The 254,563-nt window shown below is 44.6% G+C and overlaps 8 protein-coding genes and 4 long non-coding RNA genes across 22 annotated transcripts; 7 read left to right on the forward strand and 5 right to left on the reverse strand.

The window, feature by feature from the left end:
* Positions 1–22,936: 22,936 nt before the first annotated feature.
* Positions 22,937–52,269, reverse strand: LOC135500065 (E3 ubiquitin-protein ligase ubr3-like). Of its 3 annotated transcripts, none has more exons than XR_010449391.1 (29): positions 52,039–52,269; positions 49,735–49,948; positions 49,200–49,336; positions 48,592–48,738; positions 48,194–48,325; positions 47,320–47,673; positions 46,577–46,756; positions 45,944–46,170; positions 45,431–45,586; positions 44,938–45,119; positions 44,494–44,624; positions 43,317–43,629; positions 39,393–39,540; positions 38,707–38,805; positions 38,270–38,462; positions 36,983–37,553; positions 36,330–36,574; positions 35,773–35,906; positions 33,884–33,994; positions 33,200–33,403; positions 32,718–32,937; positions 31,713–31,922; positions 31,339–31,559; positions 30,740–30,865; positions 29,651–29,842; positions 29,073–29,282; positions 28,744–28,883; positions 25,192–27,981; positions 22,937–25,111 (listed from the first exon to the last, which is right to left on the reverse strand). XR_010449391.1 is itself a non-coding variant. In XM_064791208.1 (28 exons), exons 1-28 carry the CDS (start codon positions 52,247–52,249, stop codon positions 27,864–27,866), a joined length of 5,526 nt encoding a protein of 1,841 aa, XP_064647278.1. In that variant the 5' UTR covers positions 52,250–52,269; the 3' UTR covers positions 22,937–27,863. The 3 variants fall into 3 exon arrangements, 1 of the variants encoding a protein (XP_064647278.1); XR_010449390.1 differs by having other exon boundaries at positions 22,937–25,152; XM_064791208.1 differs by having other exon boundaries at positions 22,937–27,981.
* A 2,595-nt stretch (positions 52,270–54,864) lies between these two features.
* On the forward strand, positions 54,865–59,420 carry LOC135500319 (uncharacterized). Its single transcript, XM_064791708.1, has 7 exons — positions 54,865–55,304; positions 56,078–56,169; positions 56,514–56,660; positions 56,821–56,973; positions 57,714–57,814; positions 58,119–58,242; positions 58,442–59,420. Exons 1-7 carry the CDS (start codon positions 55,223–55,225, stop codon positions 58,907–58,909), a joined length of 1,167 nt encoding a protein of 388 aa, XP_064647778.1. The 5' UTR covers positions 54,865–55,222; the 3' UTR covers positions 58,910–59,420.
* A 12,451-nt stretch (positions 59,421–71,871) lies between these two features.
* LOC135500187 (uncharacterized) lies at positions 71,872–72,306 on the forward strand. Its single transcript, XM_064791433.1, has one exon. The coding sequence runs from the start codon at positions 71,872–71,874 to the stop codon at positions 72,304–72,306; it is 435 nt and encodes a 144-aa protein (XP_064647503.1).
* Positions 72,307–75,992: 3,686 nt separating this feature from the next.
* On the forward strand, positions 75,993–120,917 carry LOC135500597 (transformation/transcription domain-associated protein-like). 5 transcript variants are annotated; one of them, XM_064792146.1, is made up of 59 exons: positions 75,993–76,078; positions 80,286–80,439; positions 81,461–81,510; positions 81,953–82,069; positions 82,315–82,419; positions 83,073–83,156; positions 83,642–83,836; positions 84,053–84,219; positions 84,809–85,044; positions 89,504–89,582; positions 90,363–90,659; positions 90,970–91,138; positions 91,609–91,883; positions 92,536–92,593; positions 92,936–92,989; positions 93,267–93,402; positions 93,602–93,862; positions 94,014–94,180; positions 94,619–94,909; positions 95,344–95,495; positions 95,843–96,039; positions 96,186–96,429; positions 96,687–96,816; positions 97,153–97,338; positions 97,807–97,956; positions 98,769–98,855; positions 99,225–99,321; positions 99,506–99,627; positions 100,085–100,339; positions 100,628–100,870; positions 101,207–101,544; positions 102,039–102,488; positions 103,008–103,161; positions 103,663–103,844; positions 104,091–104,196; positions 104,571–104,663; positions 105,974–106,096; positions 106,499–106,609; positions 106,818–107,036; positions 107,377–107,609; positions 108,558–108,724; positions 109,221–109,645; positions 109,962–110,255; positions 110,502–110,771; positions 111,104–111,247; positions 111,600–112,229; positions 112,570–112,911; positions 113,352–113,525; positions 113,881–114,035; positions 114,559–114,672; positions 114,916–115,253; positions 115,489–115,677; positions 115,842–116,138; positions 116,277–116,574; positions 117,012–117,438; positions 117,721–117,936; positions 118,287–118,625; positions 118,840–118,945; positions 120,220–120,917. In XM_064792146.1, the coding sequence occupies exons 2-59, from the start codon at positions 80,319–80,321 to the stop codon at positions 120,327–120,329; spliced, it is 11,769 nt and encodes a 3,922-aa protein (XP_064648216.1). In that variant the 5' UTR covers positions 75,993–76,078; positions 80,286–80,318; the 3' UTR covers positions 120,330–120,917. The 5 variants fall into 5 exon arrangements, with proteins under 5 accessions (XP_064648216.1, XP_064648218.1, XP_064648217.1 ...); XM_064792148.1 differs by having other exon boundaries at positions 118,843–118,945; XM_064792147.1 differs by having other exon boundaries at positions 113,355–113,525.
* LOC135500520 (piggyBac transposable element-derived protein 4-like) lies at positions 76,621–79,570 on the reverse strand. Its single transcript, XM_064792042.1, has one exon. It carries the CDS (start codon positions 79,472–79,474, stop codon positions 77,249–77,251), a length of 2,226 nt encoding a protein of 741 aa, XP_064648112.1. The 5' UTR covers positions 79,475–79,570; the 3' UTR covers positions 76,621–77,248.
* LOC135500599 (uncharacterized) lies at positions 120,725–124,251 on the reverse strand. Of its 2 annotated transcripts, XR_010449484.1 has the most exons (5): positions 124,145–124,251; positions 123,514–123,579; positions 123,010–123,085; positions 122,450–122,734; positions 120,725–121,901 (listed from the first exon to the last, which is right to left on the reverse strand). It is a non-coding gene; the product is annotated as an uncharacterized LOC135500599 (long non-coding RNA). The 2 variants fall into 2 exon arrangements; XR_010449485.1 differs by lacking the exon at positions 123,514–123,579 and having other exon boundaries at positions 123,626–124,242.
* Positions 124,252–125,896: 1,645 nt separating this feature from the next.
* Positions 125,897–140,271, forward strand: LOC135500370 (elongator complex protein 2-like). 4 transcript variants are annotated; one of them, XM_064791804.1, is made up of 17 exons: positions 125,897–126,025; positions 127,075–127,162; positions 127,773–128,012; positions 128,245–128,460; positions 128,852–129,019; positions 129,524–129,619; positions 130,226–130,326; positions 130,794–130,916; positions 131,546–131,701; positions 134,343–134,534; positions 135,153–135,309; positions 137,164–137,294; positions 138,217–138,409; positions 138,601–138,722; positions 139,093–139,232; positions 139,399–139,500; positions 139,706–140,271. In XM_064791804.1, exons 1-17 carry the CDS (start codon positions 125,897–125,899, stop codon positions 139,869–139,871), a joined length of 2,520 nt encoding a protein of 839 aa, XP_064647874.1. In that variant the 3' UTR covers positions 139,872–140,271. The 4 variants fall into 4 exon arrangements, with proteins under 4 accessions (XP_064647874.1, XP_064647877.1, XP_064647875.1 ...); XM_064791807.1 differs by lacking the exons at positions 139,399–139,500; positions 139,706–140,271 and having other exon boundaries at positions 138,601–138,691; positions 139,093–139,178; XM_064791805.1 differs by lacking the exons at positions 139,093–139,232; positions 139,399–139,500; positions 139,706–140,271 and adding an exon at positions 138,766–139,069.
* A 13,906-nt stretch (positions 140,272–154,177) lies between these two features.
* Positions 154,178–199,761, forward strand: LOC135500604 (uncharacterized). The gene is made up of 5 exons (XR_010449487.1): positions 154,178–154,323; positions 185,770–185,895; positions 197,752–197,813; positions 198,004–198,481; positions 199,405–199,761. It is a non-coding gene; the product is annotated as an uncharacterized LOC135500604 (long non-coding RNA).
* On the reverse strand, positions 160,763–162,812 carry LOC135500705 (uncharacterized). The gene is made up of 2 exons (XR_010449506.1): positions 162,621–162,812; positions 160,763–161,436 (listed from the first exon to the last, which is right to left on the reverse strand). It is a non-coding gene; the product is annotated as an uncharacterized LOC135500705 (long non-coding RNA).
* Positions 165,533–170,720, reverse strand: LOC135500414 (pancreas transcription factor 1 subunit alpha-like). Its single transcript, XM_064791871.1, has one exon. The coding sequence runs from the start codon at positions 170,550–170,552 to the stop codon at positions 169,851–169,853; it is 702 nt and encodes a 233-aa protein (XP_064647941.1). The 5' UTR covers positions 170,553–170,720; the 3' UTR covers positions 165,533–169,850.
* A 490-nt stretch (positions 199,762–200,251) lies between the features above and the next one.
* LOC135500603 (uncharacterized) lies at positions 200,252–206,339 on the forward strand. The gene is made up of 9 exons (XM_064792154.1): positions 200,252–200,265; positions 200,667–200,842; positions 201,145–201,289; positions 201,364–201,485; positions 201,911–202,030; positions 202,384–202,576; positions 202,892–203,152; positions 203,233–203,677; positions 204,405–206,339. The coding sequence occupies exons 2-6, from the start codon at positions 200,760–200,762 to the stop codon at positions 202,544–202,546; spliced, it is 633 nt and encodes a 210-aa protein (XP_064648224.1). The 5' UTR covers positions 200,252–200,265; positions 200,667–200,759; the 3' UTR covers positions 202,547–202,576; positions 202,892–203,152; positions 203,233–203,677; positions 204,405–206,339.
* Positions 206,340–208,856: 2,517 nt separating this feature from the next.
* On the forward strand, positions 208,857–211,033 carry LOC135500514 (uncharacterized). Its single transcript, XR_010449461.1, has 4 exons — positions 208,857–209,004; positions 209,459–209,841; positions 210,073–210,179; positions 210,592–211,033. It is a non-coding gene; the product is annotated as an uncharacterized LOC135500514 (long non-coding RNA).
* Positions 211,034–254,563: the final 43,530 nt, after the last annotated feature.

Raw genomic sequence — 254,563 nt, forward strand, 5'->3', positions numbered from 1 at the left:
CAGTTCTTCAAAGACGTACAACCTCTAAACGACGATAGTAAACAACGGAATCTAAATCGCCACCAGTATAAATGGGAATTTGTGAAATGTCCTCGCGGAATTACAGCCCCATTTGATGCAGATGCTGGGCTGGAGAAGCGATAAGCGAACCGGTCATGAGCTGCTGCAAGCCCGCACTCGGAGTCGACCATGTAATCACTCTCACAAATATCTTTGGCACGTCAACGATTGACAGGAGAACGCCTGTTACTTTTACTCGCAAGATTAATAACCTTTGCTGTGAAAACGCCATTCTATAATGTATGATAGCGGCTAGAGTTGCTTTCCAATAACGCGGCTCGCGAGAAATCAACGCTCACCATTGCTTCCAAGTTCATTAACACAGTCAGGTAACTATATTGAGTGATATGAGTTTTCCAAAAATATGGTATAGTATGGTTAAGATTTCGATTTTAAAAAGTCGTTTTTGCTTAAATGGACAACAAACGTTCAAGTAATTTAGGTGACCAAGGCCCGGTTGTTCAAAAGCACAGAAGTAACGTTATCCCTAACGGTTACGTTAAGAACCCTTATGGACGTTATCTCTTTCAGTTAATCCCATTAGAATTTTCACGTTAAGTCTTCACGGCGCCGTTAAACTAACGTGATTTTGAACAACCCAGCAAACCGGTAAACACTGGACGCAAGGGCCCAACGCGCCGCGTAGCGGCAAAAAAGCGAAGCTGGCGAAACATTTATAACGGGTCACCGTCACTTATTATTGGACTTATAGCGCATTTACGGGGTTGCAACTATTTTGCTTTATAGTGTCACCAGGAAAGAAAAGCATGCGACCTAACGCCGATCTATTTGTATAAAGTGATAATTGGAAGGTATATAGTAGGAAATATCAATAAAATAATCATTCCATGTCGTCTTTTGAGGGCATTTTTGATTGTAAAAAATATATGTGTACGTCACCGTAGTCTCTGCAATGATAATTTTATCAGAGCAGTCTCGCGCAAGTAGAAGTTCTTTACCTACTAGTTCTTCACTTATTAGTCTCAACGTCTGGCGCAAAGCCAGACGTTTTCCACTACGATTTCACTACGATGTTTGACAATAAGGAGCAGTGCGCGAGATATGCTAATGAGCAGACTTCCCTCGCTTGAGTTTCTGAAGAATGTTCCATATCGCGCTAAGCTCATCACTGCTGATTATGACAGGCGTGCAGCGGTAGGTATCTGCTCCCCAACTTCCACCCTAATACGGTACAATAAGTTACCATTTGATGAGAATGGGACAATGCCCTCACTGTGTATGGAGTCATAGGGATAAGAAGACATTATTCATTAGTGTTGGTACAAGTGATTTTGCCCAAAAAGCATGCACATTCAAAAAACAAAATATGCAAGGTATCACGTACATGACCATGACGACGTGCAGAAAGTGCACTGGCCAGTGCATACCCTATGGCTATGTATAGTAAACATGGTAAACATGAACAACATCATTATTCATCGGCAGTTCATTTTACTCCGAGCTTTTCCTGAAACATATTGCCATGATGATTAGGCCTACCATGTACCATGACCAATAACGGCACTAGATCATGTAGATGTCAACAAGTTCACATGAACCGTATAATCCCGCATAATCCCGCATGGCGCATGTGGGGCATGCGTCTAAACCAAAGCCCCAAAATCACTTGTTTTGGTCTATTTCACTTGTGTTTCCCCCGTCTCCCAGTCCATAATACATTTACAGTTTACAATCCCCGATCATGGCCCAACAAAAGGTCATCGGTTGACTAAAGCCAAGGAACACAACTGTTCAATGGATTTATAGTTGAATGCGATCAAACTACGTCTTTTCAATCGTGGATTGTAAATTTAACCCCATGGGCCTAGGGAAGGCCCTATAACAATACTTTCGACACAGTTATTATCTCCGCTGCCTCCACCATGTTACACACAGTGCTCACTGCTGATTCTAAAATGCGCCACCTAGTCAATTGCACTATCGTCATCACCTCATCATACTTCATTGACATTACAGGCACACATTGACATAGACCACTGTTGCAATCAACGACACAGTCGCTATCCAAGTAGCATTATAGAGGTAATTATCATTATCATACCTCATTAGCATGTGAACCAATCGCGTCGCGTCCTTTGCGATCACAGCAAAGCCTCATGGAATAATGTCTTTCAACGTTGAATAATTTTTCATATTCCATGCCTACAACTTCAATTTCTTCATAATCCATGGCTAGAAGTTCAATACTAATATAATATCCAAGATAAAGTTACAAGAAGTAGTCAATAGGGGTCTCTCACCTCTCACTGTATGTCCACACTATTCACGCTTGTACGAGGAATACATTCAATGCTGAATCTAACAACACCCAGTGCCCTTACTCTGTATATTAGTCACTGGAAGATGGCCCATTTCACTCCTTGCTTCTACTTCACCTATAGTCTCATTGCAAACGCCTCAGTTCTATGATATCACATTCACTTTCAGCTGTCATGCAACGCAACAACTGTGCTATCTGCCATCGCACATCAACGAAGAAGTGCAGCCGCCCACATTCCACCTCACGTCTGTCCGACCAGCTGCAATCCTCGAGGACGCCCCACTGTACCACGATTTCACTACGATGTTTGACAAGAAGGAGCAGTGCGCGAGATAGGCTAATGAGCAGACTTCCCTCGCTTGAGTTTCGGAAGAATGTTCCATATCGCGCTAAGCTGACCACTGCTGACCATGACAGGCGTGCATTGGACTGGTACAGGTTGGAACTGAACATTGAATATGCTGGTGGTGACGCTTTCTGATGAGAAGTTGGTCGTGACTGATGCAGTATCCTTGGACTTGTCCACAGCATCGTTCAATCATTGCTCTCTGAGCTGCCTTGATTCTGCCTTGATTCTGTACCCAAATACTAAGACCAAATGCCTGTTGACTGTGCTTTAAGAGAGACTTGCGCCATGCCTAGAGATATGACTGACCCCTATTGGCAAATTTGTATGACTTTATCTTGCCTACCTAGCTGCTGCCTATAGTCTCCCTTTAACTGCGGAACACTTCAAAGTCGATAAAATGCCATGTTCCACCTTTTAATGTGTTCAGACTGCCATTTTCAAAATAATCAAGTCAGGACACTGCCTTCTAGTCTCATAATAAATTTTGCTTTCCTCAATATATAATAACATTTCTTCTTCTTCAATGCTTTCATCATTCCAAACTTCTCCTCCTCTGACTTTTACAGGGGTACAGTCCTGGCAATCAAAACCCAAATACTGAGACCAAATGCCTGTTGACTGTGCTTTAAGAGAGACTGGCGCCATGCCTAGTCTCTCTTAAAGCACAGTCAACAGACACCAACCCCCTCAGACTCAGAAACCACAAACGCCCAACCCTTCCTGCTACCCTAATACTTCTGGGTTTTATATGTACTCGTCAGGATTCCGGTCGAGCCCCAAATGTCACGATTCAGCGGCTCGTAAGGAGAACAGTAGCGTTGCAATGATGCACAAAGTCATGGGAAGATAATCAAATTGACGAAATCTAATGAATAGAAGAGAAAAGATGAAAGTTTTCAAAACTTTTGAGAGGAAAAAATGGTACGTGTCGGCGCTTCACCAAAACAGTGGTGCCACCTGTCCGACAACAATGACACTATTGTCACAACCTTTTAGTGAGGAGGAAGACAAGACGAATTCGTCACAGGTTGCGGCGATCTGCGATTGAGACCACCGCAAACGAGGGATTTTCACCACATGAGATTAAAATCGCCGGTTGTATAGATTTAACTTGCTCGTTTGCGGGTCCCTCTAGTAATCAGTAACCAGTTTTTCACTGCAACCTTTTCATCGCAAATTCTGTTGAACAAAAAAATGGAAGAGATTTTATAGCTAGAAACATAATCAACAAACGAAGTTTTTGCCTCTGGAACCATGCAGAGGTTGAATTAAGATGACCTACCTTGCGAGTTCAGCCAAACAACTACGTGGTTAGTATCCAGGATCTAAATGAAATAAACCAAAACATATGTACACATGATAAGGCTTCAGACATCAATTGAAATCGGACAACAAGCCAACACCTGTACCATAAATGAATAAACATAAAGATTTCACTATAGGTTACGTAATGTGCAGCATCTCTTCAGAATAGTGTTGAGCAGCTGATCAAATTACCAAAGACCATCACCTGTTTAGATATTGATTTCCTCAACGGCGTTAGTTTTGTTTCAATCCCCCGGACACGGCTTATGAAATCCCGCCTTGAATCAATATGAAGTCAGGTCAAAATCCGTCAATTTCCTCGCAAACGATCAAACTTTATTCCCCTTTTCCACGTACCGTCGCCGGCCGACGTACCCTCAAAATCGAATCAAAAATGCGATTGATTTCCTATCACGGCGGCAAGTAGAATATTTGTAAGAGTTTCATGTCTGCGTGGTATCCCGCCCGATTACCACCAGACATAATATTTCAATGTGGCGTAAGAAGATGGTGAAGTGATAGGTGCATATTTCTTTCGGTTGTCTGACCGGTTTAAATGCATCTGCAATTAAAACAGATGCCCCAAAGTTACAATGCCATATTTGTATAGTAGCGAAATAACAGTATCGACGAGTCGTCAGATTTCATACCATAGCATTATCATAAGCAACTAAGAACACAATGTTTTAGTTCATCCAGTTACCATATCTCCGTTACGGAATTTCATGAAGAAATTGCTTGATACCCCTGTCCAAAACCGAAAAAAAAATTTGTTGCCGACATTTTGCTCATGTACGTTCACAAGTAAACTCTTCCAAGCATGATATGAGCGAACCGATATGAGCTGACTTGGGACTGGACCCGCTGCGAACCGATATGAGCTGGCTTGGGACTGGACCCGCCGCGAACCGATATGAGCTGACTTGGGACTGGACCCGCTGCGAACCGATATGAGCTGGCCTGGGACTGGACCCGCTGCGAGCCGATATGAGCAGGCTTGGGACTGGACCCGCTGCGAACCGATGTGAGCTGGCTTGGGACTGGACCCGCTGCGAACCGATATGAGCTGGCTTGGGACTGGACCCGCTGCGAACCGATATGAGCTGACTTGGGACTGGACCCGCTGCGAACCGATATGAGCTGGCCTGGGACTGGACCCGCTGCGAACCGATATGAGCTGGCTTGGGACTGGACCCGCTGCGAACCGATATGAGCTGGCCTGGGACTGGACCCGCTGCGAACTGATATGAGCTGGCTTGGGACTGGACCCGCTGCGAACCGATATGAGTTGGCTTGGGACTGGACCCGCTGCGAACCGATATGAGCTGGCTTGGGGCTGGACCCGCTGCGAACCGATATGAGCTGGCCTGGGACTGGACCCGCTGCGAACCGATATGAGCTGGCTTGGGACTGGACCCGCTGCGAACCGATATGAGCTGAATTGGGACTGGACCCGCTGCGAACCGATATGAGCTGGTTTGGGACTGGACCCGCTGCGAACCGATATGAGCTGACTTGGGACTGGACCCGCTGCGAACCGATATGAGCTGGTTTGGGACTGGACCCGCTGCGAACCGATATGAGCTGAATTGGGACTGGACCCGCTGCGAACCGATATGAGCTGGTTTGGGACTGGACCCGCTGCGAACCGATATGAGCTGACTTGGGACTGGACCCGCTGCGAACCGATATGAGCTGGCTTGGGACTGGACCCGCTTAGCACAGAAAAAAGGCATCAAAGCCCTGCGCTTAGCTGGTAATTCGGCCTACCCTTAGAAGAACTTTAAACTAAAATGTAAGCCTTATCATCATAACTAACAAGTCTTTCTTGGGGAAATTAAGTGTAACATCTTTAACCTGCCTACAGATAATATCGTAAGCCAATAGACTCTTGATAGAATATTATTGATCATGCAGTTAAATGCACTTTAAGTTTGGATGTGTAGCCTTGATACTTCGCTTGGTTCATTAAGTCAGTCAGACTTGCTATAATTATCAGTTCATCGACTCCAAGTTACAGGAGCCAACATCTTTGATTGATTTGAACATTGGGTTACACATAAAAGAAACTTCACACTTTGAAAGATAAGAGCAGGTGGCGTTATCGTCGAAAGCAATCTGCACCTGGCGTACAACTCATCGTAACTGTATATGAATGCACTCCCATTCTCCTCGCACATGACCGGAACTCTTCATATCGATGACGTTGTTTTGACCCTGCATGAATCGGTCGCCATTACCTTCAAATGGCAGAGATCAGGCAATTTCACTCTAATGAGACACGAAAATTTAGATATCGTTAGAAATTTTCCGAATAAGAACCAGAGGCTAAATCTTTAAGGATGATTTTAATGCGGAGAATTTGCTCGAATATAAAGTCTGCTTCGGAAAATGTGTACCTCCCAGTACCCGTGGCGTGGTCGCGTTTTCTGGATGACGGAGGAGGATGGGCCCTTGGTAGCTATCCATCGTATAGATCAGGTAGAAGAAACAACATGGAAACCCGAATAAGGTTCAGCAGGGTATTACTCGCATCTAGGATGTTTTAAAAGGCCTACTAAAAAGGTCATCACTCGCATCTCGTACAATCATTTGCTTGGTCTTTCCCTTTTTTATTTCGTACTCGACTCCAGCATTAGCCAAGGGTTGCCCCTCCCAATTACCCGTCTCGGCGATGTGTCGACATGATCGATGAGGACTATCCCTTATCTATTAACACCAGTAGTTCAATACCGAGCCCCTAGGGGCTGATGGTGCAAGGAGGCCTGTCGGGGGGGTATTTATTAACAAGATGGAACCATCGAACGAGGATCGTGCCTCTTCGTAGGGTTGGGTGGCAGATAGATACTGTTGTCGCTTTGGTGTCTTCGGCAAAGGCTTCTTATCACTACTGCGGACACGGACAGAATACGAGGTACTGACCAAACAGGAGACATGGCAGACTATCATGATAAGTGAAATTAAGTTGATATTTGTGGAAGATCAGCCAGCATACATCATTCTATTGGATGTAAAGGCCTAACTTCGGTGGCTGATAAAAGATCACCGTTAGTTTGTGGAGTTCATTCGTGTCGTTGAGAAACTAATTCAAGTCTCAGTCTCCAGTATTACCGCGAGGCGTCCAGGTTGACGTCAATGGACCACGACCCCAGTCAACATTGCAGTAATTCACTGCATTCTCCGATGATGAATGATCAAGACACTGAGCGAGCGAACAACATCCTACGTGCCAAACATTGCCATCAGCCGGTCAGTAGGGTGCTGTAATAGATAACCGTAATTGGTAATCACATCGATTTGCCCGAACACTTACAAGTGATAAATGGAGTTGTAAACTGGCAACCTGTTTCCTAGGACTGTGGCCGAAACAACAGTACGGCTACGCAAGTTCTTCACACTGTCTTCATAATATGTGATACAGTGAGGTGGTTTGAGAGGTCCGTACATCAGGTTCCCACTGGTAGCTGCAGTAAGCAGATGGCAAACTTCGAATTCCCAACCCGTCGGGAAAATTATTAGTTCTGTCGGTTTTCCGGTCGAGCGGAGATGGATATCAAGGGCTCTCTAGTGACTTATGACAAACGGCCAGTGATTTCCGCCCGGAATAAGAATTGCCGGGTTTTTCTGTCTCTAAATCTGATGTTGTAGAAAAATGTTGGTCATGTCCCTATGGTCGCCTCTACATGTCAGCAGTCAACAAGCGGGAAACTTAGACGCGAGATCCACTAAGACATGAGCAGGAGAGGGTAACCACCATATTTCATCTCAGGCCTAAAGCTCATCCCAAGAGGATCCCGGAACCGGGGTCCAGAGCAACATATCAGATCAGACACCAGAGCATGCGCTCCAGAACTGCCCACTTTGGGACACCGGGAGATTGGCCACATCGCCGAATGGTGCATCATGGAATTAACGCACCTGGCAGTAAAAGAGTGTGATATTCTGGCTGACCTAACACTGTTTTCCCAATGTTTGAGCAGGAAGCCATTTTATATCTATGCTCAGTCTCGTCTCTAGCCATAATCAGTGTGACCACTTTCTTAAATCATTCTCTTAAAAAAGCTTGTTGAGATTTCGAAAAGGTTTGGTAAGTTTCTTCACCTGTTCAGAAACGTTGAGCTGCAGCATCGCGGTAAGACATAACACGCGGAATATTGGTTGAACGGATGAACGGATGCAGGTAATCTTGTAAAACACCGTTAAATGATTGTTTGGTTACTTTGTTTTAGACCTATCAACGGGCCTATTCTTGTTAATTTATTAGCAAGAAAGCAAGAAACAAGGAGAATTGACACTGCGTTTATTTTCGCTTGCAGGTTTCGGTCTATCGGTCCCCATGTAAACTGTTCCGTGGGGGTTGATGTTATCAAGATTCGCCCTGATAACCCTTTGATGGTAGATCAAGGGGAATTGAGGCCTAAGTGCGAGCGGGCTTTGTGTGAAGACCACCGTGTATTGGACGAGGCCTGAATTCTTTAAACTGCGAGATCTAGGTAAGGGCATGGAGGTATGGAAAATTCATTTGCAGTAAAACCTCCACGGGTTGCATGCTGGAGTTGGCGGAAAAACCATAAACGTTTTTCAAAACCTAAGAAACGTGTAGACGTATCACCGTTACAAACTCGCTGTTGACAAATTCACAAGAGTACGGAGCCGCCCAGAAAGGTAATCAACACCTGGATCAAGAACCTCTTGAAGACCGTATTCCACAACAGAACACCATCTGCAAATACCTCTAGTTTACACAGACTATCGTGGTCCTATAGTCTTTCCAACTCGTGGGTGTTCCACTCTCCTTCCCCAACTCTTCCCCACTTCAATGACTAGAGCAATCGCCCGCGTAAATATTGTTCGCCTCTGCGAGACACGATCGGTAAACTTCGACTCAGAGTGGCAGATTTCAAATGCCAAGAGAGTTTGATTACTTTCTCGAGACTGGTAAAGTTTGGATCGAAGAGATCAACATTTTAGTATTCTTTTCCACGTCTATTTCGACTTTACCCGCCTTGCGGCTGTGCTTCAACTGGCGTCATGTCAGAAATAATACGTCCATTTATTAGTCTTGTTTCCAAACTAGTAAAGGCACCAGGGAGCGATTTCTGTTTTGCTCGCAGACGAGAGATAGTTTTGTCGCATGCAGCAAGAGTTATAAGCTGAATCTATACTCCGATTCATGACCATCGGCCGCGCGATTAAAATTTGACGCCGATGTAAAATGTTGATCGTGCGGACCCTTCTGTCGCGGATTCATCAAAATTACGACACCAAAGTGCCGTGCGTCGGATCAGAGGAGATTCTCACATGACGCATCAACAGATTCTTTCGCGCGTCGATAAACATTCTATATCAATGAAACATTCTATATCAATGAACTTCAAATTAAGAAAGAGTGGACTGTTGACCACCTCTGCACCAAAGTAAATCGTTTATCGAGTCGAGATCGGCATAAATGTTGCTGTGTTTATCTTGTAGCAATGAACGACAGGTGGTTTAACTATAGTCAGTGGCGATGACCACCTCAGGCACAACGAAAGCTATTGAATCAGTTCAACACGACAGAAAAAGTCAAGAATGTTCGCACTATTAAGACATGTTTGATAACATTTCAAGATTTAAATTGAGTTGCATACCTAACTGGTATCACGCGTCTTGCGGGCAGATTCGCTTCGCTTCTGACTGCGAATTCAGCAAAAAATACGGCTTTAAGGTTTACATTTCCGTGAAGATGATCAGTACATTTGCATGCATCTCAGGATCAGCGCACCAACCTGAGATTTAAAAGTCACCAAAAAAACCTCTGGGTTGCTTTTTAATGAGATAATTTGCCTTGCTGAATGATACCCGGATAAAAAGGTGTTGGTGTCTGGCTGAGGTTGGAAGATGCGGTACCTCGAACAGGGAGTGGTGTCTGGCTGAGGTTGGAAGATGCGGTACCTCGAACAGGGAGTGGTGTCTGGCTGAGGTTGGAAGATGCGGTACCTCGAACAGGGAGTGGTGTCTGGCTGAGGTTGGAAGATGCGGTACCTCGAACAGGGAGTGGTGTCTGGCTGAGGTTGGAAGATGTGGTACCTCGAACAGGGAGTGGTGTCTGGCTGAGGTTGGAAGATGTGGTACCTCGAACAGGGAGTGGTGTCTGGCTGAGGTTGGAAGATGCGGTACCTCGAACAGGGAGTGCTGGCTGAGGTTGGAAGATGCGGTACCTCGAACAGGGAGTGGTGTCTGGCTGAGGTTGGAAGATGCGGTACCTCGAACAGGGAGTGCTGGCTGAGGTTGGAAGATGCGGTACCTCGAACAGGGAGTGGTGTCTGGCTGAGGTTGGCAGATGCGGTACCTCGAACAGGGAGTGGTGTCTGGCTGAGGTTGGAAGATGCGGTACCTCGAACAGGGAGTGCTGGCTGAACTGATACATGTAGCGGAGGTAGAAACACCAATAAACATCCCATTTTACTTCACAGGCTACTCTTCACCGATGTGTAGGTTATTCCTTCCTTATCCTGCAGGTTTGGCAATCCTTGGGAAGAGCTACGAACGACTGGCGAAATACAAAGACTATGGTTCATACAGCCTGGTGTCCAGGACTCTGAGCCCCCATATGTAGTGGTGGCATCACAGCCCAGGCTAGAGGGAAATTCCCTTTAGCTCAGTCGGTAGAGTGATGGTCTTATAAGCGAGAGGTCCCGGGTTCAATCCCCGGTTGGACCTTGATGTTTTTCCTCTGTTACACAAACAATTGGATTGGCGTTCACCTTTACGTTTAGGAGCGTTGCGAAAACTCTTTAGTATAGCTAAAGAAACAGACATTTTTTACTTTCAATTTAGACACTTCTCCAGGGAAAAGTTGTTTCACTTCTCCGGTACACCAAGAGGTACACGGCATCACTGTCTTCTTGCCGAAGTTAAAGTCTGGAAGAATCCACAGGCACATGAACATCAAACGCCACACCCCAACTAACAATACCCTGTTTATCTTCACGTGCCTGTGAAGTGTCTTATATTACTCTCCGAGCTATGCGGCTGTCCAGCAAGGCAGAACAAGAACAATCGGAGATATCTCTGTGCCACTAAAACATCTCTGGAACGCGTAATAACAATACCACGATTGATGAGCGCGCTTATATACTCGGCCTTAGAAAAAGCTCTACAGCCTCACTTTTCGCTCACGGCAATTACTAGGCAATGCGTCACTGGGTTGGGGGGTCATATCAAAATGATTGAAACAACAAACTCTCCGAACACTCTCACTCCCTAAAAAGATGGTAGCATTGGTTTCGAAATTGTATTTTAGAAAAATCTTGTTACGCATTTTTCACGTTCCAAGCTTCAGCCTGGACACATGTGCTGAAGATTTTGTGCAGCTCTTTTCTAGTTGAATGAAGTCAAAAGGAAAAATTAAGATGGAAGTCTCGCCATGATTTTTTTTAAATCCCCCCCCCCCCGACATATGAAACATTACGTTAGTTTGCCCCTGACCTCGGAGTTAAAAGAATTCAGGCCTAGCCCGATACACGGTCTATTGTCTTTAGATAAAGCCCGCTCGCACCTAGGCATAAACTCCCATTGTTTTACAGTTTTGTCAAAGGGTCATCCGGGCAAATCTTCATGACACCGACCCACCGACCCTTCAAGGCTGGACGATAGGACAAAACCGGCAAGGCCAAAACTCGTAGGAACCATCCGACTATCAGGCTATCAGGTATTGTGAGATTACCTCTGATACTTCACGCGCCAGCAATAGGTGTTTACTACACTTTGCGGTTTGACTCATCGCCATATCGATGATTTATCAGTTTATGAGAAAATATTTTGTAGAAGAGCTGAGTTATTTCTTTGATCCGACATGTTGTGGACATGTTAAGCTGTTAAAAGCGGCATGGCGTTTACTACGAGGTAGACAGATGGTTTACTGCCAACAGTTACCAACCTCGACAGGTTTTCATGTTACCAAACAATACAGTTTAACTATACAGATAACTGTAGTCACGCCGCTATCCTGATCTGCTAAGGTTACAGCAGCCGCCCTGAACTAAAGACTGCCCGTGCTGCAACTTACAAAGTAAACTGATCGACTTCAAGACATAGAACGAAGAGAGAATTACAAAGCAATTAACACAACATTCCCAAACCCTTTCCTTTTGAAATGACACCTTCCAGGCAAGGGGTAATAAGCATACCCAAATTGTTTTTTCGTTAGGCTTCACGCGTCAATTTCATATCTTAGAATAACTTCCAAGTCGGTATTTATCAATCTCTCCGACCTCTTCAACCACTTGACCTGATCTCTGCAGAGGTGGTAACCCAGATAACCGCACTATTTGACATATCAGTACGCCAATGTGATCAGGTTCAGCAGTACGCGCAGGTGTACATGAGTTGTTTGGGAAAAATTGTTGACCAAGTAAACCTCGGCAATAAACCTCGTCCGCGGACTGTGTTTTGACAATGCTTTTTTCTGATAAAGTCACTTGAAAGATAGCGTGGTATTTAGGACATCATTTAACTAGGGTCAACTTAGGATATGCATAGGATATTGTTTCGAACCAGACAGCTCAGAGCATTGTTCGCCCTTGACCTTATCAAGGCTGAGAGACAACCACCATTAGTCAGACAACTGCGAAACATCCATCAATGAGTGAAAATTCCTCCAGTTAAACAGCCAGCTTTGTCTGTTCGTTTGCATTCATAACGTTCTTCCCATCACCTCGCAGTTCAAAGAATTCAGGCCTCGCCCAAGACACGGTCTACTGTCTTTAACAGAGCCCGCTAGCGCCTGGCATGAATTCCCATTGTTCTACTGTCTTTAACAGAGCCCGCTAGCGCCTGGCATGAATTCCCATTGTTCTATTGTCTTTAACAGAGCCCGCTAGCGCCTGGCATGAATTCCCATTGTTCTACTGTCTTTAACAGAGCCCGCTAGCGCCTGGCATGAATTCCCATTGTTCTACAGTCTTATCGAAGGATTATCACAGCAATTGTTGGAATCATCGACCCAACGAAACTACTTTCATGGGAGATAGTGGGCAGGGGCAAAAATGTGTAAAGGCATATTTACGTAATACAGGGATGATTGAATTAGTTGCGAAGGGACCTAGCAACCTAGCTCATTGAATATTTCAAACAACAAAACAATGGCTATAGCCTCTACAGTGACCTTGTGACGGGTGTTGAAATACCAGCATCGGAAAAAAGAACGGCTATTTGAAACCACCCTTTATAGTAATAGAACCAACAGGTATCTCTACTCACTGATAGATTTGCACCGAGACTGCCTGCAGCTAATAGTACAAAAACAATAGGGGATCTTCTCTTTCCCAGAGGTTATTTAGTATAATTAAGAACATCAACAAATCACTAATGTATTTTAGATGAGTTCATCATGCTCCGATCGCAGAAATGGGTGAACTTATTCGCATCGAGACGAGCTTTATTTGCGGCATTTGATGTGGAAACTGATTAACTAAAGGCCAAAGGTATCACAATATTGTCGAAGTGATGTCGGGGGAATTGCGTTCAATCGTCAGAGAAAGTGGTGCGAAAGAATCGGTACTCCCTCGTTGCGGAGTTCATAGGTTAGAGTATGCTTTCCCTACTGGTTGTGACTTTGTCCTCAAGAGAGAAATAATTAGAGACAAATGGATATAATAAATAAACACAATGAAATCTCTTTCCGTGCAACACAGCAATGATGAGGTTGAATATTGGTTGTCTCTCAACTTTCCTCAGCGAGACCCATTGTTGAAGAAACAGGAAGTTGTTATTACGGAGCCTTTCACAGCCAACGAAAACTCACTTTTGTGGAATATTCGAAGGGGAGAAACCATACAAGGTGGAATACACATTTGTGGGACCTTTGCTGATGATGATTTCAAATATTTTTTATTGGAAAAACGCAATTTCGATTGGAAAAACGCAATTTCGTGAACAGCCAAGATCGTGATTTTTTTTCATTTTTCGACACAACATCATATATAACTGCTATTAGACAGGAAACAAAACTGATTATCTAATTGGCCTAATGATTGGAAACTATGCCATTACCCAATTAGCCGAAACCACAGGTTTAGTAAATAGCGATTAAAAAGTTACAATTTATGACTGGAAAACGGAAGAAAAACCTCATCATTCTAAAACCGAATACAAACAATCCGTGGGAATCTCTAAATTGGCCTCAGTTAAAGTCTCCGTTGCCTGACTGGAAGTTTTCCAAGCTGACCCATGCTGATTCCCGTACTCGACACAGCTTGTTTTAAAGTTAAGATAAGTGCATGACAGTGGTTGTTCTGTGCTACAGGGTGCGAAACGGCTAACCAAGTTAGTGTAACAAGGTGCCAAACGGCTTGCAACGTTACCAAGAAGAGTTCACAGACTACTTCGCCTGTGTTAAAGCAAACCATGTTTATTTGTAGAATGACGAAGGAATATATTTAAGGTAGACAGAACACAACTTGCCTAAGTCTGACTTTCATGAATGAAAAGCTTACTGTTTCGCAAGTTAACAGGGCACAATAGGGTGAAATGAGTTCCTGATAGTTAACCAAATACTTTTCTTTGTTTATATAGTGTAGATGTTTAGTTTGAGATGTTTCTCTGTAGTATACAGGAAGCAACATGTGACGATCTACGTGTACGAACTGGGCACTGCCGACTGAGGAACCACCTTCACAGAAAAGGCTTACGGGAATCTGCTCGATGTGAATGGGAAGCTGGAGACCAGAGTCCAGCTTTTGTGCTTCAGACCTGCTCCCTTATGAAGAATAGAGAGGAGTACATGCCAAAGGACACCACCCTGATCACTAAGCTCTGGGGCTATGTGGCTTCGGACCTGCTCCCTTATGAAGAATAGAGAGGAGTACGTGCCAAAGGACACCACCCTGATCACAAAGCTCTGGGGCTCTGTGGTGGAACTAGGATGGCCTACTTCGTTACCAAAAACGGACTGTCTGTCTCGCGAGCATCTCAAATATTCGCCACGCAAAAGAAGTTAGATGAGCATATGCAGTTGATGGTGATCCGTCCGGAAGAAAAAAGATATTGCTAATTACACCAGAAGTGATACATCGCTACCTATCACTAAACCCATGTTTACAGTTGCATTTACCTCCCGCTCATTTGCTACAGTATCGTATCATGATAAGAGAAGCTCGGAGAAACGTAAGTTTGCCTGAAATACACCGACGGTGGAAACAAGCAATATCAAATACTTCTTAAAGGGAAATCCTGGGCGTGGGATTAAACAGGCGAGGAGAATGATACCCATGTTTACCATCATGCGTCACCACATGTAGCATCAAAATAGCTGACCTCTAATAAATGAATTTTGCTCGAATTGCGAGTCACTTTTGGACGTGGCTTGTGTACTTGAGGCAGGCCTACGGATACATTCTGTTATAGTGCACAGTGTATTGTATCTTCGTGGGTTTTCAATGAGATGGTTTGGAGAGGTCACGGCACCGCTGGAAGCCATTTTTATATGAAAAACCAACATATCTCCTGCCAGTTTGTCCCTTCAACATCTAACATCTGTTCACTTTTCGCTTATTTTTTGCGCGCATTCATGAGAGTATGATGGTTGCTTACCCAGGACCAACCTCTTCTACAAACCAGTGCTGAGGCTGATGAGTTAGATCAATTAAGCGTGATCACTCAGAAAGAATGAAAATATGCATCTTGCTAATTATGCGAGCAACAATCCATCGCTACCTATCACTAAACCCTTGTTTACAAAAGAATTTAGCTCTCGCTCATTTTCTACGGAGAGGTATCATTTCACTCCGGGCAAAAGGTATTTTGAAGTTATACGTTTTTGCTCCGGGTCAAAGTTGGAAATAACTGGTGATATGCGTATAGACAAGTGACGAGTACCCTCTCTGAAGATACCTTGAGTAGTTGGGTCCCATACGCAAGGTATCTTCAGAGTCAAACTAGGTGGTATACGAGGATGGCGAGACCCCTGAAAAATCCCTTCCGTTGCAGGTCTAGGCCTATTGACTCCCAAGAAAGCTGTTTCCTGGCGGACGATGTTATCAAGATTTGCCCTGATAAGCCTTTCGATAAAGCAGTAGAACAATGGGAATTTAGGCCTAGGTGCGAGCGGGCTTTGTTTAAAGACAATAGACCGTGTATTGGGCTCGATCTCAATTCTTTAACTGCGAGGTAAAGAAAACGTAACGACAGGAATTTAGGCCTTGGTGCGAGCGGGCTTTGTTTAAAGACAGTAGACCGTGTATTGGGCTAGGCCTTATTCTTTTAACGGTGTGGTATGGGTCGTAATAATTTTGTCCTACAATACGTTTTATTGTGATTACACGTGGCACAACTACAAATTGGAAGATAATAGTCGATGGTCAAACAATATTCCCCGCTATTTGTCATAGATAAAAAGTGTTGCCATAAGTTTGCCAAGGAAACCGACACCAACTGCGGAATGCGCAAGATCGACTGAAGTTCTCACTTACAAAAAGGGGATAAGATGTTGCTTTCTACATGGCCCAGCTACAGTTTCGACTGACACCAACTTTAATAACTGGTCAGTGGGGATACTGGCCGTTTCTTTCGCACTTTCACAGCAGTAGATGACCAAGGCATGCAATAAAGTCAGCAATAAATCTCTATTTTCGATACTGATGAGGGGACAGCATACCGATGTCATGATCCTGCCAGACGTTCAGGGAGGCCTGACCGTGAGCACACTCTCCGTAGCAAAGGCCCGGAGCAACGGTTACAAGTTTTGTGGTGTTTGATCTTTCAGTAATTCTCGGCATCACGGAAAAACCCGAGTACTTCCGACGACCTTCCGGATATGTCAGTATTGCAGCACGAATGGTTCCGAGATGATGGCGAAGATGACGTCAATGATTTACAACATCGGTTTATCGTCCCTGATTTAATATAACCCACCAACACCGATCTCCAAGCGATCGGGTACATGTGTATACAAAAATGTGAAAAATATTTATCGAGCTCCTCATCAACAGATATCAAGTAATTGAGTGTTTACTAAGGTGTTTATTATGCTGACCTTTTTCATACTAGCAAGGTTTGGATTCATGAGATGTTTAAATCAGAGAATAAACCTGAGAGATTGAATGCGGGCCTAAACACTGCTCGCTTGTGGTATTTTCCTTGTTCTTTGTTCACCAGCTCACGTGTGACGCGCCACTCACAGAACAATGCAGAATGAACCTTTGTTTTGCTTATTGTTCCGATTCGTTGTACCAGAAAACAAGCAATGAAGTCAATGGAAATAGCGCAACAAGTTCACAATTTCACATAAGAACAAACTATGGTTCCGCAGCCAACAGGGTCGGAGAAATGAACACTTACCTCCAATATCCTCAGGGTGTGTGTCTATTGACTGTTGATGTAACTTTACTGTCACGTAACCTACGGCATTTTTAAAGCGCTGATTGGCACTTTAGCAAAATAGCCTAAAATTGACAGTTTAGCGGGATCGCTATTGGATTGCTTCGATATTTTCCGGGTTTGCACACAAAATCCTAACACTGACTTTTCAAACTTCCACACCATGTCCACCAGTGTAGTGTTTTTCATATCGTTCTGGCCAAATGTACTAAGTTGAACTCAGGAATGCGACCAGATCACATTTTCCAAAACATATTGGTGTTGCACAACACTAGACTATCCTTTGGGTAGGCCGGACCAATGCTCTTTCACGGTGTCAATAAAAGCCAGTCAATTATGACACTGACTGCCCAGGGCTGTGTAACATTACTATAGTAACAAGATGTCAGCCAAGTGGCTTTGACCAGATCTATCGGTGTCAGAACAAAAACATTTAAGAAATCGTCTAAAAAGTGCAGCACATTCGACTACATATAAGACAGGGCGTTTATTCTCACATGGACGTTTCCCTCTTTTATACAGATGACGTTGGGTGGCCTGACTTTTTACCCGAAGCCCCATGTTCTCCTGCCCTTTATTGATATAATCATGATGTAGTCTTAGCGTCGGCGGCTATGTCAAACACGATTATAAAACCACGCACACTCCCTCGCAGGTGTTGTTGATGAGGTTGATGAATATCGTCGGTATCCCGAAGTGGTCATAGTTTGTTAAAGTGCGCCTCGCTCAACACTATCGAAGACTTTCTTCTAGTCGATATGAAGGTGGTCCCATTCTATCGACTGTCTCCAGATTATGAACAACAAAGAAGGCGGTATAAGATCATTTTTCAGCCAATACAAAAAAGCAACATTGCAAATCAAATATTGCGATATTGCTTGTAATAAGCTTTTATCGTAAATTTCCAATAATATTGGTAATCTCCAAATGAACGCACTGTACATGCATCACTTTGTTTTCATAATAAGAGTAAATGTGTAGGAGCGGGAAAATGAGTTAGATTCTTGATGCGATCATGGAATGTTAGAGGAGATTCATGGTCTGATCTATATGCCGCTTTATCATTATTAAGCTAGTAGGTCGGTTAGGTGGGTAATCAAGTAACGCGGGTCATCACGGAATCCATGAGACCATGACCAGGGTCAGTCTCTATCAACAGTATTTTAAACAGGTGTTAGGTGGGTAATCAAGTAACGCGGGTCATCACGGAATCCATGAGACCATGGCCAGGGTCAGTCTCTATCAACAGTATTTTAAACAGGTGTTAGGTGGGTAATCAAGTAACGCGGGGCATCACGGAATCCACGAGACCATGGCCAGGGTCGCTGTGATCTGAGTTTAAAGTGCAGTGGGACAGTGTCAGAACTCACCACAATTAGGAAATATCCATGGTTGATATTCAACCAGAAAAAGTCTGTTATTTCATAACAAGTGTAAAATATCAACATGAAAACACATCTGGCAGTCTTATTTTTTCCTGTACTACAACACCATTGCTTTTTTCGTGTGTTTTTTTCAAGAAATAAAAAAGTTTTTTGTTACCTTTTGTAAATTGACGATTACAGGAGTAAAAAACACTGTTCGCTCAGAACTGTGCATGGACACTAGTTCAGCTGGTTCAAGACTAACACAGACTGGAAAACTGCTCGCAAAGTGAAAGTCCGCACGGAGCTATCCGCCGACGACTCGGTATCGCCGCCGGACCAGCATGAGAAGCAGGTGTTCGGATAAGGTATCATAAAACATGCCCCCATCATGTTTACGATCTATCGATTAACATTCCCAGTGACTGATAGATCAGACTAACTACATGTACAACTATTGCTCCGGTCAGAGGTTGAATGTTCTAGGGCAGGCTAGAGAGCTGCGGGAGATGGATGGAGTAGTTGAGTAAAACAAAGACGACCACAGCCTGGGGAAAGAGTGAAACATTACCCAGGGGAACGGTCCCCGGAAAAAAACTGAACTTACGTGGTAAATCCAGGCTCCGAGTCATCTCGTATTCCTGGAGTCCCTCGGCCATGCGTCTGAATTAAGAACCCGGTCACTGCCGCACAGCTCCGCGCATGCAAAGACTTTGTTGAACAGACATATATCCAAAACTATGAGTTGAATTCCCTTCACGGGACATCATCTTGCACTAACACATGTAGTAGGCCTTCGTTGATATCTTACATCAAAAAATGAAAGTTAAATGACGCAAACGAAGCCAGGTGGTGTTTCTTTAGTTATCGATCGTTTTACTTCAATGGACAGATTCAAACACTTCACATATTTTAATTTGTACCAAAACTGACCGCCTTCCCTGTCCGTATCTTTTTCATTCAAAACCGCGCGCGAATAGTAACAAAATAATCATTTAATTTGAAAACGAAGCCCAGTTGCGTTCGCTCCACCATTACAAACAAACACAGGGTAATTAGGTGTGGAAGGTAAGAAATTAAAAACCGATCACGGCGCTGGGACTTTACGATCATGCAAGTAATGAAGCTTTCCTACCTTGGTGTTCCAGACAAGCTGAGAATATCCCGAGGGTGATCTCATGAACTCGTTTATATTCCAAAAAGATGTGTTATGTCCATTTGAAATGTGTTATGTCCAATTAATATGTGATACGTCCTCTATAGATGCGCTATATCTCCTAGTTAGATATGTTAGCAGCTACTTAAAAGTGTTATATCCAATAGAAATGTGGATGTACTATAAGTCTCTCATTTCAGATGCGTTAGACCCCTGTGACACGTTAAGAAATGTTGAGACACTCTGAATAGGGAGTTCTTCATCCAGTACATCATGTCCTTGTCAGAGGACAACCTACTGTCTTTGAGACACCCTGAATAGGGAGTTCTTCATCCAGTACATCATGGCCTTGTCAGAGGACAACCTACTGTCTTTGAGATGCCCTGAATAGGGAGTTCTTCATCCAGTACATCATGTCCTTGCTGGAGGACAACCTGCTGTCTTTTGAGACACCCTGAATAGGGAGCCCTTCATCCAGTACATCATGTCCTTGTTGGAGGACAACCTACTGTCTTTGAGACACTCTGAATAGGGAGCTCTTCATCCAGTACATCATGTCCCTGTCAGAGGACAGCCTACTGTCTTTTGAGACACCCTGAACAGGGAGCTCTTCATCAAGTACATCATGTCCTTGTTGGAGGACATCCTACTGTCTTTTGAGACACCCTGAATAGGGAGTTCTTCATCCAGTACATCATGTCCTTGTTGGAGGACAACCTGCTGTCTTTGAGACACCCTGAATAGGGAATTCTTCATCCAGTACATCATGTCCTTGTTGGAGGACATCCTACTGTCTTTTGAGACACCCTGAATAGGGAGTTCTTCATCCAGTACATCATGTCCTTGTTGGAGGACAACCTGCTGTCTTTGAGACACCCTGAATAGGGAGCTCTTCATCCAGTACATCATGTCCTTGCTGGAGGACAGCTTACTGTCTTTGAGACACCCTGATTAGGGAGTTCTTCATCCAGTACATCATGTCCTTGTTGGAGGACAGCCTACTGTCTTTGTGACGCCCTGAATAGGGAGTTCTTCATCCAGTACATCATGTCCTTGTTGGAGGACAGCTTACTGTCTTTGAGACACCCTGATTAGGGATTTCTTCATCCAGTACATCATGTCCTTGCTGGAGGACAGCTTACTGTCTTTTGAGACACCCTAAATATGGAGTTCTTCATCCAGTACATCATGTCCTTGCTGGAGGACAGCTTACTGTCTTTTGAGACACCCTGATTAGGGATTTCTTCATCCAGTACATCATGTCCTTGTTGGAGGACAGCCTACTGTCTTTGTGACGCCCTGAATAGGGAGTTCTTCATCCAGTACATCATGTCCTTGTTGGAGGACAGCCTACTGTCTTTGTGACGCCCTGAATAGGGAGCTCTTCATCCAGTACATCATGTCCTTGCTGGAGGACAGCTTACTGTCTTTTGAGACACCCTGAATAGGGAGTTCTTCATCAAGTACATCATATCCTTGCTGGAGGAGAGCTCACTGTCTTTGAGACACCCTGAATAGGGAGCCCTTCATCCAGTACATCATGTCCTTGTTGGAGGACAGCTTACTGTCTTTGGAGACACCCTGAATAGGGATTTCTTCATCCAGTACATCATGTCCTTGTTGGAGGACAGCTTACTGTCTTTGAGACACCCTGAATAGGGAGCCCTTCATCCAGTACATCATGTCCTTGCTGGAGGACAGCTTACTGTCTTTTGAGACACCCTGAATAGGGAGTTCTTCATCAAGTACATCATATCCTTGCTGGAGGAGAGCTCACTGTCTTTGAGACACCCTGAATAGGGAGCCCTTCATCCAGTACATCATGTCCTTGTTGGAGGACAGCTTACTGTCTTTGGAGACACCCTGAATAGGGATTTCTTCATCCAGTACATCATGTCCTTGTTGGAGGACAGCTTACTGTCTTTGAGACACCCTGAATAGGGAGCCCTTCATCCAGTACATCATGTCCTTGCTGGAGGACAGCTTACTGTCTTTGAGACACACTGAATAGGGAGTTCTTCATCCAGTACATCATGTCCTTGCTGGAGGACAGCTCACTGTCTTTGAGACACCCTGAATAGGGAGCTCTTCATCCAGTACATCATGTCCTTGTTGGAGGACAACCTGCTGTCTTTGAGACACCCTGAATAGGGAGCTCTTCATCCAGTACATCATGTCCTTGTTGGAGGACAGCTTACTGTCTTTGAGACACCCTGAATAGGGAGCTCTTCATCCAGTACATCATGTCCTTGTTGGAGGACAACCTACTGTCTTTGAGACACCCTGAATAGGGAGTTCTTCATCCAGTACATCATGCCCTTGTTGGAGGACAGCCTACTATCTTTTGAGACACCCTGAATAGGGAGCTCTTCATCCAGTACATCATGTCCTTCCTGGAGGACAGCCTACTGTCTTTGAGACACCCTGAATAGGGAGTTCTTCATCCAGTACATCATGTCCTTGCTGGAGGACAGCCTACTGTCTTTGTGACGCCCTGAATAGGGAGTTCTTCATCAAGTACATCATGTCCTTGCTGGAGGACAGCCTACTATCTTTTGAGACACCCTGAATAGGGAGTTCTTCATCCAGTACATCATGTCCTTGCTGGAGGACAGCTTACTGTCTTTTGAGACACCCTGAATTGGCATTTTTTAACCAGTAGAGCTTGTCCCCTGTCAGAGGACAGACTGCTTGGTGAATTTCCAACAGTCATAGACCACTCCTTCTCTAGGCCGATCATTGCAAACCAAAACATTTTACGTTTATTCAGGTAGCTAAGATTACCAGTGAGCCAATTTGATGACATCCTCAGCTGAGGAATGGATGACATCGTCCAGAGTGTCCACAACAAGTTGGCCAGCATCCCTAATATAAGCAGTATTCATGAGAGGCCATGTTACTCAATGGTCAAACCACTACATAGATGGCAGCACCAGACGGATCGTGTCCTCAGTTCGGCCTTCTCGCCTTCTGAAAGTCTAAAGGCTCAGCTGAAAGAGATAACGCTACTTAACACCAACGTTAATGACAAAACCAGGCCCAGGTCAAGGACAAATACCTCGTTATCGTTTACTTATATATTTATTATATTTACACACAACAAATCACTTTATATGCAGCTTACAAACTCACAATATATCATGTAAAAAGAATTACTTTGGCACTTGAAAGCTCAAGACCCTAAATCATTACCCCTTCACCATCTCCTGTGTGACCCATTCGACCCAATCAGGGAGGACGTCTCCACGTCTGGTCATTGACCAATCACTCACAACATGAACTTGTGTCCATGTTGATGCACTTTCCGATGATGATTTCATAACACCATATCTATGTATTCAACAAGCCAGTCTCACTAAAATACCACTCAAGATGCATTTCTTTAAACATTCTTTTACATCACAGGGGAGTAATCCCACTTTGTATGATCGCCCAAGGCCGTACTAGTTCTACCAGGATGTTTACATCACAGGGGAGGAATCCCACTTTGTATGATCGCCCAAGGCCGTACTAGTTCTACCAGGATGTTTACATCACAGGGGAGTAATCCCACTTTGTATGATCGCCCAAGGCCGTACTAGTTCTACCAGGATGTTTACATCACAGGGGAGTAATCCCACTTTGTATGATCGCCCAAGGCCGTACTAGTTCTACCAGGATGTTTACATCACAGGGGAGTAATCCCACTTTGTATGATCGCCCAAGGCCGTACTAGTTCTACCAGAATGTTTACATCATAGGGGAGTAATCCCACTTTGTATGATCGCCCAAGGCCGTACTAGTTCTACCAGAATGTTTACATCATAGGGGAGTAATCCCACTTTGTATGATCGCCCAAGGCCGTACTAGTTCTACCAGGATGTTTACATCACAGGGGAGTAATCCCACTTTGTATGATCGCCCAAGGCCGTACTAGTTCTACCAGGATGTTTACATCACAGGGGAGTAATCCCACTTTGTATGATCGCCCAAGGCCGTACTAGTTCTACCAGGATGTTTAAAGCAAAATTCCCTTGCAGAATCCAGCAGAACCTCTTCTTAAAGGGCACCCTCGCGACTGACCAATGCTTTCCTTAACAGAGAGGTGTCCTGATTAGAGAGGTCAAATTGAATGGAAGGTACCAATCTGGAACCGTGCTAGTGTCCTTAATAGAGAGGTGTCCGCTAAGGGAGGTCCCACTGTACCTAGATATGGTGTTTATGAAGCTGATCATGTCTTTATCTGAAAGGAGATCAAATTGGTAAGTACCAGTAGTTCAATACGCGACCCGGCCTCTTAATACCTAATTGTGGTCATCCAAATTGATATTGTTAACTGAATTAGTCTGAGCAAACCTAAAGAAATGCACAAGCTTTGAAAATATTTCAAAACTAAACATGAGGTACATGTACATTGTATTTCATTAAACTGACCAGTTGACGCTTTGATTCAATCAAGTAAAAATGTTCTTGGAATTCTTTCAACTCACGCATTAAATTCCAAATACTGGCCAATCAGAAATGGACATCTACCTACCAATCCGGTCACAGAGTCATTAGAAGAGTAGTAAATAAAAATTCTAGTCAATATTCTCCTGAAGTGCTCACATAATCTCACCCTTTTTCGGCATATTAAGTAAGATAAAAACAAAATATAAGGTACAATGCGTTCATAAATACCTAACCTTGTGGACATCTTACCGAATAATTTGACAGTGGAGCCACCTGGCAGCCAAAAGAGGAACACAATTTGACAGTGGAGCCACCTGGCAGCCAAAAGAGGAACACAATTTGACAGTGGAGCCACCTGGCAGCCAAACGAGGAACAGAATTTGACCGTGGAGCCACCTGGCAGCCAAAAGAGGAACACAATTTGACAGTGGAGCCACCTGGCAGCCAAAAGAGGAACACAATTTGACCGTGGAGCCACCTGGTAGCCAAAAGAGGAACACAATTTGACAGTGGAGCCACCTGGCAGGCAAAAGAGGAACACAATTTGACCGTGGAGCCACCTGGCAGCCAAAAGAGGAACACAATTTGACATTGGAGCCACCTGGCAGCCAAAAGAGGAACACAATTTGACAGTGGAGCCACCTGGCAGCAAAAAGAGGAACAGAATTTGACAGTGGAGCCACCTGGCAGCCAAAAGAGGAACAGAATTTGACAGTGGAGCCACCTGGCAGGCAAAAGAGGAACACAATTTGACAGTGGAGCCACCTGGCAGCCAAAAGAGGAACAGAATTTGACAGTGGAGCCACCTGGCAGCCAAAAGAGGAACAGAATTTGACAGTGGAGCCACCTGGCAGCCAAGAGGAACACAATTTGACAGTGGAGCCACCTGGCAGCCAAAAGAGGAACACAAATACTTCTGGAATGATGTAGTTGCGGGCATGTACAGGTGTCCAACACAGGTCATCTATGAACAGTTACTTTTGTGGTCAGTGGGTGGCGCCCCTTGTACAAGGTGGGCCATTCATTCATACACATCATCCTTTAAGGTGCAAACTGGTGTAATTCATGCCTTTAGATGACCAACTGATATAGCAATATATTGTTATTACTTAGGACAATATCACCATTTTGAAAGCCCTTAATCATGCTTCTGTCTTCCTTACGAAACTTGCTCCTGACATCAATCTCTGCATGTAAATCCTCTTATTTTAATCAAATTATTCCAGCAAGTTTACACCAACAGGCAATTTTTCAAACCTTTCTTGCACAGGCAACATCCTGACTCCTCGGTCATCACCAATTTCTGACCAATATTATGCGACACTCCTTCAAATAAAACCAGCCCAAGAATAGAGAAATCGCAACCTACTCGCATTAGGTCGAGGTTCACAGCCACCACGAGTTCCTGAGTTCTGACTCCGTCAGACACATGTCGGGGAAAACGTACTCCCTTGTTTGAAAAATTAAGTTCTCATTTAATGTGTTTATTTTGGACGTTGGGGACCTGGGCATCACAGTCGGCCAAGATTCACTCTCTTGCCCAGGGCTCTAGGTCCAATGCACGCCTCAGCCAAATACAACTACATGGAACCTCCCTTAGCGGACACCTCTCTATTAAGGACAGCCCTTCAGGAAGTGAAGTCTACCTTGGCCAGACCTACAACAAGACTCTGAGCTTGGAGACACACATCAACTGAGTGATCACTGAATCCAACAGCACATTAGGCTTCATCAAACGAAATCTGAAATACGCCTGAAGACAACTCAAGGAAACTGCCTGTTTCTCTGTCGTACATTCCTAACTAGAATAAGGATGATGTATGTGACCCTTACGTCACAAAGACATCCAGAACCTCGAGGCTGTAAAAAGACGCGAGGCCAGATCCTTAACAGGAGATTATGTAACAGAGATGATAAAACACTAGGCTGGCAAACCCTACAAGAAAGAGAACAGTTTTTTACAGACACTTAACCGTATCATCCACAACACTGTTGGCATGACGAAAGAGGACCATCTAACACAAAGGACCTCGACAACCAGAAGCAAAAACAACAACAAGCTTCAAGTCTACCGCGCAACACGCAGGAATTCGAAAACTCCTTCTTCCCAAGGACGATCATAGAGTGGAATAATACCAGACAGGATGAGATCAATAACACCATGATCTGGGTCTCACAATGCCAATAATCACTATTAACCTCCCCCTCCTGTACCTCTCAATACAGGCAATAAGCTGGCCAGAACCACAGGATGAGATCAATAACACCATGATCTGGGTCTCACAATGCCTGATCTGGGTCTCACAATGCCAATAATCACTATTAACCACCCCTCCTGTACCTCTCAATACAGGCAATAAGCCGACCAGAACCCCGACCTGTCTCTAAATGCACATAGTTCAGGATTCCTATAATCTGGGCAGAAAAACAGAAATCACATTATGCTATTACAACAAGAACCACCTTTCCCCAGAGTCCAGACCAAAACTTTGATGAATTTTTACACCTATACAGTACACATTAAAAGTTGATAGTTAAATGTATGTACACACTATGCTGTATATACAAAATGTACACATTAAATTATATACAGATTCACGTTTTAAAGTACCGGTAAATTATAATACAATAGTTCTTCAGAACTAGGCCCTTTTATTTCTGAAATCCTGGGATACCCATACAATGCCATGTATAATTGCTGTAAAATAGCGAGACAATGATCTCTGATAAATCCCATGCCCACGTGTCTTTACATTGTATCGTCACCTCAGTGCCAATATAAAACAAATATCATCACCAACAGAGCACCATATAAAAGATTCAAATATCAGCATTCGACAGTCACGGGGTAGTTATCGTAAACAACTTTATTTTTCCGCCGCCCTTAATTTCAGCGAAAACATCCCTTACAAAATTCAATACCCATAAATTCCACAAATGGATGGTTTTTCAATTTTTATCTCTCTTCTGTTTTATTGGTAATTTTTGTACCATTGATGTTTACATTTTGACCCCTTATGTGAAACGTGATAAAATACTAGGCCCCCAAAATATAAAGGATTTCAGTCTGTTGATCAGCAGCCCATCATGAGGGTTTGCAAACTCATCCATTTCATGTCACCCACCTCTCCCCACCTGAGATATTCACAGCTACTTACGATGCTAGGCACGACCATGTGATCATTATATATCTTACAACTTATCATCTACAGCCAATCACAAAGCCTGGTGTGACCACATGATCATCTACACCCAATCACAATCCCTGGCGTGATCATGTGATCATCTACAACCAATCACAATCCCTGGTGTGATCATCTACAACCAATCACAAAGCAAGGTATGACCACATGATCATCTACAGCCAATCACCATGCCTGGTGTGACCACATGATCATCCTCAGCTTATCGCGATCCCTGGTGTGATCATGTGATTATCTACAGCCAATTATGATGCCTGGTGTGATCATGTGATCATCTACAGCCAACCACAAAGCCAGGTACTATCATATGATCCTCTACAGCCAATCACAGAGCCAGCTATGGTCATGTGAACATCTACAGCCTATCATGATGCCAGATCCATTTCTTGCAGACGTGATCGAAGGTGTGATTGATCCATTGTTGCTCCAGCAGACGATACCTATCCTCACTCAGGTAGAGCGGCTTACCGCGCCTGGAAAGATCAGAGATAGGTGTATCCACGAGACGTTGGCTTTTTCTGCAGTTGCGTCCTAATGTGGTATAATATATTGCTAAACCTCTCTAATGTGTTGATCACTTTAGTACCTGTTGGCACCAAGGTTTTCTCCTGCCTTTTCTGAGATATTCAAGGGACCTGTCATTGAGGTTTTACTTATGATTGGCTAGGAAGTTAGTGTACATTGCCTCATTCTTCAATTGACGAATCACAGCCTATCTCCTGTCATGTGGGCACGCCCCACCTCTTTGTCTTAGCTTCACTTGAGAATAGCCTTTCAAGCCGTGAGGCGACTGGATTTTTTTCTCCTGTTTTTTTGTACATACTTCATTTTTTTTGTGATGCATCGCATGGAACCGTTGAAGTCTTGGAGAAATGAACCATCAAGAACATTTTACAAGTCATCTTTTATATCCGTCATTTCATCAGAAGGACTAGACATCATTTCAAACCTTTACAATCGGCCTTTCGGATAAACAACCAAGAACATTCACAAGAATCTTCTGAGTATTTATTCCATCGGAAGGACAAATATTTGCCCCAATCTCTTTCAAATATAACACTAAACTGACGCAAAATGCGTAAAACAATGTTCAATATCTCAGCAGATTTCTACAGGTGAAATCAATGTGTCTGTGAATGAAGGTTTCTCACTTGGTTTTCAGCTGAAAGATCTGTGGCAGTGGCAGAGTGATTGAAGCAGAAATAAGGGAATTCCCATTAGGGATAATGACTTACTTTAGATCTCTGTCTTCCTCTCCATATTCATCAAGATAGACGGAGCCCCACAGGGTGGCCCGCGCACCACGTACCACCACAATCACAGATGAGTTGACAATCAGGAACAGACCCGTCCCCGCACCACAGCAGATCGAATGCTGTAACGGAAAAATCACAGTAGTTACCCTTTGACACTTTAAGATCTAGGCCTGACACAAACATACATTTAAATACAGCCAACACATAATCCATCTTGAAAATAACATTGTAACCAAGGTCTGAGGATTTGTTATCAAGGTGGAGACCGGTTGGCTTGCACTGAACTCAGCAGGATGAGGTAGGCCTACCTGTACACACTCGTAGACCTCCCGCTGTCTGCAGCACGACTCCTTGAAGCAGACAAACTGACTACACACGAGGCAGATGGCTGGGTCTTTTGGCACAGACATACATGTACTGCACTGTTTCTTGCGATAGTGCTGGAAGATGATGTCATACTCCTTGGGGAGCTTGAAGAGGTGCGGTGTGTGCCAGGTGGGGTTCACCAGCAGGAGATTCTGAAGTGAAAGACAAACAATGAACAAAGAGTAAACAAACTGATCTTTCACGTCCAGAAGCAATATAACATTGCGATACTTCATTTTCTGTTTTGTCGTATAAATTCAGCGCCTCTCCTCACATACATCAAAACCAATGGAGACAGTGATTTACCACTGCTGTCCCAAAACACTCGGTCCTGTTACAAGTCCAAACCTCCGACTCCAGTAAGTGGGGGAACAGTCTTTTCTCGCAGAGATGGCAGGATGGATAAAAGATCTCCCCCCTTACTATCTACTGGGATTCAGGACAATCAGAGATAGAATCAGCTGAAACCCCTGATCAGGAATCGAGGCTCGCCAGTGGACAAGTCTGCTGTAGCACTCACCTTAGCAACCAACGACTGCTGGTTGACGAAGCTGACAAAGTCTTGACCCCAGGTCCTGATGAGTGCCCACGGGTCCTCGCAATGCCAGTTGACCGCCAAGGCACTCTGGAACTGCATCGGGTCCACCTCTGTCTCTGTCAAGTGACACAGGTGCAGAAAGCGACAAAGGAGCTGGTACTCTTTCTGCGCATTCTGGAACAAAAATAAATATACTTTGTGATTTCCGTGTGAAGTTTGTTTTTTTCTGGCACTATCATCAGGGCAGTTCAAAAGAGCAACTACACCACCTCTGTACAATTTGGTTTTTAAGACAATATTCTGCGATCTGTATCGTAGGAGGAAACCTACACTGTCAAAGAGGGTCACTCTCTCTATCACAAGCATAACAGACCAACTGGGAATCAAACCTGAGACCACAATGGTGGCAGGTGCCGATGTATCTACAACACTTCTTTAACTGGTCTTCTGTGCTCTCTCAATGGTGGCAGGTGACGATGTATCTACAACACTTCTTTAACTGGTCTTCTGTGCTCTCTCAATGGTGGCAGGTGCCAATGTATCTACAACACTTCTTTAACTGGTCTTCTGTGCTCTCTCAATGGTGGCAGGTGCCAATGTATCTACAACACTTCTTTAACTGGTCTTCTGTGCTCTCTCAATGGTGGCAGGTGCCAATGTATCTACAACACTTCTTTAACTGGTCTTCTGTGCTCTCTCAATGGTGGCAGGTGACGATGTATCTACAACACTTCTTTAACTGGTCTTCTGTGCTCTCTCAATGGTGGCAGGTGACGATGTATCTACAACACTTCTTTAACTGGTCTTCTGTGCTCTCTCAATGGTGGCAGGTGCCAATGTATCTACAACACTTCTTTAACTGGTCTTCTGTGCTCTCTCAATGGTGGCAGGTGCCAATGTATCTACAACACTTCTTTAACTGGTCTTCTGTGCTCTCTCAATGGTGGCAGTGTGTAAAGTAAAAGGGGAGTTTGTTCATTATTGTGTCATCCCTAATGAAAGGCCCAGCCACAGTTGCCCCTATCATGGCGCTATCTAGGTCCACTGACAACTTGTTGTTTGAGAACTTACCTCATCTTGTGGTATCTCCTCCCCATACAGGTGTTCCTGGAGGACACCAGAGATCCTGAGGAAAGGCAGGCAATATTCCTGGACTGATGACTCCACACTCTGTGGTGACCACACACTTTGACAGATCTGTAAACCAGGTATAAATACGATGTAAAATATGAACTATTAACAAACAACAACAAATCACACTGCTGTATGGTTCCGAAAAATCCCCCCAGAAAAAGCTTTCACAACTCTTTTTGATGTCAAATTTCTTTTCTAAAACTCAACAACAAAATGAAATTTTGACTGCTTTTCAACTGTTTCCATATTTTGCATCAACCCAAGCAGTCATGGCTGCCTAACCATAACCGCTGCCACCAAAACGAGGCACAGAGTGCATTCTGCACTGTGGTTCAATGTAATCAAGGTGTTTAAGAATTCTACACTTTTAGGGCTAATCCATAGTCAACGGTTGAAAGCAACCTGTTTATACTGTGTTGACACCGCCGGTAGGTCTGTTTCACATAGACCTATTACACATACTTTAGGCCCTTCGTACATGCGTACCTTAACTGAATAGCGTCAACACATTATTTCTCAAAGAGCCCCACACTCACCGCAGGTGTGTTGTGTTCTAACTCTACGTCCTCATAGAGGCGACTCTGCACAAAATGCTCAATCACGACGCTGAGGAGACCTTCGAGAGACTTCGGCGTGACCTGCTTCTGCTTCCTGCGCCACGCGTCACGCTCCTCTTCCGTGAACTTTGAACTCATCACAGCTAAGGCTTGAATGTACTGGAGGTTGTACAGGACACGCACCAGGCACTGGAAGTACACTGCAAGCAGAAATGTCGCACAAGGTACAAGAACGTAAATATAGAATGGTGGCTCAATTGAGTGTTGGAGCTGGCACAACTAACTGATATGGCCGGCCTTTCTCGTTCCCCTACCTCATACCCGCCCCACCCAACTGATGGATCATGACTCACCCCTGTCTATCACACTTGGCAGATTGAGTAATATCTGTAGCAGTAACGCGGCAGGGTCCTTCAGGAACACTGGCACCTCTCTCAGGTACGGCTGCAGGCATGATGATTCCTCCTCACTCATGGTCACCCCTGTGATGCGGCTCCAGATGTCTGTGTTGATCTTCGGGTTGAGGATCTTACTGTGCAGGCCGAGCACATTGAGCAAGGGCACTGAAATGAGGATGATTATGACAAAGATCTCCCTGAAAACAGTTTTTGGTTGTTACCCAATCTTGGCCATTGTCTTTGTCTTTATCTCAACACTCTCTGATGCCATCTGCGCACATGTGGCCGACCCCCTCCTCCCCAATAACCACCTGGCTCACATGTGGCCTGCTCCCCTACTCCCCAATAACCACCTGGCTCACATGTGGCCTGCTCCCCTACTCCCCAATCACCCCCTGGCTCACATGTGGCCGGCCCCCCTACTCCCCAATCACCCCCTGGCTCACATGTGGCCGGCCCCCCTACTCCCCAATCACCCCCTGGCTCACATGTGGCCTGCTCCCTCCTCCCCAATAACCACCTGGCTCACATGTGGCCGGCCCCCTCCTCCCCAATAACCACCTGGCTCACATGTGGCCTGCTCCCCTACTCCCCAATCACCCCCTGGCTCACATGTGGCCGGCCCCCCTACTCCCCAATCACCCCCTGGCTCACATGTGGCCGGCCCCCCTACTCCCCAATAACCACCTGGCTCACATGTGGCCGGCCCCCTCCTCCCCAATAACCACCTGGCTCACATGTGGCCTGCTCCCCTACTCCCCAATCACCCCCTGGCTCACATGTGGCCGGCCCCCCTACTCCCCAATCACCCCCTGGCTCACATGTGTGCAAACAGCTCGAGCTAAGTATTGTCCACGGACTCCCTTAAGACTGAGTCAGTAGGCCCACCACCCCAGCTAGGCCCTAACCACAGAGCCACACAATCAACGCTCACAAGATACAAGTCATAGTCATACGCACCCAGTGATGATCTCTTCTTGGTGCTCTGAGGCCGAGGACTACAAAGATGTCCACTGCGCTGCAGCAGGTTCAGCTCGAGGTTTGTCCTTGCCACAGAGCAGTAGAAGAGCTCCATACTCTCCGGGCAAGGGTGTTTAGAATAGGAGCTGAATCGTGGGTAAGCTGTGTTGGTCAGATCTTCCATCGCCTTGCCCATAGCTGTTGTCAGGTTGGTTGTCCCCTGAAATGAATTGGATGTGTTATTTTTAAGAAGAAACACCATAGTCTAGAGCCATGTTTTTTGAAGTATTACGTGTGCTTCACAGATAACATGAGGGTCTCAATTTACATCTTTTTGGACATTTTTTGGACATGAAAGTTGATGTTGCCGAGCTTTCAAAACCTTGACCACTCCTCTTCTCGGAGCATCAATGCAAGACCCCACACAAAACTACTCCAAAATTCCCAAATTTTGATCCATTCGATTTGGTAATTAGACTCACCGGAGCTCCAGGCCGTTTCTCAATCAACCGGCCAATCTCCAGGGCCAACCCACACGGATCCCGCGGCGTCAACCGTGATAAACTGCCCACCTTATCGGGCACGATGGGCAGGAGCGTATTGGCGAGTTGACGGCAGAACGGGCACAGGTATTCACCCTTGTTGACTGCAAGCGTCTGATTCATCTGGAGGAGGTGTTCGTCCGACTGGGAAAAAACAAAATCTGCATCATTCAAAATTCGGCATCCAAGTTAGTCTTTTGGGGCCGAAGAAATAAGAATTTCTCCAGATTCAAAGCAAGATCATTGGGTTTAACTATGTGTTTCTTGGTTCTGAACGTTTTATAATTTTAAGATTTCTTTAGTCTGATATCAACTACGATATAGGTTATCATCTGACATTACACTTTAACCCCGGTCTGTCCTGAAACTATTCAGTAGACCTCAGACAGCTCAAACAGCTACAACCTGAGCATTTCTGACTGGCACCCAGAAAGACCTGGGTGGAGAGAGGCGAGTTAGACAAGGAGACCTGGCTACAGCCTCACACTGACAGTGGGGATTGAACCAAGGATGTCTTGACTGCTAATTGAGAGTCTGAGCCACTACACCACAGCGGGGCCTACGAGTTTGGCAGAGCCAGAGTTGAACTTTTTGTTGTTGACTGTTTGTTGATTGTATACTCACTGCAAGCGACTGCATGTAGGACTTGTGGCAGTCGAGATGAAGATGGTGGCCACAAGTCTGGACGCATACACCACCCTCCCAGCCCATGTTCATCGAGGAGAGACAGGAGGTCTACAAAACAAAGATACGCATCATGCAGCATCAATCAGGAACAAAGTAGAACCTCTCTATTAATAGATGAGATGGTGACCACAAGTCTGGACGCATACACCACCCTCCCAGCCCATGTTCATCGAAGAGAGACAGGAGGTCTACAAAACAAAGATACGCATCATGCAGCATCAATCAGGAACAAAGTAGAACCTCTCTATTACGGACACTCTCAGGACTGACAAGTGCTGTCCGCAATAGTGAGGTGAACTGATTAGAGAGGTCAAACTGATACTATTGTGACCAAAACTAGACGTGTCCTTTATAGAGAGGTGTCCACCACAAAGGGAGGTTCCACTGCATACAGAGTGAGAAAAGAACTAGATACTTTGTCAACTCTACCCAAGTGACCACTAAGACAACTAGATTGAGAAATCTGCTTAACAGCAAATTAAATGGGCCCCCGAGTATTGGATGGGTTATCCTAGCGATAGTAAACTGTTGTATGGATTACATTATCCTAGCCAGAGAATGAGGGTGGAGACAGTTCTTGGTAAGTATAGTTCAGAGTGCATCACTCACTGGGTGAGGTAAAGTCTTGGGTTTGAAAGTGTTGGGGAAAGTGTTTGAGGCTTGTTTCTGTTAAAAACATTGTTGACACCATTCTCAGTTGCTGCTTTGCTGATCTTGGACAGTGTTTTATCAGTTCAGCTACTGAGGTAGGCCTAAAACACTTTCTCCAACACTTTGAAAACAGAAGACTTGATGTTACCCATTGTCTGTGTAAGGGGTGGGTCTGTAAAAAGACATGTTTGAGATGAAATTGAAATAGCATTGCTTTCCCAATGCTTGACTGGTCCGGCAAGAGGCATTGCCAGGAAAACGTGACGTCATTTTGGCCATTCTTCTTACCGCACGCCCTCCCTCTCCGTAAAACTTGCAGACATGGTGTGAAGTGGGAGGGCGCACAATGGGAACCACACTGCCGCGATGTTAATAGTTTCTATTTATAGAATTCAGCGGCAGAGATTTTAATCACGGAAAAAGTAGATTAACTCGGCTAATCTCAATGGATTTTACCCAGGAATGTTTTCAAGGCGAGAGAAACATCTGATTTAAGTACTGCGCTTATTAGATTTCATGTTCATGCCGAAGATTGGCCTAAAACGTGGACGAAAAGAGTGCATTATCGAGTGTTGGAGAAGTCACGTGATTGGACGAGAAACCTGAGCGAAAACAATACTAACTCCAGCTCCCAGAGAGGGAGGAGCTGGAGTCATAAAAACGCATCTAAAGCATCGAAATATTCTGAGTTTTGAAAAATCGTTTTGCGATAGTCTATGATAGTCCATGAATCGAATTGGGTTTCTTTATAATACCTCCATCGTCCCATCGCTCGACCAACTCCTGAGAATAATGACGTCATTATGACGGGGCGGAGCTTATGCTAATGTATCAGCGTCTCGCCTCTGCGCATGTCACAGCGCATGTCAGATTGAATCGCGACTTCGGCATGTTGGGAGAAGACGATCAGACGAATCTCAGCATAAAAGCGTCAATAACATCAAAATGAGCCGAAATTTTGAAAAGTCTTTAGTGACGTCCCTTGGATGGGGGTATGCTTGGTGGGTTTGGGGTGAAAGATTTTTGGTTTGTTCAGCTGTTTCAGAGAACACTCACACTAAAGTTTGGTAACAGATAGAATGCAGAATTCCAGCAATATCAATATGGTCCCCAGACTGTGTGGTCTGGGGCCCATAATAAACGCACTTAGAGGAGTCATGAATGTTGCTGCTTACCTCGTCAAAGTACATCTTGAGAGTCTTGAACCTGTTGTCTGCGACACCACGACAGGTGGCACCGTGGTAGCTTGGCACTTTAGGTGTTACTGGTACGACCTGGGCCTCCGCGACCTGACGCCGATGGCCAAGCACTGCAATGGGAAAACATGAAATCAAAACACGCAATTAACTTTCCAATAAGTTTTGAATACACTTAGATTTGAATCATTTAAGGTTCAGAAATCTCCACATTGCTGCCCTCCCCCCCTCCATTCTAGCCATGATCATCCACTGGTTGACTGTTGAAGGTCAATGACCCAATGACCCTTGTGATATCATCCCTGCCCCCTGTCCCCTCCCCATGTTCTAATTTAGCTTTGTATCCTCCCCCTTCTCCCCAAGATCATCTACTCACCACTGGTGGACTGGGCAAGAGCCACCAGGCAAATAGGGCGCTCCTCTGTTGAGGGACTGGCCTGGCCACATATAACACAGTCACAGCAATGACCCAGGTAGCATCTTCCCTGCCCCCAGTCTAGTGACCCCTCCCCTTCTCCCCAAGATCATCCACTCACCACTGGTGGACTGGGCAAGAGCCACCAGGCCAATAGGGCGCTCTTCTGTTGAGGGACTGGCCTGGCCACATATAACACAGTCATAGCTTCTCTCCATGGCGGCCATGCCTTCCTGCTCCGCCTGGCTCGAGTGTTCAGCCTCTCTCCCTCCATCCTCTGTGTCCATTGCCTGTTCCATGAACGCCTTCTGCCTCGACGCAAACTCTGCCATCAGCTTCTGTTGTCGTTCCCTGGCGCGCCGTCTCCTGCAAGGTTCAATGTTTACATACTGTTTACATAGCCGATGGAATTATGAGACGTAAGAGGTCAGAGTCAGGATCATACAGTCAAGATCAAGGGAGCATATGTGCAGTCAGTGAACAATTGAAACCTGATAATTCTTATGGCCTGCCTCATCATAGTGGCAGAGTCTCTCATAGAACTGGTAGCTCTCTGATCAGCAGGGTAGGAGGCGACTAAGCAACTGATGACAAGCGCTGGGAATTCGGCAGTGCGGCTGAGAGATGACGTGACCAATGACCAGCATCGGGATTATAGCATGCCTCAAAGTGTGATATTTCTGAACAGAGTGGCACTGTGGTTGAGCATTGAACCAGAGCGGTATCCACCGCATACTGAGGTGGCAAAGCAACCGTCAAAACCTTATCACGTACCTTTCTTCCTTATCGACAGAACTTCCTTTTGACGGCGAGGCCTCTGCCTTCTCCTCCTTTGGTAACATGTGGTGATGCAGCTCCAAGATCTGTTTGCCGCATTCCGAGCTGGTGCCACCAATCTGATCCAACAGCTGCTCGATATAAAAGACCCCATTCCCGATCCTCGGTGTTGAGTCCACCTGCCGCGACGTGCCAGCCCGGCATGATTCTGGCACATATGAATTTGGTTTTTCAGACAATTTCGAATGCAGTTTCATCAACAAGGACAGAATGCTCTCGTTTATCGATAAGACTTCTGTCCGGAATATTCTATCCTGGTCGGTTGAGACGCCCCGACTTTCATAGCGTGGCAACTCCTTGGGTACAAGCCCTGTGAAGACTTGTTGTTCAGAGTGCTCTCCGGGTGTTTGGTAGTTAGCTAGTGCCTGAAGGAGCTGCTGAGCCTGGGGGCTCAGGTTACCTTGGATGGCCTGCGTCATGGCCATGGTCTGGGCTTGGGTGGCGCCACCAGTGGCCTGCCCTACTGACGGCATAAACCCACCGGCATGACTCGGGCCAGGACTAAGAACTGAAAGTAAGAATACACATCTGTTAGTTTTATAAGTGGTCTTTTTCCAGCAGAAACAGGACTTGCTCAGTGTGGATGAGCATCCAGAAACAAGACTTGCTCAGTGTGGATGAGCATCCAGAAACAAGACTTGCTCAGTGTGGATGAGCATCCAGAAACAAGACTTGCTCAGTGTGGATGAGCATCCAGAAACAAGACTTGCTCAGTGTGGATGAGCATCCAGAAACAAGACTTGCTCAGTGTGGATGAGCATCCGGAAACAAGACTTGCTCAGTGTGGATGAGCATCCAGAAACAAGACTTGCTCAGTGTGGATGAGCATCCAGAAACAGGGCTTGCTCAGTGTGGATGAGCATCCAGAAACAGGGCTTGCTCAGTGTGGATGAGCATCCAGAAACAAGACTTGCTCAGTGTGGATGAGCATCCAGAAACAAGACTTGCTCAGTGTGGATGAGCATCCAGAAACAAGACTTGCTCAGTGTGGATGAGCATCCAGAAACAGGGCTTGCTCAGTGTGGATGAGCATCCAGAAACAGGACTTGCTCAGTGTGGATGAGCATCCAGAAACAGGACTTGCTCAGTGTGGATGAGCATCAAGAAACAGGGCTGAGGCCGAGTAGTTTTGTGACTGACTACATGTACTGGTCAGTGATAGAGTCACAAGGAACACATCTGTGGTAGTCACAACAAAAGTGTGAATGGAGAAGGCGAACTTACATGCAACCGTGGACGACCCTGGTTGAAAACCACCAGCCACGTCACTTGTTGATGTGGAGCTATCTGTTGGAGCAAACGTCATTTCCTTGATGACGATATTCTTGATGGTGTGGCGGAGGTTGGTGAAGATGTTATCATTTGGGAACCATTCGGCGTAATGGCGGTCACGAACCTGGCTTGGAACAAGCGAATCCTGCAAGATACAAACGAACGACAAATGAATTTCACAACTTTGTTGCTCAGATCAGATTTTCTTGACTTTAGAGTGAAGTTTAGACAGGATTCAAGTTGCAGAACAGAATGTAAGGAGTCAGTAGAGGTCGGTAGGTTTAAGAAAATTCCTGGAGAAACTTTAGAAATTAGAATTATATCCAACGTTTAGTTGTGCAACTGGACAAAAGCAATGTTCCTGCACAGCCAGCGAGTCTTCTCCTTACCTTTCCAGAAACATGTACTGGAGGCGTTGAGACGGCCATCTCTAACAGGAACACCAGAAAATAGAGAACACTCTCTGGGACAACACTGCCATTCACAGCCTGAAAATGAAGTGCGATAGTGTGCTTGAGATATCACACAATTTCATTGTTTACAAAACGCTATGATATCAGAACATTTGAACCATGTGTCTTCATATCTTCAATCAGAGCTTGTGAAATGACAAACTCACAAAACGCTATGAATTCAGAACATTTGAACCATGTGTCTTCATATCTTCAATCAGAGCTTGTGAAATGACAAACTCACAAAACGCTATGAATTCAGAACATTTGAACCATGTGTCTTCATATCTTCAATCAGAGCTTGTGAAATGACAAACTCACAAAACGCTATGAATTCAGAACATTTGAACCATGTGTCTTCATATCTTCAATCAGAGCTTGTGAAATGACAAACTCACAAAACGCTATGAATTCAGAACATTTTGAACAGACCTGTGTCTTCATATATATTTTTGGATTGCGTGATGTTTGCTGCCGACTCTGTCGGTAGGCAAAACGTTCGAACACCTTTAGCGCCGCCATGGGGACTGATGAGAAATTACAGTCTCTTAGGAGCGTTACTGCTGGGGGGATAAATATTTCTTGGTGAATTATAAACTATTTTGAACAGCTAGAGTACCTACCTTATATAGAATGGTGAATATGACACCATGTAACGTCTTACTGTGGAGGAGACGATTCATACTCGCTAACTCTGGGTGTGGCTTGGCTGGGATCCTGAACGGCGGCCATGGATCAGTCTTACCATCGTACTTCCCACATTGTCGAACACTGAAAGACGTTAAAGCAATTGTAGGTCGCGTCTTTTGACTATTATCCGTCTCCGCATTCTGGCATATTATCATGGACACCACAGAAAACTTGAAAACAGCAATTTCTACAAGCAGTTCAAAATTAAAATGTCATTTATCCTAATAGATGTGAGTTTTTTCTTGATGTCCAATAAGAAGCATATTGGAGGGACCATCAAATTAGGCTATGGGTCCACTGAATGCCAATCTCTGCTGCACAGAACCTCTTAAGAAGTCATCTATGATGGCTCATATTTCTACTCACAACACAAGAGGGCCACAGACATTGCAGCAAAATTAAAGTGCCAAATTTCATGAGCATTTTATTTTCATGAATTTTGTGAATTACTGCGATTTTTTGATTGGGAAAAAAATTGTGATTGGCAACAAAATTGAAAGACGATTGAAAGCAATTTCATGGATAACAGTAGCAGTACTTACTATGACATATAGCGGTCCATTGCCGACTGAAAGTCACGTCGATGCACCGCTCTCAGGAGGGTATAGATAGGGTAAGAGATTTCATGGCTAACAGTAGTGGTACTTACTATGTCGTATAGCGGTCCATTGCTGACTGAAAGTCACGTCGATGCACCGCTCTCAGGAGGGTATAGATAGGGTAAGAGATTTCATGGATAACAGTAGCGGTACTTACTATGTCGTATAGCGGTCCATCGCTGACTGAAAGTCACGTCGATGCACCGCTCTCAGGAGGGTATAGATAGGGTAAGAGATTTCATGGCTAACAGTAGTGGTACTTACTATGTCGTATAGCGGTCCATCGCTGACTGAAAGTCACGTCGATGCACCGCCCTCAGGAGGGTATAGATAGGGTAAGAGATTTCATGGATAACAGTAGCAGTACTTACTATGTCGTATAGCGGTCCATTGCTGACTGAAAGTCACGTCGATGCACCGCCCTCAGGAGGGTATAGATAGGGTAAGAGATTTCATGGCTAACAGTAGTGGTACTTACTATGTCGTATAGCGGTCCATTGCCGACTGAAAGTCACGTCGATGCACCGCTCTCAGGAGGGTATAGATAGGGTAAGAGATTTCATGGCTAACAGTAGCGGTACTTACTATGTCGTATAGCGGTCCATTGTCGACTGAAAGTCACGTCGATGCACCGCCCTCAGGAGGGTATAGATAGGGTAAGAGATTTCATGGCTAACAGTAGTGGTACTTACTATGTCGTATAGCGGTCCATTGCTGACTGAAAGTCACGTCGATGCACCGCTCTCAGGAGGGTATAGATAGGGTAAGAGATTTCATGGCTAACAGTAGCAGTACTTACTATGACATATAGCGGTCCATTGCTGACTGAAAGTCACGTCGATGCACCGCCCTCAGGAGGGTATAGATAGGGTAAGAGATTTCATGGCTAACAGTAGTGGTACTTACTATGTCGTATAGCGGTCCATTGCTGACTGAAAGTCACGTCGATGCACCGCCCTCAGGAGGGTATAGATAGGGTAAGAGATTTCATGGCTAACAGTAGCAGTACTTACTATGTCGTATAGCGGTCCATTGCTGACTGAAAGTCACGTCGATGCACCGCCCTCAGGAGGGTATAGATAGGGTAAGAGATTTCATGGCTAACAGTAGCAGTACTTACTATGTCGTATAGCGGTCCATTGCTGACTGAAAGTCACGTCGATGCACCGCCCTCAGGAGGGTATAGATAGGGTAAGAGATTTCATGGCTAACAGTAGCAGTACTTACTATGTCGTATAGCGGTCCATTGCTGACTGAAAGTCACGTCGATGCACCGCCCTCAGGAGGGTATAGATAGGGTAAGAGATTTCATGGCTAACAGTAGTGGTACTTACTATGTCGTATAGCGGTCCATCGCTGACTGAAAGTCACGTCGATGCACCGCCCTCAGGAGGGTTAAGATAGGGTAAGAGATTTCATGGCTAACAGTAGTGGTACTTACTATGTCGTATAGCGGTCCATCGCTGACTGAAAGTCACGTCGATGCACCGCCCTCAGGAGGGTATAGATAGGGTAAGAGATTTCATGGCTAACAGTAGTGGTACTTACTATGTCGTATAGCGGTCCATTGCTGACTGAAAGTCACGTCGATGCACCGCCCTCAGGAGGGTATAGATAGGGTAAGAGATTTCATGGCTAACAGTAGTGGTACTTACTATGTCGTATAGCGGTCCATTGCTGACTGAAAGTCACGTCGATGCACCGCTCTCAGGAGGGTATAGATAGGGTAAGAGATTTCATGGCTAACAGTAGTGGTACTTACTATGTCGTATAGCGGTCCATTGCTGACTGAAAGTCACGTCGATGCACCGCCCTCAGGAGGGTATAGATAGGGTAAGAGATTTCATGGCTAACAGTAGTGGTACTTACTATGTCGTATAGCGGTCCATCGCTGACTGAAAGTCACGTCGATGCACCGCTCTCAGGAGGGTATAGATAGGGTAAGAGATTTCACGGATAACAGTAGCGGTACTTACTATGTCGTATAGCGGTCCATTGTCGACTGAAAGTCACGTCGATGCACCGCCCTCAGGAGGGTATAGATAGGGTAAGAGATTTCATGGCTAACAGTAGCAGTACTTACTATGTCGTATAGCGGTCCATCGCTGACTGAGTCACGTCGATGCACCGCTCTCAGGAGGGTATAGATAGGGTAAGAGATTTCACGGATAACAGTAGCGGTACTTACTATGTCGTATAGCGGTCCATTGTCGACTGAAAGTCACGTCGATGCACCGCCCTCAGGAGGGTATAGATAGGGTAAGAGATTTCACGGATAACAGTAGCGGTACTTACTATGTCGTATAGCGGTCCATTGCTGACTGAAAGTCACGTCGATGCACCGCCCTCAGGAGGGTATAGATAGGGTAAGAGATTTCATGGCTAACAGTAGTGGTACTTACTATGTCGTATAGCGGTCCATTGCCGACTGAAAGTCACGTCGATGCACCGCCCTCAGGAGGGTATAGATAGGGTAAGAGATTTCATGGCTAACAGTAGTGGTACTTACTATGTCGTATAGCGGTCCATCGCTGACTGAAAGTCACGTCGATGCACCGCCCTCAGGAGGGTATAGATAGGGTAAGAGATTTCATGGCTAACAGTAGTGGTACTTACTATGTCGTATAGCGGTCCATTGCTGACTGAAAGTCACGTCGATGCACCGCCCTCAGGAGGGTATAGATAGGGTAAGAGATTTCATGGATAACAGTAGCAGTACTTACTATGTCGTATAGCGGTCCATTGCTGACTGAAAGTCACGTCGATGCACCGCCCTCAGGAGGGTATAGATAGGGTAAGAGATTTCATGGCTAACAGTAGTGGTACTTACTATGTCGTATAGCGGTCCATCGCTGACTGAAAGTCACGTCGATGCACCGCTCTCAGGAGGGTATAGATAGGGTAGGAGATTTCATCACTAACAGTAGTGGTACTTACTATGTCGTATAGCGGTCCATCGCTGACTGAAAGTCACGTCGATGCACCGCTCTCAGGAGGGTATAGATAGGGTAAGAGATTTCATGGCTAACAGTAGTGGTACTTACTATGTCGTATAGCGGTCCATTGCTGACTGAAAGTCACGTCGATGCACCGCCCTCAGGAGGGTAAAGATAGGGTAAGAGATTTCATGGCTAACAGTAGCAGTACTTACTATGTCGTATAGCAGTCCATTGCTGACTGAAAGTCACGTCGATGCACCGCCCTCAGGAGGGTATAGATAGGGTAAGAGATTTCATGGCTAACAGTAGTGGTACTTACTATGTCGTATAGCGGTCCATCGCTGACTGAAAGTCACGTCGATGCACCGCTCTCAGGAGGGTATAGATAGGGTTGAAATCATTCTCCCACACGTGGCCCTTGGGCACATACATTCCCTGCTGCATACCACCACCCGCCTCGAAATTCGGCGCCTTATAATCAGCGATCTCTTTCAAGATCGGTTCAAAGTCTTTGGTTTGTCCGGCTAATCCACATTTTTCTGGCATCAAGTCCATGAGCTGACTGTGGGTGCGGTCGTTCACGCAGAGTAGGCTAACCATCTCGAGCAACGTTAACTCTTTCTCTTCAGCTCCTGTTTGAACAAGAGAAACAAGACACATCTCGTTATCAGTTATGGATATCTTTGTTTACAAAATGACGTCATTCTGATGTCATTCACAGATTATCGGCTGCTAGTAGCGTGAGGGCGGGACAGAGGATGGTGTGACACAACGATCGTCGCCTGAATCACTTTGATAAGAGGATCTTTTCTCGCCTCCATCATGTTGCGGAATATTCTCTGACCTAGATTGATCCTCATAAGATTCTCTGACCTAGATTGATCCTCATAGATTCTCTGACCTAGATTGATCCTCATAGATTCTCTGACCTAGATTGATCCTCATAAGATTCTCTGACCTAGATTGATCCTCCTAGATTCTCTGACCTAGATTGATCCTCATAGATTCTCTGACCTAGATTGATCCTCATAAGATTCTCTGACCTAGATTGATCCTCATAGATTCTCTAACCTAGATTGATCCTCATAGATTCTCTGACCTAGATTGATCCTCATAGATTCTCTGACCTAGATTGATCCTCATAGATTCTCTGACCTAGATTGATCCTCATAGATTCTCTGACCTAGATTGATCCTCATAGATTCTCTGACCTAGATTGATCCTCATAGATTCTCTGACCTAGATTGATCCTCATAGATTCTCTGACCTAGATTGACCCTCATAGATTCTCTGACCTAGATTGATCCTCATAGATTCTCTGACCTAGATTGATCCTCATAGATTCTCTGACCTAGATTGATCCTCATAGATTCTCTGACCTAGATTGATCCTCATAGATTCTCTGACCTAGATTGACCCTCATAGATTCTACCCCGGACCATCACTCTAAACACCGAATAGAATCTCAAATCAACTCGACATTAAACGCCACCTACCCATATGTGATCTAAAGCTGAGCAACGTGGTGAGGAACGTTAGGGCGCCCTCTAACATCGGTAGTTCATACTCATGATCGATCGATAGACGGCTCTTCTTGTTCATCGATAGCCACTCCATCACGTGAAATCTGCGACGGAAAAGCCATTCATTGACTATAATGTCTGCAGACAAATATGACGTTGATAATAGCATGGCCACAACTCAATATGAAACTTAGTTGTGATTATCCACAAAAGGCACGTGATACCCATACCGTTATTGATATTGGTGTCAATGTACAAGCTGACTGCATGAAATGTGAAAATAGACTTTCCTGCAATGGCTACATCTCAGAAATGATACGTCATATTGACACATGGATTCAGTGAAAGTCTACATGTAAAGATGCCATTTTTCACAGTCAAAATCTATATTTAGCATCAAATATCTGCCATGTTTACCTTTCGAGGAGAGTTCTGAGGTAGTATTCGGGATCCAAGCGAGATGCGCATATCTGTAGGAGGAATAGGTCGGCATCGACCATCGAGTTACAGAAGTGGCACTGGATGTAGGTCATCGCTTGACCCTTGATCTGCAGGCCGTTCCTCACCCACATGCCGCAGAAGATCTCGAAGAACGACACCTGGAGGGGAAGCAGGGAGAATTAAGGGAGCGCTCTTTATAGACTGTAGGATGTTGAAGCCGGGCACCTGGCCTGCAGATCAGGGAGTAAATGAGCAAATGCCCTGCAGATCGGGGAGTAAATGAGCAAATGCCCTGCAGATCAGGGAGTAAATGAGCAAATGCCCTGCAGTTCAGGGAGTAAATGAGCAAATGCCCTGCAGATCAGGGAGTAAATGAGCAAATGCCCTGCAGGTCAGGGAGTAAATAAGCAAATGCCCTGCAGGTCAGGGAGTAAATGAGCAAATGCCCTGTACATCAGGAAATGCATACCTGTATCTGCAGTGGATGGGTCATGAGTAGTTTGAGCATGTCCGTGTTGGGTAGGATGGTATCAAGTGGTATCTCTAACACCCTCATTGCCTGGCTAGTGAACAGGGAGAAGTACCGATGTAGGGGCAGATGGAATGACACTTGTAGCGGGTTGGGCTGCAACAGACAATAGATAGATGAGGCATGAAATATGTTGACATCAGCCACTCTTGCCAAGATCAGAGTGTATCATAAAATGAGCGAAGGCTCTATACATCAGGTAATCCTAAAAACATCATATTACATAATGTCAGACGGAAATCTCATCACTTGTACAGGTTATGCTCAGCTACCATGCTCAGCTATCATATCATGCTCAGCTACCGAGTAAGTCAGATAAAAACACAGTGTTTCCTGCACTGTTTGGTAAACCCAAGAGAATACATGCAATGAGTGGCATGATTGCACCACGGCAGAGCCACGTTGGCAGGAATGGCTGCAGCTGAGCAGAGCCTTCTGGGAATCAAGACTTACGATCATAGACGGCCTGGCACTGATCGACTCGAACCAGTCGTGTAACACAGCAAGGATTGTCTTGAGCATTGAGAGACAGTACTGGATGTGACTCTTCTCCTTGAGATGGACCAGCAGCGACCACATTGGCGAGGCACAGATCTCTAGTTCGGCTGAGAACGCAGCGTAGTAGGTATCTGGTTCAAATTCGACATGTTGGACGAGTTCGCGCTGGTTGAGGTTCATACCTGAAGACAGGAACTAGGTTTAGTTGGGCGTTGCTCGTTCAATATTAACAATGAAAGAATTCACAAAAACGTTGGCATACCGTCAAATTTAGCTAGCACTTTGATTACATGCACCAACAGAAAAATAAAGAAGAACAAAACAACAGCATCAGACTTTGATTAGTTGCTGCAAAGTTGTTTTTCAATGTGTTTGTAGTACTTGATGGCAATTGAAGAAAAGAAAATGGTAGGCCTACTAAAAACCTGATGTCATCAAAAGTATGGATTAGAGGTTTCTACCACGCACCCCTACAAATATGTCATGGGTTATATTCATAGAAATATTAGAATCAAAGCAACACCCTGCTTGAAAAACACACTAGGATCAAAGAATCAAACGTAAATCAGGTTCCTGTTTTATACACACCCTGAAAATACGAGATGAGCTCCATCCAGACCTGCAGGTGTTTCTGCTCCTTGTACATCTGCATCGCGATTGACGAGTGCGACAAGACGTTGATGAGGTCACTCACCACCGGCCAATAGCAGTGCTCGCGTAATGTGTTACGACTACAGTCAACAACATTGTGGTAGTTTTGCTCCGGGTCTGAAATGAACGATTATTATAAGCACAGTAGAAGCCTAGTTTGCGACCACTTCAATGACGCGACCACCCAGCATGACAACCGACAGCCCCAACAGTTTCCGCTTCAGTTCCAATGAACAAGCCTTGCTAACAACAACACTATCGTAGCCAGACCACAACCACTCATAAAATGTTTTCTGTATTGCAACAAGTTGATGAAACGCAGCTCAGTTAACAGCGGTAATCCACCACTGGCCAAACAAGTTACTCAGTCGAGTGCCATATTCCCCAATGATGGCCCAGTGCCCAGTTAAGCCCTGGAACAGCTGCATGAACACAATAGCCTGAACAACATGGATTATTGGAAAATTGAACTGAGCATGTTGCAGGTGTCTATGAAAGAGAAATTTATAACATTTTTTCTTGAGTGAATGTTTTTGATTTTTCACTTCTGACCTATTTATAAATTGTACATGTATGCATTTTTCAGTTGATTTTTATCTGAACTGATGATTAGAATTCATATATATAGGTATAAGAATGAACCCTCCAGCAGAGACGGTTACATCTCCTGATGGCCTTACCCTGCATGACGCTCTCCGTAAGGACCCCCTTCATCATGTAATCCAGACTGGCTATCATGATCCCCATCAGCTGGTTATTCTCTACCATCTTAGTTGCCAGCATCTCATTGCTGAACAGCTGTACACTGATATGGACCACGCGGTTGGAGATTGCTATCGACTTGACTAGTGCCATGGAGATTCGACTGTAGTGTTGTACAAACGCCTTCGTAAACGCTTCCTTGTAATCATCATCGGGTAAGATGCTGAGCAATAACGTCACCACTTTCTGCGGGAACTCAAACTTGAGCGTCCAGAACATGAGTTCCTCAATGAACGTGGTGTGGACGAGGTTGGTCTGGTCCTGGCAGAGACCTGAAAGAGAACCAGATTGATGTTGCGACTGTATTTTACCTCTTGTGCTACCAAAGCGGTGCTGCCACCTACTGTAGAGGATCAGAAAACATGATTGAAAATTTACCTGTAATTGGCGTTGCCGGTTCCCGATCTTTTGTAAGCTCCTGCCGGCCAGACAAATAGACTCTATCGAACTGTGCGAATCACGGCTTCCTAGCCCTGATCCTTGGGCATATGGTCTTCTAGAACAAGGTATCTAATCATGGGAGTTTGGTCTATCAGTAATGTGTTCATGTAAGATATCACTGTGTCCCATTATGGAGTTTTCGGCACCTGGGAGTAGGACCCCTCAAAATCAAATATGGTACAACTTGACAGCTCTTTCAAATGCGTTGGTTGGTTAGCTGCCAGCTAGTTCAATATAGGGTACGAACTATCTTCTCACCTTCCACCCGGCATAAGAGATAGGAGTTTGCAAATAAAGAGTGTCTCATAAGCCTAATCATTACAGGGTGACCCAACAACAAGCTTCACCCACCTTGGAGATCATCTGGCATTGGAGGGCATTCTAACGTTTCGAGGGCGGCCTTGTAACTCTCCTGACTCTCGTAAAGCTCCTCGGCAGTGTTACTGTGACTGCTACTGAACCGACTAGTCTGAACTGGTGGCACTGAAACATACAAACAGGAGGCATTATTCAAACTGCACCCTCGTCTACAGGCGAAAACCACCTCTACAGACACCTCTCTAATAAGCACACCCTTGCTATTAAAGATACAAGTTTTGGACCAAAATTGGTCAATACCATTCAATTTGAGCTACTCTAATCAGGACATCTCTCCACAGTACAGCACTTGCCAGTCCAGAGGTTGTCCTTGATAGAGAGATTCAACAATTCATTTTTTGCATTCAGTGACTTCTGAGATGGTCCCTCACCTGTGGTGTAATTCTTATAGATGTGAGGATCGGTCATGACCTTCGTCATCACATGTCTCATGGCAGCCCCCATGTCACTCATGCTGTGGAGGAACGTCAGGAACTGGTCCGCATCCTGGATGGCTATCAAGTACGCGTCAAGCACCTCTGGAAAATGACGATTTAGAAAGAAATTAGGCGCTTTATGGGTATAGGATGAGGCCTACCTTGGAATGCACCATGGTATTCTAAAAATAAAGCTAACCCCACGGTGGAATTGACAATGGTTAAAGTTACTAGAAAGCGACAAACAACACTTTTTTCAACTGTGGCTTTTGCTGAGTTAAGAATCATCCATCCGTCTGGTCATCAGGGAATCGAGAAGTGAGCGTTACGGTGCAAGGCTCATAACCCAGAGGTTGTGGACTCGACTCCAGATTGAACCGGATTCAGAGCCCTTTGACCGAGAAAGTTGACCACTTCTGTATGATGAACGATGAACCAACACATTCATGCAATGATTTTAGTTGTAGCATACCTGGGATAGAAAAAAAGCCAAGATTTATAGTGATGTCTCCAATGGTCATCACCTGCCTTACTACTACTTCCAATTCAGAATGTGACTTTACCTGGTTTGGAGTTGTCCCTGAGGTATTGCACAAACCTCCAGATGAGCTTAGGCATCATGATCTCTGCTACGACGAGCAGATCAGGAGGAGTCGAGGCGCGTTGCTGTGCTCGGTCGGGCCCGTGTCTTGAACAGAACCTGTAAGAAACATTGATGAGATAAAAGTTGGAGCATTTCCGACCTGATCAATACTCTTTAGTGGACAGCCATTTAAAGGCATGGTTCAATTGTGTGATTACACACGTCCCTCCAGCAATAAGAAATAACCATGGTGGTAGCACAGTAGTAGACAAGCCAGTGCAATGAAAACTGGCAACTACGACTGTTGCATTTTCACCAACAAAACCAAACCAAAATTTCCCCAACAAGTGAAAATCTCTCAATCTAACATGACTTACGTTATATTTATTTGTAGTTTTTTCCTCTGCATTCTCTCATTGTGACATCTTGTCGTGAATGATTTTACTTTTAAATATTTTTAAGGATATTTTCAAGAAGTTGGCGAAATAAGTCTTCCATGTGACATTATGACTTACCCAGCTGGGTTCATGACACTAATATCACCACAATCACAGGCGCCCCCTGCTTGGCTCCTGAACATATTATAATCATGCCCCCTGTGATCGCTGGCTTGGAAGCAGTCGGAACATAGCGACATGCATGGTGAGATACCACAGGTACGACATCGATAAGCCACAAAATTGGCCGTCCATACCAGTCCACAGGTTGTTGCATTATCATATGAATGAACTGAAACGAAAAACAAATAAATTTGATAATGAAAGAGATGATTCAGAGTACAAAAACTGCCACAACTCTTCTGCCATTTAAATGACCTCTTGACAGCTTTGAATTGGGAACATCATAAATATATCAGCACCTAAAAATGGCTCTGAGAACTGGCTCTGAAAATCAGGTTACCAGTGAGCAGGATGGGCATGTCATTCACAGAAAATAAGCCCTTATTCAGATCCGCATGTTGATTACATCTCGATAAGGGCCTGTTGACACACGACCAGACCATAGGTCAGGTGGTAGATATCCGCATCTCGATAAAGGCTTGTTGACACACGACCAGACCATAGGTCAGGTGGTAGATATCCGCATCTCGATAAAGGCTTGTTGACACACGACCAGACCATAGGTCAGGTGGTAGATATCCGCATCTCGATAAAGGCTTGTTGACACACGACCAGACCATAGGTCAGGTGGTAGATATCCGCATCTCGATAAAGGCTTGTTGACACACGACCAGACCATAGGTCAGGTGGTAGATATCCGCATCTCGATAAAGGCTTGTTGACACACGACCAGACCATAGGTCAGGTGGTAGATATCCGCATCTCGATAAAGGCTTGTTGACACACGACCAGACCATAGGTCAGGTGGTAGATATCCGCATCTCGATAAAGGCTTGTTGACACACGACCAAACCATAGGTCAGGTGGTAGATATCCGCATCTCGATAAAGGCCTGTTGACACACGACCAAACCATAGGTCAGGTGGTAGATATCCGCATCTCGATAAAGGCTTGTTGACACACGACCAGACCATAGGTCAGGTGGTAGATATCCGCATCTCGATAAAGGCTTGTTGACACACGACCAGACCATAGGTCAGGTGGTAGATATCCGCATCTCGATAAAGGCTTGTTGACACACGACCAGACCATAGGTCAGGTGGTAGATATCCGCATCTCGATAAAGGCTTGTTGACACACGACCAGACCATAGGTCAGGTGGTAGATATCCGCATCTCGATAAAGGCTTGTTGACACACGACCAAACCATAGGTCAGGTGGTAGATATCCGCATCTCGATAAAGGCCTGTTGACACACGACCAAACCATAGGTCAGGTGGTAGATATCCGCATCTCGATAAAGGCTTGTTGACACACGACCAGACCATAGGTCAGGTGGTAGATATCCGCATCTCGATAAAGGCTTGTTGACACACCACCAGACCATAGGTCAGGTGGTAGATATCCGCATCTCGATAAAGGCTTGTTGACACACGACCAGACCATAGGTCAGGTGGTAGATATCCGCATCTCGATAAAGGCTTGTTGACACACGACCAGACCATAGGTCAGGTGGTAGATATCCGCATCTCGATAAAGGCTTGTTGACACACGACCAGACCATAGGTCAGGTGGTAGATATCCGCATCTCGATAAAGGCTTGTTGACACACGACCAGACCATAGGTCAGGTGGTAGATATCCGCATCTCGATAAAGGCCTGTTGACACACGACCAGACCATAGGTCAGGTGGTAGATATCCGCATCTCGATAAAGGCTTGTTGACACACGACCAGACCATAGGTCAGGTGGTAGATATCCGCATCTCGATAAAGGCCTGTTGACACACGACCAGACCATAGGTCAGGTGGTAGATATCCGCATCTCGATAAAGGCTTGTTGACACACGACCAGACCATAGGTCAGGAGGTAGATATCCGCATCTCGATAAAGGCCTGTTGACACACGACCAGACCATAGGTCAGGTGGTAGATATCCGCATCTCGATAAAGGCTTGTTGACACACGACCAGACCATAGGTCAGGTGGTAGATATCCGCATCTCGATAAAGGCCTGTTGACACACGACCAGACCATAGGTCAGGTGGTAGATATGCGTATCTCGATAATCGCATGTTTACACACGACTGATGAACACCTGCACGACAGGTAAAGGTCGATAAATCTGGCAAGATTCCTCAAGACAACTAGGCTAGAAACAGTGCGGCACACAATAATCACTATCATAACAATGAGAATACAATCAGCTGAGATTGTTGACATGTCAAAATCACGAGATAAGATATTAAGAGAAACGCACCTGTTCTGGAAAATTCATCAAAAGTTGCTCCACCAGCAATGATCGCACGCAGCCAATCGAGGCGTTCAATGTCGTCGATCGGTTTACTTTTGTCGAGAAGAAAGTCAAGAAGATCCAGAAGCTGCTGAACACCACTGGGACGGCAACATTCCGCCTTTAAATAGCTAGCTAAAGGCCTTTTACCCCTTTTCATCAGGGCTTGGGCTGCCATTTTTTCGATATTTTCTTCTATTTTGACGCAATGGATTGTGGGTAGAGATCGTGCTTCGTCGAATCGCAAATTTTACAAAACATTTATTTATTTTGATATGAATATCAACATATGTGTTGCACAGAACTCTTCTGTTACTATCTTTAGATATCCGTGTCAATTATTGTCATTTAAAGTTGTTATTGAATGTTTAGGTTATGACTTTTGAACACACACTTGGCTGGTTTTCCCGATAGAGGCGCCACCGATAGAGGCCAACAGGTGTCGTGTTGTTGTTGTGGTATCCAGTGAAAACGTCCCCATGCCAAAACGTCCTCGCTTTCAAGGTACCAAAACGTCCTCGTGTCAAAAACGTCCTCGCTTTCACTTAAAGGTGGTTTGGCATTGGGGGCTTGGGCTTGGGCTTTGCCTAGGGTAATCGCCATAAGCTCCAAATCGAGATGGGCAGGTATAGGAAACAAAAGCCCGAATAAGAGATTATGTTTTGTTTGCTCTGTGGAAGTGATGTAGAAAATGAAACCCATTTTTGTATGCAATGTACAAAATATGCAAGAACTCGCACGGATTACCTAAAATCCATTGATACATTAGATTTACAGGGATTGTCAGATTTAGAAAAACGTTGCAAAATTGCATTTGGCCCAATGAACTCACCCTCAAGCTACGAACAACCATCGCATGAATATCCTAGGTGCACGGCAGACGCTTGCCTCATATGTGAAAGAGGATAGGTCTCATTAGGGAGTTTCTTTTGTTATTCATGCGCGGCCAAGCCCTAACCGTAGTTCCTAAAATCACTGATTTCTCGGTCCTTACAGTATGTCAGCGTTGATTCAGCAGTTGTTTTGGCAAAGACATGTTTTTTTGGAGTTTCTGAAACCTAGAGCGCTACTCAATAGGCGACTAACAAGAAACTACGCATTTATACTGTTGTTGCCGACGTATGTGTACACTGAACTTGGAATGTGCGTCGGCCCCGTGTTGAAATGCCGTTCAGTGCCAGTTGGTGCGTTTTTCGCTGATTTGTGCAAAATTCAACATATCTTAAAAGTTCAATGTTTGACCCTCGATTTTTTTTTGATTTTTGTATAGCGTAAGCAACTGTCTTTTATGGGAGAATGGTCTCTGTAAGAATTATTCAGGAAGAAATGTATAATATTTGGGGTTTTCGTGATTGTCTGGCCCAATTGGCAATATTGCCATTTGGGATGGTGAACAGAGCTAGGAGCAAATGCGACGCTAATGATTCATTTAAAGAAATAAAATGCCCGATTTAACATCCTGCAGAATCAGGGGAATCGGGCGTTTCCAGTGATATACGACACAAATGGGTTGTCCTCATGCATTCACTTTGGAAACGCATTTTAAAATAGATGTTCGACCTGTTAATGGGGCACGTCATCATCGCGTACATTTGGGAAAAACTCCCTAACGAGACCAAACGGTCTTTTCAGTTTCTAAGTCCTTCCAGCGAATTTGAACTGTTTAATTAGGACTTTCAATTAAGGACAGCATTTACCAGTCCAAAGGTTGTCCTTTCTACTGTTAGTAGTGAATTACTTAATTGTCTTATAGCAATAAGACAATTATTTTTGGACTAATGAATTTTTTAAAAATCCCTTTATTACAATGACTATGAGGTTTTTTTAGAAATTAGGCTCTGTGCAAAGTTCTTAGCATTGGATGGTTGCTTTCTCAAGCAAATTTTACGGCTAAGCCAATAGGTACACTTTTTAAAGGGGGGGGGCTGTAGCAGGGGTGCAGAAAGTTTTTTTGCATTCCTTTATTTACATGAGATTTTTCCAATATATTTTAACTTGTTCAGGAGTCTTAAAATCCTATCCTCAAGACAGAGCCAGTCACATGCTCCTCCCCTTGCAGAATCTTTTCAATTTCATTGTATGATGAATGCTTGCCTCTTCTGCAATGGAAGTGTCGACATTGATAAAGAGGATATAGCACCACTCATGGGTCTTCTTTCCGCGCCTTGGTTTCAAATAGTTTTGGAAAGCCAATTCAATTGCAAATCAAATGTATATATCCTTACTATACCTCATGGTTATTCTTGTACGCCATAGCACTTGCAGCTGATCAGCAGACTATGAAATAAGATGTTGAAGGAAGAGCATAAACGTCAAAATTCCCGCAAAAAGAAGGACGTCACATGACATACATGTGATCAAATAGTTGATGCATACCGGGCTGAGTTCGACTGTAACTCTAGGGTCGGCTTAGAGTTCCTCAGGCGATGACATCATGCCTTAAATGCGCATGTCGAGTAGGGGTAGCACGCGAACGCAGTCGAGTCGGTTCGGGTTGATTTGGTTTGTTTAAACATGGCGGATATAGCGGCAATATACGAATTTTTAGACTTCATTTTTCCCAATAGTACAATAGATGTAGAGCTGACAAGTCAAGAACATTTATGGACACTATGTTTGTTCGCCAGAAGGAAATGGGTGCCCAAAATAACTGGATTTGCAGAAAATGTTATCCCGCAATTCAGTTTGCAGGACTTCAGAGCCCATTTCAGAGCTTGGCTAATCAAAATCAACTGTGAAATGTGGCAATTTCTCATTATTTCTGGTTTATTTCACCCGATAATAATGGCTTCACATAACAGCTATCAATATTTATCAACAGCGTTATTACAGGAGTACACAATATTGGATATAACAATGTAAAAATCACGAATTTATCCCTTACGTTTTCGAGGCCGCCATTTTGTCACGTGGTTTTTGTCGAGTCTGCTGAGTTCAACGCTCATGCCATCGAGGGTTGAGCCCGAGTAGCTAACTAGGTCAGATATGACGTCACTCGGGTCGGTACCCGAGGAAAAAATGAAGTTCGACTGGAGCTCGACCCGACCGAGTCCAACCTCGGGTTACAGTGCAAATCGACGGCTGCGGCCAACTAAGCAATCCCGGGAAACGGGTCACTCACCCGAGTCATGAAATCTATTTTTGCCTGCGCATGCCATACATAGTTTTGATAAATATGGGTCGTCCAAAAGCAAAGAAAAAGGCAAAGCGGACCGATAAAGACAGCCTCAAAGGTGAATAGAACAATTATTATCACCCTCTCCAACGTTACTCTGGTTGCCATGTTATTGTTAGTCGGAATAGTCCTATATTTGATGTTCTGGAAGGGTTTATAATGACTTCATCAGTGATGTGTACTGTAGTGTAGTGCGTGTAGTGTAGTGTAGTGCGTGTAGTGTAGTGCGTGTAGTGTAGTGCGTGTAGTCTAGTGCGTGTAGTATAGTGCGTGTAGCTTAGTGCGTGTAGTTTAGTGCGTGTAGTTTAGTGCGTGTAGTTTAGTGCGTGTAGTGTAGTGCGTGTATTGTATCCGCATGCATTGCGCAAGTTGAGTGTCGGACACAAACGCATCACTGAGTCCAGTCAATGGAGGGCATGACGATGGTTGCACATAACTTGTGCGGGGCACACTGGAGGATGTTGTATTAAAGATGGCAGAATTATGAGGTTCGAACAGAAGAGCCTAGGCTAACCAATGCAAAACACAGATATCAGTTTGACTATAAACTATGGTAACTCTGGTTTATCCGGGGGGGGGGGGGGGCTATATATACTCATACATTCAAGGACTCTGATTGGTTGATTACATAAAATATAAAGATCATGGATAACAAGGGGGCAGAGCTTACAGAACACGTGGCAAAGGGTGATAAACCGATTAACCAACATGCTTCCGAATATAGTTCTGACATTAACCTCTGCCCGGTACGGTATAGATCTAGGCCTACCTGGTTTTTGTTTTTGTTTATATTTGAAGGCTGTTATGGTATGTTCTTCATTTTATTTTCAGAGCTAGCTGGAGGATCGTCCCGAAGTAAAGCTGTCTCACAAGCAGCCATTGCCACCGAGGCAAAATACTCGGTCAGTCAGTTACTGGATAAGGTGGGTTGACTCTTTGTTTTATATTCATGCCCATAACAGATGAGATTAAGGTGACTGCTTACAAGCGTAAAAAGTTCTCCTTGAAAAAGGATATAGGCCCTTCGTGTTGAAAAAATGATGTACCTCAATGTTTGGCACTTTGTGTCCGTGACAGGTCCAATCAGAACCCTGTGCTATCTGGGATGAACAAGTATGATAGCTGTCCTTTGATTGGTTGCATGACAAACGGGAAGTGCCAAGCTTGAGGAAATGGTTGAATGGGTTTAAACTATGTGTCACGAGTATATCATTGCCATTTCACTACAAAAAATGAATTACATTACTTTTGTCAATCTCTTTATAAGGCAGAGGAACTTATCGATGCATTCGACTATGAAGTTGCCCAGAAGTTCTGCCAGAGGGCGCTTGAGTTGGAAGTGGATAACACACGAGCATTGGAGACGTCCGGAACGTTGATGCTGGAGACGGGAAATGCCGAGGCAGCCAAACAAGTATCCTTTGATCCACCGACTACCCATGGTTGCTTCAGACTATTTGAAGATCTGCACATTGTAAAGTGTGACCCCCAAAATCATTGTTTTGATCCAAAAACCAAAATTGGGTCTTCATTATCCCTTCGTCTCTTGACGTTTTCCTTGACCGCGTCTCCAGTGTTTTGGTCGAGCCATAGAGTTGAGTCCAGAGAAAGGTTACAGCAAATACATGGCCCTTGGTCAGCTCTTTGAGGGTCAGCAAAGTATTCAGTGTTACCAGAAGGGGATTGAGCTGATGGTGAAGGAAATGCAAGAACATCAGGAAAAACAGGTAGATAGGATCTTTTGGAATGGGGGGTGGACCTTTGACCAGATGACTGAGATGTGAATGTGGGTATTAGGATTAACACGGTACTGGCAGCGGCTAGTCTCGAGCTTGAATGCCGCACCAGGTCTTCAGCCAAAGTCATCAGTGCGATGTTTGTGCAATTTCAATTCTATTAGATTTATTGTTTAACAAGATGTCAAGCAGTTGATACCGAAAACTCTCTCTGGTCATGGTTTCATTCCGTCACATCCAACACCGCTGGTGAAACTGGAACGCGCCCTCTATGTGTTTATCATGATAAACAAATTGAGACTGCTGGCGTAATTATGAGATGCTGTGTTTGATACATGTAACTTTGTAATGGTGGTGTGTTAGAACAAGCATCAACACCTGTAACTTTGCAATGGTGGTGTGTTAGAACAAGCATCAACACCTGTAACTTTGCAATGGTGGTGTGTTAGAACAAGCATCAACACCTGTAACTTTGCAATGGTGGTGTGTTAGAACAAGCATCAACACCTGTAACTTTGTAATGGTGATGTGTTAGAACAAGCATCAACACCTGTAACTTTGCAATGGTGGTGTGTTAGAACAAGCATCAACACCTGTAACTTTGCAATGGTGGTGTGTTAGAACAAGCATCAACACCTGTAACTTTGCAATGGTGGTGTGTTAGAACAAGCATCAACACCTGTGAAATACAGGCCAAAGAAAACCTTGATAGTACTTGTGTTCTCCTGCAGGTGGCAGCAGCATGTGCCCAGGATGATAAACATAACGAGCTGTGCCGGGGTATCTCTAGTGCTTATTGTTCCGTCGCTGAAATCTACATGACTGACTGCTGGTAAGCAAATTTGTCCTAAAAAACTAAAGAATTCCAAAGGATCTCTCTTGTTTCATCTACTTGTGCCCATAGCTGGACTCGACATCGTCATTGTCAGTTTCATCATGAACCTTGGATCCCGTCCCCAGGTTTGCTAATGGAAGACTACAATAATCAAATGTATGCAATGTATTCCAAAACCACACATTTCAGGAGACAAAAGACCTTTTTTGCTGCAATCATAAAGTTTACCCATCATTTATAATTCGTTCTATGATGATTTTTCCGTCACTTTATAACTTTTTTTCTACAATTTTGTTTCCAGTGATGACGAAGGTGCTGAAGAGAAGTGTCAAAGCTCAATAGAGAAAAGTATCGAGGCGGACAATTCCAACCCAGAGGCGTATCAGATGATGGCCAGCTTCCTATTGGTCAAACAAGATAAAGATGTAAGTCGGCCAGCGTGGTTGGAGACTGAATGAGGACGAATCAATATTTGAATGGAGGGAATAAGGAGCCTTTGGGGATCCAATTGCCCAATGCAATGAAAAATTTAGGGCAGAATTTTGGTGACTGGTCTGATACCCATGATGTTCAGATTTCGTATATTCAGTCATGCTAACTCATGTCTTTTTCATTTCATTATAGAATGCAAAAGAAGCAATAAATAGAAGTGTGTCACTATGGTTACCGAAGTTCAAAGAGCGCGAAAAGAGTACATCGGAAGATTTTGATCCAGTTGAGGCTGTCCCGCTCACGTACCAGACACGGGTGCAGGCAGCACAGATACTGACAGAGGTAGAGGAATACCAAACAGCATTTGAAATATTAGAGTCACTTTTGGATGAAGATGATGAGGTCATCCAAGTGTGGTATATGATTGGATTGTTGAACCACCTGCAAGGATCGGAATATTACGGTAACGCGAGGCATTATCTTGCCAAGGCCAAAGAGCTTTCTACCAAACTGGTGTGTGACGATGAGCCAATGTTGAAACACATCGAGGAACTCATTGATGAGTTGGGTGCGGGTGACGAGGAGGCTGTAGAGACTGATGGCGATGATTGGGAAGATGTGGATTCAAGCACCGAAGAAGAAGCAATGGACGCGTTATGAGTTGTCACATTCGTAGACTTATAAACTTCCGTTCAGATGACTACAAAGAAATGCACAACACCCATGTGCCAAGTTCGATATTCTATGGTGAATGAGGAGCACTTGGAGACTATTCTCTGTGGGTACTTAAAGTTCTTCTACAGAGAGCAGGTTTCTTTGCATCAGAAAATTAACACATTCTATTGTGACTGTCAGCAGCTTGATACCAGTTGCACCCACATGAAACGGGAACTCTTCAAACTGGTTTTTCTGCCACCCAGCTTTCCTTTTCTAACCTCAGCATAACTAATTGTGGTTAAATTTGTTGGGCAAATAGTGAACAATTTGTGCCTGCATGTCCAACTGAGGTTTGGGGTCTTTTTTGTCAAGGCCTGTCACTTATTTGACACTTGTCCTTTTCAACAGCTTTTGTAAGCCTAATTCATTTGACTCAAGCAAACCATCACAAGATATGGCTATTGTCTGGATATCAGTTTTGTGAATGAAATATATCTTGCACGATATAGATATAGATATTTGTTTGCATTGTTTGTTGTGCCAAAGAACCTTCTGATGTGCCGGTTTCATGCCTTGGGCAATTGGAAGGTTCTGCCGGGGTTGTCTTTGTGAAAGGCGAAATCAGTGTCGCACTGAGCTGTGATACTGGTAGAAATAAAGACTAATAAATGCTCTTGTGCATTGAAAGACCTGGTGTAAATGTACAGCTGGAAATCCAGAGGACCACCATAGATTGTCCGCACTCGGGATGCAGTTGATCAACCTTGTCCCTCCCCCCCAAAGACCCCCAATGAGACTGAATGACTAAAAGGACAGCCCTATGGGAGTCTAGGAATACAAGCTCTCAATGTAGTCTGATGTTCTCATATCCTTCTGCCTCTGGAGTCACAATACCATCAGTCCAGCTGCTAAGCTCCCAAAAAGGCAACAATTGTGCATTTTAATGGGGAAAGCATGACATTTGGCAGGGTGGTAGAACAACCCCTAGGGGTCATTTATCGATTAAGACGGACTGGACGTATCTTGTCTAATGAAGCCAAGCTTAGGGTGGTGACTCGGTCCCTAGGTCACAGATAGGCACTTTCATCAGAAATGGCTTCTGTCCATAGAACCATTGAGGGGGGGGGGACAAAGTGGACCTTGTTTCACTGGCTAGTGAGGCCCTTGAACAGGCGAGGACAAGGTGCCGCCATATTGAACGCTTGGACAGCACCTGGGTGGGTTTACAGTAGGGGACAGTGCTTATGACAGATTCTGCTGGTGCCACCATATTGAACGCTTGGACAGCACCTGGGTGGGTTTACAGCAGGGGACAGTGCTTTTGACAGATTCTGCTGGTGCCACCATATTGAACGCCTGGACAGCTCCTGGGTGGGTTTACAGTTGGGGCCTGTACATATTCATTGAACCATAACAAAATATGTAAATAACTTAAATGAGTCTATTTTCTTATTAAATAATACATTTTTTACCTCATTATTTACATCATACATTTTACATTTTATAAACAAGAAAAAACAGGTACAAAAAAGCGATTGCCTTTGCAGGCCATGATCATAAACTCACACTTTTTATGAGAGATGAATGTTTTAAACCTTTCAAGCCCTGTGCTCAATGACACAGCATGATCACCGAGCATCGGTTTACGTTCAAAGAGTTAAAATCTGATATAAACCTTTCCCAAGGAAACCGAACAACTGGGTCCAAGTTCGAGTGAGAAGGTTGTATTTCAGCTTGGCCATGGTTACCCCCCAGTGTGTCATCTTCCTGGAGATAAAGACCAGTGAGTGTCTAACCTTAGATACGTTGCGCCTACACCTACTACACTCGCTGGTCTCCATCCTATCACTAACGGCTACACTAGAAGTGGCTACAGATGACGGCACTAACTGCCAGTCATGAAATAAACTGCTATCAGAACTTTGTAGGCCTAACCCACCTCTAATCTAGCTAAAAGGACCAACATGTACCACTAAAGGAAAAAAACTGTAAATTCAAAAAGATATCGTGACAAAAATATTAAAAAACAACTGAAATTGATAGAAGATTTATATGCCTAGACGGGGCTAAGGAAGATGACACTGTTGAATGATAAATTTCCGGTTGACTTTAGCAGCTAATTTAATTCAAATATAGTACACAGACTATTTGAGAAGGGGAAAGGGGTCCCTAGAGCATTCAGGCTTGAAAGGTTTAAATTACATTAGTTTCAAAGGTACAAAACACACTGGACCACAGTGCAAGATTATTGTGCGGTATTGCATTGTCAAATACATACAGGTGATCTACATACAGGTGATCTTCAAACATGTTGATAAATCACAATTTTGAACAAACATTTTGCCTAACAAATTGTAGCGTTGCATTACATTACATTACATTTCCTGAAACAAGAGCATCATCCTGTTCTGTATCAATGTGACGCGTTGGTGTAAGCGCGGAGAGTTCTTTCATTAAGTTTCTCCCTGACGGAGGTGATTTGACACTCCTCGGTAGTTTTCAGCGCATCCTGATCAGGGCTTGTTGTACCTTTAAAATATTAGAATGAGAATGACACAATCAATTCATAACAGAATCCTCAGCAAGACTTGGCAGGAAATCTCCTCTGTACATTCTTGTTGATTCCTCTTTTCGATGTTCTTGAATGTATAGGTGGCGGAGCAAAAAGGCATCTTACTTCAATCACATAATCAATCAATGGCATCGAAAATAACCAGACTGTGCATCATTCAGTGTCCAAGCTGATCCAAGGATCGAGACACCTACCTTGACCTATCTCAACTACAATCATTCATAGTCATCCCCAAGTCCATGAAAATCCAAGATCCGCAACCTGTCCTCTCAAAGCTGGTATTCCTGTAGACTTCTTGAACCTTAAAAATATGAGAATCTGAAATCATGCAATTATACCGATCAATAGCAAGGTATTTTAAATCTCGCTGATAAATCTAATGCCTGGCAAGATGTCTTAAATCTCGCTGAAAAATTTCTAATCCTTAGCAAGTTATCTTAAAACTAACTGAAAAATACAGGATCGAGACACCTACCTTGACTCACCTCAACTACAATCATTCATAGTCATCCCCAAGTCCATGAAAATCCAAGATACGCAACCAGTCCTCAATCTTGTGTTTAATGGCGAACAAATGCTTGCCCTTTCCAAAGACACCCTTTCAGGAATCTTGCTCCCACGGTGGTCCCCTTGCGGACATATCATTGATGAAGCCAGGTCTTTGAGATCGCGGTGGAGTGTCAACGAAAATTGCAAGCAGATGCCAGGGAGACCACTATCTGACATCCATAACAGCCTACTTCCCTGTATTCCTGTAGACTTCTTGAACCTTAAAAATATGAGAATCTGAAATCATGCAATTATACCGATCAATAGCAATTTATTTTAAATCTCGCTGATAAATCTGACGCCTAGCAAGATGTCTTAAATCTCACTGAAAAATCTGATGCCTCAGTCCTCAATCTTGTGTTAAATGGCGAACAAATGCTTGCCCTTTCCAAAGACACCCTTTCAGGAATCTTGCTCCCACGGGGTTGACTGGCTCTTCCACCCTTCCCCCGCTCTCCCCTTGCGGACATATCATTGATAAAGCCAGGTCCTTGAGATCGCGGTTGAGTGTCAACAAAAATTGCAAGCAGATGCCAGGGAGACCACTATCTGACATCCATAACAGCCTGCTTCCCTGTATTCCTGTAGACTTCTTGAACCTTAAAAATATGATAATCTGAAATCATGCAATTATACCGATCAATAGCAAGGTATTTTAAATCTCGCTGATAAATCTGACACCTAGCAAGATGTCTTAAATCTCACTGTCCTCAATCTTGTGTTTAATGGCGAACAAATGCTTGCCCTTTCCAAAGATACCCTTTCAGGAATCTTGCTCCCATGGGGTTGACTGGCTCTTCCTCCCTTCCCCCGCTCTCCCCTTGCGGACATGTCATTGATGAAGCCAGGTCCTTGAGATCGCAGTGGAGTGTCATCAAAAATTGCAAGCAGATGCCAGGGAGACCACTATCTGACATCCATAACAGCCCACTTCCCTGTATTCCTGTAGACTTCTTGAACCTTAAAAATATGAGAATCTGAAATCATGCAATTATACCGATCAATAGCAAGGTATTTTAAATCTCGCTGATAAATCTGACGCCTAGCAAGATGTCTTAAATCTCACTGTCCTCAATCTTGTGTTTAATGGCGAACAAATGCTTGCCCTTTCCAAAGACACCCTTTCAGGAATCTTGCTCCCACGGGGTTGACTGGCTCTTCCACCCTTCCCCCGCTCTCCCCTTGCGGACATATCATTGATGAAGCCAGGTCCTTGAGATCGCGGTTGAGTGTCAACAAAAATTGCAAGCAGATGCCAGGGAGACCACTATCTGAAATCCATAACAGCCTACTTCCCTGTATTCCTGTAGACTTCTTGAACCTTAAAAATATGAGAATCTGAAATCATGCAATTATACCGATCAATAGCAATTTATTTTAAATCTCGCTGATAAATCTGACGCCTAGCAAGATGTCTTAAATCTCACTGAAAAATCTGATGCCTCAGTCCTCAATCTTGTGTTAAATGGCGAACAAATGCTTGCCCTTTCCAAAGACACCCTTTCAGGAATCTTGCTCCCACGGGGTTGACTGGCTCTTCCACCCTTCCCCCGCTCTCCCCTTGCGGACATATCATTGATAAAGCCAGGTCCTTGAGATCGCGGTTGAGTGTCAACAAAAATTGCAAGCAGATGCCAGGGAGACCACTATCTGACATCCATAACAGCCTACTTCCCTGTATTCCTGTAGACTTCTTGAACCTTAAAAATATGATAATCTGAAATCATGCAATTATACCGATCAATAGCAAGGTATTTTAAATCTCGCTGATAAATCTGACACCTAGCAAGATGTCTTAAATCTCACTGTCCTCAATCTTGTGTTTAATGGCGAACAAATGCTTGCCCTTTCCAAAGATACCCTTTCAGGAATCTTGCTCCCATGGGGTTGACTGGCTCTTCCTCCCTTCCCCCGCTCTCCCCTTGCGGACATGTCATTGATGAAGCCAGGTCCTTGAGATCGCAGTGGAGTGTCATCAAAAATTGCAAGCAGATGCCAGGGAGACCACTATCTGACATCCATAACAGCCTACTTCCCTGTATTCCTGTAGACTTCTTGAACCTTAAAAATATGAGAATCTGAAATCATGCAATTATACCGATCAATAGCAAGGTATTTTAAATCTCGCTGATAAATCTGACGCCCAGCAAGATGTCTTAAATCTCACTGTCCTCAATCTTGTGTTTAATGGCGAACAAATGCTTGCCCTTTCCAAAGACACCCTTTCAGGAATCTTGCTCCCACGGGCTGACTGGCTCTTCCACCCTTCCCCCGCTCTCCCCTTGCGGACATATCATTGATAAAGCTAGGTCCTTGAGATCGCGGTTGAGTGTCAACAAAAATTGCAAGCACATGCCAGGGAGACCACTATCTGACATCCATAACAGCCTACTTCCCTGTATTCCTGTAGACTTCTTGAACCTTAAAAATATGAGAATCTGAAATCATGCAATTATACCGATCAATAGCAATGTATCTTAAAACTCACAGAAAAATCTTTGATTCATAGCAGCAAATATTTCATCATGTGATACAGTCGGGGTTATTTCATAATGTGCCAGGTCGATGCAGGTAGGAAGTTCATGCAAGGTAAAGGCAATTATAGTGCTTGGCAGGTCAGGAGAGTTAAGTTGGGAAGAGGGGCAGTGCAGTCAGTGCGGGCAGTTATGGTGGTGAGGGAGAATGATATAACCCTGACAGTACCAAACATGAAACAGTTGCAAAGATAAGAGAACAAAAAATATCTCTTTAAAAAGTATATTTTCTGATTTCAAGGAAAGCATTATGCACAGTGGTTGACACTTTGTAATGTGTGCATCTGTCAGCACAAACCTGTGCTCTGGGTAAACTCCATGCTCAAAGATCTCACGTTGGGCTTGGCTGTCTTCCTTGAGTGTGCAAGTGGGGCCATCGGCATTCAACGATTCAATAGGCTCTGGAAAAATGCTGAAAGATGCAACATGATTATTTAAACAGGGCTAGAACATAAACTGGTCTGATCAGTGAGATTGCAGCTTAGTATCAAGTGCCAGACGCTGGTACCACAGTCTGCTCTATTAGAGGACGATTAAAAGCTTACTTCTCACCTTCTCTTGAAACCAACACAATTCTGTGCTCATTAAGAAACTCAAGGCTCAGAGATCTTATCTCGGTTGTCTTGCCTTTGTGGACTAGGTTGGCCATCGGCATTCAATGATCCATGGCAATCAAAATATCTGAAATAATGCTGAAAGCTGCAACATGATTAACTGAACCAGGACTGAAGTATTTTTTTTCCTGAACACAGTCAACTCACTATCTGCTCTATTACTAGAGAACTGCTCTGGACTCTTGGGTCTTTGCGAGATTAGTTTTCTCTGCAACTCGAGACGGAATGATGTTCAACTTGCTTTCATTTCGCAGTCAGTTTATTAGTTACCACTGTACGTATGCCTTAGAGGGGGCAGAATGGTACTGTTCAGACAAGAAGTCTCTCCAACAAATGCTTGCCCATCCGAAGACACCCTTTCATGAATCTTGCTCCCACGGGGTTGACTGCCTCTTCCACCCTTCCCCCGCTCTCCCCTTGCGGACATATCATTAGATAAAGCCAGGTCCTTGAGATCACGGTGGAGTGTCAACAAAAGTTGCAAGCAGATGCCAGGGAGACCACTATCTAGTGGTTGCCAAAAGTTTTTGATTGATTGATTTATAACATCATTTGAAATTGTATTTTACGTGGTATCAAGAGAACACTGATAAGTCAACATCAAGTTCTTAATCAAGTTCTTGATTTCAGTCATGACCACAAAAGCTTTACAGGGTGGTTCAAACAACTTGTTCAGACAAGAAGTCCGGTGACCAGATTTGGCCGGTTTCTTCAGCGTGATCACTGCCCTTGATCACTGCCGGCAAAGGCGCGGTCAAAAGTGTGGGTAGGTGTAAACTGTGGACGAAAGTGTGGACAGCAGCCCTCTAAGTTTGGTGGGCTGGCATTTCTTTGTCTTTCAATATATTTAAAAGAAATTGCAGTATATTATGCATTATAATCTTTTTAATGGGTCAGCAAAAGAAAAAATGAAAAAAAGTTATTTTGATGGTTGATTTTGATCAATGAGTGGACGGGCTTTTTTGCCCCTTTTTGAAGGTTTTCGAAGCGGCCTTTGACTTTGTGGACGGGGAAATGCGAGGTCTAGTGTCCAAATGTGGACTAATTATCAAAGAATTTGTTGAAACTATGATATTTCTAACTAGTCCAAATAATATTCTTTCACAAAAACTACTTTTATTTGAATGACAATGACAATATCATTCAGTTGTAGGCAAAAATAGTTGGCCCTCTCTCAGCTGACCAGAGCCATTTTCTTTTATCAAAGATGGCGGCTCTCCTCAGACTCCTGATCAGAAACCTCTTCAAAAATGCGTTTTTGTCAGAGGACAACCTATTGTCTTTTGAGACACCCTGAATAGGGAGTTCTTCATCCAGTACATCATGTCCTTGTTGGAGGACAACCTATTGTCTTTTGAGACACCCTGAATAGGGCGTTCTTTATCCAGTACATCATGTCCTTGTTGGAGGACAACCTACTGTCTTTTGAGACACCCTGAATAGGGAGTTCTTCATCCAGTACATCATGTCCTTGTCGGAGGACAACCTACTGTCTTTTGAGACACCCTGAATAGGGAGTTCTTCATCCAGTACATCATGTCCTTGTCGGAGGACAACCTATTGTCTTTTGTGACAGCCTGAATAGGGAGTCCTTCATTCACATTTGGACACTAGACCTCGCATTTCCCCGTCAGTCCACAAAGTCAAAGGCTACCTCGAAAACCTTCAAAAAAGGGACAAAAAAGCCCGTCCACTCATTGATCGAAATCAACCATCAAAATAATTTTTTTTCTTTTTTTCTTTCGCTGACCCATTAAAAAGATTATAATGCATAATATACTGCAATTTCTTTTAAATATATTAAAAGACAAAGAAATACCAGCCCACCAAACTTAGAGGACCACTGTCCACACTTTCGTCCACACTTTCGTCCGCAGTTTACACCTACCCCAAAAGTGTTGCACTAAACATGTAGGATGAATCAGTACATCAAGTACCTGAACTGTTCGAAACTGAGAGTCAAAGAAAAAGATCGCCAAGAAACTACATCAACATTTCGGGCATGCATCAGCAGAAAAGTTTAAGAAACTGATGTCTGATTCTTGGCTCAAAGATATACTGATGATGTGACATCACATCATGTGGGTCTTTGAAAGATTAGTTTTCTCTGCATCTGTTCTGATCATTTGGAAAGTGGAAAGAGGTTGTACTTGCCCAACTTAGAGTAGCTCACATCCAAGTTGACCTGCCTCGAGTCTTGGCCTGCGGAAAAATCCAGAAGAAACTCATTCAAAGAGAAAAATGGGAACAGAAATATTCAACTGTTGAAAGGTTCAAGAATCTCCTGCTGAATAAGCTGAACAGGTCAACTTCAAATTTAGTTCTTCAAATTTCGTTTCCTCAAATTTAGACAAATTTGGTCAAGTTGTTCAGGAAAAATGAGACACAAATTTCCACACTTACTTCAGTCAAAAGACAAACCAGCACTGATTCAAAATGCACAAGGCAGTTAGAACTGGTTCTGCTAATTAAGTCATGTGACCCAAACCTCCTTTTCATTCATCCAGTCTAATCCCTTGTCCATTGTCCCGAATTGAAGCTACTGCTTCAATTCTGGTTCTCACCATACCTTTCTATAACAACTTTGATCAAGTATTATGGATGATTGGATTAGTTTGGTTAAAGGGGGAATGTCAAGATAATGATGAGTCAGTACCTTTATTATTGGGTATTCCACTTGCATACATAATTTGGGAATTTGAATTTATCAAATCTTTATAGAACCCCAAGGTTATTACAAAAAAGACACACACTCAGCTTAATAAAATGTGATGTCATCTTATTATGGACCAGAGAAAGTGATGATGAGTGGAAGCTGCCAAGACTTCTGGTTAAAACTGAAGCGCCCCCTATACAGTAACACTTTACCTAATCAGCGCATTTGTGTTCAGATTTCTATTCTATTCTCATCCGTGACATGTTGTTCCAGCAGACGAAAAATCTAGACTGATTCGAAAATTTTTGTGATGGTTTTCTCACTTTTATTAAGGACACTCTTTGGACAGACAGATGCTGTCCTCACTAGGGAGATGTCCTGATTTCAGCGAACAATTTGCATAGAAATGACTTATTTTAGACCTATATCGTGAGGGTGTCCTGCTAAGAGAGGTGTCTGATAAGGCAGAAGTTGATGTAGGCTTTAGCCTTATTTAGGGACTGTGAACAATTAAAAACATTGTTACAGAGAAAACTTCTTAGATTGATCAGACCTCTGATATTGAGAAGTTTGCATCTTATATATGACCAGACAGATTTGTGTCTGTTGTTATTCTAAGCAGTGCTGAGAGCCCTGATGATATTTCTGGAAAGTTCACCACATTTGTAAAAATTACCAGAAATTTGAGAATTTGAAGTAATTTGATCTCTCCTTAGAAACTTTTCAGTGTTGTACTTGATCCCATATGATCTTAAGAAATGTAGAAAGAACAATGCACCCTCACCGAGCATTTCTAATTGTCTGCAGACCGGTGAACCTGCCTCTGCCAGCAATGAGAGGATAAGGGGTCATTTTGTAGCCGAGAACAGACAAACTGCTTCTTCCGGATGACAATCGACTTTCTTCTTCAGAGCAATAACTTATGACACTTCTGTAAATGATATTTTAAACCTCTCACACGGACATGAACTGGTCAAATGGCCTTTACAATGATGACAAAATATGAAGCACTTACAATGATGACAAAACATGAAAATACACAGAAAACAAACGAAACTGCACTAACCTGTAAATGATATAGATATACAGTGACTACTTAGTTAACTGGTGCTTGGTCTAAAATTTTCTAAGTCACTAATAGAGGCCCAGAATGGGATATTGTCGATTTACGACCATGTAGGGCCTATACTAATCACATTTCAATGAAGAAAATGACAGAGTTTTGATTACATGTTCATTTCTTGATCTGGTCTTCTGTGGCCAATTTTATCAATCAATGGTTGGTATGAAAGGCAATTGCAGTTGTGTAATTTCCTAGGCCCTTTACCCTAACAATCATATTGGTCATTCCTGTAGAAAGTTCAAATCATGAGGAACACAACGTTGTTGTTACTGCTGATGCTTTCGCTCTTTGTCATGTGTCAGTCAATGATGGATGCTGGCAATGATGACGATGATGATGATGATGATGCCGATCAGCAGAATGGTGCTGCAGCAGTTGGTCTCCCTCGACGATGTAACAGTTACACTGTTTAAGCCAGGCTGCGACATGCCTTGGATTGCCAAACAGCAATTGAACATGGCCGCATTCTAAATGTCAATGAGTATGCTAGGCGCTATCGACTATCCCCAACAACGCTCAGGAGATGGATACAGAACATCGATGAAATGACGGATCAAGTGGAGGAAAATGCAGAACGCCGGCGAGTCAGAACCGACCATGATGGTTGTTGGCCGGAAGTTGAGAATATCGTGCACCAGCATTTTCAAGAACGGAGGAATATTGCCCTGCCCGTTTCTCGGTCGGACATTGTTAATGATGCAACGATTGAATTTCAGAACTGGTGGGGCCAACTCCCACACAATGAACTTGAGGACATTGCAGCACGTCGCCCCGAAAGGTCCCAGTTTTCTGCATCAGTGGGTTGGGTTACAAATTTTATGAAACGGAAAAAGATTGTTTTCCGCCGTAAAACGAAAGATTCCACCACTGTACCGGCTGATGCACCACAGAGAGTGAGAGAATTTCAGACTGGCGTTAGGCAAACTGTAGCTGACAACCATGTCCACACGCTCTTGAACGTTAACGAAACGTTTGCTCAGTTGGACTTCCCTCCGATGTATACAGCTGAGACCAGAGGTACAGTAGATGTAAATGTGAAAACATCGCGAGGAAATGCCAAACTCGGGTGCACCGTTGGATTGACAGTTGGCTCCAACGGAGAAAAACCGCCTGCTCATGTTGTTTTCAGGCAGCCGGGCTTCGTGCGTCAGATTAGAGATTTGAACAACATTCCAGATAACGTACGGGTCACATCCTCGAGGTCTGGTTGGGAGAATGGAGAGACACTGCAACATTGGTTGGACAATGTTCTTTTCCCTTACATTGGCGATTTTGACTTTAATGACATCCTTCTGCTTTTGGACAGATTCCGACCGCATCAAGCAGAGGATTTCTGTTACCCAATGGTTGAATCAGGCATACTGTTAGACAATATTCCTGCTAGGTGTACATCGCTGGCTCAGCCGTTAGATCTCACTATTATGAGGGGATTTAAAGCTATAATGCGAAAGTATTGGAAGTTATGGAAATGTGATGCAACTGAGGCTGACGGAAATTGCCGCAAAATTACATTACAGGATGTACTCGGCATTATAAGTAGAGCATGGAATGATGTAGCTCCTGAGTCTGCGGCTAAGTCATTTCAAGTGGCTGGCTTAACACCTCAACCAGATGGTCATTATCGTGATGATGTTGCAGATGATTTGTTGCTTGGTGAAAACGAATTGTCAGACTCCGATAATGATGATGATAACTTAAATTTTGACGACAACTTGGAATTGTAAAACAGTTGTAGTGCAAAGTAGTGAATAAGTAAATGTTGTTAATGGCATCGGTTATGTAAGTGTTAGTTACTTTACCCCCCAAGTTAAACTTTTGGGCAAAAATCTCACATCCCCTCCCTGATTCAAATGCCACTTTTTTTTAGGGTTTACCCTGTAAAAAGCTTGTAACGACATTCATTTTCCATGAAAAGCACTGGCCAGTGATCGTAGTCTTGGATGGACTTTATGCATGTCGGATTTCAAGCTATTAAAACTTTCTGAGTACTTGATGAAAGTGATCATAGTCAATAGGTATCAATGCCGACATGTGCAGTAGGCTCAAGTTGTCATTATTAGCCCATTCATGCTTCTCAAAAGGAATGTAGGCCCTGCACAACCCATCTGGGCCTAAAATGCATATTATAATGACCTATTATGGACTTAGAAAATTTTAGACCAGCACCAGTTAACTAAGTACTCACTGTATATTTTAAACCTCTCACACGGACATGAACTGGTCAAATGGCCCAGAACCCACGCAGGGAGAACCCACATAGGCCTACACCCAATATTAGAATCACAAAGGAAATAGACCTATTACTGAATTACCCTGTAAGGAACCAATCTAAAAATACCCCAAATAAATAAAGCTAGGCCCTTAACCCCCCAAGCTCTACATTCCTAGATCTGGTAACACTTTCAATCACTGTCCAGAAAGGGAACCACTTTGCTGGCCATAGAAATTTTTCTGAATTTACAATGAAAACTGTAGTTGAAATTTTTGTAACCACTGAGTGGGGCCTTTGACTTGAAACTATGCACAAATAGGAAAGATCTCCTACCCTAGCAAATTTTTGGTCTAATATGGTTCTTAGGCGTACATGTCTGGCATTCAGACTTGAGGAAAGCCCTCTCTATCCATGAAAATCATCAATTGGCCACTGATGGCAAACTTTGATCACCTCTACTTCTTGACGTCACATGTCAAATAATGACCCTTCACTGTTGGAATCCAGGTGAGCACATGAACCATTTTATGCAGTGTTGGAGGGTAACAAAAAATCCAACTTTATTGACATATATATGATTACAGTCGCCTGAGGTATAGAATATTGCTCAAAAGTTCTTCTGTCATGCCCTGCACTCCCGGGGCAGTCCATTGCTTCAATTCATCCTGAGTATGAAATCAACTGGCTACTTCATGAAGTTCTGTTATGAGTCAGAGTGCAAGACGATCATTACAGAACAGAAAGCAACGACCGACTCATTGCAATGCCTTTACCACGTACATTCGCCACCAGTGGATCGATTGCCACCTGCTGAAGCCAGCTACCTGGAGCGTCTTCATGCAGCCCGTCAGGACCAAAAACGACGTTGAGGGGTGGCATGGAGCCCTCAATCGCCACGCCAGTCGGGGAAACCTGTCCTTCTACCTGATGGTGCGACTTCTGGTGGAACAGGCCAATCTGGTGAACATGCAGGTGCGACTCGTGTCCGATAAGAAGCTCAAACTGAGGCAACGAAAGCAGTATCGAAGCAACCAAGCAAAGATCGCCGCCGCATGGAACGATTTCAACAACGGGACCAAGTCGGCACTCGCTCTCCTGCGCACGTGGTGTTCGCACGTTGTTGCGCCAAACATCGAATAGACATTCGTGACGTTGAATTATTGTAGTAGACTTTAGTGTGTGTATCAATTTCGGACAATTGTTTGAATTAGATCTGGATAATATTGCATGTAGCACTTGATTTTAAGTTTTAATTACATTTTCACATGATTTTAAAAACTTGTAAATACACGTTTGTTCGTAATTCATTTTAAATTCATTTTGAATACTTGTAAATACTTGTAAATACTAATTGTACATCTTGTAAATAGTCATAGGCATACCTATGTTTGTTGCTTAATAATAAAGAGAAATCAAAGTAGGCTATTTCTTGAGTTGTTCGCTTTTAAGTTGCGCCCATCCTGAGGATTATTACATAAGTGTCGCGGACAGCCTGCATTGATAGTAACTTTAGTCACGTATAGTCATGCCTTCTTCCTAGTATCACGTTGTCTGGGACCGCCCATCCTGATACTTCGTTCTGATTAGCTTAGATCCTTCCCGCCATCTCATTATTATTCCCAGGTCCACGTGACCCATGTAACTTCCTTGTTCAATAAAGTAGTCAGATAGCATTTAGAATTTACACACTTCGTTGATTCCTTCTTTATCCGAACCCTATTTCCAAGTGCTTACGCACAATAAGTGAGTGTACTCCCTTCCCCTATTTTATAGTACTATCCAGCTATCCAGTACACTTGCCATACAGGCATACGCCTTAACCATTGTTAATGAAGGCGGGCACGTTTTTGGATAGGGGACGTTTTGGTCGAGGACGTTTTCCCGTACCCGGGGACGTTTTGGTAAGGGGACGTTTTGGAGTGGGGACGTTTTAACTGGTAAGCCCAAGGATCACTAATCGATTAAGACCCCAACGTGAAACGCCCCTAGTGGCAGCCATCTTGAATTTCAAAATGGCCGCCATATTTTGGGCTTTCTCCCTGAATATCTCTGACACTATTGCAGGTAGAGGTATAATTTCATGTCTTACCCTAGGTTTTCAGGTATGACGAATCGAATGGAACCAACGAATTTTCATAAAATAGCCACCATATTGGATTTCAAGATGGCCGCCATGATTTGCGTTTTTCTTGAATATCTCAAATACTATGGGTGATACAGACTTGATTTTTGTGGCATACCCTAGGTTTTTGGGTGTGACGAATCCAGTTGACCCACTGAAAATTCCGTAAAATGTCCGCCATCTTGGATTTCAAGATGGCCGCCATAATTACGTTTTTTTTAATGTCTCTAATACTATGGCAGATATAGGCTTCATGTTTGTAGCATACCCCAGGTTTTCGGGTACGATGAATCCAATTGACCCATTGAAAATTTCGTAAAATGTCCGCCATCTTGGATTTCAAGATGGTCGCCATGATTTCGCTCTTTGATATCTCTAATACTATGCAGGCTTCATTTTTGTGGCATACCCTAGGTATATATAAGCATCGCCCATCGAAACTGGTGCTTTAATTAACCAAGATTTGTAAATAATTTCGTCTTTACCCCAGCCGACCTATAGATTGTACCAATATTACTTTAAAGAATTGCGAATACTGTGGCAACTTACCCACATTGGTTTCAGGCGCTGCAACTTGGTGATGCACAACTTGGTGGCAGAACTTGTCTTCCTTCTAAGTATATAATCAGGGTCTTCAACGTTGGTGTGTTACTCGTCTCGTGTCTGGGTTTGGTCTACCCTCTCCCTTGGAAGGGGCTATGTACATGACATAACAGCAGGCCAGAGCCAACCCAACACACAATAGCCTCCATATATAACAAAAGCCAAGAAGGGTTAGATGAGGGTTGAGACTCAACTTATATGTGATATAAGACTAGGCCCCTATTACTAATAAACTATTAACTAATACTCTACGTTCAAAACTATAAGATCTCAATACTCTAAATGTTGCATTACAAGACTCCCACAATACAATAAAAGAAACGTGGCGATATGTAAAGGTGAAAGACTGTTGGTGATTTTTTTGTGTTTGATCGGCCGGCATTTGTTCGGCAGGAGAAACGTCGTTAGGTCCAGTTGTCACAACTACATGTATATCGATTTGAAAGAAGATGACGATAGATTGTAAACAGGCCTTACATGTAATGACAATGAGATCAAACTTAATGGGTGACCAAACATTTGCCGTTTCACGTCTTAAAGACCCTGAACTATTTTGCCTATAAATCGTATACTATATTTGCATTAAATTATATGATATACGTACATGTATTTGTCATATAATATATTTGGTGAGCTGTAGAGCTATCCACTGCCTACGTTTGTATATAGTTTAATAGTAGATTTGTTAGAAGGGAAGCAAGAACTACTGCTGACTTCATCACTGTGTTGTCAGTTGCTGTACATAATATTAAAGGAGTAAGCGGATTATCCCTTCAATTTATTTGTTCTTCTCCTGTTTCATGAGTAGAATTTGGTGATGAAACTATGACTGTGTTGTGGAAGGTGGTGACTGGGCAGCTGACAGTATGGAACGCTGTTGATTAGCCACCTACTCCTTTGAGCGGGCGGTTCTGAGCTGCATCAGACAATCTCAACTATTTCCACTTACGCCATCTACAACTACATTTGTATAGAGGCTGTCAGTCACTCTGACCTTGACTATGCATGCTGTAAATATCATGTAGTTTCTTTAATGAAATAAACATCCAAGAGCTGAATTCCGAGTTGGTTGTTTCTGGTGTGCAACAGACACTTCTTGCGGTGACGGTGTAGAAGTTTAAAATGTCCCTGGATAGAATGTCCGGGGAGCGAAGGATTCTCTAAGCTTTGGCGGGAATGGCCAGATAGAACCATATCATACATCATAGGCACCATAATGCATACGTTTCTGGGTTCATATGAATCCAGAGAAGAAGTCAGCAGCATTTTCATTGCATTTAATTCATAAGTTCACCGATAGGTGGTGCCACTTTTGACACCACTTGGCTCCTGAAAATGATAAATAATTGACCAAAAAATGGCATGATGTGCGATCTTCAATCGGGCCTCAATCGGTTCAAAATGAATTATTTAAGAATGCCATTACCACCGGCAGATAGACAAATGCGTCTAGTTTCTTTATTTAATGTGAAAACATTGGGTCATCTCGGCTATTTTTTCGCTACATGGCCTTGAATTTGGACGAGCGTAATTGACACTCGCACAACTACGCCCAACCTCGCGTGGCAGATGGAAGGTATGGTTACATATTGAGGAAAAACTGGCGATTGAGACCCGCTTCAAATGGCACTGATTCTGGGCTCATAAAATCGCCAAAGATCCCTCTGCACATGGAAACTAAGACCAAGGCGTCAAAGACCCATTACATGGAAACGGCCTGCGTTTCCCTACATTTCCCTGGGAGGGGAACAAAACGGACCCCGTCCCCACTGTGTAGTGCCACCTATAGTAGAAGTCTATTTGGTACCCGGGCTTTCTCCTTTAACCCCCTTGCCTCGCAAAACCATCCCTGAGTCCCAAGGAGATGATGATGGTGATGATGATGATGATGATGATGAAACGAAAACGATTTAGAGCGAAACGACTACGATTTGGAGCGAAACGATCGGGGGCGAAAAGGTCATGGAGCGAAACGACCGGCTACCATCTCAGTCCATGAATGAGTCATTTGAATTTCGCGCTAAAGATTTTTATGATTCCAACCCACCATGCAATTTAAGACCCCACTATTGGTGGTATGTACGTCGTTTCCTAGAGGGCGCGCGCTAGTTCCGGTGAATTTCTCAAATTTTGGGGATGTTTTTGTCAATAAGATCATCCAAAATGTAGCACATTCCTTTACTCCAGGTTAGTATTTGATCGGTATTAGGAAAACAAAAATATCTTAGAATACATGATGCATTGCATTTATATCGTAGCTTGCACCGTCTTAATGATTTTGAGGATTTTGTTTCAATATTTTTGCCAATTTTGTTCTGCTTGCATTTTGAATCAATGTACATCCATTCCATGGCCATGTGTATCCATCATCATATGCACATAACTGCATAAGGCTGCATGCTATGCACATCTTACATGCTTTATGTTAGTACAGTGTTCTTGTCGAGGATTTACAGCACAGTGTTATGTCCATTTGGAGTTTTTGCCTGACTGTGCATGCTCTGAACTTGTATAATATTAAACACTATAGGCCTACAGCGCCTCTCTGAATATAGTCTCAACCTCATACCTGTAGGCCGTCGAGTATGCGAATAAATAAAAAAATAGTAAGATAAGTAAAATAAATTTGGAACGAGTTTACAATCCCCGATCACACCCCAAAAAAAGGTCATCGGTTGACTAACCAAGCACCACTGTTCAATGGATTTATAGTTAAATGTGATCAAACTACGTCATTTCAGATCGGGGATTGTAAATTTTAACCATAAATTTTGGTCATTATGCAGGCACATTTTCACAGGCAGCTTAACCCTTTCAGCTCTGAATATTTTTCAGTTTGATGGTCACTGTGGACTGGATATTTTTTAGGTACCAGAAAAATGAACGACATGAAAATTTCAAACACTATTTACAGTGGGAAGCATTCAAGCAATTGCCTAATACCAATTGAGTTTTTTTTAGCATTTTACCTAATCTTTCAGAATATGTAGCTTTCCAGGGGGTAGATCACCCCCAAAAAATTTTAGGGGGTATATAGAAGGTCCCTGAAAACTCGCAACTTTTTTTCGAAAAACCTGAAAATGACAAAATTGTAGATCCCAAGGTATAAATGCTTCCCTATGAAATATAACCACAGAAATGATTGTACAAATGTAAAAATAAACAAGTGCATGCCCTGGACTAGTCAGGTCTTCATTATTGACCCCCAGAAAGCAACATGGGACCCTTGACAAAGAGTCCCATTTGAGGTGAAATTCTAAAATTTTCGTCTTCAGTCCGCGCAGGAACAAACCTTCAATAAAACTTTGTTCTACCTAACATGTCTTTGTTCTTGTCTTTTCTATTGCAGTCAGAGTCTTAGTTTTGGTCTTGTGCCCTCAGATACTCCTCATATTTAGCCTTGTAGTCCTTCTGGGTGTGATACAGTTCGAAACAAGGGATGATGCAGAGGGCAACCTTGGGAACGCAGTTTTTGCAACGGTACACTGTCTGCTTCCTTCGTACGTACTTGTTGTTTCTCCTTAGGCAGCATGCAACACAATCAGGTTTTTTCCCATCTCCTTTCTCAATGAAGTGTCTCTCTGTCAGCCTGAATGGAGCAGGATTCACACTTGGACGGCCCGGTACAGAAGGACGACGTTCATATCCAACGACCAGTTCCTTGGCAACCTCAATTCTGAATTCGTATCCTTGTTTCTGCTGCTCCTTTGGCACCACCATCCTGTACATGACATATGCATTAGAAACAGCAGTGACCAGCAGATGCAAGAGAACTTTTTTCCACCATTTGAGAGATTTCCTCACCATGCGATTGTAGGAATTGAGCTGATCAGATGAGTCCACTCCTCCCATGTATTTATTGTACTGGTCAACTGCCATAGGCTTTCGAATGTTCCTGTGGCCACCTGGGGTATTTGCATCTCTGACTCTCTTGTTCATCATCTCTGCAGTGTGAATATTGCTCATTACACTAACTGGTCTTTTGTCATACCAGCCCAATGCAAGAATATTGCCACAGCGTTTGAGAATCGGTGACATTGCCTGCAGCCTAGCTGCAGACAGCTTTGTTGTGAACATCTTGATTTCAGCAGGGTTTGCAGTCCTGTTTGAACGCAGTGTACCACAACCACCTAATCCTCTCCCTTCAAGGACCTGGAGTAGCTCATAGCTGTTGAAATAGTTATCGAAATATACCTCATGTCCAGGTGGTAACATATCTGTAAGATCTAGGACAACTTTGCGCCCAAGATTCCTCTCTACGTTGTCTCCCTCCTTTCCACTGTACAGCTTCCAGTCAAAAACGAACCCTGTCTTTGAGCCTGCCAGCACCCAGGCCTTCATGCCCCACTTTGTTGGCTTTTTGGGCATATATTGTCTCATTGCAACACGACCTTTGAATGCAACCATGCATTCATCGACGGATACATGCTTATCCGGATTGACAATCCTCTTCCATGAGTCAACCAACACATTTGCGAACTGCCTTATCTTGAAGCAGCGATCAAATCCTTGCTGCCCCCTAGGAACAGCCCCAGTGTTGTCTGCTACATGCAGAAATCTTAGAACTAGAAGGAACCTGTCTCTTGACATCACTTTTCTAAATCCCTCCATGTGAGTTAGCCAGTCAGTCGACCAGTATGCCTTGTATGTGGGCCTTAGATTGTTGCCCATGATAAGAAGAATCGCAATGAAAGCTTTCATCTCCCCTAGATCAACATCCTTCCACTGCTTCTTCGTAGTTTCATCCCCAGAATGTCTTATTCCTGTCCTCAAGGCAGCAGCCTCTGTTTTCTCGTACCATTGCGAATAATAACGATTGGTTTCATCGCACATAAGTTGGATAGCTTGTTCTGGGAATGCCACAAGAAAGAAGTCCACAGGGGTGAAGTCTGTACAATCCATCACAGGCTCTGCTGGGTGTTGATTCTGCAAATTTGGAAGCCAATTTGGAACTTCCCCATTATCATCTTGCCATACAGGGCCTGCAGCCTGTTGGGGGGCAGCCGGTTGCTGTCCACGTCCCCTCCCACGTCCTCGTCCTCTCCTGCCACCACCTCCTCTCTGGGGCAAGGGTGGCCCTGGAGCAGGCACAGCAGGGGCTGGGGGTGGTGCCTGTGGCTGGGCTGGTAACAAAGGCACTGGAGCTCTGACAGGATTACGGGCACGACCACGTCCCCCACGTGTACGAACGCGTCCTCGACCACGTGGAGGAGACGGAGTTGGTGATGGGCTTGGGGAAGCTGGTGCACTTCCACTCATATCAAAATCATCTGAAGGATCAGACTCATCATCTGCTAGACTCATGTCCATCATATCAGCTCTTTCTCCTTCACTTGGTGAGTAGTCACTATCTTCAGCCTGAGTGTGCTCAGAATCAGTGTGGTACGAAGACAGTTCGTCCTCTGTCCCACCCCCTACAGCAGCATGCATATGTACAGGCGAGCCATGCTTTGAATCTACACGATCTACAGTGTCACCTTCGTCAGAATAATCCTCCAAATCACTCGGCAAATCACCATCGTCTGATTCAGAGTCTGCCATAAGTTCATCAACCACATCATCAACTGTCTTCAATTTCGCCATTTTGGTATAAATGGCGTCTCAAAATGCAAGAAAATTCGAAGCAAATCAACCACGTTTTGCCAGTTTCAGGATTGCGCAACAGAGTTGCTATGAATAGAAAAGGTATTCCCTGGAATGTGGGGATTCCCCAGCGGGTGTGTTTAATTGGCGGAATATACACTGAAACGAAGCATCGACGATCTTTTAGAGGGAGGGAGGCTCTCTCGCCTGGAGTCGAGACTCGTCCATCAAAAGGTTCAAACTCGTCTCGACTCCAATCGAGACTCGAGCTGAAAGGGTTAAGGCCCCATAAAAATAATTGTTAGTTTATGCCGAACCTATTTTGTAACGGCTGCTCTGATTGGCTTATGGCTGTGAACGGTATAAATATTCTTTCGAAGATCACGAGATGTCACTAGTAGTTGATTCCGTGCAGGTTTTTGTGCAAGCTTCAGTGGGCAGAGTTTATGGAGAGAGTTTTTGCGTACTTTTAGTAAATTTAAATATCCGGAAGTAAACATAGTGTCGACCAGTGCTGGAATTTTACATCATTTTACAAGGAATTTGAAGTGTACAAACTTATGCCGGTTTATTCGCTGTGGATGATTCTGATGATGACTTTGATGGTAAGGAATCGGGGAGTGATGTTTATTCTGTCGATTTCAAGGATAGTAAGATATACAAGATTTAAGGTAAAATGGCAAAAACTCGCTCACGACAGTATAATTATTCACAAAAACTTGCTCTCAAAAGGGTTTAACAACTTTATAATAGTTATTTGCTGTCAAATGTTTGTTTGAACACTTTTTCTTTATTATGTCCACACCACCAGGTGACAAGTGTGCAACCTTAACCAACATCCAAGATGTCCTTAGTAACAACACCGAAGATGGTGCCACCCATGAGCCCACAGGAGGTTGCCACGGCAACCAGCCAGATGAATACATTTAAATCATATGTGGCTCTGATTGCTGATCCCACTCTAGGTGAGCACTTACTCTGGTCCCACTCTAGGTGAGCACTTACTCTGGTCCCACTCTAGGTGAGCACTTACTCTGACCCCACTTTAGGTGAGCACTTACTCTGGTCCCACTCTAGGTGAGCACTTACTCTGGTCCCACTCTAGGTGGGCACTTACTCTGACCCCACTTTAGGTGAGCACTTACTCTGATCCCACTCTAGGTGGGCACTTACTCTGATCCCACTCTAGGTGGGCACTTACTCTGATCCCACTCTAGGTGGGCACTTACTCTGATCCCACTCTAGGTGGGCACTTACTCTGATCCCACTCTAGGTGAGCACTTACTCTGGTCCCACTCTAGGTGGGCACTTACTCTGACCCCACTTTAGGTGAGCACTTACTCCGACCCCACTCTATAGGTGGGCACTTACTCTGATCCCACTTTAGGTGAGCACTTACTCTGATCCCACTCTAAGTGGGCACTTACTCTGATCCCACTCTAGGTGGGCACCTACTCTGATCCCACTTTAGGTGAGCACTTACTCTGATCCCACTCTAAGTGAGCACTTACTCTGATCCCACTCTAGGTGGGCACCTACTCTGATCCCACTTTAGGTGAGCACTTACTCTGATCCCACTCTAAGTGGGCACTTACTCTCCACCTGGAGTAACAGTAACCAACAGTGATGAAACCATCTGACTTCTCATAAACCTCTGTAGATGGAATAAATGATGCGTGCACCAAGGTCTGTTGTGCAAACATCGTGATGACTACACCAACAGCTGATAATGTCATGTTGTCTGTTGTTAATTTCAAATGACGTCACATGACGTCACGAGAGATGTTTTGCCACAAACAGCTAACAGTGTCAGCCGATGATGTCACGATTGGTTTCAGGGTCCACCTCATTTGTTAATTTTCTTGCATAGTATATAAACCAAAAGGGGTGTCTGCTTGGATTCAAAGTATTGTATAGTTGATGCGTACTTGGTGCTTGTCAATTCTGATTGTAATCTATGCCTCATTCTGATCTTTTTCATTCCAGTCATTGAGAAGAAGCTGAAGGCGGCCCAAGAGCTCAGTGAAAACTTTGAGGTAGGTTTAATGTCGGCCGAGAATGCTAATGGTCTAGCACTCTCCTACTGGGTTTTCTCAATCGTTTTATTCTCTGTACCAAGCCCGTCAATATGAGGGCAAGTTAAAGATCCCGGGATAAAGTTGTGACCAGCTGCACACTGTTATCCTTAAACAGAATGACTGGGAATTGGCCTAGTATACATAACATGTTGATATGATGCCTGAGATGAGATTGATAGAGGTACATAACTTTACATGGGTAGCGATAGTGCAGTAGTAGACACAGTCTCATGATGGAGAAGTTGTGGGTTCAACACCCGACCATATCAAGCATTTCAAGTGATCGCTTTCTGTTTGCTCTTTGGAACACAGAAACTTTTGTGTTGAGAAAAACCATCCTTTTCTTCCCGACCAAACCTTCTAACGTTACTGTTGTCACAAACTCTCTTTTCTGTTGTAGACGATTGTTTCTTCTCCGCAATACCCACAATTCCTCCAAGATGCGATCCGCGTCTTTCTCAAGATCATCCAAGAGGGGGAGCCACAGTTCATAGCAGAACAAAACAGTCAAGTTACAGTAAGTTGATGTGCCGAATAAAATCTAGAGACTCTAAGCAATTTGTCCACGTAATTTGGGTCTCCAAACCTGATCTAAAACTAAAGCCGAGGGCACAAATGTTTCTACTAAAAAGTGAAAATGCTTGCCTTGGTTGGGTTGAGGTTACTTACTTGATTTAGGGGTGGAAACCAGCTTGTAATTGGGGGTCAACATGACCTGTCATATTCTATCTAATTCAATTAATGTTCATATTTTAATTGCAGCAACTACGAAAGCTTCTCTTGGAGATTGTTCACCGGATTCCCACCAATGAACACCTGAAGCCATATGTCAAGCAGATCCTGTCGCTGATGTTCAAACTCCTCGAGGTAAGGCCAGTCTTGTCTCTCTGTGATTACATGAATGCTCTCAGTAGTAGATCCTGTCGCTGATGTTCAAACTCCTCGAGGTAAGGTCAGTCTTGTCTCTCTGTGATTACATGAATGCTCTCAGTAGTAGATCCTGTCGCTGATGTTCAAACTCCTCGAGGTAAGGTCTCTTGTCTCTCTGTGATTACATGAATGCTCTCAGTAGTAGATCCTGTCGCTGATGTTCAAACTCCTCGAGGTAAGGTCTCTTGTCTCTCTGTGATTACATGAATGCTCTCAGTAGTAGATCCTGTCGCTGATGTTCAAACTCCTCGAGGTAAGGTCTCTTGTCTCTCTGTGATTACATGAATGCTCTCAGTAGTAGATCCTGTCGCTGATGTTCAAACTCCTCGAGGTAAGGTCAGTCTTGTCTCTCTGTGATTACATGAATGCTCTCAGTAGCAGATCCTGTCGCTGATGTTCAAACTCCTCGAGGTAAGGCCAGTCTTGTCTCTCTGTGATTACACGAATGCTCTCAGTAGTCACTGCTAGTCACATCTTTGAAAAGCCAAAAGGGAATTTTGTCATCCACAGAAGAAGAAAAATTGTTCGAATTTTATTTTTAGAAACATTCATGAAATGTGATGTAGACAATTTCCTAATGATCATTTTAGATCGAGAATGAAGAGAACGTGCTGGTGTGTTTGAGGATCATCATCGACCTCCATAAATTCTACCGTCCACAGATGAACCCTGAGGTGAGTGTTTCTTGTAGAAGTCTGCTTAGAGGTTTCCAGCAGAGAAACCTGATGCACAAAAAAACCATATTACATTTTGAGGCATTGTCTAGAAATGAATAGATCCCTTCCCTGTTCTGAAATTCAGATTTTATAATTCAGAATTTAGAGGAATGGATTACTGTTCTTGGAGTGTGATGACAAGTAGGAACACGAAGGTTGCTGATCATTTCGATTCTCACTCTCACTTCAACAGTCGACAGATGACAGATGACAACTTCGACTCAACTGAACTGACAAACCTTTTCACATTGATAAACGATGTGTACCTGCGCAGCCATGTTTTGTGCGAGGTGACTGGGCAGCAGAAAGCTTGATGACATTACCCTTAATCAATCTCTGTGTCCCTTTTGCTACTGCTGGCCTGTGGCAAAAGAGCTAATGTTCATGATCATGATAACTCTGTTGGTTCTCTGAAAAGGGTGACTTGAATTTCTTCCATTCAGATCCAACACTTCCTGCAGTTCGTCAAGAACATCTACAAGGAACTGCCAAACCACCTCAACAAGATCTTTGAACCACGTGCACAGATCAAGGTCAAGGACATCGCTGATATCAATGTTGAGGTTATGTTACAGGATATCTTCACCATCACGACCATCGTCACGGAGAAGAAGAACCAGGATAGTCAGCCAATCACAGTATGTTGTCACACTTATCTGTGGACATTTGGCGTGTCTGTGGTCATTGGTCGACTCACATTCAAGTCCAGTTTTGGCTCCCCCCTGTTGATTTGTTTTATCAAATGGTTGTTGGGTACGAAAAAAAACATCTGATCCCAGCTGTTTGAGGTTTGAATATCATCATATACTTGTATTATATCTTATTATAATATTTGCTGAAATCTTTCTCTCCAGTACAACATCATTCCGAAGGCTGTGCTGTCTCTGAAAGTCCTCGCCGAGCTCCCAATTATCGTCGTACTCATGTATCAACTTTATAAACAAAACGTCCACAGTATTGTAGCTGAGTTTATCCCTCTGATCATGAATACGATAGTCTTACAGCCGACTCCTCAACAAAGGTACGTCCTTGCTTCCTGGGGGCCTACCAGTCTCTCATATTTTGTCAAACAAGAGACGGGATGTGCTGATAGTGGTCACAAGATAGACCAAACCCCCCCCCCATACAAAATGGAACTTTCCGTGGTGAGGGCTGCTGTTTGTCAGGTGCTGTTCAATGAGGGGAGTGATGGGGTATCCTCCCTCGGGATGAAAAAGTTTATAAAATGTAGAATTCATTTCCCAGCATTTCAGCCGTCAAATAACTTTGTCAATTGAATTTTGTCCCAAACCAAACCTATACTCTGCTTTAAGAAGGGGTCCAGACCCATGAAGACAACCATTGCTTTAAGAAGGGGTCCAGATCCCATGAAGACAACCATTGCTTTAAGAAGGGGTCCAGATCCCATGAAGATAACCATTGCTTTAAGAAGGGGTCCAGATCCCATGAAGATAACCATTGCTTTAAGAAGGGGTGCAGATCCCATGAAGACAACCTTTGCCCTACAATGATGAGAAAAGTCTTGGTTTAGATGAGGTTTTTTCATGTTACTTTAACAGATAAATAACAGAGGCACTGAAATTATACGTCAGCATGTCTTTCATTTTCAGGGCAAATGTCGCCTTTAACAAGGAGGTGTTTGTCGATTTCATTGCCGCGCAGATCAAGACACTCTCCTTCCTCGCATACATCATCCGAATCTACCAGGAAATCGTCAACACGCACGCGCCGCAGATGGTGAAGGGCATGCTGGGATTGTTAACCCTTTGTCCCCAAGAGGCAGCCCATCTACGTAAGGAGCTGCTCATTGCTGCCAAGCATATCCTGGCCACGGATCTAAGAAATCGTAAGTTCTGACTCCTTTCTTCCATTGAAGTTAAGATGATTTCCACCACCAGGGTTATGCATTGTAAACTACCAACGAGGTTGATATCTGAGGCTCCGCATTATTCTCTCCAGGAATCTAACGAATGTTCTGATACACCGACGATCTAGAATATATCTTTGGTTGATAACAAAGTCACGGGATTATTCTGTCCTGGAAACAAATGATTGTTCTTAATATGAAATAGACAATGTAGAGTCTGGTAAGGTTGATATTACATTGATATCAGAACTGGTGTATTAATCAGATTGGTTTCTGCATTGGCGAATCACTGGTGAGATGAAAGGCTCTATCTCTTTCTTCTTCTCCGGGGACAAGTGGAGGTAGCCCTTCATCTCCCCTACGCAAGATGCCGCCCCACAATAACAGATAAACAGGTCAGAGAGGTCATACTCTGTGATGGGGTAAAAGTATGTGATGTCCTCTCCATTCTTGATAGGCTTCATGGAGACGAGTTCCCATGGTTTGTTGTTGTTGTACCTAATGGTAGTGTTTGGATCACATGAGTGTTGTGTATGTCTGAGGGGTGGATGGACTTCCAAGTGTTCTTCTTGACTGACTTGGATTGAATGCATGGTTGGATAGGTGTGACGTTGGGACCCGGTGATCTTTAAGATGACCTCCCCGGCTGGGATGTCAGTCACTGCAATATGGTGGAAGCCGTCACTGCTTTCTCTTGTTTCCGAGTAAGGATGCTCCGGCATCTGAGTACAGGTATCCTCCATCGCACTGAAATAGAATGTGCAATGTCAGTCAATGTAATAATAATACTACTATCCTTGTTTTAAAAGTGCCAGCGATTTTTGAAATATCATCAGTTTCTATAAGATTTAATCTGACCCTCACACCCAGGCCTGCTGGTTGCCACTGCTGGTTTCCACGCAATATAGGGCCCAGTTCAATCCTGGGGAGAGCCCGAGATTGTGTTTCTGGATGAACCAGCATGGCTTCCAAGGAACTATAATTCAAAACTCTTCACAGTCCTTCGAATGAGAAGTAACACTGAGATTCCTTGTATCTGTTGTCTGCCACAGAAAGCAAAATATCCCACCATCAACAAGGCCTAGAAGAAATGTGGAGCCCATCCGTCTTAATGTGGAAGTGCTTACCTGACAGTTGTTTTAACTGGTGAAATCCACCTCCAGAACGGTCTGAACATACATGTAGGCCTATAGATGATTTTGTCATATCAGTACTCCTTATTGATATCAGTAGTTCAGAAGGCCTTTCAAAACCTCTGGTGCCTTCTGAAAAGGTTTGACCAAGTTTAGTAGGCATGAATCATGGCGAAATTTGGACCCGAACAGTGTTGAATAGACAAGTAATATGAACTTTTTCTCTGCCAGATGCTTTATTGTTATCAACGTGTATGAATTCTGTGTTTTAATTAAGAAAACCTTTCGCTTTTAACACCCTGTGTTGACTTTGCCGTCAAAATCTTCCCAGATTTGATGTAGGCTGGTCTCCAGAAAATACCAGGCACTGATGAGTTATCTCTGACATATATGTCAACAACCTTTGAGCAATTGTCATTGCCTAATAACCCCCATCACAACAGATATGATCGAATTATGCATTGATCCATAGTCTGTGATACTTTGACTAATTAAAGGTTAAAGGGGCAGTTAACCATCAACCATTTTTAAGTTGATTGCACGTAATAATTATGACCACCTTGTGGTTTTTTTATTTCACTAAAATGTGATCCGCTCTGTCAAAGTGAGGCTGTGGGGTAAATTTCTTGAAAATGAGTTATTGGTACTGGCTTATTCTGCACAAAGCATGTTATAACATAATTTTTAGAAAAATGGAAAATGGCAAGCGACAAATGTTTGGCAGTCTGTGTGCATTATGTATTACAGGAGGATCAACCTGGCTGAAGCAGCTAAAGCCACAATATGTGTGGCGCAGATCTCCACATAGGTTTCTAGATCTTCTTGTGTTGAGTTGGTATGGAATGAAAAACATTTGTCCGTCGCCTGTAATGATATTCACAAAATATCTAACGGAGTAAAGTTTTGATGATTTTGGGGTGTGGGGTTATTTGCATTCGTATTTGTATTTGTATTTGCATTCTCGCCACATCCGTAAAAACTCTATCGCCTGTGGTTGTGAAAAGACAGCACATTTTCAATGGTTTAAGTAAACAACCAGTTTACTGATATAAAACATGTCTTGTTAGCTCACCTCTTAGCAGAGGTGAGCTTATCCCATACCGTGGCGTCCGTCGTCCGTCGTCGTCGTCGTCGTCGTCGTCGTCGTCGTCGTCGTCGTCGTCGTCGTCGTCGTCGTCGTCGTCCGTCGTCCGTTAGCAGGGCACGTTTCGTAACTGTTAGAGCTATTGAGTTGAAACTTGGTACACATGTACCCTTATGTAATGACACCTTGGAGACCAAGTTTCGGTCCGATTCGTTTCATGGTTTGGCCACCAGGGGGCCAAACGTTAAAAGTGAAAATATGCAATATCTCCCTTAATAGTAGTCGGGAAATTTTGAAAAAAATATGGTAGGTACTTCTAGCAAAGGTGCATCATATATCCTCCGGGTTTTTGATTTGACCTCCTTTTCAAGGTCACAGAGGTCAAATGGTGTAAATTGGCCGTTAGGATGTAACGATGGCACGTTTCTAAACTGCAATGACTATTGATCCCAAATTTGGTACACATTTACCCCTTAGTCAGGTAATCTCAGGGACCGAAGTTTGGTCCAATATGATTCACCACTTGACCACCAGGGGGCAAAATCCAAAAACCTTAAAAATGTGATTATTCCTTAACTTCTTGCCCGATTGCCACCAATTTGATATCATGGGTACATCTAACCACCATACAGTATATGTCACACAGGTTTTTAATTTGACCTTCTTGTCAAGGTCACAGAGGTCAAATGGCGTAAATTGGCCGTCAGGCCGTAACTATGGCACGTTTCTTATCTGCAATGACAATGCGATCTGATTTGCCGTTTGGCCTCCAGGGAGGGGGCCAAATCCTAAATTCTTCAAAATGCCATTATTCCTAGTATTACTTGCCCGATTGGCATCAATTTTATATCATAGGTACATCTAATTCTTACAACCATTCAATGTGTCACCCGGGTCTTCTTTGATTTGACCTACTTTTCAAGGTCACAGAGGTCGAATGTACTGTAAATTGGCCATTTTGGGGAAATTGTAATTGCTTGGACCTACATCAAACCTAACACTACATGACACAATACCATGCTCTTTATCCATCTTTCCTCCACATGAGGTGAGCACAATGGCCCTGGCCATTTCATTTTTAGCTCACCTCTTAGCAGAGGTGAGCTTATCCCATACCGTGGCGTCCGTCATCCGTCGTCGTCGTCGTCGTCGTCGTCGTCGTCGTCGTCGTCCGTCGTCCGTTAGCAGGGCACGTTTCGTAACTGTTAGAGCTATTGAGTTGAAACTTGGTACACATGTACCCTTATGTAATGACACCTGGGAGACCAAGTTTCGGTCCGATTCGTTTCATGGTTTGGCCACCAGGGGGCCAAACGTTAAAAGTGAAAATATGCAATATCTCCCTTAATAGTAGTCGGGAAATTTTGAAAAAAATATGGTAGGTACTTCTAGCAAAGGTGCATCATATATCCTCCGGGTTTTTGATTTGACCTCCTTTTCAAGGTCACAGAGGTCAAATGGTGTAAATTGGCCGTTAGGATGTAACGATGGCTCGTTTCTAAACTGCAATGACTATTGATACCAAATTTGGTACACATTTACCCCTTAGTCAGGTGATCTCAGGGACCGAAGTTTGGTCCAATATGATTCACCACTTGACCACCAGGGGGCAAAATCCAAAAACCTTAAAAATGTGATTATTCCTTAACTTCTTGCCCGATTGTCACCAATTTGATATCATGGGTACATCTAACCACCATACAGTATATGTCACACAGGTTTTTAATTTGACCTTCTTGTCAAGGTCACAGAGGTCAAATGGCGTAAATTCGCCGTCGGGCCGTAACTATGGCATGTTTCTTAACTGCAATGACTATTGATCACAAATTAAGTACACATGTACCCCTTGGTCAGGTGATCTCAGGTACCGAAGTTTGGTGCGATCTGATTTGCCGTTTGGCCTCCAGGGAGGGGGCCAAATCCTAAATTCTTCAAAATGCCATTATTCCTAGTAATGACTTGCCCGATTGGCACCAATTTTATATCATAGGTACATCTAATTCTAACAACCATTCAATGTGTCACCCGGGTCTTCTTTGATTTGACCTACTTTTCAAGGTCACAGAGGTCGAATGTACTGTAAATTGGCCATTTTGGGGAAATTGTAATTGCTTGGACCTACATCAAACCTAACACTACATGACACAAGACCATGCTCTTTATCCATCTTTCCTCCACATGAGGTGAGCACAATGGCCCTGGCCATTTCATTTATCTTCAGGATTTGTGCCATACACGGACAAATTGTTTGATGAGAATATCCTGATCGGGTCTGGATGGACCACTCATGAATCTCTCAGGTAAGCCTGATGCCTTTCTAATGTCGTATTTATTGCCATTCGTTCTATTATAATGCTTAACCCTCTTTCTGCTGTTTTAAATACAAAAACGTGGCTCCATTTCGATATATTCTGGTCAGAATGCAATCAATGAATATATGAAAGGTATATCTATATTCATCAGATATTGACATGTTCAAGAGCTTTCCAACACCAATGAGAACAACAAGGCCGTCTTTAATGACCATGCAGTTTGGCCCATACTAACCTGGGCCACTAAGTATGCCCTGCCTCTACCTCTTTACTGTGGATCTATCTGTACTCTCACCTCTACCACCTCTATCTTCAGGCCGTTGGCATACAGTACCCTTGCAGACCTGGGCCACTCAGTATGCCCTGCCTCTATCTCTTTACTGTGGATCTATCTGTACTCTCACCTCTACCACCTCCATCTATTCATCAGGCCGTTGGCGTACAGCACCCTTGCTAACCTGGGCCACTAAGTATGCCCTGCCTCTATCTCTTTACTGTGGATCTATCTGTACTCTCACCTCTACCACCTCTTATCTATTCTTCAGGCCGTTGGCGTACAGTACCCTTGCTAACCTGGGCCACTAAGTATGCCCTGCCTCTACCTCTTTACTGTGGATCTATCTGTACTCTCACCTCTACCACCTCTATCTTCAGGCCGTTGGCGTACAGTACCCTTGCTAACCTGGGCCACTAAGTATGCCCTGCCTCTATCTCTTTACTGTGGATCTATCTGTACTCTCACCTCTACCACCTCCATCTATTCTTCAGACCGTTGGCATACAGTACCCTTGCAGACCTGGTCCACCACGTACGCACCGCCCTACCCCTGAACGATCTCTCATTGGCCGTCAACCTATTTGCCAAGAACGTCCACGATGAGTCGTTGCCGAGCAGTATCCAGACCATGTCATGTCGTCTGCTGCAGAATCTGGTGGAGTGCATCCGGTCGAAGAGCGACCAGGAGAATGGCAATGGACGGGAACTGCTCATCAGGATGCTGGAAGTATTCGTACTCAAGTTTAAGACCATCGCCGAGCTGCAGCTGCCCGCCATATTGGCCAAGTGGTAGGTGGGCGTTTTCGGTGTCTGTTCTGGAAGCTTGAGCTTGTTGATGGATGTTTCTTCTTTGGTTGAGGTTTGGGTATCTGGTTCCAAAGAGATCATGAGGTCGAGAATGGGCGGGAACTGCTAATTAAGGATCGTATTCAAGTTTAAGACAATATCCCTCTCCTCCTCTTTAAACGATCTGATGACTGTGAGTGCTCTTATGCCACCTCAACGTGACTAGCTGTGGCTACCACAGGCCCCAGTGTCATCAGCTACAACCCCAAACGACTAACTTAACCTATATTTGAAATATTCCCCTCCTCTTCAGTAAACAATCTGGTGACAGTAACACCTCCAACGGCTCCTCAACACCGCCAGCCATCGCAGCCGCGGTTGCAGCAGCTTCTGGTCAGCCTCCGACCACTCCTCTTATCAAGACTGAGGATGGCAAAGCTCCTCCAGTCTTCCCAACCGTTGAGAAGGACAAGGAAGAAAAGGTAAGAGCAAGAAGAAATAACTACTTGTCTTTAGTCGCTGTTGTTAAGAGTTTTCTTGGATTGAACTGGGAACTACCATCTGTTGTTAGGTGTCTGGTGTCAGGCGCTAGGTTGACTACCCCCCACCTCAGAGTGGAACTCCTACCAGCATATGGCCCTCAAGGTAATGAAGGGACACAGATTGCAAAGTCATCTGGTCCCCATAGACTACCAAGTATCTCTCCTCCCTGGCGAGCAAGTTTATCCTTCTCATCAGTGGTACTAGGGAGTGGCATAGTGGTTACTGTTCCAGCCTCCTGACTGAGAGGTCATGAGTTTGTATCCCTTCATCTGATGCACGAAGAACATGGGTGATGAAGTGCTTTCATCGGACATGGAGGGGCAATACCGGTATATAAGAATATTATCTTCTTTTTTTAATGCGACACTCACAATGTAGCTCTTTCATTTCTCCCCTTGTCTTCTCTCAGAGCAAGATCGGTGTCCTCCCCGCCCAGACCAACACATACTTTGTTGCGGATTGCCGCAGCTTGGTGAAGACACTCGTGTGCGGTGTGAAAACGATAACTTGGGGTACGGCGTCCTGCAAGTCGACCAACATCGATGCGTCGTTGGTTCAGAACAAACAATTCAACCCGAAGGAGACGCTAGTGTTTGTGAGACTTGTGAAGTATGCTCTGCAGGCGTTGGACATCTATACCATCAACGCGACTGCCTCTGGGCAGGCCTATGTCCGACCTGCGGTGTAAGTATTGTGATCATTTGAACTTATACCATCAGGAATGTGTCAATATCATGACAAGTTATGTAATCATGATTGGGAAAGTTGAGATGGCTCATGCAGAGCAACGGGAGCTGCTGTGGTACTTTGGTTGGACTCACTGCTGGAGTCAAGAGGTCCCTGGTTCTGACCCCACAGTCAACATGGAGCTCTCCCCTCAGTCAGCATGGAGCTCTCCCCACAGTCAACATGGAGCTCTCCCAACAGTCAACATGGAGCTCTCCCCACAGTCAACATGGAGTTCTCCCAACAGTCAGCATGGAGCTCTCCCCACAGTCAACATGGAGCTCTCCCCTCAGTCAGCATGGAGCTCTCCACACAGTCAACATGGAGCTCTCCCCACAGTCAACATGGAGCTCTCCCCACAGTCAACATGGAGCTCTCCCAACAGTCAGCATGGAGCTCTCCCCACAGTCAACATGGAGCTCTCCCCACAGTCAACATGGAGCTCTCCCCACAGTCAACATGGAGCTCTCCCCACAGTCAACATGGAGCTCTCCCCACAGTCAACATGGAGCTCTCCCCACAGTCAATATGAGACTCTAGGCAGGTCTAACTTTCTGAATGTTTGTCAGTTTTGATGATGTGAATGTTTTGATACCATTTGTCATTTCAGTGTTCAGACTGTCAGGACCAAGGAAGAGAAGGAGGTATTGGAACACTTCGCTGGCGTGGTAAGCATCATTTAAGTTTTAAAACCCAAACTGATAAATATCCTTGAATTGGATTAAGTTAGTTTTTATCAATCTATCATAACGGTTGAGCATAGGTACTGCCATTTTGGCTAGAACTTGGTCAGAAGAATGTACTGTAGAACCTCTCTATTAAGGATACGCTGGGGACTGACTTGTGCTGTCCTTAATAGAGAGGTGTCCTGATCAGGGAGGTCAAATTGAATGGAGACAACCAATATGGGACCATAACTAGTTTCTTTAAGAGAGGGTGTCCTTAATAGAGGGGTGTCCGCTAAGGGAGGTTCTAATGTACTTGTAAGGTTTTTGATTGTTTCATTTCAGTTCACAATGATGAATGCTCTTACTTTCAAGGAGATCTTCTCGACGACTGTTGAGGTAAGCAAACTTTCATAGTGTGAGCAGCTAAAGTTGAAATGAACAAGGCAATGTCTAAAAATAGGTCCATGAAACAAGAGTATTCATGCATACCGGTTGCATCAAACTTTGCACTTGGGATATGCAACCAACTTTCAGAAAGTTAGAGAAGGTTGCTTTCAATGTTAGTATTCCTTTAGAAGAGTCAGAGAGCATACAGGGTTTGCCATTCTCAAGGTTTGGTGATACCATTGAATACCATCTTGTGTTGGCCTAACTTGAATGATCTTCCTTTCAGTACATGGTCGACCGCATCCACAAGAACTACGCCCTCCAGATCGTGGCCAACTCGTTCCTGGCCAACCCGACGACCTCACCAACATTTGCCACAATCCTGGTTGAGTATCTCCTCAAGAGGCTGGAAGAAATGGGCTGTGAGTTTATTTCATCATCTCCTGTGGCCTGGACTCGTTCCTCAGATGTGAAGTCATTGATAATTAATCTTAATCAACAGTGTTTACTGTTGTTACATGAATGCTTCCAGCAAGTGTTTGTAAACACATTCTGGCGTTTCATCCCAGTGTTTAACACTTGATTCTCAACATATTTCAAGTCCATGATAATTTTTTTCAGCCAACGTCGACCGTTCGAATTTGTACCTGAAGCTGTTCAAGCTGGTCTTTGGTTCAGTCTCACTCTTCGCTGCTGACAACGAGCAGATGTTGAAGCCTCATTTACATACAATCGTCAACCGCTCGATGGAGCTGGCGTTGAGCGCCAAGGAGCCGTACAATTACTTCCTGTTGCTCCGTGCGTTGTTCCGTTCGATCGGCGGGGGAAGTCATGATCAGTTGTATCAGGAGTTTCTGCCTTTGTTGCCAAATCTACTTCAAGGTAAATCTAAACAACAACTTTGCGTTTATCAGAAAAGTGGGCCCATTATGTTAACCAGTAAACTTTCGCAAGCTATATTCAGACTTTCGTGAATGCGCTGTCATACACATGGAGACAAAAACAACTCTCCCCATTTTCCTGTTGCTTTTAGGTTTAAACAATCTCCAGAGCGGCCTCCACAAGCAGCACATGAAGGATCTATTTGTGGAGCTGTGTCTGACTGTGCCAGTCAGGCTGAGCTCCCTGCTGCCCTACCTACCCATGTTGATGGACCCTCTGGTCTCAGCCCTTAATGGTTCACAGACACTTGTTAGCCAGGTAAGTGTTAGAGCTGTGTCTCATTGTCAGGCTGAGCTCCCTGCTGCCCTACCTACCCATGCTGATGGACCCTCTGGTCTCGGCCCTCAATGGTTCACAGACACTTGTTAGCCAGGTAAGTGTTAGAGCTGTGTCTCATTGTCAGGCTGAGCTCCCTGCTGCCCTACCTACCCATGTTGATAGACCCTCTAGTCTCGGCCCTCAATGGTTCACAGACACTTGTTAGCCAGGTAAGTGTTAGAGCTGTGTCTCATTGTCAGGCTGAGCTCCCTGCTGCCCTACCTACCCATGCTGATGGACCCTCTGGTCTCGGCCCTCAATGGTTCACAGACACTTGTTCGTCAGGTACTGTAAAGTGGTCAGGTATGCTCCTACAAATATTGTCAAAACTAGTAAGAGTGTGCAGCTCTCAACATTTCAAAAAACTTTTCTTTCCAGGGCCTGCGTACTCTAGAACTCTGTGTGGACAACCTGCAGCCTGACTTCCTCTACGACCACATCCAACCGGTCAGGGCTGAGCTGATGCAGGCCCTGTGGCGCACCCTACGTAATCCCTCTGACAGCATTGCTCATGTAGCATTCCGAGTCCTTGGCAAATTCGGCGGAGGAAATCGGAAGATGCTACGTGAACCTCAGAAGCTGAATTTCAACGATCGGGAAACTGTCGGGCCTTGTGTGACGATATACTTCCAGGATTGCAAGACACCGATCTCACTTCCTGTGGAGAAGGTAATGGAAGATTTCACAGCAAGAAGTTTTACGGAATAAAGTCATTTAGAACCGATTCTGTGGGGAAGACCAGCGTTAGCCCCGATACTAGTAGACAACCAGTCTAGAGAGAAAACTCCAAAAGCAAAACCAGGTAGTCTTGGCTTGTCAGCTAGGCAATGGCAACCAGACTAGGAGATGGAAGTCCTGGCCCTGACTGCGCACTGCCGCCATCATCTCCACAGAATAGGCTACTAGAATCTGCTCAATGTTGACCTGGAGACCCGTCTGCTTAAGCCTTGCTCCCTCATGAAGAATGAGAGGAAGCCAGGGCTCAGCTCAGTTAGATCTGGGGTTCTGTGGAGGGACTCTCTAGGACAGCTGCTAGAAAAATATTAACATCTTTCTTTGCAAATGCTGTTCAAATATATTGAGATTATTTCTGTGTCTTCTAGGCGATCGAGACTGCCCTGAACGCTCTCAAGTCAAGCTCCACTGAGTCGTTCTACCGGAAACAGTCGTGGGAGGTTATAAAATGTTACCTCGTCTCAGTTATGAATCTGGATGATGAGAAGTCGACGCTTGTGCAGCTCTTCATGCATCCGAGGTAAGAAAGTGTCATCCAATAGGACATCTGCCATCCTCTGACTTCTCTCTTAAAGATCAATGAAAACTAACTTGATGATCACCTGCGATCTAGAAAGTATTACGTGACGTAAAGTTCTGATTACAAATATGGAAGTTTTATGCATATGTGGCAATTTGTAGCACGTGTCGGGTTCTCAGCCAAAAACAGAAAACAGTGTGTGTGATATCACGTGGCATCCTCCGTGACGCAACGCATAAAAATACATTTTCTCGTGAAATAGACTTTAAGACATGGAATAGTGTTAAAGTCATGAATCGTAGGATTAACTGACATATAAATCATGATTCTCCTTCCTTTTGTTTCAGTTTCCAAGACAAGGAGGTCCCTGTCAGCTCAAGTCCTCTCTATAAGAATGCCGACCCCCACAGCAGAAAGGTTCATGAGCAGGCTCTGACCGGCATGTTTGTGGCTGCGGCCATCAAAGACTTGAGACCATCGGTGCTACCCAATATGGCGTCTATGGTCAGGCATTATACTCTCGTCGCTGTAGCTCAGCAGTGTGGTGAGGCTTGATCTACTTTCTTTTCTTGTCTCATCGTTTTTGTTCCAAGTCCAATTAAACATTGCTGTGTAGATCATCGCAACATAGATTTCAACTCAACATTCTCTTCACTCCCTTTATAACAATTCTGTCTTTGTTTGTTTCAGGCCCGTTCCCAGTCTTGGATAAACAGAGCAAGCTGACGAGTATGGACCCACAGATCCTGATTGACGCGCTCGCCGTCATCATGGGTCACGAAGAGAAGGAACTCTGCAAGCCCGGCAACCTGGCCATGGTCCTCATCTTACACACAGCCCAGACGGTGCTCGGCTCCAAGGAGAAGGCCTGTCGTCTGCCTCTGTTTGAGTATCTGGCCGAGAAGATGTGTGCACTCTGCTATGATCGTGCGTGGTACGTCCAGGAATTGTCACATTTTTGGGATAGGGTCAGGCCCCAAAATAGTCATGGATATTAAATCTCGTAGTTCCATGTCATGATAAACAATTTCTTCATCCAACTTTCATCAGGTATGCAGAGTTGCCTTCAAGTTTGTGTTTGAGAAGATGTCATTATTCAGGGGACATTTGGTCCAAAATTCATAAGCACTGTTGGATCTTATACATGTAGTGTGATATCATGCTAATCATTTCTCCAAATCTCACCAACAGGTATGCCAAGTTAGGAGGATGCATCGCCATTAAGTTCATGTTTGAAAAGATGTCACTACGCTGGGTGCTTGAGCATCAGTTTGTCTTCTTGAAGGCACTACTCTTTGTTATGATGGATCTCACTGGAGAGGTAAGTTATGACACTAGGTCATGTCATGGGCAGTAGGTCTATCATGATGTCACTACGCTGGGTGCTTGAACATCAGTTTGTCTTCTTGAAGGCACTACTCTTTGTGATGATGGATCTCACTGGAGAGGTAAGTTATGACACTAGGTCATGTCATGGGCAGTAGGTCTATCATTGAGGAGATGTCACTACGCTGGGTGCTCGAGCATCAGTTTGTCTTCTTGAAGTAGCTGCTCTGGGAGGTTCCACTGAATCGCATTTGCCTCTTCAACCCGCTCTCATAACTTTTATCTATTCAGCCAGTCTCGTCTCATTGCTCATCTATAATTGATGTTTCAGGTGTCAAGCGGTGCTGTGGACATGGCCAAGAACAACCTTGAGCTGATGCTGACGTTATGTGCCAAGGGCATGGGAGAGGAAGGCGAAGATACTGAGCTACAGGAGACGAGGAAGAAGGCTTTCTATGAAGTGACGCATGAGTTGGTGCGGAGGGTGACCGCCCCGAATACGCTCGTCCGGGAACAGGTTTGTAATATTCAAGATGCAGTGAGAGGAGGGTTCACTTTAGACGTACCTCTCAAATAGCGAATGGTTAACACTGGACATGGCTGGCTGATTTGGGAATATCTTCTTCAGCGTTCACTCTGCACTCGGAGGTGATGTTCTCCACGGAGTTTTCCTCCTCCAAGGCAGAATAAGCATTTTTGCCGACCACTATAATGAAGTCACAGTTGGGATTATTTGTCCATCGTAGTGTGATCGTAGTCTGGCTTAGACACCTGGTTTAAGCAGTCTTTTGTCTTTCAAATGATAAAGTAGACTGATATTGAAGAAACTACAATGTACTATAAGGGGGAATCATAACGACAGTTGTTTGGAAGAATTTTGAGGCAGACTTGCATGTAAAGGGAAAGTCGAAGGAATTAGATAAAAGATGCCATTTATAACATCATCAGTCTGTTCATTTGCCTTAATGTCACATTCTCTCATCAGGCAATGCATTCCCTTGAGGTGCTCGCCAAGGTAACCAGCAAGACAGTGACAGAGATCATGGAGCCGTGCAAGGACGTCCTACAAGACATGATCCCTCCCAAGAAACACCTGCTCCGTCACCAGCCTGCTAATGCTCAAATTGGCCTGATGGTATGTCAGCCTGGAACGATACAGGATTCATGTTGTCACTTGTCATGTCTCATTTCATGTTGTCACTTGTCATGTCTCATTTCATGTTGTCACTTGTCATGTCTCATTTCATGTTGTCACTTGTCATGTCTCATTTCATGCTGTCACTTGTCATGTCTCATTTCATGTTGTCACTTGTCATGTCTCATTTCATGTTGTCACTTGTCATGTCTCACTTCATGTTGTCACTTGTCATGTCTCACTTCATGTTGTCACTTGTCATGTCTCATTTCATGTTGTCACTTGTCATGTCTCACTTCATGTTGTCACTTGTCATGTCTCACTTCATGTTGTCACTTGTCATGTCTCACTTCACGTTGTCACTTGTCATGTCTCACTTGTCACAAGTTAACTGACTCGGCTAGAAATCACAATGCGGGGGTGAAAAATGACACCGTGAATCGTATGTAGCCCACGTTTTGGGAATGAGTTGTTCATTCTTCATGTCACTCGTGAAAGTGAACAGTGACACGTTACATGTGAAAACGTGAACTCTCTATACATAATCACAGCCTTAGATGTCAGACTACCACACAACACTTTCATTTGTAAATATCTTAGGATTATTAAGAACTCGTGCAGTGGTCATGGGCAGGTCTCTCATGTCTCTCCCCACGTGAGAAGTTTGTCATAACCTTGTGATACCACCATTCATTAGAAAGCGCTTGATGAGTGCTTTATGATGGTGCCATCAGATATATCTTCCTTGAGTCAATAGCGTCTTTTTCCTCCCATCACTTTGTATCTGATTCGATCTCAATCTTCTCCTACAGGATGGCAACACATTCTGTACTACACTTCAACCACGTCTCTTCACCATCGACCTGAACATCGTTGAACACAAAGTCTTCTTTACCGAGGTAAGTACGACACGATGTTAGTGCTGCCCCCTGCTGTTGAATTGTTTAACGTCAGATGTTTTGGTGCACAACATCATGCATGTCAAGTAGCTCAATGTGGTCAGGTGCTGCATCATCACCGAGGAATATCCTATATTCTAATTGCGATAATTCTAGTTCTGGTAATGTTATGGTTCAGTGGTCCTGAGAATTTGACAAATCTAACTCCGCCCTGTATACACAGCATCAGTGTGCCATATGATCAAGAGGTCGTGGGTTCAACTCCCAGCCTAGTCACCTCTTGGTTCCCCTACTGGTCGAGATCAAGTGAGCACCTTCTGATCACCCCTTGAAATCCCTGATTGACTGTGTTTTTCTCCTCTCCTCCAGCTGCTGAACCTGACAGATGCGGAGGACGCCACATTGCTGAAGCTGCCGTGTTACAAGTCTGTGTCAAGTCTCGTCCCTCTCAGGAAGAGTGGTCTCAGTAAGTCAACGGGCTCACTATCTGTTAAAGGATATAATCATGAAATTTCTTTCGTTTTCCGATCAAAATTTATTTTTCGTGCTTTTTATGCTCGGTTATTCACGCGATACACAAAAATAAAATACCCACGGAATTTTTCATACAGGTTCAATAATCATCTTATTGTTGTTTTTTTTCATTGCAGGGGCACTTGCGGCATGTCACTATATCCCACAGCGCAGAGACAGAATCTTCAACGTTCTCTACAAGGCCCTCAACAGCAACAACAGCGAGCTTCAAGAGGCAGCCTACGAATGCATGAAAAACGTAAGAATAGCTTCTATCCTTTTCACGTTCACTCCAGCCATTTTGTCAGATGGACTCGGTTGTCCTGTACATTTCAGCTGTCTCTCTGTACAGTGTGTCCTGCACGAGGACACCATTTGGCTGTATATCTTGCCAGTGGGCTTTGTGAAGTGGACAGCCCTGTAATACATGGCCTGTTGTCATCGGTCCCTCACTGTAAGGTCCGTGTTTCCTATCCCGTACTTGTAGAGTCAGTGGTACCACATCCTGTTACGCCCAACCTTGGAGTCTATAGAGCGTGACTTGCTCTGTCCTTGTCATTTGACTATAACAGTTCTATCGGTCATGATCCAGTTGGTTCTGTTATTCGTCATAATAGCTTGGTGGATTTGAATTTAATAGACGAGTGTTGTTGTAGCGTCTGTCTTATCTCTCCGTCTGCCTCAGATATTTGTTGACATGTTTTCTCTGTTTTCAGTTCATCTCTGGTTTCCACATGGACATGGAACAAGTTCACACTGAAATGCGCCCCCTATTGTTAATGCTGGGCGACCACCGAAGCCTCGACTTGAACGTCATACAGCGCCTATCGTACCTAACGCAGCTTTTCCCGAACACGTTTAGCGAGAAACTGTGTGAACAACTTCTGGCTCATCTCAAGAAGTGGATGGACAAACCGATCCAGGATCAGAAGAGTGGCACTGTGCGAATCAACGGACAGGTTGTCTCTACGGTACGTTGTGGCTCTATTCAGCACTTGCAGTTTTTGTGGCATGAACACCTGGTGTGTCCAAGGTTCACTATTGACTGGGCCCAACCCAAAATCCAACATGGCTGCAAAATGTCCACATGCAGTTTCCTTAATTATGATGAGAAGTTACACTTTACATGTAGTCCCTGTCAAAAACCTTCGTGTCTTGAAGTCTATTCTGTGATATGGACATGCCTTGTGTTTATGGCGTGCGAGTTGCTTGCTGAACTGTGCTAACCGTATTTCTGACATTGTTTCTCTCACCTATAGGACATGAAGACCTGTGCCGCCATCATCAACATCTTCCATCTGGTTCCTGCCGCGTCACAGAAGATGATCGAGCCACTGGTGACCTTGACATTGAAGAAAGGTGAGAAGCCGCTACTGGTCGAAGCTGGCAGTCCGTTCCGGGAACCTCTCATCAAGTTCTTGCTGCGCTACCCCCAGCAGTCGGTTGAACTCTTCCTCAGTGAGGCAGCCATTTTGGATCAGCAGTGGAATCGCTTCTTCGGCGTAAGTGGTTTTCGTTTTCATATTGTCACCATAATTAAAGTTGAAGTCTTTCACAACACATTAGCCTATCACGTAACGTCAGGGTCTCGTGGGGTAAAATAACTTTCAATATTTCATGGCAGTGTTTTGTAGTTGACACTTGTGACGTCATTATGAAGTATCAAGTCTTTGCCATTTTTTGATCATTTTGACCACCCTGTGACTGTCATTTGAATGAGATTCTCATGTGAAAGGTTGTACCAGAATACTGGTAGTTTGGATTTCTCTTTGACCAGCCTGAAAGTCCAACAGTGAGCTATGATGCATGTCTGATTGGAATCATATGTTTTTCTCCAGGTTCTCCTTAAGCATGAGAATGGGAAGCCATTCCGTGACGTCCTGCAGGCCAACCCTGCCCGTCTCAGTAACTTGTTATTTGGGCAACTCCAAGGCCAGCCGGCTAACCCTGACCCAGCCCTGAAGGCGGAGCTCCAGTTCCAGGCCGTCCGGATCATCAGTATTCTCGTCAAGAAAGACAACAACTGGCTGCCACAGCATCAACCAGTCGCGACGAACTTACTGCGGATCTGGATCTCGGAGTTGTTTGCTGAGAAACACAAGAAGGTTGATACAATGGATTATGTTCATTGGAAGGAGCCCAAACTCATCGTCAAGTGCCTGCTCAATTTCTTCAAGTAAGGTTTTTTTTCAGAAATTATCGTTTTTACTGAAAATTAAGATATTTTTTCCGGAAATTTTTAGTTTTTAAAAAAAATTATTTTTCAAAATTTTTGGGTTTTTTCTGAATATTTTTGTTTTTCTCGAAAAGTCAGAAAATTTTTCAGAAAATCACATTTTCTAGAAAAATTTTGTGAATGACTAAAATTATAAAAAGGCCTATATTTTATGGCAGTTTAAGGTGAATGAAATTAATATGAATGAATGTTATTGTTTTCGAGGGAAGTTGACCCCTAGCGAATTCCAACCACGGCTTGGTGTGCTGCTCAGCAAAGAAGCTAAGTCAATATCATAAGAGACAAATGGTTCCATGGTGCTTATTGTTATGTTAAGAAAACCTCACCCCTAAATGATTCTATAAAACCATCACTCTCTTCTTGCAGACACCACAACAGTGAGATTGAACCTCACCCCTAAATGATTCTATAAAACCATCACTCTCTTCTTGCAGACACCACAACAGTGAGATTGAACTCCTCTTCCAAATGCTGCGCTGCTTCTGCTACCGATATATCCCACAATTCCAGTTCGTCAAAGACTTCCTCGATGACGTCGTCGCACAGACTTACACCGTCGAATGGAAACGAAAAGCATTCTTCAAATTTGTCGATTACTTTCCGGACGCTAACTGGCCAAACGACCTCAAGGCCAAGATACTACAATATATCCTCATTCCCTCATTCTCTGTGTCATTTGAAAAAGGTGCTGGTGAGAAACTGATCGGCGGACCCCCGATACCTGATTTAGACAATGCTGATAACGTGGTGAGCGTCTTTATCAATAAGATCATTGACCCGGATAACCCGTTTGGCACATCAGACGCTGTACGCATTCTCCTCCTCCAGTTCTCATCGTTGCTGGTCGAGCAGGCAGCGCCACATATCCATGACGCGGCAAACAAGTGAGTAGAATGAAGGAGTCACGATGGTCGTGTAAAATAGGTTTAGTCATTGTCCGTCTAAAAGGTCTGGGATGATTCATCATGATGACCTTGATGACCAATCTTCAGCGAGATCCATCCACATCTCTCAGACGTGGGCATTTGATGTCGTGTCACAGACATCTATGGCTAAAAACACTTCCTGTGAGCTTGCTATCTCGCCACGAATGTCCAACCTTTTGGTCCACTACCTCCTGATGCCCAGTGCAGAGGTCTGTGGTGTGTTCATTGGTCCACTACCTCCTGATGCCCAGTGCAGAGGTCTGTGGTGTGTTCATTGGTCCACTACCTCCTGATGCCCAGTGCAGAGGTCTGTGGTGTGTTCATGACACTGATGTATCAATAAACAAGCTTTGCATCATGCTTTACCCGCATTTTTACCGGAGAATGATATTTCTGTTGTAGTGTGGAAAGTTCCTTGTAATCTAGCTGTGAAAGTCTATTAGATGTGTGTTGACCTCAGTGTTTGTTTACCTTCAGGAAACAAGGCAACAAGTTGCGACGTCTGATGACGTTTGCATGGCCGTGTCTGCTGGCCAAGACCTGCGTCGACCCTGCCACTAAGTATCATGGCCACCTCCTCCTCTCACACATCATCGCCAAGTTTGCCATCCACAAGAGAATCGTACTCCAGGTCAGTTATCTCAGTGCAATAAAAATGAGTTAGTGGCTCATCAAAGCCGTTAGAGGGCGCAGTCACTTGTGTTCCTTTCAGGCCTCATGTGGAGGTCGGTTTGGAGGCTAGAAACCACAATGGAGGTGAACGGTGTGGGAAATCTTGACTCATGAGATGTGACATCATGTGCTGGTTCTGTTTGGCTTGTGAGGCGTGACATTTACTTAAACAGCAGTTGGTGTTAGTGTACAGGCCTTGAAAGGTTCATGCCTCGCTTGTAGGATGCCAGTACCAGTAGGATGCCAGTACCAGTAGGATGCCAGTACCAGTAGGATGCGAGTACCAGTAGGATGCCAGTACCAGTAGGATGCCAGTACCAGTAGGATGCCAGTACCAGCAGGATGCCAGTACCAGTAGGATGCCAGTACCAGTAGCATTGATCTCCTTGCTGATTTGCCTGTGTATATCGATGGATGCTTGATGATCCCTCTCTTAATATATCCACCATTTGTATTGCAGGTGTTCCACAGCCTACTGAAGGCCCACGCCGTTGAGGCCAGGAATGTCGTGCGTCAGGCGTTGGAGATCCTTACACCGGCCATGCCAGGTCGGATGGAAGACGGCAATGGCATGCTGACCCACTGGACCAAGAAGATCATTGTGGAGGAAGGTCACACCGTTGCACAGCTTGTGCACATACTGTAGGTTCATGATGAATCCTCACTCTTAGAGACTATTCTGAAAAGTTTCAAGATGATTTTACTCAGGTGTAGAATGAGTCATGTTCATGTACAGTCCACTTCCACAGCAGCTGTCGTCCCCGTACTTGTTTTTTCCTACCAACAAAATAGTGGTGGATATTTTACCTGGGAGACACTTGCTGGACTGATTTGCAGCTTTAATCCATGAACATGTACAACCTTTCAATGAATCTCTTATCCATTCAGACACCTGCTTGTGCGGCATCACAAGGTCTACTACCCAGTAAGACATCACCTCATACAGCATATCGTCAACTCAGTTCAGAAGCTCGGCTTCACTCCTAATGTCAGTGTAAGTAGATAAAGTCATCAATAACATGAAAAGTGGAATGGAATTGTATTGAGTTTTGTGTTACAAAAGGTGGGTAAATAAATGGATGCCCTCAGTCTGCTGGTATCCTGACTTTTGTCTGCTGGTATCCTGACTTTTGTCTGCTGGTATCCTGACTTTTGTCTGCTGGTATCCTGACTTTTGTGTTTGTACAGTCACTGTCACAGAAAAGGTCTTCTCTAAAACCTGTGATGAAGACCAAACTCAGTGCTTAGGAGTTTTACTCGCAGACGAGCAATATTTTCATCGCAGTCACAGGTCACAGTGACAAAAACTGCCTAGTTGCGCTGTCGGCTTGTTCTTCGATGACAGCATATCTAACTTGTATCTTCCAGGGCACCATTGAGCATCGTAAACTGGCGGTCGATCTGGCTGATGTCATTATCAAGTGGGAGTTGCAGCGCGTCAAAGAAGACCAGGATGCTGAGGTAAGCGACTTACTCGAGGTCACAAGCGAATCAGTTTACAGGAATTGTATTTGAAGGCACTTTGATTTGCCGCTAATGTCAGAACAAACTAATGGATTCTTGTTTTGTAGGTGACTGTGGGTGCTGGTGCCACTAATGTCAGAACAAACTAATGGATTCTTGTTTTGTAGGTGACTGTGGGTGCTGGTGCCACTAATGTCAGAACAAACTAATGGATTCTTGTTTTGTAGGTGACTGCGGGTGCTGGTGCCACTAATGTCAGAACAAACTAATGGATTCTTGTTTTGTAGGTGACTGCGGGTGCTGGTGCCACTGATGTCAGAACAAACTAATGGATGCTTGTTTTGTAGGTGACTGCGGGTGCTGGTGCCACTGATGTCAGAACAAACTAATGGATGCTTGTTTTGTAGGTGACTGCGGGTGCTGGTGCCACTGATGTCAGAACAAACTAATGGATTCTTGTTTTGTAGGTGACTGCGGGTGCTGGTGCCACTGATGTCAGAACAAACTAATGGATTCTTGTTTTGTAGGTGACTGCGGGTGCTGGTGCCACTGATGTCAGAACAAACTAATGGATTCTTGTTTTGTAGGTGACTGCGGGTGCTGGTGCCACTGATGTCAGAACAAACTAATGGATGCTTGTTTTGTAGGTGACTGCGGGTGCTGGTGCCACTGATGTCAGAACAAACTAATGGATGCTTGTTTTGTAGGTGACTGCGGGTGCTGGTGCCACTGATGTCAGAACAAACTAATGGATGCTTGTTTTGTAGGTGACTGCGGGTGCTGGTGCCACTGATGTCAGAACAAACTAATGGATGCTTGTTTTGTAGGTGACTGCGGGTGCTGGTGCCACTGATGTCAGAACAAACTAATGGATGCTTGTTTTGTAGGTGACTGCGGGTGCTGGTACCACTGATGTCAGAACAAACTAATGGATTCTTGTTTTGTAGGTGACTGTGGGTGCTGGTGCCACTGATGTCAGAACAAACTAATGGATGCTTGTTTTGTAGGTGACTGCGGGTGCTGGTGCCACTGATGTCAGAACAAACTAATGGATGCTTGTTTTGTAGGTGACTGCGGGTGCTGGTACCACTGATGTCAGAACAAACTAATGGATTCTTGTTTTGTAGGTGACTGCGGGTGCTGGTGCCACTGATGTCAGAACAAACTAATGGATTCTTGTTTTGTAGGTGACTGCGGGTGCTGGTACCACTGATGTCAGAACAAACTAATGGATTCTTGTTTTGTAGGTGACTGCGGGTGCTGGTGCCACTGATGTCAGAACAAACTAATGGATTCTTGTTTTGTAGGTGACTGCGGGTGCTGGTGCCACTGATGTGACGCAAGCCCTGGCGTCTGGCTCTGCCCTCAAGAGGACTGCTTCAGTTGAGTCACCTCAGGATCCAAAACGAGCAAGACATTCATCAGGAGCGGTGAGTCAGCTTGTTTAGAGAAACGTTCTGCTCAAATACTAATGAATAAATAATGATATGCTCTGCTGCACCTAACGCTCTTCAGTTTAATACTGGTTTATCATCAAACATGATCGAGCATGAAGTAGGTCATTATAATTGAAGAAAGTGATCAGCTGATCCAGGCCCTGTGGTCGTAGCACACTTCACTGGCTGTGGTACCGTTGTGTGGGTTCGATCCCCCACCTCCTCTGGTGTCTGCACTGAACCCTCACTAAGATGGCACGCCTTAACCCGCCGGCCATGGAGGGTTTCCTTACAGCCGCGTGGTTGGCCCCAGAGCAACATTGAGCGTGGTCATCCCCTAGGTGGGTGAACAGCCAGTATGATACAGCAACAACCAACCGATTCTTTCTTCCTCAGAGTGTGCGCTCAACAACCGATGCCAACAAGCCTCTGGAGAAACAATATTGCGACACAATCGTCAACTTCCTCTTGCGAATCGCGTGTCAGGTCAGGGATGACAAATCAAAGGTAAGACCTGCGTGTATATAAGCTTACTTGTTTTATTTATGCAAGCCTATTATTTCATTGGAGGTCGACTTGTAAATATCAACAGCACGAAAATGAATGAAAATCAGTCCCAAGTTTAACAGGAGCGATTTTTATTGAAATAAGTAATACAAAGTCTCCTCCTTCTGAATCTTTTAAGATTAACTGTACATATAAATGTGTGTTCCAGGTCACTGAATCTTCAACAGCTGTGAGCTCCCCCGGTGACCAACTTTCTAAACGCTGCGTCATGCTCCTGAAGACAGCACTCCGAGCAGACGTGTGGCCAAATGCTGAACTAAAGCTCGCGTGGTTTGCCAAACTTCTCCTCACGGTCGAGAACCATCAACCCAACTTTGCAAATATCTGCACAGCTCTGGAGCTTCTCAGCTTCTTGTTGACGATTTTGGTAAGTTTTCTTTAAGAAGTAACAATACAAGTCACTGATGTTTTTAGTTGGTTTGAATTATGTCGCTGCAACACCTGGTTAGCAAAAAACTCATCCTGACAGCTGAGATACAAGCAAACTTGACAACTACTGCCAAGCTTTGAAGCTACGAAGTTTCTCATTGACCATTTGGGTATCAAAGTTTTAAATGTTTATTAATTGAAGTGAATATCAGTGTTGTTATCGTTCTTTAATTGCAACAATGACAGATTCATCAAATTAGTGACTTCGACCCATTATAAGATGCTGTGTCTTTAAAAGACAATATTTCTATTCCTTGTGTCTTTGCCTCCATCTGTAGAGAAAGGACGCCATCTTGCCCAGTTTTAAGCCGCTCCAACAAGGCATCGCCGGGTGCATGACCTGCCTCAACTCCAAGGTCATCCGATCTGTCCACACTCTCCTCTCCCGCCTCATGAGTGTCTTCCCCACGGAACCTGCCACATCAAATGTGGCCTCAAAATACGAGGAGCTGGAAAGTCTGTATGCGTGTGTCAGCAAGGTGGTTTATGAGGGACTCACCAACTACGACAAGTGAGTACTCTACCTAAAGTTAACGTTTGGATAATTGTTTGAATTCTTGCTCATCTTGAGTTTTGAAATCAATATCAGGAAATATTAGCAGCAATTTTAGTTGAAACTTCAGCATAACTTTAATTTAGCTTGAGACTGGCCTACAGTATAAACTGGGTAGATGACAGTACTTTCCATTTAGTTTTCATTTTCGGGTTGTCTGTGAATGCCAAAAGTGCGACAATGAATGTCTCAGAATATTTCCTAGTAAACAACTGTATGCTCTTCCCGATGAGCAGAACGCACTCATCAATGGTCATTGCCTTGAAACTCCCATAACTTGCTGTATTGTGGGTTTCCTGGCCAAAGACCGCTCAACGTGTGTTATTCTCTTGGAAATTTCATGAGGGTGGTTTTTTTCTGGTGCCAACAGTGTCAGGATTGTCCAAGGTTATTTTTTATCAGAGAGAGGGCCAAATACTGACCTAGTTAAGGAAATTTAGAATTGAGAAGGTGGAAGCATCTTTTGTTTGTGTAATTTAAATAATAATCCAAAGATTGCTCTGACAAGATGCCCAATTATCCATTTGATTGAAACCAAGTGTGGTTATTATTTATATCAAGTCTCTATTGTACATAGAAGACTTCACGGTCTTCTAGCACTGGATCTGTTAGATTACACCTAATCTAGCCAAAAGGTGCACCATGCTCACATCACCGTGTCCGACACTATCAACAACCACTGTCTTGTGTGTCTCATACTTTCACATCTAAGAGAGGTGTTACTCTATTTCATTACAACACTATCAACAACCACCATCTTGTGTGTCTCATACTTTGCATTCACATCTAAGAGAGGTGTTACTCTATTTCATTACGACACTATCAACAACCACTGTCTTGTGTGTCTCATACTTTCACATCTAAGAGAGGTGTTACTGTATTTCATTACGATATTGACTACTTCAGGTCGAGTAGTGCTTCCCCCTCACAGCTGTTTGGCACATTGATGATCCTGAAGGCTGCCTGCCTTCATAACCCCTGCTACATCGACCGCCTGATCACCACCTTCATGAGAGTCCTCCATCGCATGACCAGGGAGCATTTGTCACCAACCTCTAATGAGAGTAGTCCTGGTAAGTCTTAATGTGGGATGAAGATAGACTCTTAAAGGGAGGCAGGAGCAGGGGGGGTCAATTGGCCATCTTCAGGTGACTTATATGCCCAGTAACGACACTAGGTCATGTTTCATTTAGCAATAAATATACTTCTCATGCAAGCATGAATAGTTTTGAAGTAGAGTGAGATGAAAGAGGCCCCTATTGGCGACTTTGTGTAACTTTATCTTGCCTCCCTAGCTCCTGCCTATAAAGTCCCTTTAATCATATCACTGGTTGCTTTCTCTCTCAGTTATAAATGATACTGGATTCTCCCAGGGAAAGCTACATCAGTAGCAGAGTTACCGTGGCATGAACTTATAAAAGTAGGCCTGGCTGGTTTAAAGAGGAGCGGCTTGGACGCATTTGGCTGGATTAAATGCAAAAGGATTATCGCTGGTATGGTCATTTCTCTAATCTGCCACCAGAAATGCGGGCAAAGCTGTTGTGATCTTTGATAATCTCATATTTTCAGTTGCGAATGAACTGCTGATTCTCAGCCTCGATCTGGTGAAGAATCGCGTGGGCGTCATGAGCATGGAGATGCGCAAAAGTTTCATCGGGAACATCCTGGTCGGCCTGATCGAGAAAACAACCGACGCGAAGGTGATGAAAGCAATTACCAAGATGGTGGAAGATTGGGTGAAGATCAAGACACCAATCGCGATCAACCAATCACCATCATTGAGAGAGAAAGCCATCCTATTGGTCAAACTCATGCAGCATGTCGAGAAGAGGTTCCCACAGGATACGGAATTAAACGCGCAGTTCTTGGAGCTTGTGAATTATATCTACCGCGATGAGTCGTTGAGTGGGAGTGAGCTGACTTCCAAGTTGGAGCCAGCGTTTTTGGCTGGGTTGAGATGCACGCAGCCTGCGATTCGGCAAAAGTTCTTTGAGGTTTGTTGAAAATTGTTTGTAATTATTCTGCTAGAATCTAATTCTAATTGCCTTTCACAGGTGCCTCAGACTAGATTCTATCTTTAGGGTGTCTGTTTCTCATTGGGAATAGAGATGATCAATGATGAGATGACGTCAATGACTTTGACGTTGCTTTTCAAGTATTGTGGAGCACTCTGCTTTGTCATATCATCAAACTGCTGGAACAGCTCAAGTCCTTTTGCTCAGATAAATCAGCCACTTGGCAAAGTTGCACTTGTCAATCTCTTCTGAACCACAAGTAATCAAATTCCATCATTTCCTTGACGACTTCCAGGTGTTTGACAACAGCGTAAAGCGGCGTCTTTATGATCGTCTGCTTTACATCACGTGCTCCCAGAACTGGGAGGCAATGGGCAGTCATTTCTGGATCAAACAATGCATGGAACTTGTATCAGCGGTGGCAGTGAACGGTACAAGTATACAGAGCTCGTCACAGACAAATCTCCTGCCAGCAGCGACGTCGGTGGTCAGCCTGGCAGACAGTCATGACCGTGCAGCCTTCGCCATGGTCACCAAGATGAAGGAGGAACCAATGGATGTGGAATCCCTCGATGGAAACAAGGAGGAGGTCAGTATACAAGATGGAGTTTTTGTCTGTCATCTTTTGTTTACAGTGAGGTGTAAGGCTGTTTTTATGGACTGTCAAAAAGTTGACTGTAAATTGCTTCTGTGATAGAAAGACTGCTTCATCCCCAGGCTGACATTGTTTGAATGACTTGCCTTGGAGGAAAAAAACCTAGCAGGACGACCAAAAGAAACCACTATGGTACCTTGACTGTTCTCCTGATTGACATCATACCATACTCTGTTTCAGGATGACATTGATATTGAATTCTCTAATGTATCATCCGAGGAGACGTGCCCGAAGGAGCCACCAAAGAAAGACACAGCCGACCCCAAACAGAGCTTACAGCTGATGTTACAGCGCCAGGCCAAGTTCCTTGAGACATGCCGTGAGGTTAAGACCGTCTCATTCCTGACTGCACTCGCCCAGCTCTGCCATAACAACACCACACTGACACACACACTCTGGCTGGAACTTTTCCCACGGATTTGGAAGATTTTATCTGATAGGCAGCAGCATGTGAGTGCAGTTTGATATCCATCTTAATTGTTGATGCTTTAAATCCCTTAAAGTCTCTTTTTGCCCTCAAAAGCTTTGGTGAAAATAGGAGTTTGCTGCAAATTTGCAAATCATTGTGCAAATGAATTTATCGTCTTCTTCTTCTTGTGGTAAATGCTGACATAGACCTGTCCAAAGTCGTTCTGGTTGCTGTAAAGCTCGTCCTGTATGCAGGTTCCATATGGCCTGAAGCCTCCTCTAAAACTAACTTGTGGAGCTGGAAACTTCATGTCGATAGCATGAATCCAAAGACATTTCTGAACAATTACATGAAACTCTCTTTCATTTTTAAGGGTCTCTCAGGCGAGTTGATTCCATTCCTGTGCAGTGGGAGCCATGTCTACCAGAAGGACTGTCAGCCAAGCGCTATTCATACATTCACCGAGGCCCTATCAATCAGTGTGCCACCAATCAGTGTAAGGCCTTGTGTGCTGAAGGTAAGGGTGTTAACCAAAACTCCATAGAGAAGAGGTGTGTAAAGGTGGCTGCTGAGGAAATAGTAAATGGGACTTTACGTGCTTTGAAAGACACGACGGGATACAACTGTTTGTCTCTCATCCAAAGGTGGCTGATCAAGTGTGAAAAGCAAGCTGGTGAACCTATTTGGATGTCAATAGTTAAATTCCCAGGGTTCGATTGTGAAAATTTTGATTTATGATGACTCTTTCACTAATCCAGTCAGTTGAACTATTTTATGCATTCTTCATTGGTATCAACAAATTCGGTCGAACAAATTTCAATGAATCAATTCAAAACTGAACCTCATTGAATGATCAACTTCAATTTCAGTATCTTGGCAAGACTCACAACCTCTGGCACCGAGCGACTTTACTGCTGGAGCAGCTGGCATTTGAAAACCAACCACAGACACCGTTTAAACCCAAACCAGGCAGCGAATATGAATTTGAGCCGGCCAACTCTCCACAGCAAGAAACCCTTGATGCGATATCTGAACTTTATTCCCTGCTCCGGGAGGAGGATATGTTGTGTGGGTTATGGCAGAAGCGGGCACGATATTCCGAGACGAACACGGCCCTGGCGTATGAGCAACATGGCTTCTTCGAGGAGGCCCAGACCATGTTTGAACAGGCGATGAGTAAGGCACGCTCAGAACACAACAATACCAACGCGGCACCAACAATCCTGCCAGAGTACAAACTCTGGGAAGACCACTGGGTGCGCACATGCAAGGAGCTCAACCAATGGGATCTCCTCCTGGAGTATGCTAATGCCAAGGGCATCGCCAACCCTCACCTGGTCCTGGAGAGTGCCTGGCGGGTTCCTAATTGGTCCCTGATGAAGGATTCGTTGGCACAGGTGCACGTCGAGTTGAGCTGCCCCAAGGAGATGGCGTGGAAGGTGAACTTGTATCGAGGCTACATCGCCATCTGTCATCCAGACGACCACCATCTTAATATGGTAAGATGCTGCAGATATTGAGGCAATAGTGCGTGCGTTTTGGCCGCACTTGTCAGAAAGTCTCGCTCAAACCACATAGGATATCAGTCAGAATCTGTGGCATTCAATCATTGAGACTAACTGATCTTGTCGTAGGTGCTTCCAATGACCACCGCAAACGAGCTATTTTTGTCACTTGTGATCAAAATCACAGCTAGCAGCAGCAACAAAAGTTGCTTGTTTGCAGGCCGCTTTAGCCTGGTTTACTGCTGGGATTTTACACCTAAATGTTGTTGGGAAAGATATTTGTGCCAGTACCAGTCTGTCAATCACTGAATACCATCTCGTGTCTTCACTTTAGATCGATCGCTTGGTTGAAGTCTCCAGCAACCTGGCCATCAAGGAGTGGCGCCGCCTACCAAGAATTGTAGCAAACGTTCACGTGCCGCTCCTGCAGGCGGCACAGCAGATCATGGAGCTCCAGGAAGCGGCACAAATCAACCAAGGTCTCCAGCCTGCCAACATTGGTCGCAACTCAAGCCTCCATGACATGAAAGCCATTGTGAAGACATGGCGTAATCGTCTGCCTATGATCTCTGATGATTTGTCACATTGGAGTGATATCTTCACGTGGCGCCAGCATCACTATCAGTTCATTGTCAGTCACTATGAGTCTCATGGTCAGACTGACCCAGTAAGTAAGGTGATTAAACTTCTCATGTTTTTATTTCACATTTGGTTTTTTTGCAAACTTTCTCCTCTGTGTTCAGTCATTGCAGTGTTGAATAATCCATGCTTGTTCTCTTGCCCTGGGCTGCCTTATTATCAGACTCTCCTTGATAGAGAGGGCAACTCTCTTTGACAGTTTAGGTTTCCTACGGGGTCTCTGGTTTCCCCCTACTTACAGTTCAGTCGCCAAGTATTGTCTACAGAGCTATTAATGTCCTTGTTTACTATAAAAGTACTAAAAGTGTGAGTTATGAGATTGCCCGATGATTTGTTCACCTTCCCTAGTCTTCATTGATAACACCTCTTATCTGTGCATTGGGGTATTTAAAGGGGTTGAAAGTGGGCCCTTTTTGGCATAGTAAGCGCATGTTATAAGGTACCGCTTTACTTCAGAAATCTTTCATTCCATTCCAGCAGCAGTCCAATCATTCCATGCTGGGGGTGCATGCCTCAGCTCAGGCAATCATTCACTTTGGGAAGATTGGCCGCAAGCATAACTTGATGGGCGTCTGCCTCGACTCTCTCAGCCGCATCCACACCATCCCCAGTGTACCCATCGTCGACTGTTTCCAGAAGATTCGCCAACAGGTAAGAGGGCATTTATAAATGTGATATCATGATGAGAACAGCGACTCGGTCTTCAACGAGATGTACTAGAGTGTGTCACAAGCTATTCAGGTTTCTCACTTGGCGGGGTCTTGCTTGCCCTGCCCTGAGTTCAAATGTTGAACACTGATGACCTGAGCAAGACCCGAGGTAAAAAGAACCTCGGTTTTACGTCTCATTCAAAGACACAGCCATTTAGGATTGAGTGTCTTGCTCAAGGACACAAGACAAAGCTGATTGATCCTTGAGAGAGTCAAACCCACGACCACCTGCTCAGGAGCCCGGTGCTCTAACCACTTTACCAATTATCTTCCTAATAACCCTATCTCACCTCCAGGTAAAGTGTTACCTGCAGATGGCGGGCGTAATGGGAAAGACTGAGCTCCAGGAAGGATTGGAGGTGATCGAGTCAACCAACCTCAAGTATTTCACCAAGGAGATGACGGCCGAGTTCTATGCTCTCAAGGGCATGTTCTTGGCTCAGATTGGAAGGTAAAGCTTATAGTGGATGTCACAGGGCTCTCAGAGTGTCCACCTGTGCCTGTCACCACTGTGCTCTGATATAGGGTGTAGACCTACTTGTTTGATAGAGGGTGTAGACCTACTTGTTTGATAGAGGGTGTAGACCTACTTGTTTGATAGAGGGTGTAGACCTACTTGTTTGATAGAGGGTGTAGGCCTACTTGTTTGATAGAGGGTGTAGGCCTACTTGTTTGATAGAGGGTGTAGACCTACTTGTTTGATAGAGGGTGTAGACCTACTTGTTTGATAGAGGGTGTAGACCTACTTGTTTGATAGAGGGTGTAGGCCTACTTGATTGATAGAGGGTGTAGACCTACTTGTTTGATAGAAGGTGACTATTGCTGCTGTTTGTGTTTGTCAAACATCTTCTGTTCTCCTATATTACAAATCGCCAAAAACATTTTGGAATCACTAATGTTGTTTATTTGCGCATGTACAGGTAGACCTAGTGATTTCCTCGATGTTTGAAAAGACGTCTATGTTTATGTTTTAGATCTGACGATGCAAACAAGGCATTCTCTGCTGCAGTCCAGATGCATGACACCCTGGTGAAGGCGTGGGCTCTCTGGGGAGACTACCTCGAGGGTATCTTCACCAATAGAGACAAGTAAGTCATTCCCTCACATCATGGCATTGCAATACAAGTGTGGAATATAATGCTAAACATTGTTTTGGCGTCATTCCCTCAGAGAGGGGGTTAAGGGTTCTTGAGAAGGGAGAAGGGATACAAAAGTCTTGAAACTGTGCTCTCATACTAAATGAACAACCCCCATGACTCTGGAGGCGAATGCTGCTACTCATGATGATCATGATGATGAAGCAGATATTCAGAGTTTTAGTTTCATTTCAGACAACTGTCCACAGGTGTCTCTGCCATCACCTGCTTCCTTCACGCCTGCCGTCACCAAAACGAAAGCAAATCCAGAAAATATCTCGCCAAAGTTCTGTGGCTTCTGACATACGATGATGACAAATCAACACTCGCTGAAGCAGTTGATAAATATTGTGTCGGAGTGCCACCGATTCAGTGGTTGCCATGGATACCACAGTTGTTGACGTGTCTGGTCAGGAGTGAAGGTCGTCTGATCCTGAATCTGTTGAGTCAGGTTGGCCGCATGTATCCGCAGGCTGTCTACTTCCCGATCAGGACACTCTATCTCACACTCAAGATTGAACAACGGGAGCGGTGTAAGTGGTATAGCCCACCTCCACATTGACATTTCACGTCTCATATCACGGTTGATTTCCAGTGTTCAAGAGCAGAGGCTTTGTATCTGATAAGCATATGTCAACGTCAAAAATGTCGTTTAGCTTTAACATCAACGTTTTCTCAAATATGTTAAAGAGTACTTTATGCATGTAGCACCATTCTGCCTATGACCCTTGAAGTTTCCAATATTTGAATATGTTCATCTCCTTTCAGTCAAAAGTGGAGAACTTTCAGCAACAGTGCCGAACGTGAGTCGCAGCTGCGGTCTCTCTGATGCTCAGAACCCCGCCACCAGTCTGGGTAGCTCCTCCTATGGTCTCTCCAACCCCCAGGCGATGAGTCCATCTACAAATGTTGGTTCCCCCCAGGCCTCTGCTGGTACAGACAGCATCAACTCAGCGGGTAAGTTCCAAGGTCTCGTGTAACTAACAGGAAGCATATGGCCACCCTACTGTGCGTAAGGTGCACCTGATTTGAATGCATGCAGACGTTACATAGGTCAAAGCATTCGTAACTGAAGAAGGTCATTCATACATTGCAGCGTCTTAAACACTTTGTCATTTCAGAATCCATTGTTAACACCACAACCAGCACTTTATCTGCAACGACCTCGGCGCTTAGTTCTACCACAACATCCACCAGCCAATCAGACGCCGGCCCGATACGCGCCACGGCGCCGATGTGGCGCTGTAGCCGCATCATGCACATGCAGCGCGACCTCCACCCAACGATCCTGTCTTCACTAGAGGGCATCGTTGATCAGATGGTCTGGTTCCGGGAGAACTGGTATGAGGAGGTCCTACGACAGCTCCGTCAGGGACTTGCCAAGTGCCATGCTGTGGCCTTTGAGAACAGGTGCTCAGGTAACTTGTGATCTTCACTCCTCTTTTGCCCTCTGAAGTTCATTTCTTTTACGCTTGAACTTTTCATGTATGAAAAGAAGAATCAATGCTAGTGTTAAACTTTTTTTGAAACTTTTCTTTTGGACGATTTCTTTCCAGTGACTGAAGCTACTATTACACCACACACCCTCAACTTCGTCAAGAAGTTAGTCAGCACGTTTGGCGTCGGTATCGAGAACGTGAGTAGCGTGAGCACCACGTTCTCGAGCGCCGCCTCAGAATCTCTCGCCAGGCGGGCGCAGGCCACGGCACAGGACCCCGTCTTTCAGAAGATGAAGAGCCAGTTTACCACCGATTTTGACTTTACTGTCCCCGGCTCGACCAAGCTGCATAATCTCATCAGCAAATTGAAGAAATGGATAAAGATCCTGGAGGCAAAGACAAAGTTACTGCCAAAGTTAGTATCATTGTTATTTTGCCTATTGTTTATACATCACTACTTCAGTATGGTTTTCCAAGCTGACGTTTTGCAGTATTTACCTGCGTTGTGTCGTGACATCATTAGACCAGTCACATCACAGATCACCGTAGCATACGTCATCTGTTTGAGTGCCAAGATAGAACTCAACCAGTGTTTAGTAGATGCCTCCCTGATATCACAGATCACCGTAGCATACGTCATCTGTTTGAGTGCCAAGATAGAATTCAACCAGTGTTTAGTAGATGCCTCCCTAATGCTCTCACTTGGACTTTGAAGCAGACAGATGATCTGCCAGGAGTCTAAGACAGTGATGTCACACGTCGAACTATCATTCTTGAGATATCATTTCACCCGAGTCCACATAGGTGGAGCTTCATCGTGACCAACCCCTAATCCTCGATATTTCCTTTCAGATCGTTCCTCATTGAGGAGAAATGTCGATTCTTGAGTAACTTCTCCCTCAACACTGCTGAAGTGGAACTGCCTGGTGAATTCCTGCTGCCCAAACACGGCCATTACTACGTCAAGATCGCACGCTTCATGCCGCGGGTGGAAATCGTCCACAAACACAACACTGCTGCACGTCGCTTGTATATCAGAGGTCACAACGGCAAGATTTATCCGTATTTGATCGTGAATGATGCGTGTTTGACCGAGTCAAGGCGTGAGGAACGCGTGCTACAGCTGTTGCGGATGTTGAATCATTTCCTGGGGAAACAGAAGGAGACTTGTCGTCGTCTGCTCCACTTCACCGTGCCAAGGGTGGTAGCCGTGTCACCACAGATGAGGCTCGTTGAGGATAATCCTGCATCGCTCTCCTTACTCAATATCTACAAACAGGTAACAACCTGAATGAATCATTGATCGTCAATCAAATATTTGGATTGCTCTTCCTTAAATACCACCGTAGTGGCCTTTGATTGATTTGCCTTTTTGATCTGAGTGGCACAAGTGATTGTCTCCACTTAGATAAAGGCAACTTACTGAAATGATTTTCTGGTTAATTAGAGCCTCTGATATGGTTCAGACAGCACTCACCTTCATGGTCCATTTGGAGTCAATGACCATGGTGAGTAGCTCTTTGCTTTAAAATAACCCATTCCCACTTTGTTCCGATTCCAGCGATGTGCCAAACGAAATATTGAACACGACAATCCAATATCGCGCTACTACGAGCGTCTGGCGACGGTGCAGGCCCGTGGTTCCCAAGCCAGCCACCAGGTGCTTCGAGACATTCTGAAAGAGGTGCAGACCAACATTGTGCCGAGGGGATTACTCAAGGAATGGGCGATGCATACGTTCCCTAACGCGACTGACTACTGGACATTCAGAAAGACGGTGAGTTGGATGAAATATCTCTTATTTCTATATTACATCACTATTTAGTACAATAGATCATGAAATGTTGGCGAGGTTTTTAGAAGTTGGTGAATGACATGTCAGTTATTTTTAACTGGCAGTTGATTGATTATCACGTCTGCTGCTGAGATATGTGGTGAATGCTTTACGGTTTAAAGTTTCACACTCTTTCTTAAGTTTGTGTTTGAAATAATTGTGAAATCAAAACACCAGCTTCAGAAGGTAAAATGAGCTTTTCTTTGCTGAGGCTGACTATGTTTCTCTATCAGGTAATCGTGTTATCCTCAGCCAGCCTTGATTATGGTCTGATCTGGTGTCGTTAATTTCAGTTGATGATCCAGCTGGCGTTGGCTGGGTTCGCCGAGTTCGTTCTCCACCTGACGCGGATGAACCCAGACATGATGTACCTCCATCAAGACTGTGGCTACCTCAACATCTCCTACTTCAAGTTTGACATCGATGACCAGTTAGGGGAGCTGGACGCTAACCGACCCGTACCTTTCCGTCTGACACCCAATATTGCTGAGTTCTTGACGTTGACAGGTGTGACAGGGCCACTGACAGCCAGTATGGTGTCCGCTGCTCGATGTTTCGTACAGCCACAGTATAAACTAGTCAGTCTGTTGCGAGCCATTCTGAGGGATGAATACATCACATGGCACAAGAAGGTAGGTTGCTGTTCAAGAAATGACTCCCCAGCATCTGTTGGAATCCTTTACAGTCATATGTACACTAGGAGTCTGTGATAAAAGCTGCACATTATGTGATGTAAGTGGAGCAGATGTCAAATGTAACTTGGACTGTATGAATTTGTGTAACTTGGGCGATGTCAATAAAGCCACCTGTGTCATTTAAACGCTACAACGATCGTGTTGCTTTCAGAAGCAGGACGAATCAAGTCCCGGTTCACAACCAGTCGATATGGAAGGAGAGAAACTCATTGCCATGGTTACCAAAGCTGTTAATGCCATCTCAACGAGGCTGCAAAGTAAGTAGGAATGGATGCTGTTCAACCCCGTTGAGCCGGGCTTCTAGAACACATTCCATATTGTTTGTTAACCGACTTTGGCTGTAAAACATGTCACAGCATGTCACAGCATGTCACAGCATGTCACAGCATGTCACAGCATGTCACAGCATGTCACAGCATGTCACAGCATGTCAGAGCATGTCGCAGCATGTCGCAGCATGTCGCAGCATGTCGCAGCATGTCGCAGCATGTCGCAGCATGTCGCAGCATGTCGCAGCATGTCGCAGCATGTCGCAGCATGTCGCAGCATGTCGCAGCATGTCACAGCATGTCACAGCATGTCACAGCATGTCACAGCATGTCACAGCATGTCATGAGGGTGAAGAGGGACTTTGTGAATTGTATGAATTGTACGCTCCAAGGTAAAAATTTGTAAACAGACTTGTTATGATGTCCTTGCACGAGTGTCAACACTTCATGTACTCCACATCCTGCAATGATGTCCTTGCGCGAGTGTCAACACTTCATGTACTCCACATCCTGCAATGATGTCCTTGCACGAGTGTCAACACTTCATGTACTCCACATCCTGCAATGATGTCCTTGCACGAGTGTCAACACTTCATGTACTCCACATCCTGCAATGATGTCCTTGCACGAGTGTCAACACTTCATGTACTCCACATCCTGCAATGATGTCCTTGCACGAGTGTCAACACTTCATGTACTCCACATCCTGCAATGATGTCCTTGCGCGAGTGTCAACACTTCATGTACTCCACATCCTGCAATGATGTCCTTGCACGAGTGTCAACACTTCATGTACTCCACATCCTGCAATGATGTCCTTGCACGAGTGTCAACACTTCATGTACTCCACATCCTGCAATGATGTCCTTGCACGAGTGTCAACACTTCATGTACTCCACATCCTGCAATGATGTCCTTGCGCGAGTGTCAACACTTCATGTACTCCACATCCTGCAATGATGTCCTTGCACGAGTGTCAACACTTCATGTACTCCACATCCTGCAATGATGTCCTTGCACGAGTGTCAACACTTCATGTACTCCACATCCTGCAATGATGTCCTTGCACGAGTGTCAACACTTCATGTACTCCACATCCTGCAATGATGTCCTTGCGCGAGTGTCAACACTTCATGTACTCCACATCCTGCAATGATGTCCTTGCGCGAGTGTCAACACTTCATGTACTCCACATCCTGCAATGTATGCGATTGGTGGATAGCTGCTTGTAATGCTGACAGTGTCCCCTTGTTACCTTTCAGATCTGGCCACATTTGACGGAGCAGAGTCTCGTGTCAGTACATTGGTTGCAGCAGCAAATAGTCACGACAACCTCTGTCGCATGGACCCTGCCTGGCACCCGTGGTTATAAGGACATTTGTTCGAGATTCAAGTCGGTACAATGTATACTGGTTCTACCATGGAAGAGCGTTGTTATAACTTTTAGTGGAGCCAGTCTTGTGTCAGAACATTGATTGCAGCAGCATCTAGTCACGACAACCTCCGTCGGATGGATTCTGCCTGGCACATGCAGTTTTAAGTTAATAACCAACATGACCAAGGATTTAGGACATTTGATTGAGCAGGGTCTCCATCAAATGTTGCTGGAAACTCGGGGAGTTGGGGTCATCTGGATTACCTGAAGATGCTTGATGGATTCATTATCTGGCCTTGGATGTTGGGACTCTCGTATACACCGTAGCCTGGATGGAGGGGATCTCATGTTTGCGGTTTCCGATCTTCAACAAAACAAGAATGGAGAAAAGACCTACACATATTTTGTTTATTTTAACAATATCATTGCATCTGACAATTTGGTCATTATGTAAATATCCATTCATACACTGTTCAAGATACTGCATGTGGCCTCCATATGAATTAGAGCAGGATGAAGACGTCACGTCTCTCAAACATATACTAGATTTTCAGATTTAAAAAAAAAAAAGTACTGCCAATGAAACTATGCTGTTTTTCACTTTAGTTATAATTTTGAGTTTAATTTTCCTAGAAGTGCACACCACATTTGTATTATGATACATGTTCCCCCAAGGAAATGTGGAATTGTTGAGTGGGGGAAAATGCAATTCCTTCCATGCTTCTTTACGGTATGGTAAACTGCTAGATCGCTTGAGGCCGAAGAAATCTTTAAAGATGACACAAGACACAGTTCTCCCGCATCGTGATTCCCCATTGCCTCGTCAATTAGAGTTGGGCAAAAGTTATTCATAGCACCGCTGCAGGCTTTTGGCATGTAATAAGGGTGATCCGACTGTTCACATGAACAATACTTTCTAACAATCGGCACAAACAGCACTTGCCTTTCCTCAAAATCTGCTTGAGCCTATTGTTTTATGAAGTGAACAAAGACAGATTTTCCAAAGTGGTATCTTCTAAAACCAGAAGGTCACCGAGCTTCCACGAAATGGAAGAATAACGTTTCTTTCAGCTTCCAGAATGGATTATCTCCATGATAATCCTTCATGACAACAAACTTTTCAACCGCACAATCAAGAATACCTTTGATGTCAAACAGATATGCAAGTTCATACAGTTCCGAGGACTCGTCCAGTGACTGGCAGTGATGCCTCCAATACCCGACAGTGATGGATGGCTGTAATGATATCCCTGATGTCGGTGATGCCATCAACGGTTATTTCTCCATGATAACACAACTGAATCACAGCCTTGAGACCCCCCCGCTGTCAGATCCTGCAGAACGACCTCACTTCTCTGCCTCTTGCTCCAGTTCCCAGTAAACATCACGCGAAAATAAGCGGGTGTTTGCTGCAAAGACGATACGGTGACCACTGACAGAATGATTGCCGGCCTTGAGTGTCACATCACACAAGAGGTCATCTGTCACATCTGTCCCAAGTTGCTGCATGACACGCCCACTATGGCCGACAGACGTCATCAGCACAACCGTCTTGCGTGTTTTCCAAACCTGAAACAGGATAACTGAACTGAGGAGTCTATAAACTAATACAGTATAGAAATTTGCCAAATTATCAATGGCGTTTATTATCGGGTATCAGTTTTGACGATTTTGAAAGATGCGTTGAATTCAAAGGCCAACACCCTTTTAGGAGGACATGCTCTCTTTTAGAGACACTAATTTCTTCGAGCTTTGTTCGTGTCCATTTCCTTGAACTATTAACCACTTGACTGCGGAGAGCGTCTATGTTCTGAAAGTTTGAAATGGCTTCAAAGAAACGGGTTATGAGCGTGTAGGATGTTGTGGATGAGGGGTACAAAGGCTAAAACATGGCATACAACTGTATTTCACTAAAACATGAATATTCTAATTTTAGGGGGTTTTAGCCCAAATTAATCCCACCTGGAGGGTAATTATAGGAAAAAGTATCCCGTGCTCAAGTGGTGAACAGGACACCTCTCTTGGAAGTAGAACAGCTTACAAAATGCCATTTCGATAGGTTCTTCTGTCTTGCTAACCAGACCATAATATGCATCATGCAAATTGGATTTCCTTACCCTACTGGCCTTTAGGTGTAGATGTTGTCCTGGCGTTTAGGTGTAGATGTTGTCCTGGGGTTTAGGTGTAGATGTTGTCCTGGCCTTTAGGTGTAGATGTTGTCCTGGCCTTTAGGTGTAGATGTTGTCCTGGCGTTTAGGTGTAGATGTTGTCCTGGCGTTTAGGTGTAGATGTTGTCCTGGCGTTTAGGTGTAGATGTTGTCCTGGCGTTTAGGTGTAGATGTTGTCCTGGCGTTTAGGTGTAGATGTTGTCCTGTCAGCTTTCTCAACCTTGTCGAGATCATCTGGAGAAGAAAACATAACACTAAAGTCAAATATGGAGATGGTATTTATCAGGCTCAGACATCCGGTACAAGGGATCTTGATTATACATCCCATTCCAATGACGTGGCAATGGAAGCAAAGCAACTTGCTCAAGGTTGCTAAGAGGTATGGTTTTGAGTGTTGGGAATCGAATCCAATGAAACCACGATCATTTTCAGCCAAAGAACAAATAAACACTTGGCCACAATCCTGATACTGCGCCCTCTATTTGAAAACAGAATAAAAGTTTGCATACTTTTTACGCTGGCTAGCTCGCGATCCTTGCTCGTCAGGAAGAATATGTTACTGTTCAGCTGCTGCTTGTAGACTCTCTGTAATTGAGAAGACGACAGGATTAACTCTAGAGTCGTGTACCTGCATTAGGTCAAGACACACCTTCGAGCACACTTCCATCATTTCCACAAGGTATCCTCGATTGTAACTTCCATCACATCAGCTACAATACAAAGTTGGTCTTTTAGAAAAGATCTATAAAGTTAAAAGAAAACTTAAACAAGAGTTCCATTTTATGTCTGAAAGAGACGTTATTTAAAGAATACAGAACTCCCCTTAAGTTCGAACGATGACCACAACATAAGGATGGTTATGCAGGGAACTTTCTATTCTAGTACACCGTACAATAATGAACTGTGGATGTACTATGAGAGGGTCTACCAGTGTTGCTCAAGCAGTAAATGGGAAGACCATCTGTTTATCTTCCCTTGGCTTTACTGCAGGGAAGGCTCCCATTCATACTTACAGCACCAGACCTGAGTGTCTCCAGCTCACTCTTCAAGACCGTCAACTCGGTTTTATTCATCTGAAACTTTAAAAAATCAAAACGACTATGATTTTGAAGTTGTTGTACTAACCTTAGGCTAGCACCAGCACATCCCATGCGATCCACTCGACTATACGACAGAGTTGGCCCGGAAGTGGTGAGGGTATATTATTACGCTTTGGTGTAGACGATAGAAGACTGCTAAATTTGGAATCTGGAATGATTGCATCCTCGCTTTGCCAGTTGGTAGTTTCCTCATTTTAGCAGTCTCCCATTGTCAATAATAAGCTTACCGTCGCCACTCCGGGCCAACTCTGTAAGTGTCGTATAGACTCAGACTGCCGATTTTGCCTATGGCTCTATTATGATATCAAGTTACAATGTGAGATCGGTGATGAGAGTGGTCCGAGGGATAGGGCAGCTATATAAACTTGGGAACTGGGGTTTGTGAACGTCGATCTCGATGTACAACGATGATGTACAGCGAATGTACACACTATCAATCATGTGGTGACTTCTTCATTCACGACCGAATTTCGAATTATTCGAACATATTTATTAATCAAAATCATCTGTCTCTCTTCTATAAGATCAACACTCTTAAACTAACTTTTTTTTCCTAGTTAGACATCAATATAATAAAAGAAAAGTTCCAGGATTTTCAATTCAATTTTTTTATAATGGTATCCGGTCGTTTCGCCTCCTGACCGTTTCGCCCCCAGTCGTTTCGCTCCAAATCGAAGTTCTCGAAGAGAAAATTCAGTGTTCTCCAGAAATGACTTTTGCCAATTCGATTAGGCTGGATATTTGTTAAATCTCCTCCTTGAAATGTCCTCTTTCTTTCTTTGCTCAGAATCAAGACAGATTTTTCTATTTTCTTTCCATTTCTACACTTGAAGCGAACTGGAACCGCCGAGCGATTTATTCAACTTTTCGACTTTCACCGCCCGAGAAAGTCGAGTTCAGATTTGTAGCTCCGCCCCCAGTGCCCGAGCATGCGCAGTTCAATTTGTTATTATTGAGAATCACGTGAGAATCACGTGAGTCATGCGATCTTTCATTCATGAATTTTCGTAGTAAATTCCATAGTAGTGACGTCACTGAATGATTGACAGCTAGGCGCCATGTTTCATTCAAGCCTCGTTCTGATCACCCGATACGCGGGAAATGAAAACGAGGTCATGCGAACTGGCTTGGCGGTTCCAGTTCGCTTTAAAGCGTATTATCAAACTAATCTTGTTGCAGTTTGTTGTGCAAAGTATTACTAATCAAAGAAATGAGAAGCCAATGAACCTAGCCGGATGTCAGTAAATCAGCAAATCAGCAAATTAATCAGCAGTTTAAGGTCTCGTTAGGGAGTTTTTCCCAAATGTACGCGATGATGACGTGCCCCATTAACAGGACGTAACATCTATTTTAAAATGCGTTTCCAAAGTGAATGCATGAGGACAACCCATTTGTGTCGTATATCACTGGAAACGCCCGATGCCTATGATTCTGCAGGATGTTAAATCGGGCATTTCATTTCTTTAAATAAATCATAAACGTCGCATTTGCTCCTAGCTCTGTTCACCATCCCAAATGGCAATATTGCCAATTTGGCCGGACAATCACGGAAAACCCCAAATATTTTACATTTCTTCCTGAATAATTCTTACAGTGACCATTCTCCCCTGAAAGACAGTTGCTAACGCTACACAAAAATAAAAAATAAATTGAGGGTCAACCATTGAACTTTTGAGATATGTTGAATTTTGCACAAATCAGCGAAAAACGCACCAACTGGCATTGGACATGTTGGACGGTATTTCAACACGGGGCCAACGCACATTCCAAGTTCGGTGTACACATACGTCGGCAACAACAGTAAATGCGTAGTTTTTTATTAGCCGCCTATTGAGTAGCGCTCTAGGTTTCAGAAACTCCAAAAAAAACATGTCTTTGCCAAAACAATTGCTAAATCAACACTGACTTACTGTGAGGACCGAGTAATCAATGACTTTAGGAACTACGGTTGCGCATGAATACAAAAAAAGTCCCTAATGAGACCTTACACCTTCCCGAGTATGTCTTCGTAAGAACCCCAGATGACGCTGCCGTTTGGAAGTTGATTTAAACAAAGTTATTGTAGGAACAAGGCTCGGCAACTGAAAAAAAGGTATTTAAACGCTTAGTTCTATTATTGAGTTTGACCTGAGTTCTTTTTGTCTTCATTTGTGCTCTGTTTTAGCCAAGTTTAAACTTTCTTTACACTTTTAATGTAAACAGTGATTCAAGCAACTTGTACTAATTTGCAAACCAGAAGCACGTGTTTTGGCGACGTTCTCGTTCTCGTATCAAAATCGTAACCTCTCTATAAAACATGGTGGACGAGATGGATACATGTTATATTTCGGCGGCATGTAATCGCACCCCACACTCCACGAGTTGGGGAAAAAATGGTGTCATTGCTTTCGGATCATCGGCAGCAGTTGCACTTTATGATTGTCGGGTAAATAAACCAAAAGCTCCTGCGGTTTCGGTGTAAATTATCAGACGAGGTCTCTCAAAAAATGAAAAACAACAAAAATACATAGGCCTACATGGTGGGGTGCGTAAGAAAGCAGGAACGGACCAAAACGAACCAAAACGGGCCGGAACGGAGTTAAAATTTGCCGAAACGGAGCATCCAGTGGTTTTAAATGGCATCTATAGGCAAGATAGGGCCCCTGAATTATAAATTATGTTCATATAATGAAGATCAGACTTCTTTTCCATCGTGATATTGATGATATTGCCTGATTTGGTCGAGGCCGATTCCAGTAGCAGACAGCGCTTATACTGCACAAGAACTGATGCTACGAACTGATGACGTCACTTCAGCTCTGTGTGAAAGTAAATTTTGTCCTCATTAAATATTTAGGGGCTATCATGGAAAAGAAGTCTAATCTTCATTATATGAACATAATTTATAATTCAGGGGCCCTATCTTGCCTATAGATGCCATTTAAAACCACTAGAAGCTCCGTTTCGGCAAATTTTAACTCCGTTCCGGCCCGTTTTGGTTCGTTTCGGTCCGTTCCTGCTTTCTTATGAACCGTACATGGTGTCCCAAAAAAAATCATTTCATGACAACGCCACCGAAAACCGAATTCGATATGATCATATAGTATGAAGATATACCGCAGCAAACCAACTTATCAAAAAAGTGGCCGTTTCCCGGATCTGAAATTTGGCCACTCTTCTGACAGTCTTTTTTGGGGCTTGTTCTGTTGTTGGTGTAAGGTTGGCTAGTATTATTTTCTTGCTTTCCCCAACGAAATTGTCAGATCTGTCAGCAAACGAAAGGAAACGTTTTTGGATGATAGTGGCTGTGTTTTTTGTAAGAGACGGTAAATTCTACTGAAAAAGTATCCTTCCATGCAGTGAATTCGCATTAATAATCACATTTTTGTATATAATGTAGATCCCTCTATGATTATGAAGGGTTACAGGCCTACTGCACATATACCGGTACCTTCAGATCGTAAAACTATTCTGGATTGATTTAATTTTCTTCAGGCTCAAGACAAAGTTGGCCACATTACTGAGACATTAGTTGGTCACAAAGACAGGGTGAACTGTGTCAGGTGGATCCCCAATGAAGATGGTGAGTACGTGAATGGCATCCTTAGTCCAAATTAGGGGTTCATGTCAGGATGGGTGAGTGGAGCCCTGGTGTGCTGATTGTCAGACATTCAGTGAGCACACCTCTCCAGAGAGATGGGTGAGTGGAGCCCTGGTCTGCTGATTGTCAGACATTCAGTGAGCACACCTCTCCAGAGAGATGTCTATTGAATATGACATGGAAACTGCTGAATAGTCAGTCCACTGTATGATTTTTGCCTGCTGGGACAGGAAAAAAATATGACTATGAGGCCAAAAAAGAATGTGCACCAATTCCACTTTTGGACTCTGACATTATCTACCCCAGCTCTTGTGATTGCAAGGGACAAAGAGATCTCTGCCCAAGGACGACCCTCAGGAACGACATCTATTCAGAAGGAACTTGCTTACAAAACCAGCTTTACGGAGACAAAAAACAGCTCCAGAGAACTGCTGAGTTTATCATCAGATCGAAGTTGACTGTCTAGTGAACGAGAAGAAGAAGAAGAAGAGAAGACTATAAAATTGATTGCTGGAATAGAGATTTTATGGGTGAGCTTTGAGGTGCCCTTGCCCAGCTTAGCCTTGACTTGAATTTGTTACTTTCTTTGCAGGAAACGTAACTGAACTTGTGTCGTGTTCTGTTGACAAGACAGCTCTAGTTTGGACTGAGAAAGATGGGAAGATTTCCATCACAGCTAGACTAACAGGTCATAGCAGCAGTATCAATGTTGTGGAAGGGTTCTATGTACCACAGAGAGACCGTGGCGTTACTGGTGAGAATGCTCGCACGATCGTGGCAACGGTTTCTGTTGATAGTACAGTGAAGATCTGGCAGCGTCAAGTTGGGGGAGGTGAGTAAACCAGGGGTTCGATGCAATATTTGCCCATCAGAAGAAACAGCCAGGGCTAGTAGCTCTGCCTCTGATGTCAGCATGATGGAGAGGTTGGTGATTCTACTCACAGTCCTACATCCAGGTGTTGTAATGGACACTGGTTGGAAATACTCGGGCTGAACTGCTGATGGAGCAGCTCTCCTGAGGTCGGTGTTTTTTCCTCAAAACAATCACAATTATTCTGTTTCAGTTGACTTCAGTTGTACCCAAACTATACCATTCGGGTCTGGCTTTGCTCTCAACGTCAGCTTCACATTGATACCTGGTACGAGTGTCCCGATGATGGCAGTAGGTGCGGATGACCAGCGAGTGCATATATTTGTGGAGCAGGATAATGAGTTTGTCCGCGTTCATGCGTTGTTGGGTCACGAGGATTGGATCCGGGGAGTGCAGTTCGCTACTGATGGTAAATTTACCGCAACTCTTTTGCTATTTACCGCGTCCGTACACCATGTACTATTGACCGACTTTGCTGTCCCCATGTTCTATCATTCACCACAGTTGCTAGAAGTTTTTGGTTGGTTACAACTGAAACTGAAAATAAGAGATGGCACCACTGCACTCAATACAATAAAGACATAATCCTTAAGATTGGATAATGCTAGCTACTTAACGATGAAACTTGCTGAGCCAAGTTGGGATCCAGGCTGCCCAGTCTGTACCAGGTGTTACTGGGGAAGTGAAAAAAAATTAAAATGAACAATCTTTGATATCAAAATCTTGTTTTTGACATGATGAATGAAGCTTTTATCTCAGATTTCAATCCTAAATTACTATTAGTATGTATCTATTTGTAGACAGTGGCGACCTCTTGCTTGTTACTTGTGGTCAGGACTGCTTCATTCGTTTATGGCGTTTCTCGGCGCGTGACCCAGATGCAGTGACATCACAGCTGAACATCAAAGAGTTGTCAATTCATCAAGAAATCAAACTGAAAGAGAACACATTTACATTTCAAGACGGAGGTTTGTTTCATTATCTTGGCAAGGGATTTATTGGTCACCATGGCGTTCACAATTATCACGCAAACAAGTGATTCTTATTGCTGAGACCTGGGATCGTGATTGCAAGAGACAAAGAGATGTTGTTTACTGTTGCGGCTGTAGGTACCTGTGACAAAAAGCACTGACCTGCACTCTAATCCAGCGATAACCAGTTTTACCTACAGATTAGCAATCTTTTCATCCCTCATTGCAGCAATAAACTGTCGCAAGTCGCAGTGATGTAAATCACGGTGCATGTTATTGCAATGCTAGCTTTGGTGCCATTATCTTAGGATGTTTGTTGGAATCCAGTTTGAATTTAAAGCTGATCAAGTTTATTACAATAAAATAACTTCTGTCATTGTTCTCATTCTAAAATGCATTACATGACTATAGTCAACCTTGAGAGTAAGTCCTATGTTTCCAAGGTAAATATAGATCACAAACTTTGAAAGTACATGTTTACAAATAATCCTTTTTTTCTAGAAAAGAAATGTTGTTTTGCGGTTGTTCTGGAGTCAGTTCTGTCCGGCCACGAGAACTGGGTCTACAGTTGTCATTGGCAACCAACACAAATGAAAGGTAAGGGCTGTCTGAAATAGGCTGTTCATTGATGTTAGTCCCATCCAAAACTTTGGAGTATATCTAGCCTCAAACGAATATCCTCGTCTTATTTGTTCTTCTGTGTCACTGGAAAAGTTGTTTGATTAGGATTTCTGAGTTAGCAGATCACACAAGTGATCAGTCACGGATGAATCCTCAGATCTGAAGGTCATCCTCAGATCTGAAGGTCATCCTCAGATCTGAAGGTCATCCTCAGATCTGAAGGTGGTCCTCAGATCTGAAGGTCATCCTCAGATCTGAATGTCATCCTCAGATCTGAATGTCATCCTCAGATCTGAATGTCATCCTCAGATCTGAATGTCATCCTCAGATCTGAAGGTCATCCTCAGATCTGAATGTCATCCTCAGATCTGAATGTCATCCTCAGATCTGAAGGTCATCCTCGGATCTGATGATAAGAAACTGAAATCAGCGCCAGAGGAGATTGGCAACCCTAAACAATGACAATCCCCGAGTAAGACACGATCTGTCACAGCCCTTGAACACTGACAAGTTTTGGAAGATCTAGTTTTAAGATGAACCCTGTGATGTCTCTTGATGATGTCATCGCTTATCTGCTTTCAGACGGTCAGCCTCACCAGCCGATGTGTCTGCTCTCAGCTTCGATGGATAAGACGATGATCGTGTGGCAGCAGGATGAAGAGACTGGAGTATGGCTTGATATGGTCAGTTGAATCAAACAAAAACACTTCTTTCTTGGAAGCAGCAAAGATAATTTATAAACGAAAAGAAATTCTCAAAAAATTCCAAAAATAAAATTTTTCAGAATGATTTTTTCCTGCATTTCTTGTATTTCAATTTGAGAAATGCCTTTTTAAAAAAAAGGTGTGTTTTTTAGATTTCAACTTAAAATTTATGTTGAAGCTATGCAGCATAGAACTAATGTTAAAGTTACCCATCATAAAAATTAACGTCCCCTTAACTCAAATTTTGAAATAAAGTTTATGTTGGTCATCCAAGGTAGAATCTTTGTGAGGCAGACTTTCTTTGTTGGGCACAATGGCCTGTGATATCCTTGTGCAGCATTCGGAGTGGTCTTCCCGAGCTTGTTAGGTGACGTACCTCTGACTCTTCCTGGTTCTCCAACACTTTCCTCGAATCCATGTGAATATAATTTCCTGTTTGTGTTCAGGTGCGTGTTGGAGAGGTTGGAGGGAACACCCTTGGTCTGTATGGATGCCAGTTCAGCCCAGAAGGCCAGAGTTTACTCGCACATGGCTATCATGGAGCCTTCCATCTCTGGCATTATAACCAGGTAAGACAGTTTTCCTCTCTAGCCATAAACGTTGAGATGAGGGGGCACAAGGGGGGGGGGTACCATTGCAGTTCCACCTCAGAAAATTTGGCAAATCCCAATACACTTTTCAGGCTCTCCCTGATTTAAAATGGATATGATTGAAATGTATGAACCATCACCCCAAGTTGTGGGTATACACAGTAACATTCTTTCTTGGCCAACTCAGACCTTAGAGGGCCAAACCAGTGAGGACTATCCTCATGTATTGGTCACTGAAATTCAAATCCATATCCAAACTGAAACAATTGACTTCAGTCTAATCCTCAAAACTAAAATACCAATTAATATTTGGTGAGCAAAGAATGATGTTGAACTATTAGCCTGGTGGTGTTAGATATGGGCCAGGAGTCTGAACACCTTCTTTCTACAACTCGTAAGTTCTGTCCGATCAGCTAGTCACTTGGAACTAGATACAGAAGGGCAAATTTCTTTTTTTAATAGGGAAAGGCGTGGGAATTTCCTGCATAGTGTGACCACCTGGTCTGTGATCCTGACGATACATGCACGTGGGTCAGTCACTGCCTGCACCCAACCTGCCAATTCTAACTGATGTTTTGAAGTTTCATATTTTGTCTTATTTTCTGCAGGAGACTTGTGTCTGGAACCCTGGTGTAACAGTCGGCGGCCATTTTGATTCTGTTGAAGACATCACTTGGGACCCGGATGACGGAGATTTCATTGTCAGCGTCAGTTTCGATCAGACTTGTCGACTTCACGCGCCCTGGGTGAGACAGCATGGAAAGGTTAGTGCTTTTCCAACTTGATGCTAATTATGGCCCACGATTCCAAGGGAGATTCATCGGGATTGGGCCTTAAACTTCTGTAAGTTCATTGCAGGGTAAGGTTAAAAATGAAATGTGCTCACTATTGCCTGTGAAAGTTATATGGTTGCTTAGAGTTCCGTGTCTTCGCTGACTGTGTTGAACGGAATATAGTGCATGTACTACCCAACTTAGAGATCCGTGTCTTCGCTGACTGTGTTGAACAGAATATAGTACATGTACTACCCAACTTAGAGATCCGTGTCTTCGCTGACTGTGTTGAACGGAATATAGTACATGTACTATCCAACTTAGAGATCCGTGTCTTCGCTGACTGTGTTGAACGGAATATAGTACATGTACTACCCAACTTGCCACGTTTTGATCCTTCGAATGAACTGCCACAGCATAGTGTAAGCAGTTCCATCCTTGATTTTCCGCTACATCAGGTTTGACACCCTTTTCAATGAAACTCCGGCATACGCGAGCAGACAAGTCAGAGATGTCGACGTCTGCCTTATTTTGGATCAGTTCTCTGACTATATCAATGTCACTTCTCCATATTGCATGAATGAGTGCACTTTGACCTTCGTCATCTGTGGTATTGACGTCTGCCTCAGTTCTCTGACTATATCAATGTCACTGTGAAACTGAAGCTGATCAGGGTAAAGTGGAGAATCCCCTGGTTTAGATAGTGACTTATTCATTGAAGCTAATCAATACTGAATGATTTAATAGCTTCAAAGCTTAGTGGGGAATCCCATTAGGAATCACTTCAATATTGTCACACAAAAGAACCATGATGGCAGATAAGCTCTATTGAGTGATATGAATACTGACTAGCAGATGCTTTTGCCTATACCTCCATGTACATTTACACTAGGCCTTTCTGTACAAAATTGAAGTAAAAGCATTTGCTAGATTTTATTCAAATCATCAGCCATTGTCGAGGCTGGTTGGTCAAAACGACTGCGATATTTTATGGAATTTACCCAACGAATCGCTCTTCTACATGAACACTTATTGTTGGCCTGATCACAAGGTTTTGACAATTATAAAAGAGATACTGTAAGGAGCATAATAAAATGCATCCTGGTGGAATCAAAATCATCTTAATTCATGAAAACAACAATTTTCCTCCCTTCGCCCAGTGATTGATGTATCTCGCTGCAGTGGAGTGAGGTTGCAGGGCATTATAATATCAAATGGGCTATTGGGGACGAGGTCATCTTTGAGGAATCAAGTCGAATTCGCAAGTGATAGCAGGGCTCTAACCTTGACACAGTAGATAGACAACCCTGCTTCTTGTGTCTTTATTTTAGTCAGTGAGCGATAGCTGCCAGCATGAAGTAGCTGTTCTCACCAGGACTAGGAGGGACCGACATGGTCCATTTTCTTCATATTTTTAGGCGCTGACAAAAGTCAACATCCCCTTGGTCCAATGCGCCCCTCCCAATTCAGATGTGGATGTCTCTCAAACCCGTCAATCTATCTGTGTCAAGATGGCGACAGCGTAGCGAGTGTCTTCAGCTGTTTTTGTGATAAAAGATACATGCTGCAAGTTTGGCTTCAACATCCGACTTTCATGACTTCAGCTGTTTTTGTGATAAAAGATACATGCTGCAAGTTTGGCTTCAACATCCGACTTTCATGACTTCAGCTGTTTTTGTGATAAAAGATACATGCTGCAAGTTTGGCTTCAACATCCGACTTTCATGACTTCAGCTGTTTTTGTGCAATGATAAAAGATACATGCTGCAAGTTTGGCTTCAACATCCGACTTTCATGACTTCAGCTGTTTTTGTGATAAAAGATACATGCTGCAAGTTTGGCTTCAACATCCGACTTTCATGACTTCAGCTGTTTTTGTGCAATGATAAAAGATACATGCTGCAAGTTTGGCTTCAACATCCGACTTTCATGACTTCAGCTGTTTTTGTGCAATGATAAAAGATACATGCTGCAAGTTTGGCTTCAACATCCGACTTTCATGAAGCAGATTTTCAAAATTTTGTGCAAATCGGGCAACTTCCATGTTTCTCAATCGGATCGGATTTTATTGATTATGTGGACTGGAATTCTTACTTTTATCCACATACAATGAGGGTAAGTTACTTACTTTTATCCACATACAATGAGGGTAAGTTACAATGAGGGTAAGTTACAATGAGGGTAAGTTACAAAGATTTTAAAATGCTTACTTGCACTTGTGCACAGTCATGAAATTTGACAAATAAAATGATAAAAAAACCAAGAGACACAATATTTTTGCTAACTAACTTTCAATCAGCATGTTAAGAGCTAATTTGCACAATATTTTAATAAATTTGTTTTTGTCTAAATGATAAAAAGTGATGACTCCTACCATTTTTTGAGTATCATAGTCCTCTGTCTGATAGTTAGCCTGTCACAGCTCGTCAAACTTTGTGCATTACAATTTTAGATTACACAGTGCATAATGCTGACTACTTTGAGATATTCTGTCAAAACTGACCTGACTACTCAAGGGTTAATTGTAATGTAAATATGGATTTATATAGCGCACGTTCCAGGGCGTAATGATCTGCTCACATGCCCTTTACATCATTGACCTATATGCCCGGGTGTGTCATGTCTTTTCCAGGTGCAATGGAGTGAGATAGCGCGACCTCAAGTCCATGGTTACGACATGCAGTGTTTGACCTTGACCCACAAGTACCAACTCGTCTCGGCAGCAGATGAAAAGGTCATACGTGTATTCAATGCGCCGAAGAACTTCATGGAAAACTTTGGTCGAATATGTCACAAGGATGTGAAACAAGCAGTGGAAAAAGTGGTATGTTCAGAGATATTTTGTGTAATAGTCAATGTTCCTCATAATCTTTCCTTTAATCCTGCCATTGATGCAGAGTTTCATGCCGATCCACCGTCTTTGTGCGTATATCCATCCTTCACCACCGATAACTGCCCGCGATCAGCCGTCAGAAGGGCTGTTACTTTATCGATAGTCTCCCTACATTCCCTGCCTTTCCCACATGTCCTATGTCGCGACAACACTAACATTATACTCACTCGTGGTTGTCGCACGATACACGCACTGAAAGCCATCATAATTAAAGACCAGGTGTTCAATGAGTAACGGTTCCAGGGATGCTGACCTGACCCAGTCCATGTTGTATTGAAGAAGGGTAACCTGATCCTGAGGGCTGTCATTCAATTACTTTGTGTCGAGCAATTTGATTGGCCACCTGTTGATGATGGTGCGTCTGATGGATTTCCTGGCCCTATGTGTGGGTGAGGAGACTTAGGACTGATATTCACTGTCGATAAGTCCACAGTTCGAGATCCTTTGCTGTTTTCAGCTGAAGTCATAAAACAGTCATTTTTTAGTAAGAAGTCAAGCCTTATGTGTCAAATTGTAACACATGACAAATATTTGTTTCCAATTCTCCAGATGCAGATGGACCTCCCAGAGGGAGCTAGCGTGCCGGCCCTCGGGTTGTCCAATAAAGCCGTGTATGAAGGTAAGACCCCCGATGGGGCTGGTGATGGTGCGTCTCACCACAACAAACACTATCAGGAATCTTATTTCACAGCACTCAAAATCTCAGGTGAGTTGAATGAAAAGATGTCTTTGCCAAGGATTGCCAACAATAATGATGGTCTTCATCAGTAGATTCATTTCTTCATTGTTTTAACGTCTCATCTTCATTCAGCTTCAGTGTTCAGGGAGTTTGCTATTGAATCATTGAACTACACTGGGTCCAATTCCATTTTTGGCTCACTGTAGGGGATTCTATACAACACCGCAGTGTCCGTCATCGTCTTCTGTATCCTGTTTCAAAAACAGTGGCATGTTTCTTAACCACTAGAGCTATGAACTTAAAACTTTGTACATGGGACCCCTCAGGTCAGGTGACCTCCGACACTGAATATCGGTCCGATCTGATTCTTGGCTTGGCCACTAGGGGGCCAGAAGTGGAAACCTAAAAAGTGTGAGTGACTTGTTTTCGATAAAATTTTTGTGGTAGGTTCTCCTAGTCCTAGCAAGGATACATCACAGATCATAAGGGTTTTGATTTGACCTAATTTTCAAGGTCACAGAGGTCAAATGGCGTAAATTGGCTGTTTGTGTGTAACTATGGCACGTTTCTTAACCGCTAAAGCTATGAACTTAAAATTTAGTACACATGACTCCCTACGTCATATAACCTCTGACATCAAATTTCGGTCTGATCTGATTCTCGACTAGGCCACTAGGTGGCAAAAACTAAAAAGGTGAAAAGTGCAATATCTCGCTTATTAGTGACTTGTTTTCGTTGATATTTTTATGATAGTTGATATTTTTAAAGTTTGATTCCTTGTAAGTAAAAGGCTTATCCTGTTCTTGTTGATTCCTTGTAAGTAAAAGGCTTATCCTGTTCGTGTCTGTCTGTCTGTCTGTTTTAAAGTTTGATTCCCTGTAAGTAAAAGGCTAATCCTGTTCGTGTCTGTCTGTCTGTCTGTTTTAAAGTTTGATTCCTTGTAAGTAAAAGGCTTATCCTGTTCGTGTCTGTCTGTCTGTCTGTTTTAAAGTTTGATTCCTTGTAAGTAAAAGGCTTATCCTGTTCGTGTCTGTCTGTCTGTTTTAAAGTTTGATTCCTTGTAAGTAAAAGGCTTATCCTGTTCGTGTCTGTCTGTTTTAAAGTTTGATTCCTTGTAAGTAAAAGGCTTATCCTGTTTGTGTCTGTCTGTCTGTCTGTTTTAAAGTTTGATTCCTTGTAAGTAAAAGGCTTATCCTGTTCGTGTCTGTCTGTCTGTATGTTTTAAAGTTTGATTCCTTGTAAGTAAAAGGCTTATCCTGTTCGTGTCTGTCTGTCTGTCTGTTTTAAAGTTTGATTCCTTGTAAGTAAAAGGCTTATCCTGTTCGTGTCTGTCTGTTTTTGTCTGAGCTACAAATGATTACAAATAAATAACATTTATTCATCGTCCTCGTCGTTGTCAAAACAATGTGAAGAAAAAGAAAAAAAGATGTGAAGAAATTGTTTTTGAAATATTAAAAAAAGGTGAAAAAATGGTGAAAAAAAGGTGAAAAAAAGGTGAAAAAAAAAATTTCTTCGAGTTGCGCGAGGTCGTCGGCGTCCAAGTAAGTACTCCAAGCAACGATACATCACATGTCCTACCGACTTTGGTTTGACCTATATACTATACATTTAGCATGTTTCTTAACCATAATGAATTCCTAACCACCAAATATCTATACTGTGAGCACAACGGACCCTGGCTGTTTCATTTTCGAAAAAATCCATGTTTTACATCAAAAGCTTTTAGCAGTAGTAAAGATGACTCCATCTCTGGACTAGTTCTCCCTTGATTAGTTATACCAGTGTATAATCTTATTGTTAAATCTTGGAGTTGAGCCTCAACTCCATTCATCTCTGGTCACATGGTGAGGCCTTTTTCCACTTGCCTGTTATCTATTCCAGAGCCTCCAACAGAAGAGAATCTCCTGCAGAACACATTGTGGCCAGAGACACAGAAACTCTATGGTCATGGATACGAGATCTTCTCCTTAGCTAGCAGTCCCTGTGGTACAATACTGGCTTCAGTTTGTAAGGTATGTTACTCTATGGTCATGGATACGAGATCTTCTCCTTAGCTAGCAGTCCGTGTGGTACAATACTTGCTTCTGTTTGTAAGGTATGTTACTCTATGGTCATGGATACGAGATCTTCTCCTTAGCTAGCAGTCCCTGTGGTACAATACTTGCTTCTGTTTGTAAGGTATGTTACTCTATGGTCATGGATACGAGATCTTCTCCTTGTCTAGCAGTCCCTGTGGTACAATACTTGCTTCTGTTTGTAAGGTATGTTACTCTATGGTCATGGATACGAGATCTTCTCCTTGTCTAGCAGTCCCTGTGGTACAATACTTGCTTCTGTTTGTAAGGTATGTTACTCTATGGTCATGGATACGAGATCTTCTCCTTGTCTAGCAGTCCCTGTGGTACAATACTGGCTTCTGTTTGTAAGGTATGTTACTCTATGGTCATGGATACGAGATCTTCTCCTTGTCTAGCAGTCCCTGTGGTACAATACTTGCTTCTGTTTGTAAGGTATGTTACTCTATGGTCATGGATACGAGATCTTCTCCTTGTCTAGCAGTCCCTGTGATACAATACTTGCTTCTGTTTGTAAGGTATGTTACTCTATGGTCATGGATACGAGATCTTCTCCTTGTCTAGCAGTCCCTGTGGTACAATACTGGCTTCTGTTTGTAAGGTATGTGTCTTAGCTTTCAACACCCTGAATGTCGCATCAATGAAAAGGCCCGACTTGATGATGAAAGGACTGCAACTGAGCTTGGCATCACCTGCTGGTGGTGCCATCTATTCAAAACACAAAGTTTCTTTAAGTCTTGCTGGTGATAACTAGCTACTCATTCATGTCTTTTATAGAAGTCAAGAGATTACATCACCTGAAGTTGTTGTGTCTCTTGAATCATCACCATAAAATCATTTCAATGCCTCATTATTTCAGGCCTCCAAACCAGAACATGCTGGTATTATAATGTGGGACACGGTGACCTGGCAGCAGCTCTGTGTCCTAGAATCTCATTCCCTCACCGTCACACAGCTAGCATTCTCACACGACGGACGCTATTTACTGTCCGTGTCCAGGGACCGCACGTGGGCCATGTTTGAACGGAAGACCCAGGATGCACCAGAATCAGGTGGGTTTGATTCTTATTTTATTTGGCCTGTATTCACTGGGCCTTTAAGTAGGGTCCAACTCTTGCTATCCCTGTGCTGCCCTTCTGTTTGACCCCATAATTCCAGACTTGCCAAAAGGCAAAAGTGCCATCTTTCTTATATAACCATCTTTAGTCGTCTTTTTAAAATTTACCTGAATATTTCTTTTCAGACCGGCAATTCTCCAGAATAGCTTTTACAGACAAGAAAACTGGTGTCCATTCGAGAATCATCTGGGCGTGCTCCTGGTCACCTGACAACAGGTATTTTGTAACAGTTTCTCGTGATAAAAAGGTAACTATTTCTGAAGTATCATCTTATGCTCCCTCTTATTTAGGCTGTGATATGGGACGTCTCAGAAGCCAGCTCTACCAACCAGTCTAGCTACCTGGCTGGTGTCAACCCATGCTCCAAACATACTATGTGTCATGCTCTACCTTTTTCAGGCTGTGATATGGGACGTCTCAGAAGCCAGCTCTACCAACCAGTCTAGCTGCCTGGCTGGTGTCAACCCATGCTCCAAACATACTATGTGTCATGCTCTACCTTTTTCAGGCTGTGATATGGGACGTCTCAGAAGCCAGCTCTACCAACCAGTCTAGCTGCCTGGCTGGTGTCAACCCATGCTCCAAACATACTATGTCTCATGCTCTACCTTTTTCAGGCTGTGATATGGGACGTCTCAGAAGCCAGCTCTACCAACCAGTCTAGCTGCCTGGCTGGTGTCAAACCATGCTCTCAACCATTGACTCTACCAGACTCTATCACTGCTGTTGACTTTGCTGCTGTGATGACTAAAAATAGGTGAGACATGTTTGTGTGTCCGTGCAAGACCTGCTCAATGGACATTTTTGGCTTTCTGGTATATTGAGTCTATACCTCTAGATATTGAAACCTATTTCTATGGTTTTTCTCTCACAGCGCAGTCAAGAGTGTCAATGTCTTATTTCTTGAAATCTCATTTCCTTAGTTACATCCTGGCCTTTGGACTGGATAGTGGTGCCATCTATGTGTACCTGTGGGAGCCATTAGCTGCCGAGCCGTGGAGAAAATGTTTACAGCTGAACCAAGAGTATCCTTTCCTGTTGATAAGAGTAGTATTGTTGACTCACCAGTACAATGAGTCTTAACAAGAGACTCTCCGCTTTGAGAAGTGATCCACTTTGGGTAATGAACTGATTATGTGGAAGGACTGGTGGCATGTGTTCCCTTAAGTCTTAGTGTAACTCTATAAAGCTTAGGTGCATCTCTTTGACATTCCTTGACCATACTCTCAGATGCGCCCATCATATGACTGTGAAGCGGCTGCGATTCAGAAGACAGCGTGGGCTCGCTGGTCTGACAGATCAGGACAACAAGGAGAACTGGCTCCAGCTTGGCAGCTGCGGTGCGGACCATGCGGTGAAAATATACAACATTGACATTAATAAACTGACATCATGACTGCGAACCGCCAGTATTCTGTGAGCCTTTTGTGGCAGTCCTGTTTGTAAAGGGGCTTGGTGATCTCGGAGCCTTGTGGCAGTCCTGTTTGTAAAGGGGCTTGGTGATCTCGGAGCCTTGTGGCAGTCCTGTTTGTAAAGGGGCTTGGTGATCTCGGAGCCTTGTGGCAGTCCTGTTTGTAAAGGGGCTTGGTGATCTCGCAGCCTTGTGGCAGTCCTGTTTGTAAAGGGGCTTGGTGATCTCGCAGCCTTGTGGCAGTCCTGTTTGTAAAGGGGCTTGGTGATCTCGCAGCCTTGTGTGTCAAGATGTCGTTTGTAGACCTGTGTTTATCCTGTACTGCCTTCATCATCCTAATGGTTGTACTATACTTAATAAATGTCCTCAAATATATCGATAGCACCTTTCTCGGTGATTTCATTCCTCATCGTGGAAAGTCGGGCCCCAAGAACTGGCAGAGTAACCACTGGTTATGTCGTATGATCCCCATTCAAATACATCTAGTCCCCGAAACTGCCTTTTTGTGGGCTGTATAATAACCAATCCCTGTTCTTTCATCAACAGGCCTGGTCTGAGTGGCACTATCACCACTGTTGTAATGGAAAAACCTTATACATCGTCCTGTCATTGCTGTGTTGTGCGGAAAGAGATTCTCTGATGTTAATAATTTCTGTTATTTGTCCCAAATTGCCATTTTGCGAAGACAAAGTCACAACCAGATTGCAGGATGAGGACTTCATTCACTGATCAATGGGGTTCTCATTCAATGATCTATGGGGGTCCTACTTCAATGATCAATGGGGTCCTCATTCAATGATCTATGGGGGTCCTACTTCAATGATCAATGGGGTCCTCATTCAATGATCTATGGGGGCCTCATTCAATGGTCAATGGGGGCCTCATTCAATGATCAATGGGGTCCTCATTCAATGATCAATGGGGTCCTCATTCAATGATCTATGGGGGCCTCATTCAATGGTCAATGGGGGCCTCATTCAATGATCAATGGGGTCCTCATTCAATGATCAATGGGGTCCTCATTCAATGATCTATGGGGGCCTGATTCAATGGTCAATGGGGGCCTCATTCAATGATCAATTGGGTCCTGATTCAATGGTCAATGGGGTCCTCATTCAATGATCAATGGGGGCCTCATTCAATGATCGATGGGGGGTCATTATCACAGTTTGTACCTGATTATACTACCAAACTGGCTACTTTGGGGTGTAAACGTGAACAATGTTTTAAAAAACAACTTTTGGTCTTCTTTTTAAAGAAAATCGGACGTTTATTTTATTGTGTGGTGGCCAGCAGTGTTAACCACAAGGCTCTGGATTCTCCCCGGGAACGTACCCGGGTCCTAACGCGTGGTAACCAGCAGTGTTAACCACTAGACTCTTGATTCTCCCCGGGAACGTACCCGGGTCCTAACGCGTGGTAACCAGCAGTGTTAACCACTAGACTCTTGATTCTCCCCGGGAACGTACCCGGGTCCTAACGCGTGGTAACCAGAAGTGTTAACCACTAGGCTCTGGGTTCTCTCCGGGATCGAACCTGGGTCCTAACGCGTGGTAACCAGCAGTGTTAACCACTAGACTCTTGATTCTCCCCGGGAACGTACCCGGGTCCTAACGCGTGGTAACCAGAAGTGTTAACCACTAGGCTCTGGGTTCTCTCCGGGATCGAACCTGGGTCCTAACGCGTGGTAACCAGCAGTGTTAACCACTAGACTCTTGATTCTCCCCAGGAACGTACCCGGGTCCTAACGCGTGGTAACCAGCAGTGTTAACCACTTGGCTCTTGGTTCTCCCCGGGAACGTACCCAGGCCCTATTGCGTGGTCGCCAGCAGTGTTAACCACTAGGCTCTCGGTTCTCCCCGGGAACGTACCCGGGCCCTATTGCGTGGTAGCGAGCAGTGTTAACCACTAGGCTCTGGGTTCTCCCCGGGAACGTACCCGGGCCCTATTGCGTGGTAGCGAGCAGTGTTAACCACTAGGCTCTTGGTTCTCCCCGGGAACGTACCCGGGCCCTATTGCGTGGTAACCAGCAGTGTTAACCACTAGGCTCTTGGTTCTCCCCGGGAACGTACCCGGGCCCTATTGCGTGGTAACCAGCAGTGTTAACCACTAGGCTCTGGGTTCTCCCCGGGAACGTACCCGGGCCCTATTGCGTGGTAACCAGCAGTGTTAACCACTAGGCTCTTGGTTCTCCCCGGGAACGTACCCGGGCCCTATTGCGTGGTAACCAGCAGTGTTAACCACTAGGCTCTGGGTTCTCCCCGGGAACGTACCCGGGCCCTATTGCGTGGTAACCAGCAGTGTTAACCACTAGGCTCTGGGTTCTCCCCGGGAACGTACCCGGGCCCTATTGCGTGGTAACCAGCAGTGTTAACCACTAGGCTCTCGGTTCTCCCCGGGAACGTACCCGGGCCCTATTGCGTGGTAGCGAGCAGTGTTAACCACTAGGCTCTGGGTTCTCCCCGGGAACGTACCCGGGCCCTATTGCGTGGTAGCGAGCAGTGTTAACCACTAGGCTCTTGGTTCTCCCCGGGAACGTACCCGGGCCCTATTGCGTGGTAGCGAGCAGTGTTAACCACTAGGCTCTCGGTTCTCCCCGGGAACGTACCCGGGCCCTATTGCGTGGTAGCGAGCAGTGTTAACCACTAGGCTCTTGGTTCTCCCCGGGAACGTACCCGGGCCCTATTGCGTGGTAGCGAGCAGTGTTAACCACTAGGCTCTTGGTTCTCCCCGGGAACGTACCCGGGCCCTATTGCGTGGTAGCGAGCAGTGTTAACCACTAGGCTCTCGGTTCTCCCCGGGAACGTACCCGGGCCCTATTGCGTGGTAGCGAGCAGTGTTAACCACTAGGCTCTTGGTTCTCCCCGGGAACGTACCCGGGCCCAATTGTGTGGTAGCCAGCAGTGTTAACCACTAGGCTCTGGGTTCTCCCCGGGAACGTACCCGGGCCCAATTGTGTGGTAGCCAGCAGTGTTAACCACTAGGCTCTGGGTTCTCCATGGGATCGAACACAGGCCCTATTGCGTGGTAGCCAGAGGTGTTAACCACCAGGCTGAGAGGTTCCTCAAGTCATTCTAGTTTCAAGAAATTCGCCCTAGTAATTTTTGATAGCATCACAAACCAAGGGAATAATCTCCTGTAGTTTTCACCAAAAGCACTCTCGATCTGCCTCTTTCTTTATCTGATGATCATGCCATCAATATTTGGTCAGTGTTGTTTTAACGACCAATTACCATCCGGAGATGTTTCAGTGACGGCCATTTCGTGCTGTTGACGCCAATGCGCCGAGGACGATGCGTGGTTAGAATCAGCTCGAGGACATTCTCAACTAAATCCTACTAGGATGTCGCAGCGGGTGGCCTGCGCCAACGCATTCACCAGATAACGGCAACGTTTTCACGGTCAATTTCTCTCAGGTTCACAATATTTTGATTCAGAATAACTCTTCTTTTAATTCTGAAGGCAACAAAGGTTCGTCATTAATATCTTGACGACGAACGCCGGCGACAAACAAGCAAACGCCGGCCGGAAAGTGTTTTTTAACCAGTAGAGTTTCATTTTCACTGAATGGAAACAGAGTGAAAAATATACACAAAAACATAGGACACGCTCCGGTAAAAAGCTCTTCATTTTGACAAGTGACCCAGGTGTATCTGGTATAGTATGATGCTTTTGAGCAGGTAGCGAGCGTGTCAATGATCTATGATCAATTCAATACCTCTGCGCAAAAGGGCCGCTTTCTCGTTTGGTATTGTGCATGCAGCTGCATGCATTGTATAAGAGGGTGGGCCATAGAAATAGGATTTCAAAACCGCAAGGGCGGACGGGCCACGCGATTGAACGCCGTCAAAAGTTGTTTAGTCTGGGTGCTTGGAGTCAAGACTATGTCCGGTCACGGTCGCGCTAACCCGCGCGCATCCCTCATTCATAACATGCCATTCTTCCTTTAACCGTTATTTCGTGGCTCGTTAGAGATCCATGGGGGTCGCGACCAGAACCTGTCGCAGCCAATCTCACTTTCTAACGCGCATCTCTACCTCCGGTTTCCACCCCTTGCTTTCTTCTAAAAAATGAGGCTAACAGAAAGTCACGTTAGCTTCATGATCAAACCTCAACTCACATTTAGCAGCAGATAAATATGGTGGACACATTGCGTTAAAGGGGGCACCGCCATTTGAATTCACGAACGGGTTGGAGGGGACCAGTTATCACTATCAATTAGATACATTCTGGGTATCTTATTTGTACCATGATAATTGAAAGCAAAAACACTCATTTGGGTATTTCTTGAGATAATGCCATCCGATTTTGTTTGAAACTAATTCAATTTTGTGCTTCGATTTGGCATTTCATCATTCGGAGCGTTTTGCATTGAAACTAGCAAAATTCTGTTTTAATTGAAATCTAGGAGGTGATGACCTATTATACTTTCTGTTTCCGGACAGCCCAGACCAAGCCCCAATAAAACCATGAGTCCGGCATTAGTGAGCGTATCCCATTACACACCAAACACCCTGCACTGCAGTGAGTTTGCTGTGTGTCGTTTTATGAAGTAACATTAAGTTGACAGATCGCGCCGCGCCGCGTGTGCAATTCAAATACAATGAAAGTAAAATAAGACGCTTTTTCTCGAGATCGTCTTCGCGCGGAGACGAAATCGAGACCAACGACCGGCGCACTCCGGCACTTCGGTCCGAATCGATCATGGCGGGAAAAGCGACATGAACCTCGACTGCCTTTCTCTATTACACCTGAAGATAAAAACGAGTTTTCGATGATACGAACACTCAGGGAGCTGTTGACCCACCTTGTTGACTGAAAGCGTGCTGGTGATTAATCATGGCCTCCCACTTAACAATGATAAAAATGTCCCCACGAAATCAATGGATTACAAATTACGCATCACGCGCGTGCGCGTTCCGAGGCCATGTCTCTACATTCTCGCCTGTGATCTTTGTTTGACGGGGAATGGGCGCCGCATAATTTATTGCCCGGTCATTAATCCCGTGACAGTTGAACACAGCACTAGCGAGAATTTAATTTTACAAACAATGGGATACAGCGAGCTATATTAGATGGTTAATTAGCTGGTTTAACAGGTGGATGCGGAGAACACGAGCAGCACACCTGAACAAGAACATCACATCACGGTTTATTCTCCCGGGACAATATTGACCCAGACAGTGTCCGGCGAATGGCAAAAGACTGTCGATGTGTCGTTTTTCTGTATGGAGGGGCGACTCATCGAGTCGGACGTCGGAGGGTGACTTTCTTTGTAATTCTTCGTAATCAACGAATACAAAGAAATCGTCTTCGTGAATAGTATTGCGAGACTGGTCAACTCCGTACTGACGTATATGGACGTCCATGGTTGGCTGACCCTCTGTAAATTACACCTGAGTGGTTCTAACCGAGTATTTGATGTTCTTTAGCAGGCGGCGATTTTTTTTCCTGAACCTTTCGGGCAGTACAGTGTACATTTGTACACAGGTTCTCAGCCAATCAAAACCCAATAAATCTGTGTCGTCATCGGGGCGGGTGTCATCATGAAACTTAGAAGTAATAGTATGTTTCACTGTTGCAATAAATCATACAAATCCTGATAAAAATATCTAGAAATATCTAATACAAGCAAATATCTTTGCTTGTATTCTTTTGTGCTTGTTACTCAAATTTGAAGCATACAGTTTCAGAGGAGGAGGAAGACCATACACATGAGGCAGTATCGAAAGACAAGTCTCATTGCAGAGAAACATATTCCTACTGGAGGAAGACCATTCACATGAGACAAGTCTCATTGTATATTCATACTCAATATGATATCTGAAGGACAATCCCTTGGATCTTGGAGATGGGCTATTGTTATTGTCCTTTCTGTATGTTGCAGGCAGCATGACTCAAATATCTAAAATCTAAATAACAAGGAAAAAGAAACGCAATATAAAAAAAATATAAAGAGCAAAAAATGTTGTCCACAACCGGATTCGAACTCGCGACCTTTGGATCGAACATCGTATTCTACCATTTCTGACGAGCGCTCTACCAACTGCTCTAAGGTTTCTAAGACTTCTGACATCATGTATTTGTCGAAATCTGATTGGCTGAAAGTCCCTGTACAAATGTACACTAGTGCCCCAAAGGTTCAGGAAAAAAAATCGCTAGCAGGCGGCACATATCAAAGGCACCGCCATTGCTTCGAATAGACAAACACAATGGGTTGAGGTCATATGTTATAGAGTTGACTTGATGAGCTGGTCGAACAGGTGGATTAGACAGAATAGAGTCAGTTGCGAAAGGAAGTATCTCCGCTGAAGATCACAGATGCAGTCACGAAAAGGGCCTTTTTCTAGACATAAAGTTCTGCCAGCATCCATCATCGCCGTTCGGATATCCTTTATTCACGGTCAAAGGCGCCGCCATTCACTTTCATTAAAAAAGTTTGGTTTCTGTCGCTACTTTCCGGACCAGAAAATGATATACTTGTACGGTCTAGCTCATATTAATATCAACACCTATTGTGATATCTCCTAAAATATCACACCGATTTCAATAAGGTTGCGCAGGGTTGTCTCAAATCTTGCTGTCCACATGAACAACTCTAACCTTCCTTGTGAGGGTAGCCTTGTTCCCACAGTGGGACAGTGTCAAAAGTCACCACAAATGGGAATTATCCAAGGTTGTTGTTCAACCAGAAAAAGTATGTTATTTCAGAACCGGTGTAAGATATCAACATGAAAACACACCAGACAGTCTTATTTTTTGCTGCAATACACCATTTTTCGTGGGTTTTTAAGAAATAAAAGCATATTTCAATGATATTTGAACCCAACAAGTGCGAATCAAAACGATTTAACAAAAAATATAGAGGCATTGAAGTTTGTTGTTGTAGTCCATCGCGAGGGAATCTTCAGGCGGCGAAAGTTTTTGAATGATCTGGTGATGGCGCTGTAAGATATGGTTTTGTAGGTCATTGCTCCATATCGCGAAGCGGCTCAATCTGTCATCGGACAATAGGCACACCTTGTTCATCGATTGATGACTAACACTTCAAAGGGGCACCCTGGAATGTCGGCCAGAATTCGCAATATTGCCGTGAAACTGAAAGCAAAAGGAATTTCTCCGATGAGATATCTCAGTCTTTTTTTAGAGTTAATTGGCTTGGCTAACAGGTGGATTCGAGAGAAAAAAAGGCAAAAATCGGGGGATGAAAGGTACCGCTGTTTACAGATTGTTTTCTAATGTATTTTTTGAAGCGTAGAACATGGTCTCAATCTGTCATCGAATGCTGTCGATGTCACAGGTTAGAGAGTACAAGCATATCTCCAGCTGGCGCTTGACATCAATGGCGCCGCGATCAGGACAATATTTGACTGGTCTTTCCTTGGCCTATTAATTCAAAACAAATTACCCATTATGACGGCCTTTTATGCTGCGTTAATTGAATTGAAATGAGTTGCAGTTAAGGGGACAAAGAGTGTAGTCGCATCCCTGGCAGTCCGAGGCAACATCAATTTAGAAGATGTTCTTTCATTATTCGAGACGAGCAGGTCTCCGACCGCTGATTTTTGGCCAATTTTGTGAGTGGATGTGCGGAGCTGTTCTACCTCCACCCACCCTCATGCGAAAGTGCGTGCATGTGGCTCGATATGTATCGGTCAACCGATGATCATTGTCCTATGTTACCCGGTCACAATATCATCATTCGACCTAAATTCCTTGTGATATACATCTTCCTTTATGAGACAATTGGCCAACCACTAGATGTATCTTGTCACACTGTATCCATGGTACGAGTATCTGCAAAAGTTACCGAATTGAAACAGAACGGACCTCAAATGTAGGCAAACCTGCATATTTGCAGACAAGCTACACTGGAATACTGTGAACACAATGTGAGGGCCAGCTCGCCCCCCCCCCCTCGGTATGGTCACGCGAGCCTTGACTGACAACATCAATCCTATCCCGCTGCACAACCACAGAAGGTGGTGAAAGGGAAGGCAACGCCATCCTTTCACGACAGGGCAGATAAACCATGCATACAAAGCACATTCAGTTTATCATTTTCATATACGTACAATCAGAATGATAGTTTAGTGACCTTTTGAAGGACCTGATTCTCACAATGTGCCTGGGCGCCTCTGCTGATGGACTTATAAATGGTCTCCCTTGTTTCCTTGACAATGGTCAGTGCATTGTTTTGGCGCCTGGGACGTGACTTATCAAGGGGTCAGCGCCACCTGCCCGCATGAACCAAATGAGGGACGCTTGTCATTGTTGGCACTCGATTGCTTTTTATTGAAAATAATGACTTAGGTACCCGAGTCCAATATTGGGTTATAGATGTTACCCATACCATAAACCTCGTCCATCCCATTTTATATAAAAAAGACTTGAATTGCTCATATATGCTGTAAAGCGAAGAATGATCGTGCCTCTTTTGACATTTTGTATACATCAATGCAGGAAAATACAATCATTTTCACCAATGTACCATGACATGGAGTGCGCACAAAACTTCGGTTTTTATTCCAATAAAATTTCTTTTTGAGATTTTCATTTTCGCGAGTCGAGGTTATTGGGAAACCCGCAAATTAATATAAAACGTCCACAAAGATAATGACGCCATCCTTTTAGGTATTTTTTAGGTAGGAAGGAAAGGTCAATTTTGAAGTTCTGAACAAATATTCAGTTGATGAATATTTCGGTAGCATGATACACTCCAAGGTCGGTTGGCGAATAGCGCCAATCCCCAATGTTCTCTGCATCATAAGCATGCACCTTACCCGCACACCATGGCGACAGACCCGTCCTCCTTCCCCACCTATTGACCCAGTCTTACCCGCACACCATGGCGACAGACCCGTCCTCCTTCCCCACCTATTGACCCAGTCTTACCCGCACACCATGGCGACAGACCCGTCCTCCTTCCCCACCTATTGACCCAGTCTTACCCGCACACCATGGCGACAGACCCGTCCTCCTTCCCCACCTATTGACCCAGTCTTACCCGCACACCATGGCGACAGACCCGTCCTCCTTCCCCACCTATTGACCCAGTCTTACCCGCACACCATGGCGACAGACCCGTCCTCCTTCCCCAACTATTGACCCAGTCTTACCCGAACACCATGGCGACAGACCCGTCCTCCTTCCCCACCTATTGACCCAGTCTTACCCGCACACCATGGCGACAGACCCGTCCTCCTTCCCCAACTATTGACCCAGTCTTACCCAAACACCATGGCGACAGACCCGTCCTCCTTCCCCACCTATTGACCCAGTCTTACCCGCACACCATGGCGACAGACCCGTCCTCCTTCCCCACCTGATGACCCAGTCTTACCCGCACACCATGGCGACAGACCCGTCCTCCTTCCCCACCTATTGACCCAGTCTTACCCGCACACCATGGCGACAGACCCGTCCTCCTTCCCCACCTATTGACCCAGTCTTATCCGCACACCATGGAGACAGACCCGTCCTCCTTCCCCAACTATTGACCCAGTCTTACCCGCACACCATGGCGACAGACCCGTCCTCCTTCCCCACCTATTGACCCAGTCTTACCCGCACACCATGGCGACAGACCCGTCCTCCTTCCCCAACTATTGACCCAGTCTTACCTGAACACCATGGCGACAGACCCGTCCTCCTTCCCCACCTATTGACCCAGTCTTACCCGCACACCATGGCGACAGACCCGTCCTCGTTCCCCACCTATTGACCCAGTCTTACCCGCACACCATGGCGACATACCCGTCCTCCTTCCCCACCTATTGACCCAGTCTTACCCGCACACCATGGCGACAGACCCGTCCTCCTTCCCCACCTATTGACCCAGTCTTACCCGCACACCATGGCGACAGACCCGTCCTCCTTCCCAAACTATTGACCCAGTCTTACCCGCACACCATGGCGACAGACCCGTCCTCCTTCCCCAACTATTGACCCAGTCTTACCCGCACACCATGGCGACAGACCCGTCCTCCTTCCCCACCTATTGACCCAGTCTTACCCGCACACCATGGCGACAGACCCGTCCTCCTTCCCCACCTATTGACCCAGTCTTACCCGCACACCATGGCGACAGACCCGTCCTCCTTCCCCAACTATTGACCCAGTCTTACCCGCACACCATGGCGACAGACCCGTCCTCCTTCCCCACCTATTGACCCGGTCTTACCCGCACACCATGGCGACAGACCCGTCCTCCTTCCCCACCTATTGACCCAGTCTTACCCGCACACCATGGCGACAGACCCGTCCTCCTTCCCCACCTATTGACCCAGTCTTACCCGCACACCATGGCGACAGACCCGTCCTCCTTCCCCAACTATTGACCCAGTCTTACCCGCACACCATGGCGACAGACCCGTCCTCCTTCCCCACCTATTGACCCAGTCTTACCCGCACACCATGGCGACAGACCCGTCCTCCTTCCCCACCTATTTGCCCAGTCTTACCCGCACACCATGGCGACAGACCCGTCCTCCTTCCCCAACTATTGACCCAGTCTTACCCGCACACCATGGCGACAGACCCGTCCTCGTTCCCCACCTATTGACCCAGTCTTACCCGCACACCATGGCGACATACCCGTCCTCCTTCCCCACCTATTGACCCAGTCTTACCCGCACACCATGGCGACAGACCCGTCCTCCTTCCCCACCTATTGACCCAGTCTTACCCGCACACCATGGCGACAGACCCGTCCTCCTTCCCCAACTATTGACCCAGTCTTACCCGCACACCATGGCGACAGACCCGTCCTCCTTCCCCAACTATTGACCTAGTCTTACCCGCACACCATGGCGACAGACCCGTCCTCCTTCCCCACCTATTGACCCAGTCTTACCCGCACACCATGGCGACAGACCCGTCCTCCTTCCCCACCTATTGACCCAGTCTTACCCGCACACCATGGCGACAGACCCGTCCTCCTTCCCCAACTATTGACCCAGTCTTACCCGCACACCATGGCGACAGACCCGTCCTCCTTCCCCACCTATTGACCCGGTCTTACCCGCACACCATGGCGACAGACCCGTCCTCCTTCCCCACCTATTGACCCAGTCTTACCCGCACACCATGGCGACAGACCCGTCCTCCTTCCCCACCTATTGACCCAGTCTTACCCGCACACCATGGCGACAGACCCGTCCTCCTTCCCCAACTATTGACCCAGTCTTACCCGCACACCATGGCGACAGACCCGTCCTCCTTCCCCACCTATTGACCCAGTCTTACCCGCACACCATGGCGACAGACCCGTCCTCCTTCCCCACCTATTGGCCCAGTCTTACCCGCACACCATGGCGACAGACCCGTCCTCCTTCCCCAACTATTGACCCAGTCTTACCCGCACACCATGGCGACAGACCCGTCCTCCTTCCCCACCTATTGACCCAGTCTTACCCGCACACCATGGCGACAGACCCGTCCTCCTTCCCCACCTATTGACCCAGTCTTACCCGCACACCATGGCGACAGACCCGTCCTCCTTCCCCACCTATTGACCCGGTCTTACCCGCACACCATGGCGACAGACCCGTCCTCCTTCCCCACCTATTGACCCAGTCTTACCCGCACACCATGACGACAGACCCGTCCTCCTTCCCCCCTATTGACCCAGTCTTACCCGCACACCATGGCGACAGACCCGTCCTCCTTTCCCAACTATTGACCCAGTCTTACCCGCACACCATGGCGATAGACCCGTCCTCCTTCCCCACCTATCGACCCGGTCTTACCCGCACACCATGGCGACAGACCCGTCCTCCTTCCCCACCTATTGACCCAGTCTTACCCGCACACCATGGCGACAGACCCGTCCTCCTTCCCCACCTATTGACCCGGTCCACCCTGCCAATATCTTGGGCGGTTCCCCATCGCGTTAATCACATTATAACTCAATGAAAACGAGATGAAAAACGGTTCGGACACCATGGGATTCTTAGAAAATAAAAGTGTTCAGCCGAACAGGTGTCTGGGATTTATGGGTCAACTTGGTGCGCCGCGAAAGTCACTGATATTATAGAAACTCCGTTACATTCTTGAATGGCGCCACTTCTACTCTATCGATCTCGCGCTGTGAAGGGCGTTGTCATACAACCGCGTTTACACCTCCCAAAACCGGTTTGTAACCCCCAGGGAGGCGATTTAGTCTCGGTCGTGGTGCTGGTTAAATTGTCAGTGTATCAGAACGCCTTTCTCTAAGCCAACGGATTCATGTTTCTTGTTTTTGGTCGCACCGTCCCCCCGTCCATTTCATCATTATGATCGTCTTTACTGGGCGACAGGTCCAGTCAGGTCTACTGCGTTCGGAGTAGGTTGGACTCGTTCGTCGGACGAGGCTTTATTGTAACGTCCTGTGGTGGCCATTTTCTTTTGCGATATGCAAGTTGGATAGGTGGACCGGGCGCCTATCCTGCAGATTGCTTTTTGTTTTTTTTAAGGTCGCCGGGGATATTTCCGGTCTGACACTATAAATATCTCATCACCACCGGTGTCATCACCCTGTCTTTTATCGACAAATATCACAGACTCGCCAGCGCGTGAATGGAAGATGTTTGTGGTTAGTGGTGGCGGCGAACAGCCCAGGCGAACAGTATACCATCTCAAATATGGCGACCGACCTGTTCTTCGAAAGCTCCGGGCAGCATCTCAAGTACAAATTATAAATGGGACGCTAATTCTCATAAACATGCCTTAAGAACTGGATTTTACAATTAGATTAGTGTAATGCCCCGTACAGTATCAGTCTTGATTGTCGAGAACGTCGGCGGTTTGGAGAAGAAGCTTGTCGAACACGTGCGGTGCATGAGGCCGACACACGGCGCTCGCGGAACAAAACTTTATTGTTGTCGGTCACGTCTGCTGCGTCGGTGCACGTGCGCCCCAGCGGGAGGGCCATTCCTCGATTAACATGGGTCACCAAAAACACTTGTTTATTTGTAAAAGTAAAAGATTTTTGAAATAAATAGCCTCGGATTATCCTTGGTCACAGGTGTTTTTGTCACCAATTAGCAATTGTCCGAACTCGCGGGTCAGAACATTGCCATGATTGTTGTGTTTGCAATAGGCCTATAGTTTTGGCCGGCCGACTCCACTTTCGGTCAAAGGATCAGCTAGAAAAAAATGAACGCTAAAGACAATAGACATATAGTTATGATAAACCAGGGAGGTTTTGACACGGCCAAGTCAGTGTTAAAACCTCTTTGGGTAAACCAAAACATGGTCAAGTCGGAAACCACTCTCCATTCCGTGACGATCTCAGAGTCAACAGTCAATTCGTTGACAACTACATTTGTATCTGCAGCAAAACAGCAAATCTGACATTTTTTGAACTGTTCTCATAATCAACTTTGAAATTCAGGCTTCTTTCTAATCAACGGGAAATTGTTTGAAAGTAAGCAAAAACACGAGAAGCAGGTAAATTTCCCCTTCTTACTGAAACTACTTTTACACATGATTTTGGTGAAGACAAGTATTAAGATAAGAAAACTGCTCCTATGAAGAGTCGCCACGATAACACAAATGCCATTTCTGAAGAAGTTGCTGACAAAACCAAATGAGTTTTTGCCGCAATGTCATCATGAGCTAGTGAGAAATATTTTCGAGTAAGAAAACTTGAACGGCTGCTATAAGCATTGCAAGTTTATAAAGTAGTTCGGTAACGAAGGGGTTAATGGACAGTGGAAAAAACGAAATGGGGAATGGTGTTTTGTCATAGGGTCTATTCAGATGACGAGCGGCCTATTGATATGATGAATGGCCTATATTCAGATGACGAGCGACCATCGAATACAATGTCTTTATTATGGCTTACTAATCGGTTACATAAGGGCCGTTTAGACGACGCGAAAAAATCCGGATGCGTCCCGAATCCGGATTAATTTTTCGTCGTGTAAACGCAAAAAGATCCGGATCAATGTAGTTGCATCCGGACTAAAAAGGTACCATCGCCTTGGGTGGTTTTAATCCGGATTCATCTAGATTCGATCCGAATGCGGTCTTTTCGCCTGTCGTCTAAACGGCCCTATAATGTAAGCGCTGATTTTAAAGAAATAAGATGACATTATTAGGCGTGCTTGGATGTTTGTTGAAATATGTGTACGGTGTTGGGAGTTCCTTCAAAGGCAGACGGCGATAAGGTTGACCTGGTGTATTTATGGGAGGATGAGAAATCAGCAAAGTCTTCCAGATTTACAATGCTATGTTAGGAAATCATGATGGGTTTTAACCTGCATTCTTGACCATATTGCTGATCCTTCATCCAAACAGACCGACAAGATCGAACAACTGTGTTTGCCACATTGACACAGACTAACAAGTGAAAATACGCAATGGATATTCGGATGAAGAACGAAAAGGAGAAAATGGAAATGACAGAAAAAGACAAGTGGATGATTGCTGGCAGATGACGCAGCTCAGTTAGGTAAGTCTGGTGCTTCCCTGTTCAAAGCACTTTACTCCCATTTCATGAAAAGATTGCACTGCACACCAAACAGTTCTAAAATGGCTGGGGAAAGTTGTCAGCATTTCACTTCAACTGGCTAGATCATGATTATGGTATATCTGATTCTGGTAAAGGAAGTATTTTATGATACCTTTGGTTTGATAGTTTCAGATGAAGTTATATACTTCATATCATTCAAAAGACAATATGTTATTGAATCGGTTTTATTTGCAAAACTCATGCGCGGACCGATATCAAAGTCAAAGGCCTATTTCTTGGTAGATTCAGACATACATTGACGATACAACAGTCTAGCTCATATTGATATCAACACCTACATCATGCATTATCCCCCAAACTGTAAATCAAAAGCACCGCATATCGCTGTATCCACTGCTCATTGAATTCCTCACCCCAGGTGCGAAACTTGACAACATTGGTAAGAAGGGGCCCGCATATGTTGCAGTGGTTTGTGGTGATCGATATTACGGGTGGCACGCCACGCTCATAACTCACGTTTCTAGATATTTGGTCCTATTTCAAAACATCACGTTTTCCCAAATTGAGGAAGCAGAAGTCACAATTGCGGATTCAATTTTTGCCATAATCTTGCTTTCAATTTTGAAAATTTGCTTTTTCCATCAGGTGCGCGCGCACCTGATGCGATATGTGTATCATGTTTTGAAATCAAAATAGAACGTACGTTCATTTGTTCCCTTTCATAAAAAAATGCAAGTATGAAAAAGTAAGGCAACGCATGGTCATTTACGTAATAACGAGTGTAAATCCTTGAAAGCCCCAAGGATTAAGTGCAGGTGTTACATGTAGATGAGTTTCCAGGAGGCGCTAGAGCTGAATTTCACCACCTCATAATGGCATGGTCACAGCGACCAAAATCGTTCGTTTGGTCGTACGAGGAAACAGGAACTCATAACAGTCGCCGATAAAATACATTTACAGACTTCGTAGTTCGTCAATCGAAGCTGACCTTCCTCATGTTCACCCCGCTGAGGGTTCAACTGTTTCAAAAGGAGCCTTCACAAAGTTATCCACACGTGTTCGCAAATTGAACTGCACAGATGCGATATCAGACAAAACTGGAATACTATGCTCAAACTTTTAAACCTAGCGGATAGATTAATGGTTAGTCATTTAGAAGATAAGATCTTGGTCTATCTGATGTCGAGTGCCTGTCCATCACCAGGTCCGGTTGAGCGGCAGGGCCCGGCCCTTAAACAGGGCCACCATACCCTCGCGTGTTAACTGACTGCCCACAGGATTTATGACAGAAACCTTGCATTGTGTCTCTGGTCCTGGACGCGTGACTTGAGTTTCGCGCCGGACAAAGCAATGTCTTCTCTATTGGAGGGTACGATTATTGAGATGAGGTCGGAGGGATGAGGCCACACCTGATGGATGATATATTCCAAGCTCTCCCCTCCAGGCCAGACTAGTATAGGTTTTTAGTTCGACTTTTCCTGATCTCACGTTTGGAGATGTTTGGGGTGTTTCGGCTGTTTAGCTTCAGTTGAATAACTGGAGAGTTGATAGTTCGACCAATCCACTTTACGTCATGAAATGACATATGTCTAGACCTGATTGCAATGGTTGTTTGCCATGTTCATTTTATGGGGTGTGTATAGTTTTATATTATGAACCAAATAAATCAATTTTCATAGCGTTCGTGTCGGCATGTGTAACAGTGCACCTGAAGGCCGTGCACTGGGACAGAACCCATGAATGTTCTCGGAATTGTTGGCAAGGCCCGGATGCGCAGCCTCTTTCCCACATGTAATTGGACCGGGCTCAAACGACGTTGGACCGGGATCGAACGAAGAGTTCGGCGACACACGGTTAGGACATCAAACTTTGTCGTGCGAGACGTTTTTCCAAACGATATATCTCATTTGCTTTGCCTGCATTATCAGTTACTGAACCCACTTGATGAGCTATCTTGCATTCAATCGCCTCAGGTGTCTCGTCGAATGGTTAAATTGACTCCAAAGATGCGAAGTGTGTTCGGTCACTCGCCGGGCGCCGCTGACACAAGGTGATCCTCGCATTGTCCAAGCGGCCGGTCAGCGCAGGGCGGACGGCGCGACCCACAGGACGGTGCAACCACTGACCCGACAACGGCCATTCTAAGGCCGCAATGAGCGCACCGCACGCAGAGACCCCGAGATGGACCCCGGGATAGAGCCAAGTCGTGACCACTTGAATATCAATTGACGAAAGTCCGCTTGGATTAATTACAAGTTAATAGTACCTCATTCTACCAGCGATCCCCTTTATTGTATCTTTCGCGTTGAATGTAGCGATTTTTGTTGGCAAATATAATCATCCCGCGGCGCGTCTCGAACGCAGGAACTGCGAGGTACAAACGTTTTGTTCAAGTGTAATTATCTTCACCATCGGTGAAATTACAGGTATGAGACAGGTTGGCGGTTTCCTCGACCTGTTGAAAGAGAGTGCTTTCGTCTATTCGGCATAGTTTATAAAAGTGTCGCTCCTCACAGACCCAGGCAAAATAATTGGTCTGGGCCCGGTAGCAGTAACGTTAAGTCCAAAAGCTACTGAAAGAGATAACGCTGAGTTTAGCTAACGCTGGCGTTTGTCTCTAACGCCGATTGAGGTACTGCGCCATGGGCACCACTTTTCGACCCTCATACGCATAAAAAACACGTTGTTCCTGAGAAGTCTGGGGCAGTAGACCTCTTTCCCGCATTGGAAAGTCACGGTCTCTTTCTAGCTGTATTAAAACACTCATGTGGAACAACCGAAAATGTTACACGGGTCGGCATTTCTCAGTGCAGTGCAGTAGTGGTGACACTGACGAGAACTAAAAAGTATGGGCGCCGTTAGCGACAAGAGAACGAAGTGGTCAATATAACAAGAACTTCTCAGCCGAAACGACTTGTCAATTTATTCAGTTTTAATCAGCCTTGCTTCGAGATGGAGGTGTACACTGCCGTTAAATTGAGTGTGGGCGGCGAGAAATGAGAGCCTTATTTATTCCAGTGTTAATCAATTTGAGAAGTTTGAGTTGTTGGGCGGAACTGGTGGTGATTAAAGAAAGAGCATTCTGACCATCCGAAACCTGTATCAAAGACCAAGGATATGCAGAAATATTGCTTCAGTGCATAACTTACCAATGTGATACCGAGTGTGACACCAAGGCTACTCAGTGCATAACTTACCAATGTGGTACCGAGTGTGACACCAAGGCTACTCAGTGCATAACTTACCAATGTGGTACCGAGTGTGACATCAAGGCTACTCAGTGCATAACTTACCAATGTGGTACCGAGTGTGACACCAAGGCTACTCAGTGCATAACTTACCAATGTGGTACCGAGTGTGACACCAAGGCTACTCAGTGCATAACTTACCAATGTGGTACCGAGTGTGACACCAAGGCTACTCAGTGCATAACTTACCAATGTGGTACCGAGTGTGACACCAAGGCTACTCAGTGCATAACTTACCAATGTGATACCGAGTGTGACACCAAGGCTACTCAGTGCATAACTTACCAATGTGATACCGAGTGTGACACCAAGGCTACTCAGTGCATAACTTACCAATGTGATACCGAGTGTGACACCAAGGCTACTCAGTGCATAACTTACCAATGTGGTACCGAGTGTGACACCAAGGCTACTCAGTGCATAACTTACCAATGTGATACCGAGTGTGACACCAAGGCTACTCAGTGCATAACTTACCAATGTGGTACCGAGTGTGACACCAAGGCTACTCATGCTTCCTGCATAAGCACTACCATGTTTTCTCTCGTATATGTGTTCATTTTTGACTCGCTGAACTAAAGTAACACTGAAACTGGGAACTTGCATATCTGGAGTAACAATATTGGCACATACTGCCAAAATAACAAATATAAACGCATCTTTCAATAAAGGCTCGAGACGAACGTGCGAATTTATAATTACCTCAAAGTCGGAATTCGTCTATTGTACATTGCATGGAGGTACTCTTTCATACTCATAATTTTATTAACAGCGCGAGAAAACAAATAGGTAAAAAATTAAAGCACTTCATAATTTTATATTTGCACATAAATAATCCATGCATTGTGCCATTTGTTATTGACGGCGCGAGATAATGCAACAATATATCTCACTTTTGGAATGTTTCAATACATGGCAAAACAATCGAACTTTATTTCAATTTATACATTTTGAAAGCGCTCTCAGGCCATGTCATATTTTATTGCGTTGCTTGGCAACAGTGACGACAGATGCAACAGGCACTCTTTGATTCGGCACAGTCATGATGAATCGCTCTGCAACAGCTTGGGGACGTCATGATCACAATTGGCTTTAGGCTTTAGATTAAAAGTACGACCTATATGTTTGGTGGCCAGGCCAAGAAAACTCAATTCGCTGTTTCTCATGAGAGAATTATTCAGCATGAAAGTTCACTTGCTAAATGGTAATTCAGTCTAGATCGAGAACTGTGGTTTGCAAACAAACAAGCAAAAGTATTTGAAACAGTGATATAAACTTGTAGGCATTCCATAATTCATTTTATACTTTTAATGAATAATTTTGCTAAAACTCTTGATTTTGGCGGATTTTGGCTTCTTTATTTCTTGAAAGTTAGGCAGGTTACGAACAGACCCCCTATGTACACCATAAAGTCAGGCAGGTTACGAACAGACGCCCTATGTACACCATAAAGTCAGGAAGGTTACGAACAGACCCCCTATGTACACCATAAAGTCAGGCAGGTTACGAACAGACGCCCTATGTACACCATAAAGTCTTTGCAAAATGGGTTAAAACTTTGCCAACAAGTGAAAAGGAGGATATGTTGACGACCATCTACCAGCAAGTGGTATTCGTGTCAATAAATGGCGTCCATTCTTGACGACCTTCTACCAGCAAGTGGTATTCGTATCAATAAATGGCGTCCATTCTTGACGACCTTCTACCAGCAAGTGGTATTCGTGTCAATAAATGGCGTCCATTCTTGACGACCTTCTACCAGCAAGTGGTATTCGTGTCAATAAATGGCGTCCATTCTTGACGACCTTCTACCAGCAAGTGGTATTCGTATCAATAAATGGCGTCCATTCTTGACGACCTTCTACCAGCAAGTGGTATTCGTGTCAATAAATGGCGTCCATTCTTGACGACCTTCTACCAGCAAGTGGTATTCGTGTCAATAAATGGCGTCCATTCTTGACGACCTTCTACCAGCGAGTGGTATTCGTGTCAATAAATGGCGTCCATTCTTGACGACCTTCTACCAGCAAGTGGTATTCGTATCAATAAATGGCGTCCATTCTTGACGACCTTCTACCAGCAAGTGGTATTCGTATCAATAAATGGCGTCCATTCTTGACGACCTTCTACCAGCAAGTGGTATTCGTATCAATAAATGGCGTCCATTCTTGACGACCTTCTACCAGCAAGTGGTATTCGTGTCAATAAATGGCGTCCATTCTTGACGACCTTCTACCAGCAAGTGGTATTCGTGTCAATAAATGGCGTCCATTCTTGACGACCTTCTACCAGCAAGTGGTATTCGTGTCAATAAATGGCGTCCATTCTTGACGACCTTCTACCAGCAAGTGGTATTCGTATCAATAAATGGCGTCCATTCTTGACGACCTTCTACCAGCAAGTGATATTCGTGTCAATAAATGGCGTCCATTCTTGACGACCTTCTACCAGCAAGTGGTATTCGTGTCAATAAATGGCGTCCATTCTTGACGACCTTCTACCAGCAAGTGGTATTCGTGTCAATAAATGGCGTCCATTCTTGACTTCCTTCTACCAGCAAGTGGTATTCGTGTCAAAAAATTGTCGAAATATACTGTTTGCATTATACGAACTTCATCCTCGGTTTGTACACAAACAAGTGAACTTTCTTCCTATCTTCCTGAAATTTGGTCAGGATGTAGCATTTGTCCATAAGGTCACCTATTTTCTCGACAAGCTGTGTTATATCTAACATCTTTTGAGCATCATACCTTTCCCATACATGAGATGAGAAAGTCTTGATTTGCGCTCGGGCTGGGGTTATTCACCAGATAGAGTTGTACAGAGAAAATACAAATAAATGGGCCTGATATAAACATGTACCCTTAATAAAGGTCACGTGAATAAGTTGCACCACGACTGAGATACCGAAAAGAGGTACGTCAAGTGAAAATGACAGGAGAAGGTGGCCTCAGCGCGGGGCCGGGAAACATGCAAGTTCATCCTCATCAATAAAACGATCGTTGGCGCGGCTAGGAATCAACTTGCCGAGTCTGAATAGGCATTGGACACAGATGTGCGTACCTTTATTATCACTCCTCGATCTCCATCAATGCAATTCGAGTCCAATAGTCTCCCCTTTTGTTTCCCGACCCGTCCATATCCCTTTAATAAGATATTATATATATAGATTTCAATTAGATATCAATGGTTTTCATGGTTCTTTCTCGCTAGACGCTGCGCGCGCACGTGCGATATGCGCACCAGCTCGCGATTGGCGATATCCGAAAATTGAATGTATTCGCCTCATCTAAAGCTTAACCGTTGGAAAAGCTGCCGAGTCCACCACTTGGTTTCCCTTTTATTCGTGTGATATGATCTATTGCACTTGTCATGAACTTGATGAAATTAAAAACTCGTCGGACCCCGTGTTGTCTAGATCGTGACACTGTACCAAGATACATGTTTATACAAAGTGTTACATATCTCGATAAAACTGAAACGGTATGCAATGAAATTAGGGGGTCCTTGGGTCTTCATATCAAACCTATCGCCGGGCAAAAGTCAACAATCCTTCCACGAGAGTGTCTGTCGCAATGTGACACTTTATCCGCTGACTTTCTGTATCGCACTCATGATGCTATGAATCAAAAACATGCTGATAAAATTCACGAGGAGCCTCTTCGAGTTTTTGAGTTTCTAAAAAACGCATTTTTTGTGTTGCATATTTTTTGTGAGTATGTGTGCGTTAGCCAAAACCCGTTTCGAGAGCGTGATACATGCTGCGAGGCTTCTTGCGAGGGTTCCAAGCAGTACCTTGGGATTCTATGAAGTGGCATGGCATCCTACCCCTCAAGCAACATTCCTGAAAGTATAGACAGAATTGGAGAAGAGCACAGCCAGGAGCAACAGTGCCCGCTCATACCCATATAAGACTCCCGCGGCAGTCCATTGCTCACCGTAAACGTAGTCTCCCTGTGGGGAGGGACGAAGCCGATCACTGCACCCAGGGTGTAGCCCGTCGCTCCCTCCCGGCCCCCGTATCCACCCAACGCCACGTGACCAGTGCTCCGGTCGAATCACCAAGAAAGCCGAAAGATAAATCAAGAGTTTGTTAACATTAATTGACTGATTGTTTCGCTGTCAAAGTATAATTAGAAATGCAGTTTATCAAATTCATGTCAAAGCAGTGGTAGAATTCTATTGTACTGTGGACAATCCGTGATTGTTCAAATGGAAACCCCCTTAATGCATTTATTAATTCTGTGTATCTAAGATGTGTGAATCCCTTTGCACTCGGCGATGCCTTGGTACAATTGTTTTCAAACCGATAATGCTAATACATTAATTACTTTTAGAAGATATATTAGATTTGGATGGCCTGTTGATGGGTGCTCGCGTTGAGTTGCGGTATCGGGGAGGGTGGTCACGGGGATGGGACCAAGCGAAGGGACGCAGTACCTAGATGGAGAGGGGAGGGTGGTCCCGGGATGGGACCAAGCGAAGGGACGCAGTACCTAGATGGAGAGGGGAGGGTGGTCACGGGGATGGGACCAAGCGAAGGAACGCAGTACCTAGATGGAGAGGGTAGGGTGGTCACGGGGATGGGACCAAGCGAAGGGACGCAGTACCTAGATGGAGAGGGGAGGGTGGTCCCGGGATGGGACCAAGCGAAGGGACGCAGTACCTAGATGGAGAGGGTAGGGTGGTCACGGGGATGGGACCAAGCGAAGGGACGCAGTACCTAGATGGAGAGGGGAGGGTGGTCACGGGGATGGGACCAAGCGAAGGGACGCAGTACCTCGATGGAGATGCCCAATCGAATGCTGGCTCAGGCAAATCATCGAGGTTTGTTCGTGGTGGTTAACCATCGGATTCACGTCTGAAAACAATTTCACGTTATAACTGCCCTTTAGCCATCGTATGGCAAAACATTGTTTTATGTTATCTTATCTAATACAGTCATTTTTTTAAATTGAGGTCTGGCGAAATTTTCTCAACGTCATAAAACGTCTATATCTAAAGTACTTTAAAAAAGGCTGCACTTACATATAGGCTTGGTACAGGGTACGTGATGGTGGCAAAATAGATCGTCATCGTTACGAAGCAAGCTGTGGCTGGACTGATCGAGCCATTCTAAGCAGGCCTAGTTAAACATTCCAGGAGATGCAGCACTTATTGAAAAGTTCTGATAACTTTCAGGCCAGTAGTTCAGGAGCGGAAACTTGATGGTTGTCAATGGTTTAGCTCAGATGATTACGCTTGAAGCATATGTTACCAGCTGATTATGACATATGTGGCCACCAGGGTGAGCTAGGGAAACACACAAAATTACCAATTTATATTTGCCACGTGTCAAAAGCATTTGTTTTTTCCGATGATCAAAATGTGTCTCATCCGCGGATTGTTCAATCATTCTCTATACCTACACGTCATCAATGCATTAAACTTTTTCGACTTTTCCTCCTAAAATTCCTCCAGAAATATTCGTGTGAGAAACTTTTTGTCACAAAATAGCAATAACATTAATCATTTTTTGTAGACTTTGCTACAGAAGGGAGGGTCTGATGCGAGAACTGAATGACATATCACAGTCTTGATATGAAATCTTGGCGACCATTGGCTGAATGTCATCATCTTGAATACTATTTTCTATTCGAGTCGTTCATCATGTTGGAGACGTGGAGATCCGGCTGGTCACAGCTTGCTGGCTCGTTACGATGTGAAAGGGCGTGAGAGAGAGAGATGTCTCACAAAGGGCATAGGCCTGGGAATACTATAGCGAAAAGTTAACCCTCTGTCACCGAGAAACAGGCAATAGGTAATCTTTGCTGCTCTTACACATGACCAAACAGTACGAAGATCTAGTGCCGTTTTTCATCGGTGATACCTTTCCAGGAGTTGCCACTCTTACAACTCCAGGCGATTATTGTGGCCAGTTTCCCAACCCCTGCATGCGAAAGGTGAAGTACGAACTACGAAGATCTGTTGTATCAGTATCCATCCTGGCAAATGAATAATTGTCATTTGAAAACATCACACCTTATTATATTTTGGTGAGACAATTGATAATGGGATAAATTATTAGATGTACTCTAATTTCGTCACGTCCCCAATTACGTGAAATTTAGCAACTTCAACGTCTGATAAGACCGCCCAAGGATTTTATTTTTGATCAAAAATCCTCATGACTTTTTGCATGCTCTATCTGTCGACTGACACTTTTAAAATTGGAGGATGTGTCCGCGTTTAGGAGTGAGCTGACTTGTTGCGCTAGTCACGTGTGGTCAGCGGTGTCTCTTTCACTCGAGGTAACCAGCCCCGTGCCTGTCTATGAACTCACACCAGCGTGACCGGACCACCATACGCTGCTGGCGTTCGATGCCCCGCTAGACACTTTGTAAACGTAACCCTAAATGATAGAAACATTTACCCGGGGACAATAAGGTTTTTACTGAGGCTTGCTCAGTGACGCTGAACATGTATGGGGCAGCACGCACAGCGGCCATGTTGTCAGCGGAGTGCGCGCGCACAATAGCAGTCTCGGGCTAGAGGACGTCGCACGTGACATGTTGCAGAGACGTCTGCCCGACTAAAAAGGTTTGTCTTGTCCCTTCGTTTTATCTTTGGTACTGTTCTTTTATTGAAGTGACAATTGTATGTTTGGAGTTGAATCAGAGTTGAATCTGATTGAGTGGCACACTGCAACATCGAGACGGAGCAACAATCTGCTGGTACCCAGCGATGAGTTAATCGGATTAGAAAAAATATTCTAACCGAAAATTCAAATTTGATTAATCCTAAATAAATACTACAGACAAATTGTCATATTGAATATACCATCGCAATGGGGATTTTTCGCGGTCATAGAGTTTATCACTTCGTGAACAATCATTTTGCTTCCAAACTGCGGGTAGCAATTAAAGTCAAATGGCGAAGAACTTCATCCTGTAGTTTAAAGGCAGTGTTGCCATGAAGCATATTCTTCAGGGTTCAATAATCTGCCATTTCTTTATTGTCATAGGTTGTGGTTGTATTGAAAATGCCATATTTTATAGAATGATCAAGTGGCTTTGGAATTGCCATCGGGATATTCAATTAGAATTTCGGTGGCATCCTGCGCCCGCCAGGATGACGATTCAGGTAGCATTTTTCTGATCGCGCAGGTCTGAGTTGCCAGGGGACCACTACAACCCGTATGGTACCTGCACAAGACTGCTACTGTTAGGTACCGCTGGCGTCGCTCGCATGGGAACGTTCCGCGCATTTAGAAGACAACCCTGATTGTCCCTCAATGTGCTTGCTCTCTTAACGCGCTACTTTATAGTAATAATTTTTTTGAAAGTGTTTGACGTTTTTTCCTTTTAGATAAAAGAAAACGTCTTATTTGCTACTTAAGCAAGCACAGCTTGTGACGCGGGAAGCCTTCCACCCCCGTCCCGCCACCAGATTTCGGGCCTCGCCCAAAACCGTCATTTGACGATGCATCGATGCACACAAAGATGATCGCTGCACAGGGGGCTCACTCAAGCCCAGTCATGATAGCGTGATAATTCAGTCAGATTTTGATTTTTTCCATTTTATGAGCAATTTGTTGATGACAACTACCATATAGTGGAAGATGACTGGGCCGCCGACATCTTGGTAATGATGGCCTCTTCATAACTCAAGTCCGTAAGTCCTATAAGCGCCACAAAAATGAGTGATCAGTCGCTGCATCCTGCGACTTAGCCATGACAACATGAAGTCTGATTGCACCAACCGGCGGCCGCATACCAACCACAATATCCATGTTGTCATAGCTACATCGCAGGTCGCAATTGAAATAATCGCGCATCGTTTGCGCTGCGCCAAAACTCGCGACGGTGACATCATATCGTACCTCTGATGATGATCATGACCTGTACATACGTTAGAATTACCCGTCTCAAATTTTTGAAAGAAATAATAAAGACGTCATATTCAACTTATCATTGTTTTATTTTCAAAAATCATGACTTATAAATAGTGATTTAGCAATAAATGCAACCTCTGTATAAATACGCGTCATAGCTAGCAGACACCTTTCACACCAACTAGAACAGAAACACGTGTATAATGAATAGTGGCCATGTACACGCACTTCACGTCTAGTCGGTGTGAAATGAACGTTACACATTCGAAGACAGAATGCAAGTCTAAACAAATGTGAAAATCACCGTTTCCTAAAAAAAATTATAACTTTATATATTATGCCTATTTTCATTTGTCGATAAACTAAGTAATTGCAAATAAATAACCTCTCATTGCGATGCTATTTCATGAACTTTAACCTCAAATAATAAGTGCGCATGCGCCACAAATGGTCCTGCTGATTTCCCCTGTTTTACATCATTTTCATTTGTGTTTCTCAAGATATACAAACTATACAAAGAACATGTACCTTTTACCAGGAAAAGTTCACAATTAAGTGTTCGAAACTTAATGAAAGCGCTGGAAAAACACCTTGTACCAAATTGTGTTGAAAGGCGCTTGGACATCTCCTCACTGAAAACATGAGCGGATGATTATTATGTTAACATATAGAAATAGCCTTGGTTTTGAAACAGCCTCTACTACTGATTAACCTATTTTGTTCCCCTTGACTACTTCCCACAGATGGCAGCCATCACTGACACGTTATGGAAATGAGAAGGAGGCTTCAAAGATGGCCACAACCATAACGCTCGTAGCCACTAACCCGGAAAGTTAATAAAGTGTCGCTCCCGACCAAATTTAAACATAATTACCAATGTCGTATGTCATGTTTCTCTTACGGCTGCCATCTTGTCACGTGACCTATGTGGTAATGACCCGGATGAACACAGCCTCTTCCAGACGATTAAACAAACGCCTTGATTATTCCGATTCGTATCGGCGGCTCGCTGATGCTGACAGCTTTATCATGTTACAATTATTTTCGTATTATTTTCGGTTGATTTGTTGCATAAATTTGCCATAACTTTGTGACGATGACTGCCGTAATGAAAAGACGTTATTCTAAACACGCCAGCTTCAGAAACCAACCCCGTTTGGTGCAGTGTAATGTTCTCCACGGTGTTCCCCATATCCCAGTGTTCTCTTCAATCAACCATGGGATAATCACTGACAATGATTACTGACAGAATAAGTAGTATTAAACATGACATTGAAGCCGAGCACACACAAGTTTCACCGTTAGAAAAAAGCTTTTTTCAGCAAAGTACAAAACGCTTAGACGTTTTTCACAATCTCAATACCATTAGAGGCTTTACGCGTCACCGAAAAACCTCTGCCGTGCGTATATTTCAAGCTGACCGAAAAACGTATAAAAAGGTATTTAAAGCAATAACCCGTCCGTTTTTTCAGTGTTTGTCCCAATACAAAGCAATGGAAAATGCACGATCGGAAACACCTACACTTACACAAGTACCATTACAAAAAGGTGTCAGTTTTTCGTTTCAAGCAAAAGTAAGAAGAGAAGGTCAAGAAAGGTTATGGCCAATATCTGACATTGAAAATTAGGCCGCTACACTGATTGAACTGGACAACAAAATGACCAAGTTACAATAATGAGCAGGGAACTCCACGTTAAATTCAATTGGCTTATAATCGGTCTAGCCCAATGCACAGCAAGGGTCCAGTTAGCACTGATGCCCAGCAGGGGGCGGCCGAGGGGGTCTTTGACTGTTGTCACTCAGAGTGGGGATCACACTTAAGACGCATTGTGTCAAGTTTCCCTGGGGTGCATGCTCTGGCATCACTCGTTGCTGTCGTCTGACGGGGGACACTGTTTACTGTCAGCGTTACTGTGTTGACATTAAAGTCAACTTACATTGTTGGATTTTGGTGATTCATGTATATGTACTTTGAATTGACGCACAATGTTATTTCTCGGGACAGAAACCTGTTGTGAAAGTCTTTCTGTAACTGCTATGTATTATAATTGGCAAAATAAAGATAAAAATCCAGGAGGCGTTTCAGTAAATAGCATGTTAAGCTCACATGCAGGTAATATTGTATGTTGTCATAATTGATGATAGGTCGAAAAAATACTCTCATCAAAATCAGAATGAAAATATTACGAGAAAAAAATTGGTGAAAAATACACCAGGACTGACTATTTCAAAGAGTGGGCGGGGGGCTTTACGGGGCAATATTGACAACAGACTTGATCCCGCTTGCCTCTAACAGCAATATGAATAGACACCAGCAACATGGGTCGGCGCTTGACTTTTACCTGAAATCTGCCAAAGCAGGTGACAGGGTGACTTTGCCAATGATCAGAACCAACCAATAATCAACAAAACCGACCAACAATGGCCGACACGAGACGGATTGTTCCGTAGGAAAGCCAAACGCCTCCGGGGCGAAACACGTGCGATTTTTACAAATTCTGTTCGATACTGTTGGTGCTGTGTGGAGGTATAATGAAATGTTGTCTGGTTCATGCCGGTTACACAATACCCACTTGAACTTCACGTCTGTGCAATATGAGACCCACGGGGCAAAGATAATGGGAAATAAATGTCAAAAAATGCAAGAATATCCCAATATCTGAAGTGCACGTAAATGTGATGAAACTTGGCATGCATAGAATTTGTATTCTTTACAGCAGCATCGTTGGACTTTGGCCTAAAGTTCGTGTTTTTATAACTGGAATATCTCATGATCAGAAACAGAAAAAAGTTCAGATGTCAAATTTTTAACAAACGAATCTGACTTTAATTTTTTTGATGCACATCGATACAGGAGAAGGTAACTCCAGAGAAACGTATCGCGTTTGTTCACAAAATAAACTGGCAAAAAAAAGCCAACCGCATTTTTTTAAATTGGTTAAAGCAAAGGTAAAACCTTAAAGAGAGTACGATCATAACATGTGACATTATAGAGAACACCGCTGCTGCCAAATTTTACAAAGAAAACGCCAACCTCAACGAGTCTCTTAACCAAATTTTACCAACTCGCCAATTTCAAGGGGTGACTTTTTAACCAGATTTTACCAGGCAGACGCCACTTTCAAATTTTACCAAGAAAACGCCAAAATTCAAAAGGTTTCTTAACAAAATTTCACCAAGAAAACGCGAATTCTAGTGTTTCTTTCTACCAAATTGTATTAAGAAAACGCCACTTTTAAGAGTTTCTTTACCAAATTTTACCATGCAAACTTAAATGTTCGAGTTTCTTACCAATCAAACACCAAGTCATGCATAATTCGTTCAACGCCGGCCGCAAGTCGCAGATGTGGTGAATCCGTGTGAAGGATGGAGACTATGAACGGTAGACAGACTGTTTCTCATGTGTCACTGCTGTTATCGAATGTTCTTTAGAGAAACCATCCATTAGAGAAACCATCCATTCGAGTGTTCCAGATGGCCTGGCCACGAAAGGTGTCAGAGATGTCCAATAAAGAGAAAGACACTGCACCACTGCACCAGTCCTACTTAAACTCGTAAATGAAGAATCTTTTCGCCTGTTTAAGCGCCTGTTCATGTCGTCAATGGACGCTTCAAGCTCACACTATGCAAAACATTGTCGAATAAATTAGATAAGTTAAAATTAAGTACAATTTCACCGCGGAGCCTATGAACCAGCGTCCAGGGAAGTCGAGAAGTGAGATGAGATAAATGCGGTCTGGTCGGAAAGTGTTCTAAACACGACTAAATGCACTGAGATTTCTGTTTGAAATGTTAGATGAAGAATAGTAAAACCGATAAATGCTAATGTTCATGTATAGCCGAATAATTCAAATCGAAAATAAACGATAACTGACGAATTTTCTCTCGAAAATTAATATCAATTCAGAGTTTATGAGTGCGAGAATCGTCAGACACAAGTTCCATTCATGTAATAGTTAATAAATAAAAGATAAATAAACACTTTGGAAGCATTTTGGAAGACGTAAAATGGCTATTAAGAGTTCTTTGGTATTCCAGCTGTATGAGAGTTTAGTTTCTGGCCGTCGCGAGATACATCTAACTTTCCTGGCAACATTTCCCACAAATGTTTATCTCTGCGTACGAATTCTGCCGACAATTCGCCAACTTTATAATCATGGAAACAATGTTTAAAGCACCATTTGTACCGTATAATATTATGCCAGCTCTACACAAGTCGATTGGAAGACGAGCAGTTGCAATGTCGAATCAAGTCTTTCGCGAATTCGGAACCTATTCATTCTCCTCGAAAATGAATTCGCTCAGTTCGTGCCGTCGTGGCTATGAAATGTTCACCATAACTTGAAGATTATCGCACTGTTGTTTATATTAAGCACAATGTGATTTAGACGGATCCACTCCGGTCCAGATCCGACATGTCGATGTCCTCTTCCGGCGAGTCACCACCGGCCTGCGCAGCCATCCGCTTGAACGCCGCCCAGCCCGGACCTTTCGGTGACAGTAGCTTAACATCATCGGGGTCTTTCCCGTCCACGACGTCGGCAAGAAAAGAGATATAAGTGATAGCTAACCTGAGAGTTTCGATCCTGGAGAGACGTTTCTCGTAGGCGAATGTTGGCACTTTCTTCCTAAGACTGTCAAACGATTCGTTCAGGTTGAACATACGCCGCCTCTCTCTGATGTTGGCCGCCCGTCGCTGTGCGATGGTTGCAACACGTCTTCGTTTCGGTTTTCCGTTTGGTCCAACCTGCTGTCCCCGACCCCTGTTGGACTGTAGTAAAGTGTTTTGATGGGCTAGCGATAGGAAGGGTGGTCCTCCCGGCGCCCCGTATCCTATCCACGAGTTCGCGCCCATTTCGGGCCGGTATAATCCGCCGTATGTCATCCCCGGCGCGACATTCTCTGTTCCGCTCGGACTGATCATGGACGTGTCGAACACTGGCATGGTGTCACACGTCGTAGGGATCTCAGGGTAACTCGACAGTTCGTACGGGTAGTGTTGGTGCTCGTAGCCTGCGGGCACTGCAGGATGGATGCTCTCCTGGTGGTGTCCACTGCCGTAACTCTCGGGGCCGCAATAAGCCATGGTGACTCCTCTCCTATCAGGACTCCTCTCAGCTGTTGCGCGCACAGATGAAGCCAGATAACTTATCTTGGCCGCTAACAAATAACCAACCGAATCACTTATGTATCAGCGCACAAATCTATGCCCGCCAGAATTAATAACGTCAGAAATCGATGAGAGAAATTTGCATCTGCGTCTGATATTGGTTAATGTAGTTTTGAGTGATTTCGTAGCATTTATACCCAAGTCCACGTGAGCGATGCCTCTATTGTTATTCTAATCTTTTGTTATGGTAATGAGTTGAGGAGTTGTAAAGTTTGACTCCAGGCTCCCCAGGCATGTCGGGCGCACCGGTGTCATCACCGCCCTCCCCCTTTCACAACCAGCCCCGGCGAAACAATAACACCAGGCACGCTTGGCCAGGCTTCCTTGATGCGTGCACACCAAGACTCGCTGACGCTAGCAACTCCGGATGAAAACACACTAACCATATTTTCCTTCCCTCTGTAGACATCAGAACGAAATATCATATGTTGGCGTCAAATTGTAACTTATTTCAAATGATTTTGAAATCGCACGCGTTTTGTAACGGGCGCGTGCCCAGGACAAACAAACTGGTAAGGTTCTACACTTGCGCATTGAACCTTGCGAAGTTTGTCATTTCATGCGCATTGGACCGTGCGATTCTCCGGGCAGGCCGAAGAATAAAACAGTTTATATCCACCCGATATTTCTATTTAATTCCAATGAAACTTTCGGAACCTTCTTTATTTTTTTCCCCAGACTTGTTTATTCTTGGACATTATTTTCAGTAATCTGGTAATCAATCCGCGGTGATACGCAACGCGTATCAGTCCGGAGTGGCGAACTTCCAAGCGTGTGGTATAATTCTGTACTCTGATTGGCTGGTCGCCTGGTGCAAGAGAGCAGACGTTAGCCTTCTGATTGGCTGTTGGAAATGATATTGTTGGTGATTGATGCTTGACAGAAATATAATTGATCATGTAATGTCAATGCATCGTGCAACAGGCGGTTATCAGAAATGATTTTGTTCGATGTAACGTATGGTGCAAAGCGAGAGGTCGAATGTGCAGTCAAGTATTTTATATTAATAAAGTCCTGTCAATAAACAGGGGCTGGGTGGGCATGATCGAAACACTTAACAGAAAAATCAGGAAAGCAGTTTGGTCATGTCAGGAGAAAACCAGCCCTGCTTACACCGCACACATCCCCGCTGACACCGCACACATCCCCGCTGACACCGCACACATCCCCGCTTACACCGCACACATCCTCGCTGACACCGCACACATCCCCGCTTACACCGCACACATCCTCGCTGACACTGTTGACACTGCATCATAGTATCTTTGCCATCATTGGCTCGGTAAATTACACGTATATTCTTTGACAATTTCCATAGCATGTAATTTTGTTGTATTGAGTCATCAGAGATTGGTACGCGCGTGTGCATTTCGGCGTTTGACTGTCAATCAAGTAGCTCTTGTACTACTTAATGTATGCTCTATGTACAATGTGTGTATTGTGGTCTACAGCACGCGGTGAAGCGCTGGTGTACCATATTTAATATTTTTCTCCTCCAACCGTGCAACAGGCTGTCGTCAGAAATCATTTCGTTCGCTGTAACACATGGTGAAAAGCTACATGTATGCATGTATGGGTGAATAATGTCTACCAAATATGAGGTCAACATACTAAACAGAGTTGTTTCTTGTCCGAACTAAGACGTATTCTCAAAAGTGGGGCATATTTTATTATTGTTGGTAGACGTCAAGGCCGAAACATTTCAAGGGACATCACCTACAGACAGACCCCCCCTCAACATACACGAGAATGAATGCAATCCTCATGATTATCATTTACATCACTGGGAATCGCACTCAGGAAGTGCTGTCAGAACGGGCTGCCACGGGTGTGTTCCGACATAAAGCCTTTGTAAAACAAAAACATAAAAATATCCGGTAGTGGACTGAATCAAGGCGGTGGAGCGGGCAGGGACGAGGAACTTTTTTCTCAAAGATATGGCCTAAGTGACAAACTATATTGTTATTATTCTCTGTCACTACATGATGCAGAATGTGTCAGGGTCTTATAGTCTGTTTACGTTTCTAGTGGCGAAATAAGGCCGAAAATAATGAAAACATGAATGTCAGCGTTAATATTGCCGAAATCCTCTTGATCTGTCATCATAGGTTGACAGGATTAGGCCTTATAGGAGCAGGACCTGTCTATGAAGAATATAAAGCTTAATGAGGTGTTAAATCGACCAAGAAACTTCTGAACCCAAATACGCCAAGACCAAGAAGTGACCGACAGATCAACTTAAAATCAACGCCAGACGTAAACTTCCAGCGCCAACTCGGCGCTAAGCCGGCCACGGAACGCTCGACGAGACGACCAGTCTGGAACCCCTGCTGACGGCCTCTCCATCCCACCACCAAACACACCCGATCACACCCTGACCCCCTCCGAGAAGCCTTTATACGTGCCTCTCCCCCTCTGGGACAGATCGCCCCAATACACCTCCTTGGTTGCCAAAACAATGCATGGCGACAAACACTTGTCTTTGGCAGTTAATGTGCGTTTTTGGGGATCAAAGGATTAAATAATTGATTGAATTGTTTAATTGTGGAGGTAATTAACGATGTTAATTGATAAGTGATTTGTTATGATCTTCTCTGGCTTCTGCAGATCCAGTGATCTAGTTCCCGTTGGTAGACAGTTTTCAGATAAGTGTAAAGATCTGGCAAAAAAAAACCCATACAGGCGCTATATCCTTTTTGAGACCTTTCTTCTCGGCCTGACCTTGGATTAGGAATGATCTCAAAATTGTTTGATGTTATAAGATATGATTATTTTTTTCATTTGCGTGAGGGTCAATTATTTTTCCCTCAAAATCGTATCTGATTTCAAACACCTGGCATCATTTCCCTGAATTTTTTCAGGCCTGTGGTTTGCATATTTGACGGCTGAGAGACCGCAAAGGTTTAGGCCCCTGAGAGAGGTCTACCTAACATTAGTAATGAGAAAGATATCTCTCGAATCCTCCCAAAGCCTTTATATCGTTCGAACTTAATCAATTGTACGTGTGTATTTTGAAACCACCCAAAAAGCCGATCTATATATCGATATATCTCCTAAAGAGAGTCCTTCTTCACATCTTGTTTTAGCCCAGACGTAGCTGCCGTAGCGACAGAACTGCCCTTGACTTTCTGCGTTACATGATCTTACTCAACGGTTTTCACGAGGCGTGAAATTTAGACTCGACTCCACTTCATTTGACTTGTGGCGACAATGGCAGAGTGTCTTGAACTGATGCATCGACCATCACTATGCTCATCACAAACTCTGATGACGTATAATGTCGTAACAACAATGTGATGACGTGTTATGACATTACACACGCATGTCAACGATTTGCAAATCGCTCGTTGTCTAATACCTTTTTATGACAAAATGAGCTGAGCATATGAAGCAGACCAGAGCCACCTCTGCGGGACAGTTTCTGTGATGATATCACATTATGTCAGCCATGTTGTTCAGGAACCGAGGCATGATGATGCCGTGGTGATTCAGTTGAAGCAATAAGTCGATAGCTTTCTATCACCTTCAATTCTAACACCCATCGACTGCCATGGCTTTTGGCATAACTTTCCCTCTCCTAGCTGGCTCTTTCATTTCCTGCCATCTTCAATCCCGCCGAGTTTATTGTTGGTTATGAGTAGAGGGGGATATACCGTCCGTTTATACGAACATGACTGTGTGAGAGGACGGATTTCTCCAGAAGTCCGTGGTAAGAGGTTCCTTGGTTTCGAAAGATGTCCCTACATCCCAACCCAAACTTTATTCAGTATGGTACATGTATCATCACAGCTCTTGGGACGATCACCCTCTAGGACTAAACAGACATTGGTAGGCCCATGGAGGGACTATTCAATTTCCTTGGTAGGATCTGTGGCTTTTTCTTTTAACGCTTTCGGTTTTTGTGACGATTTAAGATTCCCTTTGGAAGCCTACTTACTTTAACGGCGCACCACGTGTAGTTTATGCAGCTGTTTCGACTTAACCCACCCAGTTGACTTACGTAAACATAATTTGATATTCCAACAACGATCACTAAATACCGTCGGTCCACCCATCGAGGGCACGTGTCCGGTGGAACCTGTCATGAACCCCTAGCATCTGAGGTGATAAGACGACAAAAGGATGCGGATGAGAATGAAAGTGGATCATTAATTACAACAGCATCATGCCAAGTGATACGGTCAATACGACTGCATGGTGCGGTCATTACGGAGCCGCAATGGTCAGCCTCCGACGCAGGAGAGTTCCTGATTGATGCAGGCTCACAGTGGGTTACAATGGGGCACTCAATGGGTTTTACTGGGTGGTCGTGATTTTTGACGCCAGCGATGCAGCGATGGCGTTAAATATGCCAACATTTCGAATTGCATCCTTCGCCCCATTTATTCACCGGATTGAATTGAAATCCTCTTTTATATCTGCAACCCGAATCCTCAATGACAACAGGGCGGCTAATGAATCCGACGCCGCTTAGTGTCCGCAGCCGACATTGGATTGCCAAACCTGTCGCTGGACCAACAGTGATGCTATTTGGACAGATTGCCTGTGATGATTTTGTGGGCGGTCACGCTATTTTCTGCGAAATTGGCATTCGAATCAACTGGTCCATATCATTAGCAATATTCGGTTCAAGTTGAGATCAGCGTGATATTACACGTGTCTTGGTATAAACGAGTGGGCATGAACCACGTCCTCAACTGAAATGATTAAAACTTTTTCATGAGCCGTGGTTAGTAATTGAAATTCAGCACACGCTACGATGGATGGTACTGCCGTGCTTAAAATGTCATGCTTCTTCCACCATTAAGTCTTTGTTCAAAATATAAAGGCAAGTCCCAATTCACAATATCCATGCAGTTGGTCTGTATACTTTTGTAGTGGCAATCCATTGATGATACCAACATGGGCCATGCATGGATCTATGATGGAGAGCCATGCATGGATCTATGATGGAGAGCCATGCATGGATCTATGATGGAGAGCCATGGATGGATCTATGATGGAGAGCCATGCATGGATCTATGATGGAGAGCCATGCATGGATCTATGATGGAGAGCCATGCATGGATCTATGATGGAGAGCCATGCATGGATCTATGATGGAGAGCCATGCATGGATCTATGATGGAGAGCCATGCATTGATCTATGATGGAGAGCCATGCATGGATCTATGATGGAGAACCATGCATGGATCTATGATGGAGAGCCATGCATGGATCTATGATGGAGAGCCATGGATGGATCTATGATGGAATTTGTTATAGAAATTTTGAAGAATTAACTAAGAATTTATATTGGAATTGGTCACTGTGAATTTGTGAACTATTCTTATTTTCCAGAATTCTAAAATGGGTTTGTAATTTGCTGTGTATATGCATTTATATGGGACCTACCGTCATTGGATCTTTGATGGAATTGTCAATCTTGCCTCGGACTGTGTATGTCCCTTGGCAATGCATGGCTTTTACACAGCTCCACTCGAGTTGTTTTCGGTCAGACACCCCATACATTCAGGTTGTTATCAATTCCATAAATACAAACATTGCCATTTCAGACAATGGCTGATCTTCCTGGCAACATAATGCTAACTGGAGTTTACGGTTCGGTAATGCTCATTCTAAAGTTAAGTACGGATGAAATAAAACATCTTGTTATTGGTAATCAAGAAAATTAACATATTTCCTTGTCTTTCTAAGAAAAATTTGCAAACCGCTTAGTCTAAAAAGACACCGATGAGCGAAAGATGTTGTCAATTAAAGACGCAACTTAGCACATCCCATTGTCTGCTGAACGGATATTAGGTGTCCTGTTTGAAATTTATATTTCCTTATTAAACCTTTACTCCCGACGCCTAGTAACATTAAACATAAAGAAACAATATTGTTCGTTGGTGAAACATGTTGTTCTTTACAATTAACAATATGTCACACATTGTTAAAGGGACAATCGAAAGGATGTTACGCATTATTAAAGGAACAATGCAAGTACAAATTGGGCGTTAAAACATTGTCAACCGCACAGTGTGATTTCATGCATAATAAGCTATGAAGATAATAGAACTAAAAGATTATCATTAGAGTTGAATGATCCCTATTAAAGGTCTTTATCATCTTAAGGCATCATCTTTGTGGTCATATTGTACATAGATCATCTTTTGATTAGCAAGTGTAGGATGCTAATTATTATCTCTTCATATTAATGAGTTTGCTGGAGATGAAAGTAAAACCGCCATGGATGAAGTCCTTACTACGGAATGGCCCCCATATATGTACTAGTATCGGTTGGCCCCAAAAAGTCGCCTGCATCTCATATCAAAGTTGCCCGGGAGGTGGATATTTTCGTCCAGCTGATTGTTGACCACAACATCCTCGCATAGCAGTGTTTCTCGCCCGCTCGTTATTGTTACACACCACCACTTGAATATCCATAGTTAAAGGGAACCAGCTATCAACTGGGGAGCATCTTTTTAAGCTGTGGGTATTTTATTTGAACTTGTATTGGAAACAATTCACCTTGGGGTTGCATGTTACCAGGTGGCAGTTTATGAGCTGACCAGTTTTGCATTGAAACGAGCTGACATTTTCTGAAAGCCTGGATATTCACATTTCGGCTCATTTTACTAGAAATCAGGTGATGAATAACCCCGACCAAGCAGAAACACATTAAATACTAAAACCCCACAACCCACTCGAGGAGCACGATATACGGCGAATAGAAAAGCGAATGGTTGTCTCGCCCTCGTTCATTTCGAGTTCTTTACTGGGTTAAGGTGGTATAGGCCTCGTTCATTTCAAGTTCTTTCTTGGGTAAGGTGGTATAGGCCTCGTTCATTTCGAGTTCTTTACTGGGGTAAGATGGTATAGGCCTCGTTCATTTCGAGTTCTTTACTGGGGTAAGGTGGTATAGGCCTCGTTCATTTCGAGTTCTTTACTGGGGTAAGATGGTATAGGCCTCGTTCATTTCGAGTTCTTTACTGGGGTAAGGTGGTATAGGCCTCGTTCATTTCGAGTTCTTTACTGGGTTAAGGTGGTATAGGCCTCGTTCATTTCGAGTTCTTTCTGGGGTAAGGTGGTATAGGCCTCGTTCATTTCGAGTTCTTTCTGGGGTAAGGTGGTATAGGCCTCGTTCATTTCAAGTTCTTTCAGGGCTAAGGTGGTATAGGCCTCGTTCATTTCGAGTTCTTTCTGGGGTAAGGTGGTATAGGCCTCGTTCATTTCGAGTTCTTTCTGGGGTAAGGTGGTATAGGCCTCGTTCATTCAAGTTCTTTCAGGGCTAAGGTGGTATAGGCCTCGTTCATTTCGAGTTCTTTCTTGGGAAAGGTGGTATAGGCCTCGTTCATTTCGAGTTCTTTCAGGGCTAAGGTGGTATAGGCCTCGTTCATTTCGAGTTCTTTCTGGGGTAAGGTGGTATAGGCCTCGTTCATTTCGAGTTCTTTACTGGGGTAAGGTGGTATAGGCCTCGTTCATTTCAAGTTCTTTCTTGGGTAAGGTGGTATAGGCCTCGTTCATTTCGAGTTCTTTACTGGGGTAAGATGGTATAGGCCTCGTTCATTTCGAGTTCTTTACTGGGGTAAGGTGGTATAGGCCTCGTTCATTTCGAGTTCTTTACTGGGTTAAGGTGGTATAGGCCTCGTTCATTTCGAGTTCTTTCTGGGGTAAGGTGGTATAGGCCTCGTTCATTTCGAGTTCTTTACTGGGGTAAGGTGGTATAGGCCTCGTTCATTTCGAGTTCTTTACTGGGGTAAGGTTGTATCGCCCTCGTTCATTTCGAGTTCTTTACTGGGTTAAGGTGGTATAGGCCTCGTTCATTTCGAGTTCTTTCTGGGGTAAGGTGGTATAGGCCTCGTTCATTTCGAGTTCTTTACTGGGGTAAGGTGGTATAGGCCTCGTTCATTTCGAGTTCTTTCTGGGGTAAGATGGTATAGGCCTCGTTCATTTCGAGTTCTTTCTTGGGAAAGGTGGTATAGGCCTCGTTCATTTCAAGTTCTTTCAGGGCTAAGGTGGTATAGGCCTCGTTCATTTCGAGTTCTTTCTGGGGTAAGGTGGTATAGGCCTCGTTCATTTCGAGTTCTTTCTGGGGTAAGGTGGTATAGGCCTCGTTCATTCAAGTTCTTTCAGGGCTAAGGTGGTATAGGCCTCGTTCATTTCGAGTTCTTTCTTGGGAAAGGTGGTATAGGCCTCGTTCATTTCGAGTTCTTTACTTGGGTAAGGTGGTATAGGCCTCGTTCATTTCGAGTTCTTTACTGGGGTAAGGTGGTATTGCCCTCGTTCATGTCGAGTTCTTTTCTGGGGTAAGGTGGTATCGCCCTCGTTCATTTCGAGTTCTTTACTGGGGTAAGGTGGTATAGGCCTCGTTCATTTCGAGTTCTTTACTGGGGTAAGGTGGTATAGGCCTCGTTCATTTCGAGTTCTTTACTGGGGTAAGGTGGTATGGGCCTCGTTCATTTCGAGTTCTTTACTGAGGTAAGGTGGTATAAGCCTCGTTCATTTCGAGTTCTTTACTGGGGTAAGGTGGTATCGCCCTCGTTCATTTCGAGTTCTTTACTGGGGTAAGGTGGTATAGGCCTCGTTCATTTCGAGTTCTTTACTGGGGTAAGGTTGTATCGCCCTCGTTCATTTCGAGTTCTTTACTGGGGTAAGATGGTATAGGCCTCGTTCATTTCGAGTTCTTTACTGGGGTAAGGTGGTATAGGCCTCGTTCATTTCGAGTTCTTTCTGGGGTAAGGTTGTATCGCCCTCGTTCATTTCGAGTTCTTAACTGCGGTAAGGTGGTATAGGCCTCGTTCATTTCGAGTTCTTTACTGGGGTAAGGTGGTATAGGCCTCGTTCATTTCGAGTTCTTTACTGGGGTAAGATGGTATAGGCCTCGTTCATTTCGAGTTCTTTCTGGGGTAAGATGGTATAGGCCTCGTTCATTTCGAGTTCTTTCTGGGTTAAGGTGGTATAGGCCTCGTTCATTTCGAGTTCTTTTCTGGGGTAAGATGGTATAGGCCTCGTTCATTTCGAGTTCTTTTCTGGGGTAAGATGGTATAAGCCTCGTTCATTTCGAGTTCTTTACTGGGGTAAGATGGTATCGCCCTCGTTCATTTCGAGTTCTTTACTGGGGTAAGGTGGTATAGGCCTCGTTCATTTCGAGTTCTTTACTGGGGTAAGATGGTATAGGCCTCGTTCATTTCGAGTTCTTTACTGGGGTAAGGTGGTATAGGCCTCGTTCATTTCGAGTTCTTTACTGGGGTAAGGTGGTATAGGCCTCGTTCATTTCGAGTTCTTTACTGGGGTAAGGTGGTATAGGCCTCGTTCATTTCGAGTTCTTTACTGGGGTAAGGTGGTATAGGCCTCGTTCATTTCGAGTTCTTTACTGGGGTAAGATTGTATCGCCCTCGTTCATTTTGAGTTCTTTACTGGGGTAAGATGGTATAGGCCGAGCTACCAAGAGGGAGCTGGAGTTCAGGATGAAAGTATTTTCCGAGAGGATAAAAACGAGACACACTGGCGTCATTTCTTGGCGTCATTCTCTTCCTACACTGGTGTTGCTAATGCAATAGAAATCCAATTGTCTTGGTAAGAAAGGCTTATCATCATCAAATAATGTATGCTATGCAACATAACTTTAAGATTCTGACAAGGATTATGTCATTTTGAAATGGTGCCTTAGTTTGTCGTGGCGGACCGTAAACGTGGGGACCGTATGAATGAGCAGTTCTCTACAAATGAATAATACGTGTAGTTTAAAGGAACTGATTTCCTAAAGACAACAATATCCCTAACATGTAGTTGGAGTCAAATAAAAGATGGTCGATCACATCAAAGTAAACAATGCAACAAATTCATTTTGACCCAAGATTATCTAATACTGACAAGATGATGGGCCGCTGTAGTCGGTCATTATGGTGACCGTCCCTAACCAGCTGGTCACGCATCCCCGCTTACCACATCGGCGCGTGGTGGCTCGCGAGCCCCGGATCACCACAGACAAACACCTTTCAGGCCGAATTGACCCACTCCGCAGGGAGCTATTGTAGTCCCTATCTCTTCAAGACTCTCCTGTGGAATTATCTTGTGACAGTGGTGATTAAGTGTTGTCAAATTGACCGAGAGTGGTCTCCGAGGGTCGCCTTCAGATTAGCGTTGTAACTTTGGTTGCTAAGGGCCTGTCTTGTTCTCTGCTTCTTCTTCTCAAATAGTCGTTATAATGCATGAAGTGATGAATTGATTGATTTGAAATTTGCAAATTACTTTGAGAACTTGAAGCCATTCTATTAATGTCAACAATGCCTTGTGAAGGCTGAAAATTCGCATTTGCATGCAACTGAAATACTGCCAATACGTGTATTTGCCATACTGAACTTCCAGCCGTATTGCCTCCGCCCATATTGATGCGCGTTGTCTAGAAGCTTAGCAATGTCAATGCATTGAGGGTCAAGATGCTATTTACTTAGGGGACAGGCAATAATAGGCATCTAGAGTAAAACTTGATTAGAGAAAATCCCAACTTTTCAAATGGAAACGAAAAACTACACATTTGTCACAGTCATCTGCATTTATTGTTTGAAGACAAAATTTGAATGGAGACGCAGCGATCCGGCTCTTTCTCCCGGTGTGTAGGAACGTCCATCTCACTTCAAAGACGGAGGCGGTTTGGGTCAACCAGGGGTTGAAATCGATTCGTTTATCAACGCATGCGCGCTATTTCTAACCAATCAGGATCGGGGTCCTTGGTGTAATCAATCCGGATTCTGACTGGCTGCAACTCTTGGTCGGTTTACTCCAAGAAAGCGTTCTCTCTTTCGATGGCCAAATAGTAGGAATTCCTGCAGAAATCCACTACAGCGTCATGGGTTGGGCGGTCGTGGTATTCTCCGCGACACCACTCGGCCATCCGGTGGAAGTTCATCTCTAACGCGCCAGCCATCTCTTTCAGAAGAGTTCCGAAGTCTTCCACGTCTCGGTGAAACTTGGCGAAGGCTCTGGTCGCTTTCAGAGTGGCGAACGTTTCGCCGAATGCGATGAAACATGGCTTCCATTCTCCCTTGACGCGCCTCAGTTGCAGGTTTTCCAACTTGATGCTACCGTGTACGAGCCTCCTCTTGTTGAGGTTGCGCATCGCTATGGCCAACTCCATGAGACATTTCATCCACTCCTTCAAAGAGAGCAGCATGGCCATTTTTGGACGGCTTCTGTGCACCTCGGCATCGTAAGATAGAATCCTATCCAACCTGTTCTCGAACCTCCAACCTCTCGGTCCTGGGTTGTATTCTGTGACTATCCCGAATCTGAGATAAAGCTTTGAATCATCCAGGGGCACTAGTCCGACCAGCTCGGGAGTGGAGTCCATGTCACTAAGGTGGCGCATCATGGCTGCTTCCTTGACGACGGTGGCGATGTTGTTGTACTCTGCCTTGAACACCCTCACCACCACAGGCCTGTCCATCCAGCAGAGATACGTCTCCCATCCAACCTCACACTCCAGACACTTGCTCCCGCTATAGGACCTCACGTATGAGATGTTCTCGGCGCTGATAAGGCGGTCATCCCAGATCATGGGCGGCAGCCCCGGGACCTTCAGGTCCTTCAGGCGTTTAAACGTTGTCACCCTCTCCTCAGGCGTGATGATGACCATGTTTGGAGGCTGTGGTGGAGACCAGGTCTTGAAACCCCGAATCACGGGAAGAACATCAACAGTCTCTTCCACGGTCTCCGGACGCACCGACACAAGTTGTGGCTTGGTACGTGCGCAATGTTTACCTTTTGCGGTCTCTTTCCTCTCATTGGGCCCCTCACTCGGGACAATATAGGTCGGCCCAAGTATAATACTGGCTACAGTACTCAAACAAAAATGAAACAGTCCGTTTCGAGACATTTTAACCGCAAAAAATTAATTTTTAAAATTAATTTTAAAATTAATTTTAACCGCAAACAACTATTGGCAAAAATGTTGGTCTGGTTGCCACGTCGCAGATTTCGCTTGCTTCGCAACGCTGACGCAGCGAGGTCATGACGTCATCAATGGTGCGATGGCGTCATGAGAGATTTCCGGCTGGTCATCAGAATGACGTCGTCAAAAACGAAAGCATTTCAATTTCAATTTTATTGAGAAGTGAGGGTGAGGAATACGTTACTAACTGCAATAAAACCCGCCGCAGGTCATCCACTTTCGATCATGGTTCGGGTTGTCAGTGAATGACTTATTCCATGACAGTGGTTTTGCATCTTCCACAAATTTACGCTTGGTTCCAGCGGGTACATGGTACCTGTATTCAAGTTACCTGCTAGCGCAGTGTTAGGTATCAGAAGTCTTGTCAAAGGGCGATTATCGAAACGATTATAATGGGACCTCAAGAGCTTACGATTTGCATGGCGCTGGCCTACTCTAGGGTGAATCTGAATTAGAAATTCTCTCGCAAAAAGGAATGATTTAGGTTTGCTCATGATCAAGAAGCCAATGGATTCAGCCGTGAAAAACACGAAATGTTCGATTGATGAGAGGAATGTCACCAACTTCATCGGTCAAACCGACGCAATGATTTACAAGCTGGCGCATGCGTCGCGCTTCCAAAACATCAGTTTCCTTAGATATTGTACTTAATCGTCAAATTGCGCGTTAAGTTGACAAAATTGAGGTCAATCAGCCTGAAATCTTTTTCCAAACAACAGAGGATAACGATGATTTAGGGCCATGTGTTGCGAGTGGTGACGTACCATGCGTGTCTGTTACGCCATGCGTGCGCATCGGATCGCCCGAGCGCTACCGGACTTACCCGACCAGAAAATTGACCTGATTGGTAGGAATTTGAACTTATGGACATAATTTGATAAAGTGCATGCCAGTCGAAGCATCGGATCTGCTGGTCCATGGCTTTGAGGAATCTTTGGAAGTATTTACCTTCATGCTATACATGTTATGTAATTATCCATTTTGAGGATGGATGTACAGTGGTGTGTGAACATATTGAAATGACGTCAATCTTGCAGCACTTTGTGAAAATCTCAGTATCAAAATACTCAGCGTAATACATAAACCAAGGGCGTTCATTGGCTGAATCCCGGAACATGCGCCACTGAATGGTTGGTCCATCAGGTAAAAGGCGAAAGTTAGCCGCAGGCCGTGGTCACATATTGCTCGTTATTAAACCTTAGTCATCAAATAGCTCCCCAAGTTTATGGGCAACAGGTTGGGAGCTGCATTTGACAACGCCACAGGTGCCACCAGCTATTGTGATTTGAAAATAAGCAGGCGTCTTTTTCAGTGAGGCGTTGCGTCAGTTTTAGGATAGTCAGCTTTTTAATGACTAAATTAGGCTTTGCCTATCCAAACATCTGGCCATGTGACTTATGTCATTAATCATGGAAAAGAGGTCTTAGCATAATCGCTTTTTGACTTCTGTTCATGCTCATGAACTCCAAATTAATACGTGGAATATATCAATGGGAATGATAACAACAGGTTGGAGAGTTGAACGAACACTGAAATTTGCGGTGGAAAAGATCAAATAACATGTTAATGAAACTGAATGCACAATCATAGGTAACAGGCTACTTGTCAGAAAGACACAACTCAACACTTTAAATTGAAAAGTGGTTTTGGTAAATCGTGCTGTCTTTATAAACAGCTTCTTCCCATGCGGCTTTTCATCCTTTGTAGAATTACAGCTGAGGTCTCGGCCTTATGATCGAAATGTCGTGGATTCGATTCTTGGCACTAGCTGCCACGCTCGTGTGCGACCAGCAAGTCGCCTTTGCGCTGGCTTCATCCTTGGTTTTATCATGGGTTAATTTATTATGTCTACGCAGGGCAGAAACTTTCAATGACACTACCCAAGTGGACAGTAGATTGTGATGGAGTCAGCCCCCAGATTTAGTCACCAGTAGGTCAATCTGGCGCGTAAACGCCTGGGAGGAAAATATTCCTAAAGGCAGCCCAGAATTTCCTGTTCATGTAATTTAGCGCTTTAGCAAAATAGCGCTAAAGAGAAAGTCACCTCTTATAATGAAGCAGTTAATAGGTGAAACCCTTTGAGAGCCAGCTGTGCGTGAAAATGTGGGAGATTCAGCCCGGATCGGAGTGTTATGAGAAGATTGATCGTTTAAAAAGCGCTGGCAATGTGTCAACCTCAGTGGCGCCTCCATTTGACATTTCAGTGAACCGCATCATAAACATGTCACTCTTGCACGGATTTCCTTCATTTACTTCTCGCGGCCTAGGGTCGCGGTTCCCTGGACAGGACAATCGGTTATGGTTGGTGATTCACTTTTGACGCCGTTGACACTTGCTGCAAAAAATGATTTCGCCGTACAATTAAATACATCAAACAACCCTTTATTTGCCTTTCAGATTATTTATTGGATTAATTAAGGATACTTATTTAGACAATGGAGATGATTTTCTTTTCCTTTGAAATCGTATCAGATATAGACTGCCGACTGTCACCTCGGACTTTAGCCGAGAGACAGACGGGAAAATAGCAACAATTATTTTGGATGTTCTCAGTAATTAGTCTGATGAGCAAACAATGTGTCACTTTATTAGCTGTCTTCACTGCACAGGCTCAGACCGTCATTTTATTGTTTCGGACGTCATCACTTCCACTGGCGCCACTTCAACTGACTGAGTGATGAAAACAAATTTAAGTACAAAATTTTTTTTTCTTTTTGCTCAAAATGAACCAACATCACCAAAAACTGCAGTCCCAAAATTTTTTGGATTTTGAAAATTTTGAAAAATTTTCAACTGACTGAGTGATGAAAAAATTTCTAAGTACAAACATTTTTTTCACTGTTTTCTTTTGCACAAAGTGAACCAACATCACCAAAAACTGCAGTCATCGTCATCGTCGTCGTCGTCGTCGTCTTTCGTCTTTCGTCGTCGTCGTCGTCGTCGTCGTCTCACTTTTTTTCCCCTTAAAATGAACCAATATCACCAAAAACTGCAGTCCCAAAGTTTTTTGATTTTGAAATTTTGAAAAATTTCAACTGACTGAGTGATGAAGAAATTTCTAAGTACAAACATTTTTTTCACTTTTTTTGTGCTCAAAATGAACCAACATCACCAAAAACTGTCGTCGTCGTCATCGTCGTCATGCTGTTGCATACATTAGACATTTTGAACTTATATTCTGTTTTGTCTTTATTTCAGAACCAGTGGCACTTCAGTGGGCTGGTAAATATGGTTGGAAAGATGAGGAGTCTGGCTGGATATTCGTTGCCAATCAAGATTCTTACATCAAAACAAAGAACATCACTGAGCAGATTACATTTAAAAGTAAGTGAATATCCTCTCAAAAATCTCCATTGATTGAGATACTCCCATTCTTCGTCGTCGTCGTCTTTCGTCGTCGTCTTTCGTTTTTCGTCGTCGTCTTTCGTCGTCGTCTTTCGTCGTCTTTCGTCTTCCGTCTTTCGTCGTCGTCTTCCGTCGTCGTCTTCCGTCGTCGTCTTCCGTCGTCGTCTTTCGTCGTCGTCTTCCGTCGTCGTCGTTCGTCGTGGTCTTCCGTCGTCGTCTTTCGTCGTCGTCTTTCGTCGTCGTCTTTCGTCGTCGTCTTCCGTCGTCGTCTTTCGTCGTCGTCTTTCGTCGTCGTCTTCCGTCGTCGTCTTTCGTCGTCGTCTTCCGTCGTCGTCTTCCGTCGTCGTCTTCCGTCGTCGTCTTTCGTCGTCGTCTTTCGTCGTCGTCTTCCGTCGTCGTCTTTCGTCGTCGTCTTTCGTCGTCGTCTTTCGTCGTCGTCTTTCGTCGTCGTCTTCCGTCGTCGTCTTTCGTCGTCGACTTTCGTCGTCGTCTTTCGTCGTCGTCTTTGCTCGTCGTCGTCTCCCGTCGTCGTCTATGCTCGTCGTCGTCTTTGCTCGTCGTCGTCTATGCTCGTCGTCGTCTATGCTCGTCGTCGTCTTTGCTCGTCGTCGTCTTTGCTCGTCGTCGTCTTTCGTCGTCGTCTTCCGTCGTCGTCTTTGCTCGTCGTCGTCTTTGCTCGTCGTCGTCTTTGCTCGTCGTCGTCTATGCTCGTCGTCGTCTTTCGTCGTCGTCTTCCGTCGTCGTCTTTGCTCGTCGTCGTCTTTGCTCGTCGTCGTCTTTGCTCGTCGTCGTCTTTGCTCGTCGTCGTCTTTGCTCGTCGTCGTCTTTCGTCGTCGTCTTTCGTCGTCGTCTTCCGTCGTCGTCTTTGCTCGTCGTCGTCTTTGCTCGTCGTCGTCTTTGCTCGTCGTCGTCTTCCGTCGTCGTCTTTGCTCGTCGTCGTCTTTGCTCGTCGTCGTCTTTGCTCGTCGTCGTCTTCCGTCGTCGTCTTTGCTCGTCGTCGTCTTTGCTCGTCGTCGTCTTTGCTCGTCGTCGTCTTTGCTCGTCGTCGTCTTTCGTCGTCGTCTTTCGTCGTCGTCTTCCGTCGTCGTCTTTGCTCGTCGTCGTCTATGCTCGTCGTCGTCTTTGCTCGTCGTCGTCTTTGCTCGTCGTCGTCTTCCGTCGTCGTCTTTGCTCGTCGTCGTCTATGCTCGTCGTCGTCTATGCTCGTCGTCGTCTATGCTCGTCGTCGTCTATGCTCGTCGTCGTCTTTGCTCGTCGTCGTCTTTGCTCGTCGTCGTCTTTGCTCGTCGTCGTCTATGCTCGTCGTCGTCTTTGCTCGTCGTCGTCTTTCGTCGTCGTCTTCCGTCGTCGTCTATGCTCGTCGTCGTCTTTGCTCGTCGTCGTCTTTGCTCGTCGTCGTCTTTGCTCGTCGTCGTCTTTGCTTGTCGTCGTCTATGCTCGTCGTCGTCTTTGCTCGTCGTCGTCTTTGCTTGTCGTCGTCTATGCTCGTCGTCGTCTTTGCTCGTCGTCGTCTTTGCTCGTCGTCGTCTATGCTCGTCGTCGTCTTTGCTCGTCGTCGTCTATGCTCGTCGTCGTCTATGCTCGTCGTCGTCTATGCTCGTCGTCGTCTTTGCTCGTCGTCGTCTATGCTCGTCGTCGTCTATGCTCGTCGTCGTCTATGCTCGTCGTCGTCTTTGCTCGTCGTCGTCTATGCTCGTCGTCGTCTTTGCTCGTCGTCGTCTTTGCTTGTCGTCGTCTATGCTCGTCGTCGTCTTTGCTCGTCGTCCTCTTTGCTTGTCGTCGTCTTTGCTCGTCGTCGTCTTTGCTCGTCGTCGTCTTTGCTCGTCGTCGTCTATGCTCGTCGTCGTCTATGCTCGTCGTCGTCTTTGCTCGTCGTCGTCTATGCTCGTCGTCGTCTTTGCTCGTCGTCGTCTATGCTCGTCGTCGTCTATGCTCGTCGTCGTCTATGCTCGTCGTCGTCTTTGCTCGTCGTCCTCTTTGCTTGTCGTCGTCTATGCTCGTCGTCGTCTTTGCTCGTCGTCGTCTTTGCTCGTCGTCGTCTATGCTCGTCGTCGTCTATGCCCGTCGTCGTCTATGCTCGTCGTCGTCTATGCTCGTCGTCGTCTATGCTCGTCGTCGTCTATGCTCGTCGTCGTCTATGCTCGTCGTCGTCTTTGCTCGTCGTCGTCTATGCTCGTCGTCGTCTATGCTCGTCGTCGTCTATGCTCGTCGTCGTCTATGCTCGTCGTCGTCTATGCTCGTCGTCGTCTATGCCCGTCGTCGTCTTTGCTCGTCGTCGTCTATGCTCGTCGTCGTCTTTGCTCGTCGTCGTCTATGCTCGTCGTCGTCTTTGCTCGTCGTCGTCTATGCTCGTCGTCGTCTATGCTCGTCGTCGTCTTTGCTCGTCGTCGTCTTTGCTCGTCGTCGTCTATGCTCGTCGTCGTCTATGCTCGTCGTCGTCTATGCTCGTCGTCGTCTTTGCTCGTCGTCGTCTATGCTCGTCGTCGTCTATGCTCGTCGTCGTCTATGCTCGTCGTCGTCTTTGCTCGTCGTCGTCTTTGCTCGTCGTCGTCTTTGCTCGTCGTCGTCTATGCTCGTCGTCGTCTATGCTCGTCGTCGTCTATGCTCGTCGTCGTCTATGCTCGTCGTCGTCTATGCTCGTCGTCGTCTTTGCTCGTCGTCGTCTATGCTCGTCGTCGTCTTTGCTCGTCGTCGTCTTTGCTCGTCGTCGTCTATGCTCGTCGTCGTCTATGCTCGTCGTCGTCTTTGCTCGTCGTCGTCTATGCTCGTCGTCGTCTTTCGTCGTCGTCTTCCGTCGTCGTCTTTGCTCGTCGTCGTCTTCCGTCGTCGTCTTTGCTCGTCGTCGTCTTTGCTCGTCGTCGTCTTTGCTCGTCGTCGTCTATGCTCGTCGTCGTCTATGCTCGTCGTCGTCTATGCTCGTCGTCGTCTTTGCTCGTCGTCGTCCTAACCTAATCTCCATCGTGGTTGGGTTGTGACATTGACCGAGACATAGCCAAGTTGTAACCTAATCTCCATCGTGGTTGGGTTGTGACATTGACCAAGACATAGCCAAGTTGTAATGTACTAAATTTCATTATCTTAGCTTCAGTGGTTAAGAGACATGCCATAGTTACCCTCAAACAGCCAATTTAAACCATTTGACCTCTGTGACCTTGAAAATTAGGTCAAATCAAAAACCTGTACGATATGTGATGTATCTTTGCCAGGAGAACTTAAATTAGCGAAAACGAGTTGCTTATAAGTGAGATATGGCACTTTTTAGGTTTTAACTTTTGGTCCCCTGGTGGCCATGTCGAGAATCAGGTCAGACCGAAAGACAGAGTTGGAGGTCACCTGACCTGGGGGGGGGTCAGTGTACAAAGTTTCAAGTTCATAGCCCTAGCGGTTAAGAAAAGTGCCACTGTTTTTGAAACAGGATACAGATGACGACTGACGACACTGCAGTGTTGTATAGACTCCCCTACGGTGAGCCAAAAAGGCTTTCCTATGCAGTAAACCACCAGAAGCTGCTGGTTGAGTTGAGTTTGTTCACACAAATTCTTCTGTACATTCTTGATAACTTAGAGTAGAAAGTAGAAGACAAAATAAATAGTATTGAATATAATCTGCATCTAGATATTTACATAATATAGAACATATACAAAACAACAATAACTGATCATTCGAATTCCAAGAAATATCAAGAGTACTTTATCTGCTTCTGCAATTTATTCTTGATAAATACAAGTATAAGTAAACAAATAAACAAAAAATAGTTCTGTTAGAAATTTAACTTTTCAGAAGCCAAGGATATGAATAAGTTTTTGAAGTTCCTCCACATGGTCTTATCACAATGTTTTGAACAATGAGGATGAGCGACGGCCAGGGAACACTGTGACTTAACCTTGACAAAGATGGTTTCCAGACCTACAAAAGCTTGACATTTTATATTACGATACACTAAAGGGCTAGCTCTCTTCTGTACATGTATGATAACATAATAAACGTCATGACAAGACATCCTCACGCAATCAAGAATTCCTCGTCTACTTAGGACAGTCCCATTGATGTTCTGTTCTAAATCCTGTCATGGAACGTACAATCGTTATAGTGCTTGATATGTTCCATGAATTCAACACACTCCAAGGTGAATGATTGTGGACTAGATGACATGTCTAGAGAAACAGACAGCACAAGTCTACAACTACATGGACGGAAAGGGGTCTTCAGCGTTGTTCATGGCCTCTCGCTGCCGGTCTACAGACACATCACACACTGGATGAACTGAAACGAAAAAACAAATCATTACAACTTTGGTATCCACCAAGTCAACCTCCAGGCAGAGAAACCTGTCTTCTCTGAGAATAGAGACTTTGGTCTTCACCAAGTGAACCTCCAGGCAGAGAAACCGGTCTTCTCTGAGAATAGAGACTTTGGTCTCCACCAAGTGAACCTCCAGGCAGAGAAACCTGTCTTCTCTGAGGATAGAGACTTTGGTCTCCACCAAGTGAACCTCCAGGCAGAGAAACCTGTCTTCTCTGAGGATAGAGACTTTGGTCTCCACCAAGTGAACCTCCAGGCAGAGAAACCTGTCTTCTCTGAGGATAGAGACTTTGGTCTCCACCAAGTGAACCTCCAGGCAGAGAAACCTGTCTTCTCTGAGGATAGAGACTTTGGTCTCCACCAAGTGAACCTCCAGGCAGAGAAACCTGTCTTCTCTGAGGATAGACACTTTGGTCTCCACCAAGTGAACCTCCAGGCAGAGAGACCTGTCTTCTCTGAGAATAGAGACTTTGGTCTCCACCAAGTCAACCTCCAGGCAGAGAGACCTGTCTTCTCTGAGGATAGAGACTTTGGTCTCCACCAAGTGAACCTCCAGGCAGAGAAACCTGTCTTCTCTGAGAATAGACACTTTGGTCTCCACCAAGTGAACCTCCAGGCAGAGAGACCTGTCTTCTCTGAGAATAGAGACTTTGGTCTCCACCAAGTGAACCTCCAGGCAGAGAAACCTGTCTTCTCTGAGGATAGAGACTTTGGTCTCCACCAAGTGAACCTCCAGGCAGAGAAACCTGTCTTCTCTGAGGATAGAGACTTTGGTCTCCACCAAGTGAACCTCCAGGCAGAGAAACCTGTCTTCTCTGAGGATAGAGACTTTGGTCTCCACCAAGTGAACCTCCAGGCAGAGAAACCTGTCTTCTCTGAGGATAGACACTTTGGTCTCCACCAAGTGAACCTCCAGGCAGAGAGACCTGTCTTCTCTGAGAATAGAGACTTTGGTCTCCACCAAGTCAACCTCCAGGCAGAGAGACCTGTCTTCTCTGAGGATAGAGACTTTGGTCTCCACCAAGTGAACCTCCAGGCAGAGAAACCTGTCTTCTCTGAGAATAGACACTTTGGTCTCCACCAAGTGAACCTCCAGGCAGAGAGACCTGTCTTCTCTGAGAATAGAGACTTTGGTCTCCACCAAGTGAACCTCCAGGCAGAGAAACCTGTCTTCTCTGAGAATAGAGACTTTGGTCTCCACCAAGTGAACCTCCAGGCAGAGAGACCTGTCTTCTCTGAGGATAGAGACTTTGGTCTCCACCAAGTGAACCTCCAGGCAGAGAAACCTGTCTTCTCTGAGAATAGAGACTTTGGTCTCCACCAAGTGAACCTCCAGGCAGAGAAACCTGTCTTCTCTGAGGACAGTGACTTTGGTCTCCACCAAGTGAACCTCCAGGCAGAGAAACCTGTCTTCTCTGAGGATAGAGACTTTGGTCTCCACCAAGTGAACCTCCAGGCAGAGAGACCAGTCTTCTCTGAGGATAGAGACTTTGGTCTCCACCAAGTGAACCTCCAGGCAGAGAAACCTGTCTTCTCTGAGGATAGAGACTTTGGTCTCCACCAAGTGAACCTCCAGGCAGAGAGACCTGTCTTCTCTGAGGACAGTGACTTTGGTCTCCACCAAGTGAACCTCCAGGCAGAGAAACCTGTCTTCTCTGAGGATAGAGACTTTGGTCTCCACCAAGTGAACCTCCAGGCAGAGAAACCTGTCTTCTCTGAGTATAGAGACTTTGGTCTCCACCAAGTGAATCTCCAGGCAGAGAAACCTGTCTTCTCTGAGAATAGACACTTTGGTCTCCATCAAGTGAACCTCCAGGCAGAGAAACCTGTCTTCTCTGAGGACAGTGACTTTGGTCTCCACCAAGTGAACCTCCAGGCAGAGAAACCTGTCTTCTCTGAGAATAGAGACTTTGGTCTCCACCAAGTGAACCTCCAGGCAGAGAAACCTGTCTTCTCTGAGAATAGAGACTTTGGTCTCCACCAAGTGAACCTCCAGGCAGAGAGACCTGTCTTCTCTGAGAATAGAGACTTTGGTCTCCACCAAGTGAACCTCCAGGCAGAGAAACCTGTCTTCTCTGAGAATAGAGACTTTGGTCTCCACCAAGTGAACCTCCAGGCAGAGAAACCTGTCTTCTCTGAGAATAGAGACTTTGGTCTCCACCAAGTGAACCTCCAGGCAGAGAGACCTGTCTTCTCTGAGAATAGAGACTTTGGTCTCCACCAAGTGAACCTCCAGGCAGAGAAACCTGTCTTCTCTGAGGACAGTGACTTTGGTCTCCACCAAGTGAACCTCCAGGCAGAGAGACCAGTCTTCTCTGAGGACAGTGACTTTGGTCTCCATCAAGTGAACCTCCAGGCAGAGAAACCTGTCTTCTCTGAGGACAGTGACTTTGGTCTCCACCAAGTGAACCTCCAGGCAGAGAGACCAGTCTTCTCTGAGGATAGTGACATTGGTCTCCACCAAGCGAACCTCCAGGCAGAGAAACCTGTCTTCTCTGAGGACAGTGACTTTGGTCTCCACCAAGTGAACCTCCAGGCAGAGAAACCTGTCTTCTCTGAGGACAGTGACTTTGGTCTCCACCAAGTGAACCTCCAGGCAGAGAAACCTGTCTTCTCTGAGAATAGAGACTTTGGTCTCCACCAAGTGAACCTCCAGGCAGAGAAACCTGTCTTCTATGAGGATAGAGACTTTGGTCTCCACCAAGTGAACCTCCAGGCAGAGAAACCTGTCTTCTCTGAGGACAGTGACTTTGGTCTCCACCAAGTGAACCTCCAGGCAGAGAAACCTGTCTTCTCTGAGGACAGTGACTTTGGTCTCCACCAAGTGAACCTCCAGGCAGAGAAACCTGTCTTCTCTGAGGACAGTGACTTTGGTCTCCACCAAGTGAACCTCCAGTCAGTGAAACCTGTCTTCTGAGGACAGTGACTTTGGTCTCCACCAAGTGAACCTCCAGGCAGAGAGACCAGTCTTCTCTGAGGACAGTGACTTTGGTCTCCACCAAGTGAACCTCCAGGCAGAGAAACCTGTCTTCTCTGAGGACAGTGACTTTGGTCTCCACCAAGTGAACCTCCAGGCAGAGAAACCTGTCTTCTCTGAGGACAGTGACTTTGGTCTCCATCAAGTGAACCTCCAGGCAGAGAAACCTGTCTTCTCTGAGGACAGTGACTTTGGTCTCCACCAAGTGAACCTCCAGGCAGAGAAACCTGTCCTCTCTGAGTATAGAGACTTTGGTCTCCACCAAGTGAATCTCCAGGCAGAGAAACCTGTCTTCTCTGAGAATAGACACTTTGGTCTCCACCAAGTGAACCTCCAGGCAGAGAAACCTGTCTTCTCTGAGGATAGAGACTTTGGTCTCCACCAAGTGAACCTCCAGGCAGAGAAACCTGTCTTCTCTGAGGACAGTGACTTTGGTCTCCACCAAGTGAACCTCCAGTCAGTGAAACCTGTCTTCTCTGAGGATAGAGACTTTGGTCTCCACCAAGTGAACCTCCAGGCAGAGAAACCTGTCTTCTCTGAGGACAGTGACTTTGGTCTCCACCAAGTGAACCTCCAGGCAGAGAGACCAGTCTTCTCTGAGGATAGAGACTTTGGTCTCCACCAAGTGAACCTCCAGGCAGAGAAACCTGTCTTCTCTGAGGACAGTGACTTTGGTCTCCACCAAGTGAACCTCCAGGCAGAGAGACCTGTCTTCTCTGAGGATAGAGACTTAGGTCTCCACCAAGTGAACCTCCAGGCAGAGAGACCAGTCTTCTCTGAGGATAGAGACTTTGGTCTCCACCAAGTGAACCTTCAGGCAGAGAGACCAGTCTTCTCTGAGGATAGAGACTTTGGTCTCCACCAAGTGAACCTCCAGGCAGAGAAACCAGTCTTCTCTGAGGATAGAGACTTTGGTCTCCACCAAGTGAACCTCCAGGCAGAGAGACCAGTCTTCTCTGAGGATAGAGACTTTGGTCTCCACCAAGTGAACCTCCAGGCAGAGAGACCTGTCTTCTCTGAGGACAGTGACTTTGGTCTCCACCAAGTGAACCTCCAGGCAGAGAAACCTGTCTTCTCTGAGGATAGAGACTTTGGTCTCCACCAAGTGAACCTCCAGGCAGAGAAACCTGTCTTCTCTGAGTATAGAGACTTTGGTCTCCACCAAGTGAATCTCCAGGCAGAGAAACCTGTCTTCTCTGAGAATAGACACTTTGGTCTCCACCAAGTGAACCTCCAGGCAGAGAAACCTGTCTTCTCTGAGGACAGTGACTTTGGTCTCCACCAAGTGAACCTCCAGTCAGTGAAACCTGTCTTCTCTGAGGATAGAGACTTTGGTCTCCACCAAGTGAACCTCCAGGCAGAGAAACCTGTCTTCTCTGAGGACAGTGACTTTGGTCTCCACCAAGTGAACCTCCAGGCAGAGAAACCTGTCTTCTCTGAGAATAGAGACTTTGGTCTCCACCAAGTGAACCTCCAGGCAGAGAAACCTGTCTTCTCTGAGGACAGTGACTTTGGTCTCCACCAAGTGAACCTCCAGGCAGAGAAACCAGTCTTCTCTGAGGATAGAGACTTTGGTATCCACCAAGTGAACCTCCAGGCAGAGAAACCTGTCTTCTCTGAGGACAGTGACTTTGGTCTCCACCAAGTGAACCTCCAGGCAGAGAAACCTGTCTTCTCTGAGAATAGAGACTTTGGTCTCCACCAAGTGAACCTCCAGGCAGAGAAACCTGCCTTCTCTGAGGATAGAGACTTTGGTATCCACCAAGTGAACCTCCAGGCAGAGAAACCTGTCTTCTCTGAGGATAGAGACTTTGGTCTCCACCAAGTGAACCTCCAGGCAGAGAGACCTGTCTTCTCTGAGGATAGTGACTTTGGTCTCCACCAAGTGAACCTCCAGGCAGAGAAACCTGTCTTCTATGAGGATAGAGACTTTGGTCTCCACCAAGTGAACCTCCAGGCAGAGAAACCTGCCTTCTCTGAGAATAGACACGTTGGTCTCCACCAAGTGAACCTCCAGGCAGAGAAACCTGTCTTCTCTGAGAATAGAGACTTTGGTCTCCACCAAGTGAACCTCCAGGCAGAGAAACCTGCCTTCTCTGAGTATAGAGACTTTGGTCTCCACCAAGTGAACCTCCAGGCAGAGAAACCTGTCTTCTCTGAGGATAGAGACTTTGGTCTCCACCAAGTGAACCTCCAGGCAGAGAAACCTGTCTTCTCTGAGGATAGAGACTTTGGTCTCCACCAAGTGAACCTCCAGGCAGAGAAACCTGTCTTCTCTGAGGACAGTGACTTTGGTCTCCACCAAGTGAACCTCCAGTCAGTGAAACCTGTCTTCTCTGAGGACAGTGACTTTGGTCTCCACCAAGTGAACCTCCAGGCAGTGAAACCTGTCTTCTCTGAGTATAGAGACTTTGGTCTCCACCAAGTGAACCTCCAGGCAGAGAGACCTGTCTTCTCTGAGGACAGTGACTTTGGTCTCCACCAAGTGAACCTCCAGGCAGTGAAACCTGTCTTCTCTGAGGATAGAGACTTTGGTCTCCACCAAGTGAACCTCCAGGCAGAGAAACCTGTCTTCTCTGAGGACAGTGACTTTGGTCTCCACCAAGTGAACCTCCAGGCAGAGAAACCTGTCTTCTCTGAGTATAGAGACTTTGGTCTCCACCAAGTGAACCTCCAGGCAGAGAAACCTGTCTTCTCTGAGTATAGAGACTTTGGTCTCCACCAAGTGAACCTCCAGGCAGAGAAACCTGTCTTCTCTGAGGACAGTGACTTTGGTCTCCACCAAGTGAACCTCCAGGCAGAGAAACCTGTCTTCTCTGAGAATAGAGACTTTGGTCTCCACCAAGTGAACCTCCAGGCAGAGAGACCTGTCTTCTCTGAGGACAGTGACTTTGGTCTCCACCAAGTGAACCTCCAGGCAGAGAAACCTGTCTTCTATGAGGATAGACTTTGGTCTCCACCAAGTGAACCTCCAGGCAGAGAAACCTGTCTTCTCCGATGATATAGACTTTGGACCTGAATAGGTCACCCGTGTAACATGTGAGAAGGGAGATCCCCTATTGGTGCACAGTATAGCGAAACTGTACTTAATCTTGAACACAAATAGAAATCTCTCATGAAATTAAACCCGAGAGATTGGCCTGTGCACTTAAGCCCCTGAAGACCACTGACCACTGACAGCTCCCCGAGTGAATCCCCTAACCCCTGATTGGACCCCCCAGTGCCCGCCTATTCTCCCCCTCTCATCCACAGGGAAGCCGCAATGGCTTGGAACTTACATCATCATAACCGTAGTCTGTTCGTCCTGTCTCTTGCCCGTTGTGGTTCGTCCGGTCCCGCGCACGAAAAGCTTCTGCAACGGAAATTTCAATCTATGAAAGTGGGGGTTGGCCTTGTCTCATTAGCTCTCCAAACGCCCGTGTCACTATTTTCTTCCATTGATTAAAAAAAATTGATAAGAAATATATCTCTGTCAAAGGCCCAATAGTGGGGCAGGACACCAGATATGATGATGATGATGATGATGATGTTGAAAGTATATGACACAATCATCAGCATTCTTTTGAAATGTTTGCTTGTCCTCTTGGGTCTTAATGTTTCTGACAGTTTCTTTATGTCAAGGGCTCGAATAAGAGCACTATCTCTGTGCCTTTTGCTAAGGCCAAAACATCTTTTAACCAATATGCCCTGTGTCAACTCGAGTTTCTTCAGATTACCCTTGCTAATGCCAATGCCAACCTGACTATGACCAGATCAGCAGTACAAAATATACAAATTATGCTATGATCCACTCGTATAAGGCTGGCACAACAAATGCAGTGACCATGACGAGCACGGCATGAAAGCACCAGAACGATTCTATTATTTAATGACATGACGTAAGTCGTTCAACTGATGTTACCAACGCTCCCAATAAAAACTGCGCATTCAAGACGCGTGGAGCTTCAAGATCAGACGCGAGGAGCACAGGCCACGCCACGTTTTCTAAGCACAGGCCACGCCACGCAATGGTAAGACAGATTCGGTCTTGGGCATTACTCTGGCATATCCCAACCTCCACTTCTGTAAATGAGCACACATCCAATTCCGAATTCCGATTTCCAAGAAATTTGCCGTTTTCCTCAGCAACCAAGAAGCCAATGACGGCTGCGCACTATATCATTCCTGTCCAGTCCTCGCCACATGCGAACTCCTGCTTCATTTCAGTTTGCCAAGCAGTTTTTGAATTTCGTCTTACTCCAAAGATTTATCCCCCCCCTTCAATTCAAAATATTTCCCCTCATTTGGCTGCAGAAAAGACTTCGTGGCCGAACTCCACGTGTCCTTTTGTTCGTGAGGTTTAGACAGTTTCGGTTGGTTTCGGATCTCATTAGTGAGGTTCCGCAACACTCCCGAATGACGACGAGGAATTATTTGTTTTTGTGACGAATTCTTTTATGATTTTGTTCGAATTCGTCAAGAACACCTCAAAAATCGCACCCTAAGCTTCTGGGCCTTTCACTCGGAACAAGTTTCTAGAGCTCGTGTTACCGTTACTATCACTTTTATCATTGCAGATGCCCCAAGCCAAGTTCTCCAATGCAACCGACTATGAATGATGTCTATCGCGAGGTGAAGGGTATGTATAGAGTGATATGTGTGTGTGATTAGCTGGGGGAGAGGGTTTGGGGGGCGTGGGATGTGGGAGGTTGTCGAGGGGATGAGTATGGGTGCGGGTGTGTGATTGGTTGATCTATGTCCTGTATTTTTTTGCGTTTTCTGTGTCTTTTGCATTAGTTGTGATGTTGACTCTCCAATTCCATTTACAGAAGGTCCATTCCGCGGACTCCGTATGGAAGGCGTGTGCCAAGCAGCCGGCCGACGACGTGGCGGAGTCCAAAGCACGGTACGCTTTGTGTCTCTTGTCGGGCGCCCCTAGGGGACCCTGTCGTTCGGTTCTACGACTGAGGGGGGTTCAGCATGAGGGCGTGTCGTCTTCGTTCATTTTGCCATTTCAACGCGAAAAAGAGAGGTTTTTAAATTAAATAGGCCTTCCCTCTCTTACGCTGTTGAAGGGCTTAAGAAAGTTGACGACATGGTGCGGGATGGAGTCCGGGACGGGCTCCGGACTCGCCTTTGCCGTTAATCAGACGGCTCGCACTTAACTTGATGGGTTAACCTTCTATGCTCTCCGGCGGCAGTCGTAGAAGATCAGGCACTGAAGTAGATGATATTACAACCCTCTATGCTCTCCGGCGGCAGTCGTAGAAGATCAGGCACTGAAGTAGATGATATTACAACAAACAGGTGAGATTCACATTTTGTTAAGTCATTGATGTTTGCGCAATTTTAGCTCTTTGACCGATTCTCCCCCGAGATGATTGAAACATCCAGAAAAAAATTTGAAAGATTATACGAGATCCTACTCCAGTTAGATCGTTACATTTCCCGCACTGTTTGAGACTTGTTTATGATTGGGATAATCGTCTTACTTCCCAGCCTCCAGCAACAACCCATGCAAAGTGAGCAACGTAATCTCACGTCATACCTTCGACAGCCATTATGTGCATTGCGCATGACGTCATCACAATTAGTACACTACCTGATCACAACTTAGTGATCTTCACCTTGTGACACCTAGACGCAAGGACCCAACGCGACGCGTAGCGGCAAAATAGCGAAGCTGGCGAAACATTTATAACTGGTCACCGTGATCTCATTATGGACTTATAGCGCGATTATGGGGTTGTAACTATTTTGCACTGCCCAAGATTACCTCGAGATGGAGTTAAGGTTAGATTATGCTAATGACTCTATAAGCATACTTCCTCATTTGACTTTACCCAGAATTGTGCATATCGATCGCGCGAAGCTACTCAGACTAATACCATTAGGCCCCGCGTGGTGGCGCTGAGACGGCCGCTGTAATCAAGAGTGGTTGAGACACTCTAGAAGCTACTTGGTAATAACAAATGACGGACCTAACCAAAATTGCTTACATTTTCGCATTGCTACAATGAAAGACCTAATGCTGAAACCACATGTCTGTTGACCTAAGAGAGATTGGCATCATGCCTAGTCATAGTCTCTCAAAGTACAGTTAGCAGACGCCACTAACCTATGTCTATAGTACCCCCTCACACTCTGAAACCACCAACGCCCACCCCTTCCTGCTACCTTTATTCAATACATGTAAGATATTTTCCCACTGAATCCGTTTCCATTTACAGCATAGACGGAAAGACCACCTCCCAATGGAAGGAAGAGGGTCGGTGCGATGGGGCATGCTTGTTGAAGAGGGCTGAAGATGCACGATCGTGGCGTGACAGACGTCTGGGGATGGATTCGGACGCGAGCAAGATGTGTGCCGCATTTAGGGTAACTTCATTTCATTATTTTTGAACCCAATTTTAAAAATTATGAGCGATTTAAATCGTTAAGATTCTTTTCAGGAAGAGCATCCGGGAGACCCGTGCGAAGCAAGATCCATCTTGCAGAGCCAAGAACACCGCAGAGAGCCCAGCGTGACGAGAGTCCAGCGTGTGACGAGAGTCCAGCGTGTGACGAGAGTCCAGCGTGTGACGAGAGTCCAGCGTGTGACGAGAGTCCAGCGTGTGACGAGAGTCCAGCGTGTGACGAGAGTCCAGCGTGTGACGAGAGTCCAGCGTGTGACGAGAGTCCAGCGTGTGACGAGAGCCCAGCGTGTGACGAGAGCCCAGCGTGTGACGAGAGCCCAGCGTGTGACGAGAGCCCAGCGTGTGACGAGAGCCCAGCGTGTGACGAGAGCCCAGCGTGTGACGAGAGCCCAGCGTGTGACGAGAGCCCAGCGTGTGACGAGAGCCCAGCGTGTGACGAGAGCCCAGCGTGTGACGAGAGCCCAGCGTGTGACGAGAGCCCAGCGTGTGACGAGAGCCCAGCGTGTGACGAGAGCCCAGCGTGTGACGAGAGCCCAGCGTGTGACGAGAGCCCAGCGTGTGACGAGAGCCCAGCGTGTGACGAGAGCCCAGCGTGTGACGAGAGCCCAGCGTGTGACGAGAGCCCACTATACAGAGGTTTGAACATGATCCCAGTTTGAACACGACAAGGACTTTGTGAGTAGATAGGTGAATTTAGCTCTCATCACAGTGAGCATACACAGGCAAAAATATATATATGGATTCTATATAGATTTTGTGTTTACCATTTCTATATAGCTTTACAGATTCTTTATAGAAATTTCTGCCTGTGTAGCTGTTGGTGCTTGAAGGAGAAGGCTGACATGACCTTGCCCAGGGAAGCAAAAATGGCACCATTAGAACCGTTCATTTTGGATTGATCCCTTAGGACCATTTTATTGGATGCCAGATATTCGAGTGATCGACTGAGCCCTTCAATTTGTTGACCGCCATTTCCCGTAATTTGAAAGCGCATCCACTATACCATACCATGCAGCACAGCTTGTTTACAAATTGTCTTGACGTCTTTAAATATCTGCCGTGACTTTGACTTTCAGGACAACAGCCGTGCCCGGCCACCTGACACGATCCTGCCAAGGGAAGCGGTTGTGCCGTTATCTTTTGATCGATTCCGAACGGCCAGACAGCCGATGGAGAATGCTGGAGAATGCTGCAGTGTTACTTCAGGTAAGCGGCCTGACAGCCGATGGAGAATGCTGCAGTGTTACTTCAGGTAAGCAGTAGAACCTATTTACTTGACACTTGAAAATCAAAGATTGATCACCAAAGTTGCTTACATTTTCGCATTGCTACAATGAAAGACCTTATACTGAAACCACATGTCTGTTGACGGTGCCTTAAGAGAGACTGGCATCGTGCCTAGTCTCTCAAAGCACAGTTAGCAGACGCCACTATAGTATCCCCTCACACTCAGAAACCACCAACGCCCACCCCTTCCTGCTACCTTAATATTTCTGATTTATTCAATACATCCACTGTAAGATCTTTTCCCACTGAATCCATTTCCATTTACAGCATCAATGGAAAGACCACCTCCCAATGGAAGGAAGAGGGTCGGTGCGATGGGGCATGCTTGAGGAGGGCTGAAGATGCACGATCGTGGCGTGACAGACGTCTGGGGATGGATTCGGACGCGAGCAAGATGTGTGCCGCATTTAGGGTAACTTCATTTCATTATTTTTGATCCCAATTAAAAAAATTATGAGCGATGTAAATCGTTAAGATTCTTTTCAGGAAGAGCATCCGGGAGACCAGTGTGAAGCAGAGCCAAGAACACCGCAGAGAGCCCAGCGTGACGAAGACCCCACTATGCAGAGGTTTGAACATGATCCCAGTTTGAACACGACAAAGACTTGGTGAGTAGATAGAGGTGAATTTAGCTCTCATCACATTGAGCATACACAGGCAGAAATTTCCGTTAAAAATCTAGATAGAAATTGCTATATAGATTCTATAGGTTTTGTGTTTACACTTTCTATATAGCTTTACAGATTCTTTATAGAAATTTCTGCCTGTGTAGCTGTTGGTGCTTGAAGGAGTAGGCTGACATGACCTTGCCCAGGGAAGCAAAATGGTACCATTAGAACCGTTCATTTTGGATTGATCCCTTAGGACCATTTTATTGGATGCCAGATATTCGAGTGATCAACTGAGCCCTTCAATTGGTTGGCCGCCATTTCCCGTAATTTGAAAGCGCATCCACTATACCATACTATGCAGCACAGCTTGTTTAGAAATTGTCTTGACGTCTTCAAATATCTGCCGTGACTTTGACTTTCAGGACAACAGCCGTGCCTGGCCACCTGACACGATCCTGCCAAGGGAAGCGGTTGTGCCGTTATCTTTTGATTGATTCCGAACGGCCAGACAGCCGATGGAGAATGCTGCAGTGTTACTTCAGGTAAGCGGCCAGACAGCCGATGGAGAATGCTGCAGTGTTACTTCAGGTAAGCGGCCAGACAGCCGATGGAGAATGCTGCAGTGTTACTTCAGGTAAGCAGTAGAACCTATTTACTTGACACTTGAAAATCAAAGATTGATCTGCTCAGAGTAATCAGCTCCTTGAAAAGTTTCATTTGAAAATAATGAGTGCTCTAAACATGCAAACTGTAGCACGCGACGTCGGGACAAAGGCTGAAGAGCCCTCACCATGAAACTGCAGTTGTATGGAATGGTAAAATACAACGAAAGGAGACGTGCAACAAAGGGTTTCAATGGGGGAAACTCGGAAAAACGTGTCATTCTTTTTTTCAGTATTCCCAAAAAATGGGTAACACCAGAACAGGGGAACCACTCGGCTCGAACTGCTGGAAATGGCACAGAAGTGGAAGTCCTCGTCCGGAACCGGCATCGCCACGTCCAGGTCACAGGATATTCATCACCACGACCAGGGCGTCGCTCGAACTGCTGGAAATGACACTCTCAAGGATGTGCATTGTAACTGGAGGTAAGGATTACAACGTACATGTACATGTTTCAAGTCGGTACCTATATTACAAAAGTGGGGCGATTGTCGGACTCTATATACGCTATAAACTCAGCAGATATATAACATAACGTCTGGACAAAAGCTGATAACTTGCAAGTTAAAGGGGTTATTTAAAGACACCTCCGTCCACCCATTTAAGAAAATGGAAATTGCGGCCAGGTTTAACAGAAGATGATAAGTTGTTAAGATGGGCTTCTTTGCCAATGACGATGTTCATTTTGAAGACACTTCTCGCACTGTATGAAGATTTGTAATGGTTTGATACTTTTGTAGGTTGCAAAGAGTTTGCACCACCACACCCAGTCATGGATGGAAACAGAATTTATGAGATGACGAGGTCAAGGAGAAGTGAGTTAGCCTTTAGGGCTGAGTGTAAGAGGCTAAAACGGCCAGCTGACATGACCTTCCAAAGGAAAGCAAAATTTGTGCCATTCGAGCCTCCGATTGATCACCTCTACATCCACCCAGTAGATGTTGCAGTATGTTATAACAACAAAGATATCCAATACATTTCCAACTTTAAAAATTCTAAAGGTTAGTTATGGAGTGTCTGCAAGAAGCACTTGAATACGCCGACCAATTTCATCTGATTGGCAATGTACTTCTATTTTCAGTTGCCCACAGACGTGCACGGATAATGAAAGTCTTGTACATCCAGGGGACGGCAGAGGTATCCAGGGGCTCGGTACGCATACCAATCCTGGAACAGACTCTCTATCTAACTGTGTGAAGCTTTCGCTCGGACTGTGAATATCTCGATAACACACGTGTTTATATGCATAGACGTTTTCATCGCGTATCGTATTCTTAAACGCAAACACAATTCTTAGTTCAGATTGAATCGCAAAGCAAGGATTCGCGAAAGCCACGGACCATCGCTAGACTATTTTATTGCCTTCGCTCAGATCGAACTGTTGAAAATGGATTTGGACAAGATGCGTACCTCTAACCCCTTCATTTGACGAGACGTGATACCAATCTCACAGGCACTGGATGACGGCATGCTTCAGGAATCTCTTTACGACTGATGCCATGTGACGACGGGGGCACATCTTGAGGGTAATGCAAACAGATATACACTATCTCCGGAACTATAACACCAGATAACTCCACTCTGAACCAGACCAGTTAATGATATTCACCCATGACTTCCAATAAACGACCTGACCAGCCTAGGCCTGGACCTCAAGTTCTGCTATTTGACCAGGTATGACTGATATGCCTTTCTCGGCATTTGCTAGGGTCATGAATATTCACCATTAATGTGGGCCTAGTGACTTCTCATTGTCTGGTGTTATAGTTCCGGATCCGAAGATAAGAGTATTTCTATATTATCAGAACAAGCCTATTTGGGTGAATACCACATATCGCGTAATCTCCAGCCTTCCAGAAAGCTAGCAACACCAACAACCGAGCTTCTGATCGTGAAATGTGAATTCTAGCATTTCAAGTCTCGCTGATACAGCAGCTGTGAATCATTCGATAAACGTACAATTGCAACAAGGCTCACATGGACGATCTCATGAGAAAACCGCACGCTGATTACACACAGAACAAATCAGTAGTTAAACGAAATGTATTATTTATGTAAAACCTCAAAGTCTAGTCTAACTTTGTACCAATCGTATAAAGCATGACCAAGAACGTGCATAAGCAAAATTTTCACCAATTTTTGTGCTAGCCATTTTCAGGCTTACTTTGCGTGAATCTCTCTGAAATGGTCTGTGGGCATTGAGCTTTTCATCTATTGCACTGTCTGTGATACATAATGTGTTTTTCTTTTCAGCAAGATGACACAATGGATGTGGAACCCTCGGCCCCTGAACGATTGTCGCTATGGGAGTCATTAGCAACAGACTTTCTCTGGTGTAGTATTGTATATTCGCTACCTGTAGGCCTCTGCAGAAGGATACGTTGTATTTTATCGAAATATCTGATTGAAAGGTGGTTTCATTGCAAATCTCAATATCATCCGATGGCAAAAAGCCTCGTTCCATTTTGTGGCCGTGACAAAATGTCGGAACACACTTGGAACGTCTTTAAAAGACTTTCCATCAGTCATCGTCGGTCACTCCTCCTAGATGATTGTTGATTAAGAACCAGAACCAGATCCAAATAAGTCAAGGTTCTGATGTACCAGGTCAAAATTTACTATCGAGCTGTTAAAAGTTACTTCATTTTTCTCCAAAATCACCAAATTGATCAGATATTTCAATTTTCCCATCGAATGAGACATGGGGTCCACGTGATTCTGGTTGGTTCGACCCCAGCCAACCAGAACATGTGTTGTCTTTGATGGAACCGTAGGCCTTATGAACTTTCTCGATCCATTCAGTACCACGAATACCTGAATACACGAATGCGTTTATTCCAATCAGCTTCCGATACCTGATAGTGCCGGTCTCCATTTGGGACAGATATGAAATTGGCAAACTCTAGCCTCCATTTTATACAAGTATCTTAAATTTCCTTAAACACGGTAATTATCCGGGTGCCTTTCATTCTTGGTTTCATCAATGATATGATAACAAAGGTTACCCCCAAGACCAAAACAAATGCAAAAGAATCGGGCAAATTCATTTCCAAATTTTGAGATTTCGTTGAAATATTTTGTTGATTGAAATTTTTCCAAAATATTCCAAATTGATGCTGGTTCCTGACCTTGCGGTCAAGTGGAAGAGGAGCTCAGTCTTTTCATGATAATTAGTCCAGAAAGATTCATCTTGTTTCTTTCTGTGAGTTATAAAGATAACAATTGCCCCATCAAGAAGTTTCCTGTGGTACAGAATGGGTCAAGCAAGCTGTCGCCAACATCAACGTTAATGTCTGACGTTTTATGTATTAATTTGTTATGTTTGTTTAATGATACAATATGTGAAATTTACATATGAAAGCCATAATACATGTAAAGGTGAATTCAAAAAGTTACTTCTATTGTTAAACTCGTCCAAAGCAACCGCTTTTGTCATGCAAATGAGAAGACTGATCTGAACGCCTGCTCTAGAGGGGCCCCTTTTGTCATGCAAATGAGATCACAGCACGGTCCTGTTGATCATGACGAAATTGGTTCTTTTGTTATTTAAATAACCCACTAACCGATGTCGTGCTGTTTCGGATCAATGAGGTCAAGGTTTGTGACCTGAATACACCACAGTAGTTCACCTTACTTGCATTTACAATGGTTGTCGCTGCATGCGACTCAGTTTTTGATCAGGAAAAACATAAATTATGTAGATATTCTAGTGGAAAATGGTTTCCCAAACAAAATGAACATAAACATAAGATGTTTTCAACCGGACTGTGCGAGACAGCATGTATAACAATGTGTCCCAAAAGTGTTGCATGTATCAATGGCTCTTTGCATTATTTTAGAAATTTTGAATTTCACACTGTTTATTGAGTTGTTCCTCGGAGTTGTCTTTTGTCTCTATCAAACTGGCTTTGCAGGCAAGTTCCTCATAAAGCCAAATGTCGTTCCAAATGATGGGTTGCGGGTTTCCCCTGCCTTGTACCTACATTCTAAATTGCCCTCATACTCTTTGCTCAGTTATAGAAGTGTGAGGCGCCGTCCACTCAAAAATGTAAATAGTTTTTGTTCAGAATATGCTTGCATATTATCGCTGTTTTGGAGAATGAATTGCCCTGCGGTGTCATTGTTTTGATATTGTTCTGTAAAATCTTGATAAATTCTTGGAATGTACAGATTGATATAAAAAATTCATAAACAGACTTGTATTATTTTTTACTTTTTTCAAGGGGGAAGGGTTGGGGTTCATTGAGCAAACTCTGAAGGTTTGGATGACCTCTCTTTAAGAGACATATGTCGCAATTTGGTTATAGTGAAGTCCTCGACACTCCTCACAGTAAAAAAAGTAGTGTCACCTCTACGTCAATCTACATCTAGATCAGACAGAGTACGCTTAGTGAAGGGGTATGGCACATCCAGCAAAGACTTGGTACACTCGGGCAACATCTGCATGGAGCTATGAAGGCGAGGGCACATCGAGAAGAGATATGGTGCACTACTGTCTCATTGCATTTGCAAGAGACCTAACCCTAACCCTCAAAGGGCCCCCTCTATCCAGCTGTGCTGGATCAGCTCCCTAATTTGATGGCGACCTATCATGTGGTCCAGTCACCAGTCGGACAAGGGTCCCCTTTTGCGAGTTGTTGCTACTTCTGGCTGTACCATCGCTACTTTTTGCTGGGTCACTGGATGTCCCAAGACATGCCCGCTGAAACGACAAGTGATCATATCAACATTGTTGTGGCGATACTCTACACCATCCCTTCGCAATTCCCACAGCCCGTGATCACTGTTCACTAAAAGATTGGCGAAACAAGTCGTCACAATTCAGTTGGCGTCATATGCAATTTGAATTTCAGCAGACGTCGCGGTTTATCATAAGTTGTGTATCGGTGCTACAGAATTTATACGCTGCATGACAAAGGGCCTTGTGTTAAAACGTTAAAACGTCATCACAGTAGAAAAGAATCATATTGAATTTGGCCAAATCACAGGGCTCAGCCAGGCCTCTGCTTCTGGATATGATGATGTGATGGGGGTGGAGGGGGTTGATTGATCCAGCACTGCAGCACTCGCAGCGGTAGGTAATATATAAGCTTGGAACCAGTGAAACCTTGAAACCAGTGATAAACCTTGGAATCAGTCCTAAAAATGCATAAAGACATGAAAAAATGCCATTTGAACCTAAGGTGGTTACGAGTCAATATTTGGAGCTTATTTTTACATGATCAGATCGGAATTTGACGGTAGTTTAGAAATCAGTCGCATATCCGATTCAATAATCTATATTTTAGAACAACCCAGTCATACCTCGCCTCCAGTGTATATTAGGTCTCGTTAGGGAGTTTTTCCCAAATGTACGCGATGACGACGTGCCCCATTAACAGGACGTAGCATCTATTTTAAAATGCGTTTCCAAAGTGAATGCATGAGGACAACCCATTTGTGTCGTATATCACTGGAAATGCCCGATTCCCCTGATTCTGCAGGATGTTAAATCGGGCATTTTATTTCTTCAAATAAATTATAAGCGTCGCATTTGCTCCTAGCTCTCTGTTCACCATCCCAAATGACACTATTGCCAATTGGGCCGGACAAACACGAAAAACCCCAAATATTATACATTTCTTCCTGAATAATTCTTACAGTGACCATTCTGCCATGAAAGACAATTGCTTACGCTACACAAAAATAAAAAATAAATTGAGGGTCAACCATTGAACTTTTGAGATATGTTGAATTTTGCACAAATCAGCGAAAAACGCACCAACTGGCACTGGACGGCATTTCAACACGGGGCCGACGCACATCCCAAGTTCAGTTTACACATACGTCGGCAACAACAGTTAAATGCGTAGTTTCTTGTTAGCCGCTTATTGAGTAGCCAGAACGCTCTAGGTTTCAGAAACTTCAAAAAAACATGTCTTTGCCAAAACAACTGCTGAATCAACACTGACATACTGTGAGGACCGGGAAATCAATGATTTTAGGAACTACTGTGAGGGGGGCCGCGCATGAATAAAAAAAACCCCTCCCGAATGACCCTCACTGATCTCCCAAATGTAGGCATGCACGTCACGACACGCCCACCACACACCCATAGTATGGACCAATCAGCGCTCCGCTTACTACGCCACCACACGGGGCCTATTTCAACTACGGAGCGGTGTGATCATACAGGGTGATACAGAGAAGATTGACCACATCATGCAGTACCGGCTGGCACTTATCCGTAGAAACGTAGATGAAGGTTTATTACCGAAGGTTTTAGCCGGGTTTGGAGATGAAAAAAGGTCTGAGAGAGGGCCAACTATTTTTGCCTACAACTGAATGATATTGTCATTGTCATTCAAATAAAAGTAGTTTTTGTGAAAGAATATTATTTGGACTAGTTAGAAATATCACAGTTTCAACAAATTCTTTGATAATTAGTCCACATTTGGACACCAGACCTCGCATTTCCCCGTCCACAAAGTCAAAGGCCACTTCGAAAACCTTCAAAAAAGGGGCAAAAAAGCCCGTCCACTCATTGATCAAAATCACCCATCAAAATATTTTTTCATTTTTTCTTTCGCTGACCCATTAAAAAGATTATAATGCATAATATACTGCAATTTCTTTTAAATATATTGAAAGACAAAGAAATGCCAGCCCACGAAACTTAGAGGGCTGCTGTCCACACTTTCGTCCACACTTTCGTCCACAGTTTACACCTACCCCATTAAACGACCTTGACCTCTTTTCGCTAACTTCTCAGTTTTCTGATTTTGTTTCTTGATAAGTGCTCTTTTGTTGCGATACTGTGCATATTTTACGGGAACCAGGGACTAGACGGTAGTTAGGTACTAGGACTAGATAGGTATTTATGTTCTCGTTGTTTTGACTGAAGTGCAGTTTCGAGTTTGCATTGTGATTGTCTATGCGAAGAAAGAGGTGTATCAGCACGGCCCTATCAGCATGATTCACCTGGCCTCCTCCACCCATGCATCATGTAGGCTAGATGTAAAAGTGCTCCGACCTGCAACTCAGGCCTACCTTGGAAAATAGATAAAGGCCTCGTTTCTTACACGCACGGAAATTCGACTACGACCATTTCCATTTTGTTGCGTCAGCAATAAATACTAAAATCAATCAATCAATCAATACGGAGTCTTGTATAGCGCCAGATCCACCATGGAAATGGTGATCAAGGCGCTGTTAAAAAGTTCACAAATGTCTACAAAAACAGGTGTCCCTTTAGTCATGTTAGTCTCTTTTTGAAAATGTCCACAGACTCTTTAAATTCCCTGATGTTCCTTGGAAATTCATTCCAGAGTCCGGGTGCACTGACACTAAAGGCCTTGTCACAACCACAACGTTTGGATACAGGCACGGCCAACAGCAATTGTTCAGCTGAACGAAGTGACCGAATGGTTTGTACACAGTCAGAAGATCCCTGATGTAGCTGGGAGCCTGGCCATTCAAGGCCTTGAATTGAAAGTCAGCAGCAGAACCTTGAACGGGGACTGCACAGGCAGCCAATGAAAGTAATAGGGGAGGTTTTGGATGATGGGATGATCCATGTGCTTCCATATTGTGACGGCAACGGCTGCCTGTCATCATCTTTCGGCCGAGGTACTGGGATCTACTTGAGAAGCGGTACCCGTTGTATGACGTCATGAGGCCGATGCTGATGGTGCTGGAGAAACTGGTCCAGGTAAGAACGATCTGTTATTGGTTTGTGTGACCCGGGCCTACTCGTGCAAGTTTCTCTTGACAATGCCACTGATACATTCCCCGGAGTGAAGGTCTCCGAGGGTTAGGGTTAGGGTTGTCCTCCTCTGTACCGGCTTGAAGCGCCGTGAGCAGATGAAGGTCCAGAAGTGTGCCAGCATGCTTCATGGAAGGATAGTCACTGAATTCTCTCCTGTTGTTCTCTGAATTTCAGACCCCCACTAGCTTCACCAGACCAGAGCAGGTTGTCCTCCTCTGTACCGGCCTGAAGTGCCTGGTACAGAGTTCATGGAAGGATAGTCACTGAATTCCCACCTGAAGGTATGCTGTAGACTAGCGTAAACAGTGCAAGTGATTACAGTTCATCTTCCACAGGATTGTGAAGCCATCAACCTTCAAGGTTCATTATCACCATGCTGTCGGCTGCCCAGTCACCTTCCATCCAACAGTAGCAGTTCCCATCATCAAACAGGACTTAAAAATATCACGCTATTCCCACTACAATCTTGACTGGACGTGAGTGAGCACACCTTGTTTCGTTCAGCTTTTGGCAGATCGATGCATTGTTAATGAATTGCGCGTAGGCATGGGTTATCACTGACTGAGCTTGAAACCAACTTTGTAAGATTCCTACATGTACACCACGGATTTCAAGTTTGAAATGATCTACAGGCCTTACTGCTTGTGTCTGTAATGGTTAAAATATTTCACCCTTGATTTCATATTCTTGCAGTGAGTCATGTGAACAGTGAAGGGATGTGCGCGCGAACTCTCAAGTACCTGAATGCAGTCCTCCTGGGAAAATGGATCCTGAACTGATGTTATCCCAAATGACAAACCTGTTCCTTATCACGCTAAATCAGGGATCGTATCTGGCTGATTGTTGTTACTTCATCATTCACGATCTAAAGGATAAGATTAAGATGCAGCGTCACTTCCGTGTGTGTACAGCCCCGACAACTTGGTTCATGGAATGCATCACTGGGTTTGAACTGCTTGATCTACCAGAAGGTAACGCAGACTGAACTTGTGAGCTGCACCATCGCAGACATCATATTGGATTGATGTTTGTGATATATAACATGTACAATAGTCATTTTCTAACAAATTATATTCTACACTCTAAAAGTATGTATTGTTTCACTCACTACCAATATCATTTTTCCTGCACGTCATTTTGTTTTTGTTTTATTTTATTCCTGTATGTCCAGTCCCAGTCACAATTGACATACCCGTTGCTCTGCGTAAGCTGTACTCAAACTCTGACCTGGTGCAGCTTAAACACGTGTTGTGTGCATAGCGCTGACATGTCAAAAGCAGACCTTGCTGTACTAACAGGAAGAACATTCCAATGGCTCAATTGTTTGTTGTATTGGGTGGACGTGGACAAGTGCAGATTTTAATGCCGCCCATATAGCCAATTGAAAGACATACCCAATTTGCACTGAAATACCCTGCATAACAACAGAATATGATGCATCGAGTCAAATTGCGGGAGGTATAGCTTGAGTTGCTTCTAGTTCTACACCATTGTACCTGTTCAGCCTGAATATACACTTTGAACACAGTCGTTTTCCTTTGAAGCAACCTGAATAGGGAGCTCCACATCAGGAACATTTCAGCCTTTAAAGACAACAACCTACTCTCTTTGAGACACCTTGAATAGCTAGCTCCTCATCCAGCATATCTCACCCTTTGAAGAGAGCAACCTACTGTCTTTGATACACCTTGAATAGCTAGCTCCTCATCAAGCATATCTCAGCCTTTGAAGAGAACAACCTACTATCTTTGATACACCTTGAATAGCTAGCTCCTCATCCAGCATATCTCACCCTTTGAAGAGAGCAACCTACTGTCTTTGATACACCTTGAATAGCTAGCTCCTCATCCAGTACATCTCACCCTTTGAAGAGAGCAACCTACTGTCTTTGAGACACCTTGAATAACAAGCTCCTCATCCAGTACATCTCACCCTTTGAAGAGAACATCCTACTGTCTTTGAGACACCTTGAATAACAAGCTCCTCATCCAGTACATCTCACCCTTTGAAGAGAACATCCTACTGTCTTTGAGACACCTTGAATAACAAGCTCCTCATCCAGTACATCTCACCCTTTGAAGAGAACATCCTACTGTCTTTGAGACACCTTGAATAACAAGCTCCTCATCCAGTACATCTCACCCTTTGAAGAGAACAACCTATTGTCTTTGAGACACCATGAATAGCTAGCTCCTCATCCAGTACATCTCACCCTTTGAAGTGAACATCCTACTGTCTTTGAGACACCTTGAATAGCTAGCTTCTCATCCAGCATATCTCAGCCTTTGAAGAGAACAACCTACTGTCTTTGATTCATCTTGAACAGCAAGTTCCTCATCCAGTATATCTCGGCCTTTGAAGAAAACATCCTACTGTCTTTGATACACCGAATAACAAGCTCCTCATCCAGGACATCTCAGCCTTTGAAGAGAACATCCTACTATCTTTGAGACACCTTGAATAGCTAGCTCCTCATCCAGCATATCTCACCCTTTGAAGAGAACATCCTACTGTCTTTGAGACACCTTGAATAACAAGCTCCTCATCCAGTACATCTCACCCTTTGAAGAGAACATCCTACTGTCTTTGAGACACCTTGAATAACAAGCTCCTCATCCAGTACATCTCACCCTTTGAAGAGAACAACCTATTGTCTTTGAGACACCATGAATAGCTAGCTCCTCATCCAGGACATCTCACCCTTTGAAGAGAACATCCTACTGTCTTTGAGACACCTTGAATAACAAGCTCCTCATCCAGTACATCTCACCCTTTGAAGAGAACATCCTACTGTCTTTGAGACACCTTGAATAACAAGCTCCTCATCCAGTACATCTCACCCTTTGAAGAGAACAACCTATTGTCTTTGAGACACCATGAATAGCTAGCTCCTCATCCAGTACATCTCACCCTTTGAAGTGAACATCCTACTGTCTTTGAGACACCTTGAATAGCTAGCTTCTCATCCAGCATATCTCAGCCTTTGAAGAGAACAACCTACTGTCTTTGATTCATCTTGAACAGCAAGTTCCTCATCCAGTATATCTCGGCCTTTGAAGAAAACATCCTACTGTCTTTGATACACCGAATAACAAGCTCCTCATCCAGGACATCTCAGCCTTTGAAGAGAACATCCTACTATCTTTGAGACACCTTGAATAGCTAGCTCCTCATCCAGCATATCTCACCCTTTGAAGAGAACATCCTACTGTCTTTGATACACCTTGAATAGCTAGCTCCTCATCCAGTACATCTCACCCTTTGAAGAGAACATCCTACTGTCTTTGAGACACCTTGAATAGCAAGCTCCTCATCCAGTACATCTCACCCTTTGAAGAGAACATCCTACTGTCTTTGATACAGCTTGAATAGCTAGCTCCTCATCCAGTATATCTCATCCTTTGAAGAGAACATCCTACTGTCTTTGATACAGCTTGAATAGCTAGCTCCTCATCCAGGACATCTCACCCTTTGAAGTGAACATCCTACTGTCTTTGAAACAGCTTGAATAGCTAGCTCCTCATCCAGGACATCTCACCCTTTGAAGTGAACATCCTACTGTCTTTGATACAGCTTGAATAGCAAGCTCCTCATCCAGTACATCTCACCCTTTGAAGTGAACATCCTACTGTCTTTGAGACACCATGAATAGCTAGCTCCTCATCCAGTACATCTCACCCTTTGAAGAGAACATCCTACTGTCTTTGAGACACCATGAATAGCTAGCTCCTCATCCAGTACATCTCATCCTTTGAAGAGAACATCCTACTGTCTTTGAGACACCATGAATAGCTAGCTCCTCATCCAGTACATCTCACCCTTTGAAGAGAACATCCTACTGTCTTTGAGACACCATGAATAGCTAGCTCCTCATCCAGTACATCTCACCCTTTGAAGAGAACATCCTACTGTCTTTGAGACACCATGAATAGCTAGCTCCTCATCCAGTACATCTCATCCTTTGAAGAGAACATCCTACTGTCTTTGAGACACCTTGAATAGCTAGCTCCTCATCAAGGACATCTCAGCCTTTGAAGAGAACATCCTACTGTCTTTGATACACCTTGAATAGGAAGCTCCTCATCCAGTACATCTCACCCTTTGAAGAGAACATCCTACTGTCTTTGATTCACCATGAATAGCTAGCTCCTCATCCAGTACATCTCACCCTTTGGAGAGAACATCCTACTGTCTTTGATACACCTTGAATAGGAAGCTCCTCATCCAGTACATCTCACCCTTTGGAGAGAACAACCTATTGCCTTTGAGACACCTTGAATAGCTAGCTCCTCATCCAGCATATCTCAGCCTTTGAAGAGAACAACCTATTGCCTTTGAGACACCTTGAATAGCAAGCTCCTCATCCAGGACATCTCACCCTTTGAAGAGAGCATCCTACTGTCTTTGATACACCTTGAATAGCAAGCTCTTCATCCAGTACATCTCACCCTTTGAGGAGAACATCCTACTGTCTTTGAGACACCTTGAATAGCAAGCTCCTCATCCAGTACATCTCATCCTTTGGAGAGAACATCCTACTGTCTTTGAGACACCTTGAATAGCTAGCTCCTCATCCAGTACATCTCACCCTTTGAAGAGAACAACCTACTATCTTTGAGACACCTTGAATAGAAAGGTCTTCATCCAGTACATCTCATCCTTTGAAGAGAACAACCTACTCTCTTTGAGACACCTTGAATAGCAAGCTTCTCATCCAGTACATCTCACCCTTTGAAAGGAAACAACCTATTGTCTTTGAGACACCTTGAATAGCTAGCTCCTTATCCAGTATAACTCAGCCTTTAAAGAGAACATCCTACTGTCTTTGATACACCATGAATAGCTAGCTCCTCATCCAGTACATCTCACCCTTTGAAGAAGACAACCTATTGTCTTTGAGACGCCTTGAATAGCTAGCTCCTCATCCAGTACATTTCATTCTTTCATGAGAACATCTTACTGTCTTTGATACACCTTGAATAGCAAGCTCCTCATCCAGTACATTTCATTCTTTCATGAGAACATCTTACTGTCTTTGATACACCTTGAATAGCAAGCTCCTCATCCAGTACATCTCACCCCTTGAAGAGAACAACCTATTGTCTTTGAGACACCATGAATAGCTAGCTCCTCATCCAGTACATCTCACCCTTTGAAGAGAACAACCTATTGTCTTTGAGACACCATGAATAGCTAGTTCCTCATCCAGTACATCTCACCCTTTGAAGAGAACAACCTACTATCTTTGAAACACCATGAATAGCTAGCTCCTCATCCAGTACACCTCACCCTTTGAAGAGAACAACCTATTGTCTTTGAGACACCATGAATAGCTAGCTCCTCATCCAGTACATCTCACCCTTTGAAGAGAACAACCTATTGTCTTTGAGACACCACGAATAGCAAGCTCCTCATCCAGTACATCTCACCCTATGAAGAGAACATCCTACTGTCTTTGATACACCTTGAATAGCAAGCTTCTCATCGAGTACATCTCACCCTTTGAAGGGAACAACCTACTTTGTTTGAGACACCTTCAATAGCTAGCTTCTCGTAAAATACATTCACTCTCTGGAGAGAACAACCTATTGTCTTTGAGACAACCTGAATTGGGAGCTCCACATCCATTGCATCTCGGCCTTCGAAGAGAACATCCTACTGTCTTTGAGACGCCTTGAATAGCTAGCTCCTCATCCAGTACATTTCATTCTTTCATGAGAACATCCTACTCTTCTTGATACACCTTAAATAGCTAGCTCCTCATCCAGTACATCTCGCCCTTTGAAGAGAACATCCTACTGTCTTTGTGACACCTTAAATAGCTAGCTCCTCATCCAGGACATCTCACCCTTTGAAGAGAACATCCCACTGTCTTTAAGACATCATGAATAGCTAGCTCCTCATCCAGGACATCTTACTTTTTCGAGAGAACATCCTACTGTCTTTGATAAACCTTGAATAGCAAGCTCCTCATCCAGTACATCTCATCCTTTGAAGAGAACAACCTACTATCGTTGAGACACCATGAATAGCTAGCTCCTCATCCAGTACATCTCACCCTTTGAAGAGAACAACCTATTGTCTTTGAGACACCTTGAATATCCAGTTCCTCATCCAGTACACCTCACCCTTTGAAGTGAGCATCCTACTGTCTTCGATACACCGAATAGCAAGCTCCTCATCCAGTACATCTCACCCTTTGAAAAGAACATCCTATTGTCTTTGAGACGCCTTGAATAGCTAGCTCCTCATCCAGTACATTTCATTCTTTCATGAGAACATCTTACTGTCTTTGATACGCCTTGAATAGCAAGCTCCTCATCCAGTACATCTCACCCTTTGAAGAGAACATCCCACTGTCTTTGAGACACCTTGAATAGCAAGCTCCTCATCCAGTACATCTCACCCTTTGAAGAGAACAACCTACTATCTTTGAGACACCTTGAATAGTTAGCTCCTTATCCAGTACATCTCACCCTTTGAAGAGAACAACCTATTGTCTTTGAGACACCATGAATAGCTAGCTCCTCATCCAGTACATCTCACCCTTTGAAGAGAACAACCTATTGTCTTTGAGACACCATGAATAGCTAGCTCCTCATCCAGTACATCTCACCCTTTGAAGAGAACAACCTATTGTCTTTGAGACACCATGAATAGCTAGCTCCTCATCCAGTACATCTCACCCTTTGAAGAGAACAACCTATTGTCTTTGAGACACCATGAATAGCTAGCTCCTCATCCAGTACATCTCACCCTTTGAAGAGAACAACCTATTGTCTTTGAGACACCATGAATAGCTAGCTCCTCATCCAGTACATCTCACCCTTTGAAGAGAACAACCTACTATCTTTGATACACTTTGAATAGCTAGCTCCTCATCCAGTACACCTCACCCTTTGAAGAGAGCATCCTACTGTCTTTGATACACCGAATAGCAAGCTCCTCATCCAGTACATCTCACCCTTTGAAGAGAACATCCTATTGTCTTTGAGACACCTTGAATAGCTAGCTCCTCATCCAGTACATCTCACCCTTTGAAGAGAACATCCTACTGTCTTTGAGACACCATGAATAGCTAGCTCCTCATCCAGTACACCTCACCCTTTGAAGAGAGCATCCTACTGTCTTTGAGACACTATGAATAGCTAGCTCCTCATCCAGTACATCTCTCCCTTTCAAGAGGACAACCTATTGTCTTTGAGACACCATGAATAGCTAGCTCCTCATCCAGTACACCACACCCTTTGAAGAGAGCATCCTACTGTCTTTTAGACACCATGAATAGCTAGCTCCTCATCCAGTACATCTCACCCTTTGAAGAGAACAACCTACTATCTTTGAGACACCTTGAATAGCTAGCTCCTTATCCAGTACAACTCACCCTTTGAAGAGAACAACCTACTATCTTTGAGACACCTTAAATAGCTAGCTCCTCATCCAGTACATCTCAACCTTTGAAGAGAACATCCTACTGTCTTTGTGACACCTTAAATAGCAAGCTCCTCATCCAGTATATCTCATCCTTTGAAGAGAACATCCTACTGTCTTTGATACACCTTGAATAGCTAGCTCCTCATCCAGTATATCTCATCCTTTGAAGAGAACATCCTACTATCTTTGAGACACCTTGAATAGCTAGCTCCTCATCCAGTACATCTCACCCCTTGAAGAGAACAACCTATTGTCTTTGAGACACCATGAATAGCTAGCTCCTCATCCAGTACATCTCACCCTTTGAAGAGAACAACCTATTGTCTTTGAGACACCATGAATAGCTAGTTCCTCATCCAGTACATCTCACCCTTTGAAGAGAACAACCTACTATCTTTGAAACACCATGAATAGCTAGCTCCTCATCCAGTACACCTCACCCTTTGAAGAGAACAACCTATTGTCTTTGAGACACCATGAATAGCTAGCTCCTCATCCAGTACATCTCACCCTTTGAAGAGAACAACCTATTGTCTTTGAGACACCACGAATAGCAAGCTCCTCATCCAGTACATCTCACCCTATGAAGAGAACATCCTACTGTCTTTGATACACCTTGAATAGCAAGCTTCTCATCGAGTACATCTCACCCTTTGAAGGGAACAACCTACTTTGTTTGAGACACCTTCAATAGCTAGCTTCTCGTAAAATACATTCACTCTCTGGAGAGAACAACCTATTGTCTTTGAGACAACCTGAATAGGGAGCTCCACATCCATTGCATCTCGGCCTTCGAAGAGAACATCCTACTGTCTTTGAGACGCCTTGAATAGCTAGCTCCTCATCCAGTACATTTCATTCTTTCATGAGAACATCCTACTCTTTTTGATACACCTTAAATAGCTAGCTCCTCATCCAGTACATCTCGCCCTTTGAAGAGAACATCCTACTGTCTTTGTGACACCTTAAATAGCTAGCTCCTCATCCAGTACATCTCGCCCTTTGAAGAGAACATCCTACTGTCTTTGTGACACCATGAATAGCTAGCTCCTCATCCAGGACATCTTACTTTTTCGAGAGAACATCCTACTGTCTTTGATAAACCTTGAATAGCAAGCTCCTCATCCAGTACATCTCATCCTTTGAAGAGAACAACCTACTATCGTTGAGACACCATGAATAGCTAGCTCCTCATCCAGTACATCTCACCCTTTGAAGAGAACAACCTATTGTCTTTGAGACACCTTGAATAGCCAGTTCCTCATCCAGTACACCTCACCCTTTGAAGTGAGCATCCTACTGTCTTCGATACACCGAATAGCAAGCTCCTCATCCAGTACATCTCACCCTTTGAAAAGAACATCCTATTGTCTTTGAGACGCCTTGAATAGCTAGCTCCTCATCCAGTACATTTCATTCTTTCATGAGAACATCTTACTGTCTTTGATACGCCTTGAATAGCAAGCTCCTCATCCAGTACATCTCACCCTTTGAAGAGAACATCCCACTGTCTTTGAGACACCTTGAATAGCAAGCTCCTCATCCAGTACATCTCACCCTTTGAAGAGAACAACCTACTATCTTTGAGACACCTTGAATAGTTAGCTCCTCATCCAGTACATCTCACCCTTTGAAGAGAACAACCTATTGTCTTTGAGACACCATGAATAGCTAGCTCCTCATCCAGTACATCTCACCCTTTGAAGAGAACAACCTATTGTCTTTGAGACACCATGAATAGCTAGCTCCTCATCCAGTACATCTCACCCTTTGAAGAGAACAACCTATTGTCTTTGAGACACCATGAATAGCTAGCTCCTCATCCAGTACATCTCACCCTTTGAAGAGAACATCCTATTGTCTTTGAGACACCATGAATAGCTAGCTCCTCATCCAGTACATCTCACCCTTTGAAGAGAACAACCTATTGTCTTTGAGACACCATGAATAGCTAGCTCCTCATCCAGTACATCTCACCCTTTGAAGAGAACAACCTATTGTCTTTGAGACACCATGAATAGCTAGCTCCTCATCCAGTACATCTCACCCTTTGAAGAGAACAACCTACTATCTTTGATACACTTTGAATAGCTAGCTCCTCATCTAGTACACCTCACCCTTTGAAGAGAGCATCCTACTGTCTTTGATACACCGAATAGCAAGCTCCTCATCCAGTACATCTCACCCTTTGAAGAGAACATCCTATTGTCTTTGAGACACCTTGAATAGCTAGCTCCTCATCCAGTACATCTCACCCTTTGAAGAGAACATCCTACTGTCTTTGAGACACCATGAATAGCTAGCTCCTCATCCAGTACACCTCACCCTTTGAAGAGAGCATCCTACTGTCTTTGAGACACTATGAATAGCTAGCTCCTCATCCAGTACATCTCTCCCTTTCAAGAGGACAACCTATTGTCTTTGAGACACCATGAATAGCTAGCTCCTCATCCAGTACACCACACCCTTTGAAGAGAGCATCCTACTGTCTTTTAGACACCATGAATAGCTAGCTCCTCATCCAGTACATCTCACCCTTTGAAGAGAACAACCTACTATCTTTGAGACACCTTGAATAGCTAGCTCCTTATCCAGTACAACTCACCCTTTGAAGAGAACAACCTACTATCTTTGAGACACCTTAAATAGCTAGCTCCTCATCCAGTACATCTCAACCTTTGAAGAGAACATCCTACTGTCTTTGTGACACCTTAAATAGCAAGCTCCTCATCCAGTATATCTCATCCTTTGAAGAGAACATCCTACTGTCTTTGATACACCTTGAATAGCTAGCTCCTCATCCAGTATATCTCATCCTTTGAAGAGAACAACCTATTGTCTTTGAGACACCATGAATAGCTAGCTCCTCATCCAGTACATCTCACCCTTTGAAGAGAACAACCTATTGTCTTTGAGACACCATGAACAGCTAGCTCCTCATCCAGTACATCTCACCCTTTAAAGAGAACATCCTACTGTCTTTGATACACCTTGAATAGCAAGCTCCTCATCCAGTATATCTCATCCTCTGAAGAGAACAACCTACTGTCTTTGAGACACCATGAATACCTAGCTCCTCATCCAGTACATCTCACCCTTTGAAAAGAACAACCTATTGTCTTTGAGACACCTTGAATAGCTAGTTCCTTATCCAGTACACCTCACCCTTTAAAGAGAGCTTCCTACTGTCTTTGATACACCGAATAGCAAGCTCCTCATCCAGAGTATCTCATCCTTTAAAGAGATCATCCTACTGTCTTTGAGACACCATGAATAGCTAGCTCCTCATCCAGGACATCTTACCCTTTCGAGAGAACATCCTACTGTCTTTGATACACCGAATAGCAAGCTCCTCATCCAGTACACCTCACCCTTTGAAAAGAACATCCTATTGTCTTTGAGACGCCTTAAATAGCTAGCTCCTCATCCAGTACATTTCATTCTTTCATGAGAACATCTTACTGTCTTTGATACACCTTGAATAGCAAGCTCCTCATCCAGTGCATCTCACCCTTTGAAGAGAACATCCTACTGTCTTTGAGACACCATGAATAGCTAGCTCCTCATCCAGTACATCTCACCCTTTGAAGAGAACAACCTATTGTCTTTGAGACACCATGAATAGCTAGCTCCTCATCCAGTACATCTCACCCTTTGAAGAGAACAACCTACTATCTTTGATACACTTTGAATAGCTAGCTCCTCATCCAGTACACCTCACCCTTTGAAGAGAGCATACTACTGTCTTTGATACACCGAATAGCAAGCTCCTCATCCAGTACATCTCACCCTTTGAAGAGAACATCCTATTGTCTTTGAGACACCTTCAATAGCTAGCTCCTCATCCAGGACACCTCACCCTTTGAAGAGAGCATCCTACTGTCTTTGAGACACCATGAATAGCTAGCTCCTCATCTAGTACATCTCACCCTTTGAAGAGAACATCCTATTGTCTTTGAGACACCGTGAATAGCTTGCTCCTCATCCAGTACATCTCACCCTTTGAAGAGAACAACCTATTGTCTTTGAGACACCATGAATAGCTAGCTCCTCATCCAGTACATCTCTCCCTTTCAAGAGGACTACCTATTGTCTTTGAGACACCATGAATAGCTAGCTCCTCATCCAGTACACCTCACCCTTTGAAGAGAGCATCCTACTGTCTTTGAGACACCATGAATAGCTAGCTCCTCATCCAGTACATCTCTCCCTTTCAAGAGGACTACCTATTGTCTTTGAGACACCATGAATAGCTAGCTCCTCATCCAGTACACCTCACCCTTTGAAGAGAGCATCCTACTGTCTTTGAGACACCATGAATAGCTAGCTCCTCATCCAGTACATCTCACCCTTTGAAGAGAACAACCTACTATCTTTGAGACACCTTGAATAGCTAGCTCCTTATCCAGTACAACTTACCCTTTGAAGAGAACAACCTACTATCTTTGAGACACCTTAAATAGCTAGCTCCTCATCCAGTACATCTCAACCTTTGAAGAGAACATCCTACTGTCTTTGTGACACCTTAAATAGCAAGCTCCTCATCCAGTACATCTCAACCTTTGAAGAGAACAACCTGTTGTCTTTGAGACACCATGAATAGCAAGCTCCTCATCCAGTATATCTCACCCTTTGAAGAGAACATCCTACTGTCTTTGTGACACCTTAAATAGCAAGCTCCTCATCCAGTATATCTCATCCTTTGAAGAGAACAACCTGTTGTCTTTGAGACACCATGAATAGCTAGCTCCTCATCCAGTACATCTCACCCTTTAAAGAGAGCTTCCTACTGTCTTTGATACACCGAATAGCAAGCTCCTCATCCAGAGTATCTCATCCTTTAAAGAGAGCATCCTACTGTCTTTGAGACACCATGAATAGCTAGCTCCTCATCCAGGACATCTTACCCTTTCGAGAGAACATCCTACTGTCTTTGATACACCGAATAGCAAGCTCCTCATCCAGTACATTTCATTCTTTCATGAGAACATCTTACTGTCTTTGATACACCTTGAATAGCAAGCTCCTCATCCAGTACATCTCACCCTTTGAAGAGAACATCCTACTGTCTTTGACACACCTTGAATAGCTAGCTCTTCATCCAGTACATCTCACTCTTTGAAGAGAACAACCTACTATCTTTGAGACACCATGAAGAGCTAGCTCCTCATCCAGTACACCTCACCCCTTGAAGAGAACAACCTATTGTCTTTGAGACACCATGAATAGCTAGCTCCTCATCCAGTACATCTCACCCCTTGAAGAGAACAACCTATTGTCTTTGAGACACCATGAATAGCTAGCTCCTCATCCAGTACATCTCACCCTTTGAAGAGAACAACCTATTGTCTTTGAGACACCATGAATAGCTAGCTCCTCATCCAGTACATCTTACCCTTTGAAGAGAACAACCTACTATCTTTGAGACACCTTGAATAGCTAGCTTCTCATCGAGGACACCTCAGCCTTTGAAGAGAGCATCCTACTGTCTTTGAGACACCATGAATAGCTAGCTCCTCATCCAGTACATCTCACCCTTTGAAGAGAACAACCTACTATCTTTGAGACACCTTGAATAGCTAGCTCCTCATCCAGTACACCTCACCCTTTGAAGAGAGCATCCTACTGTCTTTGATACACCGAATAGCAAGCTCCTCATCCAGTACATCTCACCCTTTGAAGAGAACATCCTATTGTCTTTGAGACGCCCTGAATAGCTAGCTCCTTATCCAGTACATTTCATTCTTTCATGAGAACATCTTACTGTCTTTGATACACCTTGAATAGCAAGCTCCTCATCCAGTACATCTCACCCTTTGAAGAGAACATCCTACTGTCTTTGTGACACCTTAAATAGCTGTTCTGTACACGCAGATGTCCTCCACAACTCAGTCTTAACTCAGCGACAAGACGTATCTGCATAACTCGGTGATGTCTGGAACAGCGACGATTCTCACTCATGTAGTCGTCAAGATTCCTGGTCCTCATAGATGATGCATCTGTGCTGGGAGCTGCTCAGCAATGTACGACAACTAACGGATGCTCGAAAAGCACGTGCACGTGGAACTCAGGAACTCGGGTTTTCCACAAACTACACGCGAAAGACAGTCCGACTCACTCTGCTCAGGCCATGCACGAATTGTCATTGCATGGGTTGGGTGAATCCTCGAAAGACAGAAGAGAAAGTCACACCCTGCACCTCTGTCATGGCTCAACTCAAAATTCGTTTTTTCGGATGCACAACTCTCACAATGTCAAATTACTCATTTGTATTGAGTACTGTTGATCACAGTGTCCCACCTCAGGTCCACCGTACTACTCGACTGCACACCGCACAACTCCGGAGTGCATAAGACAACATTTTGCAACCACGTGCATTGGATGCCTGTATATGCTTAGTGCATCAATAGTGCATCACTGCGATCACTGCCACTGCCGCGCCGGCACATCGGATCGATTGGCGACTGTCCTGATCCGGTCGGAGAGACCATAATGTTCTGTAGCTACTTAAGTTTGGAGTAAGTGGGAAATACAGGGCGACATTCGGCTGTGTTCTGTAGGGACTGTATATTTATTAAGGATTCTAAAATACAAATTCATCGCACGTGCTCTCATATCTCGCCATTGCTCGTTGTTGTCGTTACACATAAAAAACCGTCTCAACCAAATACACAACAATAGCTAGCTCCTCATCCAGGACATCTCACCCTTTGAAGACAACATCCCACTGTCTTTAAGACACCATGAATAGCTAGCTCCTCATCCAGGACATCTTACCCTTTCGAGAGAACATCCTACTGTCTTTGATAAACCTTGAATAGCAAGCTCCTCATCCAGTACATCTCATCCTTTGAAGAGAACAACCTACTATCGTTGAGACACCATGAATAGCTAGCTCCTCATCCAGTACATCTCACCCTTTGAAGAGAACAACCTATTGTCTTTGAGACACCTTGAATAGCTAGTTCCTCATCCAGTACACCTCACCCTTTGAAGTGAGCATCCTACTGTCTTCGATACACCGAATAGCAAGCTCCTCATCCAGTACATCTCACCCTTTGAAAAGAACATCCTATTGTCTTTGAGACGCCTTGAATAGCTAGCTCCTCATCCAGTACATTTCATTCTTTCATGAGAACATCTTACTGTCTTTGATACGCCTTGAATAGCTAGCTCCTCATCCAGTACATCTCACCCTTTGAAGAGAACAACCTACTATCTTTGAGACACCTTGAATAGCTAGCTCCTCATCCAGTACATCTCACCCTTTGAAGAGAACAACCTATTGTCTTTGAGACACCATGAATAGCTAGCTCCTCATCCAGTACACCTCACCCTTTGAAGAGAACAACCTATTGTCTTTGAGACACCATGAATAGCTAGCTCCTCATCCAGTACATCACACCCTTTGAAGAGAACAACCTATTGTCTTTGAGACACCACGAATAGCTAGCTCCTCATCCAGTACATCTCACCCTTTGAAGAGAACAACCTATTGTCTTTGAGACACCATGAATAGCTAGCTCCTCATCCAGTACATCTCACCCTTTGAAGAGAACAACCTATTGTCTTTGAGACACCATGAATAGCAAGCTCCTCATCCAGTACATCTCAACCTTTGAAGAGAACATCCTACTGTCTTTGTGACACCTTAAATAGCAAGCTCCTCATCCAGTATATCTCATCCTTTGAAGAGAACAACCTGTTGTCTTTGAGACACCTTGAATAGCTAGCTCCTTATCCAGTACAACTCACCCTTTGAAGAGAACAACCTACTATCTTTGAGACACCTTAAATAGCTAGCTCCTCATCCAGTACATCTCAACCTTTGAAGAGAACATCCTACTGTCTTTGTGACACCTTAAATAGCAAGCTCCTCATCCAGTACATCTCAACCTTTGAAGAGAACATCCTACTGTCTTTGTGACACCTTAAATAGCAAGCTCCTCATCCAGTATATCTCATCCTTTGAAGAGAACAACCTGTTGTCTTTGAGACACCATGAATAGCTAGCTCCTCATCCAGTACATCTCACCCTTTAAAGAGAGCTTCCTACTGTCTTTGATACACCGAATAGCAAGCTCCTCATCCAGAGTATCTCATCCTTTAAAGAGAGCATCCTACTGTCTTTGAGACACCATGAATAGCTAGCTCCTCATCCAGGACATCTTACCCTTTCGAGAGAACATCCTACTGTCTTTGATACACCGAATAGCAAGCTCCTCATCCAGTACATTTCATTCTTTCATGAGAACATCTTACTGTCTTTGATACACCTTGAATAGCAAGCTCCTCATCCAGTACATCTCACCCTTTGAAGAGAACATCCCACTGTCTTTGAGACACCTTGAATAGCAAGCTCCTCATCCAGTACATCTCACCCTTTGAAAAGAACATCCTATTGTCTTTGAGACGCCTTGAATAGCTAGCTCCTCATCCAGTACATTTCATTCTTTCATGAGAACATCTTACTGTCTTTGATACGCCTTGAATAGCTAGCTCCTCATCCAGTACATCTCACCCTTTGAAGAGAACAACCTACTATCTTTGAGACACCTTGAATAGCTAGCTCCTCATCCAGTACATCTCACCCTTTGAAGAGAACAACCTATTGTCTTTGAGACACCATGAATAGCTAGCTCCTCATCCAGTACACCTCACCCTTTGAAGAGCACAACCTATTGTCTTTGAGACACCATGAATAGCTAGCTCCTCATCCAGTACATCACACCCTTTGAAGAGAACAACCTATTGTCTTTGAGACACCACGAATAGCTAGCTCCTCATCCAGTACATCTCACCCTTTAAAGAGAACAACCTATTGTCTTTGAGACACCATGAATAGCTAGCTCCTCATCCAGTACATCTCACCCTTTGAAGAGAACAACCTATTGTCTTTGAGACACCATGAATAGCTAGCTCCTCATCCAGTACATCTCACCCTTTGAAGAGAACAACCTATTGTCTTTGAGACACCATGAATAGCTAGCTCCTCATCCAGTACATCTCACCCTTTGAAGAGAACAACCTACTATCTTTGAGACACCATGAATAGCTAGCTCCTCATCCAGTACACCTCACCCTTTGAAGAGAGCATCCTACTGTCTTTGAGACACCATGAACAGCTAGCTCCTCATCCAGTACATCTCTCCCTTTCAAGAGGACAACCTATTATCTTTGAGACACCATGAATAGCTAGCTCCTCATCCAGTACATCTCACCCTTTGAAGAGAACAACCTACTATCTTTGAGACACCTTGAATAGCTAGCTCCTTATCCAGTACAACTCACCCTTTAAAGAGAACAACCTACTATCTTTGAGACACCTTAAATAGCTAGCTCCTCATCCAGTACATCTCAACCTTTGAAGAGAACATCCTACTGTCTTTGTGACACCTTAAATAGCAAGCTCCTCATCCAGTATATCTCATCCTTTGAAGAGAACATCCTACTGTCTTTGATACACCTTGAATAGCTAACTCCTCATCCAGCATATCTCATCCTTTGAAGAGAACAACCTATTGTCTTTGAGACACCATGAATAGCTAGCTCCTCATCCAGTACATCTCACCATTTGAAGAGAACAACCTATTGTCTTTGAGACACCATGAATAGCTAGCTCCTCATCCAGTACATCTCACCCTTTAAAAAGAACATCCTACTGTCTTTGATACACCTTGAATAGCAAGCTCCTCATCCAGTATATCTCATCCTTTGAAGAGAACAACCTACTGTCTTTGAGACACCATGAGTAGCTAGCTCCTCATCCAGTACATCTCACCCTTTGAAAAGAACAACCTATTGTCTTTGAGACACCTTGAATAGCTAGTTCCTTATCCAGTACACCTCACCCTTTATAGAGAGCTTCCTACTGTCTTTGATACACCGAATAGCAAGCTCCTCATCCAGGACATCTTACCCTTTCGAGAGAACATCCTACTGTCTTTGATACACCGAATAGCAAGCTCCTCATCCAGTACACCTCACCCTTTGAAAAGAACATCCTATTGTCTTTGAGACGCCTTAAATAGCTAGCTCCTCATCCAGTACATTTCATTCTTTCATGAGAACATCTTACTGTCTTTGATACACCTTGAATAGCAAGCTCCTCATCCAGTACATCTCACCCTTTGAAGAGAACATCCTACTGTCTTTGACACACCTTGAATAGCTACCTCTTCATCCAGTACATCTCACTCTTTGAAGAGAACAACCTACTATCTTTGAGACACCATGAAGAGCTAGCTCCTCATCCAGTACACCTCACCCCTTGAAGAGAACAACCTATTGTCTTTGAGACACCATGAATAGCTAGCTCCTCATCCAGTACATCTCACCCCTTGAAGAGAACAACCTATTGTCTTTGAGACACCACGAATAGCTAGCTCCTCATCCAGTACATCTCACCCTTTGAAGAGAACAACCTATTGTCTTTGAGACACCATGAATAGCTAGCTCCTCATCCAGTACATCTTACCCTTTGAAGAGAACAACCTACTATCTTTGAGACACCATGAATAGCTAGCTCCTCATCCAGAACACCTCACCCTTTGAAGAGAACAACCTATTGTCTTTGAGACACCATGAATAGCAAGCTCCTCATCCAGTACATCTCACCCTTTGAAGAGAACAACCTACTATCTTTGAGACACCTTGAATAGCTAGCTCCTCATCGAGGACACCTCACCCTTTGAAGAGAGCATCCTACTGTCTTTGAGACACCATGAATAGCTAGCTCCTCATCCAGTACATCTCACCCTTTGAAGAGAACAACCTACTATCTTTGAGACACCTTGAATAGCTAGCTCCTCATCCAGTACACCTCACCCTTTGAAGAGAGCATCCTACTGTCTTTGATACACCGAATAGCAAGCTCCTCATCCAGTACATCTCACCCTTTGAAGAGAACATCCTATTGTCTTTGAGACGCCCTGAATAGCTAGCTCCTTATCCAGTACATTTCATTCTTTCATGAGAACATCTTACTGTCTTTGATACACAATGAATAGCAAGCTCCTCATCCAGTACATCTCACCCTTTGAAGAGAACATCCTACTGTCTTTGTGACACCTTAAAAAGCTAGCTCCTCATCCAGGACATCTCACCCTTTGAAGAGAACATCCCACTGTCTTCGATACACCGAATAGCAAGCTCCTCATCCAGTACATCTCACCCTTTGAAGAGAACAACCTACTATCGTTGAGACACCATGAATAGCTAGCTCCTCATCCAGTACATCTCACCCTTTGAAGAGAACAACCTATTGTCTTTGAGACACCTTGAATAGCTATTTCCTCATCCAGTACACCTCACCCTTTGAAGTGAGCATCCTACTGTCTTCGATACACCGAATAGCAAGCTCCTCATCCAGTACATCTCACCCTTTGAAAAGAACATCCTATTGTCTTTGAGACGCCTTGAATAGCTAGCTCCTCATCCAGTACATTTCATTCTTTCATGAGAACATCTTACTGTCTTTGATACGCCTTGAATAGCTAGCTCCTCATCCAGTACATCTCACCCTTTGAAGAGAACATCCCACTGTCTTTGAGACACCTTGAATAGCAAGCTCCTCATCCAGTACATCTCACCCTTTGAAGAGAACAACCTACTATCTTTGAGACACCTTGAATAGCTAGCTCCTCATCCAGTACATCTCACCCTTTGAAGAGAACAACCTATTGTCTTTGAGACACCATGAATAGCTAGCTCCTCATCCAGTACATCTCACCCTTTGAAGAGAACAACCTATTGTCTTTGAGACACCATGAATAGCTAGCTCCTCATCCAGTACATCTCACCCTTTGAAGAGAACAACCTATTGTCTTTGAGACACCATGAATAGCTAGCTCCTCATCCAGTACATCTCACCCTTTGAAGAGAACAACCTATTGTCTTTGAGACACCATGGATAGCTAGCTCCTCATCCAGTACATCTCACCCTTTGAAGAGAACAACCTACTATCTTTGAGACACCTTGAATAGCTAGCTCCTCATAAAGGACACCTCACCCTTTGAAGAGAGCATCCTACTGTCTTTGAGACACCATGAATAGCTAGCTCCTCATCCAGTACATCTCACCCTTTGAAGAGAACAACCTACTATCTTTGAGACACCTTGAATAGCTAGCTCCTCATCCAGTACACCTCACCCTTTGAAGAGAGCATCCTACTGTCTTTGATACACCGAATAGCAAGCTCCTCATCCAGTACATCTCACCCTTTGAAGAGAACATCCTATTGTCTTTGAGACGCCCTGAATAGCTAGCTCCTTATCCAGTACATTTTATTCTTTCATGAGAACATCTTACTGTCTTTGATACACCTTGAATAGCAAGCTCCTCATCAAGTACATCTCACCCTTTGAAGAGAACATCCTACTGTCTTTGTGACACCTTAAATAGCTAGCTCCTCATCCAGGACATCTCACCCTTTCGAGAGAACATCCTACTGTCTTTGATAAACCTTGAATAGCAAGCTCCTCATCCAGTACATCTCATCCCTTGAAGAGAACAACCTACTATCGTTGAGACACCATGAATAGCTAGCTCCTCATCCAGTACATCTCACCCTTTGAAGAGAACAACCTATTGTCTTTGAGACACCTTGAATAGCTAGTTCCTCATCCAGTACACCTCACCCTTTGAAGTGAGCATCCTACTGTCTTCGATACCCCGAATAGCAAGCTCCTCACCCAGTACATCTCACCCTTTGAAAAGAACATCCTATTGTCTTTGAGACGCCTTGAATAGCTAGCTCCTCATCCAGTACATTTCATTCTTTCATGAGAACATCTTACTGTCTTTGATACGCCTTGAATAGCTAGCTCCTCATCCAGTACATCTCACCCTTTGAAGAGAACATCCCACTGTCTTTGAGACACCTTGAATAGCAAGCTCCTCATCCAGTACATCTCACCCTTTGAAGAGAACATCCTACTATCTTTGAGACACCTTGAATAGCTAGCTCCTCATCCAGTACATCTCACCCTTTGAAGAGAACAACCTATTGTCTTTGAGACACCATGAATAGCTAGCTCCTCATCCAGTACATCTCACCCTTTGAAGAGAACAACCTATTGTCTTTGAGACACCACGAATAGCTAGCTCCTCATCCAGTACATCTCACCCTTTGAAGAGAACAACCTATTGTCTTTGAGACACCATGAATAGCTAGCTCCTCATCCAGTACATCTCACCCTTTGAAGAGAACAACCTATTGTCTTTGAGACACCATGAATAGCTAGCTCCTCATCCAGTACATCTCACCCTTTGAAGAGAACGACCTATTGTCTTTGAGACACCATGAATAGCTAGCTCCTCATCCAGTACATCTCACCCTTTGAAGAGAACAACCTACTATCTTTGAGACACCATGAATAGCTAGCTCCTCATCCAGTACACCTCACCCTTTGAAGAGAGCATCCTACTGTCTTTGAGACACCATGAATAGCTAGCTCCTCATCCAGTACATCTCTCCCTTTCAAGAGGACAACCTATTGTCTTTGAGACACCATGAATAGCTAGCTCCTCATCCAGTACATCTCACCCTTTGAAGAGAACAACCTACTATCTTTGAGACACCTTGAATAGCTAGCTCCTTATCCAGTACAACTCACCCTTTAAAGAGAACAACCTACTATCTTTGAGACACCTTAAATAGCTAGCTCCTCATCCAGTACATCTCAACCTTTGAAGAGAACATCCTACTGTCTTTGTGACACCTTAAATAGCAAGCTCCTCATCCAGTATATCTCATCCTTTGAAGAGAACATCCTATTGTCTTTGATACACCTTGAATAGCTAGCTCCTCATCCAGTATATCTCATCCTTTGAAGAGAACAACCTATTGTCTTTGAGACACCATGAATAGCTAGCTCCTCATCCAGTACATCTCACCCTTTGAAGAGAACAACCTATTGTCTTTGAGACACCATGAATAGCTAGCTCCTCATCCAGTACATCTCACCCTTTAAAGAGAACATCCTACTGTCTTTGATACACCTTGAATAGCAAGCTCCTCATCCAGTATATCTCATCCTTTGAAGAGAACAACCTACTGTCTTTGAGACACCATGAGTAGCTAGCTCCTCATCCAGTACATCTCACCCTTTGAAAAGAACAACCTATTGTCTTTGAGACACCTTGAATAGCTAGTTCCTTATCCAGTACACCTCACCCTTTAAAGAGAGCTTCCTACTGTCTTTGATACACCGAATAGCAAGCTCCTCATCCAGGACATCTTACCCTTTCGAGAGAACATCCTACTGTCTTTGATACACCGAATAGCAAGCTCCTCATCCAGTACACCTCACCCTTTGAAAAGAACATCCTATTGTCTTTGAGACGCCTTAAATAGCTAGCTCCTCATCCAGTACATTTCATTCTTTCATGAGAACATCTTACTGTCTTTGATACACCTTGAATAGCAAGCTCCTCATCCAGTACATCTCACCCTTTGAAGAGAACATCCTACTGTCTTTGACACACCTTGAATAGCTACCTCTTCATCCAGTACATCTCACTCTTTGAAGAGAACAACCTACTATCTTTGAGACACCATGAAGAGCTAGCTCCTCATCCAGTACACCTCACCCCTTGAAGAGAACAACCTATTGTCTTTGAGACACCATGAATAGCTAGCTCCTCATCCAGTACATCTCACCCCTTGAAGAGAACAACTTATTGTCTTTGAGACACCATGAATAGCTAGCTCCTCATCCAGTACATCTCACCCTTTGAAGAGAACAACCTATTGTCTTTGAGACACCATGAATAGCTAGCTCCTCATCCTGTACATCTTACCCTTTGAAGAGAACAACCTATTGTCTTTGAGACACCATGAATAGCTAGCTCCTCATCCAGTACATCTCACCCTTTGAAGAGAACAACCTATTGTCTTTGAGACACCATGAATAGCTAGCTCCTCATCCAGTACATCTCACCCTTTGAAGAGAACAACCTATTGTCTTTGAGACACCATGAATAGCTAGCTCCTCATCAAGTACATCTCACCCTTTGAAGAGAACAACCTATTGTCTTTGAGACACCATGAATAGCTAGCTCCTCATCCAGTACATCTCACCCTTTGAAGAGAACAACCTACTATCTTTGAGACACCTTGAATAGCTAGCTCCTTATCCAGTACAACTCACCCTTTGAAGAGAACAACCTACTATCTTTGAGACACCTTAAATAGCTAGCTCCTCATCCAGTACATCTCAACCTTTGAAGAGAACATCTTACTGTCTTTGTGACACCTTAAATAGCTAGCTCCTCATCCAGAGTATCTCATCCTTTAAAGAGAGCATCCTACTGTCTTTGAGACACCATGAATAGCTAGCTCCTCATCCAGGACATCTTACCCTTTCGAGAGAACATCCTACTGTCTTTGATACACCGAATAGCAAGCTCCTCATCCAGTACACCTCACCCTTTGAAAAGAACATCCTATTGTCTTTGAGACGCCTTAAATAGCTAGCTCCTCATCCAGTACATTTCATTCTTTCATGAGAACATCTTACTGTCTTTGATACACCTTGAATAGCAAGCTCCTCATCCAGTACATCTCACCCTTTGAAGAGAACATCCTACTGTCTTTGACACACCTTGAATAGCTAGCTCTTCATCCAGTACATCTCACTCTTTGAAGAGAACAACCTACTATCTTTGAGACACCATGAAGAGCTAGCTCCTCATCAATTACACCTCACCCCTTGAAGAGAACAACCTATTGTCTTTGAGACACCATGAATAGCTAGCTCCTCATCCAGTACATCTCACCCCTTGAAGAGAACAACCTATTGTCTTTGAGACACCATGAATAGCTAGCTCCTCATCCAGTACATCTCACCCTTTGAAGTGAACAACCTATTGTCTTTGAGACACCATGAATAGCTAGCTCCTCATCCAGTACATCTTACCCTTTGAAGAGAACAACCTACTATCTTTGAGACACCTTGAATAGCTAGCTCCTCATCGAGGACACCTCACCCTTTGAAGAGAGCATCCTACTGTCTTTGAGACACCATGAATAGCTAGCTCCTCATCCAGTACATCTCACCCTTTGAAGAGAACAACCTACTATCTTTGAGACACCTTGAATAGCTAGCTCCTCATCCAGTACACCTCACCCTTTGAAGAGAGCATCCTACTGTCTTGGATACACCGAATAGCAAGCTCCTCATCCAGTACATCTCACCCTTTGAAGAGAACATCCTATTGTCTTTGAGACGCCCTGAATAGCTAGCTCCTTATCCAGTACATTTCATTCTTTCATGAGAACATCTTACTGTCTTTGATACACCTTGAATAGCAAGCTCCTCATCAAGTACATCTCACCCTTTGAAGAGAACATCCTACTGTCTTTGTGACACCTTAAACAGCTAGCTCCTCATCCAGGACATCTCACCCTTTGAATAGAACATCCCACTGTCTTTAAGACACCATGAATAGCTAGCTCCTCATCCAGGACATCTTACCCTTTCGAGAGAACATCCTACTGTCTTTGATAAACCTTGAATAGCAAGCGCCTCATCCAGTACATCTCATCCTTTGAAGAGAACAAGCTACTATCGTTGAGACACCTTGAATAGCGAGCTCCTCATCCAGTACATCTCAAACTTTGAAGAGAACATCCAACTGTCTTTGATACACCTTGAATAGCTAGTTCCTCATCCAGTACATCTCACCCTTTGAAGAGAACAACCTATTGTCTTTGAGACACCTTGAATAGCTAGTTCCTTATCCAGTACACCTCACCCTTTAAAGAGGGCATCCTACTATCTTTGAGACACCATGAATAGCTAGCTCCTCATCCAGGACATCTCACCCTTTAAAGAGAACAACCTACTATCTTTGAGACACCTTGAATAGCTAGCTCCTCATCCAGTACACCTCACCCTTCGAAGAGAACAACCTACTATCTTTGAGACACCATGAATAGCTAGTTCCTCATCCAGTACATCTCACCCTTCGAAGAGAACAACCTACTGTCTTTGAGACACCATGAATAGCTAGCTCCTCATCCAGTACATCTCACCCTTCGAAGAGAACAACCTACTATCTTTGAGACACCATGAATAGCTAGTTCCTCATCCAGTACATCTCACCCCTTGAAGAGAACAACCTATTGTCTTTGAGACACCTTGAATAGCTAGCTCCTCATCCAGTTCATCTCACCCTTCGAAGAGAACAACCTACTGTCTTTGAGACACCATGAATAGCTAGCTCCTCATCCAGTACATCTCACCCTTCGAAGAGAACAACCTACTATCTTTGAGACACCATGAATAGCTAGCTCCTCATCCAGTACATCTCACCCTTTGAAGAAAACAACCTATTGTCTTTGAGACACCATGAATAGCTAGGTCCTCTTCCAGTACACCTCACCCTTTGAAGAGAGCATCCTACTGTCTTTGATACACCGAATAGCAAGCTCCTCATCCAGTACATCTCACCCTTTGAAGAGAACATCCTTTTGTCTTTGAGACGCCCTGAATAGCTAGCTCCTCATCCAGTACATCTCACCCTTTGAAGAGAACATCCTTTTGTCTTTGAGACACCATGAATAGCTAGCTCCTCATCCAGTACATCTCACCCTTTCGAGAGAACATCCTACTGTCTTTGATACACCGAATAGCAAGCTCCTCATTCAGTACACCTCACCCTTTGAAAAGAACATCCTATTGTCTTTGAGACGCCTTAAATAGCTAGCTCCTCATCCAGTACATTTCATTCTTTCATGAGAACATCTTACTGTCTTTGATACATCTTGAATAGCAAGCTCCTCATCCAGTACATCTCACCCTTTGAAGAGAACAACCTACTATCTTTGAGACACCATGAAGAGCTAGCTCCTCATCCAGTACACCTCACCCCTTGAAGAGAACAACCTATTGTCTTTGAGACACCATGAATAGCTAGCTCCTCATCCAGTACATCTCACCCCTTGAAGAGAACAACCTATTGTCTTTGAGACACCATGAATAGCTAGCTCCTCATCCAGTACATCTCACCCTTTGAAGTGAACAACCTATTGTCTTTGAGACACCATGAATAGCTAGCTCCTCATCCAGTACATCTTACCCTTTGAAGAGAACAACCTACTATCTTTGAGACACCTTGAATAGCTAGCTCCTCATCGAGGACACCTCACCCTTTGAAGAGAGCATCCTACTGTCTTTGAGACACCATGAATAGCTAGCTCCTCATCCAGTACATCTCACCCTTTGAAGAGAACAACCTACTATCTTTGAGATACCTTGAATAGCTAGCTCCTCATCCAGTACACCTCGCCCTTTGAAGAGAGCATCCTACTGTCTTGGATACACCGAATAGCAAGCTCCTCATCCAGTACATCTCACCCTTTGAAGAGAACATCCTATTGTCTTTGAGACGCCCTGAATAGCTAGCTCCTTATCCAGTACATTTCATTCTTTCATGAGAACATCTTACTGTCTTTGATACACCTTGAATAGCAAGCTCCTCATCGAGTACATCTCACCCTTTGAAGAGAACATCCTACTGTCTTTGTGACACCTTAAATTGCTAGCTCCTCATCCAGGACATCTCACCCTTTCGAGAGAACATCCTACTGTCTTTGATAAACCTTGAATAGCAAGCTCCTCATCCAGTACATCTCATCCTTTGAAGAGAACAACCTACTATCGTTGAGACACCATGAATAGCTAGCTCCTCATCCAGTACATCTCACCCTTTGAAGAGAACAACCTACAGTATTGTCTTTGAGACACCTTGAATAGCTAGTTCCTCATCCAGTACACCTCACCCTTTGAAGTGAGCATCCTACTGTCTTCGATACACCGAATAGCAAGCTCCTCATCCAGTACATCTCACCCTTTGAAAAGAACATCCTATTGTCTTTGAGACGCCTTGAATAGCTAGCTCCTCATCCAGTACATTTCATTGTTTCATGAGAACATCTTACTGTCTTTGATACGCCTTGAATAGCTAGCTCCTCATCCAGTACATCTCACCCTTTGAAGAGAACATCCCACTGTCTTTGAGACACCTTGAATAGCAAGCTCCTCATCCAGTACATCTCACCCTTTGAAGAGAACAACCTACTATCTTTGAGACACCTTGAATAGCTAGCTCCTCATCCAGTACATCTCACCCTTTGAAGAGAACAACCTATTGTCTTTGAGACACCATGAAGAGCTAGCTCCTCATCCAGTACACCTCACCCCTTGAAGAGAATAACCTATTGTCTTTGAGACACCATGAATAGCTAGCTCCTCATCCAGTACATCTCACCCCTTGAAGAGAACAACCTATTGTCTTTGAGACACCATGAATAGCTAGCTCCTCATCCAGTACATCTCACCCTTTGAAGAGAACAACCTATTGTCTTTGAGACACCATGAATAGCTAGCTCCTCATCCAGTACATCTTACCCTTTGAAGAGAACAACCTACTATCTTTGAGACACCATGAATAGCTAGCTCCTCATCCAGTACACCTCACCCTTTGAAGAGAACAACCTATTGTCTTTGAGACACCATGAATAGCAAGCTCCTCATCCAGTACATCTCACCCTTTGAAGAGAACAACCTATTATCTTTGAGACACCTTGAATAGCTAGCTCCTCATCGAGGACACCTCACCCTTTGAAGAGAGCATCCTACTGTCTTTGAGACACCATGAATAGCTAGCTCCTCATCCAGTACATCTCACCCTTTGAAGAGAACAACCTACTATCTTTGAGACACCTTGAATAGCTAGCTCCTCATCCGGTACACCTCACCCTTTGAAGAGAGCATCCTACTGTCTTTGATACACCGAATAGCAAGCTCCTCATCCAGTACATCTCACCCTTTGAAGAGAACATCCTATTGTCTTTGAGACGCCCTGAATAGCTAGCTCCTTATCCAGTACATTTCATTCTTTCATGAGAACATCTTACTGTCTTTGGTACACCTTGAATAGCAAGCTCCTCATCCAGTACATCTCACCCTTTGAAGAGAACATCCTACTGTCTTTGAGACACCTTGAATAGCTAGCTCTTCATCCAGTACATCTCATCCTTTGAAGAGGACAACCTATTGTCTTTGAGATGCCTTGAATAGCTAGCTCCTCATCCAGTTCATCTCAGCCTTTGAAGAGAACATCCTACTGTCTTTGTGACACCTTGAATAGCTAGCTCTTCATCCAGTACATCTCACCCTTTGAAGAGGACAACCTATTGTCTTTGAGATGCCTTGAATAGCTAGCTTCTCATCCAGTACATCTCACCCTTTGGAGAGAAGAACTTACTATCTTTGAGACACCTTCAATAGCTAGCTCCTCATCCAGTTCATCTCACCCTTTGAAGAGGACAACCTACTGTCTTTGATACACCTTGAATAGCTAGCTCCTCATCCAGTATATCTCATCCTTTGAAGAGAACAACCTACTGTCTTTGAGACACCATGAATAGCTAGCTCCTCATCCAGTATATCTCATCCTTTGAAGAGAACAACCTACTGTCTTTGATACACCATGAATAGCTAGTTCCTCATCCAGTATATCTCATCCTTTGAAGAGAACAACCTATTGTCTTTGAGACACCTTGAATAGCTAATTCCTTATCCAGTACACTTCACCCATTAAAGAGAGCATCCTACTGTCTTTGATACACCGAATAGCAAGCTGCTCATCCAGAACATCTCACCCTTTGAAGAGAACAACCTACTATCTTTGAGACACCATGAATAGCTAGCTCCTCATCCAGGACATCTTACCCATTCGAGAGAACATCCTCCTGTCTTTGAGACACCATGAATAGCTAGCTCCTCATCCAGTACATCTCATCCTTTGAAGAGAACAACCTATTGTCTTTGAGACACCATGAATAGCTAGCTCCTCATCCAGTACATCTCACCCTTTGAAGAGAACAACCCATTGTTTTTGAGACACCATGAATAGCTAGCTCCTCATCCAGTACATCTCACCCTTTGAAGAGAACAACCTACTATCTTTGAGACACCATGAATAGCTAGCTCCTCATCCAGTACACCTCACCCTTTGAAGAGAGCATCCTACTGTCTTTGAGACACCATGAATAGCTAGCTCCTCATCCAGTACAACTCACCCTTTGAAGAGAACAACCTATTGTCTTTGAGACACCATGAATAGTTAGCTCCTCATCCAGCATATCTCACCCTTTGAAGAGAACAACCTACTATCTTTGAGACACCTTGAATAGCCAGCTCCTCATCCAGCATATCTCACCCTTTGAAGAGAACAACCTACTATCTTTGAGACACTTTGAATAGCTAGCTCCTCATCCAGTACACCTCACCCTTTGAAGAGAGCATCCTACTGTCTTTGATACACCGAATAGCAAGCACCTCATCCAGTACATCTCATCCTTTGAAGAGAACATCTTACTATCTTTGAGACACCATGAATAGCTTACTCCTCATCCAGTACATCTCACCCTTTGAAGAGAACAACCTACTGTCTTTGAGACACTTTGAATAGCTAGCTCCTCATCCAGTACACCTCACCCTTTGAAGAGAGCATCCTACTGTCTTTGATACACCGAATAGCAAGCACCTCATCCAGTACATCTCATCCTTTGAAGAGAACATCCTACTGTCTTTGTGACACCTTAAATAGCTAGCTCTTCATCCAGTACATCTCACCCTTTGAAGAGAACAACCTATTGTCTTTGAGACACCTTGAATAGCTAGCTCCTCATCCAGTACATCTCACCCTTTGAAGAGAGCATCCTACTGTCTTTGATACACCGAATAGCAAGCTCCTCATCCAGTACATCTCATCCTTTGAAGAGAACAACCTACTATCGTTGAGACACCGAATAGCAAGCTCCTCATCCAGTACATCTCACCCTTTGAAGAGGACAACCTATTATCTTTGAGATGCCTTGAATAGCTAGCTCCTGATCCAGTACATTTCATTCTTTCATGAGAACATCTTACTGTCTTTGATACACCTTGCATAGCAAGCTCCTCATCCAGTACATCTCACCCTTTGAAAAGAACATCCTATTGTCTTTGAGACGCCTTGAATAGCTAGCTCCTCATCCAGCATATCTCGGCCTTCGAAGAGAACATCCTACTGCCGTTGATACACCTTGAATAGCAAGCTCTTCATCCAGTACATCTCACCCTTTGAAGAGGACAACCTATTGTCTTTGAGACGCTTTGAATAGCTAGCTCCTCATCCAGTACATTTCATTCTTTCATGAGAACATCCTACTGTTTTTGATACACCTTAAAAAGCTAGCTCCTCATCCAGTACATCTCAAACTTTGAAGAGAACATCCTACTGTCTTTGATACACCTTGAATAGCTAGTTCCTCATCCAGTACATCTCACCCTTTGAAGAGAACAACCTATTGTCTTTGAGACACCTTGAATAGCTAGTTCCTTATCCAGTACACCTCACCCTTTAAAGAGAGCATCCTACTGTCTTTGATACACCGAATAGCAAGCTCCTCATCCAGTACATCTCATCCTTTGAAGAGAACAACCTACTATCTATGAGACACCATGAATAGCTAGCTCCTCATCCAGTACATCTCACCCCTTGAAGAGAACAACCTATTGTCTTTGAGACACCTTGAATAGCTAGCTCCTCATCCAGTTCATCTCACCCTTCGAAGAGAACAACCTACTGTCTTTGAGACACCATGAATAGCTAGCTCCTCATCCAGTACATCTCACCCTTCGAAGAGAACAACCTACTATCTTTGAGACACCATGAATAGCTAGCTCCTCATCCAGTACATCTCACCCTTTGAAGAAAACAACTTATTGTCTTTGAGACACCATGAATAGCTAGCTCCTCATCCAGTAAATCTCACCCTTTGAAGAGAACATCCTACTGTCTTTGATACACCGAATAGCTAACTCCTCATCCAGTACATCTCACCCTTTGAAGAGAACATCCTTTTGTCTTTGAGACGCCCTGAATAGCTAGCTCCTCATCCAGTACATCTCACCCTTTGAAGAGAACATCCTATTGTCTTTGAGACGCCCTGAATAGCTAGCTCCTTATCAAGTACATTTCATTCTTTCATGAGAACATCTTACTGTCTTTGAAACACCTTGAATAGCAAGCTCCTCATCCAGTACATCTCACCCTTTGAAGAGAACATCCTACTGTCTTTGAGACACCTTGAATAGCTAGGTCTTCATCCAGTACATCTCATCCTTTGAAGAGGACAACCTATTGTCTTTGAGATGCCTTGAATAGCTAGCTCCTCATCCAGTTCATCTCAGCCTTTGAAGAGAACATCCTACTGTCTTTGTGACACCTTGAATAGCTAGCTCTTCATCCAGTACATCTCACCCTTTGAAGAGGACAACCTATTGTCTTTGAGATGCCTTGAATAGCTAGCTTCTCATCCAGTACATCTCACCCTTTGGAGAGAAGAACTTACTATCTTTGAGACACCTTCAATAGCTAGCTTCTCATCAAGTACATCTCACTCTCTGGAGAGAACAACCTATTGTCTTTGAGACAACCTGAATAGGGAGCTCCACATCCATTCCATCTCGGCCTTCGAAGAGAACATCATACTGCCTTTGATACATCTTGAATAGCAAGCTCTTCATCCAGTACATCTCAACCTTTGAAGAGAACATCCTACTGTCTTTGTGACACCTTGAATAGCTAGCTCTTCATTCAGTACATCTCACCCTTTGAAGAGGACAACCTATTGTCTTTGAGACACCTTGAATAGCAAGCTCTTCATCCAGTATATCTCATCCTTATAAGAGGACAACCTACTGTCTTTGAGACACCTTAAATAGCTAGCTCCTCATCCAGTACATCTCATCCGTTGAAGAGAACAACCTATTGTCTTTGATACACCTTGAATAGCAAGCTCTTCATCCAGTACATCTCATCCTTTGAAGAGAACATCCTATTGTCTTTGAGACACCTTGAATAGCTAGCTCCTCATCCAGTATATCTCACCCTTTGAAGAGAACAACCTATTGTCTTTGAGACACCTTGAATAGCTAGCTCCTCATCCAGTATATCTCACCCTTTGAAGAGAACAACCTATTGTCTTTGAGACACCTTGAATAGCTAGCTCCTCATCCAGTACACCTCATCCTTTGAAGAGAGCATCCTACTGTCTTTGATACACCGAATAGCAAACTCCTCATCCAGTACATTTCACCCTTTGAAGAGAACATCCTATTGTCTTTGATACACCTTGAATAGCAAGCTCTTCATCCAGTACATTTCAACCTTTCAAGAGGACAACCTATTGTCTTTGAGACGCCTTGAATAGCTAGCTCCTCATCCAGTACATTTCATTCTTTCATGAGAACATCCTACTGTTTTTGATACACCTTAAATAGCTAGCTCCTCATCCAGTACATCTCACCCTTTGAAGAGGACAACCTACTGTCTTTGATACACCTTGAATAGCTAGCTCCTCATCCAGTATATCTCATCCTTTGAAGAGAACAACCTACTGTCTTTGAGACACCATGAATAGCTAGCTCCTCATCCAGTATATCTCATCCTTTGAAGAGAACAACCTACTGTCTTTGATACACCATGAATAGCTAGCTCCTCATCCAGTATATCTCATCCTTTGAAGAGAACAACCTATTGTCTTTGAGACACCTTGAATAGCTAGTTCCTTATCCAGTACACTTCACCCATTAAAGAGAGCATCCTACTGTCTTTGATACACCGAATAGCAAGCTCCTCATCCAGAACATCTCACCCTTTGAAGAGAACAACCTACTATCTTTGAGACACCATGAATAGCTAGCTCCTCATCCAGGACATCTTACCCATTCGAGAGAACATCCTCCTGTCTTTGAGACACCATGAATAGCTAGTTCCTCATCCAGTACATCTCACCCTTTGAAGAGAACAACCTATTGTCTTTGAGACACCATGAATAGCTAGCTCCTCATCCAGTACATCTCACCCTTTGAAGAGAGTAACCCATTGTTTTTGAGACACCATGAATAGCTAGCTCCTCATCCAGTACATCTCACCCTTTGAAGAGAACAACCTACTATCTTTGAGACACCATGAAAAGCTAGCTCCTCATCCAGTACACCTCACCCTTTGAAGAGAGCATCCTACTGTCTTTGAGACACCATGAATAGCTAGCTCCTCATCCAGTACAACTCACCCTTTGAAGAGAACAACCTATTGTCTTTGAGACACCATGAATAGCTAGCTCCTCATCCAGCATATCTCACCCTTTGAAGAGAACAACCTACTATCTTTGAGACACCTTGAATAGCTAGCTCCTCATCCAGCATATCTCACCCTTTGAAGAGAACAACCTACTATCTTTGAGACACTTTGAATAGCTAGCTCCTCATCCAGTACACCTCACTCTTTGAAGAGAGCATCCTACTGTCTTTGATACACCGAATAGCAAGCACCTCATCCAGTACATCTCATCCTTTGAAGAGAACATCCTACTATCTTTGAGACACCATGAATAGCTAGCTCCTCATCCAGTACATCTCACCCTTTGAAGAGAACAACCTACTGTCTTTGAGACACTTTGAATAGCTAGCTCCTCATCCAGTACACCTCACCCTTTGAAGAGAGCATCCTACTGTCTTTGATACACCGAATAGCAAGCACCTCATCCAGTACATCTCATCCTTTGAAGAGAACATCCTACTGTCTTTGTGACACCTTAAATAGCTAGCTCCTCATCCAGTACATCTCACCCTTTGAAGAGAACATCCTACTGTCTTTGAGACACCTTGAATAGCTAGCTCCTCATCCAGGACACCTCACCCTTTGAAGAGAGCATCCTACTGTCTTTGAGACACCATGAATAGCTAGCTCCTCATCCAGTACATCTCACCCTTTGAAGAGAACAACCTATTGTCTTTGAGACACCTTGAATAGCTAGCTCCTCATCCAGTACATCTCACCCTTTGAAGAGAGCATCCTACTGTCTTTGATACACCGAATAGCTAACTCCTCATCCAGTACATCTCACCCTTTGAAGAGAACATCCTACTGTCTTTGAGACACCTTGAATAGCTAGCTCCTCATCCAGGACATCTCACCCTTTGAAGAGCACAACCTATTGTCTTTGAGATGCCTTGAATAGCTAGCTCCTCATCCAGTACATCTCAGCCTTTGAAGAGAACATCTTACTGTCTTTGAGACACCTTCAATAGCTAGCTTCTCATCCAGTACATCTCACCCTTTGAAGAGGACAACCTACTGTCTTTGATACACCTTGAATAGCAAACTCCTCATCCAGTACATCTCAACCTTTGAAGAGAACATCCTATTGTCTTTGAGACGCCCTGAATGGCTAGCTCCTTATCCAGTACATTTCATTCTTTCATGAGAACATCTTACTGTCTTTGAGACACCATGAATAGCTAGCTCCTCATCCAGTACATCTCACCCTTTGAAGAGAACATCCTACTGTCTTTAAGACACCTTGAATAGCTAGCTCTTCATCCAGTACATCTCACCATTTGAAGAGACCATCCTACTGTCTTTGAGACACCTTGAATAGCTAGCTCTTCATCCAGTACATCTCATCCTTTCAAGAGGACAACCTATTGTCTTTGAGACGCCTTGAATAGCTAGCTCCTCATCCAGTACATCTCACCATTTGAAGAGACCATCCTACTGTCTTTGAGACACCTTGAATAGCAAGCTCCTCATCCAGTACATCTCACCCTTTGAAGAGAGCATCCTACTGTCTTTGAGACGCCTTGAATTGCTAGCTCCTCATCCAGTACATCTCACCCTTTGAAGAGAGCATCCTACTGTCTTTGAGACGCCTTGAATTGCTAGCTCCTCATCCAGTACATCTCACCCTTTGAAGAGAGCATCCTACTGTCTTTGAGACGCCTTGAATAGCAAGCTCATTGTTCTGTAGGGACTGTATATTGATATAACTCCTCAACCTCTTAAACAAAACAACGTTTATTTCTCCTTGCTTGCTACAAAATCAATCAAACTTTACAAATGTTCATCGCACGTGCTCTCATGTCTTAACTCCTCGCCATTACTCGTTGTTGTCGTCGTTACACATACAACTGTCTCAACCAAATACACAACAGTCTTTCTGCGTCTTTGTCTTTCTTCGTCTTTCGTCGTCTTGGTCTTTCGTCGTCTTGGTCTTTCGTGGTCTTTCTTCGTCTTTCGTCGTGTTCGTCTTTCTGCGTCTTCGTCTTTCGTGGTCTTTCGTGGTCTTTCGTCGTCTTTGTCTTTCGTCGTCTTGGTCTTTCGTCGTCTTCGTCTTTCTGCGTCTTCCTCCTTCGTAGTCTTCGTCCTTCGTCGTCTTCGTCTTTCGTCGTCTTCGTCTTTCGGTGTCTTGGTCTTTCGTCGTCTATGTCTTTTGTCGTCTTCGTCCTTCGCCGTCTTTCGTCGTCTTCGTCTTCGTCTTTCGTCGTCTTCGTCTTCGTCTTTCTGCGTCTTTGTCTTTCGTCGTCTTTCGTCGTCTTCGTCTTTCATCGTCTTCGTCCTTCGTCGTCTTCATCTTCGTCGTCTTCGTCTTTTGACTTTCGTCTTTCGTCGTCTCACTTTTTTTTCCCTTAAAATGAACCAACATCACCAAAAACCGCAGTCCCAAAAATTTTTGGATTTTGAAATTTTTGAAAAATTTTCAACTGACTGAGTGATGAAGAAATTTTTAAGTACAAACATTTTTTTCACTTTTTTTGTGCTCAAAATGAACCAACATCACCAAAAACTGTCGTCGTCGTCGTCATCGTCGTCATGCTGTTGCATACATTAGACATTGAACTTATATTCTGTGTTGTCTTTATTTCAGAACCAGTGGCACTTGAGTGGGCTGGTAAATATGGTTGGGGAGTTGAGAGTCTGGCTGGATATTCGTTGCCAATCAAGATTCTTACATCAAAACAAAGAACATCACTGAGCAGATTACATTTAAAAGTAAGTGAATATCCTCTCAAAAATCTCCATGGATTGAGATACTCCCATTACTCGTCGTCGTCGTCGTCGTCGTCGCAATTTTGATGAGAAATGCAGTGCACACTCCCTCTTCTTCCAATTCCTGGATCCGCCAGCGCTCTTAAACCATCATCATTATTATATCATTAATATGAGGAAGGCTCAGGCCTTGATAGGGAGCTCTTCGTTAATAGGGCTGGTGAGCGAGAAGACTCGGGGGGGGGGGGGGGGGGGTATATAGTTAGGATGATGCCATCATGACAGTTGACCGAAGAAGCAGTTGGCTAGCACACAATGTCAATGATTGATGGCGAGTAGTTGGTGGGTGGGAGAGGGGGGGATATAGTTAGGATGATGCCATCATGGCAGTTGACCCAATAGACGCTGTCGCAGTATAGAAAATAGGTGGGGAGAATGTGGGAAACTAAACACAACAGGAGAAGGATAGGTATTTTTGCCCGGAGAAAGGCATAATGATCCCAAGATGCCCAAGACCCAAGTGTAATTAAGATTTATATTCTCATTCAAAAACACCTTAGCCGACCCCCCCCGTCCTGAATAGTTTGAGGTCTCACTAGCCAGTGGTGATCAGGTGTTAATCTTGAAGTTATAAGGCATAGAGGTGAAATTTTTCAAATTTGCGTTATATATACAGGGTGTCTCATGCATTGTGCTACATCAGTCTATGCATGACTGTAAGTCTAGACGACGTTGAAACTTGGTCAGATGTATTCTTCAAGAGACAAGCTATTCAGAAATGTATAGGTTTGTGTGAGAGTAAGGAACTGTCAAGTCTACAGCCGCTGGAACAGGGGTATGCATGAAATGACGTCGCGTCATTTTTGGAGGCAAGTAGGCCTGGCCTCCGCACCGGCTAGTGAGACCTGAGGTCAGCGCGTGCGTTTGAGTTAGTGCGCATGCGCTTTCTGAAAATAGAAATGGCTTGTGTTGTGGACGAGTGGTTTCAGGTTTCAAGGTAGGATTTTGTCATGGAAACGGAGAAATAGACATTGAGACCAATGTACTTTCAAGATTATTGCATTATTAATGGAACCAGACCGTCGACATATTGTCACACCCCATGATATTGACGAAATCGTCGTCGAAACGGGCAGCCCCGGACCGATCATGTTGGTGCGCTTGAAACTACGGAAAAGTTAGCAGACGGAAAATCTTTTGCGGAATTTTGCCAGTTCAAAGCACGATTTCTTCGCGGAAAGAGAAAAATAATCTCTGGCAGCGATGCAGCTTGTTGTTTAATGCATTTCGATTCGCCCCAGGGTATCGTTACATTTTGATTCGACCCTGTTTTGACGAAATCTTCAACCGAACAGCAACTTCTGTGCGTAAACATCGTAGCGTCCCGCTGAATTGTTTGGAAAAAGAAAATCTCTCCCCAGGTAAATTGCTGTGCATTAGCGTATACGATTCGCGTGCAAAAATGTCACCTGGGTGTGGAGGTTTTCTGGTTCCGGGTCAAGTTTTTTTCGTTGATGGTATACACACACTCTCTAACCATAAAGCTCGCTTAAGAGCTCCCTAAAATATCAATATCATCATAAAGAAAACCCCTTCACCCGCGAACTTTTCAAGCTGAAGTACACACTGATTCCAGGTTTTCGAGCACTCCAGGGAATGGTTTGACTATCAGTCGGCGGAGCTTTCTAAATGCATTTGCCCTGTGCATCCACACTTTTGGCTTCCAAAAGAATCGACTCGAATCTTAATTCAAATCTGCCATTGCCGACATCATTGGCGCCAAAAATTATTTCTTTTGACCCTGTTGACCTCGCTTCTAAAAATTTTGTTTTTAAACCATTCATACATTTAAATCAACTGCAAACATTTTCAATAAAATCACCGAGCTATATACATACGATATATATTTAGAAATATCTATAGAAATATTGATCACACCGATTTGATGTCTCCGACTGAAGGATGGAAATCAATGGTCTACCCAGTCTAGGACATCACACCGACTTGATGTCTCAGCCTGAACGATGGAAGACAAGGGTATCAACCAGTCTAGGACATCACACCGACTTGATGTCTCCGCCTAAACGATGGAAGACAATGGTCACAACCAGTCTAGTACATCACACCGACTTGATGTCTCCACCTGAACGATGGAAGACAATGGTCACAACCAGTCTAGGACATCACACCGACTTGATGTCTCCGCCTAAACGATGGAAGACAATGGTCACAACCAGTCTAGGACATCACATCGACTTGATGCCTCCACCTGAACGATGGAAGACAATGGTCACAACCAGTCTAGGACATCACATCGACTTGATGTCTCCGCCTGAACGATGGAAGACAATGGTCTACCCAGTCTAGGACATCACACCGACTTGATGTCTCAGCCTGAACGATGGAAGACAATGGTCACAACCAGTCTTGGACATCACACCGACTTGATGTCTCATCCTGAACGATGGAAGACAATGGTCACAACCAGTCTCGGACATCACACTGACTTGATGTCTCATCCTGAACGATGGAAGACAATGGTCACAACCAGTCTTGGACATCACACTGACTTGATGTCTCATCCTGAACGATGGAAGACAATGGTTACAACCAGTCTAGGACATCACACTGACTTGATGTCTCATCCTGAACGATGGAGGACAATGGTCACAACCAGTCTAGGACATCACACTGACTTGATGTCTCTGCCTGAACGATGGAAGACAACGGTCATAACCAGTCTAGGACATCACACTGACTTGATGCCTCCACCTGAACGATGGAAGACAATGGTCACAACCAGGCTAGGACATCACACCGATTTGATGTCTCCGACTGAAGTATAGAAATCAATGGTCTACCCAGTCTAGGACATAACACCGACTTGATGCCTCCGCCTGAACGATGGAAGACAATGGTCACAACCAGTCTAGGACATCACACCGATTTGATGTCTCCGCCTGAAGTATGGAAATCAATGGTCTACCCAGTCTAGGACATCACACTGACTTGATGTGTCGCTCTGAACGAGGGAAGACAATGGTCACAACCAGTCTAGGACATCACATCGACTTGATCTCTGCCTGAACGATGGAAGACAGCTGTCACAACCAGTCCAGGACATCACATCGACTAACCCTAAAGCTACTAACCCTAAAGCTACTAACCCTCAAGCTACTAAACCTGAAGCTACTAACCCTAAAGCCACTAACCCTAAGGCAACTAACCCTAAGGCCACTTACCCTAAGGCCACTAACCCTAAGGCAACTTACCCTAAGGCCACTAACCCTAAAACCACAAGCCCTAAGGCCACTTACCCTAAGGCGACTAACACTAAGGCCACTAACCCTAAGGCGACTAACCCCAAGCTACTAACAGTTGCCCTAGGGTTAGTTGCCCTAGGGTTAGTTGCCCTAGGGTTAGTTGCCCTAGGGTTAGTTGCCCTAGGGTTAGTTGCCCTAGGGTTAGTTGCCCTAGGGTTAGTTGCCCTAGGGTTAGTTGCCCTAGGGTTAGTTGCCCTAGGGTTAGTTGCCCTAGGGTTAGTTGCCCTAGGGTTAGTTGCCCTAGGGTTAGTTGCCCTAGGGTTAGTTGCCCTAGGGTTAGTTGCCCTAGGGTTAGTTGCCCTAGGGTTAGTTGCCCTAGGGTTAGTTGCCCTAGGGTTAGTTGCCCTAGGGTTAGTTGCCCTAGGGTTAGTTGCCCTAGGGTTAGTTGCCCTAGGGTTAGTTGCCCTAGGGTTAGTTGCCCTAGGGTTAGTTGCCCTAGGGTTAGTTGCCCTAGGGTTAGTTGCCCTAGGGTTAGTTGCCCTAGGGTTAGTTGCCCTAGGGTTAGTTGCCCTAGGGTTAGTTGCCCTAGGGTTAGTTGCCCTAGGGTTAGTTGCCCTAGGGTTAGTTGCCCTAGGGTTAGTTGCCCTAGGGTTAGTTGCCCTAGGGTTAGTTGCCCTAGGGTTAGTTGCCCTAGGGTTAGTTGCCCTAGGGTTAGTTGCCCTAGGGTTAGTTGCCCTAGGGTTAGTTGCCCTAGGGTTAGTTGCCCTAGGGTTAGTTGCCCTAGGGTTAGTTGCCCTAGGGTTAGTTGCCCTAGGGTTAGTTGCCCTAGGGTTAGTTGCCCTAGGGTTAGTTGCCCTAGGGTTAGTTGCCCTAGGGTTAGTTGCCCTAGGGTTAGTTGCCCTAGGGTTAGTTGCCCTAGGGTTAGTTGCCCTAGGGTTAGTTGCCCTAGGGTTAGTTGCCCTAGGGTTAGTTGCCCTAGGGTTAGTTGCCCTAGGGTTAGTTGCCCTAGGGTTAGTTGCCCTAGGGTTAGTTGCCCTAGGGTTAGTTGCCCTAGGGTTAGTTGCCCTAGGGTTAGTTGCCCTAGGGTTAGTTGCCCTAGGGTTAGTTGCCCTAGGGTTAGTTGCCCTAGGGTTAGTTGCCCTAGGGTTAGTTGCCCTAGGGTTAGTTGCCCTAGGGTTAGTTGCCCTAGGGTTAGTTGCCCTAGGGTTAGTTGCCCTAGGGTTAGTTGCCCTAGGGTTAGTTGCCCTAGGGTTAGTTGCCCTAGGGTTAGTTGCCCTAGGGTTAGTTGCCCTAGGGTTAGTTGCCCTAGGGTTAGTTGCCCTAGGGTTAGTTGCCCTAGGGTTAGTTGCCCTAGGGTTAGTTGCCCTAGGGTTAGTTGCCCTAGGGTTAGTTGCCCTAGGGTTAGTTGCCCTAGGGTTAGTTGCCCTAGGGTTAGTTGCCCTAGGGTTAGTTGCCCTAGGGTTAGTTGCCCTAGGGTTAGTTGCCCTAGGGTTAGTTGCCCTAGGGTTAGTTGCCCTAGGGTTAGTTGCCCTAGGGTTAGTTGCCCTAGGGTTAGTTGCCCTAGGGTTAGTTGCCCTAGGGTTAGTTGCCCTAGGGTTAGTTGCCCTAGGGTTAGTTGCCCTAGGGTTAGTTGCCCTAGGGTTAGTTGCCCTAGGGTTAGTTGCCCTAGGGTTAGTTGCCCTAGGGTTAGTTGCCCTAGGGTTAGTTGCCCTAGGGTTAGTTGCCCTAGGGTTAGTTGCCCTAGGGTTAGTTGCCCTAGGGTTAGTTGCCCTAGGGTTAGTTGCCCTAGGGTTAGTTGCCCTAGGGTTAGTTGCCCTAGGGTTAGTTGCCCTAGGGTTAGTTGCCCTAGGGTTAGTTGCCCTAGGGTTAGTTGCCCTAGGGTTAGTTGCCCTAGGGTTAGTTGCCCTAGGGTTAGTTGCCCTAGGGTTAGTTGCCCTAGGGTTAGTTGCCCTAGGGTTAGTTGCCCTAGGGTTAGTTGCCCTAGGGTTAGTTGCCCTAGGGTTAGTTGCCCTAGGGTTAGTTGCCCTAGGGTTAGTTGCCCTAGGGTTAGTTGCCCTAGGGTTAGTTGCCCTAGGGTTAGTTGCCCTAGGGTTAGTTGCCCTAGGGTTAGTTGCCCTAGGGTTAGTTGCCCTAGGGTTAGTTGCCCTAGGGTTAGTTGCCCTAGGGTTAGTTGCCCTAGGGTTAGTTGCCCTAGGGTTAGTTGCCCTAGGGTTAGTTGCCCTAGGGTTAGTTGCCCTAGGGTTAGTTGCCCTAGGGTTAGTTGCCCTAGGGTTAGTTGCCCTAGGGTTAGTTGCCCTAGGGTTAGTTGCCCTAGGGTTAGTTGCCCTAGGGTTAGTTGCCCTAGGGTTAGTTGCCCTAGGGTTAGTTGCCCTAGGGTTAGTTGCCCTAGGGTTAGTTGCCCTAGGGTTAGTTGCCCTAGGGTTAGTTGCCCTAGGGTTAGTTGCCCTAGGGTTAGTTGCCCTAGGGTTAGTTGCCCTAGGGTTAGTTGCCCTAGGGTTAGTTGCCCTAGGGTTAGTTGCCCTAGGGTTAGTTGCCCTAGGGTTAGTTGCCCTAGGGTTAGTTGCCCTAGGGTTAGTTGCCCTAGGGTTAGTTGCCCTAGGGTTAGTTGCCCTAGGGTTAGTTGCCCTAGGGTTAGTTGCCCTAGGGTTAGTTGCCCTAGGGTTAGTTGCCCTAGGGTTAGTTGCCCTAGGGTTAGTTGCCCTAGGGTTAGTTGCCCTAGGGTTAGTTGCCCTAGGGTTAGTTGCCCTAGGGTTAGTTGCCCTAGGGTTAGTTGCCCTAGGGTTAGTTGCCCTAGGGTTAGTTGCCCTAGGGTTAGTTGCCCTAGGGTTAGTTGCCCTAGGGTTAGTTGCCCTAGGGTTAGTTGCCCTAGGGTTAGTTGCCCTAGGGTTAGTTGCCCTAGGGTTAGTTGCCCTAGGGTTAGTTGCCCTAGGGTTAGTTGCCCTAGGGTTAGTTGCCCTAGGGTTAGTTGCCCTAGGGTTAGTTGCCCTAGGGTTAGTTGCCCTAGGGTTAGTTGCCCTAGGGTTAGTTGCCCTAGGGTTAGTTGCCCTAGGGTTAGTTGCCCTAGGGTTAGTTGCCCTAGGGTTAGTTGCCCTAGGGTTAGTTGCCCTAGGGTTAGTTGCCCTAGGGTTAGTTGCCCTAGGGTTAGTTGCCCTAGGGTTAGTTGCCCTAGGGTTAGTTGCCCTAGGGTTAGTTGCCCTAGGGTTAGTTGCCCTAGGGTTAGTTGCCCTAGGGTTAGTTGCCCTAGGGTTAGTTGCCCTAGGGTTAGTTGCCCTAGGGTTAGTTGCCCTAGGGTTAGTTGCCCTAGGGTTAGTTGCCCTAGGGTTAGTTGCCCTAGGGTTAGTTGCCCTAGGGTTAGTTGCCCTAGGGTTAGTTGCCCTAGGGTTAGTTGCCCTAGGGTTAGTTGCCCTAGGGTTAGTTGCCCTAGGGTTAGTTGCCCTAGGGTTAGTTGCCCTAGGGTTAGTTGCCCTAGGGTTAGTTGCCCTAGGGTTAGTTGCCCTAGGGTTAGTTGCCCTAGGGTTAGTTGCCCTAGGGTTAGTTGCCCTAGGGTTAGTTGCCCTAGGGTTAGTTGCCCTAGGGTTAGTTGCCCTAGGGTTAGTTGCCCTAGGGTTAGTTGCCCTAGGGTTAGTTGCCCTAGGGTTAGTTGCCCTAGGGTTAGTTGCCCTAGGGTTAGTTGCCCTAGGGTTAGTTGCCCTAGGGTTAGTTGCCCTAGGGTTAGTTGCCCTAGGGTTAGTTGCCCTAGGGTTAGTTGCCCTAGGGTTAGTTGCCCTAGGGTTAGTTGCCCTAGGGTTAGTTGCCCTAGGGTTAGTTGCCCTAGGGTTAGTTGCCCTAGGGTTAGTTGCCCTAGGGTTAGTTGCCCTAGGGTTAGTTGCCCTAGGGTTAGTTGCCCTAGGGTTAGTTGCCCTAGGGTTAGTTGCCCTAGGGTTAGTTGCCCTAGGGTTAGTTGCCCTAGGGTTAGTTGCCCTAGGGTTAGTTGCCCTAGGGTTAGTTGCCCTAGGGTTAGTTGCCCTAGGGTTAGTTGCCCTAGGGTTAGTTGCCCTAGGGTTAGTTGCCCTAGGGTTAGTTGCCCTAGGGTTAGTTGCCCTAGGGTTAGTTGCCCTAGGGTTAGTTGCCCTAGGGTTAGTTGCCCTAGGGTTAGTTGCCCTAGGGTTAGTTGCCCTAGGGTTAGTTGCCCTAGGGTTAGTTGCCCTAGGGTTAGTTGCCCTAGGGTTAGTTGCCCTAGGGTTAGTTGCCCTAGGGTTAGTTGCCCTAGGGTTAGTTGCCCTAGGGTTAGTTGCCCTAGGGTTAGTTGCCCTAGGGTTAGTTGCCCTAGGGTTAGTTGCCCTAGGGTTAGTTGCCCTAGGGTTAGTTGCCCTAGGGTTAGTTGCCCTAGGGTTAGTTGCCCTAGGGTTAGTTGCCCTAGGGTTAGTTGCCCTAGGGTTAGTTGCCCTAGGGTTAGTTGCCCTAGGGTTAGTTGCCCTAGGGTTAGTTGCCCTAGGGTTAGTTGCCCTAGGGTTAGTTGCCCTAGGGTTAGTTGCCCTAGGGTTAGTTGCCCTAGGGTTAGTTGCCCTAGGGTTAGTTGCCCTAGGGTTAGTTGCCCTAGGGTTAGTTGCCCTAGGGTTAGTTGCCCTAGGGTTAGTTGCCCTAGGGTTAGTTGCCCTAGGGTTAGTTGCCCTAGGGTTAGTTGCCCTAGGGTTAGTTGCCCTAGGGTTAGTTGCCCTAGGGTTAGTTGCCCTAGGGTTAGTTGCCCTAGGGTTAGTTGCCCTAGGGTTAGTTGCCCTAGGGTTAGTTGCCCTAGGGTTAGTTGCCCTAGGGTTAGTTGCCCTAGGGTTAGTTGCCCTAGGGTTAGTTGCCCTAGGGTTAGTTGCCCTAGGGTTAGTTGCCCTAGGGTTAGTTGCCCTAGGGTTAGTTGCCCTAGGGTTAGTTGCCCTAGGGTTAGTTGCCCTAGGGTTAGTTGCCCTAGGGTTAGTTGCCCTAGGGTTAGTTGCCCTAGGGTTAGTTGCCCTAGGGTTAGTTGCCCTAGGGTTAGTTGCCCTAGGGTTAGTTGCCCTAGGGTTAGTTGCCCTAGGGTTAGTTGCCCTAGGGTTAGTTGCCCTAGGGTTAGTTGCCCTAGGGTTAGTTGCCCTAGGGTTAGTTGCCCTAGGGTTAGTTGCCCTAGGGTTAGTTGCCCTAGGGTTAGTTGCCCTAGGGTTAGTTGCCCTAGGGTTAGTTGCCCTAGGGTTAGTTGCCCTAGGGTTAGTTGCCCTAGGGTTAGTTGCCCTAGGGTTAGTTGCCCTAGGGTTAGTTGCCCTAGGGTTAGTTGCCCTAGGGTTAGTTGCCCTAGGGTTAGTTGCCCTAGGGTTAGTTGCCCTAGGGTTAGTTGCCCTAGGGTTAGTTGCCCTAGGGTTAGTTGCCCTAGGGTTAGTTGCCCTAGGGTTAGTTGCCCTAGGGTTAGTTGCCCTAGGGTTAGTTGCCCTAGGGTTAGTTGCCCTAGGGTTAGTTGCCCTAGGGTTAGTTGCCCTAGGGTTAGTTGCCCTAGGGTTAGTTGCCCTAGGGTTAGTTGCCCTAGGGTTAGTTGCCCTAGGGTTAGTTGCCCTAGGGTTAGTTGCCCTAGGGTTAGTTGCCCTAGGGTTAGTTGCCCTAGGGTTAGTTGCCCTAGGGTTAGTTGCCCTAGGGTTAGTTGCCCTAGGGTTAGTTGCCCTAGGGTTAGTTGCCCTAGGGTTAGTTGCCCTAGGGTTAGTTGCCCTAGGGTTAGTTGCCCTAGGGTTAGTTGCCCTAGGGTTAGTTGCCCTAGGGTTAGTTGCCCTAGGGTTAGTTGCCCTAGGGTTAGTTGCCCTAGGGTTAGTTGCCCTAGGGTTAGTTGCCCTAGGGTTAGTTGCCCTAGGGTTAGTTGCCCTAGGGTTAGTTGCCCTAGGGTTAGTTGCCCTAGGGTTAGTTGCCCTAGGGTTAGTTGCCCTAGGGTTAGTTGCCCTAGGGTTAGTTGCCCTAGGGTTAGTTGCCCTAGGGTTAGTTGCCCTAGGGTTAGTTGCCCTAGGGTTAGTTGCCCTAGGGTTAGTTGCCCTAGGGTTAGTTGCCCTAGGGTTAGTTGCCCTAGGGTTAGTTGCCCTAGGGTTAGGGTTAG

The sequence above is a fragment of the Lineus longissimus genome, chromosome 16, assembly GCF_910592395.1.
Source record: "Lineus longissimus chromosome 16, tnLinLong1.2, whole genome shotgun sequence".
Taxonomy (NCBI): Eukaryota; Metazoa; Nemertea; class Pilidiophora; order Heteronemertea; family Lineidae; genus Lineus; species Lineus longissimus.

Bases quoted from the DNA above. Each gene is read 5' to 3' on its own strand.
- LOC135500370 (XM_064791804.1), top strand. From the start codon at position 125,897: ATGGTGGACGAGATGGATACATGTTATATTTCGGCGGCATGTAATCGC. The intron at 128,013-128,244 runs GTGAGTAAACCA...ATTCTGTTTCAG, and splicing joins GCAGCGTCAAGTTGGGGGAG to TTGACTTCAGTTGTACCCAA. The intron at 138,723-139,092 runs GTAACTATTTCT...TACCTTTTTCAG, and splicing joins CAGTTTCTCGTGATAAAAAG to GCTGTGATATGGGACGTCTC.
- LOC135500603 (XM_064792154.1), top strand. From the start codon at position 200,760: ATGGAGAATGCTGGAGAATGCTGCAGTGTTACTTCAGGTAAGCGGCCT. The intron at 201,486-201,910 runs GTGAGTAGATAG...TTTGACTTTCAG, and splicing joins TTGAACACGACAAAGACTTG to GACAACAGCCGTGCCTGGCC. The intron at 202,031-202,383 runs GTAAGCGGCCAG...TCTTTTTTTCAG, and splicing joins ATGCTGCAGTGTTACTTCAG to TATTCCCAAAAAATGGGTAA.
- LOC135500319 (XM_064791708.1), top strand. From the start codon at position 55,223: ATGCCATACATAGTTTTGATAAATATGGGTCGTCCAAAAGCAAAGAAA. The intron at 56,170-56,513 runs GTGGGTTGACTC...TCTCTTTATAAG, and splicing joins TCAGTCAGTTACTGGATAAG to GCAGAGGAACTTATCGATGC. The intron at 57,815-58,118 runs GTAAGCAAATTT...TTTTGTTTCCAG, and splicing joins ATCTACATGACTGACTGCTG to TGATGACGAAGGTGCTGAAG.
- LOC135500520 (XM_064792042.1), bottom strand. From the start codon at position 79,474: ATGGCGAAATTGAAGACAGTTGATGATGTGGTTGATGAACTTATGGCA.
- LOC135500065 (XM_064791208.1), bottom strand. From the start codon at position 52,249: ATGGCAGCCCAAGCCCTGATGAAAAGGGGTAAAAGGCCTTTAGCTAGC. The intron at 37,554-38,269 runs GTAAGTTCGCCT...TCTTACTTTCAG, and splicing joins AGGGTCGTCCACGGTTGCAT to TTCTTAGTCCTGGCCCGAGT. The intron at 36,575-36,982 runs GTACGTGATAAG...TGAACCTTGCAG, and splicing joins TCTGTCGATAAGGAAGAAAG to GAGACGGCGCGCCAGGGAAC.
- LOC135500597 (XM_064792146.1), top strand. From the start codon at position 80,319: ATGTCCTTAGTAACAACACCGAAGATGGTGCCACCCATGAGCCCACAG. The intron at 108,725-109,220 runs GTAAGTCTTAAT...TCATATTTTCAG, and splicing joins CTCTAATGAGAGTAGTCCTG to TTGCGAATGAACTGCTGATT. The intron at 110,256-110,501 runs GTCAGTATACAA...ACTCTGTTTCAG, and splicing joins TCGATGGAAACAAGGAGGAG to GATGACATTGATATTGAATT.
- LOC135500187 (XM_064791433.1), top strand. From the start codon at position 71,872: ATGAGTCAGAGTGCAAGACGATCATTACAGAACAGAAAGCAACGACCG.
- LOC135500414 (XM_064791871.1), bottom strand. From the start codon at position 170,552: ATGGCTTATTGCGGCCCCGAGAGTTACGGCAGTGGACACCACCAGGAG.